The sequence below is a fragment of the Genypterus blacodes genome, unplaced genomic scaffold (genome assembly GCF_046128005.1).
Source record: "Genypterus blacodes isolate CSIRO-AG114 ecotype Tasmania unplaced genomic scaffold, CSIRO-AGI_Gbla_v1 ptg000040l_1, whole genome shotgun sequence".
NCBI classification, from domain to species: domain Eukaryota; kingdom Metazoa; phylum Chordata; class Actinopteri; order Ophidiiformes; family Ophidiidae; genus Genypterus; species Genypterus blacodes.
The window spans coordinates 346,263-571,595 of NW_027466853.1; the positions used below are offsets into that span (position 1 = coordinate 346,263).

The 225,333-nt window shown below is 43.5% G+C and overlaps 20 protein-coding genes and 1 pseudogene across 35 annotated transcripts; 10 read left to right on the plus strand and 11 right to left on the minus strand.

Annotated features, from left to right (window-relative positions):
- Positions 1–42,817: 42,817 nt before the first annotated feature.
- On the minus strand, positions 42,818–43,760 carry hamp (hepcidin antimicrobial peptide). The gene is made up of 3 exons (XM_076148580.1): positions 43,425–43,760; positions 43,263–43,340; positions 42,818–43,167 (listed from the first exon to the last, which is right to left on the minus strand). Exons 1-3 carry the CDS (start codon positions 43,509–43,511, stop codon positions 43,060–43,062), a joined length of 273 nt encoding a protein of 90 aa, XP_076004695.1. The 5' UTR covers positions 43,512–43,760; the 3' UTR covers positions 42,818–43,059.
- A 5,047-nt stretch (positions 43,761–48,807) lies between these two features.
- Positions 48,808–61,582, minus strand: usf2l (upstream transcription factor 2, c-fos interacting-like). 2 transcript variants are annotated; one of them, XM_076148457.1, is made up of 11 exons: positions 61,366–61,582; positions 60,842–60,882; positions 60,509–60,615; positions 58,399–58,518; positions 57,452–57,605; positions 55,544–55,631; positions 54,191–54,229; positions 52,372–52,430; positions 51,949–52,043; positions 51,718–51,846; positions 48,808–50,797 (listed from the first exon to the last, which is right to left on the minus strand). In XM_076148457.1, exons 1-11 carry the CDS (start codon positions 61,398–61,400, stop codon positions 50,708–50,710), a joined length of 957 nt encoding a protein of 318 aa, XP_076004572.1. In that variant the 5' UTR covers positions 61,401–61,582; the 3' UTR covers positions 48,808–50,707. The 2 variants fall into 2 exon arrangements, with proteins under 2 accessions (XP_076004572.1, XP_076004573.1); XM_076148458.1 differs by lacking the exons at positions 60,509–60,615; positions 60,842–60,882; positions 61,366–61,582 and adding an exon at positions 58,647–59,002.
- A 1,937-nt stretch (positions 61,583–63,519) lies between these two features.
- On the plus strand, positions 63,520–67,605 carry etfb (electron transfer flavoprotein subunit beta). The gene is made up of 7 exons (XM_076148508.1): positions 63,520–63,668; positions 64,614–64,772; positions 65,130–65,288; positions 65,424–65,486; positions 66,124–66,282; positions 66,408–66,622; positions 66,743–67,605. The coding sequence occupies exons 1-6, from the start codon at positions 63,615–63,617 to the stop codon at positions 66,576–66,578; spliced, it is 765 nt and encodes a 254-aa protein (XP_076004623.1). The 5' UTR covers positions 63,520–63,614; the 3' UTR covers positions 66,579–66,622; positions 66,743–67,605.
- A 439-nt stretch (positions 67,606–68,044) lies between these two features.
- vsig10l (V-set and immunoglobulin domain containing 10 like) lies at positions 68,045–73,212 on the plus strand. Its single transcript, XM_076148507.1, has 12 exons — positions 68,045–68,480; positions 68,967–69,296; positions 69,721–69,993; positions 70,098–70,364; positions 70,538–70,780; positions 70,913–71,191; positions 71,464–71,556; positions 72,030–72,248; positions 72,338–72,457; positions 72,567–72,640; positions 72,752–72,838; positions 72,917–73,212. The coding sequence occupies exons 1-12, from the start codon at positions 68,381–68,383 to the stop codon at positions 72,989–72,991; spliced, it is 2,160 nt and encodes a 719-aa protein (XP_076004622.1). The 5' UTR covers positions 68,045–68,380; the 3' UTR covers positions 72,992–73,212.
- A 3,930-nt stretch (positions 73,213–77,142) lies between these two features.
- Positions 77,143–78,809, plus strand: lim2.5 (lens intrinsic membrane protein 2.5). Its single transcript, XM_076148541.1, has 4 exons — positions 77,143–77,317; positions 77,729–77,878; positions 78,067–78,201; positions 78,727–78,809. Exons 1-4 carry the CDS (start codon positions 77,143–77,145, stop codon positions 78,786–78,788), a joined length of 522 nt encoding a protein of 173 aa, XP_076004656.1. The 3' UTR covers positions 78,789–78,809.
- A 323-nt stretch (positions 78,810–79,132) lies between these two features.
- Positions 79,133–80,988, minus strand: LOC142999040 (free fatty acid receptor 2). The gene is made up of 3 exons (XM_076148431.1): positions 80,974–80,988; positions 80,091–80,127; positions 79,133–80,038 (listed from the first exon to the last, which is right to left on the minus strand). The coding sequence occupies exons 1-3, from the start codon at positions 80,986–80,988 to the stop codon at positions 79,152–79,154; spliced, it is 939 nt and encodes a 312-aa protein (XP_076004546.1). The 3' UTR covers positions 79,133–79,151.
- LOC142999107 (myelin-associated glycoprotein-like) lies at positions 80,353–85,799 on the minus strand. Its single transcript, XM_076148532.1, has 9 exons — positions 85,698–85,799; positions 85,301–85,366; positions 84,429–84,776; positions 83,997–84,299; positions 83,648–83,911; positions 82,984–83,268; positions 82,806–82,902; positions 81,899–81,940; positions 80,353–81,416 (listed from the first exon to the last, which is right to left on the minus strand). The coding sequence occupies exons 1-9, from the start codon at positions 85,762–85,764 to the stop codon at positions 81,386–81,388; spliced, it is 1,503 nt and encodes a 500-aa protein (XP_076004647.1). The 5' UTR covers positions 85,765–85,799; the 3' UTR covers positions 80,353–81,385.
- Positions 85,800–86,475: 676 nt separating this feature from the next.
- LOC142999118 (sialic acid-binding Ig-like lectin 13) lies at positions 86,476–106,500 on the minus strand. Of its 3 annotated transcripts, XM_076148548.1 has the most exons (9): positions 106,423–106,500; positions 105,351–106,138; positions 104,606–104,734; positions 104,028–104,384; positions 88,479–88,769; positions 87,805–88,116; positions 87,212–87,293; positions 86,972–87,041; positions 86,476–86,866 (listed from the first exon to the last, which is right to left on the minus strand). In XM_076148548.1, the coding sequence occupies exons 3-9, from the start codon at positions 104,649–104,651 to the stop codon at positions 86,543–86,545; spliced, it is 1,482 nt and encodes a 493-aa protein (XP_076004663.1). In that variant the 5' UTR covers positions 104,652–104,734; positions 105,351–106,138; positions 106,423–106,500; the 3' UTR covers positions 86,476–86,542. The 3 variants fall into 3 exon arrangements, with proteins under 3 accessions (XP_076004663.1, XP_076004665.1, XP_076004664.1); XM_076148550.1 differs by lacking the exons at positions 104,028–104,384; positions 104,606–104,734; positions 105,351–106,138; positions 106,423–106,500 and adding exons at positions 88,864–89,217; positions 89,433–89,561; positions 90,179–90,545; XM_076148549.1 differs by lacking the exons at positions 104,028–104,384; positions 104,606–104,734; positions 105,351–106,138; positions 106,423–106,500 and adding exons at positions 88,864–89,217; positions 89,433–89,515; positions 90,179–90,544.
- LOC142999117 (sialic acid-binding Ig-like lectin 13) lies at positions 91,983–98,250 on the minus strand. Of its 4 annotated transcripts, XM_076148544.1 has the most exons (11): positions 97,535–98,250; positions 97,168–97,287; positions 96,508–96,584; positions 95,784–95,866; positions 95,200–95,556; positions 94,815–95,105; positions 94,151–94,411; positions 93,364–93,675; positions 92,773–92,854; positions 92,482–92,551; positions 91,983–92,376 (listed from the first exon to the last, which is right to left on the minus strand). In XM_076148544.1, the coding sequence occupies exons 4-11, from the start codon at positions 95,827–95,829 to the stop codon at positions 92,053–92,055; spliced, it is 1,743 nt and encodes a 580-aa protein (XP_076004659.1). In that variant the 5' UTR covers positions 95,830–95,866; positions 96,508–96,584; positions 97,168–97,287; positions 97,535–98,250; the 3' UTR covers positions 91,983–92,052. The 4 variants fall into 4 exon arrangements, with proteins under 4 accessions (XP_076004659.1, XP_076004661.1, XP_076004660.1 ...); XM_076148546.1 differs by lacking the exons at positions 97,168–97,287; positions 97,535–98,250 and having other exon boundaries at positions 95,784–95,912; positions 96,562–96,809; XM_076148545.1 differs by lacking the exons at positions 97,168–97,287; positions 97,535–98,250 and having other exon boundaries at positions 95,784–95,912; positions 96,508–96,809.
- Positions 98,279–100,787, minus strand: LOC142999144 (myelin-associated glycoprotein-like; annotated as a pseudogene).
- A 626-nt stretch (positions 106,501–107,126) lies between the features above and the next one.
- On the minus strand, positions 107,127–112,910 carry LOC142999060 (sialic acid-binding Ig-like lectin 14). Its single transcript, XM_076148448.1, has 11 exons — positions 112,671–112,910; positions 112,304–112,423; positions 111,644–111,720; positions 110,900–110,982; positions 110,316–110,672; positions 109,931–110,221; positions 109,289–109,549; positions 108,502–108,813; positions 107,914–107,995; positions 107,623–107,692; positions 107,127–107,517 (listed from the first exon to the last, which is right to left on the minus strand). Exons 4-11 carry the CDS (start codon positions 110,943–110,945, stop codon positions 107,194–107,196), a joined length of 1,743 nt encoding a protein of 580 aa, XP_076004563.1. The 5' UTR covers positions 110,946–110,982; positions 111,644–111,720; positions 112,304–112,423; positions 112,671–112,910; the 3' UTR covers positions 107,127–107,193.
- Positions 112,911–116,053: 3,143 nt separating this feature from the next.
- Positions 116,054–121,542, minus strand: LOC142999062 (sialic acid-binding Ig-like lectin 5). Of its 2 annotated transcripts, XM_076148455.1 has the most exons (9): positions 121,061–121,541; positions 120,332–120,414; positions 119,748–120,104; positions 119,363–119,653; positions 118,700–118,960; positions 117,914–118,225; positions 117,330–117,411; positions 117,039–117,108; positions 116,054–116,933 (listed from the first exon to the last, which is right to left on the minus strand). In XM_076148455.1, exons 2-9 carry the CDS (start codon positions 120,375–120,377, stop codon positions 116,850–116,852), a joined length of 1,503 nt encoding a protein of 500 aa, XP_076004570.1. In that variant the 5' UTR covers positions 120,378–120,414; positions 121,061–121,541; the 3' UTR covers positions 116,054–116,849. The 2 variants fall into 2 exon arrangements, with proteins under 2 accessions (XP_076004570.1, XP_076004571.1); XM_076148456.1 differs by lacking the exon at positions 117,039–117,108 and having other exon boundaries at positions 121,061–121,542.
- Positions 121,543–121,977: 435 nt separating this feature from the next.
- On the minus strand, positions 121,978–141,647 carry LOC142999061 (B-cell receptor CD22-like). Of its 5 annotated transcripts, XM_076148451.1 has the most exons (10): positions 141,417–141,647; positions 140,675–140,757; positions 140,091–140,447; positions 139,706–139,996; positions 139,238–139,498; positions 138,437–138,748; positions 137,845–137,926; positions 137,554–137,623; positions 137,116–137,448; positions 121,978–122,780 (listed from the first exon to the last, which is right to left on the minus strand). In XM_076148451.1, the coding sequence occupies exons 2-9, from the start codon at positions 140,718–140,720 to the stop codon at positions 137,125–137,127; spliced, it is 1,743 nt and encodes a 580-aa protein (XP_076004566.1). In that variant the 5' UTR covers positions 140,721–140,757; positions 141,417–141,647; the 3' UTR covers positions 121,978–122,780; positions 137,116–137,124. The 5 variants fall into 5 exon arrangements, with proteins under 5 accessions (XP_076004566.1, XP_076004564.1, XP_076004565.1 ...); XM_076148449.1 differs by lacking the exon at positions 121,978–122,780 and having other exon boundaries at positions 136,067–137,448; XM_076148450.1 differs by lacking the exons at positions 121,978–122,780; positions 141,417–141,647 and having other exon boundaries at positions 136,067–137,448; positions 140,675–141,017.
- Positions 141,648–142,504: 857 nt separating this feature from the next.
- LOC142999028 (NLR family CARD domain-containing protein 3-like) lies at positions 142,505–147,068 on the minus strand. Its single transcript, XM_076148409.1, has 7 exons — positions 146,741–147,068; positions 146,064–146,141; positions 145,870–145,920; positions 143,928–145,737; positions 143,543–143,629; positions 143,049–143,216; positions 142,505–142,946 (listed from the first exon to the last, which is right to left on the minus strand). Exons 1-7 carry the CDS (start codon positions 147,066–147,068, stop codon positions 142,619–142,621), a joined length of 2,850 nt encoding a protein of 949 aa, XP_076004524.1. The 3' UTR covers positions 142,505–142,618.
- Positions 147,069–147,962: 894 nt separating this feature from the next.
- Positions 147,963–152,317, plus strand: LOC142999102 (sialic acid-binding Ig-like lectin 5). Of its 2 annotated transcripts, none has more exons than XM_076148521.1 (8): positions 147,963–148,126; positions 149,017–149,421; positions 149,673–149,984; positions 150,095–150,358; positions 150,618–150,890; positions 151,156–151,258; positions 151,342–151,507; positions 151,771–152,317. In XM_076148521.1, the coding sequence occupies exons 1-8, from the start codon at positions 148,006–148,008 to the stop codon at positions 151,939–151,941; spliced, it is 1,815 nt and encodes a 604-aa protein (XP_076004636.1). In that variant the 5' UTR covers positions 147,963–148,005; the 3' UTR covers positions 151,942–152,317. The 2 variants fall into 2 exon arrangements, with proteins under 2 accessions (XP_076004636.1, XP_076004637.1); XM_076148522.1 differs by having other exon boundaries at positions 149,020–149,421.
- A 361-nt stretch (positions 152,318–152,678) lies between these two features.
- Positions 152,679–163,561, plus strand: xrcc1 (X-ray repair complementing defective repair in Chinese hamster cells 1). Of its 2 annotated transcripts, none has more exons than XM_076148560.1 (17): positions 152,679–153,147; positions 153,944–154,036; positions 154,214–154,321; positions 154,419–154,577; positions 154,684–154,761; positions 154,847–154,967; positions 155,217–155,317; positions 155,473–155,635; positions 155,759–156,002; positions 156,187–156,303; positions 159,276–159,357; positions 159,440–159,545; positions 161,106–161,151; positions 161,568–161,704; positions 161,966–162,056; positions 162,162–162,237; positions 162,500–163,561. In XM_076148560.1, exons 1-17 carry the CDS (start codon positions 153,097–153,099, stop codon positions 162,605–162,607), a joined length of 1,881 nt encoding a protein of 626 aa, XP_076004675.1. In that variant the 5' UTR covers positions 152,679–153,096; the 3' UTR covers positions 162,608–163,561. The 2 variants fall into 2 exon arrangements, with proteins under 2 accessions (XP_076004675.1, XP_076004676.1); XM_076148561.1 differs by having other exon boundaries at positions 161,109–161,151.
- A 1,204-nt stretch (positions 163,562–164,765) lies between these two features.
- On the plus strand, positions 164,766–176,057 carry drd2l (dopamine receptor D2 like). Its single transcript, XM_076148593.1, has 8 exons — positions 164,766–165,074; positions 169,789–170,169; positions 170,257–170,366; positions 172,204–172,340; positions 173,419–173,636; positions 173,921–174,004; positions 174,262–174,619; positions 174,861–176,057. Exons 2-8 carry the CDS (start codon positions 169,816–169,818, stop codon positions 175,055–175,057), a joined length of 1,458 nt encoding a protein of 485 aa, XP_076004708.1. The 5' UTR covers positions 164,766–165,074; positions 169,789–169,815; the 3' UTR covers positions 175,058–176,057.
- A 3,973-nt stretch (positions 176,058–180,030) lies between these two features.
- On the plus strand, positions 180,031–183,829 carry LOC142999041 (tryptase-2). The gene is made up of 9 exons (XM_076148432.1): positions 180,031–180,121; positions 180,793–180,885; positions 181,174–181,302; positions 181,487–181,676; positions 181,972–182,150; positions 182,376–182,471; positions 183,119–183,306; positions 183,445–183,608; positions 183,751–183,829. Exons 1-8 carry the CDS (start codon positions 180,031–180,033, stop codon positions 183,604–183,606), a joined length of 1,128 nt encoding a protein of 375 aa, XP_076004547.1. The 3' UTR covers positions 183,607–183,608; positions 183,751–183,829.
- A 575-nt stretch (positions 183,830–184,404) lies between these two features.
- On the plus strand, positions 184,405–187,577 carry ethe1 (ETHE1 persulfide dioxygenase). The gene is made up of 7 exons (XM_076148574.1): positions 184,405–184,819; positions 185,440–185,584; positions 185,779–185,927; positions 186,047–186,176; positions 186,353–186,442; positions 186,907–187,023; positions 187,195–187,577. The coding sequence occupies exons 1-7, from the start codon at positions 184,610–184,612 to the stop codon at positions 187,239–187,241; spliced, it is 888 nt and encodes a 295-aa protein (XP_076004689.1). The 5' UTR covers positions 184,405–184,609; the 3' UTR covers positions 187,242–187,577.
- A 2,924-nt stretch (positions 187,578–190,501) lies between these two features.
- Positions 190,502–206,668, plus strand: phldb3 (pleckstrin homology-like domain, family B, member 3). 3 transcript variants are annotated; one of them, XM_076148421.1, is made up of 15 exons: positions 190,505–190,915; positions 191,734–191,843; positions 196,399–196,544; positions 197,217–197,327; positions 197,502–197,639; positions 197,958–198,086; positions 199,229–199,423; positions 201,249–201,359; positions 202,491–202,592; positions 202,698–202,785; positions 203,613–203,949; positions 204,475–204,562; positions 204,799–205,201; positions 205,504–205,589; positions 205,903–206,668. In XM_076148421.1, the coding sequence occupies exons 2-15, from the start codon at positions 191,750–191,752 to the stop codon at positions 206,035–206,037; spliced, it is 2,163 nt and encodes a 720-aa protein (XP_076004536.1). In that variant the 5' UTR covers positions 190,505–190,915; positions 191,734–191,749; the 3' UTR covers positions 206,038–206,668. The 3 variants fall into 3 exon arrangements, with proteins under 3 accessions (XP_076004537.1, XP_076004536.1, XP_076004538.1); XM_076148422.1 differs by lacking the exon at positions 205,504–205,589 and having other exon boundaries at positions 190,502–190,915; XM_076148423.1 differs by lacking the exon at positions 191,734–191,843 and having other exon boundaries at positions 190,508–190,915.
- An 8,393-nt stretch (positions 206,669–215,061) lies between these two features.
- LOC142999133 (B-cell receptor CD22-like) lies at positions 215,062–222,363 on the plus strand. Its single transcript, XM_076148569.1, has 11 exons — positions 215,062–215,484; positions 215,950–216,031; positions 217,922–218,296; positions 218,386–218,682; positions 219,222–219,473; positions 219,556–219,816; positions 219,899–220,165; positions 220,575–220,871; positions 220,960–221,047; positions 221,409–221,478; positions 222,013–222,363. Exons 2-11 carry the CDS (start codon positions 215,986–215,988, stop codon positions 222,235–222,237), a joined length of 2,178 nt encoding a protein of 725 aa, XP_076004684.1. The 5' UTR covers positions 215,062–215,484; positions 215,950–215,985; the 3' UTR covers positions 222,238–222,363.
- The last annotated feature ends 2,970 nt before the right edge of the window (positions 222,364–225,333 follow it).

Consider the following 225,333-nt stretch of genomic DNA (forward strand, 5'->3'; position numbering starts at 1 on the left):
GGCACTGCTTCATCAAAGAACATTAGTTACTTAGTGTCTGATTTCTTAGTACGTACTTATTCCCTCTTTCAATCAGATGTGACACAGGAGAGCAAAGGGAGCTGGTGGCGTTTGTGATGTGACCCGCTGGCTCACTCAGCTGGTGTGTGCTCATGCTACTGCTGCTTTTGAGCAAACCACGCATGGCAGGTTACAGGAATCACACAGCGAGGACTTAGAACAGGGGTGCCCACACTTTTTCAGCTTGCAAGCTTCTTTTAAGACGACCAAGTCAAAAAGATCTACTCAGATTAAAAATGCCAAACATATATGTATTTATATATATAAACACTGATTGTACCTTGTGTTGGTGTACCTTGCATAACTGCTTGAACCCGTACGGCACAATACAACTCAGTGCATTTTTGGTCATTACCTTACTCTGATGACTTGCACTGAATGGAGTCAGTCAGGGTTGCATAATCCGGGCAGTAGCTGCTGGTAGCCATCCTCAAGCACACTTCCAAATGGTCATCAGTCATGGTGGAACGGTATTTGGACTTAATAATCTTCAGGTGGGAAAAGGCTGACTCACATAAATAAGTAGAGCCGAATAATGCAGTCAGGAAGGTAGCACATTTCCTCATGTTTGGGTACTTTTTTGTGAGTAAGTTCCAGAACTGTCCATGCGCCCTGGTGTTCAGCCGAATGTCAGATTGTAGTGTCAAAATCGCCTCCTCTACTCCAGACGAGTTCAGGTGAAACAGCGTTGCAATTTTTGATGCGAGTAAATCAACCTCAACATCTTCCTGAAATGGGTAGCACATAAATGTAGTGACTGGCTCGAGTAAGGCAAAGTCTTGAAAGCGTTTGTCAAACTCCGACACAATTGTCCCAATCTGCTCTGTGTAACGCGCAATGTCAAGTTGCGCACAAGCCGTCTTTTGTGTCTCCAGCTCTGACGCGAGGTTTTGGAAGTTCCCTGAGCTAATCATATTGACAACGGTTTTGTCTTCTCCTTGCAGCTCTAAATTAAGGTCATTCAACATGTTGGTCAGATCGGTTAAAAATGCCAAGTCTAGCGCCCACTGATCGTCATTTAGTTGGTGGTATTCTGCATGTTTAGTGACAAGGACAAACTCTTGTATCTGCGGAAAGAGCTCTCGAAATCTCTGTAGGAATTTACCCCTACTAAGCCATCTCACGTCAGTGTAGCAACAACTCAGTGTAGCCTTCTCCAGATGCAAACGGAACAGTGGTCTTTGAAGTTAGAACAAGCGATCTTCATTGCCACGTCCATTATCTCTTTCATGTTAAGCATTTTTGCACATAATGCTTGTTGGTGTATTATGCAGTGATAATTGAGGAAGTCGGGGAAAGCATCGTCCTCCCTGCACTTGGCGATGAATCCATTCGAATGGCCAACCATTGCGGGCGCACCGTCCGTGGTGATTGCACCAATTTGCAAAGAGGGAGCTGGGTCTTCTCGGTGAAGTTTTTGAAAGACTGAAAAATGTCCTCTCCCCGCGTGTGTTCTTTCATGGGCAGTATTGTTAACATCTCCTCTTTTGCAGTCATATCTGTAAACATCATCCGAAAAGAAATGCACAACTGAGCTGTATCACTTAGGTCTGTAGACTCGTCCGATCGCAGTGAGAAACAATCGCAGTCCGCAATGTCTTACTGAAGCTGCTGTGTCAAATCTTCGGCCATGACTTCACAGCGCCGTGTTACTGTACTTCTTGATAGCTGGGGAGCTTTGATTGAAGATAATATTTCTTTTTTTTTTTAAGGTCCCGAAACAACGAGTCAGCTGCTTCAATGAAAGCCTCTTTTATCAACTCTCCATCTTGGAACGACTTCTTGTGCTTAATGATGGCGTGGCTCTCCCTGAACGATGCTTCAGGGAGGGCTTCAGTGTCGTACTTTCTATGCACTGTCCGAAAGTGCCGCTCCAAATTTCCCTTCTTCAAAATGGCGATCGCAGATTTGCATATCAAACAAACGCACTTCGAATATGACATTGTGAAAAAAAAGTCCTCCTCCCATTCTGGATGGAAGTCGTAAGTTTTAGGTTTCTTACTTGGTCCAGCTTCCCCACTCATTTTTATACCCTGTTCTTTATTAGAATTGAATAAATTGGAAGGCTGACGATGTAATCAGCTCGCTAGTTATTTGATCGACCCATTACCTTGGCGATCGACCGGTCGATCGCGATCGACGTATTGGCCACCCCTGTCTTAGAACATTGACAAAACAAAGAGATTGACAAAAATGCCTTGGACGTATTCAGATTTTCAGATTTTTGTCATTTCCCCCACATTTCGCAGCGTTCAACATTGTAAAAACATTGTAAAAAATGGAACATATCCACATCTAACTAACCAGGAGCTGTCAGAGGCTTTTTCAATCTGTCTACCTGCATACCTGCTCTCACTCAGAGTGAATAGCGGTGTTGCAGAAAAGGATATAGGTTTTTGTTTTTTTGGAACATTAAAGCATTGTAATGGATTTAAATGTCACTTTTATGGAAACTGCAAGCAATTCAAAGGAGAATTGAGAAGGTTTAGGCCCGAGGGAAGCAACTCATATATCACAACTATATTCTAATGTTTGTACAAACCAATTAAGCAGAGCATAGTATGTCTCTTATCAGTCAGTTCTGCCCTCGATTCTTTGGACATATTCGCTCCGAGACGCCGTAGGACAGTTATTGTACAGCTTCCAACCTTAGCATAGAGCCGTTTCCTCAGTGTGATCTGAGCCAGAGATGCAGCACGTGCAGCTGTGAAGAGCATTTAATGGCATCCATGATTGCAATCATCAGTTCAGCTGGGCCTCCACGTATGAACAGATATTATTTATATACCTGTCACAAGTTGTGGTTTGTTTGTATTCGGCCTTTCAAAAGGTGTGCGATAAAAAAAAGAAGAAATTGTTGACATAAATTTGCATTTTGACTCAGACTTTACAAAGCCAATTACCCTCACGCCTCGCCAGCGTCCATCACGCACCGAGGAAGAGCGCTTTCAGAAACACAGAGAAAGACGAATAATTAATTTTCAAAAGGCTAAGATGCTTTTGTGCAATGGAATTACTCGTTTCACATTTTTAGCACTCCCTATAGATAGACAGCATCCTTCTGAGTCCTCGTGGGCTCGTCTGACGGGCCCCGGCAGTGCTCACAGTGTGAAGCAGTAACAGCCAGAAGGGCCTCCTTCCCTGCGCTTAAACAACTCTGATGCAATAGGTGCAAAGTCAGCTGGATCTCGTAAAAATTTCATGAGCTGAGCATGATATCTCCAAATGGAAACATGTGCTCTGTGTGTGAAAAATGAAAGAAAGATTTCCCAGTAAAACAGGATTACAAAGGGGAAGCGTCTGCAGACAGCGCGGCGTTTTCACACAGGAACGGCACGGCGGCGAGCTGGAAAGCCGGAATGGTGAGCGAGTACGTTCACCCTCGGCTCCAAAGATCCGCAGAAGGAAATGGAAACTTTATATGGCACACATGCAGATTTCCCTTCTTGTTTTGCTATAGAGGTCTAGTTTCAAACCTTTACAGCGATTCAATGTGCAGAAATTGAGCCGTTCCTCCCTTAGATTGTGATTGGACAGCTCCATCAAGCCTGAGCAGGCCACACCCACAGACGGACGGCGGGTGTGCTTAACCAGGTGTGTCGGTGGGTGAAGTCGTGTGTGTGAGACGGGTATCGTCACGGTGATACAGGAGACCTTCACTCAGCGTCGGTCACCTGATTGCTCTATTGGGCTTCAATCCCACATGAATCACCGACGACACATTATTCCACTCATTACACGGCTACATCCAAACACTCCATATTACAGGAAACTACAGTGAGCATGTATCAAATACATCCTTTCATGCTATCGCGGTATAAATACAGGTGTAGTAAATCTCCCCCAAAAAAGTGTTGTTGCCAAGCTTTGTGAGCGTCACGCAGTAAAAAGCACGAGATGGGACACGGCATTCAGTATCCTCTAAAATCCTGTGAGTCATCTTCACAGCGTGTTATTTTATCAGCTCTGAGGCATCGTCTCTCCTCTCCCATCATTTCCCCCAATTTGAAGATAGGTGCCAATTTTTCTAAACGGCGGATGTCGGTTGGTGTTGGAGTGGCAGAAATGTATCATTATGTATTAGAGGCATGTCCTAGTATGAGCTCATTGCTAGAATAAACTAGACAGAGTTAGTGAACGGCAGTCTCTTATTACTCTCAATGCAGTTAAGGTCAATTTAACTCTTTGTTCTCTGACTTTGCTTGCAAGGTCAAATGCACGACAAGACGTAGACCGGGTGGACCCGACGCCTAACTGGGACTTAAGACGTCCAGACTCTCAACACATACACTCTCATTGCAAAAGTATAAGCTTGAGGACGATGGGGAAAGCAAAGCACTTAAGACTGGGAGTATGTGAGCAGACGACTGGAGCGCCGGAGAACGACTTAGAGATAATGAAATTAGTATTTGTGCTTGATCAGCAGGTTGAGATGTGGACTGAAGGTAAAGTAATGTAAAGGAGAAGTGGAGGTGAGTGTCAGTGTAAAGAGGAAACGCAGTGAAATGAGACGGCGGCTTTGGTCTGCTAAAACTTTTTTAAATGGAAATAGCTGCTTAATGGCTTTAGTGTCGATAGTCAGATACTGCAGTCGGTTACATCTACACACAGGTTCAAACTGCAATAATAATCTGATTCAGGTGATAAATCAGCAAAATCTGATGAAATGTGCATAAATCTGCATCGTGTGATTTGACAAACAGTGGAAACGCGATTGCCGGTTCATTTACTGACACATGTAAACGCCTCATCGATTGGCAATCACCTTAAGTGTTCCTCACATGCGTGTCCGCCTGTAACTCGATTAGAGCAACAAGTCATGTACGTTCAGCCATTTCCACCGCGAGTGCGAGTTACTGCGCATCAACGCGAGTCTCCTTGTCTCCTTCTCTCATCTCCCCTTTGATTACGGCTCAAAGTGGCCGTGATGAATGACGCAGCTGATGAATGACAGGAGGTCGTGATGCATACTAGGGCGTGACTGACCATCTGCAGTGCCACCGAGTGTATCATTACTCATCAGAGGGAACTGCAGTAAGGCTACTTTGATGGATTGTGACTCCACCACAGTTTGTGGCGAGCTATTTAGTTAGTAAGGAAGTGTGTGTGTGGGTGTGTGTGTATGTGTGTGGAGGCTATCTAGAATTTGCAGAATGTGCTCATCATCCACGGTCAGGGTCGCTCAGGCACCTTTGAGTGTCTCAGCTAAAATGACAGTAATTTCACACCCAATTAATACACTCTAAAAGCAAAGCCATGCCAGAGTGTCAGACGCTGGAGGCCTAACTGTAAGGTCAAAGCGCAGGAGGACACCTCACCCACGTACTTTGGGTAGCGGGGCAGTTCATGCAAACATGCCCGGCCTGGCGTGTGTCTGGCTGCAGGGAACTCGTCCCTGAAGTGTCGGCCGTAAAAGCTACCAGTTGTGCAGAGATGCCCCACCAGCCTGTTTAGTATGGTAATGTATGGAGATGCGGGCACGGCCACCTTTTCACTGTAACCCCCTCTCCCCCCCCGTGCTCCGTCTTTAAGCCCCCCACATTAATTGGCATGGCAGAGGCGGCAGTCACTTCCTTGTAATCACTGTCCCTCAGAGAACCCCGCTGAGAGGGATTGAAGGAGAGAGGGGCGCGGGAGAGAGGGGAGGCGGGAGAGCGAGCGGGAGAGCGAGCGGGAGCCTTTGGTCTCCAAAGGCTTGTCCTCTGAATTATGTTATCCCGGGAGGTGCAGGGGAGCAGAAAGAGAGGGAGGGAAAGCAAGAAAGGGAGATATGAGAGGGAGAGCGGCGAAGAGAAAGAGAGGCGCCGGAGAGAAAATTGTGATGTGAGCTCCCGGGCTCTCAGAGACGGAGGAGTACAGATGGAAGGAGGAGAGAATTGGATGGGAGATCCGTGTAAGGGATTATGGATGGAAATGGATAGCGGGATTGGAACGGAGAAAAGAGGCGGCGGTGGGTTGGGGAGGGGGAGCTTACTGATCAAAATGAAGAAGATGGGCAGGAGAAAGAAGAGGGTCAAAAGCAGCAGGATCAGGGACGACGGAGCACCACCTGTTGAAATTCAATTTGTTTTCATCTCAATCCGAGCCAAGAAATATGTGCTGCATTTACATGTCGTGACAATTGATTCATGCATTCCATAACAAAATAATTTGGTTCATTTCCACTCCCGGTACAAGACTTTGTTGCCGAAAGTGCCTTGCAATTTGACATTAATTTCACTTTAAGCCCACAATTGTTTTCAGTGCCGCTACACTCCAATGCTCCTAGAGAACCTTGAAATTGAGGAGCCGCGTCTGAATGAAGGGGAGAGGACAAGTTTGGCAAGTTATTATAACAACAGTTTGCTTTAATGCAAAATTTCCCTGTGAAGCTGGATTTTTCTACTCAAGAGGATTTATATTGGTCAGGGAAAAAGATGCTATACTATGCTTTGTTTTTTTCTGGTTTCATGAACATCCTGACAATCACCTTGAGGAACCATAGCTGAGGTCCCAGAATGGTTCCTAGCTCCTTCGTCTGAGTGAATGAAAGTCCCCGAAATGGCTCCCATGGTGCGAGAGGCGCTCATGAGGCTGAAGTCGAGCATACGGGCTCAACAATGCATATTTCATGTGTTCCACCGCAGGCGGAGAGTGATGGATAGTGAATGAATGATGAACCACGGTGCAGATAGAGTTCACTATTAAGGAATGAATGAAGCAGGAGCGCGACAGAGAGTGCGGCCTTGAAGCCGGATCAAAGCCACAGCCGGGGATATAAGAGGTGGAATTTAATCATTTCTTCCATCTCTCCGCCACGTCGCTGCAATACCCAGAAACTCTGAATGGGATATACAGTAGAAGCACAATGGCCAAATAAATCAGCATAATTACTTTATTAGTGTGGAGATCTATTGGAACGGACAGTCACATTGGGTTGCCTTCAGGTCATCAGCTGAGTTTCCACTTTTCCCGCCAGCCTCGGAATCTGCAGCGTCTCGCTCCGCAAGCCGTCCTCCACTAATTAAAGAACCCTAATGAAAGCATTTCAAAAAACATTCCTCATGTAATTGATCATCTTCATATCCTCCAGATCTCCAAAGAAACGGGCAGCAAAAGATAACTTTCTCACAGAGGGAGAAACGGCGCGCTTCATTATAGCCGCGACTGCTTTGGCTTCCATTAGTAACCGCAGCTGTTTCAAGCGTCGACTCATTTATCAACCGTACATTCGCAGGGATTACGTAACTCCCACTCTGCCATAGGACGGGCGGTTAAACTGTAATCAGTCCCGATAAAAACATACCGCCGCCAAGGCCGAGTAGTCCTACAATTAGACGATGAGGAGAAGCTGGCGTACAATCGTCACATTAACGTTGTGTGGCAAGTACTCCAGCTTTGCTGTCACTTTTATAACCCTGTGCGCTGAATCGTTTGCGCAATTTCCCGATCTCAGGGCAGTTACGAGAAATCTCTCTCTCTCTCTCTCGTAAGCTTTATTTCTCGGTTGTACCTTCTTTTCATAAGCTACACTTCTCGGTTATTCCTTCTTGTGTAAGCTCTACTTCTCGGTTATTCTTTCCCTACATCCTCACACAGGATGCAGGTGTTCAGTGTTATTTGACTACATGCAATCCCCAACATTTCTAGTTTCATAATCATTGTACATAAGCCTAGTTATCTTCTTAATATTCTTAACCACATTTCAAATCATTTATGATTGTCAAATTGCACTATATTACCAGTACAGATTATTTTAGGTCCTAGTTGCTGTTTGAGTAAATCTCCATCAGACTTATTATGGGGTAATCAAGGGCTTTTTACCACTTCCTCTTTTCTCGCGGTACACAATCTCATCTTTGTTTGTGATTCAAATTTCTTATTGACATGTTTTTTACTTCTTATAAATGCTTTAGATTTCATAAATACTTGACAAACCTCAAACCGGAAGAGACAGACAGTTTGGGGAATAAATCCAAGGTTTGAAGTGATTATTACAGCGCCACCATCAGGCCAAGAGGTACCAGGATGTAATCCATTCATGCAACAGGTTCAACCTTCCATCTGTTAATAACCTTTTCAGATGTCCTGCTAACAGTGACAGACAAACAAGCGTGATCGATAATCCTACAACCTCTGTGTTGCAGGTGTACGGAGGACAGGATATAGGAGGGCGTGAGTTTCCTCTGAGCCCTAGTTTGTAGTCTGCCAGCCAACAGCAATGTGGCATTGATGAATAAGTGGTTTCACAGGGTAGATATCTATCAGGCATAACCATGCCAAGTACCATAGTTTTAAGCTTTGAGCATGTCCACTTATGACTGGCTCACACATCATCTTAGCCACTGCTGTGCTCCCTAATGGATTCTCTGCCCCTGTCGTCCGTCTCGCTGACTCCTTCACACTTTCTTCCCATTTAGCTGCACTAAAGCACATCACTCCTCTGCTTTTGCTCTCCACCCTGTGATTTTTTTTTGTTATCTTTTGATTTAACTTCGTTTTTTCCCTCCTCATCTCCGTCTTGACGACCACGGCGCCCCTCCAGACGGCTATTTTTCCATCACAGCCCCCCCCTCCCCTCCATTCTTACTCCACCTCCATCAATTTCTCAGTCTCTCCAGCTTGATTCAGCATTAATGAGTGCAGCTTAAGGTGGGGCTGGCCCGCGGTGAGCGAGGGAGAGCCAAGGCAGTTAATGAGGATTGTGACTTTTTGCCTGAGGTAGGGGGAAAAAAAGTGTAGAAATGGATCTGAGAAAGACAGCGAGCAAGAGCCAGGGAGACGGACAGAGAGAGTGACTGACAGCCGGAAAGACTATCCATGCACAAACGCATTCTTTGGCACATTGCCATTGTATGTGATCATCAGCCGTCAAAATATGCACAACTGAGGGCACGACTGGGCTCATGTGTGGAAATTAAGAATAGAGGGTCACACAATTAATATTTTCAGCTATATAAACTATTTAGCACACACTCTCCACAAACTCCTCTTCAGAATATTTTCATTAATTTGCATCGCCGAGGTTACAGCAGCCCACAGTTCTGCTTCAGCCCGGCTTTGTTTGCCAGGGAGCTATTCCACCAAACAACCACAGGGGGCATCCTCTAAATATGACAGTGATTACAAAAGAACATGCATATATACAACAACTTTGTCATTTTCTGCCATCATGCTGCCCTAAAAAGACTAAAAACAACAATAACACCAAGTTTTACTCCTTTTAAGAAAGAAATGTGGCACCAGAACCACGACTCCACTGACTCCTGACCAGGCCGCCTCCATCAAATATGGCAGGCAGGCTGAGCTCACCAAGCCTGGAAATGTGATATACTGCAGAACATTACGAGGTGATTCATGAACTCAACATGATGCGAGTATGCTGGAGTCACTACATCAAACGTTTCCGATCCGGAACTCCAAACTACAGCCATTATGACGTTTTGGTGGTACATAAAATAATTGTGGAAATTTCCAAAAACAACGTAACATAATATACATTTTTAACTCCTGGGTCTGGGTCTAGGTCTGGGTCCGGACCACCCCTCCTGGTTCCAGACCCCCCCTCCTGGTTCCGGACCCCCCTGCCCAACCAGGTTCCATCATAATTGGTCCACAACCGTTTCAGTAACCAACACTGACACATCAAGTCATTGCTACATTAAACAAATGTACTGGTAAAAAGACATTTTTGGAAATGACCATGAATCCTTCAATAACTTATTCTTAGTAAATGGATATAAATGTAATAATGAAGTTGAAAATGTAAAAAAAGGAATAAAACTAAATTAATCTAAACTACGAGTCTCTGGTTTCCCTGATTGGCATTAAATGTTCATTTTAGTCTTTAATCAATTGGATGATTACGTCCCTGTGTGTATTATGTCGTCTTGCTGTTGCCGTGGCGTCTCTCTCTGTCACCTGTTCATCTTTCACTCGCTCGCTCTCCCGTGTCTCTGCCTTTGTCATTATTTCTTCTGTTTCACTGCCAAATCAATCTCTCATTTCGTTTAGAATTGATTCCGCCATCTCTTATCGTTGACGCAATCGTGCAATCCGCTCACCACCTCAAACGCCTCCTGCATCTTCTGCTCTCCTCCTCCTCCTCCTCCACCCTCTATCTCTCTCTCTCTCTCTGCTTTTCTCTGCAATCCATTACAAAAGGGTCTTGTGCCTTTGTTGCCTGCCTTGGTTTCCTACCCAGAGTTGTGGAACGGTTTCTTGATTGGATGTGGCTGGCATTGCTAAGCACTTTATGCTGTGGAATTGGTGCCATGCATACAGTCATATTTTGGCAGTCAACAGGGCAGAACTGAAGACAGCACTGATTTACGGTCCTGAGCTGGGTTAAGATTTATTACGAGCCTCTAGATTAGTTGTGTCAGAGGATACGGATCCATTGCAATTTGAATCTCCACTGAATTAAATGTTTGTCGCCTCCCAATTACCCAGGAATCACTTGCATCATCAAAGTAAGAATTAAATACCACCCATAACTCACAGGTACATGAACCTCACTCTCTCAGATAAAACAAAGAATCCACTGAACAACATTACAAATCATTTCACTTATAGAACGCAACCAATGCAGGATCTTTGAATCTTTCTATGATTAAATATTTATCACATCTCTAAATATATTATTAGATGTATGAAGGTTTCCATTTGCACATCTACCACCATAGAGTACATTCTGATAACAGGATATCTGTGACTAGCAGATATTGGCAAATCATTTTATCCTTCTGCAGATAGAAAAAAAATAAAAATCACAGCTCATCTTAAATATGCATGTTTAAAGATTTTATAGTTCCATTTGCTTTAACGCACTGCCTCAAACCCAGTTACCTCCATCCACAACACACATCTTTGTGAGCATGAACACCACAACAAACCTCATCCTATCTATCAGCCTTTAAGCTCTTTATACATTTTTTTTCTTGCACGTTTGATGATTTGTTCTGCTTATGTTCTTGTTGGTTGGTTGGTTTTAAAATGGGGGAACATCTGTATTGGCAGGGACAGTGTGTGTGTGTGTGTGTGTGTGGGTGGGTACACGTCGTTACTCTTTTGTTCCATCCCCAAGTTGGTGGCCATACATTGTAGCCTAATTCTATAGAATAATAAAAAACAGCACTAATATGCCTCTAACATTTAATCGTCTTTAAACCTGACCTAATGTTGGGATGAGTAATAAAATACAGCACATAAAGCCCACAAAGCTGCACATAAAGCTCACTCGCAGTGAAAGTAGTCATAAGGTTGTGACATTTTCTCATTAAACACGCTGTTATACAGTTCACTTAAGCAAAACTAACAAACGTGAAAGGGAGCAGCCTGTGACAAATCTCCATTAGAGGCCATTTAAAGTTGTTTTTTCTGCCTTAGTTACATTACTAACAAAACTTAGCAGCAGCTTGAGCCTGATTACATTTTCTTTCAGGCAGTTAACCAACACTCCTCTGTGCAATTAGACCGGGACATCTTCCAACTTTACTTTCTAACCTTTTAATTTGTCTCTGAAGGAATCTTACCCAGACAGGTGAGATGAAACGGCGCTTCGAGTGTGTTTGGTTTGTCTGTCTGTCTCCCAATCAAACTTTGCACACTTGCTGTACTTGCTTTCTCAGGTTCCCCAACAGGGACTTGGGACACCAGGTGAAAGCAATTAATTTACACGGCAGGATAGAAAACCTGCCGGATTGAGCCTCATGTCGGACCGGGTTGGACTTCTGATAGAAATATTAAATGAAGAAGGAACAACTATTATGATCGTGATTGACTTTTAAATGTTTACACCTGCGATTTACACGGTTTAGCAGTCAATACAAAACAAATCTACCACGACATGAAAACGTGCAGTAAAGAGCTCCGATAACAAACAAGATGCTACTACATTCTCTACAAACACTCAATCAATAATCACATGTATTGGGTGGGCGGAGACTCAGGTGGCACCAACAGGTCATGCCATGGCCTAAAAGAATCAATATCACATCTCTCTCTCTCTCTCTCTCTCTCTCTCTCTCTCTCTCTCTCTCTCTCCCTCTCTCTCTCTCTCACTATCTCTCTCTCTCACCGTGTGTGTGAATAGCTTCAAGCCTGCTTACCGTTCCCCCAGTAAGTGCATCGCATTAAACAATAAGTAACAATAAACCCATAAATACTTTACAATAAACAAGTCTTAACACAAACAGCAGGTGGTTTTCATTTGGTTTATTTTTCTCTGATAATGATACACAGCTTACAGGCCAGTTAAGTAAATGTTAAACATGCTTATCTGTGCACTGACTGCTGCTTCCTTGTTGTTAATATACTGATATACAGCTGATCTGAGGACGTTATACTTGTCTGGAGGCCATAACACAAACACATCAGTGTCTCTGCCCATATTTATGCATCTATACATCTACTCCAGCCTGGTGCTTTCTCAGAGCAAAAGCAAACTCATAAGCACCAGCAGGCTGCTAATTGACTCTGTGAGAGGCCAGGAAAACCATTGTTCAATTAATGGGCAGATCCATGTCATTTGGTGCCGTCATTTATTGATGAATATTTTATCATCTGGTGTAATTGATGGATCCCCAGGCAACACCGCGTGCATCTGTATAAATGCAACACTGGGAGAGATTGAGTGCAGTTGGCTGAGCTTGCAGCAGAACATTACAAAGTCTGCCCACCGCGGCACTGGATAGAGCAGCAGAGGACTGTGCCGGACGCATTAAGACGCAAATGAGCATCTGATACAGCTGAATAAATATACATATGTGAGGAAAATCATCATCAATCACAAACATTCCCTACCTGACATCCAGAGGAGGAGACGGAGACCTGAAATCTGACGCAAACGCAGTAGCAGGCGGGCTCATTACCTGAACGCTCACATTCAAACTGGGCCTTAGAATGAACCCTGAGGAACTCCTGATCCAAGGTCAAGATTTGTAAGACCACCATTACATTGATGCTGCAATTAGAGAAAGGTAAAACCATCATCACATTAGGTCCATGTCTGCAGACGAGGCCTGCACTGTGATGTTGTGCCAGAGGCAAAGCAACAAGTCCAAAGAATGATCCAAAACATGTGTTGAACTTGCAATGCTCACCATTTCCAGAGGGAGCAGGCTGCCAAGGCTGAGAGGGAAAGAGAGCAGAACAAGGTCCAGATCGTCCTGCCCCTACTACCAAAACATTAAGAAAACACAACCAAAGCCCGGAAACAGCCCAACCACCATTTAACTCTAAACCTCTCAAGTCCATCCATGTGTGCAACTTGGTTCTGATTATTTCCTCATGCAGATTTTAAAACAAAGTAGTGCCTGCAGCGTGCGCGTAAACACTGGGAGCGATGTGATCCTTGAACACGGTTATTACAAAGAGTACGAGTGGAGAGATGGGAACACGCCACACTGCCGAGCGCTTAGAAACAACACAATGAGGGAGTTTGAAAGCAGACGCTGAGTGTTAATTATGTAAGCAGCACACTGACTTCTGCTCCTGCCACGCACAAAATTCCAACACTTCTCTGGCTAAAGAAAGTCTGTATTATTCCAACAGTAGCTGCAGATGTACGTGATTGCGTTCTCGCCTCCAACCGCCGAGGTTTAGTCCCAACCAGAGGGAGAATTCCTGCAGGAAACCAGGATGTGAGATGCTACACGCTGTACTGCACTTCTACTCAGAGAATTTGCCTTTACTGCGATTACAGGCACAAGGAACCAACAGAGGTCAGTAAATGCATGAGGTGTTGCGTAATCGCAGTATGAGGTGAGTTCTCCCCAAGAGAGATGTTTACATGAACTGAATCGATCCATTTACAATCCCATTGAGGGTTGTTTAGTGAGCAGCCTTTCATTAATGCTGTTAGTGTGTATGTGTGACCTTCGTAAAAGCCAATTTATTGCTGTTAAGTCGACGTTTTAAAGTCCATATAAACAAACAGCCTGAATGGCACATTGAGGCAAAGGGCCGATACTGAATCCTTTAAGTTACCTGGCAGTGTTTTGAAGAGCGTGACTGCACATGAGCAAGACGTGATCTCACCCCGATGGCAACAGGCTCACTAACTTGTTGCTTAGAGACCTGAAGAAGTGCTGCGGCGTCAGCTGATTGATGGATTTGAAAATGAAACAGCGCTGATAAACAGCTTTGGGAGGATGGAATCACCAGCCACAATAATCACACACACGCTCACATTCTTTGGACTCTTTCTTTTGGTTTTTGTACCTTTTTAATCCAGGAAAAGATTGTGCGGTTGGATCTTTGTGAGGCGCAATCAGGCAAGAACATAATGGCAGAGTCATCCATTACTGGGGAAACGCAGGGCCACGCCCAGTAAGCAGCGGCGGTTTCCAATGCATGACGGAGACCTGTGATCAATCTGTGCCCGACTCTATTTCCTCCTCAGGCCTCTGCTGCGTGTGACGGAGAGGAGAGAGAGAACGGGGAGGTGAAGGGAGACACGGAGAGACTGTTTTTTTTAGAAATGCAATCATTTCTGTGCACAGCTGAAGTATTCAGGGTTTCAACACGATGGTGATAAGACTACAGCGCATTAAATTTATCCAAACACAGACTCGGCACTAGCGGGACTTAACTCAGTGGCTTTTAAAATTGATTATTTTCACCCCACCCCCCACCCCCCACCCCCCCCCCCCCCCCCGCCGGATTGCTAAGTGGAATGGAATGTACAATTAAATGTTTGATTGTTTATGGCGCTGTCGTCTCCTAACCCATTTACCATGGTCCATCAATACACAGTTAAACCGCCACCGTACACCGGATGTGCCTCGCCTTTTCCCTGAACGCCGGCGCTCTGGCACATTCGCCTCGTGCTTGGAACGAATCCCGGCCGAATCGTGAATCACAGCCGGCCCCGATATCAGACATCTCTGTGCTGGTATCACACGTTTTAATTAATGTATCGATCGTGGAACTGCCTCCGTGATTCTGGGCGGTTATATGGGGGCGTGTTCGCTCCTGGTTAATCCTCTGACTTAGCCCTTGTTTTGCTCATTAATTAAACAAGTCCTGCTCCTTTTCCAGCACTGGGGGTTTGTCAATACGCTCTGAATCGAACCCTTCAGTGCTGGTGTGGAACCTGTCCTGGCTCCATGAAGAGTGCCAATCAATGAAATGTCACCCGGCTCCGCTCGTCCGATCCCACAGCTCTCCATCTCAATCAGGCCGCTGTTATCCATTGTGCCGCTCTCGGCCCTTTCTTCCATCTCCTTTGACCTCTGCAACATCTCTCTGGTCATTACACGTTCATGCTTCTTTTAGAAATCAAATTCTTTGTCTGAAGTCTTCCCTCGCTGTGTTTGGGACCTGGGACATCGTGGCTCAGGATGTTGGAGCAGGACGGGTGACAGCAGCTGGTGTTCTTACGCGGCTCCGTGACATTTATAAAGCAAACAGATTTGCAACTCAGCGTGCGTCTCATTATCATGCAGTTGCAAACTTGCATCACCTTTTGGATAATCTGTCTTGGCAGGAGGGACTGTGGCGGCGTTCCACGGGAAGCAGGCCACCTCCTCTGCAAAGGACAGTCTTTTATTGACAGCATTATTGGCTCGGGGAGTCGGAATCTGAGACTCTGGGGCTCCTGTGATGATTTATTTGTGCCACGATAGAACAAAAAAAATCTCACATACAGATGTCAATCATACAACACCTGTTGTGTGTGTGTGTATGTGTGTCTGCGTGTGTGTTCACCTACGTTGGGGGCTGGGTGAGTTGTGTGTATCGATTCATGTGACCGCAGTGTACATGACAGTCTAATTTGCATTCCAGCTGCACGATGCGTAAAGAAACAAATGAGACACATACACACAAACACACACACACACACACACACACACACACATACAAACACACACACGTACGTGCGCGCCATCGTACAGTAAGTGCTTCCTGTAACACAACAGAGGTTGGAACCTGATCGACTCATTACAGTAATAATGTTATTTTAATAGCAAACATTTTGATACGATAATTAGAGAAATAGCTGCACAACGCCTGAACGCAGACAAACCAGAAACACGTCAAGAACAATTTATCTTTCCTCTTTATTTATTTATTTTGTGGATGGTTTCAAATGAACGCTCGGATTTGCCGTCTGATTGGTTGTGACACGCGGCGCGCTTTGATCCACATCAGACGCGAACGACACCTGGGGAGAGAAGAGACGCAGGCGCTGCTCCGACTGTCGCTGCTGCGGCGTTCGCACAGACACGAGGGCGTCGAGATTGTTCTCCATGTTAGATTCAATCTGCACTTGATCTACAGCGGGTTTCTGGATAAAACTCCTAGCGCATAAACAAGCGCAGAGTGCTGATCGGCGTAATTTGGTGTGTGAATGGGCACTGTGACCTTTGGAGGTTTCCTCCGTGGGGGGAAGTGGAAGGTTCGCCCATCTTATTCTCCATTTCTCTCCTTGCCGCTGCTTTTAAAAAACCTCTGCCGCAGCAGAAAAGCTCTCTTTGCAGCGGCTGGATAAAAGCTGTAAATGTGACATCCTCCCCCTCTCCCTGCCCCTCCTCCTCCTCCCCCCTGCCCCAGAATCCTCCTCTGGCCTTTGTCTTTTGGAACAACAGCGACGCTGAGCCTTGACACTGGGAAAAACACTGCTAAGACTTTTGACTCCGTCCCCAGAAGATGATGTTCTAAGCTGCGGCGGTGCAAAGTGTCTCTGGCAGAAGGCTTCGGTGAGTGATGGCCCTCGTGTTCAGTCCCGAGCACTTAACGCTTGCTGTGAAAAGGTACTCACGGAGAAAAGGAGGCGATGAAAAAGCAGCCTTGAAAAATTTACTCTCAAGGTTCCTCAGTTCCGTGTGATCTTTTACACGCCGAAGGCTTTGTGACGTGGCGCTGAAATGCACGTCTGTGTGTGTGTGCTTACATGAAGCGAACGCCTCATCATGCTAAAACAAGAGTAGCACTTTGTTTAAAGACCAAACTGCACATGAGAGAATGGTGCAGTAAGGAGGCACCTTGCTGAAAATATGAAGGCAGCAAAGTGTTTGAAGCGCCCGACTTCTTGGTTTGATATTTGATATTCTTGGTTTGATATCTTACATATATATTATATTTGGGTTTGATAGATTTTGCTTCATCACGTAGCTCCACTCACCCCCCAAAACCTTCATAACAGCACGGTCCAACCTCAACAAAGACGCAACGCTGGTCCTCCATTGGAGCCTCACATGTGGTTCTGGGTTCACGTTTGAAAACACTCACAGCTACACTTGTTCTTTTAAGCCTTTATTTCTTTATGGCTTCAGTTTCAAAACGTTCCACACAGACGCTGCTCTGGGACTAAATGTTTTGAAATGCATGATTGGGACGTAATTGGCCGCAGCGCAACATGATCTGTATACATTCGTGTGATTAAACCTAAAGAATACACACACACACACACACACAAATTTCCATGGGATGAGATGTGTGTGTTGGTGGATCAAAGAGACTCGAGATAGTGAGAGTCTGGTCCACACTGCAGAGAGATCTGACCAGTATATCAGGTTCAAGTTACGGACCTGATCATAGTTTTCTAGTGTAAAAACAGCAGGTTGGTGAACAAAAAACAGGGATGTGTGTGAAAGCAAAAAAGCCTTCAGTTAGAGGGTTTGAAGCGCTAAGTGAGGCCCTACAGGGACAGCGAGCACCTGTAACCCTAGACTGCAGCAGGTGTTGGGTGCTGAGCTGCTTCAAGGGGCCAAGAGCAGCACGAGTCTTTCCTGCAGGCTGCAGCTCTGGGTGGCTGCGTCGCTCCAAGTCCAGGTGGGACGCCTTTCTTTACGGGTCGGCCCACTTCAACTCTAATCTCTTCTATTTTCATGGAAAGCATATGGACCTGAACTAAGAACAACACAGAGTACAACAGAGTACCAACACCAAGCATTCAAAGTCATCTTCATCACTGCACTGGCCTATGTAACCCACGGTGAAGAAGGAAGAATGGAAGAAGAAGAAGAAACAGGCATGGACGTTCCTTAACATGTAATAGCTTCAAACTTTGACATGACTCACTCAGGCACCATTGCTCCTTTGTTCACCAACGTCTTCTTTCCACACTGCCACCTAGTGACGCAGACCTGCAAACGCTCACAGCCATGAATTGATTTTGCCTGGTGAAAATCAAAGACAAATGAGGGCGTGTGAAGGACTCTGAGGATGATTTGGCGGTGTGATCTTTATATCAATCAGAGAATTTCAAGAGTCATGTCACGAGTCCTGTCTCCAAAAATTCTCTAGATTTGTCTCCTTTTTTGACTTTATACATTCATTAATAAGGTGCTCAAGACTTTTTTTAAAGCTCCCCTGGTTATTGGCAGACGGAGGTGCAGAGACTCGAGAGCAGCTCAGCGATGAGAGCAGATGTCACATCCTCACACCTGCACAGAATACTTTTCAGTGATCTCGGCTGGATGATAAAATGAGAGCGACCCGCGATGTCACCGTGCCTTCTCACCTGAAATGTCACAGCCCGTCTGCAGTATCTGCTCTGTGCTCTGACACGCGCTGTGCCCTGTGGCCAAGAGAGGAAGACAATTAAATCAAAAAAGACATTTAGGCAGATGGACACGAAGCCTCAGCACGCAGGACAGGACGGCTCAGAGCGACAAGACGGAGGAGAGGGGAGGGGAGGGGAGGAGAGGGGAGAGGAGAGAAGAGAGGAGAGGAGGAGAGAGGAGAGGAGGAAAGAGGAAAGGAGGAAAGAGGAGAGGAGAGGAGAGGAGAGGAGAGGAGAGGAGAGGAGGATGCTGAAATTGTTTCTGTTTCTCCAAACTCTGACATCACATCACAGCTTTTTCTTGCAAATTCTCAATTTCAGAAAAATAGAAACATTTAAATAAAATCTCAGACTGTTTGTGATTTGAGCAGGAACAGGAAAATGTTTCCAGAGAAGCTCTAAACAAAAGTTGTTTAGTATTGATTCATTATTACCCCCAAAAAAACAGACCAGAGAAAATCTACAAAATTACATTCCATGATTTCTGCCAGTTGCATTTTCATTCCATCACATTCACTCCATCAACAAATGGAAAATGAAATTTCAATTCTCAGCTCTCGGCTCTTATTGGCAGAAAAAAATCCAATTTCTATTCTATTCTTTTCTGAATTATAATCTTAACTTTCAAAAGTTTGCAAAAGTGTTTTTATTCTTTATCTACATCTACACCTAAGAGAAAAAAAGCAGACATGAAATCCTCTCCTGGTTGCATCTGTACGCTCTGTAAACACATCAAGCTGTCAGCTTTCTGCACCTTTATCAGAGGAAGAAGAAGGAGGTCGACTCAGGCCGTAAGTCCGTCAGCTGCTCTTCAGTCGGGCCAGTCGGTAATAAATTGGAAGCGGAGAGAGGGTGAGAAGGTGTCCTGGGCAGAGAAAGAGTGTGTGTCATATCAGAGCTCACGGCTTTGCAGCTCGTCTTGAGCCAAAGAAAAGGAGAAATAAAAAGGGGAAATAGCTGCATTACTTGAATGATCAAACCTCAGTGTGTCTGATTCTGTGATGTTCTGCTCTGCTGAATGCATTTCCTTCTTTTTATGGTGTTGCTTTATTTCACCTGAAAGGGAGGCTTCCATTGAACACTGAATAATGCACCTAAAGTGACTTTTGTAACACTTACTGAACCTCTTCATGTAGGAAAGATGTGCCAACCAAATGAGTGGGGAAAAAAACATAAAAAAAAACGTATTAATGAGCTAAAAGCTGAGGCGCCTCTTTGTTGATATGATAATGTGCTTCGGCGACTTTTATTCTCTGCATTGTCACGTTGTCATGTCGTCATCTTTTAAGACAGAATGGAGATTTTGTACAAAGTTTTATCGCCGCTAACAACACTAATTAATATTGTGTCAATTTGATAGATAGTGTTTAACTTCTTATTAGGCTCTTTTGCAAATTGGGTCCCGTGTTTGTACTTTGTGTCTGCACGATGTTGAACCCTTATGTCTCAGCGTAACCCCAAGATGTCTCCATTTGGTTTAGCGGCGGCGAAGTTTCAAGATCTGTCGGGATGGAAACTCATGTGAAGCTTTGGGTTCAAAGTGAAAACATGCCTCTAAAGATCTCTGAAGAATTTCTTAAGACAAGATCTTTAAATATGAAACAAGACCACAAAGATTAAGACCAAGGAAGTAGCTCTGAGAGATACGACCTTGAAGCATGCTGGGAAGGTGAGCGAGAACCTGAAGGAACCACAGGGTGTCCTTATTTAGTTCCACACAGACACGTGAGGCTCAGTCGGCTCAGTCTAACAAGGGAAATCGGACAGAGACGACACCTGTCACTGCATTCTCACCTCATCCCATGGGATTGTTGTTTGTTTACTTCCACTTTTGTATCACCATAGTTTCTTGAAGAAGGCATGTCCACCAGCTGTGTCCTCCCCCCGCGCGTCCTTCAGCCAGGTTCAAGGACCCTCATTGACCCTCGCTGACTGAGACCCCGCAGTCGAATGACTAAGACATAAGCGGTCTTAGGGGGACACCTTGGGAGGACGCAAGCCAAAGAAACGCGACACAACTCGAGACGCGTTTCCTTTCTGCAGCGTGTAGCCGATAAAGAGACGTCAACGCTACCAAACACAAACACAAACACATTTACCCCATAAAATGGTGATGTTGAGACTAATTATTCTTTAATCTCTTACAGCCGTGACACTGGAAGCCTGTAAGAGGCTTTTCACATAATGGAGATCACTATAGACACATTATCTTCACCTGTTTGGAGGCTGAATATCAGAAGTGGATTATCAGTTAATCCAGTCTGCTGTGGTGAATACTGTAAATCAGTACAGTGCTGCGTCTCTCTCCCCTCTGCTCTGCCCTCGTCTTCATCTTTCTTCCCCTCTTTACCCTGCCAAACACACCTACACACACACACACACACCCCTTGATGGTGACAGATGACACTGTCAGCGGGGGGTCTGGCTTGGCATATGCCAGCCTCTGCACCACTGCAGCACTCACCTGCCTTCGCTCTGTGTTCACGGAGCAGACGGACAAAGAGCCGCAGCCCCTAAATACTTTGACTTTCACCCAAGTGTCCTAGAGCTGTCCGCCGTCTTTCAGACACGTCCGTCCTTGAGACACCTCCGTCCTTGCACTGATACGGCCTGTGCACACCGGGGGCAGGGGGGGAAGGCGACTCTGCTGCTGTGTGACATTACAGAGAGCAGGGACGTGGGGACATGGGGACGTATGCGTCCAGTGCGAGCCTGGACATTAACACAAAATGCCAAAGTGACAACTGCAATAGGCACCGTTCAGAGATGTGCAGGATAAGATTCAGCTTCTGTCCCAAAGCTGCAAAATACAAAGCAGTGTCGAGCGATAAGAACATCTGGGGCGTCACGGGTTTGTTCGTGTTTACCGCCTCTGGTTGCTTACTGTGTCTCTCCCGTCCTTACACACAATGTGTTGTGACTCGTAACACGCAGTTTGTCACTATCCAGACTCTGTTAAGCTGTAACATTGATCTGCTTCTCTCTTCTCTCTTCTCTTTGTCCACGTCAACAGTTTGAGAGATTTCAGCTTTGATCCAATTTCTGGTGTCCAAAAGTACAAAACACTCGAAGGATGGTGAAAAACGAGGACAAGAGGCGGAAGGGACCGGAAGCATCGGCCCGTGTTCAGCACCCTCACATAGACTCTCCACTGGACCACGTGGATGGATCCTATTGGCTCCAGCCGCCGCAGGGTAAAGGGGTCTACAGAATGGATGGGCTGATGGACTGATGGGCTGATGGACTGATGGACTGATGGGCTGATGGGCTGATGGACGGATGGATGTTCTTGGCTTATTTAGCAAATAATTAACAAATATTACTTAACCGATCCACAGAAATGGGAGAACATATGGGCGTCACATTGAAAGTCTTGGCCAATGAACACGAATGAATCACGAAGTCCAGAATTCCCTGGCGCCTAATGCACGGTTTCTGTCCGCCAACACATGAGGGAAACATCTGGTTCTGTTTGGCTCGTGAGACCATCAGATCTCCTCACAGCCTCTCAGTCACTCTGGCAGGTAGCAGCAGGTGAATTCCTGTGACTTCACTACGTATCCAAAATAAAATGTAGTCTTCTACTCCACTACTTTTGTCAAATATAGCAAAGTATCGGAGCCGCCGTTGGAAAGACAAAAACTGAGATTTTGAGAATACAATCGTAATATTTTGGAGAAAAAGTCTAAATGCAACAGTGAAAAACTAATGTTACAAGAAAAATGGCAAAAAATTACAAGTAATGAGAATAAAATTGAATATAAGATTTACTTTGAATTACTTTTTAAGTACAGTAATAGTAACAGTAAATAGTATAATAGTACTTAACCCTAAGTACTATGGATTTTAATTTTTTTAATTTTTTAATGAGATAGTAGAAGGTACTTTACACTTTACATTGACACACACACACACACACGCACACACGCACACACACACACACACACACACACACACACAGTTGCAGGCTGTGGTGTCAATCCTCAGTGTGATCGGCGGTACCTGTTTCCCATTGCGAAATACCATTTAATATATTCCTTTGTTACTCCCGGTCATGTTCCCCAAACGTTATCATCCGTCAATTCACTCTCTACTGGAGCAAAATGTGACTATTTTAAATTCATTTTTCTGGCTGGAAATCCGTGTTTGAATCCACCAGTTAATTTTTCATGGCACGAGGAAGACTCAGACAACAGACGTGGCAGATTCCCCCTGGATTAACAGCATCGCCGAGCCGCGCAATTATTACAAATCACTGGATAAACTGATGTTGAAACGAGGCCCGTGTGAGCTGAGCTCCTCTCCCTTGACACGTCTTTATTATATATATTTCATTTTCCTCATCGTATCGTTTTGATCTCGACTTGGAACGTGCCGCTGTCGGCCTGCCTTCATTGTTTCTGCACTATCTCTCCCTCTCCCGTATTCAGCCATACTTGAAGGAGCTGACTCGGGGCGTCACGAGGAGCTACACTAATAACCCACGACAATTTTAGAACAATAAATATGCAGCGTGATTCTCTTTTATCGGCAAATTAGGTTTCACGCGCCTGTTTGAGAAAAGCTTTGAGATTTGCTGTTCTAAGCATCTGGTGGCGGATCCCCGGGAACGAGCGTCTGGGGAAAGTAACAAACTGCTGAGAAGAGGGCGCCCCCTACAGGAACAGCAGGAAAAAGGGTATAACAGGGCAGATCAGACTCGATTTAAAGGGGATTTGGCTTCTTTCGCAAAAATGTTGCTTGTGTTGGACCGTTTTGAAAGTTGCGACATTGAAGTTCACGTCTACAAGAATGCATCCAGTTGGACAAACCCGTAGCTGAGGAAGTCTGAATTTTTTAGTTTTTGTGTTTGATGGAGCTGACCAATGAGCTCACAACAGGCTCCTTAAAGAGACAGTACCTCAAATGGACCTGGCTTCTAACAGATACCCAGAAATAGACCCTATAAATGAAACCCTGGAGAGGCAAACCCTCGTGACATGTCCTCCAGGTTAAAAAGGGGGCGTGTCTATTTAATTATGATCATTTGAGAACGTGAGAAGCTTTCCATGGAAACCGTGTAATTATGCCTGCAATTATACAGTCGGGAAATTACAGAGTGGGGTCGTGGCTGCGTGTTCCATAGGATGTTTTTATGTTTTCCCACACCTATCCGCTCTCTTCCCGTCTTTTTAACCCACGGCGGCTCCACGCTGAGCGCTCCCGGTTAGCTTCTGTCGCAGGTTTAATGGGCCTTGTCCGTCTCTCCTCTTCCCCCTCGGCTGGCATCTGTGGACAGTGTCTCATTCCATCCCTGCTCGTCGCCCTCTCTCGCTGTCCACACCCCTCCCATACCCAGTCACACACACACACATATATCCCTGTGGACACACTCGAGTGGGCCCCCTGGCTCTGTTCATTTCATGCCCTTCACTCTGCGGGCCACAGATCTCTCCCTTTCATTCTTTTGCCCCCCCCCCCCACCCCCCCACTCCACTGTGTACACCGTCTCAATCTGCTTGATGCGCTCTGTCCCACACGCCTCACCTGTAAAGCCACTTTCTGTCCATCATTCCTTTGTTTGCATCCCCTCCTTTCATATTACCGCTCTATCTCTATTTGCTCTCCCGTTGCTCGCCTCCTTTCCATGTCCCCTCTGTGGTTTCCTCTCTTCTCTTCCTTCACTCCACCCCTCCGCCCTCCCCGTCTATTCATTCCTCCTTTTTCCTTCCTCCCCATATCCCCAAATGTGCTTTAAAGGTGCACTGAGCGACACATTTCTCACGGTTGAGGATCAAGACCGACACCAACACATTTAAATATAATATAGAATCTGTCATGCAGAAACATTACAGCACATAAATATTGATCCTCTACTCCATCTGTTCCCCCTCTCTCTCTCTCTCTCGCTCCCTCTTTCTCACTCTCTCTCTCTCTCTTCCTCTCTGTCTCTCTCTCTCTTAGTCTCTCTCTCTACCTCTTTCTCTTTAACCCTCCCCCTCTCTGTCTCTCTCTCTGTCTCTCTCTCTCTGTCTCTCTCTGACTGTCTCTCTCTTCCTCTCTCTCTCTGACTGTCTCTCTCTCTCGTCCTCTTCCTCTCTCTCTCTCTCTCTCTCTGACTGTCTCTTTCTCTCTCTCTCTCTCTCTCTCTCTCTCTCTCTCTCTCTCTCTCCTGATGAATGAAAGCCAGCAATCCTGTCTGTGCATTAATCATCGCACACATCGCTCTGATCATCTCCTCTGGGTCGTGCCTCACCTTGCAGACGATCTCCATGAACATTAAATGATCGTGGCAAACAATGTGCGGGGTTGGCGCTCCTTGATTACATTTTGCTCAATTACTTCCATTTTCCTGAGGAGAGATTGGAAACACTTTACAGCCCAGATGAAAATAACGTTCACATATGGAGATAATTTGCTCATTAAGCCAGAAACCCACAAACAAAGCAACCTGGACAATTATAACAAAGTCCCAGCAGCAGGAGGTTTTGTATGGCTGCTCTAATTACAATGTGTGTGTTTTATGCTTCTCTCATTCTTTTGCTAAAGTTGAAGTCATTTGCTATTTTGTGATTTGATCCTATCAGTCAGACTACTTCTGCCTGTGTTACATTCCTTCCCAAACACACGGAGCTGTCCTTTGATTGGCCCAGTGCCCTTTGACCCCTGACTCCAGATAGGCTGCCCATCAGCGTAGAGTTGCTTTCCCATAATGCCTAGCGGTCCTGAATCAGCAGTAGGCAGAAGACGAGCGAGGCGAGACGAAGTGCCGGTCTTTTGCTTGTCTCTGTGTAAATATGTGCAGGATCTGTGCGGGTCAGGCAGTGTGAGGACGTGCAGGTAACACAACAGGATCAAGGCGGGCTGATCACACTGTTTAGTGCATGAAGAGCGTGATTGCATTTGCAGGGTTTGATTGTTTATGTATGGAAATGCGTTTATGGTGCTTAGAGGAGGTTATAAATGTTGATGAGCCGAGCAGCGGTAACTGATATCTGCTGCAGAATTTCATTTTCTCACCTCCTATACGTGAACACGTCCATGTCAGCGGGATGTATGAGAGTGAGAACCGTAACGTGTTTCTGATGTATCACAACCTGTATACGTGTGTGTGAGGGAGACTGGATTGGAGGTTGTTTTTGCTCCGGTGCGTCCGTGTCTGCCTGGTGTGTTTCTCTTCTTCCTGTCCTTGTTACACGACTGCTGCCTGTTGCAGGCGCCACCTACGAGCCTGCTGTAATTAAAGTGTTTGATCTTCTCTCGCTTCACGCTGAGACGCCCATTTCCAGAGCGGCAAACAGCGCCATTGCCGCCGTGATCAATGGCTGAAGGAGAAGCGAGAGCCACAAAGTGACAGTGCGGAGATTGAACACGGGGTGTGCGAGCGGCGAGGGCGGCGGCGGAGGCAAATAACGAGCGAAGGGGGGGAGAGTGAATTGCAAAAAGGGTGAAGTGAGGGCTGATGAAATAAGGTGAGGAATGCACAGGTGTAACGTGCGTCGACATCGCATTATTGGCTGCTGCGTTCGTCCACGTTACAAGAGGAGACCACACAGATCCATCGACAAAACTAATCCCTCTCATCTACAGGTTCGCATATCAAGAGTTCAGTCATTGGAAATCGCATTTTTCACTATGAAGAGTAAAGCATTTAGCCAGCAAACGGCTGCGTCTGTCTGCGTTTAGCCGCATTATTCAGCAAAAAGAAAAAGAGATGAAAGGAAAAAGCCGTATGATTTGCAGGCGGAGCCGTAAGTCGAAGCTTAGCCAACACATTTTGGAGTAAAATAGAAATGTGTGTTATGTGGTTTTATGTTGCCCTTATGAGGCACAAAATTGATTTTTTTTTGGAGCTATACTTACTCAGCCGCTTACAAAGAGATGATCTGGTGACATTTATACACTGCACTCATGAGGCTCACATATGCACACACACACACACACACACACACACACACACACACACACACACACACACACACACACACACACACATACACACACACACACACACATACACACACACACACACACAGGCGCTCAGTCCACATAACAGCAAAAGCAAAAAGCAAAGCATTCCAATCTAAAGAAGTGATTCAATGTCAGCTATCACGGGAATAACAAAGATGAACAACAACAAGGACTCACAAACTAAAACGCCGCATTGCACTCGGGTCCATTGAAACTACTGAAGCTTCTCAAGCTAAAAGCCCAGACGCCTCTGACGTGATTGTGAAAAGCCGACAAAAGGATAAACAAGATGAGTCTCACGAGTTCCCCCACGCTGCGAGTCACGCCGCCGCTTCCTTCCTGCTGCGCGGTGTCGGGGTGGAAGTGTGCGTGAACAATGGAGGATTCATCAGCAGTATGTGGTTGTTGGTTGACGACTTTCATGAAGCTTGGTGGGCTGGTTGGAAGCGATCCAGGTAAGAATCCGTATGACCTGATGGTGGCGCTGTAACAACTATAACCTTTGTTTTCATTGAAATATTTGATGTGTTACGTTAAACGTTCCACCATCCGACCCTGGAACCCTGAAGATTTGTTTCCTAATCTTTCCTAACTATCAAACTTCAGTCTATGCTTCTAATCTAAGAACTAACAACCCCCCTGACTCAACTGAAAACCATTTATCCAAATTCTTATCTGAAAATGAAACCTTCACAAGGTGGCCTTCATTACCTTACAAATGAAAACCCAAACTGGCTCCCACAGGTATGGCAGCACTGGAGTCCACACACACACACACACACATACACACACACACGTACACACACTGTGCGTCAGAGCCCATCAGAGGAGTTTGGCCTCTGTCTGTTTCCCGGCGGCTGTAGAACCCAAAGTGAGGCCGGCGTTCTTACCTGCAGGCGCCTGGCAGGTTCCACCGCCGCACCGTGATGATGCTGTCTGATGTGTTCCTCACATCATCTATGTCTTGGCACATGCACGGAAACACACACACACACACACACACACACACAGAACAAACACACACACACACACACACACACACACACACACACACACACACACACACACACACACACAGAACACACACACACACACACACACACACACACACACACAGAACACACACACACAGAACACACAAACAAACCTGCTCAGGCCGAGTCATGAACCTTGCTTGTGCACTCCTTGACATCTGTCTTCTTTCTCTCCACACAAACTCTATCTCTCCTTCCCCTGATTCTGCTCCCGTCCACCTCTCCTCCCTCCTTTCTCTTCCCTCCTCCCTCCTCCCTTCGTCTTCCTCTCTACTTTCTCCTCCCTCCTCTCTCCTCTCTCCTCTCTCCTCCGTCCTCCCTTCTCCCTCCGTCCTCTAGTCTGGCCAAGCAGCCCTCCCCGGCCAGCGTTCCTCCTCTCCACACCTCCGCTGCTGGCTGACCTTGGACCGGCGAGGACGGATCAGAGGCAGACAGGCTGAAGGAAAGAGGCACTATTCATCTTACGCCGGCGTGCCAGCCCGGCCAAACAAGCTCGGGGAAACAATCCCTAGCAAGGGAGGGCTGCAAGCATCACCGGCGCGATCCGTCAAATTACCTGAGCTCTCTGGACCGTGGCCCAGCCCCATACCGAGAGGCCGGCTGTGGGCTTATGGCTGCACACACAAATGTACACACACACACATTATTCTGCCCCAGAGCACCATGGGATCAGAGTCTTTTCCATGACATTTATTCTTGGCAAAGTGCTGTTCCTCTGGTGGTAATGCCTTTATACACTGACCTTCTCTCACCCATGTGTAGTCAAGCTAATCCTCGCGCTCGTACTCTTACAGTGCACATCACCGTGCTGGACTGGCAACAAACGTGAAGAAGCCTTTTTCTGGCGAGTCGTCGAGTTCCAAACGAGGGCTAATTTAGTTTGAAAAATCGCATCGTTCCGAAGATTCACACTAATGTCTGATGAACCCATGAACACAACACGGTCAAACTGCGCTCACTCCCCCCCAGATGACGCCGTCGTAAACCCATTTATTCAAACACGTCAAACATTATAACCCCAGAGAGTTGCCTCCTCACGCTTCCTGGCAAACCCTCGCCACTCTCCCATGAAGCTCTGCCAGCCACAGAATCCCACATATTCCATCCAAGCAGTTGTGTCATGTTGACATCACTGGCACGTAAACAATGTGAGCGGTGACTAAAAGCCACACCGGGATTTAGATTCAACGGAAATCTTATTTTTGTGAGCAATGTGGAATTTACACACTACTCCAGGGTTGTTGAATCAAATCGATTTCACGCTACTTGTACAAGAAAAGTCCGTCTCACATGGCCTCAGTTCCGTCCTCGCTCTCTGCACACACACACACACACACACACCATTCTCCTCTCTTCTGACAACAGCTAACCCCCATCAGTCACTCCGCATCTTCTCCACTTCATCTGTCTCGTCCCCAATCGCCGCCATCGTATCCGTCGCCTCTCTTCAGCTGTTTTCCTTCTTTCCCTCTCTCTTTTCTTCCTCCCTCTCTTAGTTCTGACGCCGTAATCAGTTTGCAAATCAGCGCAGTGTCAGGGACAGAGAGTGTGTGCTGCCACGTGGCTCGGATAACTCCGCCTTAATCTGCGAGAGGTGTGTGTGTGTGGTGGCGGACGGAGCAGCGCGGCGGTTTGGAGTGGATTCATGTTTTAAGGGAGAGATATGACTTTAGAGGAATGATATGTGTGTGAGAACACCAAGAGTGCCAAGGATGCCACAGGATAAAGAGGCTCAGGGTCGTCGTGCTGATCTTTATAAATCATCGATGAATATTTCAAAATGGAACTCGTCGCTTTGTTTGGAATCCTGACGTTTGTTTTGTTATTTTTAAAATGTCAAATGAATTCTTAAGGCTGAAATTAATCAGATTGGGTCAGAAATTGATTATATTCCCACTATTGTAATTAAATACATTAATAATTTATGAGATTATTTTAGTGTTAAAGGTTGCTTGTGCATATTTTATGATGGTGTCGTGTGCATCATCCAGAAGTAAACAATCACTGGCACGCAGTCGGCGCCTTTGTTTACCTTTGTCCCGTCTGTGAGATCTGTTAAAAAACAAAGAGCTAAAGGTCACGGAGGTTTACAAGCCAAGCAGTCGATAGTTTATTAGCTCTGACGAATAATGGAGAGCGTAAACCGGGAGGAGCAGAGAGTGGGACCTTATCTCACCACCGGGTCGGCGTTCCGGTTTCAGGGGAAAGGCTGACAGAGGAGCAACCCAGGATGTGAAGTGTGTGTGTGTGTGTGTGAAGTGTGTGTGAAGCGAGCTACGCTGCGGCGGGGCACTTGGATGCTCGGTGCCTTGGCTGTGGATTAACGAGGCAGCCCGACCTCAGCCAGGATTGGCACAGTTCCTCGGAGGAGAGGAACAGCTGGGTGCATCTCCGCTCCCGCTTCCCAAAACTCCTGTTCCTCTCCATTTAGCTCGTCATGCAGCGGTAAGCACAGGCCGAGTGTTTGTAGAGGGGAGGGGGAGGGGGGGGAGTCACAGTCGAGGACCGGGGGGAACTCCACAGCTGTGCCGCGCGTTAGCCGCTTGGCTCGTGGAAGGAAATGGGCTCGGGAAAGATTGGATAAGGGCGGGAGCGTGGGGGGAATGATAGACACACACTGCACCTCCTCGCAGGGGCCAGGAGCAGGGACGGATGGATGGACGGGTGGGGGAACGAGGAAACGTTTGGTGATTTATGCGACAGCGTGCCTGCAGAGAGCCGAGTCAGCAGGACGCGGGGATGCAGTGCATGTGTGTGTGTGTGTGTGTCGCATAAATAACTCCCTGCCACCTGATTCCTACACACCAGAGAGGGAAGGCAAACCTCTGCAAGGCCTCTGTCCGCCCGTCTGGCCCTTCAAGTGAACGGTTTCTAAGGGCAACCTTCCCGTCGACACAGTGGGATGACTTGGCAGCTATTCTAACAACTTTATTGATCGGTCAAACGGCGATCATCAAAGTGCTAACTCATCGCTAAGGCTGCACAACAAGCATATAAATACCCACAGACACAGCGCGGGCTGAAGTACAGTAGCTGTTAAGTGAACGAACACAACCGCCCCTCGAATCCCTCTGAGGCAACATATGGATACAAATCATGTTGTCGTTAATGTGTTGCTTCGTAGAGCTACTTAGCCGTTTGACTTTCGCTCGGGGAATCGGTTCAGAATGACAGAAGAGGCTGGAAGAATTCGGAGGCGTCTGCATATGAGAGCAGAAGCGGAGCAAAGGAACCGCAGAGGTGCTTCCGATAGCAATAGCTGCATTTGAACGCTCCTCCTCCTCCCATGATGCTTTGCTCTGCAGAATCCTCACTGCACAATGGATCTTTTTCGATGTTTTTTTCCGTTCCGGGCTATCGACAAAATTTACCGGTTGTTCCCATACATCCAAATTCATTTACGAGATACTGTAGCTTCTGAAGAATGAGCCACGACCACTTTGGCAGCCAGTTATAGGAAAACAGCAAAGACTCTCTAAAAACAAAAGATGAAATGTTTCTCTGATTGAAACATGGCAAATTTGTGACAGTTGACCCAAAACTGTAAGAGGAAATACATACAAAAAAGAGGTTATACTAACAATGGAGGCAAAATCCAGTAATCCAAGACCAAAAGGTAAAGATGGTTCATATCACGATGACAATAAAATACCAAATAGAAATAAATAAACAAATATAAATCAGATGGAGCTTTACCACAGATGTTTTGACTTCTTCCACCAAGTTTCATTGCAGTGGATCAATAACTTTCTGAGGTATCCTGCTACGAGACAAACAAACAGACAAACACAACCGAAAAACACAACCTCCTGTTTATGAAACAGTGAGCCGGGCTGATGAGCGGCGGAGCGCATCAGGAAAGAACCTCGCCAACAACGGGGGAGGGTAGAGGAGGTGGGATGCCGGATCGATGGCTGGTGAAGCCCCTGAAGCTCCATTTTTAAGTCTGGGCGGAAGTTATTTGTGCAAGACTAGCAGCATTGGAGAAAGATGAGCTGCACACACACACACACATACACACCCACACCCACACACACACACACACACACACACACACACACACACACACACACATTTGCCTGGAGATGTGATGATGTCAGCAGGAAACACAGCTCCCTTGGGAGTCAAAACAGCCTGCTAATATCCGTCTGCACTGTATCACAACACGTGACCTTACAAATCAGCAGCCTCACAGCGCTCCGCTTGCAGGGCCTCTGTCGAGCAAATACAACCAGGCAACTAATCGGAACCATCCATTATGTGAGCGCAGGCTTGTTTCAGGCCACCGGCCATTCACAGTGATGGATGTGAATGAAGTTTGAGAGAGAGAGAGAGAGGGAGAGAGGGGGGGGGAGGGGGAGTGAGAGAGAGGGAGATAAAGAAAGCGAGGGAGAGAGAGAGAGGGCGGGAGGGAGAGAGAGAGAGGGAGAGGGAGGGAGGGAGAGAGAGACAGGGAAGAGAGAGAGGGTGAGAGAGTGAGAGTGACAGAGAGGGGGTGTGAGAGAGAGAGAGAGAGAGAGAGAGAGAGAGAACGAGAGAGAGTGACAGAGGGAGGGTTAGAGAGAGAGAGAGAGAGAGAGAGAGAGAGAGACCTGTAGAGTGCAGATTAAGTAAGTCATTTACAGCATTATACGATTACACGAGAACGCACTGGTGCGTGAGCTCAGTGAAATGTATTCCTTGTATTAGTTTGTTACATAATCCTGGACTAATCTGACAATTTGACTCTGGACACGCTTTCACAGCTCCGCAGCGCGATTCTTTGTAACAGGTAAGATTCTATATAAGCCTGAACAATGGAGCTGAACATGCGGTGGCTGCCAGAGCGCGTCGATCACGTATGGCGTATAAAAGTACCTCATTATCTTTTTTTTAATCTTTCACGGTGATCTGAATCAGTAACGTTTATCCAGTGACACTAAATGGGTTCCAATCCCCCTGTAGTGTCTCAGTCACCAGTAAGCGGCAGGACGTGCGTGTGTGTTTGTATGCTGGAATGACAAATCCACGCTGTATGGTTTTTTAGCACCGTTACATTGACTGGAGGCCCACTGGGGAGACTATGTGGCTGCACAGCGGAGTGTGAGCCTGTAAAACAATGACAAGCCCTATCTATCCACCCCAGGGTGGCTTCTCCCAAGTCTGGCGTATTAAACTGAGCCCTGAGATAAAGAGGCTCCGTGCACGGCTCAGCCATGGGTGGAGATGCGCCCACTCTCCTTATGTATTCCACTCACGCTGCATATTGTTTGATATAATCAACACAGACCAGGGGGTGCTGTGCTGCACTCAAACATACAGCCCTCCCTAAGGACATATAAGCTGGAATAACACTGACATGATTTATGCAGATTCAACACATGGTTATGGGGAAAATTGCATGTGAGGGGAAATCATTTTCTCCAGGTTTTGGGATATGAATTGATATATTTATGGGTTGTTTATGTGTGTATATGTACACTATACGCATACTGGGGTGTGAATGTGCGGACAATGTGTGTTTGCTTTGTGTTTACGATCATAAACGGAGAGAAAATAGTGCCTAGGGGAGGAAATTGGTGTGCTGAGGCAAAGTGAGTCAGATGCTGGCCTAACTGCTGCGCTTCACCTCAGACGCATTACTCCACCCACACAAGTCGCCTCACATCCCAACGCAGGCTGGGAGAGGAAGCATGCAACAGCTTCACAAAAGGCTCGCACACTGAATGCATCTCCTCTGTTTGGCTGCTGCTCAAAATGCAAATAAAGTTCCAGATGTCTGAACCAAAATAGGACTTAACATACCAATGGGAGCGTCGGAGTGTTTCCAAAACACTGGACTCAAACCTCTCCAGACCGCCACGTCATCCAGGCAAGAATGAAGAAGATGGGATGTGAGAGCTGAGCTGTTCCGCTGGGCTACGGCGTGTTTGATAGCGAGAGAACTGGGCGGACTTGATAGGTGATGTAAATCATGGAATATGCCCAGTGGAGAGGAGGGGAGGGAGGGTGGAGCGGAGCGGAGCGATCCTATCGACAACCAAATCCTCCAAATACAGCTTTGAATAAGAATGAAAGAGATAAAGTTTGGAGCAGCGGGTCACAGGAACTATAATATCAAAACAGTGTTTTCTGAAATACGTCAAGATATCATCGTGCCACCGCGTTAATCCTCCACTTCAGCTAATGAGGCTTCTGTGCAAGTGTGTGGGTGGAGTGTCGGGGCAGCACGTAGGTGACTGCAGGTCTTATCAGCGCCGAGGCCGTGTTAGCCGCGCCGTAAGGACACCGGATTCACTGCCAGACTGTCTGGAACGTTCGCCAGCTTTTATTCACTTTCCTCCAAACAAGCCGAGTCTGATTCACGTAGTTTGGCTGTCGTTTGTACTGTATGTGTCGCTGTGATGTTTTACTCACTCGCTTAACTTCGGCACAGACATAAAGGTGGTAATCCGACGGGGGAAAGCAAAGGCAGCGTTACGACCCAAACACTCTCTTTTCTGTTCTAAATGTCCATTCGATTTAGGTTTTTCCATCAGTGCATACCTGCTTTTTCCTGTGCAATTATCTTTTACAGCCAACACACTGGGTACACTTACTTTCTATATTTCTCTCCCAAACATAGTTCAGACGATCTGCTTGGAGTGGAGCCCCTGTTTACTACCCTGGAGCTTACCTGATGGCTCATGTTCGGAGGCCCCGTCGGACCCTGATTTAACAACGTTGCCGCATCCCGATGCCACAGTAAAAAAAGGGGCTCCGGCTATTTAAGATTGAACCTCGGTAACATCGGGGCACGTCGGGAGATTTAATAATCACCCAAACTGATTCCTTGAGCACAAACATAAAAAACGAGCCTAGCACTAAAGCCTTTTATACAGTTGTTTTCATATGCTGCAGTGGTTTCCCATCCTCGACCTGGTGTGCCCCGACACTGCATACACTCAACCTCTCCCTGCGCTACACGCGGCGTAATGGGGTCAACGTTACAATGGAGGGCGAGGAGGCGTTAGGTAGTTCATTTGTTTTCCAATACAAGATTCAACAAGCTCCAGGGCAGTCCGCAAGTCTGCAGGCAACACAGAAAGAAATAGCTCTGAACCCTCCTGGAGGTGAACAAACAACAAAGAACACTATGCGGCCATATTAGTGCAAAGCTGTGAGAGAAGAGCAACATTTTGAGACACATCCTTGATTAGGTCCCTTGCTCCGAGCCTTCCATTCTTATATCAACCGTCTTCATGATGATGAACACACCTGACTTACAGCTAATTAGAGCAGGGCGAGAAGGACGGAGCAGATGGAAGGTGGAGGCACTACCCGGTTGAACCAGGGCCCCCATGACTCTGCACGTACGATAATGTTTGGAGTTCTTCCTTCAGTGTGTATTTTAGAAAATGATATTAGAATCCGGCCCGGCAGGAAGTGAACGTCAGGGTTCAAACAGAGATCTCAAGCTCTGACAAGGACCGAGATTGAGAACCGCTGACATGTTGAATAGTTTGAATAATACAAAAAATAAGTTGATTTTGAGGCGTGAAAGTGGTGACTCTATTTTGAAGTCAGTAAGTAAAACCTTATGTAAAGTAGGAATGATGACAATATTATGAAAATGATATGAAAATGATGACCCAGACTTTTTAAAAAGCTCCAGAATGTTTGTGTGAATTTTAAAAATCACTATTGGAGGAGGATGAAAATGACGCACCGGCTATAATCAATCAACACCAATGAGCTCATCAATACGCTGAGCTGGCTCTTCCATTTGACCGTCCAATCACACAATGACACACCAAAAACGTAGAGGAGTGTGTGAAGGGGCATCAGTATTCTGCACTCCACCACCGGGGGGGGGTCTCCTCTCACTCCCCTCCGCTAATTAAAACTAACGACTCCAGGTGCTACACGGCAGCGGGCAGAGGAACGGCCGGGCGGCGTGTTTGTGTTGGTGGTTCGCCTTCATTACCGCCTCCATCCATTCTCCTTAGGAGCCCACCGCAGTATCGACTCGGGTCCCAACACACAATGTGCGGGAGAAAGGGGTGATCTAAATGCAAATGGCCCAGCGTGATGCATTATGTAGGGGTGTGAGGAGAAGTGATACGGGCAGTCGCGGCGAGGAAGAGGAGCCCCGCGTTTGGTTAAAGGTGGCCGGAATCTCAACGAGGGCCGCTGGTCAATAATGATACGATATCAGGCCGTTAAATGTTCTCCAAAGCTTGGGAGTGAGGGAGGCTGTTTGTCTGTGGGCGAGTAGTCGATTAACATGTTGCCTTTGAGCAAGCCTTTGATCAATGTGTGAGAGAGGGAGAGAGAGAGAGAGAGCGAGCAACCATGTCTATTCCCATGTTTGTCTTGTTACAGGCACACTCTCGAGCACGTTAAGGTCTTCACAGTATCCCCCACCCACACACACACATCGGCTCTACCCATAGAGAACTGCACTGCAAAGATCCATAATTATGACAAATAGTTACGACCTCATTCTTCTTCTTCTTCTTCTTGCCTGGGAATAACAGTAAAATATGGCCACATTTAATTCTGTGAAATAACTTTGAGTAAAAGGTAGTTCGGAGCTAAACATGATCGTTTTGTTGCAAACGCTGAATTCTCATTGGGAGAGGCGTCACATCCAGCTAAAATAGTAATAAAGATTTTGAAGGTTTTTCTAGACACCGGCTGTACTATTCCTGCAAAACGTGTGTGTATGTGTCTTTGTGTGTGTGTGTGTGTGTGTGTTGTGCATCAAAGTATGAAGCTTTCCCAACATCAAAGCCTTTCCACTGTGTCAGAGATGCTGTAGTCACAGTGGCTACTGGCCAGCGATCAGTGTGAACAAGCAGCTTTCTTGATAGTGATTATCACTTTTAGGAACATTTGAGGAGACTTCAAAGACCGTCTGAATTTGCAGTTCAGTACCGTATCTCTAAGCCATATAAACGACATGTTCTAAAAACGAAACAGAAGAGCTCTGATGGCAAAAACACGTGCCAGTATATCAGACAGCGTCCCTGTCTGGCTCCCTCTCCCCCCTCTCTCTCTCCCTCTCCCTCTCCCTCCCTCGTTCTCTCTTTCATGCTGCATCCTAAATCAGCGGCTGCTTCCTTCTGAGGATGCAGCCCACAGAGGTGACAGTGCAGCCTCATTAGTGCTGTGACTTGGCCAGTCCTTGTCAACTCCTCAAAGCAGTCGGCTCCAACTTTATGTCCAGGAGGAACAAGGACATTATTTACACCCCACAGAAGCCTTTTCGTCAGATAGAGTAGGTCCAGTGACATAGTCTATAAAGTATGTACCGGTAATTGACCACCTGAACACAAACACTGAGTAAATCTGTTGGCAAGTAATGGCAACTAATTTTGATATATTTGCCGTTAAACTGGTCCACTGTTAGTCTTTGTACATCAAAGTGCAGTGAAACACAGCTCAACTTGATAAATGCTTGAAATGTTTGAATTTACCACTGAAGGAAAAACACATAAATGCACCACACGCTTTAGTCTCTTTTAAGGGTTTTGGGGGACTCACTTTCGTCATGTGGGTGTTGTAGTGTTCAGTCATACCAGTTGACTAGACGCCCTCCATGAGTCTCTCTGCTCCTCCTGGTCAGTCCCCTAGTCTGTCCCCTGGTCTGTCCTGTGGGGAGGACAGTTTAGAGTTGAGCCATTTGTGTCCAGACGTCTTGGTTTGCCTGATTCCTCTCATGTCCTTGAATGCTTTTAAACCTAAAGTGACATTATTTGGAATTAGGAATCTTTTGCTGTAGATCATTTTAGCATCGTGATACTTTTGGGAAACTGGGACGCTGATGTAGGACAGTGACAGTTTAACCCCGTGTGCTGAATCTCACTCCATGACCCAACTCGCAATCCAGATATGAATTATTCTAACAGGGTTTACAAATGGCTGTGATGGATTCACGCTGCAAATATGACACATTTAAACTCAGTCAAAAATATGTCAGTATATTTGCTTCACTTTCAGTAAGCTACTGATGGACTCTACATTTCCAAGAGGTACTGACAATGTCATCAGACACAGGTATCATCTAATATGCAGGCTGCATTCCATTTTGGCGTAGTGTCAGAGATAAGTCGATTGAAGCCACCATCATGTTATTGGCTGCTTGTGTGTGTACTGAGACAGTATTCCGGCTGTGGACCCAATGGCAGGTCCACCAAAGGGTCTACAGCAGGAATACTGACTCGCTCCTCCAATAAAACTAGGACACAGTCAAGTGTCTGAATCTGGGTCCTGATTCCTTTAACCTGCTGCGTGAGACTATGAAATGCCCTCAATAGGGACTATTCACTCCTGCCTCCTATGCCACACACATTATCACACTCAATGAGGTAAGTTAATTTGAATGAAATCCAATAAACAAACTCGCCTGGAGTGGAACCACTAAGCCATCAAGGATGAGACAACACAGGGACGATTGTGCCTGTGGTGCCGACGGCGTTCATTGTTGTTGTGTCATTAAAAATTCTTATTGAAGTCGGATTTTCCCTCAACAATGTTGATTTTGTTTTGATGACTCTTTTCTCTTCTGCAGCATTAGACTGTGGGGCCCATATGCTTTACTCAACACCGATGCTTTACTCAACACTTCATTACGCAGATGTAGACTTGGACTGAGCTCTTTCAGGATTTATTCAATTTTCTTTTCCCTGTCGCTTAATATTGTGCTGTGGGTCACGATGATCAGGATTGACGATTATAGGTATTTAAGTTGTTTATCAGCAGCCACTTGATTAAGATTGAAATAACTCCTGTCTAAGTTACTGTTGCTCAAAGTTTACTTTACTGATCCCTGTGGGGATATTCATCTTCTGCCATTGATCCTTCCTAAGTATCAGGAGCAGCTGGCAGACTGCATTAGCCCAGGGACCAACTCCAGGTCTGCAGCCTAATGCCTTGATCAAGGGCTAAGGCATAGCACCTGGAGGAAATCCGTACAGATATGGGCAGAGCTAACAACCTCCACTAAAAGGGACCAGGGCCAGCATGGGATTCAAACCCAGGTCCTGCTATGAGGTGACTGACATGAAAAGGCCTATTTTGGCGAAACCTCATCTTTTATTTCATATTTTTCCAGCAGAAACAGGAATTTGAAAAAGTCATGAAACATGGATTATTTCCCTCCATTATTTCCTGTTCTGACCGCTCATTTAACAGGAGAGATTTCCATAAACATCTATTCTGCCGTTCTCTATTTCCAAGTGATAAACAGTGATTATTATTAATGAAGCTTTTACAGTTGCTCCTGCAAAGAATCCTCCGTCACAGGGGGAGCGGCATGTTTCACATCACAGCAGTGAGTATTTATCACACAAAGAGACCTCGCACATTACCTCTTTGAACACCAACGGTTATTCAAACTGTTCCTAATGATGTGCTGGCAGATAGACAGGCACACAAATAATGAGACTGAAATCTAAAAGCGTTTAAATATTTCAGTTCAGGCGTCTCATCCGCCGCTTTCACCAAGTGACAACATTACTTTGCTGGTATTAACACAAAATCAAATGAACGCTTGTCAAAACTGACGCTGAATTTTTTCTGTGGGTTTGTGCATCAGTGTGTGTGTGTGTGTGTGTGTGTGTGTGTGTGTGTGTGTGTGTGTGTGTGTGTGTGTGTGTGTGTGTGTGTGCATCTTCCCCTTCCCTAGCAGCCCCCCGCCCACCTAATCTGCATCTGGCAGGTCTGGTCCTTCTTGAAGTGCCAAGCTGGTCACAGTTTAGCACAAATGAAGTGCTTGTTGATTTCCTCCCTGAAATGATTTGGCAGTTTGATATTTTTGTTTTGGTTTACCGTTTTTCTCAGAGAATAACAACACTAATTTCTACTACAATGATGAATAATGAATATGCTTTTCACTTGACACTTTCTTACAATTCTCTTGTGTGATCCAGATTCAGGTGTTTAAACTCGCACACTCACTCGACGAGGGAAGGAGTTTATGATTCATTATTAAAGAGGACAGATGCCACAGAGTTCCGAGGTGTTGTTTTCATTTTCCTGTTTGTTTTGGAGCCTTTGCAATGGTGATGCACTTTTACTCTACCTTGTTGTGCACACTGAGTGAAAAAGGCTGTGTGTAGTACTAGTAACTGACTCAAAAATGAAGCTTTCAGAGCAGCTGAACACACTGAGTACTATATAACTATATTGTATGATTACAATTAGGTTAAATAAGTTAAGTACAGTATCACTATTATGTATATTCATATGGGTGATCTAATGACATGAGTATTGTGTTTTGCTGACCTATATGCCAAGGACACGTATGTTGTATGTGCATCCATATTATCAGTAATATTACAATATCCTTGCATGCAGTCTTACTATGTTAATTCGCTCCACCACAGCTCACACTGGATCTGAATATGGCTTCTCTCACCGCAACAATAATTCAAATATTTGCAATCGCTTCGGTTTGCGGCATTCGGACAAATTGATTCCTTTTTGGAGGCTCATCGTTCAAGCCAAGATTTATTAACTGAGCCAAAAAGATTCTGTTTTCAGCCTCATTTGCATGTTTTTGTCTGTTTCTTAGGGGGATGAGTCAAGTTCAGGCAATGACATTTGTTGAATTGGATTCAAAAAATTAGAGTTGTTAATTTTTTGCACGAGCCAGTGAAGACGAGACACGCAGGGAGCGTTTACGTCACAATGACTTTTTACACTGAAGTACATTTCCCATTATGGTATTTAAGTAAGAGAGTTGATGAGTTTAGTTAAATGCTCGGCTATAACAATATATGGCAACACTGCTTTAAACTTTTCATGTTATAATGAGAAGAGTTTGCTCTTTACAGCAGAAAGCTTCTAAATTGCTCCTTGTTCTTTACTACCTCATTAGTTTTAAAGTGATAAAGATGATACAAGGTGATGGATTTCTAGTGAGAATCAAATTCATTTTGGTGAAAACTTAACGCTTTTTCATTACAAAGATTAAAATGCTCTAATGATGGCAGTTCTAGTTACAATGAAAACACTATTTCAAAAGATTTTCGCTTCATCAAACTATTGAAAAATCATCTGTTCACACTTTTCACATAAAAATGAAATTAAAAGTTGTGCTGTGCAGATTTTGAGCAGCAGTTATTGAACATAAAGCCGTGACAGGAACACAACATAACGCACAGGATGCTTTCACCTATAGTTATTTGATAGTTTCCTCTCCGATCGTCATGTCAGCAACCTTCAGTGTGACCTCACTGCTGAATCTGACCCGAGACTATGAATGAAATCATTTGAAACTGATAACACGGGGAGCGAATTGAGTCTTTGTGTCCTGTGGTGTTTGTGCCTCAAACCCAATCTGACTTCTTTTTCTCTGGCTTTAGCAGCGATTGGCTCTGGCTCGTTGGCAGACTTTAAGCTGGCTGAGGTGAAATAGCGACGGCCGCGTCTGTACGTTAACCGATTCTTCTCACCATCAGCAGGTGCGGTGAGTGGCCAACTGAGCAGAGACACACATGTTGACAGAGAATCTGCAGAGTGTTTCAAAGTGATAATACTTTTATTATTTTTCCACAGCATTGGGTCAGTCGACTGATTTTTTTATTTTTTACTTTGACTTTCAGTGGAGAGAGACAGAAGTGTTGCAACGGCAGCTCCAGCCCAGTAGGTGGCAGCATGTATGTTTTTGCTGGTCAGAAGAGAGATTGTATTGTAAACATAAATGGCAATAAATCATGAAAAAAAATGCAAAACTAAGGACGATCACTTTAACTACTTTCCCCTATTATTCTCATAAGGTAAAGCAGTAACACTTTGCTTATCATTTCATGTCCTTTTGCTCTCCGTTTGATCATGTTGATAGAAGAGTCCGTTGAAAATAACAATCAATCTGCGCTACTCACCTTCTGTGCCGACATCCTGAGGCTCTTAATGTTTCTGCAGTACAGCAGAAGCTTCTGAGGCCACGCTGCAAAATTACCTCTGCTGCCAACCCAGCACTTCCTCTAATTCAGCCCAAACAAACTGCTGCTCCTGACAGAAACATTAAATGAATCATTTCCTGTGACCAGAGCGTTTTTCTGCAGAAACACCTCCCGTTCCCGCACCTCCAGTGTTTAAAGAAGCAAATGTCCGTGTGTCAAAAGCAGCGTGTCTCAAACTGCAGTAAGAGTACCCACGCGTCTCCTGAGGGTCACACTATTGGATATTTATGGAAATTCTATTATTGTGTCTAATAATACCAAATAAAACAGAACCTTTGATGAGCACTGATTCAAAGACAAGCCGAGTCCAACAGGCTTCATCTTTCTGATCTGTCGGCCATGATGAGCAGCAAAGCTAATATTTACATGTACATTAGGACTATTCCTAATTAAAAACGCTGCACCGTATCAGAAGCCTCTAACCCAGCCGGCGTGAGCTTCCAGCAGGTTTTCCATCTCACAGTGCAATTAATTGCTTTCACCTGATATCCCAGGTTGCTCTCAGGAAGCTGGGATTCAGGTGAAAGCAATTAATTGCATTGCAGGATAGAAAACCTGCATGATTTCGGAGGGAGGGGGGTCACAGAGCTACACAGTGGGTTGGAGACCCCTTCACTATATATTCAAGTTATATTTACATTGATTAATTCATTATATATTTTACCATTTACTAATCTAAACTGAACTCTCTTGGGGCTGTGGTAGGAATCGGATCCATCTGAGGGGAGGAAGGCCTCCAGACAGATACGATTCCAGGATCTCCTAAGTGTGAAGCAGTGATCCAGCTGAGGCCTTAAACTTAAATGTGATACCCGGGTTACATTTCTGTGAACGACAGCATGAACAAATCTAATAAAATGCCATTAAAAGTCACACAATCGCCACATTATCTTAATTCCTGTATACTGTATCCTGTATTTACACACGTCATGTATACAACCAAACATATCCAGCCTAAATATGAATTATTCAGGGCTTGCTGGTGTTCTCTATCCATATATATATGGGAGGCAGTAGTCGAGTGGGTAGCGCTTCCGCTTAAGAACCGGAGGGTTGCTAGTTCGAGTCCCTGCCGAGGTGCCCCTGAGCAAGGCACCGAACCCTCAATTGCTCCCCCCTCTGCGAAGGGTGGTAATGTAATGTAAGTCGCTTTGGATAAAAGCGTCTGCCAAATGATCGTAATGTAATGTCGTAATGTAATATATTTCTCTATACCGGGCTGGAGTTCAATAAAGTTCTCATTAATAAAACAAAAACATCACACAGTTGAGTCCAGTGCTCAGTGTTTGTTTATCAAAAAGTATTGACTTGACGCACTAAATGCAGATAAAGAAACCACCAAAGAAGTCACGTTTGTATTATTTTTAGAAACAGATTTATTTACTTAAAGGATGAAAGTTACAAACCTAAAAAATAATACAAAAATACCACTTATATGTGTTTTTCTCTTATTACATTTTTTCCTTGTTGCAGTAGAATCAAACCGTTTAAAAACAGAGTACATAACAGGAAACACAGTAGAAGCTCCAGGAAAAGATCTCAGAAAGCTTTTAGGAGGTAATAAATTAATATCAATCGGTCGTCACAGGAAACCTCAGAATCTGCAGCAGAATCCACAGCCCTTGTTGCCCGGGCAGCAGTTGCAGCACCAGATGCACAGAGAGAGGTGACTGTAACGCTTCTGCCTGACGGGACCTGCCGACTGTGTGGAAGACAAAAAGACACTCAGTCAGTCCACCGTCAACACACACACTTGGATCTGAATTTGCTCGTGGTAATTGGCTTTATGGCACATACCTTCCACGGCTCCATTGACGCCTCTTGATGTGTTGCAACTGGAGTGTCGTTGCTCTCTGCCTCCTCCGGCTCCTGCACCTGTAGAGAAAAAAGGGCCGCATTTAGGGATCAAGTCCTGAAGAAGCATTTGTAGCCAGTAAGCAAATGAAGTCAGGTTCTTACCCCAGCGTATGGGACAGCAGAGCTCTGCAGGATGCAAACAAAGGCGAGCACGAGTGTCACTGCAACTGCAATGCTGAATGCCTTCATATTGAGGAGGGGGGTGGGGGGGCAGGCGGGGGTTTAAACGGTTTAGTTATTAAATCCTTTGAAGATTAGAGTGGATAGGTCTGTTTCTCATGGGTGTCAAGCCGCAGAGGAGCACCACAATATCTTCAATTGATTCTTCAGCTCCGGTGATGGATGGTGATTGCCTGTGCAACTGGATTTCTTGGGCTCTCTCCTCCGTGACCCTTGTCAGCTCTTTCTCCTGCTTCCTCAGTCTGACGGTTGAGTATGCAGCGCTCAAGTATTTATATGCGCCCAGGCCCGTGTTGCCTCATCGCTCAGGCAGCGGTTACCTAACTCCTGCCGGGAAGTTTTGACCTCCCTGTTCCTCATAATCGCCGTCCTGTTCCCGTGTGGGGACTTTCTCTGATGTATTTTTGATTGTGGGCTCCTGTTCCACACTGTCAAGTCAACCATAAACGTTTTGATTAAATTATTTTACGCAGACAGAACACACAATTCCACACATGGACAGGTTGCTGCTGGAGACTTAAGACTGGAGAGGTTGTACAGTATGGTTGAGTATATGTATGAGTGCAGTGCTAAAGCTGCTGGCAACATTTATACAGCAAAATGTAGAGAAAAGGAATTGGGCTAATTCCCATTGAAAGCCAGCATGAGGGTGAGCTGCTTGGCTCACTGAGCTGCACGTTTTTTCAACATAGGATATCCTTCACCAAGGAGAGGGAATCACTTTGCAATATCCATTTTTCAGTTTAAAGGATGTAATTACAACCCCTCAAATGGAATAATTAGCCCCTCACTTTCAACTCTTTCCATTTTTGCATAATTCATACGAACCTGTGGTTGAACCAAATTAAATCCCTTTGAGAGCAGCAGAATAGAATCCAGGATTAAAAACTGCTACATGAGAGCTCAGGCAGTTTCAATATGCATTAGTTATAGGTGAATATAATCTAATCGGATGAAGTTCATTCTATCTGACCAGCAGTTTCATTGCTCAATGTGTTTTACTTTTGTCACAAATTGTTCCCATTATCCATCACAATTTTACATATTGTGATGGATAATGCCAAGATCTCACAACACTCCTTTGAAATCTCTCTACTTCTGTGCATCATTCTTATAAAATCCAAAGGCCTAACATGCACAATAGATGACTGACATATATTGTTGTTGCTCGTGTCATTTATACACATTTTAGTCTGAGGTTTGATGTATTTCCAATGACAGTATAATAAAAACATGTAACAATAATGATAATAGTAATAATAGCAATCCAATTTGTTAGCGGCAAAGATAAAACCCTTTACTCTGAGATCCTGAGGATTACATCACATTATTTATTCCCTCAAGCCCCAGGAGGCAATAAACACCTTCAGATTAATTAACCTGTCAGAGTAAGAGAACGGTTCTAAAAACAAGACGCGGCTGTGAATAAAGAACAAAATCAATAAAGCTGAAAAAGGGAAACAACAAAAAAAGGGAGAATTCTGGAATAAACTGATAAACGTGCAGATTGATAAAAATCGTAGGGAGGGGCCGGGGGGAGGGGGGTGGGGGGTTTCTGTATTCATTATGCTGTCAAAGTGTTTCCAAATTGCCTGTTCCGTACTCAATTAGTGAAAGACACATGTGGTAGGAGGCCTGCGTCAGTCTGTCTCGTTCACCGATAACCCCGCCAGCCTGTGTGCTTGCTTTGGGTGACCGCAAAGTCACTGTCAACAAATACAAGCATGAATGGATGGAGGAGCATTACCATATCTGTACGCATGTATTCCTGTTAATCACATGGTCCAGGCAAAGACAACAAAGAACATTGAGACAGAGGTGACAAGAAGGGGAGGGAGTAGCCGTATGTGAACACAGGACTGAGTTTCCCATATTTTCCGTGTTTTTCCCAGCCTGTCTCTGGCGGGTATCAGCAGGAATCTTCTGGCCAAACAAAGCTCGGCACCAGCCCGGCGGACGGATTCACCTCAGCAGGCGCCACGTTACCCCTCTCCCCTCGTCTAGGACATTGCCCTCGTCTGTTTCTGTTTCATCATCAGCCCACATTTCTCCTCCCTCCACCTCTCCGTCGCCTGCCTGCTTTAAATGGCACAGTGACATCTGCTAAGAAAATCAAATGTGTTTACCGTGGTTAAAGATTACAGTGGCTGCCTGGTGAACATTTGATTTTAGGTTTGATACCCATCAGGGACAAATATGGCAGTTCATCTTCCCCGACTATGATTTGACGCTATGCGTATTGTGGGTTTTCTCCCACAATCCAAAGACCTGCAGGTTAGATTTCTATGCCTCATCTGTATGAATAACAGCATCCCACCATAATTGGAGTTATTGTGTTTGTACTTTGCCTCTCAATCCCTCTAAAAGGGTATTCCTGTCGACAGTTTGCATAATTTCCCACCATTTTGTTGCTTTACTTGCATCTTTGAACCATCATCTTGAGACACTTGAGCTGACAAAGCAAAAATGGCCCCAACCCAACCTGCTTTAGATGCACAATAAAAAGCTCAATACTCAATAAAGAACAGATTATATATCAGTGCTTTAACCGCCTCTCGTTAAAAGGCTTAGAGTTGTGTTTCAGGATATCATAGAGCTCGACGTTGTTTTGTAGGTAAACCTGTTGTCTTGTGGTCTTGTTCCTGTTGACAGAAGATATACCTGACGATGCAAAGTGAAAAATGCAAATATAAAGAGATACTTTCTCTTGCGTGGTCCCGATTGGTTAACTCACCCAACTCATTGATTAAGGATGCGATTCCGCTGTCAACCCCCTCGCCTGTGGCATGTGTTCAACCAGCGTCCGTATACAAAATCATTAACACAGAACTGGAGATAATGATTTTCACAGAATTCCAGTGTTTTTCCCTCTTAAAACTACAAAGACAATCAACTCAAGTGAGATGATGAATATAATGGCGTGAACCGTGGAAAATGTGAAACAATAGTGTAGCACAAAAACAATATACTCAGAGATCTGAGCACCACGTTTGAGTAAATGTATTTTTCAACATGAAGCTATCGAGAAATCAACACGGATGAGAAATTCAGTATCATGGTATGTGTTAGTAACAGTAGTGGATTATACGGTGTCATGGCCTCCATCTGTATATTCCAGAGGCATGTTTGTCTTCCAAGTACAATGTCTCTTCTGTGACTCAGAGGGCAGTGTGGAGCCCCGTTGCTTGTAGGGGGGTGACTCAGGGTGAGGAACTTCCCAGTTTGAGCAACAAATATACAAATATATTATCGGAAATTCCATTGGTATACCTAGTTCATCTTCATGTTGCAAAAGAACTGAAAAGACTGCGTGTCCACAACGCTCAAGGCAAACTTATATATATATTCTTATATCTTTCATCATATCCGAATATGGAATTTCACAGTTGATTTCATCACAAACTGTGAGACCCACTTGAGGGTGACTTGGTGGTGCTGTGTATTTGTGGGTGAAAGACAGATGATGGACAGTCTGGTGCACAGGTATAAAGACTATTTTGTGTCTGACGGAATGGGAACCTGTATCAAGCCATTTTCCACAAATACCCGCCAAGCAGAGCGAGGCAGTGACTCAGATATGAGCTCCTGGCTGTGTACCTCTGCAGCTCCAAAAGCACAAAAACTAAGACAAACCTGCAGGAAATGAAACGGTGGCTCTCTCACAGCATGTGTTGGCCTTCAACGTGACATCTATAAAAATCACTCAACCATGTAAGCTGGTGGAAGTGGCTGCACATAACACACAATGAATTCACATAAATGAAGTATAGAGCAAGTATACAGCAGGTTGCTAAACAGTGACCAGTGTTAAGTATTTCAAAGTGCTTAAAACTGAGATACTTTCAGGTAACAATAACAAACAACAACGACAATAACAAACCCTCTGAAGTCTGTAGTTAATAGCGTGCTGCATTTTTACATCAGAACAGGGAGAAATATGTCAACATATCCTGCCTTGAGGTCACATTTGTCAGTTCTTTGTCTGGTATTTCCAAAAACAAAATTCTGCTCTGTGCATAAAATGTGTAATTTGTGAATAAAACTGGGATAAATGTCACAGCTGTAAAATGTCCACAGTGGAAAACTGCTTCCTCTGTAAAAAAAAAAGAAAAAGATGATGTCTGTCAGCAAAATACAGAGCAAAAATCTCCAATTTTTACTTTTTTTTCCCTCCAGACACAAATCTATCTGTTTCAAGTACAAATCAATTTGTTTCAGATGTTTTGGGGAAACAAATGTGGGGAGATTGCTTCACTAGAATAAAAACAAATGACATGAGATTTTTCCACAGCGGATGGTGACGCGATCCATGTTTTGATCGAATCCTTCACACTCTACCCTGTAAACAACAAACAAGCCTGGAAACAACAGCAGCTCGGCATTTCTGTCCTCATTTGCTGTTTGCAGAAATGTCAGTTGTCAGATAGACACAATCTGAAATGATGTCTCTAGAGACCAGAGGGTTCAAGTGAATTATCTGCAACAACAGTTTGTGGTTGTACACGCACAGGCAGTAAGCGTTCAGAGTACAACAATTAATTTCAAACCGACTTAATTTGGATGCTTTGTGGATGTGTATAGAGCTTTTACAAGTTTAGGGTGAATGAGACAAACACAGTCAGAGGGAGGATGTACTGTATGTCGCAATCAGATACGCGGGATCAGAGATCAGCCACTTCAAACAGAGCAGGGGACACAGAGACGCCTGTCTGCCCAGCTGACATTGAATGGCAGCTGACGAGCCAAGAGACGCTGGAGTGAGACTCTGGGGAGCCAGAACAGTCTGATCTCTGCATACACAAGCATCGTTTTCACAACTAATCCTGTATGCAGATGATGCCACACTTAACAATTCGAAACACTTACCTTAGCTGTCCGCCTTCATCTTCAGCTTTCTTTAACCCCTCTCAAGCTTACGTTGTGTGTTTCTAAATCTAAATAGGAAAAGTTATGAAAACAAATGGATAGTTTTTAAGTAACTTTATAAATGTCAATGTTGATCCAATGTGGATGTTGCTCTGAATCCCAGGGCTTTAAGATGAGACTTCAGGTGTCAAACTCCATCTGATTGCAGGCTCAGATGGGTCTTTGATCCACCATTGCTGTTCCCACCCAAGGTGCCCTCCTCAGCCTCTCACTTATTGGCCCCGTTTACACCTCTAGATGATGAGGTCACATGTTAAGGCCAGGTGTAAACACGGTCAGTCAAAGGACTTCATGACCAATAGCATACAGCATTGGTACATACATATATGTTAGAGATATTCAACATTTGATGAGAAACAATGACCACCAACAAAGTCAATCAGGTTTATTAGCGTGTGAAATTGTTTATTTTTCCATCATTTTACGTACAAAACGTCGTCTGACAATCTAACCTGAGAACAGTGAGGCTGCTACAGAGAGAAAGAGGCTGATCATTTGTCGTTGACATTTCAAAAAAGAAATGCGAGAGAGAAAAGAAAAACAAGAAAAAAAACAAGAATTAGCCAGGGATGACCTCATTTATGAATGTCCATCTTCCTAAGCATTGTTCCGGACTTCACATTCACATTCTCTGCTCTCCTCTCATTCAATTCTACCGAAAAACATCTACTCACCTTTGGCTGGAAACCTCTTAATAGATCAGACACTTGCACGATCCATATCAGGTTTGGATCTAGCAGGAGAAGCAGAGCCGCACACAGACTGAGAGATTCAGATGTGATAATCTGCATGACCTTTGCCAGGGGTCTGCTGTTGGTTTGACTTTGCTAGAGTCTGAGCTGTTGATAGAACAAATTGTGCTCCAATATGAGACTCCAAATCTCTCTTCCAAATTCACTCACACTGCCCAAAGCAGAGCAACAATAGATTATGTAAATATGACTCCAAACTCCATCAACAATGTTAATATTGTCCTTTTTCCATTTGTATCACCAATTACAGCTGACTTATTGTTTGCCTGAGTGGGTGAAGAAATATGTGAGAAAATTTTCAACTTTCTCACATTCCAAGTGTTAGTTTTAAACCTGGGGAATGAGTTCTGCCTGAATAACAAACACACAATGCACGCTTTCTGTGTGCTCCTTCTCCATAGTGAGTCTTTGAGTAGTGCTCTCCGGGGGGGCTACCCCCCCCCCCCTCACATGTGAGCTCCATCTGAAGTGTTGCATGCCCAAAATAGAGCAAACGCCTTCAAATGAAATGTGAAACATTGTTCACATATTGAGATGCTGGCAAGTCACAAATATGCCGGATATAGCATGGAAAGCCACAGTACCTATGTTTAGGTAGGGGCTTACACTGCACTCCTCTTCAGTCCACTCCACAGCACTGGGCTTCTTCTACAGGAGCCACACTCACACCTTTCAATTGTGCTTTACAGCTTTCCACTGGATTTTTACAAAGTACATTTGGATGACATACCTCATTCTTTCCAATCAAGCTTTATGATTGCACACAGGAATTATGACGACAACAGGCCAGCGTGAAAGCTAAAGAGTTATTGGTTATCATTAAGCCCATAATATCTGTATTAACACATGAGAAGTTCAATTTGCATAAACAAACCTAGCACCACGAGCCTCTGTATGTGGAACATCACAGCTCTTTGTTCTCCAGAATTACAGGTAAAAAAGTTATCCGAGTCATCTAGACAAAAAAAAAAAAAATTGCAGATTCATGATGTAGACTAGATGATTTTTCACTTAAAATGTCAGAGTAACTGGTCTCCATCAAGACTTTTGTCAGCAAGCGGACTAATAAATTAAAGCGGCTAAAAACAACATATTAATATAGAATTCAAAAGCACAAGACAAACCAAGTCAAAATTAATAATGGGTCAAATGATAGACAGGGAACAAAAAATCAACTGAAAAACACCGTAGTCCATAAGTGAGTTGACATAAATATGAAATGAGGGAGGAGGACAGCAGAGCTTCTCTTTCCTACCTCGTGCTCGTTCTGCACCCTGACGGCATTCCCGGAGCACCTTTCTACTAAGTTGTAACGGGTGTTTATCTCAAAATGGCCTGAACAGTCAAAGTGCGGCCACAATGGGCGGCTGAAGGGTTCGCGACCTGGCAAACCCGAGGAGTCCTTCACTCAAAGAAAGAGATTCTCCACGAGTCAATTTTCTACGTTTCCTTTTGTCTCGCCTTCTCCTGTGCCGTGCAGGTTGTGCGTCTGCGTGTCAGTGCTGCTCCCTGCTCCTTCCCTCTCTTTCACTGCGGCGGTGTCTCTCCCACCATCTCGATGCCGTGCTGCTGGAGTTGTGCCCGGAGCAAAGCATTCTCATTCTTCAGCTCTTCAATCTTAAGAACAAAGAAGGAAACAATCTCATTATAAACATCTTAACCCCCCTGACAAATAAATACAGTCCCGAGTCTACCAACCAAAACTTTTCCTTTTGAAGACTCGGATTGCTGGCTGTGTGTAATGTGTACGGGGGACTGTGCTATCCTTGGGATTAAGAGTAGTGTGTGTGTAGGCCTCTTCAAAGACAATCCTGCCCGCAACCAACTGGATTATCAGATCTTGAGGAATGTCATCTCTGCCACATTTCCCCTTGGGAGGTCCCCAAATTCACTGCAATTCCACTGGGAGACAGAAGAAAGGATATTGGGCTTTGAGCATCAGGATAAGATGTATATATATGGCTGAGTACCTCGCAGGCCTCTGATTCAACGGGGAGATGTGGCAGCTTCCGACTCGCAAGTCTTCACAATGCTTTTGAGCACATCCAGCCTCGGTGTTGGTTCTCGCACAACCTCTGCGTACATTATTCCCCCAGTCTCACAAAGCGCTGATTTCAGGTAACGCGTCTCATTGTACGCGGGGGAAACTCTTTGATTTGCCTTGTTCGAGCTGCGACAACAGGCTGGGCTACGCGGATTCACATCTCACGGGGTTTGTTTTGGAGCAATGAAGATGCTGTGCAAGGCCTTGGTGGGTTTCATTCTTCTGAGGCTGGAGTGAGAGAGCGCCAGTGTTCACTCTAAAGCCAGCTAATCTATTCAGCGGGGGAACCAATCTTCACAGTCGCATATGCAACCCAGTATGGCTGCCTTATTAAATCGGAATTCATTTATCTGCCACAGCGAACCGTCTCAAAGAGTTCGATATCATCATTCATACGCCTGCTTTTCCCCTTTACCGAGGTTCTGGAATCTTCCGATGTCATATCTGCTACCTATAGCAAAAAGTCAAGATTTTCCTGCACATGAAGCAATACCTGCTGCCTGCACAACTCATTGTCCATTTGTATCCTCTCCACTTCCTTCAGACTCTCCTGCAGCCGCTGGTTGCCTTGCCTCAGCTCACGGATGTAGTCGCAAGCTTTGGACAGGATGCCTCCTTTGCTCTGAGGGGGACAAAGATGTGGTTAAATAGCCGATATGCGACTGCAGAAAAGTCATTACAAGGCAGGCGGTAAGGCTGAACAAAGAAAAGATCCTGCTTTTACCGCCCCGGTCTTGGTGCTGTCTATGTTGCAGTCTGGGATGATCTTGGAGAGTGTGACTATCCAGTTGTTGATCTTGTCTCGTCGCCGCCTCTCAACTGATGGAATAAAATAGTAATGTGTCAGGAATGTTACGAGGCAAGCAGCATTGCCTGAATCTATCTGTTAGATGTGGTGATTGGTGGTAATTTTGGTTTAAAAACAAAAGGTTAATTCCCTGCTTCTATTCCTTTCAGGTGCAAAACTGACTTTGGACAGCTCAACAGCACTCTCTAGTGGTCAATTCTAAAATGTGGCGTTGGTGTTGCTGGTGGTATATTTGATACCGTTGTATTCTTAGAACAAAAGCTCCATTAGGTGCCAGACTGCGCTGCACTGTGCCGTCTCTGATTATATCAAAAGCCACAATCATATGTAATTAACCACCTTCATTGTGTTGTGCTCTCCTCCTCTCATCTCTCGGCGTTCGAGGTCCATCCATTTTCCTGACGACAGAAAGTAAAAAACACGCTTATTATAATAATTCCCGTCTCTTGCAACAACACAATAAAACAAATCCACAGGCTCACATTCATCTAATCCTGTGCCGATTAAAAGCGCTTGTTAGCTGTTAGCTGTTATCTTTTAAAATGATCCCTTTTGTAATCACCGGCTTTTGCCGGTGTGCTACTATAAACGGTGGCCTGTGAAGCTGCGCTGCCTTTGGTAGATATCACAGAGGATGTACAGCAATAAGAGGCAACATATGCTGCCCAGACACCCGGGGGGGGGGGGCACTGGCTGGGCTGATCTGACCGGAATACCAAAACCCATCCAGCCCCGTTGTGCTTGCTGGTCTGGATGTCCTCTTCTTTAGCTTGTGGCCCGCAGGGAGCGCGGTTTTATTATGTTGTAAAAATGACGCGGGCAGTTGAAAAGCAGATGCGCTCTATTTGAATCCAGGCTAATGGCGCAACTGTCTCTTGTCTTCGTGTCCTCCCTTAGGTATTGTGTTAATTAAGTCCCTGAGACGTGACAGGAAGACTTATCAAACCACCGGCATGAACAGGCAAACTGCACCCTAAAACACAATGCCACAGGTGGCCAACATCCCAACCATGCTCCTGTCTGACAGAATAAGCAATTAATACTTCAATTTCCCTGATTTAGGTGAATGCAGAATAGGTTTATATGATTAATTTGATACTATATAAATACTCGGTAGAGCATTTCGGTATCAGCTAAGGATCTAGTATTTGCATGAAGTTAATCAATGTCAAGCAAAGGCGGTCTTCTGTCTTCTCCGTCCCTTTACGACGTAACATCTTTATTCGACAGTGAATTTCTGACCCATCAACGTAACCTGACTGCTGATATCTTTGAGATGCTGTGCCGGAGCCAAACAGCGGCCTGTCTTCTATCGCGACACATCTTAATGGAATTTTAGCTGTGTAATGCATTCAGCCCGGCGGTGCTCTGAGCGGTGTAAAATATGTGTCTGACTATCTGGATAACTACGTACGCACGTACAAACACACACCCGGAGGAGTCTGGTCCCCCGTTTCACAACTTATGGATGCAAATGCGACTTGGTTATTGTTTTCAGAGGATGATTAGCAGTGTGACCTCGCATTCAAAGTGTTACATTCACAACAATTCAAGTGTGGATGGAGGAAAATGACGGTTTGTATGAAACAGATATATGCTATTTTGTGAATGTTGCCACAGTTTCACACCACAGCAGGACCTCAATAAGTCAGCCAGATGGACAGACTGAGGGAAGGAATCAGCTGTTAGGACCTCAAATGGGCTTGGTAGATTATTTGAAAGGATTAAAATGCACAATTTGAAGTCTGATTGATCATAAACTGCTTATGACCTGTTAAGGAGCTAGTTTGACTTATCTGCCCCAATATTGCTTATAAATCATGAAAAACCCCAAACATCTACACCAGAGGACACACTGAGAAGGAGCAAGCCATTTGTTTCTCAGATGGAGAACAATGACCTAATTTCTAGGCCCTGATGGGAAAATAAGGTTGCCACAAGCAGAACTAACAACAATGGATTGGGGTCAACAGTGAAGAAATGTTACATCTTCCACACACGGAGAGCTGGGGGGGGGAACCATCTGGGACTCATGGGAGCGGAGCGGAGATGAGGGCGTGGGTTTGTGTGCCTCTGCGCTCTTCCTCTGATCTCATTTGATTTGATTTGTTCATTTTGCAGCAAAGGAGTGTGGGAGAAATGTGGAAATTGTCCTCACCAGCTTAAACCTTCGTGTTGCAGCGCCTCGTTTTCATCTCTGCAAATGGGCAGACAGGGTGGGGGCGGGGGGAGAGGGGGGCGGGAGAGAGAGGGGGAGGGTTCATTCATTTTGCTCACATGTCAATGATAATGTCACTGTTCATTAGTTTACACATCTATGCAAGTCTGAGCCTTGTGTCAAAAAGACATAAATAATTCATGTAAGTGGAAATAAATAGAAACAAACAAACAAACTGCAGATAGGAACAGCGACAGATGAGAAAAAAAAATAATGCACTTCCTATTTCAATACGCACCAATACACATCTAAGCTGCAAACCCGGCTTGTTCTCTCCTCCTGCCTGTAACGCACCCTGCTGTACGCTTTGAACATCAAGAACGGCAGAGCTGCTGCCAAATACAGAGCCGCTAAAAGTCGTACCGCTGCCCACAACAAATGAGCCTGAATGTGAGAACGCGGTGACTGCAGGTGCGAGTTGAAAACCCTCGCGACGCAGAAGCAGTCAAAGGGAGTCAATATAAAAGTGCTTTGGTGTCTGTGTACAGATGTAAGACAGTCGGTTTCACAGGTTCAGGGTTAAGCTATGCAGAGGGGGAAAGCGGAGGAGGCCAACTCAATTTGAGAAAAGACCTCATGTGTTTTGTATTTAACGGCCGAATAAGCAGCACTCGGCCTTCTAACCTCGCCTCATTCTGCGACATTCCTAAACTACCAAACAGACTTTGCGTGTTGTATTCTTTAGAAAAGAAGTAAGTACCTTTACTAGGCCAGAACGACGCTGGCAGCATACAATTAAAATGACACGTCAGTCTGTCTTATCTCAGGTGAGCCTGCTGTTTATTTTAATAACAGCAATTACCAGCGTGTGGTTAACAGTCGGAGAGAGTCTGAATTGAATCCCTTTCATGCGTGATTATAATGATGCATGTTGCGCGTTTCGGAGATAAACAACACATGAAGAGAAGCAGGAAAAGGAGAACAGAGGAGAACTAAGAACAGGAAGGCCCCTGATTGTAACGACGCATTTCACAGCCAACTCAGGAGGAAGATGAGGAAGACTCCCAAAGCGGTAAGTCTGAGGCGAGTAACTAATAACTACCTGCATAAATGGATAAAATGAAATGAACGGCTGTGAAAAGCTCTAAACAACGATAACACTGAACATTAATCAGTCATCTGTGCCGCTTTTAAACAACAATACAAATTCAGCTACACAAACTTGAAAAGGAAAGGTTCTGTTTGCTTTAGTGTGTTTTATGAGCACAGAGTTAGTTTGTATTCCTAAATCGCTGCTTAGCAATACGCATATGGCCTCCTTCCTATTAGGGAGCAGATATTGGCGATACTCACGCAGGGTAGGGCTGTGTGCGAGGGGCAATGGTCCTCTGTGCGCCTGTCTGGATGACATCAGGAGGGGTCATCATCACGTAAAACTGACCTGTTGAAAGCACAGAGTGAGGAGTGTGAGGTGAGGATAGAGAGAGACGGGGCGTCCAAGACATTGAATCAAAATACACTAATTTTAGTAAAGGAAACGCACACAGGAACAATCCACGTTCAGATACAAACACACATCGTGCAGTGTTCTGTAACACAAGCAGAAGCCTCCCCTTCAGCACTGTTGCACGGCCTGTGGGAGGCAAACCTCTCATCTTCCTCCTACAGGTCAGCCAGATGGTCAGCTCAGCCGGGCCCAGCTGTATAATTAACTGCCATTCCAGACAGCGTATAATAGCAGAAGAAATGAAGCTCCCGTCACACAAAGGTTCCTCGGGTCAGACGGGACACGAAGGCGCGGAACGCTGACCTTGCCAAATCACGTATGTAACACTTCATAATCCTCTGTGGAAAGGTCAAGCGTCTCTCATCCTCGCATGTAGCCCAGCCAGGAAGTGCTTCGTTGCCAGGGCCCCCACGCGAGCGCCTCGCGCGTCCAGCTCATAGGAAGTGACAGCTTGTGAAGCACTCCACTTACCACCGACGGTGCGCCGCTCACTCAGTCCTTCCCACCTGCTCAAACTGCCTCAGGCTGGACGTAAAGACAGGATTTCTGGCGCGGGGCTATTATTTTAGCAGCCACCCACAGTGAGGGAAAACTGTCCTCCCCTCTCTTCTCCTTCTGCGGCCATCACCGCATCACAAGGGAGCCCCCCGAGACCGGCTGACACAATCGACCCACAGCTCTCCCCCCCCCAACGAAACCTCCACAAGCGGCAGAGTCGGTCCTGCGCTGCACGACGGCGCACTCAGTGGCTCAGAAAGCACAGAAAGCACAGAAATCACAGAAATCACAGAAATCACGGAAATCACAGAAATCACAGAAATCACAGAAATCACAAGCTCGGGAAAGCAGCAGATGTTCTAGTTTTGCCACACCACATTTTATAAGCTGTCAAAAAGTCTGAAATGTACTGACGGCACTTCCACTTGCTTATGCGGTACTATAAGAAGCATCAAATTACACGACGCGGCAATCATGACTTTAAAAGCACCATAGCTCCATAGGCCGGTAGATATCTCAAGACGACAGCAGAATGCGTTAATGGACAATAGAATCCGTTTAGACCGCTCTGGCAGATGCCGGTTCTGTATCATCAAGCCACAAATGCTGCAACCCTGCTTTCCACATTATCCCAGCCCCGATCTCGCTGATGGGACACCGACGCCCCGTTTGATGACGCCCTGACCCAATGACGTCCACCACCTTCCTCTGGCTCGCGATCATAAAGCGGCGAGGACGATCAACACAGCCAAACAATGCCATATGGCAGGGGAGAGTAGGAGGAGGAGGAGAGGGGGAGAGTGAAGAGTGGGCGGACATGCCAAATGAGGAAACATGATCACCGTAGCTAATTTGATTCAGCCCTCAGCAATTATTTGACTTCTGTCGTTACCGAATTGTTAGAGGAGGCTTGTTTTTATCACAGGGCAAAATGTCTCGGACAGAACAATGAAGAAGATATTTCAGGTTTGCAAAATATGTTCCTGAGACAGAAAATGATTCCAAGGTAGCACATGGAGAAGAATGAGAGAATGAGGCATCGAAATACTTTCCACTATCATTTTTCAACAAACGTGTAACTGTGACACCGTTCATACTCCGGTCGCAGCAATCTGGAAGGAAAGTTCTGATGGGCTAAATCCTTTCACACAGTCAAAGTTGTGGTGAGGTCAGCTGACTCTGACCGGATCACAGCTCTCAACACACTCCTGCTCGTTAATGGAAAAGGTGCTGAATTAAGGTGAGAACTGGCTCACCGCCTGCCTGTGAGAGTGTGGGGTCGCTGGTGGCCTGCACAGACACGGTCCCGTCGCTCACTGCGGCGGCGGGGAAATAAGCGAAGCGCGTCTCCCCTCCCACCGCCTCTCCTGCTGGGCTTCCTCCATTACTGAACGGGTTTTGGATCACAGCCTGTGACAGACAGACAGACAGACAGACAGACAGACAGAGGCAGATGAAAGTGTGAACAAGTAGCAATGGAACAGTCCCAGCAGGTAATAACGCATACCTCAGCCTCTGTCAAAACTCACTGCCCTGCTAAACCTCCAATCAACACACAGAGCTGTTTGACAGCCGGGATGAAGGGAGGGGAACGCAACGCCGGTGCTCTTGTTAGATTACAGAGAGGTCGGCAAAGCAGGCAGTATTCTCAAAACAAACTGAAATGGCTCACACTGGCAAATAGTGGATTTTCGAAACCAGCAGGAAGTTCCACATCTGGCTTTGATCTGTGCGGTGCAGAGCAGGATGGAGACAAAAAGGTCCCCACAGCCTCACACTGCAGCTACACAACAATGTCACGTGACAGGTTTGTTTTCAGATTGCATAATTAAACAACGTCTTGTGTTTACTTCTTTCAGGGCGCTTTGGCGTTATCCCAGCTCACGGCACGTTTTATTATTCAAAACAGCTGTCTGTGGTTCTATGTTGAGCAAACTAAAGCAATTAGACGACACTAACTGCAACTGACTACAGCGCAGGTGTTAAACGATATAAACATCAATAACACTGTTAAGATTTCACAGATTCGATGCTAAGGAGCAGTAAAAATACAGCATAGCTCGATTTGAAACGTGATGGATGTCTCTTCAGAGGGCAACACCATTTCATCAACTTCCCTCTGAAGTGTGCAGTCACTTTAAATGCAGCGGTTCAACATGACCAGCGGCTCAACATTCGTCATTAAAATGAAGTTTTCTGGTACCTGAGCCACAGCCTGAGGAGCCCCAGTGAAAGCGGCGGCAGAGACCACGCTCACCGCTCCTCCCCCATCGTCTCTTCCTTCCAGGTGCTGATCAGACAACTGAACAACGCGGTACGTCACCTGTGGGGGCAGAGAGACGGAAACATGCAAAATGAGACAGGAGGAAAAAACAAGCAGAGCCATCAGCTGTGATTACGTACAAGTTTATACGTTGCACCGTTGTCAGCTGAACGCGAGCGATAACTTACCCTGCTAGTGGATTTGTTAATCATGTCTACTGCTTCAGCTTAGCCAGGTCTGGGCTCTGACCTGAGTGCTCCTCTCAGCAGAGCGTTGACTATATGCTTACGCCTCAGAATGTGCCTGATTCAATTTAAAAACAAGCCCTGGAAAGCAGCTTGTCTGCTCTAAAGAATCACTATTTGTATGCTGTCATCATGTGACTCTCCTTCTGACTGACATGTGACAGCGACCCCGTGCCAATCCTCGACCAGACCCGGATCACATGTTTGCTCACGCCAGCCCTGTTTGCGCTGAATGAGTCACATGGGTCGTCCACTTAATTACATCCAGTGTAAATGTTCCAAACCAGAACAGAGATATTCCAATTTGAATTTGAATTTTTCCCAGTTAATTTGCATCACGTCCATTATCTCTCGCTGCCCACAGCTGGAACACATCCCAGCAAAAGGGGGACGAGAGAAAGAAAGGAGAGACTTGTGACAGGTGACCAGTCAGTCACGGGACTACATCAAGAAGAAGCCACACAGTCATACCTTCAGGCAAGTTTCACTCTGGTATTCTCCTGACCTGTTTATCTTTGGAACATGGAAGCACCCCGAGGAAACGCATGGAAACATGGCAGAGAAATGCGACCTTGAAAGGACCGATTGTTTTCTCACTCTGAGGTGAAAGCGCTCAGAGCTTGACAGAGCCTGTGGTGCAGGAATCAATCAGGGGAGTTTGAAATGTCACAACTGACAAATCGTATTATTCCTCTATCTTATTCATCTTATCATTTTATTATTATTATTCCTACTATAATTGGAGAGGTGTGTGTGCATGTGAATGTATTGAGCGCCATTCCTCTAGGCCTCTAAGCACCCCCATAATGACGTTGTGGTGTGACGGTTGCCATGAATATAACCATCCCAGCAAAACATCATGAATGACATTACCATTGAATTGAGATTCTGCTGGTTTTCATTTGTAGAAACCTTAATCACGATGTTTACCACGTGTGTCCATACAAAGAATTACGGGATACATTCGCTTGATGGCAAGTTTCTGGTCAGTGTTGTAAAAGTTTAGCAGTGATTAATGTGGGCCTACATATGCTTGCAACGATGGAGCTGTGACCTGAGCCGAGCTTAGAAACACTCATCGATCAGTCATAAATTTTGACGACGTTGGTCTTGCTTGAAGCCAAACAGGAAGAGAGGGGCTGTACTGCTGTGGTGGACCATTCAAAGGCCTGCTGACCTGATGAGTAAACGCCAAACATCTACAGAAGGACTACTTAAAAAATACAATGCCAAATGACTCATCCCAGGGGAGGCTGAGTGTGTTAAGAGTAATGGGTAGGGCTGGGGTGAAGGGGTGAAATATCAGGGGGTGGATTTTACAGCTGTCACTGTTACGCAATGCAAAGCAGAAGAGAAAGACCCGGGTGAATAAATCTCCAGAAAAGGCTGCAAAAAATGTGCCTGGAATGAGCGGCCATATTCTGTGTGGCTTCCAATTACGATGTCATCAAAATAACAATGTGACGTCATCAAACTTATACCAATGACATCCAATAACAAATTACAAAAGTGATGTCATTTTCTGTCACAATTGTCTTTGTTAAAAAGGGTGTGAATTTATAATTAAAAAATGTGTTTTGTTTAATTTGGGGATGTAGTTATTTGTCGTTCAATAAACATTTAAAAACTGTGATACGAGAGTGACTTTTGCGTTTACAGATTTAATCTTGGCTTAAATTGAAAGCACAAGGATTTTCAGAATAATCACAATATGATGTTTTGAACAACTCCAGCATATATATCACAACTTTGATTTTGTGCCGTAAAGGTTAAAGCGATGAGCTCTGTCCACACTGTTCTCTTACCTGCCCGCCCTCAGTGCGGAACTGATACTGTATGTTATGGTCCCCAAACGCTGCAGCCTGCTGGACGCTGGCTATGGTCACTGCTGTCTGCTCTTCTCCTGCTCCTTCTAAACAAGATAAGGAGGTCAGAAAAGCCAGATGTGAAAAAGTTAGGGAAGGAAAACAACAAACAGAAACTTCACCTCCACCATGGTCTTGGTCAATTACAGTCTAAATGTGTGCTGCTGAATGTTAAACGTTGTTAAATTGATTTTAAACTTGCTGTTATTGCCAATATACATTCGCTTTTGTTTTCATGTTTGTTCACGTAGTCCTGCAGTGAGAAACACTGACCGTCAGATGTCTGGACAGCCTCTTCTTCTTGCTTTTCTTCGCTGTAAACCAAATGCATAAATAAGTTTAAGAACTACGCGACGAGCTAGTTAGCCAGAACTCTAGACCAAACTGTGACAATTGACCCAAAACTGTGCCTGGGGCTCATCAGTGACCACATTTACGAGATGACATTTAACAAAACATAATACTACAATGTAAACACAGTTTGGCTGCTGTGCTCACGTAGACACTGCGGCTGTCAACACTTATTTATCTTTTAAAGCTAAGCTAATATGAACTTAGCAGGCATATTTGTTTTCAGTTGTATGTTTAGCACTAATGGACACTAGTTTACTCTTATAAAACTAGTTCGCTTTGTTCCTTACAAAGTCACCAACTTGTGTCGCTCAGCTGCCGGTGTAGCTTCACACTAAAGTCGCTCTAACGCTACTTTAGGTCAGGCCTAAGCTACCGTCCTGTACGCGGCTAAAGGGCTAGCGTGTTATGCTAGCTGGTCCGAGTTAGCCATTTTGCCCGGTTACCTTGCGTTGTCCAGCCCCTGTTCAAGCAGATCCATCAGTGTTTAAAGAAGGAGTGTTACTCGGTCCCACAGACGGAGATGGAAGTGCTGATCACGGGAACAAACACACGGGTCATGTGAGAGAGACAGCCCAGGACACGTGAGGTCTGGCTCGGTGTCGGAGTTAAAATGGAGACCGCTGCTGTTGCCGCTGGGTGATCCGAGGTGAGCGGGCTCCCTGCGGGCGAGAAACGCAGAAAAGGGGTTCAAACTATTCTCACTTACATATCGGGACAATTACTCTAGCAAACATTTGGCAGAGAGCGCCATACTAATACTTCTTTGTCTTTACATATACAAAATGTACAATTTAAAGATATACACACAATAAACAAAAACAAAATCAGAACAACCAAAACTCACATTACGCCCTTTAATTCTTTCGATACTGATGATCTTTTGATGAACAGTTGAAGATCTCATAGGTCTTCTATATTAAATCAATGCCCAAATGCCCCAGAGTTCTTAAATGTCTCCTCACTTCGGATTTACAGCTACAAGTTGTTGTTTATTTGTTTGTGCTCAATTTGGAATTACCTGGAGTTCTCCACAAACATGTATTCTGTCCCCAAATTACAGTAATTGTCAAACATATTTTGGCCAAACGAGTAACGCAAAACAATTCTACTTTATGTGCCATTTTTTTAATATATAGTTTAGTAATTCACAGTGACAGCAAAAATAGGTATCAGTAACGCAACTACTTTCTCACATCTTATGTACTGTATATACACGAATAGTTCTCAGAGTTGATGTCATGCTGGTGTCAAAGTTGCCATAAAGAACCGAACATGCATTTTGTCTGACCTATTTGACAGGAACGGGGATAAAAACACATTTTGATAAAAGTAATCACATTTTAAAATTCACATCTGGAACACCTGGAAATGTTATTACTAAATGTGATTATGATGAAACTGTATTTTCATTGTATCCATCGGGGAAATGGCAGGAAATCCATGTGCTTCACCTGACACAAGAAAATAACAACGAGTTTGTTCTTCTATATTAAATCAATGCCCAAATGCCCAGAGTTCTTAAATGTCTCCTCACTTCGGATTTACAGCTACAAGTTGTTGTTTATTTGTTTGTGCTCAATTTGGAATTACCTGGAGTTCTCCACAAACATGTATTCTGTCCCCAAATTACAGTAATTGTCAAACATATTTTGGCCAAACGAGTACCGCAAAACAATTCTACTTTATGTGCCATTTTTTTAATATATAGTTTAGTAATTCACAGTGACAGCAAAAATAGGTATCAGTAACGCAACTACTTTCTCACATCTTATGTACTGTATATACACGAATAGTTCTCAGAGTTGATGTCATGCTGGTGTCAAAGTTGCCATAAAGAACCGAACATGCATTTTGTCTGACCTATTTGACAGGAACGGGGATAAAAACACATTTTGATAAAAGTAATCACATTTTAAAATTCACATCTGGAACACCTGGAAATGTTATTACTAAATGTGATTATGATGAAACTGTATTGTCATTGTATCCATCGGGGAAATGGCAGGAAATCCATGTGCTTCACCTGACACAAGAAAATAACAACGAGTTAGTCATATTTACAAAGATTTCGGATGAAAAATGTTTTACAGAGATGGAAAAGAAAAATGCAATGAACACCTGCGATTTGTGCTTTTGTCTCACAAACAACCAGCTCTTATTACAATTTAAATCCCGAATATCCAAATCTCTCTAAATGTCGACATGGTATTGTATTCCTGTAAATTGTCTTGTAATAATATGTTTAATCTGAAGATTAGGTAACATAAACCATTATAATATTCGTTTTCAACTTTGCCCTACTTCCAGCGGAACTCTTCTTCCACCTAGTTTTCTTTACGACACAGATAATGAGAGCACCGCGATGCTCAGCAGTTATTGGTCGTCAATTTCCAGATTTGGCAGTCTATACACTCGATATAGTGTTTTGTATAGATTTATATATAAAGCTAGAAATAAGTTAATACGATTTCGTGTTGATTAAGCGCTTAATTTAACGATAGCGTCAAACGTACATTAGCCAATCAGAACAGAGAAATTGATTGCTGCCTGTTTCCCATTGGCTGGAATGAGAGGCGGTCCCGTCAGCTTCGTCCTCTGGCGTCACCCTGAAATAGTTCCGGCCTCTCTCCTTGGTGAAGGTTCATTGCGGTGGCTTGAGTTAGCAAAGCTTGTGACTGACGCTTTGGCAACAATGTCTGGCCGTGTTCTCGTTGGAGTTAAGCGAGTCATAGACTACGCAGTCAAGGTACTGTCACGTCACGCTGGTTTGCACACAATCTTTAAGTTAGAAGTTGTTTGTATTTCTTGTCTTCTGCTAGCTAACGTTAGCTTGCTAATGCCAACTGCTTGTGTCACACCACTGACACATCACCGAAAGTAATCAGGCCATCAACTAATTCATTTCTAATTTCTCAAACGTTCAGAATAAATCGTTTATAAATGTGTACCAAGGCTGTTTCCAGAATAGAGTGAGTGAAATATATAGAGGGAGCTGAAATGTTAAAGTTCTGTAAATTAATCGATAGCAGTGATAGAAGCCTGTATAGTTTTAGGACTATGGTTTTGCAGTTATCTCAAGGTATTCCTTATATAGTGTTTGAGTGTTATGTGATGGTATATTGTTTGTAAATTAATCGACACCATAGGTATATTTCATCTGAAACAGCTGTTGGGGCAACAATAACACTCCTGGTTCATCTGCCTTCAGATGGATCTGTGCCACATTCACTCCTGTTCCCAACTCATTGCTTATTATGAACACCGAACATCACAACACAATGATTCAGGGAACAGTAACTCTTTACAATGTACTTTGTTGCCTCATTCACTCCTAAAATCAATGATTTGCAAAGTTCAAGTTCCCAATTGTACCAGTAATAGATCGTTGTCTGTGATGATTCTCTGCAGTCTTACTGTTAAAGATTCTATATCTTTAGAGAGCATGCAGCATATAGAAGATTAAACCTCATATATAGCTGGGACTGCAGATGGATATTGCATATGAATATCCTCATTGTCACACACACACACCGCACTAGATCTCTTCCTTTTCACCATTACACACTGTGCCTTCTTGTGTGCTGCCTCTATCATCTTGTCTGTCAGCTCGTCCTAGATTCTGGCTTATCTGGGTCGTTCATCACCTGGCACCCCTGCAGTGACTCTGTCTTACCGTCTTCTTCTCCTGTAGATTCGTGTGAAGCCAGACAAGACAGGCGTGGTGACGGATGGCGTTAAGCACTCGATGAACCCCTTCTGTGAGATCGCCGTGGAGGAGGCGGTCAGGCTGAAGGAGAAGAAGCTGATTAAGGAGGTGGTGGCTGTGAGCTGCGGGCCGCAGCAGGCACAGGTGGGCAGGGCAGGGCGGGACCAGGTTGTACAACTTAGCCTTGTTAATAGCTGGAGTCCTGGAGAAAGGTTGTCTGCTACTTTTGAGAGGTTACGTCTGGTGGTTACATGGTAGTAAGATGCCTGTTGTTGGGTAGAAAGTCAATACTTTTTCCTCATGGAATTGTGCTGTAATGAAAATTTTCATCAAGGAAGAAGATTTAGGTGCAATACACATAATGCTTTATCATCTCCAGATATTCACCTCTCATCTTACACACATTCAAAGCCGTTCCCTCACTCTAGCTCCCACCAATCCCATCCCCCGTGCGAGTACCCCATCCTTCCATTCCTCACCTGCCATCTTTCTGTGTTGTAGGAAACCATCCGTACTGCTCTTGCCATGGGGGCCGACCGTGGCATCCATGTGCAAGTGTCCGGGAAAGAGTACGAGAGCTTGGGTCCCCTGCAGGTGTCGAAGATCATGGCTGCTTTGGCCAAGAAGGAGGAAGCTCAACTCGTCATTCTGGGAAAACAGGTAAGCGACCAAAAACCCGTCGTCCACCACTTTTCGAATAATGTTCAATCAGTGTTCTCATGGATGATCCGTAAATCTTTCTCTCTGCCTTGGTCTGCTCTTACCTCCATGACTGACTCTTTGTTGTGTTCCTAGGCCATTGATGATGACTGCAATCAGACTGGCCAGATGACGGCGGCCTTGCTCGACTGGCCTCAGGTGGGTTTCAACTCCTGTGTGTTTATTGAATGAATCATCATCAGCAGGACCTTTCCAACCTGCTCCAGAAATAATGACAGAATAATCGTGTTGAATTAGGATAACTGCATGTTATTTTCTATTTTTCTAATCGTTGATCTGCACAAAATAGTTTCTCTGTCCAAAGTGTGTTACGTTGTGGTGCTGCCTGACTGTTCAAAGTTCTTACCGGGGTTAGTGGGGACTAGTCTGGGTCAGTGTGAACCACAGTCAACCTGCACACAAAGCAGGTCAAAGGCTGCTTGGGCAGTTGGGATGAAGTGCCACAGTCTCGCCAACAGATGGGGCACTTTACCTAGGATAGGTTACACAGCTGGACAGCTCTATGGCCTACTCTATATAATGTAATGTAAAGAAAGATGACCGGCTCCCAAACAGCTGCACAGATCTCACTTCAGAATTAACAAGCACCTGTTTTTTATCGGATTTGGACTGTATGCAAATGAAGTGCATTTATCCTTACTGGGCAGTAGATGGGGCACTTTCACTACCTCGTTACCTGAAATAACCTGAGGACAGTAGGACAGTAGGGCTTCTCAGTGCAGACGAAGCTTTCTGTTATCCCTGCACGGATTTAGGTCACATGCTGTCATTGCAGGGTACCTTTGCTTCAGAGGTGACTTTAGAAGGAGACAAGGTGAAAGTGGTTAGAGAGGTCGATGGGGGCCTGGAGACCATTAAGATCAACACACCAGCTGTCTTGACGGCAGACCTTCGCCTCAACACCCCCAGATATGCCACCTTGCCTAATATCATGGTAAGTAGCATATTTTCTGTCCCCTGTCCTCAGAGAACATCAATAATAAAAGCAAACAAAGAAGGAATCCATAGTCTAATTCGCCCAATATTCCCTCTCCTGCGCTATCCTTCTCTTTCTTTCAGAAAGCCAAGAAGAAGAAAATTGCCAACTTCAAGCCTGCTGACCTGGGTGTGGACCTGACCTCACGGCTGGAGGTGTTGAGAGTGGACGAGCCCCCGCAGAGACTGGCAGGCGTCAAGGTGGAGACGGTGGCGGACCTGGTGGGCAAACTAAAGGAGGCAGGGAGGATATAGAGGTTTGGCAGCAGGAGCAGGAGAGAGCAGGGCCACGCAGTAGGGTGAGTATCAAAAGAGTGCTTTGTGTCTTGCTGTGACAAACAGAAGAACGAAATCGAGATTTTCAATTGCAACTCTTGTCTCGGGATAAACTTTTCCATCCTCTTCCTCTCTCACTCTAGGAGTCTCCAGTGAACAGCCCGACTGCATTACACAGCACACCGGGAGGACTCTCTGTTATATCCGTCTAATCCCTCTGCTGGAGACTGTGACTCCTGCGGTTATGCGGGGAAGAAGTGACAGGAGAGAGCGAGTACTGAGAAACACTGTTCTGGCCAGCTGCACGGTGACAGTCTTGTCTGTGATGTGAATTTGTATTGACATATTGGGTTCATCTCTACCCAGCTTACTAATGTGAGTCTAGTTGACTTGGTAAGGTGTACCTACACTCTTCATGCAATACTTCCATTTAATCATGCTGCTGTTTTGTACACCTGTAATCACACAATTCAATGGAGCTAGATTGTATAAATGATATATGTAAATATGACCCAAACAGGTTTAGAGTCTGTCAAATAAGTGTCACATCTGATGACTGGAGTTGTATAGTTTATACTCCAGACTGTTACCAGGTGTCTGGATTGCCTGCACAGTGTCTCTCAGTATGCGCACACTAAAGGGTGACCATAAAGATAAAGTTTTACCATAAGCGCCTCAATTCTGTGTTCAACTGTACAGAGCCACCAATAAAATAGTCTTTTTCATAAGCAAATCCAACTACAAAGTGGTGTTCTGGAATTTTTGGCGCCCAGTGGCTGCCGTGAATTGTCTACTGCTGCTATCTGACTGCGCATTTCTTGGATTCGATGTCGCTGCTCCTGGTATAGAAAATCTTGATTGTTTGGATTTAATAATGAGGCAATGAGAGAAGAGCAAAGTCGCCATTAGTTCTATGTCAGTTCCAACACACTTATTTACACTATTAGAATTGATACAGTGGCATTATTTATGTTGTTGATTGTAGCAATTAAAGGGACAAATTGTCTAGGTTGAGCAGTGTGCTTAATTTTTGTGAAATTATACAGCCAATGTCATAAAGAGACTGTTACACATTTTCAGTATGAAGAACTAACATGGTCCTTAATTGGAGAAGTTGTGATGTGGAATGCTTGAAAGACGGATGTGTAAGGTAGTTAAAGGTATAATCGGTGATCCAAGTGTAAACGAAAGTGTTGGTTTTTGAGCCTGCTGTCACGCTCTCGTTACATGACAGATCTTGTAATGTATTCACAACTAAATCCTTAAAAAGCTGCTTTTATGATAGATTTGTTGAACACCACAATAAACTGGCCTTTTAAAATTAACAATTCTGTACCCAAAACAATTGGTCAGTTATAGTATGAGTATTTTGAACAGCAGCTACACTCAAATAATTCATTAAACATTAAACTGCCACACAAACTTTCATTGAAAAACAATGGTTGACAAGGATCAAGAATTAGGTTTAATCTACAAAAGCAAACACACAATACATACTAAATATCATTTTTAGATGAGGAACTGAACTGCATGTGTAATGGGGGGCGTGGTCTCTCTGTCTGTTATGTGTAATGAGAGGAGGGGCGTGGTCTCTGAGCCAGCAGCACAGGTGAGCTGCTCACGTGCGCTGATGACAGCTACCTGCAGCTCCAGTCCCCTCCCTCACACACACACACACACACACACACACACACACACACGCTGCTCATGAACTGCAGGACGTTTCCCACCCGTGATTTTCTTTTGGAACCTGTATTTCAGTTTACTTTAAATGAGCTGCGATGCTTGTTTTACTCTTTGATAGAATGTGGAGGCTGGCGCAGGTTGAGAACAGATTAAGTGTGGCTTTTCTGTCGTTGATGCAAGTCTTTCTTTTTCAAGGTGAGGTAAAGAAATATAACATTTTAAGTAATGATCCTAATGTTTTGCTCTCTTTGTATTCAATCTAAAACACGTTTGCTAGTTTTAAGGTTGTGTTGAAATGGATTTAAAGATTTAAAGTGAACTCTTGACACTGATTTTACACATCACATTCAAATTATTGGGTGATATTATTGAGCTTTTCTTTTTCTTCGTTGATGCCATTTCTCAAAGTAGAGCAGATCCATTTACAAACCAGGCAAACTTAACATCTGTACTTTTAACTGTGCAGCAGTATTTGTATATTTACAACTAAATAAAATCTCAATGCTTTACTGCACCGATTTAAATCTTATTTATGTGTCTTAAGGGAAATGTCTCACTTTGGTGATGTGCTCTAAAACATCAGAGGAGTCTCCCTTTTGTAGATAACTTTGTTGTGATCTGGCGCTGTATAAATAAGGTTGAATTGAATTAAATTTCCTTCTTAAACTAACACACTGACAGGGGCTCACTGTATGCTGGAGGTTTTACCATCCGGTCCTACCCTGGTTAATGCTGTAGCTGGCACCGATGTGACTCTGACCGTGCACTTCACTGGGGCTGCTGACCCAACAGTTAAGTGGTCGTTGGGTGATTTACCTGTTGTCACCTGGACTATTGGCTCCTCTGCTGCCCCAGACATTGCTAGCAAGCACAAGGATGTGCTGAAGCTTGAGGCAGATGGATCTCTGACCTTTGTGAACGTCTCTCTTGGCTACACCAACAACTACAAACTGGAAATGACAAAGTCTGGAATGGTTCCAGCCCATACAAGTTTCACCCTCAAAGTGTTTGGTGAGTATACAGCGTGTGTTAGGTGTTGGAGACGTAGTGCTGTAGCGATGTTTCTCCAAGGCACTGGTAAGGCATTTTCTTTCTGATGTGTGATGACAGCAGAAACATTTTTGTATCTAGAGCTTGAAGCTAAAATACACTGATTATAGGCTTGTTGGGCTCTTTCAACAGCACTTGACATGCTGCAGTGGGTTTGATATGGTTTTCGATTTGGCAAATTGAGGAGACACTTATTTCCTTACTTACTACCTAGGTTCCCAAAAGCTTTCTTTCTTTTTGGAAGGTTTCACAGTTGATCATCTATCAGAGTGGAGCTAGACTAATCACAAAATGAGACAGCCTAATTGTGCATTTGAAGTGAGAGCACCATTAACCACAACATATTATCCCTGTGCCTTACCGCTCCTATGCTTTTATCCCACAGAGACCATTGAGAATGTGATTTTGAGTGCCGATCCTGTGGATGCCATAGAGGGAAGTAACATTTTCACACTGCAGTATCACATGCTGCAAGGAGTAGTGGAGGGTCAGACATGGTTCTTCAACGAGAAGATGCTAAGCAACAACTCGCACTATTCACTGGAGCAAAGGAGCCTTGCAATCCACCAGCCAAACCGAAATGACACAGGACAGTACAAGTTGGTCCTGACCAACCCCTTCAGCATTGTGACTACTTACAAGAACGTCTCTGTGTTCTGTAAGATAAGGAAATGGAATGGAAACAGATCTTTACAGTATCCTTACTTCATTAGCAATATCCGTACATATAAAACCACTTTCATGCTTTGTCGTTTTTCATAGATGGACCAGATGAGCCCACATTGACGGCCACCCCTGCTCAGTCTTTTTACCAATCTGGGGATTCACTTATTCTCTCCTGCCAGGCTGAGGGATATCAACAGCCAACCGTCGAATGGATCTTTGGTGGTCAGTCGCTCTCCAAATCCACAAATGGAATCCTGAATCTGACCAACCTACAGACCAGTCAAGGAGGAACATATACCTGTAAGCTGCTCAATGAGAAGACTAAACAGCAGCAGCAAAAGACTGTGACTTTTAATGTTTACGGTATGTGATTATTGCTTATGTGCATTTGCACATCTCAAATCTAAATCAATTTTTAATAAAGACTGTAGAATATTTGTTTCTAAGTAATATATGTGAATATGGGCCTAAAGATGAATTATAATGATTATTTACACATTTAATAATGATCCATAATCAAATATTTTATTGGACAGAGAGGCCTTCAGGGAGCCCAGTGTGCTCTGTGCAGGCGCTGAGTAACGCTGAGCTGCAGTACCACTGTCAGTGGTTGGGGGGTGTCCCAAAGGCCCATCTGTCCTTCCCAGCGCTAAGCAACAGCAGCAGCGGTGCAGGGGACTTGAGCACGACTGTAAACGCTTCGGCCAACCTGGATGGGAAAAGTGTCACTTGCATCTCAAACCATCCTCTAGAACAGAATAAATGCATCATTACTGCACGTAAGTTTCAGAATTAATTTACATGACTTGTCGTTCAAGAGCATTTGTTGATCTCTGCAACCAACCGATCACACAAATAAAGGATGTCTGTATTGGGTATTATTACTGACTTGATTTGAACCTTTTTCCTAGGTAGTCCAATAGATTTCTTACCAGCCATCAGAACCACTAAACCAGATAAAATTGTGGTCACCATAGACTGTGTCAGCGAGGCGTTGCCGAAGGCTGTGGTGTCATGGTTCAAAGGCAGCAACGTTTTAAGCAATGGGACAAAATATGAAATCAGCAGTGAAACCACGCAGCTCACGATTCTGGATTGGAAAGTCAACAGTCGTATCCTCAAAACTCAAAACTACACCTGCATCTGTCACAATCCACTGGGTAGCCGGAGGAAGGAAATTATATTACAAGGTAAACCGTGTGTGTGTGTGTGTGTGTGTGTGCCTGTGACCATGCAGCACACACTGAGATCCTTTTAAGTTTTCAAATGCGAACAAATCTGTTGCCTTGAAATACTAATTTGGAGTGCTAGCATTACCAGATACAATGAAGTCTCAGAGAGCTACAAAATACCTGAGATTGCTCCTTCCCTTTAAACAAAGATCCTCAGTCTTGGTAAACCCGCCCCCCCTCTCACCCTTTACTTGACTCCCCCCTCCCTTACAATCCCTCTCTCTCTCTAGGACCGTCCATCTCAGATTCCAGTTTGTTCCCTAATCAAGATGGAACCATCGTCACATTGACCTGGGAGGTCCCACCCACCTCCATCGTTACAGGTAAGGCGGGCATTAACTCTGTGAAAGCAGCTCTGTTTTTGCGTCACAAACCCAACCCCCTTGTATTGAATTTGAACATGTCAGCTAATGTGGGCAAGGTTGAAAACTGAGACTGTAAACACACAAGATAGGGGTGTAAATATTGTGGAGGCCTAGTGTGAGAAGCCACCGGCAAAGCAGTGTTATGTTTCAGAGAAAAATGGCAAATGTCGGTTGTTGTCTGATGCCTGATTTGCCCATGTTTGACATCCAGCACCACAATTTAGTGCGTTTAGGTTTTCCTTTTGATGTCAGGATCACACACATGGAAGGAACAAGGAAGCACGGACCCAAAGTCGAGCAGTAGACAACAGTGCAACAACAGGATAAAGCATTTCTGAATATAATTTAAAGAAGCTTGTGAATACTGAAGCATTTGGCAGGTCCTCAAAATGTCTCTCCTAAACAGTCTGAATGTATTTCCTCCTGTAAAGGTTTTGTTATCCAAATGAAAGGACCGCAACTCTTGAGTGTTAACAGCAGCCAAAATAAAGGCCCCTCGAATGAATTTCGCAATCTCCAGCAGAGACCTGGCTCTGCTCGGAGCACTGACATCATGGTCCTCGACCCCAAATCAACATATAGGTTCCGGGTCATCCCCAAAGCTGATAGTACCGAAGGAGCTCCATCTGAGGTCCACAGAATTGGTCCAGGTATGGTAGATTATTAGCGTGTGAGAGAGCCTCACCTGTTAAGGATCCTCCATTAAAGGCCGGCTTCACCGTCTGTCCGATGCGCCTAGGTAATGGGCTAAGTGGACCGGCCATTGCTGGCATTGCAGCGGGGATTCCCTGCAGCGTTCTTTTCCTGCTCCTTTGTAGTGGCATCACCTACCTCTCTGTCTCCTTGTACAAGAAAAGAAGTAAGCATCCTTCCTTGCCAGCAAATCTAGTTTTCAAACTGCTGAGGTATTTTGTTAATTTTTTGTCAACATAAATTATTATTTTTTTAAATGTTTGTCTTTTTTATAGATCGGCAGACAAGATATCCGGTGTCCAGAGCGGTGGAGAAAGTAACAGGCGCATCATTGGCCTCTACAATAAATGTACAGTGTCTGGGTGGCATCAGTGCCAACACATCAACATCATAGTTACAGTTATGACGTTCTGTGGCTTTTGGTTTTGTTCAGCTGTTGTAACTGTTTTTCATTTCACAGGCAAAAGCAACACAAGCAGAAACAAATCCTCATAACCTCCTGACAGGGGGGCTGAAGTCTCCCCCCGAGTACAACAGATTACAGAAGGTTAGTGTGTGTATAAGATTGTTGCATGTTTTAAACCCTGTAGAACAAATGACCCAACTTGTCTCTGTTCCCTCTCAGGCTTCGTCTGAGAGATCTGTGGCTCTCCCCGCATTTGTCCCTCCACCACCTGTGCGGGTCGCCACCACTGTTTAAACTCCAAAAGAAATGATTGTTTTTTTGTATGTTTTATTGTATTACTTATATTTTCAATGTGTTGTATTGTAATGTATTGGATTTTATGTTTGTATCATAGTTTTAAACAGAATAACCATTAATGGTCTTTTTAATTGATCCAGTGGTGATTGATACTTTACAATCAGCAAATCTTAAAATCTATATCATTTTGTAACAATATTTATTGATAATAAAACAAATTCCACCATCAGTTCTCTGGTCTCTGTGTGTACTCATGAGTACATAATTAATTTGCGCAACGTTTGTCTGACATAACATTGTGAGTTTAATAATTTTTTTAAATACTATAATGCAAGTTTGTCACATTCAGATTTTAGAAGTATGTCTGGAGCTGAGACCCCTGGGGAAAACTGTACCTTTTAAGTCTGTGCAGTAGATGGCGCTGTTCTCAGTGCTAAAGACTCGTTATATTTAGACCACTATATTTAGACTATATTTTGCAACCTTCTCTGCCTGTCTTTCACATCTCTCTCTTTCTCTCGCTCTCTCTCTCTCACTCTGTTATAATAATAGTGTTTTATTGCTCTGATTGAAACAGGTTGGTGGATTATATTGCTGTGGTAGCTTGCATCAATCACAGTATTGTTCTTCAGCATTGGTCAGCTGAAAATCCCCATTAAAACCAATACAATGTCCTCAAATCTTCTTCAGGCACTTCTAACTTCTTGATACTTTTTCAGCCTTCCCTTTGTGTGTATTGCACCTTGTTAGAGTGGAAGCAACTTGAAACTGATGGAATGGGATGGATGGCTGCTGGGATTGTTCTACTTCAAAAAAAGACTTCTCAAACATAGACATAGACTTCAGAAATGTAGTCATGTAAACAATCTTGTCCTCTTTCAGAGTAATTAACTTGCGAAACTGTAACGTGGAGTTTTTGCTCTTTCTGCCTTTAAGCGACAAGTGAATTTTCCCCATAAAGCCCAATGTAAATTTTCAGCTGAGAAAATTCTTACCTTAATTTTCAACTTGCTGGTTCTCCCTTATTTTCTGGCCTTTTTGGACCCTAATACACCCCTATGTTCAGGAAGTTCTGTTGCTTCTCACGGTCCAACCCGCTTTCAGATAGCAGTTACAGTTTTGGCATGAGAGCCAGTTGATGGACAGGTGGTTTTCAATCATTTTCTGCCTTCAGACTGACACAGCTCTGTGTCTCTGTGTGTACTGGCTGCATTGTTTATAAACATTTGCAGGCTTCAAAGAATTTGTACTTTAGCTGTCACTACTAACTTCTTTATTCTTTCAGGCACAGAAACCATCTTTCATCATCCATCATCATCTTCCACCATCATGCTTTCAGGATTTCTTTCAGCATTTTCATGGATTTTAAGAAAGTGTCAGTTTAAAATGCTTCCCATTTCAAAGTTTTCTTCCAGCTATTCTCTGTATTAAAATACATTCAAATTTCCATTTCCATTTCAAGTTTCCACTACAACACCTTTCCCAGATTATTGATCTAATTTCTTTCTTTAAACTTGGGTGATAAAATGACACTCTTCAAAAGTAAATTAAACTCACTCAAACAAAGAAGTTACAGCTTTCACGAGGGAAAAGCAACACACGGTGACCTCTAGCTGCCCTCTGTGATAACTACAAAATGACTCAGTGTAAGAGTGTAATGAAACTTAACCTTTAAGGCAAGATAATGAACCAAAGCTACACCCAGGTTCTGCAACTGCACGGTCACAGAATCTACTGTATGTCCACCCAGGTTTGCGTAGTCCATCGTACAGAAATGTGTGCTTAGTCACAATCTGAAGACCTGACAAGGATGTTTGTCACTGTACACTCCAGCCAACACCCTGAGCTGGGCCAGCTACTCAGGGTTATTTGTGGTTGTAGCAGAAAGTGAGTCCTCCTGACATGTTCTTCAACCTTCATGTAAACTAATACCCAACGCCCACATTCAAATCGTGGCCCGAATGACCATAATTCTGAATATGCATCAAGCATTGTTGGTCTAACGCATGTTACCTAACTTAAACTGATAGAGGGAGCATGTTAATATGAGTGTTTTTTACAGTATACAGTCACACTACTGTTCAGAGCATCTTTACACCTGCAGCCAATATGGAAAAAAATTAATAACAGCAAATCCTTTATTATTTATTTATCCTTTTAAATGTGTGTGTTTATTTATTATTTACATGTACATTTATTCATTTACAAATAAATTCCCCTACTCATGCAGATCACGTTAACAGATGCTGTAATTAGGCTGTTAAATAGAGATTGTGGAATTGCTTAATGTTTATCCTCAGGTTTCCCAGCGGGCAGAATTCCCTAGATATGACCACAGAATAAATCATCTGTTTAATCAGCTGTGTTTGGCTTTAATTATGTAAAAAAAAAATAAAGCATTAATGAGGCAGCTGTTTATGCGGCATTGACAAATGGAGCATTTGATTCACGCTGTAGCTTGCCTCATGACTTACTGCATAAATACTGATATTGTAAACAAGTATCATGTATTGTGTTGCATGTCAGAACAGTGATTACACATCCAGGGTGTGTACATGTAGTACACTATGCATGCAATACTTTATTAGGCAGTCATTTGGTTATGTTATCACCACATGTGACCACACCCAGCCACACTGAAAGAAAGTGTATGCTTCAGCATGTTGCATTGACTGCAGCAGTACTGCAAGCCTTAGCACATCCACAGTTCCAGAAGGCCTCACAGAACAACAGACCGGGGCTGTGGCCGGCCATCGTATCCCCCTCATAAACCCCCTCCTCCCAACACCATTACGCCCCCCCACACCTCTCTCTCTCTCTCTCTCTCTCTCTCTCTCCCCCCCACCCAACCCCACCTCCCCCCCCCCCCCCCCAACCCCACCCCAATCATCCCCAAAATACTCCCATTTAAGGGTCACGTGCCTTTTTGCCCACCAGCTCGAGTGCATTTGTTCCATGGTAATTGTTTTAAAGGATTTTGCCTCCATCAACAGAAACGTGGAGGGGATAACTTTTTGGAATTCAGCCTAGGGCTTCCTCTTTGACGTTTCGCTCTACTCCTGGCTAGCACTCTCTCTCACACTCTTTCCCTGAGGAAAGTTCATTTATCCTGAAGAATTCAGGTAAGATGTTGTTGGATGTTTTCATAGCCAGTAAGAATGAGAGTGAAAATAATAAAGAAGAAATTGTGTGATATGCTAAGGACCCAGCAGGTGGTCCAAGAGGGCCCACCCCATGTTTTAGGAACAAGCTCGGTTTTGATGGACAGTTATGATGTGGAGCTTGTACAGCCACAGAGAGGAAAAGGCTTGAATCAGATTGTAATATAAGATTGTCATCAAGCTTAGAAGAAATTCCGCTAAGGCTATCATTTGTTATTTCATCCATATTTGTAAAAGGTTTCTGTGATCTCGTCCTCATTTTAAATTCTAAATTGCTCTGAATTTGATTCTTGGCAGCATGTGTGTATCAGCTTGCAGCATTTGTTACAGCTTTGTGTGTCTAGAGGTTTACCAAAGTGTATCTTGGGTTAAATTAGATCGGGTTTATGATTTCTGTGGTTTTACTAGGAAATGCTTCACTGCTTGTTCATCTGACGCAGTGGATGCAAGATAATATCCAAACAGAAGCAGCCCACGTTTCTATGTGCATTTGAGGCATTAGAAGTTCCCATGACAACACTTGTCTGCCTGCACTTTGATCTTAATCTCATTCTTATTATATATTTGATTCTATGAACATTTGTGACTCTTTGCCCTTTTGACAAATCATCTGTGGAAATTTACGAGAAACTTTTTAGTGTTTTAGGAAATAATTAACTCTCGCTGCAGATGAGAGTTCTCTTTAATGCTGTTTGCTGTTGTTTGGAGAGATGGTTTGAACCAAGAATTAAGTTGAGGTTAAGTGAATCTCAATTGGGAATCTTCATCAACAACTTTAATCAACAACCAAGCTGTAGGTTTACTGTGATAGTCTAACCCTCATGCCATGACAACACTGATGGCATTAGCTGCATCCTCCTTACACTCAATCTGTCCTGTGTCTGCTGCATTAGATCATTGCTGTTAATTCAATCTCCTGTCCACTGAATAAACCGATGACGCCCTTTTTCTTTTTGATCAGTAACCGCTGTTACAGTGTCACTCAGGATGTACAGCTTCATGGGAGGGGGCCTTTTTTGTGCCATTGTGGGGAACATCCTGTTGGTGGTCTCCACAGCAACAGACTACTGGATGCAGTACCGCCTGTCTGGCAGCTTTGCCCACCAGGGCTTGTGGAGGTACTGCATGTCTGGCAAGTGCTATATGCAGACTGATAGCATTGGTAAGTGGGAGGATTATTTTAAATTCCAGTCAAGATCATGATGTTTCCCTAGAGACGTGATGTGTCACGCTGAATTCTAGTGAAATGTACAGAAAATGATCTAGAATCTTTCTACTTGATATAACAAAAATAAATCTAATTCATGCTGCTGGTCTTATTTATGTGTAAACCGCTAATCTGCAAAGTCAGATTAGGAGTTAGTAAATGCACCTCTGGTAGTTAAATGATATTGAAAAGTACTGAGGTTTGTTAAGAAATGTCAGAAAACATAAAGTCTCACATAATGGAAAGCAGTGCTACTCAGCTTTGTGAACCATATGAATTTCTGAATATGGATTCTGCATGGTATCCCTTATTTAATTTAGGTTTCATTGTCATCATAACTATGATATAACATGTACTCCTCTGCAGCCTACTGGAATGCCACTCGTGCCTTTATGATCCTCTCTGCCATGGCCTGCTTTTCCGGCATCATCGCAGGAATCCTCTCCTTTGCCCACTTTTCCGCCTTTGAGAGATTCAACCGCTCTTTTGCTGCAGGGATTATGTTCTTTGTATCTAGTGAGTCATGCCTGCCTGACAACTACTAAACACCAGATGGAGTAAACATTAATGTGACGTTATCATATTATGATGTGCCATAATTTACATATCGAGTAAATGGGTAACCAGGTGCAAATACACTTATTTGCACCTGGTTACACGTGTCTGAAATTTATTCTAATATACATTCTGTCCTCCTCTCCCAGCTCTCTTTGTTCTGCTTGCAATGGCCATTTATACTGGGGTGACTGTGAACTTCTTGGGCAAGCGCTTCGGTGACTGGCGCTTCTCTTGGTCTTACATACTAGGCTGGGTGGCTCTGCTCATGACCTTCTTTGCAGGTAGGACAGTTGTCTTTGAGGTGGGGCAGATTTTTCAAGATGGTACTTGTAGAATGCCCTGTTTTCATTCAGTGTGCACAGCGGCCCTGCAGCGCGGTAGAGTACAGGGGGATCAACGTTTTTTGCATGTTCAAGCATTGTAAAGGTTTACAGACGGACCCATAAATGGGGACAAGGAAATATCTTGAATATGCTCCATTTATTTGTATGAATATCAGAATACGTTGTGCAACTGTTTATTATTTACAAATGAAGCAAAACGTCCAAACTGTTCCTGACATTCTATTTACTTCATTCAAAATCCTTTGGTAATTCAGTTTTCTAGAACTATCAATAGTAACCCTGCTCTCAATACAAACTCACCTTCAAATTTACGCTCAATAAGACTGTTAACTAAAAAACACATCCAGGCTTGGCACAACGTTTTTTTATTGAGCTATAATCTACCTGTTTGTATATAAAAATGTGTTGTTGTTTTTGAAAACACCCTACCACACTGCAGGTCACTCTTGTTTTGTTTTGCAGGTATATTCTACATGTGTGCCTACAGAATGCACGAGTGCAGAAGAGTGGCCGGCCCACGCTAAAGAGAAGCGGAAAAACTGTGTCAAGGTTACAGAGGATGTTGATTCTCATGCAAAGCACGACAATACGTAGCTGTAAAGTAATAAATGCTTGAATTTTGAATCTGCACACCTTCCTTGTCTTGTGATATGTGTGTCATAAAATGCTCTGCAGATGCAAAGTGATGGGTTGGGCTGTGAAGCTACTCAGTCATTTAGAGCAGAATGAGATTTCCTTTGATTATCGCATTATGCATTACACACTGTTCAGCATCACACACAGTATTCTTCAATACAACACCAACAGAATACAATAATAATTCATAAAATTCAATAATACAAAAACTATCAAAGCTGGGCAGATATACAAACTAACATTTTTTACTCTTAGTCAGAGCTTGCGCCATGCCTTTGTAACTTTGCAACAGACCACCCAAGCATCTTGAAAATGGACTTTTTGCCAGCTAAGCGGAAGGTGGAGGAGGAAAAGTAGAAAATGATGGGGTCCAGGCAGGTGTTGAAGGTGCAAAGCAGTAGAGAGTAGTATCTCCATTTTGGGCTATCACCGTCAAAATAGCCCAGCAGATGAGATGTGTTGTAAGGCAGCACACAAACGAGGAACACAGCCAGTGTCCCCAAAGCCATGCCGATCGCCTTCTGCTTCTGCATCTGCGATATCCCGGGACGACTGTACAGGATTATGATGCTGTGTATGTAGCAGTAAGTGCACGTTAGCAGAGGTATAAGGCAGAGTACAATGAAAAACTCCAGACGGACTGGGAGGAGGATGGTCAGCTGCTCCGGTGAGAAGTTCTCATAGCACACAGTGGAGTTATTTCCTGGGAGGGCTAGATGGTGCTGTGTGATGAAGACAATGGTGCACTGTGCTGCTGAGAATATCCAAATAACACCACTGCTCACGATCACATACATAGGTTTAAGGAACTGATGGTAGATGATGGGGAAAGCTATCCCCACATACCGAACCACGCTCACTGCCATCAGCAGCAAGGAGCTGGTGTAGATGGTGGAGAAGAAGATGAAGGAGGTGATGGAACACAGGTAGTCGGGCAGATGCCACTGCATGCCGGACGCGGCCTCGTGCATCTTGAGAGGAAGGATTATTAAGAAGAGCAGGTCTGACACAATTAGATTGAGCAACAGGATGTCAGTCGGCCCTGCTTTGGTGTGGATCTTGATACTGAAGGCGTAGAGAGCAAGGAGGTTTGCTGGGAGGCCAATCAGGAAGGAAATGATGTAAACAGAGAGAATAACTTCACTCTTCACTGGTGATTCCATCGTGACTCTAAGTCAAAGCAAACAAACGATTAGAAAGCAACAATGTATAGTCGCATATCCAGAACTGTAGTTTCACGTCAGTCGTCTTTTGATTGGGTACTGTATATATTTAGAACTTTTGACTAAATAACTAAATACCAAAAAATATCATAACATACATTATTACATACATTATATTCTGTAGGGATAGTAAGAAAATTCTCAGTCTTAATAAGTCGATGAGGTCTGTATACATCATTTATATTGGGATGACAGGAAAAACACAAACAGTAAAAGCACCTCTCCTCTTTATTCAATTTTATTTATATAACATCAAATCACAACAAAAGTTACCTCAAGGCACGTTTCACAAGGACCTCAGCAAAAATAACCACATATTCTCAGCAAAATGAAAGACTAACAGCTTTAGATTTTGTTACTATCCTTTACATATGATAGACACATTATAACATCATTTATATTTAGTAACAGAATGGCTCATATATGTTGTTCATAGTTCACTCTCAAGCCATTTATCTAGTTCCTGGTGGAGAATTTCAGTCATAAAAAATGGATTTTCAATGTTAGGAATCAGACATTTGAAAGCAAATATAACTTACCTCGAGGCAGAATGTCAAAAAGATCAAGTTGAATGAAAAAACAACAGAAGTTCCGTGTTATTCTCCTGTGCTGGCCGTTTATCAAAGATGAGCAGTTTATGATCCCTGTGTACAGTCAGTGGAGCTCTTATAACCTGCTATAAACCTCAAACTGCACTTCACATTCAAGTCCATTGTGACACACTGATCCACCCATCTTAGACTGAGCAGATGCCTTTGGTTAATATTAACTAGAAAATGCAAAACTATAGCTCATGCTGGCTTTATTATTGGATATGTTCATCATTAATATAGGACCGCCCCCCACTGACATGATCTCTGACCATGGTAATTAGCTTTGGATTTCATAAGCCATGAACCTGCATTTATTCAAATTTACGCCTACACCTGCATCATCATTGCAGACACACAAATTATTTTTCCACTCAGCCTTTCAATTTCATCCCTGAGTTCTTCACGACAAAGGAGTGTGAGACATTTTTCTGATGGAAAAATCACTACACATACAGTAAGTAGATGATATATAGTTATACATTTACAGTTGTTAGTCTCTATATAATTCTAATTCTTGTTTCAAAAATGTCACTCCTTCAAATTGTACTGTATGAAATCAATTTATAAGCTCATCAGTCATTTTCTTCATAATCTATGCATGTAAACAGGACTTATTCACATTGACTGGAGTCAGTATCCAGGTTGAGCGCAGCAGATGTCTTCAGCAGTTTATATACACATTTGTGTCATCATGCTCGTCCTGAGGAAAGGAAATTGATATTCAATATTTGTTGATGTTTGAGCAACAAAGTGAAACCACTGTATATCTAGTTTGAGAAAGGCTTTGGAGAAACAGGACAACAGCGCCACTCTCAGGAGGCTGTTACAACTCCATTCCTATATAATTATAATACCTACAGCTCATTGTTAGAGCTGTTTCGTTGTAATTCATTACCATAACATTAGTTATAATTGTAATTTAGCCTGTTAAAATCTTCTTTTTTTTTTGCGATGTTTACAAAATACTTAATGCTGTTATCATATTAATATATAATACAAAGTATGTGTGTTTGGATAGATGAAGAATAACATTGCTTTCTTTACCCTTGAATGTTGCGTGTTTTCTGTTGTTGATTGTGATGTGGCCAGTAAACTTTGTTGCCTTAAGAGGATGGATGGAAGAACACGGTAAACAGTCATTTCTAATTAACCTAATAGTCAATCAGAAAACATTCCAGTTACCTTAAGTGGGAACCTTGTATATTTGCTTCACCCAGCCGTGGTCTACAAAACACATGAACAAGATTAACATGATTAACAAGATTAACAAGATTAACGATAAACATGTTTGATTAACTGTTGACCATTGATGATTCTGGTCACTAGAAGTGCATTTCTTGAAGAAAATGCACTGTAATTGCAAACCCTGAAAATGTTGCCGAATGCTGAAGATGTGCCTGAGAGAATGAAGCCCAAAGGCTGAAAAATTTTGAATGGTTTCTGTATCCCAATGAATGAAGAAGTTAAAAGCAGTTTAAATGACATCTCAAATCCTTTGAGCTGCTGAAAAACAGTGGCGCCGCCAGGGGGGGCCAAGAGGGGGCCGTGGCCTCCCCTGGAAAATCGCTGGCCCCTTCAGTGCCCCCCCCCCCCCCCCACCCGCCACTTGACTTCCATCAATCATACTATCGCGCACTTGCCGTTGCGGGAGCACCCACCGGTGCCTGCGCACCCACCGGTGCACCAGACGTTGCCGGTGCACTCACCGTTGCCGGCGCACTCACCGGTGCACCTGCCGTTGCATGCGCACCCGCCGCGGCACACTCACCAGTGCCGGCGCCGTCTATTCTATTTTATTCTATATATTGAAAGAGGACAAAAAATCTTTGTGTTTTGGAATGAGGGAGTTAGAAGTGCCTGAAAAAGATTTGAAGACATTGGAATAGGTTTTAATGGGGATTTTCAGCTGAAAAATGCTGACTATTTCAGAAAATATGAAAGCCAAAAGTCAAAGCCATCATCACCTGAATATGCTGAACATTTTAATGTTTGAATGGTGTCTGTACGTTTAAGTATGCGGAAGAACTAACTGCCAATAAAAGACTAAGGCGGGAAAAAACAGAAGAACAAGACTGTGAAGTCCACCAACCTGTTTCTTGGATATCCTCTGCAAATGAACATTGCACAGCAAAGCAGCAGAGGAATTCCCAGAAGCATTATCGGCAACAACCCCATGTTCGGAGAAGCTGTAAAAGGAACACAGTTCTCTTCCGATTCTCTTCTGATTAGGTTGTGATTAGACAAATATCTACCACAGTTGAACTTACATGTTTTTGACGAGTTGGTCGCAGACAGCAGCAGCAGCTTGGTGCTGCCCAGTGAGTTGTTGGCTTTGCAAGATACGTTAGGCAGGCTTTGAACTGGACCAATTAGTTCTCCAATGACAAAATGTCTCTCATTCATTGAGACGGAGGTGACGAAGGATGGGAGGGTGTCATTTCCATTGATGGTCCAGTACATTAAGGCATCAGGGGACGCGTCGGCTTGACACACACACCTCAGTGTTTCCCCTATCAGGTTACACATGGACTTGGGGAGGATTTTTGGGGGATCTAAAGAGATTGAAGGACAATGTTGTTAATATAATAAAAATAATAGCCTTGCTTTTCGCTTTGTTCTTTTTAGCCTCTATTTAGCCGAGGCTAAGTTGTGGCTTGGTGTGATATGGAGAGAAGCTTAGACCAGCAATGTGTGCTCTAAACAAAGCACATTTAAGAACCAAGCTATTATAAATGTCTTCTAGCATTGAACTCCATTTCAGCTGAGCTGCAAGTATCTAGCAGGTGAATGATTAACTGCTAATTTAGTTCATTTTCTACTGTGCTTTAGCCAGCCAAAGCACACTGAGGAACACTCTGCTGTGAGTGTGTGTCACAATGTTCCTGAAAGGTCAGATAAGTAAGTAGGAGATACAGAAAGTGTCATATTTACATTGAACAACCAGATCCAACCAGTGTGACTCTCCAGCTCCAGCATAATTGTGAGCGACGCAGGAAAAAGAAGTGTCTCGCGTGATGTTGTTGAAGGACATTTTCCCTTGAGTGGAATTTATCTTGTCACTTTGACCCATCCGTCTTCTGAGCCACGAGTACATGTGTGGTTGTGGATTACAGTCTGTAACACACTCTATGATGATGCTGTCACCTTCAGCTACTGATTCCTGATCTGTCGTCAGGGTCACAGTCATGGGTTCATCTGTGGATAAAGGACATTGAGCTCAAAATGTGCACCTATCACATTTATATTGCTCTGTGTACTGAACAGTCATACTATTACTTACAGAAAACATTGAGTACGATGTCTTTGCTGTTTGCGGTAATAGTATTGGACTTGGCAGAACACCTTATTTTACTTTTATGCATTTTATATGTTGCCACTCCGAGCAGTGTCTCATTGTAAAACCACAGCCCTGTTTTTTTGCCGTGCTGAGCTGTTAATGTGGAGTTTTCCAGAAAAGGACTCCTGCTCCAGTTCAAGGATGGACGTGAGGAAGGACAGGAATAGTATATGAGGCAATAGGCCTCGAAGATGTCCCCATCTGACATTGTGCCTTCTTTAATAGCGATAAGTGGAGTAATTTTCTCTTGAGGGATGAAACAAAGCAGTGGATGAATGGACAGATCATTTGCATAGTAAACTGTGATAATAGTACATTTTTAATTGCTCACAGGCATTGGTTACAGATAAAGACTTTTTAGTCACAAACACTTACCAACAATGATGGTCACAAGTTGAGGGAGAAATGCTTGATAGGATTCACTGATTGGGTTGATCCACACATAAATCTGAACATTGTTGTCGTCTCTCCTCACGTCATCAATCTTCAGGCTGCAATTTCCCTCCATAGCTTCACCCACAAGTGACGTGCGTCCTCGGAACTGATCTTCCACCGTATCAGGGTAATATTTGTCATACACCTTTGGATAATCCTTGCTGTCATACATGTACCAGATGACCCGCAAATGAGGCTGTGTATGACAGGGCACCACAACGCAGCTCCCCTCCGTTGCAGTGACCTTCGTGGGCACGTTGATGGTCCAACCGCTCAGCTGCTTGGTCACTGACAGGAGCAGGGAGTAGGGGGGGTGGGGGTGCATCATAGCAGATTTTAAAAGATTGGGTGTAGCTCTATCGTGTTTCTTTTGGTGATAGTGAGACACACAACTGGAAACATTTGCGCACAGAAACTGACCACAATCTGAATTCATTGCGTCATACTGATGTATCTAAAGTTGGTAGCTGGTATCACAGCATGATAACAACTGTAACATAATCTTCTAGTTTTGCAAAATGTCATAACATTGAGATGTTTGCATTATGATAAGAAAACATTAATTTCAACGATTAGATGTAAACTAACAAACACTTCATGTTGGGCTATGGCAGCATGAGATGGTGGCCACTCTGACAAAGGTGTTATTGCTGCAATGTGTTAAATAACAAATCTTTATTTATGAAGATGGTATTTTATTTTGATGTTAAATCACATCTTTTCTGAAACAAAACCTTCAATACATCACATTATAAATGAATTGTCCTTAATAAGTAACTCAGTGTGAATGTAAATATAAAGAATCATCTTACCTACAAAGAAGTTTAGCAGTCCAAGCAGATAAAGAGTCTCCATTGAGAAAAGCGACATTTTCCTCTCTAGCAAACACAACATGTCTCCATTATTGTGATAGTTTGTACTTTGTATCATTTCTGCATATCAGTGAGCAAAGGAAGCAGTGTTGAAATGTCTCGATGAAAGGGTGACAGTATTTATATTTAGTCTTAACTATCAGTTACATTTCGTACATCTCTGCAGGTAGTAGTAAAGAGGAACCAAGTTCCCACATGTATGTAAGTACAGCAGACTTTCTGAAGCCTGCAGTCACAGACCAGATTATTCCGCAATCTTTCACCAAACCTGGTAAAATATTATTAGGAGTACAGCAGGTACTCAGTAGTATTCATCTTTTCAGGCAGGAGCTCTTACCTTGACAGACGAGCTGAAGCAGTATATCTGTAATGGACCACTGATCTGCTTTACCATATAACCACATCCCCTCCACACACACACACACACCCACACACACCTACACACACCTACACACACACACACACACACACACACACACACACGCACACACGCACACACACACACATTTTGTATTTGTAAAGAATTTTGAAATATATCTTTAATCGATCAAATTTTTATTGAATATGTGAAATTAAAAATAAAAGGCAACATATCACAGTTACAGTTTGTATTACAGTTTTGTCATATTCTTTGATTTTGAACAAAGTAATGTAATCTCTAATGATTACTTGAGACGGCATATGGATGAATTAAAACTGAAGCTTTTTAAATGTTTACTTTACTGTAGAAGGTTTATCAGTGAAACAGTTAGTCTGCCTAATGCACCTGTGTTAAAACATTATGCCTCTGATGGGGACATATTCTGATATTCCCCATATGTGTGCTACAGAAAATTAACATTGACTGAAACCTCACACTCACACATATATTGTATAAAACATTTTAAAATCACAAGAAAATAGAAACATATATTATGAAGCACTGTGGAATGGAAAGAATATCTGAATGCTGCTGCTTGCATTATCCTCTCTGTACAAATGATCACAAAAATGAATTCAAAGTATAATTTCCATTAGATGGCCACAGTATTAAAGATTTAATGCCATCTGAAATACCAAACATTTTATCTCATGGTCACTCATGCACCCCTTCCCCCCACCCCCCACCCCACACCCCACCCCTCTATACTTGTTCACCTCTGCTAAGAAACCACAAATGAAGTAAAAGCATACAGAGCTTTGTTATATCTGCGCTGCGTTCTTGTCCTTAAATTTGACCTGCGCATAAATACAATCCACTGGCAGTGAGTTGATCATTGAATTCCTGTTCATGCTTCCCAGCATGCACCTCTCCTCCTCTAGGTAGGAGCAACCAGAGGGATTTTCGCAGTCATCCTCCTCATCCTCCTTCTTCTTCTTCGGCTTGGGTTTCCAAATCACGCTAGAAGTCAACACATTGTCGACTTCCTGAGGGATGCTTGCCTCAGGGATGGGTTCAGGCTGCGGGTGAGGGCCCTGTAGCTCTTTGTTGTTCATGTAAATATCTTCATCAGTCCTATTTGGCATCTAACATAACAAAACAAACACATGTGAGTTATACAAATATTCATTGAACCATCTAAAGGAGAAGATTGTGTGAATAAAGATACAGTATCTCATTTCAGTTTCCACCTGGCAGGAGTTGGCAAATGGATCAGCGTTTCCTGCAGACTGACCCTTAATACTGCGACTACACTGAGCTCTGAAACAAACAGCATGAGTTCATAACATTCATTTCTCATGGACAAACACATTTCAGCTTTGGGTTGAGGAGGGGCATTTATGGAAAAGGGGTTGGACTGAAATCATTTTAATCACAAGCACAGAGTTCAGAGCTGGATGTTACAGGCACTGAATGTTGTGTATTTTTACCTGAGAGCAAACAGCAGAGAACAAACAAATGCTGTTGTCAGAAAAACAGCTGTGCCAATGAAGACCGACAGCGGCACTTGACCTGAAGAAGAACAGAAGAGGGAGAACAGAAGTTGAAGTTGGTGATTGTTGTTCTCAGATGTTAAATGCAAAACACACAAACAAAACAATGAATTAAAATATTAGGTCTGTTCTTTGAAACATTACATGACACAAAAAGGATTCATGAATATGTAGAATAAGTATTGCTGCAGATAAATAATCTATAATGATCTATAAACCCACTCAGTGAGGTGTAAGCCCATACAGTAAAGAGTTAGTTGTATGAAACTGGAAAGAAGGGCGTAGGTTTAACACTTTTAACAAAAACTGATGCCTCATATATTCACACACTTACAATTTCACAGTGTGGGGTTTCATTTGTAAAACTTCCTGTTGCAGCTCAAGTACTAAGCAGCAGCATAAACAATACATCAAAAGTATTGAGACCCAGTGTGATAAAGGAATTAAACTAATAAATCATCCACATTCTAAACCTAAATCCCTGTTTCTCTCTACTCTGTGAATTTCTTGGAATTTCATGAAAAACAGACCTTGACTGTCGGACTGCTGGGACTCAAGAATGAGGCCATAGAATCTCTGACTTGCAGTTCCCAGTGAGTTTGTGGTGCGGCAGACCAGTGTGGAAAGATTCCTCTCCTGTGGTTGATTGACAGTGATGTTGCTCCTCACACCTGCATCACTCAGAGACTCATGGCTGATGGCAAACTCATCAGAGTGATCTACAGGAAAGCCATCCAATAACCACAGCAGACAGGGAGCAGGAACTCCCTCAGCCTCACAGGAGCAGCTGACCTGGTCTGCATGTTTGATGCATCCGGAGGAGGAGCGGATCTGAGGAGCACCTGTGAGGACAGCAGGAGGAAGACTCACTGTTTTTTATATTGTGGAGAATAACACATAATCTAAGTTACTTGTGATATGTTGATTTGTGATAAATTGCATTACTGTGCATCCCACAATTTAAAACAGTCCAATCTGTAATTCCAGGAAACAGTGACCTCTGTGCTACTTTTCTGTTTTTGCTGTATGCTGTGGTTGTGTTGTGTTATGGCTGCGGTTTGCTGCTCTATACCCACAAGCATGACCTATACTGCAAGACAAATCCTGAGCTTCCATAGTCTCTCTCTCTTTCATGGTCTCTCTCTCTCTCGCTTTCATGGTCTCTCTCTCTCAAATTTTCACATTTTGGCTCAAATTAACTTACATAAAACCTTCAATGTTAAATTGTTGGATAGCACAAATCTGCCAGCTTGTCTATCATAGGTAGCAGTACAGGAGATGGACTTTCTGTGATGGACTGAAGTGGCATTGAAGGTCAGAGCAGAGGTCTTCAAAAACGTTCCCAGGGTCTCCTGAGTGTCACCCAGGCCGGGGGTCCATGTCAGAGTGGGAGGATGAGCCTGACATGGAGCTGCAGCAGAGCAGGTCACTCTCACTGAGGCTCCCTCCTTCACAACCTGTTTGGTGATGTTTAGAGTCGGTCTGGGAGGACCGCCTGGGAGGAAGACACATTTGGAGCTTTAGCTTTCATTTATTATTACTACAGGCTGGATGAGAGAAGTTGAGTTAAGGTGGAGATGAACACCTACCTCTGCTGACCACAATTTGCACAGGTTGCTGTACAAAGGTCAATCTCAGTCTTTTGTTACACTCCATTCTGAAGCGATATGTATCAGAATTATCAGGTTGCATGTTATACAGAGTTGTGGTGCAGTCTTTTTGTTTAAGGTTTCCAGCTAAAGTTCCATTAATTTTTGATGTTTGTGGTTTTCTTGAGTCAAACACAATTTTTTTAGGGTTTCTCCATATTCCAACACATGCTTCATGCAAGTGCGGATACAAATCTTGTTTTTGGACAAAGGCACAGGGGATGGTCACACAGGATCCACTGAAGACCTTTATAGTCTGTGGCACAGATAACTTAGACACCACACACAAGGCACCTGAAACACAGCAGGAAACATGAACACAACTTTACAGTAGAAAAACACTGTAACAAAACCCCTTATACTTAAAACCATCCAAAATCATTTCAAACATTTATATGGTTTGATCTGCAGCAACAATATCAAGTTTTGAAAGTAAGTTATAGTCAATGCTTGGGAAACGAATACTGAATTGTAGCTTTATAGTTTGACCTCAATGCACCTCCACTCACCTTGTGACAGAAAGCCAACGAGAAGGAGAATCAGAACTCCAGACATTTTATTATCAGATGCAGAAACTTGTGTTTAAAGGAGTCTGTAGGTCAGAGATCAGAGAAGAACAGCTACACGTGAATACAATCCTAAAGAAGCAAAAGCGGTTTCAGGATAGCGCATTTTGGGGAATTGTGGAGAATAAAACGAAAACATTTTCAAGTGTAAGTTTTGAGTTGCACCTCTTGAAAGCAGGGAAACTTATCGACTCACTGGTAGAAGGATTGTTAGAGATTACTACTGATTAGTTTGTTACTTTTAAGACCACACCAACACAAGTACGTGAAAGGAGAGGAAGGAAGTCATTTTATTTTCAATTTGTTTATCATCAACTAAAAAGCTGCATTGTAAAAAAACAAAAAACAAAACAGAAACAGAAACACAACAATGTATGAAGTACAATCTTTGAAACGCTTTTCTGTTTTCAGTCAAATTTCTTCATATTTTTCTCTTTATTGTAAGTTTTTATCTTGAGTTATTTTAGTGTTCAACAATCAAGCAGAAAATTAGCAACTGTTCAAGGAAAACAGGGAAAACAAATTCAAAGTGCAGAATTGAAATCTCTTCCCTCTCACAATGTCCAAACACTTTCAAACTGTTGATCACTGAGCCTGGATCCCTTTTATCTCTCACCTCATATAAAATTGTATTATCTTTATCCGACTTTTATATATACTCTCCATACTGAATTGAATCAACATCTTACCTCTTCCTGTTGAGCTGATAGATGAAAGATGTTAACAGAAGTCAAGTTTCTTACTTGTGAATATGAATTCCAACAGCCTGAACGAAGTGATGTGAAATGAGGATCTTACAGAAATGACGGCCAACACTCTCCGCCTTAACACTTCAACACTTTACACATTTTTAGGCCCGGATGTTTACGGGTTTTACTGAATAGGCTGAGAGCGTCAGTGAAGAGAGAGAAGTGTTGAACAAAGAAACAAATGTGTGACTGAACATACAAGTAAAGGACAACCAAGTTTGACCTCATCACAGTCACTCTTATTTGTTTAATCCACACAGCTTGGGTGAATCAAGCTATTTAGAAACTCATTCAGATTTGCTGAATAAAGAAACAACAACATATCAATCTGATTGGCCTTCGTCCATCACCAAGTGTGTAATGATGTAAAATCAAACATTGTATACATGTGATGTAATCGAGTACGTTTAGTGAGTGACACAAATTTAAGAAACTTGTAATTTAAAGGTTCAGTTTACATTGGTTTATCTGCATTATAGTGTTTGTTGTTGTATTTATGTATTTATTTTTGTGCTACATTTCTAATTCAGAATTTCTGTCTTCAAAAACAGCAATGTTGTTAAATCAGTGACTCAGTGTGAATGTTAATATAAAGAATCATCTTACCTCCAAAAAAGTTTAGCAGTCCTAGCAGATGAAGAGTCTCCATTGAGAAAAGCGACATTTTCCTCTCTAGCAAACACAACATGTCTCCATTATTGTGATAGTTTGTACTTTGTATCAATTCTGCATATCAGTGAGCATAGGAAGCAGTGTTGAAATATCTTGATGAAAGGATGACAGTATTTATATTTAGTCTTAACTATCAGTTACATTTTGCACATCTCTGCAGGTAGTAGTAAAGAGGAACCAAGTTCTCCACATGTATGTAAGGACAGCAGACTTTCTGAAGCCTGCAGTCACAGACCAGATTATTCAGCAATCTTTACAGCAGGTACTCAGTAGTATTCATCTTTCCGGGCAAGAGCTCTTATTTTGACAGACGAGCTGAAGCAGTATATCTGTAATGGACCACTGATCTGCTTTACCATATAACCACATCCCCTCCACACACACACACACACAGACACACACACACACACAGACAGACACACACACACACACACACACACAGATTCGCACGCACACATCCACACACAGATTTTGTATTTGTATAGACTTTTGAAATAAATCTAAGTCCATCAAAGTTTTATTGAATATGTGAAATATAAAATAAAAGGCAACATATCACAGTTACAGTTTGTATTACAGTTTTGTCATATTCTTTGATTTTGAACAAAGTAGTGTAATCTCTAATGATTACTTGAGATGGCATATGGATGAATTAAAACTGAAGCTTTTTAAATGTTTACTTTACTGTAGAAGGTTTATCAGTGAAACAGTTAGTCTGCCTAATGCACCTGTGTTAAAACATTATGCCTCTGATGGGGACATATTCTGATATTCCCCATATGAGTGCTACAGAAAATTAACATTGACTGAAACCTCACACTCCATATATTGTATAAAACATTTTAAAATCACAAGAAAATAGAAACATATATTATGAAGCACTGTGGAATGGAAAGAATATCTGAATGCTGCTGCTTGCATTATCCTCTCTGTACAAATGGTCACAAAAATGAATTCAAAGTATAATTTCCATTAGAGGGCCACAGTATTAAAGATTTAATGCCATCTGAAATACCAAACATTTTATCTCATGGTCACTCATACACCCCTTCCCCCCCACCCCCCACCCCACACCCCACCCCTCTATACTTGTTCACCTCTGCTAAGAAACCACAAATGAAGTAAAAGCATACAGAGCTTTGTTATATCTGCGCTGCGTTCTTGTCCTTAAATTTGACCTGCGCATAAATACAATCCACTGGCAGTGAGTTGATCATTGAATTCCTGTTCATGCTTCCCAGCATGCACCTCTCCTCCTCTAGGTAGGAGCAACCAGAGGGATTTTCGCAGTCATCCTCCTCATCCTCCTTCTTCTTCTTCGGCTTGGGTTTCCAAATCACGCTAGAAGTCAACACACTGTCGACTTCCTGAGGGATGCTTGCCTCAGGGATGGGTTCAGGCTGCGGGTGAGGGCCCTGTAGCTCTTTGCAGTTCATGTAAATATCTTCATCAGTCCTATTTGGCATCTAACATAACAAAACAAACACATGTGAGTTATACAAATATTCATTGAACCATCTAAAGGAGAAGATTGTGTGAATAAAGATACAGTATCTCATTTCAGTTTCCACCTGGCAGGAGTTGGCAAATGGATCAGCGTTTCCTGCAGACTGACCCATAATACTGAGACTACACTGAGCCCTGAAACAAACAGCATGACTTCATAACATTCATTTCTCATGGACAAACACATTTCAGCTTTGGGTTGAGGAGGGGCATTTATGGAAAAGGGGTTGGACTGAAATCATTTTAATCACAAGCACAGAGTTACAAAAATGGGTCCCCTTGGTTGAAAGAGTTTCAGAGCTGGATGCTAAAGGCACTTGGTTTGTGTGGGTTGTGTGAACGTTGTGTATTTTTACCTGAGAGCAAACAGCAGAGAACAAACAAATGCTGCTGTTAGAAAAACAGCTGTGCCAATGAAGACCGACAGCGGCACTTGATCTGAAGAAGAACAGAAGAGGGAGAACAGAAGATGAAGTTGGTGATTGTTGTTCTCAGATGTTAAATGCAATACACACAAATAATGCAATAAATTAAAATATTAGGTCTGTTTTTTAAACATTACATGACACAAGAAGGATTCATGGATATGTAGAATAAGTATTGCTGCAAATAAATAATCTATAATGATCTATAAACCCACTCAGTGAGGTGTAAGCCCATACAGTAAAGAGTAAGTTATATAAAGCTGGAAAGAAGGGCGTAGGTTTAACACTTTTAACAAGAACTGACACCTCATATATTCACACTCTTACAATTACTCAGTGTGAAGTTTCATTTTTCAAACTTCCTGTTGCAGCTCAAGTACTAAGCAGAAGCATAAACAATACATCAAAAGTATTGAGACCCAGTGTGTTAAGGGAATAAACTAATAAATCATCCACATTCTAAACCTAAATCCCTGTTTCTCTCTACTCTGTGAATTTCTTGGAATTTCATGAAAAACAGACCTTGACTCTCGGACTGCTGGGACTCAGAGATGAAGCCACAGAATCTCTGACTTGCAGTTCCCAGTGAGTTTGTGGTGCGGCAGACCAGTGTGGAAAGATTCCTCTCCTGTGGTTGATTGACAGTGATGTTGCTCCTCGCACCTGCATCACTCAGAGACTCATGGCTGATGGCAAACTCATCAGAGTGATCTACAGGAAAGCCATCCAATAACCACAGCAGACAGGGAGCAGGAACTCCCTCAGCCTCACAGGAGCAGCTGACCTGGTCTGCATGTTTGATGCATCCGGAGGAGGAGCGGATCTGAGGAGCACCTGTGAGGACAGCAGGAGGAAGACTCACTGTTTTTTATATTGTAAAGATTAACACATAATCTAAGTTACTTGCATTATGTTGGTTTGCGATAAAATGCATTACTCTGCATCCCATTGTTTTGCATTATTCTGCACAGTGCCATGTTGCATGACATCACAATGAATTGCATCACATGGCATTGTGTTATGTTTCACTGACTTGTATTAAACGTGTTATGCCACCTTATGTTACATTGTTTCTTGCGTCATGTTGTGTTACATTTCACTGCGTTGCCTCATTTTGCTGGACGTTGTGTTTGGCTAATAATTGATAGTTCATGAGTAAAACAGTAATAATTCATCTGTGATTGATATGATGACTGCAGAAAATGAGTGCAATGACTTTATAACTAATTATGTTTAATTTGACAATAAGAAATAGTAATTCATGAAATAATTCATACACAATATAAATCTTGAATCATGTGATACATACTCTGAAACTGTATCAGACTGATTTTGGCATTTTGACTTCCGTAGGCATTTGAAGCCTTGCAGGTAATGGAGCTGTGGACTTTACAAGTTGGAATGTTTAGAATGGGTCCTTTCCCAATAGTTCTCTGGCCTCCATCATCTCTAAACCAGATGTATTCAGTTACTGCTGTGTTGGCTTCACTGCTGCACGTCAGAGTCACATTGCTGCCCTCTGGTCCTGGACCTGAGGGGCTGACTGTCACCTTGGTGTGTTTAGGTGCATCTGAAAAAGGAGGGATGGGTGATGAGTGAGTAATCATAGTCAGTCTAACAATGTCTAATACACTGTACTAATACTTGATGTATCTTTTGGAACATGAGTGCAGGCACCTTGACATGCATTTCAAAGAATAATATTCCCTTTACACCGCATAGCTTTTTTCAATGTAAAAAAGTCCAATCTGTAATTCCAGCTAACAGTGACCCCTGTGCTACTTTTCTGTTTTTGCTGTATGCTGTGTTTGTGGTTTGGTGTTGCTGCACTTTGCTGCTCTATACCCACAAGCATGACCTATACTGCAAGACAAATCCTGAGCTTTGATGATCCCTCTCTCTCTCTCTCTCTCTCTCGCTCTCTCTTCTCTCTCTTTCTCAAATTTTCAAACTTTGTCAACATATTTACTTACATAAAACCTCCAATGTTAAATTGTTGGATAGCACAAATCTGCCAGCTTGTCTATCATAGGTGGCAGTACAGGAGATGGACATTCTGTGATGGACTGAAGTGGCATTTAAGATCAGAGCAGAGGTCTTCAAGAACGTTCCCAGGGTCTCCTGAGTGTCACCCAGGCCGGGGGTCCATGTCAGAGTGGGAGGATGAGCCTGACATGGAGCTGCAGCAGAGCAGGTCACTCTCACTGAGGCTCCCTCCTTCACAACCTGCTGGTTGATGTTTAGAGTCGGTCTGGGAGGACCGCCTGGGAGGAGGACACATTTGGAGCTTTAGCTTTCATTTATTATTACTACAGGCTGGATGAGAGAAGTTGAGTTAAGGTGGAGATTAACACCTACCTCCTTTGACCACAATATGAACACTTTGATGATAAAAGTTCAATTTCAGTTGTTCGGTACACTCCATTCTGAAGTAATAAGTGTCAGAATTACCAGGTTGCATGTTATACAGAGTTGTGGTGCAGTCTTTTTGTTTTAGGTTTCCGGTCAAAGCTCCATTTATTTTTGACGTTTGTGGTTTTCTTGAGTCAAACACCTCCTGGTTATGACTATCTTTCCATATTCCAACACATGCTGGACCCAAGTAATGATTAAAACCTTGTTTTAGGACAAAGGAACAGGGGATGGTCACACAGGATCCACTGAAGACCTCTATAGTCTGTGGCACAGATACCTTAAACTCCACACACAGGGCGCCTGAAACACAGCAGGAAACATGAACACAACTTTACAGTAGAAAAACACTTTTGTTGAAACCTTAACAAAACCCCTTATACTTAAAACCATCAAAAATCATTTCAAACATTTATATGGTTTGATCTGCAGCAACAATATCAAGTTTTGAAAGTAAGTTATAGTCAATGCTTGGGGAAAGAATACTGAATAGTAGTTTTATAGTTTGACATCAATGCACCTCCACTCACCTTGTGACAGAAAGCCAACGAGAAGGAGAATCAGAGCTCCAGACATTTTATTTTCAGATGCAGAAACTTGTGTTTAAAGGAGTCTGTAGGTCAGAGATCAGAGAAGAACAGCTACACGTGAATACAATCCTAAAGAAGCAAAAGCGGTTTCGCATTTTGGGGAATCTTGGAGAATAAAACGGAAACATTTTCAAGTGTAAGTTTTGAGTTGCACCTCTTGACAGCAGAGAAACCTATCGACTCACTGGTAGAAGGATTGTTAGAGATTACTACTGATTAGTTTGTTACTTCTAAGACCACACCAGCACAAGCAAGTGGAAGGAGAGGTAGGAAGTCATTTTAGTTTCCATAAGTTTATCATCAACGCAAAAGCTGCATTGTAAAAAAACAAATACACAACAATGTATGGAGTACAATCTTTGAAACGCTTTTCTATTTTTAGTGAAATTGTTAATTTCTTTTCATATTTTTCTTTTTAGATTGTATCCGTTTCTTGGGTTGATTTAGTGTTCAAAAATCCAGCAGAAAATGATCAGATGTTCAGGGAAAACAGGGAAAACAAATACAAAGTGCAGAATTGAAATCTTTTCCCTCTCACAATGTCCAAACACTTTCAAACTGTTGATCACTGAGCCTGGATCCCTTCAATCTCTCACCTCATATAAAATGGTAATATCTTTATCCAGCCTTTATATATACTCTCCATATTGAATCAACATCTTACCTCTTCCTGTTGAGCTGATAGATGAAAGATGTTAACAGAAGTCAAGTTTCTTACTTGTGAATATGAATTCCAACAGCCTGAACGAAGTGATGTGAAATGAGGATCTTACAGAAATGACGGCCAACACTCTCCGCCTTAACACTTCAACAACATTTTTAGGCCCGGATGTTTACGGGTTTTACTGAATAGGCTGAGAGCGTCAGTGAAGAGAGAGAAGTGTTGAACAAAGAAACAAATGTGTGACTGAACATACAAGTAAAGGACAACAAAGTTTGACCTCATCATAGTAACTCTTATTTGTTTAATCTACACAGTTTGAGTAAATCAAGCTATCTAGAAACTCATTCAGATTTGCTGGATACAGAAACAACAACATATCAATCTGATTGGGCTTCGTCCATCACCAAGTGTGTAATGATATAAAATCAAACTTTGTATTCATGTGATGTAATCGAGTACGTTGACTGAGTGACACACATTTAAGAATCTTGTAATTTAAAGGTTCAGTTTACATTGGTTTATCTGCATTATAGTGTTTGTTGTTGTATTTATGTATTTATTTTTGTGCTACATATCTAACTCAGAATTTCTGTCTTCAAAAACAGCAATGGTGTTAAATCAGTGACTCAGTGAGAATGTAAATATAAAGACTCATCTTACCAACAAAGAAGTTCAGCAGTCTAAGCAGATGAAGAGTCTCCATTTAGAAAAGCGACATTTTCCTCTCTAGCAAACACAACATGTCTCCATTATTGTGATAGTTTGTACTTTGTATCATTTCTGCATATCAGTGAGCAAAGGAAGCAGTGTTGAAATATCTTGATGAAAGGGTGACAGTATTTATATTTAGTCTTAACTATCAGTTACATTTTGTACATCTCTGCAGGTAGTAGTAAAGAGGAACCAAGTTCCCACATGTATGTAAGTACAGCAGACTTTCTGAAGCCTGCAGTCTCAGACCAGATTATTCAGCAATTTGTACAGCAGGTACTCAGTAGTATTCATCTATTCGGGCAGGAGCTCTTACCTTGACAGACGAGCTGAAGGAGTATATCTGTAATGGACCACTGATCTGCTTTACCATATAACCACATCCCCTCCACACAGACACACACACACACACACACACAGACACACACACACACACACACACACACACACACACACACACACACACAGATTTGTATTTGTATAGAATTTTGAAATATATCTTAAATCGATCAAAGTTTTATTGAATATGTGAAATTAAAAATAAAAGGCAACATATCACAGTTACAGTTTGTATTACAGTTTTGTCATATTCTTTGATTTTGAACAAAGTAGTGTAATCTCTAATGATTACTTGACACGGCATATGGATGAATTAAAACTGAAGCTTTTTAAATGTTTACTTTACTGTAGAAGGTTTATCAGTGAAACAGTTAGTCTGCCTAATGCACCTGTGTTAAAACATTATGCCTCTGATGGGGACATATTCTGATATTCCCCATATGTGTGCGACAAAAAAAAATTACATTGACTGAAACCTCACACTCCATATATTGTATAAAACATTTTAAAATCACAAGCAAATAGAAACATATATTATGAAGCTCTGTGGAATGGAAAGAATATATGAATGCTGCTGCTTGCATTATCCCCTCTGTACAAATGGTCACAAAAATGAATTCAAAGCATAATTTCCATTAGATGGCCACAGTATTAAAGATTTAATGTAATCTGAAAAAACTAATATTTTATCTCATGTCCTCTCAGGCAACCAGCTTCAGTCCTATTTGGCATCTAACATAACATAACAAACACGTGTGAGTTATACAAATATTCATTGAACCATCTAAAGGAGAAGATTGTGTGAATAAAGATACAGTATCTCATTTCAGTTTCCACCTGGCAGGAGTTGGCAAATGGATCAGCGTTTCCTGCAGACTAACCCTTAATACTGCGACTACACTGAGCCCTGAAACAAACAGCATGAGTTCATAACATTCATTTCTCATGGACAAACACATTTCAGCTTTGGGTTGAGGAGGGGCATTTATGGAAAAGGGGTTGGACTGAAATCATTTTAATCACAAGCACAGAGTTACAAAAATGGGTCCCCTTGGTTGAAAGAGTTTCAGAGCTGGATGCTAAAGGCACTTGGTTTGTGTGGGTTGTGTGAACGTTGTGTATTTTTACCTGAGAGCAAACAGCAGAGAACAAACAAATGCTGCTGTTAGAAAAACAGCTGTGCCAATGAAGACCGACAGCGGCACTTGATCTGAAGAAGAACAGAAGAGGGAGAACAGACGATGAAGTTGGTGATTGTTGTTCTCAGATGTTAAATGCAATACACACAAACAATGCATCGAATTAAAATATTAGGTCTGTTCTTTGAAACATTACATGACACAAAAAGGATTCATGGAAATGTAGAATAAGTATTGCTGCAAATAAATAATCTATAATGATCTATAAACCCACTCAGTGAGGTATAAGCCCATACAGTTAAGAGTTAGTTATATAAAGCTGGAAAGAAGGGCGTAGGTTTAACACTTTTAACAAGAACTGACGCCTCATATATTTACACACTTACAATTTCACAGTGTGGGGTTTCATTTTTCAAACTTCTGTTGCAGCTCAAGTACTAAGCAGCAGCATAAACAATACATCAAAAGTATTGAGACCCAGTGTGTTAAGGGAAATAAACTAATAAATCATCCAAATTCTCAACCTAAATCCCTGTTTCTCTCTACTCTGTGAATTTCTTGGAATTTCATGAAAAACAGACCTTGACTCTCGGACTGCTGGGACTCAAGAATGAGGCCATAGAATCTCTGACTTGCAGTTCCCAGTGAGTTTGTGGTGCGGCAGACCAGTGTGGAAAGATTCCTCTCCTGTGGTTGATTGACAGTGATGTTGCTCCTCACACCTGCATCACTCAGAGACTCATGGCTGATGGCAAACTCATCAGAGTGACTTACAGGAAAGCCATCCAATAACCACAGCAGACGAGAAGCAGGAACTCCCTCAGCCTCACAGGAGCAGCTGACCTGGTCTGCATGTTTGATGCATCCGGAGGAGGAGCGGATCTGAGGAGCACCTGTGAGGACAGCAGGAAGAAGACTCACTGTGTTTTATATTGTAGAGAATAACACATAATCTAAGTTACTTGTGATATGTTGATTTGTGATAAGTTGCATTACTTTGCATCCCACAATTTAAAAAAGTCCAATCTGTAATTCCAGGAAACAGTGACCTCTGTGCTACTTTTCTGTTTTTGCTGTATGCTGTGGTTGTGGTTTGGTGTTTCTGCAGTTTGCTGCTCTATACCCACAAGCATGACCTATACTGCAAGACGAATCCTGAACTTTGATGATGATGATGATGATGATGATGATGATGATGATGATGATGATAATGATGATGATGATGATGACGATGATGATCTCTCTCTCTCTCTCTCTCTCTCTCTCTCTCTCTCTCTCAAATTTCCGATTTTGTCGACAAATTTACTTACATAAAACCTTCAGTGTTAAATTGTTGGATAGCACAAATCTGCCAGCTTGTCTATCATAGGTGGCAGTGCAGGAGATGGACTTTCTGTGATGGACTGAAGTGGCATTGAAGGTCAGAGCAGAGGTCTTCCAAAACGTTCCCAGGGTCTCCTGAGTGTCACCCAGGCCGGGGGTCCATGTCAGAGTTGGAGGATGAGCCTGACATGGAGTTGCAGCAGAGCAGGTCACTCTCACTGAGGCTCCCTCCTTCACAACCTGCTGGTTGATGTTTAGAGTCGGTCTGGGAGGACCGCCTGGGAGGAGGACACATTTGGAGCTTTAGCTTTCATTTATTATTACTACAGGCTCGATGAGAGTAGTTGAGTTAAGGTGGAGATTAACACCTACCTCTACTGACCACAATTTTCACAGGTTTCTGTGCAAAGTTCAAATTCAGTTGTCTGTTACACTCCAGTCTGAAGTAATATGTATCAGAATTTTCAGGTTGCATGTTATACAGAGTTGTGGTGCAGTCTTTTTGTTTAAGGTGTCCAGTTAAAGTTCCATTTATTTTGATCTTTGTGGTTTTCTTGAGTTAAACACAACATTATGATTACTATCTCTCCATATTCCAACACATGCTTCACGCAAGTGCGGAAACAAATCTTGTCTTAGGACAAAGGAACAGGGGATGGTCACACAGGATCCACTGAAGACCTCTATAGTCTGTGGCACAGTTAACTTAGACTCCACACACAGTATATCTGTAATGGACCACTGATCTGCTTTACCATATAACCACATCCCCGCCACACACACACACACATTCACACACACACACACACACACACACACACACACCCACACACCCACACAAGCAAACGCACACGCACATGCAAACACACGTGTGTTTGTAAAGAATTTTGAGCTAAGTCTTTAATCTATCAAAATTTTAATGAATATGTGAAATATAAAATAAAAGGCAACATATCACAGTTACAATTTGTATTACAGTTTTGTCATATTCTTTGATTTTGAACAAAGTAGTGTAATCTCTAATGATTACTTGACACGGCATATGGATGAATTAAAACTGAAGCTTTTTAAATGTTTACTCTACTGTAGAAGGTTTATCAGTGAAACAGTTAGTCTGCCTAATGCACCTGTGTTAAAACATTATGCCTCTGATGGGGACATATTCTGATATTCCCCATATGTGTGCGACAGAAAAATTTTTACTCTAAGTGAAACCTCAAACTTCATATATTGTATAAAGCATTTTTAAATCACAAGCAAATAGAAACATATATTATGAAGCTCTGTGGAATGGAAAGAATATCTGAATGCTGCTGCTTGCATTATCCTCTCTGTACAAATGATCACAAAAATGAAAATAAAGCATAATTTCCATTGGATAGCCACGGTATTAAAGATTTCATGTAATCTGAAAAACCAAACATTTTATCGCATGGCCGCACATGCAACCCTGACATCCCACCCCTCTATACTACCCCTATACCCCTTTACCTCCTCTAAGAAACCACAAATGAAGCAAAAGCATACAGAGCTCTGTTATTTCTGTGCTGCGTTCTTGTCCTTAAATTTGTCCTGCGCATAAAGGCAATCCACTATCAGTGAGTTGATCATTGAATTCCTCTTCATGCTTCACAGCATGCACCTCTCCTCCTCTAGGTAGGAGCAACCAGATGGATTTCCACAGTCTTCCTCCTCTTCCTACTACTTCTTCTTCGGCTTGGGTTTCCAAATCACGCTGGAAATTCAGGCTGCAGGTTAGGGCCCTGTAGCCCTTTGCAGTTCATGTAAATATCTTCCTCAGTCCTATTTGGCGTCTAACATAACAAAACAAACACGTGTGAGTTATACAAATGTTCATTGAACCATCTATAGGAGAAGAGTGTGTGAATAAAGATACAGTATCTCATTTCAGTTTCCACCTGGCAGGAGTTGGCAAATGGATCAGCGTTTCCTGCAGACTAACCCTTAATACTGCGACTACACTGAGCCCTGAAACAAACAGCATGAGTTCATAATATTCATTTCTCATGGACAAACACATTTCAGCTTTGGGTTGAGGAGGGGCATTTATGGAAAAGGGGTTGGACTGAAATCCTTCTAATCACAAGCAGAGAGTTACAAAAATGGGTCCCCTTGGTTGAAAGAGTTTCAGAGCTGGATGTTACAGGCACTTGGTTTGTGTGGGTTGTGTAAAAGTTGTGTATCTTTACCTGAGAGCAAACAGCAGAGAACAAACAAATGCTGCTGTTAGAAGAACAGCTTTGCCAATGAAGACAAACAGCTGCACTTGACCTGAAGAAGAACAGAACAGAAGATGAAGTTGGTGATTGTTGTTCTCAGATGTTAAATGCAATACACACAAACAATGCATCGAATTAAAATATTAGGTCTGTTCTTTGAAACATTACATGACACAAAAAGGATTCATGAATATGTAGAATAAGTATTGCTGCAAATAAATAATCTATAATGATCTATAAACCCACTCAGTGAGGTGTAAGCTCATACAGTAAAGAGTTAGTTATATAAAACTGGAAAGAAGGGTGTAGATTTGCGATAAAATGCATTACTCTGCATCCCATTGTTTTGCATTATTCTGCACAGTGCCATGTTGCATGACATCACAATGAATTGCATTACATTGCATTGTGTTATGTTACACTGACTTGCATTAAACGTGTTATGCCACCTTATGTTACATTGTTTCTCGCGTCATGTTGTGTTACATTTCACTGCGTTGCCTCAGTTTGCTGGACGTTGTGTTTGGCTAATAATTGATAGTTCATAAGTAAAACAGTAATAATTCATCTGTGATTGATATAATGACTGCAGAAAATGAGTGCAATGTTGACTTTGAAGGACCTTCACAAAACTAATTATGTTTAATTTGACAATAAAAATAGTAATTCATGAAAAAATGTATACACAATATAAATCTTGAATCATGTGATACATACTCTGAAACTGTATCGGACTGTTTTTGGCATATTGACTTCCGTAGGCATTTGAAGCCTTGCAGGTAATGGAGCTGTGGACTTTACAAGTTTGAATGTTTAGAATGGGTCCTTTCCCAATAGTTCTCTGGCCTCCATCATCTCTAAACCAGATGTATTTAGTTACTGCTGGGTTGGCGTCACTGCTGCACGTCAGAGTCACATTGCTGCCCTCTGGTCCTGGACCTGAGGGGCTGACTGTCACCTTGGTGTGTTTAGGTGCATCTGAAAAAGGAGGAATGGGTGATGAGTGAGTAATCATAGTCAGTCTAACAATGTCTAATACACTGTACTAATACTTGATGTATCTTTTGGAACATGAGTGCAGGCACCTTGCGATGCATTTCAAAGAGCAATATTCCCTTTTCACCGCATAGCTTTTTTCAATGTAAAAAAGTCCAATCTGTAATTCCAGGAAACAGTGACCTCTGTGCTACTTTTCTGTTTTTGCTGTATGCTGTTGTTTTGGTTTGGTGTTGCTGTGGTTTGCTGCTCTATACCCACATGCATGACCTATACTGCAAGACAAATCCTGAGCTTTCATGATCTCTCTCTCTCTCTCTCTCTCTCTCTCTCTCTCTCTCTCTCTCTCTCTCTCAAATTTTCAGATTTTGTCACAAATTTACTTACATAAAACCTTCAGTGTTAAATTGTTGGATAGCACAAATCTGCCAGCTTGTCTATCATAGGTAGCAGTACAGGAGATGGACTTTCTGTGATGGACTGAAGTGGCTTTGAAGATCAGAGCAGAGGTCTTCAAAAACGTTCCCAGGGTCTCCTGAGTGTCACCCAGGCCGGGGGTCCATGTCAGAGTGGGAGGATGAGCCTGACATGGAGCTGCAGCAGAGCAGGTCACTCTCACTGAGGCTCCCTCCTTCACAACCTGTTTGTTGATGTTCAGAGTCGGTCTGGTAGGACCGCCTGTGAGGAAGACACATTTGGAGCTTTAGCTTTCATTTATTATTACTACAGGCTGGATGAGAGTAGTTGAGTTAAGGTGGAGATTAACACCTACCTCCTTTGACCACAATTTTCACAGGTTGATATAGAAAGTTCCATTTCAGTGCATTGCCACAGTCTATTCTGAAGTGATATGTACCAGAATTATCAGGTTGCATGTTATACAGAGTTGTGGTGCAGTCTTTTTGTGTTAGGTTTCCAGTCAAAGCTTCATTTATTTTTGGTGTTTGTGGTTTTCTTGAGTCAAACACCTCCTTGTTATGACTAATTCTCCATATTCCAACACATGCTTCATGCAAGTACTGATTATAATCTTGTCTTAGGACAAAGGAACAAGGGATGGTCACACAGGATCCACTGAAGACCTCTATAGTCTGTGGCACAGATACCTTAAACTCCACACACAAGGCACCTGAAATACAGCAGGAAACATGAACACAACTTTACAGTAGGAAAATACTTTTGTTGAAACCTTAACAAGACCCCTTATACTTAAAACCATCAAAAATCATTTCAAACATTTATATGGTTTGATCTGCAACAGCAATATCAAGTTTTGAAAGTAAGTCAATGCTTGGGGAAAAAATACTGAATAGTAGTTTTATAGTTTGACCTCAATGCACCTCCACTCACCTTGTGACAGAAAGCCAACGAGAAGGAGAATCAGAGCTCCAGACATTTTATTATCAGATGCAGAAACTTGTGTTTAAAGGAGTCTGTAGGTCAGAGATCAGAGAAGAACAGCTACACGTGAAAACAATCCTAAAGAAGCATTCAGCGGTTTTCAGGAAAGTACATATTTGGGAATCTTGGAGAATAAAACAGAAACATTTTCAAGTGTAAGTTTTGAGTTGCACCTCTTGAAAGCAGGGAAACTTATCGACTCACTGGTAGAAGGATTGTTAAAGATTACTACTGATTAGTTTGTTACTTTTAAGACCACACCAGCACAAGCAAGTGGGAGGAGAGGAAGGAAGTCATTTTATTTTCAATTTGTTTATCATCAACTAAAAAGCTGCATTGTAAAAAAACAAAAAAACTAAACAGAAACACAACAATGTATGAAGTACAATCTTTGAAACGCTTTTCTGTTTTCAGTCAAATATCTGCATATTTTTATCTTTATTGTAAAGTTTTTATCTTGAGTTAATTTTAGTGTTCAACAATCAAGCAGAAAATTAGCAACTGTTCAAGGAAAACAGGAAAAACAAATTCAAAGTGCAGAATTGAAATCTCTTCCCTCTCACAATGTCCAAACACTTTCAAACTGTTGATCACTGAGCCTGGATCCCTTTAATCTCTGACCTCATCTAAAATGGTATTATATTTATCCAGCCTTTATATATACTCTCTATATTGAATTGAATCAACATCTTACCTCTTCCTGTTGAGCTGATAGATGAAAGATGTTAACAGAAGTCAAGTTTCTTGCTTGTGAATGTGAATTCCAACAGCCTGAACGAAGTGATGTGAAATGAGGATCTTACAGAAATGACGGCAAACACTCTCCACCTTAACACTTCAACACTTTACACATTTTTAGGCCCGGATGTTTACGGGTTTTACTGAATAGGCTGAGAGCGTCAGTGAACAGAGAGAGAAGTGTTGAACAAATAAACAAATGTGTGACTGAACATACAAGTAAAGGACAACAAAGTTTGACCTCATCACAGTCACTCCTATTTGTTTAATCCACACAGCTTGGGTGAATCAAGCTATTTAGAAACTCATTCAGATTTGCTGAATACAGAAACAACAACATATCAATCTGATTGGCCTTCGTCCATCACCAAGTGTGTAATGATGTAAAATCAAACTTTGTATACATGTGATGTAATCGAGTACGTTGAGTGAGTGACACAAATTTAAGAAACTTGTAATTTAAAGGTTCAGTTTACATTGGTTTATCTGCATTATAGTGTTTGTTGTTGTATTTATGTATTTATTTTTGTGCTACATTTCTAATTCTGAATTTCTCTCTTCAAAAACAGCAATGGTGTTAAATCAGTGACTCAGTGTGAATGTAGATATAAAGACTCATCTTACCTACAAAAAAGTTTGACAGTCCAAGCAGATGAAGAGTCTCCATTTAGAAAAGCGACATTTTCCTCTCTAGCAAACACAACATGTCTCCATTATTGTGATAGTTTGTACTTTGTATCATTTCTGCATATCAGTGAGCAAAGGAAGCAGTGTTGAAATGTCTTGATGAAAGGATGACAGTATTCATATTTAGTGTTAATGTTTCAGTAAATTACAATATATATTTAATTCTTAACTATCAGTTACATTTTGCACATCTCTGCAGGTAGTAGTAAAAAGGAACCAAGTTCTCCACATGTATGTAAGTACAGCAGACTTTCTGGAGCCTGCAGTCTCAGACCAGATTATTCAGCAATCTTTACAGCAGGTACTCAGTAGTATTCATCTTTTCAGGCAGGAGCTCTTACCTTGACAGACGAGCTGAAGGAGTATATCTGTAATGGACCACTGATCTGCTTTACCATATAACCACATCCCCTCTACACACACCCCCACACACACACACAGTTATATTTGCAAAGAATTTTGAAATCATTCTATAATCTATCAAATTTTATTGAATATGTGAAATATAAAATAAAAGGCAACATATCACAGTTACAGTTTGTATTACAGTTTTGTCATATTCTTTGATTTTGAACAAAGTAGTGTAATCTCTAATGATTACTTGAGACGGCATATGGATGAATTAAAACTGAAGCTTTTTAAATGTTTACTTTACTGTAGAAGGTTTATCAGTGAAACAGTTAGTCTGCCTAATGCACCTGTGTTAAAACATTATGCCTCTGATGGGGACATATTCTGATATTCCCCATATGAGTGCTTCAGAAAATTAACATTGACTGAAACCTCACACTCCATATATTGTATAAAACATTTTAAAATCACAAGAAAATAGAAACATATATTATGAAGCTCTGTGGAATGGAAAGAATATCTGAATGCTGCTGCTTGCATTATCCCCTCTGTACAAATGATCACAAAAATGAATTCAAAGTATAATTTCCATTAGATGGCCACAGTATTAAAGATTTAATGCCATCTGAAATACCAAACATTTTATCTCATGGTCACTCATGCACCCCTTCCCCCCCACCCCCCACCCCACACCCCACCCCTCTATACTTGTTCACCTCTGCTAAGAAACCACAAATGAAGTAAAAGCATACAGAGCTTTGTTATATCTGCGCTGCGTTCTTGTCCTTAAATTTGACCTGCGCATAAAGACAATCCAGTGGCAGTGAGTTGATCATTGAATTCCTGTTCATGCTTCCCAGCATGCACCTCTCCTCCTCTAGGAAGGAGCAACCAGAGGGATTTTCGCAGTCATCCTCCTCATCCTCCTTCTTCTTCTTCGGCTTGGGTTTCCAAATCACGCTGGAATACAACACACTGTCGTCTTCCTGAGGGCTGCTTGCCTTAGGGATGGGTTCAGGCTGCGGGTGAGGGCCCTGTAGCTCTTTGCTGTTCATGTAAATATCTTCCTCAGTCCTATTTGGCATCTAACATAACAAAACAAACATGTGTGAGTTATACAAATATTCATTGAACCATCTAAAGGAGAAGATTGTGTGAATAAAGATACAGTATCTCATTTCAGTTTCCACCTGGCAGGAGTTGGCAAATGGATCAGCGTTTCCTGCAGACTGACCCATAATACTGCGACTACACTGAGCCCTGAAACAAACAGCATGACTTCATAACATTCATTTCTCATGGACAAACACATTTCAGCTTTGGGTTGAGGAGAGGTATTTATGGAAAAGGGGTTGGACTGAAATCCTTTTAATCACAAGCACAGAGTTACAAAAATGGGTCCCCTTGGTTGAAAAAGTTTCAGAGCTGGATGTTACAGCCACTTGGTTTGTGTGGGTTGTGTGAACGTTGTGTATCTTTACCTGAGAGCAAACAGCAGAGAACAAACAAATGCTGCTGTAAGAAAAACATTTGTGCCAATGAAGACCGACAGCGGCACTTGACCTGAAGAACAGAAGAGGGGGAACAGAAGATGAAGTTGGTGATTGTTGTTCTCAGATGTTAAATGCAATACACACAAACAATGCAATAAATTAAAATATTAGGTCCATTTTTTAAACATTACATGACACAAGAAGGATTCATGGATATGTAGAATAAGTATTGCTGCAAATAAATAATCTACAATGATCTATAAACCCACTCAGTGAGGTGTAAGCCCACACAGTAAAGAGTTAGTTATAATAAGCTGGAAAGAAGGGCGTAGGTTTAACACTTTTAACAAGAACTGACGCCTCATATATTCACACTCTTACAATTACTCAGTGTGAAGTTTCATTTGTAAAACTTCCTGTTGCAGCTCAAGTACTAAGCAGCAGCATAAACAATACATCAAAAGTATTGAGACCCAGTGTGTTAAGGGAATAAACTAATAAATCATCCACATTCTAAACCTAAATCCCTGTTTCTCTCTACTCTGTGAATTTCTTGGAATTTCATGAAAAACAGACCTTGACTGTCGGACTGCTGGGACTCAGAAATGAAGCCACAGAATCTCTGACTTGCAGTTCCCAGTGAGTTTGTGGTGCGGCAGACCAGTGTGGAAAGATTCCTCTCCTGTGGTTGATTGACAGTGATGTTGCTCCTCACACCTGCATCACTCAGAGACTCATGGCTGATGGCAAACTCATCAGAGTGATCTGCAGGAAAGCCATCCAATAACCACAGCAGACAGGGAGCAGGAACTCCCTCAGCCTCACAGGAGCAGCTGACCTGGTCTGCATGTTTGATGCATCCGGAGGAGGAGCGGATCTGAGGAGCACCTGTGAGGACAGCAGGAGGAAGACTCACTGTTTGTTATATTGTAAAGAATAACACATAATCTAAGTTACTTGCATTATGTTGATTTGCGATAAAATGCATTACTCTGCATCCCATTGTTTTGCATTATTCTGCACAGTGCCATGTTGCATGACATCACAATGAATTGCATCACATGGCATTGTGTTATGTTTCACTGACTTGCATTAAACGTGTTATGCCACCTTATGTTACATTGTTTCTCGCGTCATGTTGTGTTACATTTCACTGCGTTGCCTTATTTTGCTCTACGTTGTGTTTGGCTAATAATTGATAGTTCATGAGTAAAACAGTAATAATTCCTCTGTGATTGATATGATGACTGCAGAAAATGAGTGCAATGACTTTATAACTAATTATGTTTAATTTGACAATAAGAAATAGTAATTCATGAAATAATTCATACACAATATAAATCTTGAATCATGTGATACATACTCTGAAACTCTATCGGACTGTTTTTGGCATATTGACTTCCGTAGGCATTTGAAGCCTTGCAGGTAATGGAGCTGTGGACTTTACAAGTTGGAATGTTTAGAATGGGTCCTTTCCCAATAGTTCTCTGGCCTCCATCATCTCTAAACCAGATGTATTTAGTTACTGCTGGGTTGGCTTCACTGCTGCACGTCAGAGTCACATTGCTGCCCTCTGGTCCTGGACCTGAGGGGCTGACTGTCACCTTGGTGTGTTTAGGTGCATCTGAAAAAGGAGTAATGGGTGATGAGTGAGTAATCATAGTCAGTCTAACAATGTCTAATACACTGTACTAATACTTGATGTATCTTTGAGAACATGAGTGCAGGCACCTTGCGATGCATTTCAAAGAGTAATATTCCCTTTTCACCGCATAGCTTTTTTCAATGTAAAAAAGTCCAATCTGTTTTTGCTGTATGCTGTTGTTTTGGTTTGGTGTTGCTGTGGTTTGCTGCTCTATACCCACATGCATGACCTATACTGTAAGACAAATCCTGAGCTTTCATGATCTCTCTCTCTCTCTCTCTCTCTCTCTCTCTCTCTCTCTCTCTCTCTCTCTCTCTCTCTCTCTCTCAAATTTTAGGATTTTGTCGCAAATTTACTTACATAAAACCTTCGATGTTAAATTGTTGGATAGCACAAATCTGCCAGCTTGTCTATCATAGGTGGCAGTACAGGAGATGGACTTTCTGTGATGGACTGAAGTGGCTTTGAAGATCAGAGCAGAGGTCTTCCAAAACGTTCCCAGGGTCTCCTGAGTGTCACCCAGGCCGGGGGTCCATGTCAGAGTGGGAGGATGAGCCTGACATGGAGCTGCAGCAGAGCAGGTCACTCTCACTGAGGCTCCCTCCTTTACAACCTGATTGTTGATGTTCAGAGTCGGTCTGGTAGGACCGCCTGTGAGGAAGACACATTTGGAGCTTTAGCTTTCATTTATTATTACTACAGGCTGGATGAGAGTAGTTGAGTTAAGGTGGAGATTAACACCTACCTCTACTGACCACAATTTTCACAGGTTGATATAGAAAGTTCCATTTCAGTGCATTGCCACAGTCTATTCTGAAGTGATATGTATCGGAATTATCAGGTTGCATGTTAAACAGAGTTGTGGTGCAGTCTTTTTGTGTTAGGTTTCCAGTCAAAGCTCCATTTATTTTTGGTGTTTGTGGTTTTCTTGAGTGAAACACCTCCTTGTTATGACTAATTCTCCATATTCCAGCACATGCTTCATGCAAGTACTGATTAAAACCTTGTCTTAGGACAAAGAAACAAGGGATGGTCACACAGGATCCACTGAAGACCTCTATAGTCTGTGGCACAGATACCTTAAACTCCACACACAAGGCACCTGAAACACAGCAGGAAACATGAACACAACTTTACAGTAGGAAAATACTTTTGTTGAAACCTTAACAAGACCCCTTATACTTAAAACCATCAAAAATCATTTCAAACATTTATATGGTTTGATCTGCAACAGCAATATCAAGTTTTGAAAGTAAGTTATAGTCAATGCTTGGGGAAAGAATACTGAATAGTAGTTTTATAGTTTGACATCAATGCACTTCCACTCACCTTGTGACAGAAAGCCAACGAGAAGGAGAATCAGAGCTCCAGACATTTTATTATCAGATGCAGAAACTTGTGTTTAAAGGAGTCTGTAGGTCAGAGATCAGAGAAGAACAGCTACACGTGAAAACAATCCTAAAGAAGCATTCAGCGGTTTTCAGGAAAGTACATATTTGGGAATCTTGGAGAATAAAACAGAAACATTTTCAAGTGTAAGTTTTGAGTTGCACCTCTTGAAAGCAGGGAAACTTATCGACTCACTGGTAGAAGGATTGTTAAAGATAACTACTGATTAGTTTGTTACTTTTAAGACCACACCAGCACAAGCAAGTGGGAGGAGAGGAAGGAAGTCATTTTATTTTCAATTTGTTTATCATCAACTAAAAAGCTGCATTGTAAAAAAACAAAAAAACTAAACAGAAACACAACAATGTATGAAGTACAATCTTTGAAACGCTTTTCTGTTTTCAGTCAAATATCTTCATATTTTTCTCTTTATTGTAAAGTTTTTATCTTGAGTTATTTTAGTGTTCAACAATCAAGCAGAAAATTAGCAACTGTTCAAGGAAAACAGGGAAAACAAATTCAAAGTGCAGAATTGAAATCTCTTCCCTCTCACAATGTCCAAACACTTTCAAACTGTTGATCACTGAGCCTGGATCCCTTTAATCTCTGACCTCATATAAAATGGTATTATCTTTATCCGACTTTTATATATACTCTCCATACTGAATTGAATCAACATCTTACCTCTTCCTGTTGAGCTGATAGATGAAAGATGTTAACAGAAGTCAAGTTTCTTACTTGTGAATATGAATTCCAACAGCCTGAACGAAGTGCAGTGAAATGAGGAACTTACAGAAATGTCGGCCAACACTCTCCGCCTTAACACTTCAACAACATTTTTAGGCCCGGATGTTTACGGGTTTTACTGAATAGGCTGAGAGCGTCAGTGAAGAGAGAGAAGTGTTGAACAAAGAAACAAATGTGTGACTGAACATACAAGTAAAGGACAACAAAGTTTGACCTCATCATAGTTACTCTTATTTGTTTAATCTACACAGTTTGAGTGAATCAAGCTATCTAGAAACTCATTCAGATTTGCTGGATACAGAAACAACAACATATCAATCTGATTGGGCTTCATCCATCACCAAGTGTGTAATGATATAAAATCAAACTTTGTATTCATGTGATGTAATTGAGTACATTGAGTGAGTGACACACATTTAAGAATCTTGTAATTTAAAGGTTCAGTTTACATTGGTTTATCTGCATTATAGTGTTTGTTGTTGTATTTATGTATTTATTTTTGTGCTACATTTCTAATTCTGAATTTCTCTCTTCAAAAACAGCAATGGTGTTAAATCAGTGACTCAGTGTGAATGTAGATATAAAGACTCATCTTACCAACAAAGAAGTTCAGCAGTCTAAGCAGATGAAGAGTCTCCATTGAGAAAAGGGACATTTTCCTCTCTAGCAAACACAACATGTCTCCATTATTGTGATAGTTTGTACTTTGTATCATTTCTGCATATCAGTGAGCAAAGGAAGCAGTGTTGAAATGTCTTGATGAAAGGGTGACAGTATTCATATTTAGTCTTAACTATCAGTTACATTTTGTACATCTCTGCAGGTAGTAGTAAAGAGGAACCAAGTTCCCACATGTATGTAAGTACAGCAGACTTTCTGAAGCCTGCAGTCTCAGACCAGATTATTCAGCAATTTGTACAGCAGGTACTCAGTAGTATTCATCTATTCGGGCAGGAGCTCTTACCTTGACAGACGAGCTGAAGGAGTATATCTGTAATGGACCACTGATATGCTTTACCATATAACCACATCCCCTCCACACAGACACACACACACACACACACACACACACACACACACACACACACACAAACACACACACACACACACAGATTTGTATTTGTATAGAATTTTGAAATATATCTTAAATCGATCAAAGTTTTATTGAATATGTGAAATTAAAAATAAAAGGCAACATATCACAGTTACAGTTTGTATTACAGTATGGTCATATTCTTTGATTTTGAACAAAGTAGTGTAATCTCTAATGATTACTTGACATGGCATATGGATGAATTAAAACTGAAGCTTTTTAAATGTTTACTTTACTGTAGAAGGTTTATCAGTGAAACAGTTAGTCTGCCTAATGCACCTGTGTTAAAACATTATGCCTCTGATGGGGACATATTCTTATATTCCCCATATGTGTGCGACAAAAAAAAATTACATTGACTGAAACCTCACACTCCATATATTGTATAAAACATTTTAAAATCACAAGCAAATAGAAACATATATTATGAAGCTCTGTGGAATGGAAAGAATACCTGAATGCTGCTGCTTGCATTATCCCCTCTGTACAAATGGTCACAAAAATGAATTCAAAGCATAATTTCCATTAGATGGCCACAGTATTAAAGATTTAATGTAATCTGAAAAAACTAATATTTTATCTCATGTCCTCTCAGGCAACCAGCTTCAGTCCTATTTGGCATCTAACATAACATAACAAACACATGTGAGTTATACAAATATTCATTGAACCATCTAAAGGAGAAGATTGTGTGAATAAAGATACAGTATCTCATTTCAGTTTCCACCTGGCAGGAGTTGGCAAATGGATCAGCGTTTCCTGCAGACTGACCCTTAATACTGCGACTACACTGAGCCCTGAAACAAACAGCATGACTTCATAACATTCATTTCTCATGGACAAACACATTTCAGCTTTGGGTTGAGGAGGGGCATTTATGGAAAAGGGGTTGGACTGAAATCATTTTAATCACAAGCACAGAGTTACAAAAATGGGTCCCCTTGGTTGAAAGAGTTTCAGAGCTGGATGCTAAAGGCACTTGGTTTGTGTGGGTTGTGTGAACGTTGTGTATTTTTACCTGAGAGCAAACAGCAGAGAACAAACAAATGCTGCTGTTAGAAAAACAGCTGTGCCAATGAAGACCGACAGCGGCACTTGATCTGAAGAAGAACAGAAGAGGGAGAACAGACGATGAAGTTGGTGATTGTTGTTCTCAGATGTTAAATGCAATACACACAAACAATGCATCGAATTAAAATATTAGGTCTGTTCTTTGAAACATTACATGACACAAGAAGGATTCATGGAAATGTAGAATAAGTATTGCTGCAAATAAATAATCTATAATGATCTATAAACCCACTCAGTGAGGTGTAAGCCCATACAGTTAAGAGTTAGTTGTATAAAACTGGAAAGAAGGGCGTAGGTTTAACACTTTTAACAAGAACTGACGCCTCATATATTTACACACTTACAATTTCACAGTGTGGGGTTTCATTTTTCAAACTTCTGTTGCAGCTCAAGTACTAAGCAGCAGCATAAACAATACATCAAAAGTATTGAGACCCAGTGTGTTAAGGGAAATAAACTAATAAATCATCCAAATTCTCAACCTAAATCCCTGTTTCTCTCTACTCTGTGAATTTCTTGGAATTTCATGAAAAACAGACCTTGACTCTCGGACTGCTGGGACTCAAGAATGAGGCCATAGAATCTCTGACTTGCAGTTCCCAGTGAGTTTGTGGTGCGGCAGACCAGTGTGGAAAGATTCCTCTCCTGTGGTTGATTGACAGTGATGTTGCTCCTCACACCTGCATCACTCAGAGACTCATGGCTGATGGCAAACTCATCAGAGTGACTTACAGGAAAGCCATCCAATAACCACAGCAGACGAGAAGCAGGAACTCCCTCAGCCTCACAGGAGCAGCTGACCTGGTCTGCATGTTTGATGCATCCGGAGGAGGAGCGGATCTGAGGAGCACCTGTGAGGACAGCAGGAAGAAGACTCACTGTGTTTTATATTGTAGAGAATAACACATAATCTAAGTTACTTGTGATATGTTGATTTGTGATAAGTTGCATTACTTTGCATCCCACAATTTAAAAAAGTCCAATCTGTAATTCCAGGAAACAGTGACCTCTGTGCTACTTTTCTGTTTTTGCTGTATGCTGTGGTTGTGGTTTGGTGTTTCTGCAGTTTGCTGCTCTATACCCACAAGCATGACCTATACTGCAAGACGAATCCTGAACTTTGATGATGATGATGATGATGATGATGATGATGATGATGATAATGATGATGATGATCACTCTCTCTCTCTCTCTCTCTCTCTCTCTCAAATTTCCGATTTTGTCACAAATTTACTTACATAAAACCTTCAGTGTTAAATTGTTGGATAGCACAAATCTGCCAGCTTGTCTATCATAGGTGGCAGTACAGGAGATGGACTTTCTGTGATGGACTGAAGTGGCATTGAAGGTCAGAGCAGAGGTCTTCAAAAACGTTCCCAGGGTCTCCTGAGTGTCACCCAGGCCGGGGGTCCATGTCAGAGTTGGAGGATGAGCCTGACATGGAGTTGCAGCAGAGCAGGTCACTCTCACTGAGGCTTCCTCCTTCACAACCAGATTGGTGATGTTTAGAGTCGGTCTGGGAGGACCGCCTGGGAGGAGGACACATTTGGAGCTTTAGCTTTCATTTATTATTACTACAGGCTCGATGAGAGTAGTTGAGTTAAGGTGGAGATGAACACCTACCTCTACTGACCACAATTTTCACAGGTTTCTGTGCAAAGTTCAAATTCAGTTGTTTGTTACACTCCAGTCTGAAGTAATATGTATCAGAATTTTCAGGTTGCATGTTATACAGAGTTGTGGTGCAGTCTTTTTGTTTAAGGTGTCCTGTTAAAGTTCCATTTATTTTGATCTTTGTGGTTTTCTTGAGTTAAACACAACATTATGATTACTATCTCTCCATATTCCAACACATGCTTCACGCAAGTGCGGATACAAATCTTGTCTTAGGACAAAGGAACAGGGGATGGTCACACAGGATCCACTGAAGACCTCTATAGTCTGTGGCACAGTTAACTTAGACTCCACACACAGTATATCTGTAATGGACCACTGATCTGCTTTATCATATAACCACATCCCCGCCACACACACACACACACACACACACACACACACACACACACACACACACCCACACACCCACACAAGCAAACGCACACACACATGCACACACGTGTGTTTGTAAAGAATTTTGAGCTAAGTCTTTAATCTATCAAAATTTTATTGAATATGTGAAATATAAAATAAAAGGCAACATATCACAGTTACAATTTGTATTACAGTTCTGTCATATTCTTTGATTTTGAATAAAGTAGTGTAATCTCTAATGATTACTTGACACGGCATATGAATGAATTAAAACTGAAGCTTTTTAAATGTTTACTTTACTGTAGAAGGTTTATCAGTGAAACAGTTAGTCTGCCTAATGCACCTGTGTTAAAACATTATGCCTCTGATGGGGACATATTCTGATATTCCCCATATGTGTGCTACAGAAAAAATGTAACTCTGACTGAAACCTCAAACTTCATATATTGTATAAAGCATTTTTAAATCACAAGCAAATAGAAACATTTATTATGAAGCTCTGTGGAATGGAAAGAATATCTGAATGCTGCTGCTTGCATTATCCCCTCTGTACAAATGATCACAAAAATGAAAATAAAGCATAATTTCCATTGGATAGCCACATTATTAAAGATTTCATCTAATCTGAAAAACCATCAACATTTTATCGCATGGCCGCACATGCAACCCTGACATCCCACCCCTCTATACTACCCCTATACCCCTTTACCTCCTCTAAGAAACCACAAATGAAGCAAAAGCATACAGAGCTCTGTTATTTCTGTGCTGCGTTCTTGTCCTTAAATTTGTCCTGCCCATTAAGACAATCCACTGTCAGTGAGTTGATCATTGAATTCCTCTTCATGCTTCACAGCATGCACCGCTCCTCCTCTAGGTAGGAGCAACCAGATGGATTTCCACAGTCTTCCTCCTCTTCCTACTACTTTTTCTTCGGCTTGGGTTTCCAAATCACGCTGGAAATTCAGGCTGCAGGTTAGGGCCCTGTAGCCCTTTGCAGTTCATGTAAATATCTTCCTCAGTCCTATTTGGCGTCTAACATAACAAAACAAACACATGTGAGTTATACAAATGTTCGTCGAACCATCTAAAGGAGAAGATTGTGTGAATAAAGATACAGTATCTCATTTCAGTTTCCACCTGGCAGGAGTTGGCAAATGGATCAGCGTTTCCTGCAGACTGACCCTTAATACTGCGACTACACTGAGCCCTGAAACAAACAGCATGACTTCATAACATTCATTTCTCATGGACAAACACATTTCAGCTTTGGGTTGAGGAGGGGCATTTATGGAAAAGGGGTTGGACTGAAATCCTTCTAATCACAAGCAGAGAGTTACAAAAATGGGTCCCCTTGGTTGAAAGAGTTTCAGAGCTGGATGTTACAGGCACTTGGTTTGTGTGGGTTGTGTAAAAGTTGTGTATCTTTACCTGAGAGCAAACAGCAGAGAACAAACAAATGCTGCTGTTAGAAGAACAGCTTTGCCAATGAAGACAAACAGCTGCACTTGACCTGAAGAAGAACAGAACAGAAGATGAAGTTGGTGATTGTTGTTCTCAGATGTTAAATGCAATACACACAAACAATGCAATGAATTAAAATATTAGGTCTGTTCTTTGAAACATTACATGACACAAGACGGATTCATGGATATGTAGAATAAGTATTGCTGCAAATAAATAATCTATAATGATCTATAAACCCACTCAGTGAGGTATAAGCCCATACAGTAAAGAGTTAGTTGTATAAAACTGGAAAGAAGGGCGTAGGTTTAACACTTTTAACAAAAACTGACGCCTCATATATTCACACACTTACAATTTCACAGTGTGGGGTTTCATTTGTAAAACTTCCTGTTGCAGCTCAATTACTAAGCAGCAGCATAAACAATACATCAAAAGTATTGAGACCCAGTGTGATAAAGGAATTAAACTAATAAATCATCCACATTCTAAACCTAAATCCCTGTTTCTCTCTACTCTGTGAATTTCTTGGAATTTCATGAAAAACAGACCTTGACTGTCGGACTGCTGGGACTCAAGAATGAAGACATAGAATCTCTGACTTGCAGTTCCCAGTGAGTTTGTGGTGCGGCAGACCAGTGTGGAAAGATTCCTCTCCTGTGGTTGATTGACAGTGATGTTGCTCCTCACACCTGCATCACTCAGAGACTCATGGCTGATGGCAAACTCATCAGAGTGATCTACAGGAAAGCCATCCAATAACCACAGCAGACAGGGAGCAGGAACTCCCTCAGCCTCACAGGAGCAGCTGACCTGGTCTGCATGTTTGATGCATCTGGAGGAGGAGCGGATCTGAGGAGCACCTGTGAGGACAGCAGGAGGAAGACTCACTGTTTTTATATTGTAGAGAATAACACATAATCCAAGTTACTTGCATTATGTTGATTTGCGATAAAATGCATTACTCTGCATCCCATTGTTTTGCATTATTCTGCACAGTGCCATGTTGCATGACATCACAATGAATTGCATCACATGGCATTGTGTTATGTTTCACTGACTTGCATTAAATGTGTTATGCCACCTTATGTTACATTGTTTCTTGCGTCATGTTGTGTTACATTTCACTGCGTTGCCTTATTTTGCTCTACGTTGTGTTTGGCTAATAATTGATAGTTCATGAGTAAAACAGTAATAATTCCTCTGTGATTGATATAATGACTGCAGAAAATGAGTGCAATGACTTTATAACTAATTGTGTTTAATTTGACAAAAAGAAATAGTAATTCATGAAATAATTCATACACAATATAAATCTTGAATCATGTGATACATACTCTGAAACTGTATCGGACTGATTTTGGCATATTGACTTCCGTAGGCATTTGAAGCCTTGCAGGTAATGGAGCTGTGGACTTTACAAGTTTGAATGTTTAGAATGGGTCCTTTCCCAATAGTTCTCTGGCCTCCATCATCTCTAAACCAGATGTATTCAGTTACTGCTGGGTTGGCTTCACTGCTGCACGTCAGAGTCACATTTCTGCCCTCTGGTCCTGGACCTGAGGGGCTGACTGTCAACTTGGTGTGTTTAGGTGCATCTGAAAAAGGAGGGATGGGTGATGAGTGAGTAATCATAGTCAGTCTAACAATGTCTAATACACTGTACTAATACTTGATGTATCTTTTGGAACATGAGTGCAGGCACCTTGACATGCATTTCAAAGAATAATATTCCCTTTACACCGCATAGCTTTTTTCAATGTAAAAAAGTCCAATCTGTAATTCCAGCTAACAGTGACCCCTGTGCTACTTTTCTGTTTTGCTGTATGCTGTGTTTGTGGTTTGGTGTTGCTGCACTTTGCTGCTCTATACCCACAAGCATGACCTATACTGCAAGACAAATCCTGAGCTTTGATGATCCCTCTCTCTCTCTCTCTCTCTCTCGCTCTCTCTTCTCTCTCTTTCTCAAATTTTCAAACTTTGTCAACATATTTACTTACATAAAACCTCCAATGTTAAATTGTTGGATAGCACAAATCTGCCAGCTTGTCTATCATAGGTAGCAGTACAGGAGATGGACATTCTGTGATGGACTGAAGTGGCATTTACGATCAGAGCAGAGGTCTTCAAGAACGTTCCCAGGGTCTCCTGAGTGTCACCCAGGCCGGGGGTCCATGTCAGAGTGGGAGGATGAGCCTGACATGGAGCTGCAGCAGAGCAGGTCACTCTCACTGAGGCTCCCTCCTTCACAACCTGCTGGTTGATGTTTAGAGTCGGTCTGGGAGGACCGCCTGGGAGGAGGACACATTTGGAGCTTTAGCTTTCATTTATTATTACTACAGGCTCGATGAGAGTAGTTGAGTTAAGGTGGAGATGAACACCTACCTCCTTTGACCACAATATGAACACTTTGATGATAAAAGTTCAATTTCAGTTGTTCGGTACACTCCATTCTGAAGTAATAAGTGTCAGAATTACCAGGTTGCATGTTATACAGAGTTGTGGTGCAGTCTTTTTGTTTTAGGTTTCCGGTCAAAGCTCCATTTATTTTTGACGTTTGTGGTTTTCTTGAGTGAAACACCTCCTGGTTATGACTATCTTTCCATATTCCAACACATGCTGGACCCAAGTAATGATTAAAACCTTGTCTTAGGACAAAGGAACAAGGGATGGTCACACAGGATCCACTGAAGACCTCTATAGTCTGTGGCACAGATAACTTAAACTCCACACACAAGGCACCTGAAACACAGCAGGAAACATGAACACAACTTTACAGTAGAAAAACACTTTTGTTGAAACCTTAACAAAACCCCTTATACTTAAATTCATCCAAAATCATTTCAAACATTTATATGGTTTGATCTGCAGCAACAATATCAAGTTTTGAAAGTAAGTTATAGTCAATGCTTGGGGAAAGAATACTGAATAGTAGTTTTATAGTTTGACATCAATGCACTTCCACTCACCTTGTGACAGAAACCCAACGAGAAGGAGAATCAGAGCTCCAGACATTTTATTTTCAGATGCAGAAACTTGTGTTTAAAGGAGTCTGTAGGTCAGAGATCAGAGAAGAACAGCTACACGTGAATACAATCCTAAAGAAGCAAAAGCGGTTTCGCATTTTGGGGAATCTTGGAGAATAAAACGGAAACATTTTCAAGTGTAAGTTTTGAGTTGCACCTCTTGACAGCAGAGAAACCTATCAACTCACTGGTAGAAGGATTGTTAGAGATTACTACTGATTAGTTTGTTACTTCTAAGACCACACCAGCACAAGCAAGTGGAAGGAGAGGTAGGAAGTCATTTTAGTTTCCATAAGTTTATCATCAACGCAAAAGCTGCATTGTAAAAAAACAAATACACAACAATGTATGGAGTACAATCTTTGAAACGCTTTTCTATTTTTAGTGAAATTGTTAATTTCTTTTCATATTTTTCTTTTTAGATTGTATCCGTTTCTTGGGTTGATTTAGTGTTCAAAAATCCAGCAGAAAATTATCAGATGTTCAGGGAAAACAGGGAAAACAAATACAAAGTGCAGAATTGAAATCTCTTCCCTCTCACAATGTCCAAACACTTTCAAACTGTTGATCACTGAGCCTGGATCCCTTTAATCTCTCACCTCATATAAAATGGTAATATCTTTATCCAGCCTTTATATATACTCTCCATATTGAATTGAATCAACATCTTACCTCTTCCTGTTGAGCTGATAGATGAAAGATGTTAACAGAAGTCAAGTTTCTTACTTGTGAATATGAATTCCAACAGCCTGAACGAAGTGATGTGAAATGAGGATCTTACAGAAATGACGGCCAACACTCTCCGCCTTAACACTTCAACAACATTTTTAGGCCCGGATGTTTACGGGTTTTACTGAATAGGCTGAGAGCGTCAGTGAAGAGAGAGAAGTGTTGAACAAAGAAACAAATGTGTGACTGAACATACAAGTAAAGGACAACAAAGTTTGACCTCATCATAGTTACTCTTATTTGTTTAATCTACACAGTTTGAGTAAATCAAGCTATCTAGAAACTCATTCAGATTTGCTGGATACAGAAACAACAACATATCAATCTGATTGGCCTTCGTCCATCACCAAGTGTGTAATGATATAAAATCAAACTTTGTATTCATGTGATGTAACCGAGTACATCGACTGAGTGACACACATTTAAGAATCTTGTAATTTAAAGGTTCAGTTTACATTGGTTTATCTGCATTATAGTGTTTGTTGTTGTATTTATGTATTTATTTTTGTGCTACATATCTAACTCAGAATTTCTGTCTTCAAAAACAGCAATGGTGTTAAATCAGTGACTCAGTGTGAATGTAAATATAAAGACTCATCTTTCCAACAAAGAAGTTCAGCAGTCTAAGCAGATGAAGAGTCTCCATTTAGAAAAGGGACATTTTCCTCTCTAGCAAACACAACATGTCTCCATTATTGTGATAGTTTGTACTTTGTATCATTTCTGCATATCAGTGAGCAAAGGAAGCAGTGTTGAAATGTCTTGATGAAAGGGTGACAGTATTCATATTTAGTCTTAACTATCAGTTACATTTTGTACATCTCTGCAGGTAGTAGTAAAGAGGAACCAAGTTCCCACATGTATGTAAGTACAGCAGACTTTCTGAAGCCTGCAGTCTCAGACCAGATTATTCAGCAATTTGTACAGCAGGTACTCAGTAGTATTCATCTTTTCAGGCAGGAGCTCTTACCTTGACAGACGAGCTGAAGGAGTATATCTGTAATGGACCACTGATATGCTTTACCATATAACCACATCCCCTCCACACAGACACACACACACACACACACACACACACACACACACACACACACACACACACAGATTTGTATTTGTATAGAATTTTGAAATATATCTTAAATCGATCAAAGTTTTATTGAATATGTGAAATTAAAAATAAAAGGCAACATATCACAGTTACAGTTTGTATTACAGTTTTGTCATATTCTTTGATTTTGAACAAAGTAGTGTAATCTCTAATGATTACTTGACACGGCATATGGATGAATTAAAACTGAAGCTTTTTAAATGTTTACTTTACTGTAGAAGGTTTATCAGTGAAACAGTTAGTCTGCCTAATGCACCTGTGTTAAAACATTATGCCTCTGATGGGGACATATTCTGATATTCCCCATATGTGTGCTACAGAAAATTAACATTGACTGAAACCTCACACTCCATATATTGTATAAAACATTTTAAAATCACAAGCAAATAGAAACATATATTATGAAGCTCTGTGGAATGGAAAGAATACCTGAATGCTGCTGCTTGCATTATCCCCTCTGTACAAATGGTCACAAAAATGAATTCAAAGCATAATTTCCATTAGATGGCCACAGTATTAAAGATTTAATGTAATCTGAAAAAACTAATATTTTATCTCATGTCCTCTCAGGCAACCAGCTTCAGTCCTATTTGGCATCTAACATAACATAACAAACACGTGTGAGTTATACAAATATTCATTGAACCATCTAAAGGAGAAGATTGTGTGAATAAAGATACAGTATCTCATTTCAGTTTCCACCTGGCAGGAGTTGGCAAATGGATCAGCGTTTCCTGCAGACTAACCCTTAATACTGCGACTACACTGAGCCCTGAAACAAACAGCATGACTTCATAACATTCATTTCTCATGGACAAACACATTTCAGCTTTGGGTTGAGGAGGGGCATTTATGGAAAAGGGGTTGGACTGAAATCATTTTAATCACAAGCACAGAGTTACAAAAATGGGTCCCCTTGGTTGAAAGAGTTTCAGAGCTGGATGCTAAAGGCACTTGGTTTGTGTGGGTTGTGTGAACGTTGTGTATTTTTACCTGAGAGCAAACAGCAGAGAACAAACAAATGCTGCTGTTAGAAAAACAGCTGTGCCAATGAAGACCGACAGCGGCACCTGATCTGAAGAAGAACAGAAGAGGGAGAACAGACGATGAAGTTGGTGATTGTTGTTCTCAGATGTTAAATGCAATACACACAAACAATGCATCGAATTAAAATATTAGGTCTGTTCTTTGAAACATTACATGACACAAGAAGGATTCATGGAAATGTAGAATAAGTATTGCTGCAAATAAATAATCTATAATGATCTATAAACCCACTCAGTGAGGTGTAAGCCCATACAGTTAAGAGTTAGTTGTATAAAACTGGAAAGAAGGGCGTAGGTTTAACACTTTTAACAAGAACCGACGCCTCATATATTTACACACTTACAATTTCACAGTGTGGGGTTTCATTTTTCAAACTTCTGTTGCAGCTCAAGTACTAAGCAGAAGCATAAACAATACATCAAAAGTATTGAGACCCAGTGTGTTAAGGGAAATAAACTAATAAATCATCCAAATTCTCAACCTAAATCCCTGTTTCTCTCTACTCTGTGAATTTCTTGGAATTTCATGAAAAACAGACCTTGACTCTCGGACTGCTGGGACTCAAGAATGAGGCCATAGAATCTCTGACTTGCAGTTCCCAGTGAGTTTGTGGTGCGGCAGACCAGTGTGGAAAGATTCCTCTCCTGTGGTTGATTGACAGTGATGTTGCTCCTCACACCTGCATCACTCAGAGACTCATGGCTGATGGCAAACTCATCAGAGTGACTTACAGGAAAGCCATCCAATAACCACAGCAGACGAGAAGCAGGAACTCCCTCAGCCTCACAGGAGCAGCTGACCTGGTCTGCATGTTTGATGCATCCGGAGGAGGAGCGGATCTGAGGAGCACCTGTGAGGACAGCAGGAGGAAGAAGACTCACTGTGTTTTATATTGTAGAGAATAACACATAATCTAAGTTACTTGTGATATGTTGATTTGTGATAAGTTGCATTACTTTGCATCCCACAATTTAAAAAAGTCCAATCTGTAATTCCAGGAAACAGTGACCTCTGTGCTACTTTTCTGTTTTTGCTGTATGCTGTGGTTGTGGTTTGGTGTTTCTGCAGTTTGCTGCTCTATACCCACAAGCATGACCTATACTGCAAGACGAATCCTGAACTTTGATGATGATGATGATGATGATGATGATGATGATAATGATGATGATGATCACTCTCTCTCTCTCTCTCTCTCTCAAATTTCCGATTTTGTCACAAATTTACTTACATAAAACCTTCAGTGTTAAATTGTTGGATAGTACAAATCTGCCAGCTTGTCTATCATAGGTGGCAGTACAGGAGATGGACTTTCTGTGATGGACTGAAGTGGCTTTGAAGATCAGAGCAGAGGTCTTCAAAAACGTTCCCAGGGTCTCCTGAGTGTCACCCAGGCCGGGGGTCCATGTCAGAGTTGGAGGATGAGCCTGACATGGAGTTGCAGCAGAGCAGGTCACTCTCACTGAGGCTCCCTCCTTCACAACCTGATTGGTGATGTTTAGAGTCGGTCTGGGAGGACCGCCTGGGAGGAGGACACATTTGGAGCTTTAGCTTTCATTTATTATTACTACAGGCTCGATGAGAGTAGTTGAGTTAAGGTGGAGATGAACACCTACCTCTACTGACCACAATTTTCACAGGTTTCTGTGCAAAGTTCAAATTCAGTTGTTTGTTACACTCCAGTCTGAAGTAATATGTATCAGAATTTTCAGGTTGCATGTTATACAGAGTTGTGGTGCAGTCTTTTTGTTTAAGGTGTCCAGTTAAAGTTCCATTTATTTTGATCTTTGTGGTTTTCTTGAGTTAAACACAACATTATGATTACTATCTCTCCATATTCCAACACATGCTTCACGCAAGTGCGGAACGAATCTTGTCTTAGGACAAAGGAGCAGGGGATGGTCACACAGGATCCACTGAAGACCTCTATAGTCTGTGGCACAGTTAACTTAGACTCCACACACAGTATATCTGTAATGGACCACTGATCTGCTTTACCATATAACCACATCCCCGCCACACACACACACACATTCACACACACACACACACACACACACACACACCCACACACCCACACAAGCAAACGCACACGCACATGCAAACACACGTGTGTTTGTAAAGAATTTTGAGCTAAGTCTTTAATCTATCAAAATTTTAATGAATATGTGAAATATAAAATAAAAGGCAACATATCACAGTTACAATTTGTATTACAGTTTTGTCATATTCTTTGATTTTGAACAAAGTAGTGTAATCTCTAATGATTACTTGACACGGCATATGGATGAATTAAAACTGAAGCTTTTTAAATGTTTACTCTACTGTAGAAGGTTTATCAGTGAAACAGTTAGTCTGCCTAATGCACCTGTGTTAAAACATTATGCCTCTGATGGGGACATATTCTGATATTCCCCATATGTGTGCGACAGAAAAATTTTTACTCTGAGTGAAACCTCAAACTTCATATATTGTATAAAGCATTTTTAAATCACATGCAAATAGAATCATATATTATGAAGCTCTGTGGAATGGAAAGAATATCTGAATGCTGCTGCTTGCATTATCCTCTCTGTACAAATGATCACAAAAATGAAAATAAAGCATAATTTCCATTGGATAGCCACGGTATTAAAGATTTCATGTAATCTGAAAAACCAAACATTTTATCGCATGGCCGTACATGCAACCCTGACATCCCACCCCTCTATACTACCCCTATACCCCTTTACCTCCTTTAAGAAACCACAAATGAAGCAAAAGCATACAGAGCTCTGTTATTTCTGTGCTGCGTTCTTGTCCTTAAATTTGTCCTGCGCATAAAGGCAATCCACTGTCAGTGAGTTGATCATTGAATTCCTCTTCATGCTTCACAGCATGCACCTCTCCTCCTCTAGGTAGGAGCAACCAGATGGATTTCCACAGTCTTCCTCCTCTTCCTACTACTTCTTCTTCGGCTTGGGTTTCCAAATCACGCTGGAAATTCAGGCTGCAGGTTAGGGCCCTGTAGCCCTTTGCAGTTCATGTAAATATCTTCCTCAGTCCTATTTGGCGTCTAACATAACAAAACAAACACATGTGAGTTATACAAATGTTCGTCGAACCATCTAAAGGAGAAGATTGTGTGAATAAAGATACAGTATCTCATTTCAGTTTCCACCTGGCAGGAGTTGGCAAATGGATCAGCGTTTCCTGCAGACTGACCCTTAATACTGCGACTACACTGAGCCCTGAAACAAACAGCATGACTTCATAACATTCATTTCTCATGGACAAACACATTTCAGCTTTGGGTTGAGGAGGGGCATTTATGGAAAAGGGGTTGGACTGAAATCCTTCTAATCACAAGCAGAGAGTTACAAAAATGGGTCCCCTTGGTTGAAAGAGTTTCAGAGCTGGATGTTACAGGCACTTGGTTTGTGTGGGTTGTGTAAAAGTTGTGTATCTTTACCTGAGAGCAAACAGCAGAGAACAAACAAATGCTGCTGTTAGAAGAACAGCTTTGCCAATGAAGACAAACAGCTGCACTTGACCTGAAGAAGAACAGAACAGAAGATGAAGTTGGTGATTGTTGTTCTCAGATGTTAAATGCAATACACACAAACAATGCAATGAATTAAAATATTAGGTCTGTTCTTTGAAACATTACATGACACAAGAAGGATTCATGGATATGTAGAATAAGTATTGCTGCAAATAAATAATCTATAATGATCTATAAACCCACTCAGTGAGGTGTAAGCCCATACAGTAAAGAGTTAGTTGTATAAAACTGGAAAGAAGGGCGTAGGTTTAACACTTTAAACAAAAACTGACGCCTCATATATTCACACACTTACAATTTCACAGTGTGGGGTTTCATTTGTAAAACTTCCTGTTGCAGCTCAAGTACTAAGCAGCAGCATAAACAATACATCAAAAGTATTGAGACCCAGTGTGATAAAGGAATTAAACTAATAAATCATCCACATTCTAAACCTAAATCCCTGTTTCTCTCTACTCTGTGAATTTCTTGGAATTTCATGAAAAACAGACCTTGACTCTCGGACTGCTGGGACTCAAGAATGAGGCCATGGAATCTCTGACTTGCAGTTCCCAGTGAGTTGGTGGTGCGGCAGACCAGTGTGGAAAGATTCCTCTCCTGTGGTTGATTGACAGTGATGTTGCTCCTCACACCTGCATCACTCAGAGACTCATGGCTGATGGCAAACTCATCAGAGTGATCTACAGGAAAGCCATCCAATAACCACAGCAGACGAGAAGCAGGAACTCCCTCAGCCTCACAGGAGCAGCTGACCTGGTCTGCATGTTTGATGCATCCGGAGGAGGAGCGGATCTGAGGAGCACCTGTGAGGACAGCAGGAGGAAGACTCACTGTGTTTTATATTGTAGAGAATAACACATAATCTAAGTTACTTGTGATATGTTGATTTGTGATAAGTTGCATTACTTTGCATCCCCACAATTTAAAAAAGTCCAATCTGTAATTCCATGAAACAGTGACCCCTGTGCTACTTTTCTGTTTTTGCTGTATGCTGTGGTTGTGTTGTGTTGTGGCTGCAGTTTGCTGCTCTATACCCACAAGCATGACCTATACTGCAAGACAAATCCTGAGGTTTCATAGTCTCTCTTGCTTTCATGGTCTCTCTCTCTCTCTCTCTCTCTCTCTCTCTCTCTCTCTCTCTCTCTCTCTCTCTCTCTCTCTCTCTCTCTCTCTCTCTCTCTCTCTCTCTCTCTCTCTCTCTCTCTCTCTCTCAAATTTTCACATTTTGTCACAAATTTACTTACTTAAAACTTAAAACCTCCAATGTTAACTTGTTGGATAGCACAAATCTGCCAGCTTGTCTATCATAGGTGGCAGTACAGGAGATGGACTTTCTGTGATGGACTGAAGTGGCATTGAAGATCAGAGCAGAGTTCTTCAAAAACGTTCCCAGGGTCTCCTGAGTGTCACCCAGGCCGGGGGTCCATGTCAGAGTGGGAGGATGAGCCTGACATGGAGCTGCAGCAGAGCAGGTCACTCTCACTGAGGCTCCCTCCTTCACAACCTGTTTGGTGATGTTTAGAGTCGGTCTGGGAGGACCGCCTGGGAGGAAGACACATTTGGAGCTTTAGCTTTCATTTAATATTACTACAGGCTGGATGAGAGTAGTTGAGTTAAGGTGGAGATTAACACCTACCTCCTCTGACCACAATTTTCACAGGTTGATATAGAAAGGTCAATCTCAGTTGTCTGTTACACTCCAGTCTGAAGCGATATGTATCAGAATTACCAGGTTGCATGTTATACAGAGTTGTGGTGCAGTCTTTTTGTTTAAGGTTTCCAGCTAAAGTTCCATTAATTTTTGATGTTTGTGGTTTTCTTGAGTCAAACACCTCCTGGTTATGACTATCTTTCCATATTCCAACACATGCTTGATGCAAGTACTGATTATAACCTTGTTTTAGGACAAAGGAACAGGGGATGGTCACACAGGATCCACTGAAGACCTCTATAGTCTGTGGCACAGATAACTTAAACTCCACACACAAGGCGCCTGAAACACAGCAGGAAACAGTAGAAACACAACTTTACAGTAGAAAAACCCTGTAACAAAACCCCTTATACTTAAAATCCTCCAAAATCATTTCAATTATTATATGGTTTGATCTGTAGCGACAATAACATGATTTGAAAGTAAGTTATAATCAATGCTTGGGGAAAGAATATTGAATAGTTGTTTTATAGTTTGACATCAATGCACCTCCACTCACCTTGTGACAGAAAGCCAACGAGAAGGAGAATCAGAGCTCCAGACATTTTATTATCAGATGCAGAAACTTGTGTTTAAAGGAGTCTGTAGGTCAGAGATCAGAGAAGAACAGCTACACGTGAATACAATCCTAAAGAAGCAAAAGTGGTGTCAGAATAGTACATTTTGGGGAATCTTGGAGAATAAAACGGAACGGTTTTCAAGTGTAAGTTTTGAGTTGCAGCTCTTGAAAGCAGGGAAACTTATCGACTCACTGGTAGAAGGATTGTTAGAGATTACTACTGATTAGTTTGTTACTTTTAAGACCACAGCAGCACAAGCAAGTGGAAGGAGAGGTAGGAAGTCATTTTAGTTTCCATAAGTTTATCATCAACGCAAAAGCTGCATTGTAAAATAACAAAAACAAATACACAACAATGTATGGAGTACAATCTTTAAAATGCTTTTCTGTTTTCAGTCAAATTTCTTCATATTTTTCTTTTTATTTGAAAGTTCGTATCTTGAGTTAATTTTAGTGTTCAACAATCAAGCAGAAAATGATCAGATGTTCAGGGAAAACAGGGAAAACAAATACAAAGTGCAGAACTGAAATCTCTTCCCTCTCACAATGTCCAAACACTTTCAAACTGTTGATCACTGAGCCTGGATCCCTTTAATCTCTGACCTCATATAAAATGGTATTATCTTTATCTGACTTTTTTATATACTCTCCATACTGAATTGAATCAACATCTTACCTCTTCCTGTTGAGCTGATAGATGAAAGATGTTAACAGAAGTCAATTCTTACTTGTGAATATGAATTCCAACAGCCTGAACGAAGTGATGTGAAATGAGGATCTTACAGAAATGACGGCCAACACTCTCCGCCTTAACACTTCAACACTTTACACATTTTTAGGCACGGATGTTTATGGGTTTTACTGAATAGGCTGAGAGCGTCAGTGAACAGAGAGAAGTGTTGAACAAAGAAACAAATGTGTGACTAAACATACAAGTAAAGGACAACAAAGTTTGACCTCATCATGGTTACTCTTATTTGTTTAATCCACACAGCTTCAGTGTTTGTTGTTGTATTTATCTGTTTATTTTGTGCTACATTTCTTATTCAGAATTTCTGTCTTCAAAATCAGCAATGGTGTTAAATCAGTGACTCAGTGTGAATATGAGTAAATATAAAGACTCATCTTACCTACAAAGAAATTTAGCAGCAGATGAAGAGTCTCCATTGAGAAAAGTGACATTTTCCTCTCTAGCAAACACAACATGTCTCCATGTCTCCATTACTAGTGTGGAAAGATTCCTCTCCTGTGGTTGATTGACAGTGATGTTGCTCCTCACACCTGCTTCACTCAGAGACTCATGGCTGATGGCAAACTCATCGGAGTCATTTACAAGAAAGCCATCCAATAACCACAGCAGACGGGGAGCAGGAACTCCCTCAGCCTCACAGGAGCAGCTGACCTGGTCTGCATGTTTGATGCAGCCGGAGGAGGAGCGGATCTGAGGAGCACCTGTGAGGACAGCAGGAAGAAGACTCACTGTTTTTCATATTGTAAAGAATAACACATAATCCACGCTGCACAGTGCAATTAAGCATGACGTCACAATGAATTGCATCACATGGCATTGTGTTATGTTACACTGACTTGCATTAAACGTGTTATGCCACCTTATGTTACATTGTTTCTTGCGTCATGTTGTGTTACATTTCACTGCGTTGCTTTATTTTGCTCGACGTTGTGTTTGGCTAATAATTGATAGTTCATGAGTATAACAGTAATAATTCATCTGTGATTGATATGATGACTCCAGAAAATTAGTGCAATGACTTTATAACTAATTGTGTTTAATTTGACCATAAGAAATAGTAATTAAAAAAATAATTCATACACAATATAAATCTTGAATCATGTGATACATACTCTGAAACTGAATCGGACTGTTTTTGGCATATTGACTTTCGTAGGCATTTGAAGCCTTGCAGGTAATGGAGCTGTGGACTTTACAAGTTTGAATGTTTAGAATGGGTCCTTTCCCAATAGTTCTCTGACCTCCATCATCTCTAAACCAGATGTATTCAGTTACTGCTGTGTTGGCTTCACTGCTGCACGTCAGAGTCACATTGCTGCCCTCTGGTCCTGGACCTGAGGGGCTGACTGTCACCTTGGTGTTGTAAGATATAAAATATAATCTATTTATTGTAAATATAAGAATTGTATGGTCAACATAAGGTTACATTCACACTCAAGATACTGGCTCCAAATCGTCTGAGCCAAATACACAACACTCAGTAGACTCACCAGAGAAGGCCCAAGAAACATACATTTGACTAGAAGTGGAGGATAACTACCTGAACTTCGAGACAAAGACGGTTAACACTTCGCCCATCAAGGGCTCTGTCTGTCTCACACACACACAGGCACACAAACACACTAAGCTCACATACACACATACTCACTCACTCACTCACTACACATAGACTGCTTTCACTCACACACCACACACACCCCCATCAATTGGTGACGACCTGTCTGAGGTCTCTTCACTTTACATGTGTGACTACTATAGAAATGCAGATTGTATTGTATAGTTGTTTTGTAACATATTTGCAGACAGCAGCACTCAGGACAGGACACATAGCTCCTCACCCAGCAAGGCACATCCCCAGCAAAAGAATAAGTAATTTTATGACCTCCTGCCCACTCTGTACTTAAGGCAGAGAAGCAGACGCATCTAGGTTGTTTACCGTAGAGGAAGACCCGCATGTGCTGTGCGTCCTACGTACAGCCACGCGTTAGACATTTTAAGGTTGATCCGTTAGCCGGAGACCCGCATGTGCTGTGCGTCCCATGTACAGCCGTGCGATAAACATTCAAGGTTCTTTCCCGTAGAGGGGGTTCCCGCATGTGCTGTGCGTCCCACGTACAGCTGTGCGTTAGACATTCAAGGGTCCTTTCCCGTAGAGGGAGACACGCATGTGCTGTTTATCCCACGTACAGCCGTGCGTTAGACAATACTGGGTTCGTCCGTTCAAGGTTGTCCAGTGTAGTAATGTTGCGTTAACTGCTCATTGCTTTTTAACATAGACAAAAGGTATATTTAGATTCTGATATACTTTGTGCTGGGAATTCAACTGTTAATGACTAGTGATATTTCTTTCATTCGGAGACTTTCAAAACATTTCACCGTTAAATAAATTGATTGTTCAACTTTGATTTATCTCGGTTTTACCGTTTGTGTTATGATTTCGGCTTTTCAGAGATACTTGCGTGTCCACGTTATTTCAACTGGTAGACTTTTCGGCTTGCTTTACTCAATAGGGCGAAAGAGGTTACTGAGTAGGAAACATTCAGCTAAATTGGGTTTGGAGAACTTTATGCGCACCACGCCTCTGACTTGGTGAGAAAGGGATCTGAGAAATAGAACTCGCCAAAATACGCATGAACAGCCTCTGGATTAATAAGAATATGTTTTTAAAACACGTTTTCAAGACAACTGTGGAATTGCATCTCTGAGTTCAAAGGAAAAGAAAACCTTGGAAAACACGCGTCCGTGGCAATGTCAATTTAACCTCTGCGTTAAAGTACAACATAAGGCTTATTGACCACGCTTAGTTGAAGCCCCCCCAGGAGGCAGTACTAATTCTCAGTTCAAATCTTAAGTGCAGCCTTTTTGAAAGTAGATTCGCCAATCAATAACAGTTAAACTACATTGTCATCAATGAATTATAATGCTATGGGAAAGCCCCACTAAGCACGATATAGGTGAAATGTCCGGAGAATTTGGGGTTTTTTCCTTCATCACATGCAGGAGAATGTTCCCAGCAGCTGTCCATCGTTACTGCAATAAACTCATCTGAAGACTTCAGTTCATCTTTTCCTCCTGATTCACCACCAACTCAAAGAACGCGCAGAAGAACATTAGATCGATTCTTCAATACCAGTAAGCAATTCTTTAGAGATGGAAGTATTCTCGGTTCGAACAAATAACATCATCCTAAAGTAAATAAGAGCGTAGAATCAATACTAAATTCATCCCGAATTCCCGCACTGATAGAATGATCCGAAACCAAAACTTCTTATTCGTAACAGACAATTGGCGTATCTATGTACAGAATCAACCGATTTGAGACTAAATTATCACTAGCAAACTAATATTTTATCTTATGGAGTAATCATAATCAGTCTAACAATGTCTAATACACTGTACTAATACTTGATGTATCTTTTAGAACACGAGTGCAGGCACCTACAATGCATTTCAAAGAATAATATTCCCTTTACACCGCATAGCTTTTTTCAATGTAAAAAAGTCCAATCTGTAATTCCAGCAAACAGTGACCCCTGTGCTACTTTTCTGTTTTTGCTGTGGTTTGGTGTTGCTGCGGTTTGCTGCTCGATACCCACAAGCATGACCTATACTGCAAGACAAATCCTGAGCTTTGATACGCACGCACGCACGCACGCACGCACGCACGCACGCACGCACGCACGCACGCACGCACGCACGCACGCACGCACGCACGCACGCACGCACGCACGCACGCACGCACGCACGCACGCACGCACGCACGCACGCACGCACGCACGCACGCACGCACGCACGCACGCACGCACGCACGCACGCACGCACGCACGCACGCACGCACGCACGCACGCACGCACGCACGCACGCACGCACGCACGCACACACGCACACACACACACACACACACACACACACACACACACACTCTTACATAAAACCTCCAATGTTAACTTGTTGGATAGCACAAATCTGCCAGCTTGTCTATCATAGGTGGCAATACAGGAGATGGACTTTCTGTGATGGACTGAAGTGGCATTTAAGATCAGAGCAGAGTTCTTCAAAAACGTTCCCAGGGTCTCCTGAGTGTCACCTAGGCCAGGGGTCCATGTCAGAGTGGGAGGATGAGCCTGACATGGAGCTGCAGCAGAGCAGGTCACTCTCACTGAGGCTCCCTCCTTCACAACCTGTTTGTTGATGTTCAGAGTCGGTCTGGTAGGACCGCCTGGGAGGAAGACACACTTGGAGCTTTAGCTTTCATTTATTATTACTACAGGCTGGATGAGAGTAGTTGAGTTAAGGTGGAGATTAACACCTACCTCTACTGACCACAATTTTCACAGGTTGATATAGAAAGTTCCATTTCAGTGCATTGCCACAGTCTATTCTGAAGTGATATGTACCAGAATTATCAGGTTGCATGTTATACAGAGTTGTGGTGCAGTCTTTTCGTTCTAATTTTCCGGTCAAAGCTCCATTTATTTTGATGTTTGTGGTTTTCTTGAGTCAAACACCTCAGAGTTACTTTAATCTCTCCATATTCCAGCACATGCAAGTACTGATCAAAATCTTGTTTTAGGACAAAGGAACAGGGGATGGTCACACAGGATCCACCGAAGACCTCTATAGTCTGTGGCACAGATAACTTAGACTCCACACACAAGGCACCTGAAACACAGCAGGAAACATGAACACAATTTTACAGTAAAAAAAACTTAAAAAACCTTAACAAAACCCCTTATACTTAAAACCAAAACGCAAAAGCGGTTTTAGGATAGTACATTTTGGGGAAAAAAAATAAAATTGAAACATTTTCAAGTATAAGTTTTGAGTTGCACCTCTTGAAAGCAGGGAAACCAATCGACTCACTGGTAGAAGGATTGTTAAAGATTACTACTGATTAGTTTGTTAATTTAAAGACCACAGCAGCACAAGTAAGTGGAAGGAGAGGTAGAAAGTCATTTTAATTTACATTAGTTTATCATCAACTCTAAAGCTACATTGTAAAAAAAAATGAAAAAACAAATACACAACAATGTATGGAGTACAATCTTTTAAATGCTTTTCTGTTTTCAGTCAAATTTCTTCATATTTTTCTTAATTCTAAAGTTTGTATCTGGAGTAAATTTTGTGTTCAACAATCAAGCAGAAAATTATCAACTGTGCAGATGTGAAATCTCTTCCCTCTCACAATGTCCAAACACTTTTAAAACCGTTGATCACTGATCCTGAATCCCTTTAATCTCTGACCTCATATTGAATTGAGTGAACATCTTACCTCTTCCTGTTGAGCTGACAGATGAAAGATGTTGACAGAAGTCAAGTTTCTTACTTGTGAAAATGAATTCCAACAGCCTGAACGAAGTGATGTGAAATGAGGATCTTACAGAAATGACGGCCAACACTTTCCGCCTTAACACTTCAACAACATTTTTAGGCCCGGATGTTTAGGGGTTTGACTGAATAGGCTGAGAGCGTCAGTGAACAGAGAGAGAAGTGTTGAACAAAGAAACAAATGTGTGACTGAACATACAAGTAAAGGATAACAAGGTTTGACCTCATCATAGTCACTCTAATTTGTTCAATCCACACAGCTTGGGTGAATCAAGCTATTTAGAAACTCATTCAGATTTGATGAATACAGAAACAACAACATATCAATCTGATTGGCCTTCGTCCATCACCAAGTGTGTAATGATATAAAATCAAACTTTGTATTCATGTGATGTAATCGAATTCATTGAGTGAGTGACACACATTTAAGAAACTTGTAATTTAAAGGTTCAGTTTACATTGGTTTATCTGCATTATAGTGTTTGTTGTTGTATTTATGTATTTATTTTTGTGCTACATTTCTAATTCAGAATTTCTGTCTTCAAAAACAGCAATGGTGTTAAATCAGTGACTCATGAGCATAGGAAGCAGTGTTGAAATATCTTGATGAAAGGATGACAGTATTTATATTTAGTCTTAACTATCAGTTACATTTTGTACATCTCTGCAGGTAGTAGTAAAGAGGAACCAAGTTCTCCACATGTATGTAAGTACAGCAGACTTTCTGGAGCCTGCAGTCTCAGACCAGATTATTCAGCAATTTTAACAGCAGGTACTCAGTAGTATTCATCTTTTCAGGCAGGAGCTCTTACCTTGACAGACGAGCTGAAGCAGTATATCTGTAATGGACCACTGATCTGCTTTAAAATTAAAAATAAAAGGCAACATATCAGTTACAGTTTGTTTTACAGTTTTGTCATATTCTTTGATTTTGAACAAAGTAGTGTAATCTCTAATGATTACTTGAGACGGCATATGGACGAATTAAAACTGAAGCTTTTTAAATGTTTACTTTACTGTAGAAGGTTTATCAGTGAAACAGTTAGTCTGCCTAATGCACCTGTGTTAAAACATTATGCCTCTGATGGGGACATATTCTGATATCCCCCATATTGTAACGGGTGGTGTATGGACCCAATTGCAGTACAAAGGACTCAGAATCACTGGTATAGTTCAACGGTTTTACTGACACTCCGGCAGACAGGCGGACAGCACAGAAACACAGTGACAGGCGGCGCTCGGTCGAGCGGGCAGGCAGTCGATGCAGCAAAGGTACCAGGAAGGAGCAGGCAGGCGGGTAGTCATGAACAGGCGGGCGGTCAGGATACCTGGGAATTCAGGAGGCAGGCAAAGCAGAGGAATCGGGGACAGGCAAGGTCGGTACCGGGAAGACAGGCAGGAGTATGCTGGAAGGTCTCGCATGGCACAGAACAATCTGGCAAAGGAGTGAGTGTGGAGCTGGTGAATATATGTGCTGGGCTGATTGCATGTGATGAGAAGCAGGTGTGTGCACAGGTGAGTAGAGAAGACTGGCGAGGTGGGTGTGGCTGGCAGGCTGAGTGGGGCGGAGGCAGGATCAACGGAAAAACACTGAGAGCTGGATGACTGAACTGTGACACATATGTGTGCGACAGAAAATTAACATTGACTGAAACCTCACACTCCATATATTGTATAAAACATTTTAAAATCACAAGAAAATAGAAACATATATTATGAAGCTCTGTGGAATGGAAAGAATATCTGAATGCTGCTGCTTGCATTATCCCCTCTGTACAAATGGTCACAAAAATGAATTCAAAGCATAATTTCCATTAGATAGCCACAGTATTAAAGCTTTGCCATCTGAAAAACCAAACATTTCATCGCATGGCCGCACATGCAATCCCCACACCCCACCCCTCTATACTTGTTCACCTCTGCTAAGAAACCACAAATGAAGTAAAAGCATACAGAGCTTTGTTATTTCTGCGCTGCGTTTTTGTCCTTAAATTTGACCTGCGCATAAAGACAATCCAGTGGCAGTGAGTTGATCATTGAATTCCTGTTCATGCTTCCCAGCATGCACCTCTCCTCCTCTAGGTAAGAGCAACCAGAGGGATATCCACAGTCTTCCTTCTCCTCCCCCTCCTTCTTCTTCGGCTTGGGTTTCCAAATCACGCTGGAATACAACACATTGTCGTCTTCCTGAGGGCTGCTTGCCTCAGGGATGGGTGCAGGCTGCGGGTGAGGGCCCTGTAGCTCTTTGCTGTTCATGTAAATATCTTCTTCAGTCCTATTTGGCATCTAACATAACAAAACAAACACGTGTGAGTTATACAAATATTCATCGAACCATCTAAAGGAGAAGATAGTGTGAGTAAAGATACAGTATCTCATTTCAGTTTCCACCTGGCAGGAGTTGGCAAATGGATCAGCGTTTCCTGCAGACTGACCCATAATACTGAGACTACACTGAGCCCTGAAAAAGACAGCATGACTTCATAACATTCATTTCTCATGGACAAACACATTTCAGCTTTGGGTTGAGGAGGGGCATTTATGGAAAAGGGGATGGACTGAAATCCTTTTAATTACAAGCACAGAGTTACAAAATTGGGTCCCCTTGGTTGAAAGAGTTTAAGAGATGGATGTTACAGGTACTTGGTGTGCGTGGGTTGTGTGAACGTTGTGTATCTTTACCTGAGAGCAAACAGCAGAGAACAAACAAATGCTGCTGTCAGAAAAACAGTTGTGCCAATGAAGACCGACAGCGGCACTTGACCTGAAGAAGAACAGAAGAGGGAGAACAGAAGTTGAAGTTGGTGATTGTTGTTCTCAGATGTTAAATGCAAAACACACAAACAATGCAATGAATTAAAATATTAGGTCTGTTCTTTGAAACATTACATGACACAAAAAGGATTCATGGATATGTAGAATAAGTATTGCTGCAAATAAATAATCTATAATGATCTATAAACCCACTCAGTGAGGTGTAAGCCCATACAGTAAAGAGTTAGTTATATAAAAACTGGAAAGAAGGGCGTAGGTTTAACACTTTTAACAAGAACTGACACCTCATGTGTCACACACTAACAATTTCACAGTGTGGGGTTTCATTTGTAAAACTTCCTTTTACAGCTCAATTACTAAGCAGCAGCATAAACAATACATCAAAAGTATTGAGACCCAGTGTGTTAAGGGAATAAACAAATAAATCATCCAAATTCTAAACCTAAATCCCTGTTTCTCTCTACTCTGTGAATTTCTTGGAATTTCATGAAAAACAAACCTTGACTCTCGGACTTCAGGGACTCAAGAATGAGGCCATAGAATCTCTGACTTGCAGTTCCCAGTGAGTTTGTGGTGCGGCAGACCAGTGTGGAAAGATTCCTCTCCTGTGGTTGATTGACAGTGATGTTGCTCCTCACACCTGCATCACTCAGAGACTCATGGCTGATGGCAAACTCATCAGAGTGATCTGCAGGAAAGCCATCCAATAACCACAGCAGACGGGGAGCAGGAACTCCCTCAGCCTCACAGGAGCAGCTGACCTGGTCTGCATGTTTGATGCATCCGGAGGAGGAGCGGATCTGAGGAGCACCTGTGAGGACAGCAGGAAGAAGACTCACTGTTTTTTATATTGTAAAGATTAACACATAATCTAAGTTACTTGCATTATGTTGATTTGCGATTAAATGCATTACTCTGCATCCCATTGTTTTGCATTATTCTGCACAGTGCCATGTTGCATGACATCACAATGAATTGCATTACATTGCATTGTGTTATGTTGCACTGACTTGCATTAAACGTGTTATGCCACCTTATGTTACATTGTTTCTCGCGTCATGTTGTGTTACATTTCACTGCGTTGCCTCATTTTGCTGGACGTTGTGTTTGGCTAATAATTGATGTTCATAAGTAAAACAGTAATAATTCATCTGTGATTGATATGATGACTGCAGAAAATGAGTGCAATGTTGACTTTGAAGGACCTTCACAAAACTAATTATGTTTAATTTGACAATAAAAATAGTAATTCATGAAAAAATGTATACACAATATAAATCTTGAATCATGTGATACATACTCTGAAACTGTATCGGACTGTTTTTGGCATATTGACTTCCGTAGGCATTTGAAGCCTTGCAGGTAATGGAGCTGTGGACTTTACAAGTTTGAATGTTTAGAATGGGTCCTTTCCCAATAGTTCTCTGGCCTCCATCATCTCTAAACCAGATGTATTCAGTTACTGCTGGGTTGGCGTCACTGCTGCACGTCAGAGTCACATTGCTGCCCTCTGGTCCTGGACCTGAGGGACTGACTGTCACCTTGGTGTGTTTAGGTGCATCTGAAAAAGGAGGGATGGGTGATGAGTGAGTAATCTGTAATTCCAGCAAACAGTGGTTGTGGTTTGGTGTTGCTGCACTTTGCTGCTCTATACCCACAAGCTGCACCTATGCTGCAAGACAAATCCTGAGCTTTGATGATCTCCCTCTCTCTCGCTCTCTCATCTCTCTCTCTCAAATTTTTAAATTTTGTCAACAGATTTACTTACATAAAACCTCCAATGTTAAATTGTTGAATAGCACAAATCTGCCAGCTTGTCCATCATAGGTAGCAGTACAGGAGATGGACATTCTGTGATGGACTGAAGTGGCATTGAAGATCAGAGCAGAGGTCTTCAAAAACGTTCCCAGGGTCTCCTGAGTGTCACCCAGGCCGGGGGTCCATGTCAGAGTGGGAGGATGAGCCTGACATGGAGCTGCAGCAGAGCAGGTCACTCTCACTGAGGCTCCCTCCTTCACTACCTGCTGGTTGATGTTTAGAGTCGGTCTGGGAGGACCGCCTGGGAGGAGGACACATTTGGAGCTTTAGCTTTCATTTATTATTACTACAGGCTCGATGAGAGTAGTTGAGTTAAGGTGGAGATTAACACCTACCTCCTTTGACCACAATATGAACACTTTGATAATAAAAGTTCAAATTCAGTTGTTTGTTACACTCCAGTCTGAAGTAATAATAATCAGACGTATCAAGTTGCATGTTATACAGAGTTGTGGTGCAGTCTTTTTGATTTAGGTTTCCGGTCAAAGCTCCATTTATTTTTGACGTTTGTGGTTTTCTTGAGTCAAACACCTCCTGGTTATGACTATCTTTCCATATTCCAACACATGCTTGATGCAAGAACTGATTATAATCTTGTCTTAGGACAAAGGAACAGGGGATGGTCACACAGGATCCACCGAAGACCTCTATAGTCTGTGGCACAGATACCTTAAACTCCACACACAAGGCACCTGAAACACAACAGGAAACATGAACACAACTTTACAGTAGAAAAACACTTTTGTTGAAACCTTAACAAAACCCCTTATACTTAAAACCATCAAAAATCATTTCAAACATTTATATGGTTTGGTCTGCAGCAACAATATCAAGTTTTGAAAGTAAGTTATGGTCAATGCTTGGAGAAAAAATACTGAATAGTAGTTTTATAGTTTGACATCAATGCACCTCCACTCACCTTGTGACAGAAAGCCAACGAGAAGGAGAATCAGAGCTCCAGACATTTTATTTTCAGATGCAGAAACTTGTGTTTAAAGGAGTCTGTAGGTCAGAGATCAGAGAAGAACAGCTACACGTGAATACAATCCTAAAGAAGCAAAACCATTCAGCGGTTTTCAAGATAGTATATTTAGGGGACTCTTGCGGAATAAAACAGAAACATTTTCAAGTGTAAGTTTTGAGTTGCAGCTCTTGAAAGCAGAGAAACCTATCGACTCACTGGTAGAAGGATTGTTAGAGATTACTACTGATTAGTTTGTTACTTTTAAGACCACACCAGCACAAGTAAGTGGAAGGAGAGGTAGAAAGTCATTTTATTTTCCATAAGTTTATCATCAACTAAAAAGCTGCATTGTAAAAAAAAAACAAACAAACAAACAAACAAATATACAACAATGTATGAAGTACAATCTTCAAAATGCTTTTCTGTTTTCAGTCAAATTTCTTAATTCTTAAGTTTGTATCTTGAGTTAATTTAGTTTTAAAAAATCAAGCAGAAAATGATCAACTGTTCAAGGAAAACAGGGAAAATATGTACAAAGTACAGAATTGAAATCTCTTCCCTCTCACAATGTCCAAACACATTCAAACTGTTGATCACTGATCCTGGATCCCTTTAATCTCTCACCTCATATAACATGGTATTATCTTCATCCAACTTTTATATGTACTCTCTATATTAAATTGAATGAACATCTTACCTCATCCTGTTGAGCTGATAGATGAAAGATGCTAACAGAAGTCAAGTTTCTTACTTGAGAATATGAATTCCAACTGCCTGAATGAAGTGATCTTAGAGAAATGACGGCCAACACTCTCCGCCTTGACACTTCAACACAATAAACATTTTCCAGTACGGATGTTAACGGGTTTTACTTAATAGGCTGAATGACCCGTGTGTGTGTTATGTCCTCATGCGGGAGTCAAGCTAGTTTGGCCTGTAGGAAGTGAAGTGAAAATGAGGAAATTGAAAAAAATACGAATGAGGCAGTGACAGTGAGAATTGCATCACCACATTACAAGTTTCGCAATTTTTTCCTTTTATATTCTAAAGTAAATTCCATCTCTGTAGATTGTCTTCCTTTTGTGAATATGCAAACTGAAGTTCGATGAATTCGTCACTCATGTGTCATTATTTAAGATATAGTCCAATATCACAGAGAGTCCAAAATGGAGTTAGAATATTTTTGATGTTGATGATGAATTGAGTCTTCATGGTTCCCCTTTTGTCTCAGATTAACACATATTGTCTATTTTTAGAGTGACACCCACACATTTCCAGTAAGTTCAGGCTGCGAAGATGCATAATCAATGTGCGAGTGAAAAGAGCGTCAGTGAACAGAGAGAAGTGTTGAACAAACAAACAAATGTGTTACTAAACATACAAGTAAAGGACAACAAAGTTTGCCCTCATCCCAGTCATTATTATTTGTTTAATCCACACATCTTGAGTTAATCAAGCTATTTAGAAACTCATTCAGATTTGCTGAATACAGAAACAACAACATATCAATCTGATTTGGCTTCGTCCATCACCAAGTGTGTAATGATATAAAATCAAACTTTGTATTCATGTGATGTAATGGAATACATTGAGTGACACTGTTTGCAGGACTAATTTAAGAAAGAACTCAAGGTTCAGTTTACATTAGTTTATCTGCATTATTGTGTGTTTTTTATTGTATTTATTTTTTGTGCTACATTTCTAATTCAGAATTTCTGCCTTCAGAGCAGCAATGGTGTTAAATCATTGTCCTTGTTTACACAGTTGGATTCTGTTGTTGGTGAAATTCACATATCTGACTGTGACACAAATATTCTTATATACAACTGTCATCTTCTTACGCAAACTGTTGCTTTCTTTCTCAGTACCACATACTTTATACACTTCATGTTATCTGACTCATGGTCGTCTTCCTCCAGTCAGATCAGCGGGAGATTTTAGTAACTCCACTATCTTTGTCTGAAGCTCCTTGGCTTTCTCTGCGTTCTCTCCTCTCCCGATACCTCCTGCCACCTGCAGCCCCTTCAGCACTGACTCCAGGGCGTCTGCATTCCTCACCGAGTCCATCTGGTCTCTGTCAGCCCTGATCTCCTCCACCCAGTCCAGGTAGGCCTGAAGCAATCCGAGGTCATCCACAAAGTTTGCAATTATGCGGAGTCCGGGTCGGCGCTGCTCCAGCTCCTTTAGCCTCCTCCTCCCAGCTTCTCCAATGTCATTTCCAACAATGCTGAAAAAGAAGGAAACAGAATGTACGTCAGTCATGAACCACTTTTTGTGACGGGATATAGAGTTCCCACTAGAGGGCAGTGCACTGATGTTTTCCCCTTACGTCAGCGTCTTCAGAGATGTATTTCTGCTGAGGCAGTTGACAATGTTTTCTGTTCCTCTCTCTGTGATTCCAGTGATGTCCAGATAGAGTTCCTCCACTGTGGTGTTGTGCTCCAGGGCATTCCACAGCTCCAAAACCCCCTCAGGACCCAGGTTATTACCACACATACTGCATAAAGAACATGGCAGGCTAAATCAAGTTCTTTTTATAGGGTTTGAAATAAAATAAAAAAAAGATTAGATAAAATAATAAGAGGAGAAAAGAGCAAGAATGGAATACTTGGTACTAAGGGTGTGGAGACAGAGGGTGTAAGACCTCATTTTGATTAATTGTTGTAAAATCGTGATAATGAGATAATCAGACTGCAAATACAAGATCTATTAATTTGAATTAAGTTTGCTCATAATATCAGCGACACCCTCTTAACTCAGATCCCTCAATATAAATATCTGAAGCATTCTTTTGATTCTGTTAAGTATGCAGTAATGACTTACAAGAGCTTCTTCACTTGGCACTCATTGGACTTCAGAACTGCTGATTCTAAAATAGCAGCTTGCCTATCGAGGCAGTTGTACCTAAGGCTGTAAGAGAAAACAGTGTGTTTTAATCTTTATGGTCAATGTATCGATGAGAATCTTTATCTATTTGGTGACTTTACGATAAAGGTCCAGACTCTAGAGCAGGGGTGCCCACACTTTTTCAGCTCGGGATCTACTTTTAAGAAGACCAAGTGTAAGCGATCTACCTCTCCAACGGGCGGGGGTGTCTGCGATTTCTGTTGACGGGGGGGGACGGGGGACGGGGGGCGGGGGGCGGGGGGGCTGCTTGATCGACCGGTCGATCGACGTATTGGGCACCCCTGCTCTAGAGTATACTCACTAGAGAGATTCACAGCGGTGTAGAATGGGTCCAAGTCTGTGGAGTCCTCTGTTGCCAATATTGGAGTAGCCTAAGTTGAGCTCTTGCAGCTTGTGTGGTGAGAACTGAAGCACGTAATGCATCGCCGCACAGTCCACAACGCTCAGCTTCATTTTAAACAGGTTCAGTTTTTTTATCTCTGGTGCTGCAATACTGGTGGCTTCCTTCGTATGGAACTCCATAAGGCAGTGGAGAAGATTCAGGGCTGCTTGATTTTCCAAGTCCCTGCCCTTGAACTGGTCTTGGAACCACAAACCCAGCTTGGCAGGAATGCCGTCCGCTTCCTGCACGGGGGAAAGAACCATGCCGTCTAATTGACCTCCCAACCGTGCTCGGAGCATTCCCATGAAGAAGCGTGTGAACATTTGGAGGCTCTCCAGCTTGTCAGTGTGGAGGTTTGGATTTTGCAGAAGTGGGGCTGTAGAAGATGTAGGCCGTACTCCAAAGCACCAGAAATCCAGAGCCTGGATTATGTCCTCTTGGTGGAAGAGGTTGATGGCACAGTACAGGGCAGCAAGATGCTCTTGAACAGTCAAGTGGAAGAAAGAAAACATCTCAACTGTCTCCTCTTTGAGAGGCTGGAGGATGTGACAGAGGAAGGTGCTCTGAATATCGGCAGGTTTCACTCCATATTTCTTCAAATCCGTCCTGTCAAACATGATCTTTTTCTTTAGAAGGGTTTCATAAGCCAGTTTACCCAGGTTTGTCAGCTGCTGTTTAGCTAGAGAGAGAACTTCAGCTCTTGGCGTGCTTCTTTCTGCACTGCCCTTGAGAGCATGATGCTTGACTGCCGTAAATAGGTAGCAGAAGTAAACCTCACTGACGGTTCTGGGAGGGTTTAGCTCCAGAGACTTTGAGTCATCCTTGTCTTGATTTCCTGAAGAGAAGAACTCTGCCATAGCTGTACAGATGATATAGCAGTAAAGAGGAATGAAGGACAGTACAAAGAGGTTGTCATTGCTCAGGATGTAATCGTAGACTTTTTCAGCTACTCTGCTGTCTTTGTAGAATTTGGAGGTATATTCTTTCACCTGGTCTTCCTCAAAGCCCAGCACTACACAACATCTCTGAAAGAAGCGCTTAGGAGCTTCAGTAGATGGCCTTGTTGTGAGAATGACTGAGGCCTCTGGAAGTAGGCTTCCCTTGATTAGAGCCACGATCAGCTCTGACACTGGTACCTTTGAATCCACACTGATGTCTTTGTCAGGAGTGTCCCACTCCAAGGGGAATTTGAACTCATCCAATCCATCTAAGATGAAGAGCAAAGAGCTGGGAAACTTGAGAAGATCAGGCAGAACCGTCTTGAGGTACCGGAACCGTTCTTCAAGCAGGTCCAGTAAACTCAGAGGTGCTTCAATCATATTTAGCTCCCTAAAGCGCAGGTCAAAAATGCAGGTGAATTCACGCATGTTCTTCCCTATGGCCCACTCATATACCAGCCTCTGCACTGCTACGCTCTTCCCGATGCCAGCGATTCCCTTCACTTTCACCCTTTTTGGAGGTCGTCCTGATGCTCCCTGGGGATCGAGGAGGTGACCTGGACGGATACGTTGGCAAGCCTGATGGACATAGATGCGAGCTCGTCTGCTCGCCAGGTCAAAGTACTCGTGTTGGCTGCTGTCAACAAAGTCATTGTCTTCGGTGACAAATAGGTCGGTGTAGTGGATCTCGATGTGAGAAGCTGAGTTTGAAGCCACTGCCTCGCCCTCTGAATAACATTTTAATTGTTCTGTGCGTTTTAATAGAGTTGTTTTGTGGGCAGAAATTGGAGCTGCAATAGAATAAAAGAATGTGAAATTATTTTAAGAAAATATTCTTTTGAATTTGTCAGCAGTTCTTGAACTCAGACTACATCATTATCCAAAATAAATATTAATTCCTCGAGTCTTAGATATCAGCATACCTCGGATATTGGCCAACTTTATACTTCTGCTCAGCTTTACATTTTCTTGAGCTGCATGAGAGATTAGCAGATTCAAATACATTTTAAAACATGAAAATAAGTTAAATAAGATAAGATAAACAATCAACTGTAAAGCATAGCATTGTATGAGATTTATATCCATGTATTAAATAAGTTAAGAAAAATACTATTACCTTTGACGTCTGTATTTATGTTGAATGCCTTGCTCTTCCCCTTAAAGAGTTTAGCAATGGGGCTTTTATGTTTCTTGTCTGTTGATAACAGCGATTATATTGAATACACAGAGAAAAACACTGAACCCTGCAATTTGATTTCATTGAGACTGAAATGGGACCATTATGTATGGACAGTAGGGACACCCCTTTTTTTGGAATATATGGAATAACAGCATGAGCACAAGTGCAGTTATTATGTTAGATACCAAGCATGGCAATGAAGCTAGTGGCTCACCTTCATGTCTACAATGAACCCTACACTACTAACTAGTTACACCCGTATGTTCCCTGCTATGGTTTGTTCAACAGTCAGCTCAGAATATAACCTGAGCCTGTCTATACCATGTGTAAAATTATTGCATCTACAATCAATTTCAATGGTTCAACAGCCATTTCCATTGTTGAACCAACATGTTTTGCGTGTGGTGTGTGCGTGTAGTCTCTTTGCCAGTGATATGGAAAATTACTTGGCAAAACTTCACAGCGCATTTTAATGGTACCATGTTAATAATTCCCCCATGCCCCTTTCATTCACGCAGTACAATCTGGTTGTTTTTTGCAGTGCAGGTTTTGAATACGTGATCGTAAATGCACCTGTTCATATTAATACAGTCACCACATATTAACACTCTTACCTTCCACTTTCACAGGTGCAGGCTCTGGCTTAGTGGGTGCATCATTCCTGCAGTGTCTCTCCACCCAGGCCTGCAGGTCCTTACAGTAATAATCCTGCACCTCCCTCAGTACCTGCAGGAACTTTTGGCTGCTCTCCTCAGTGGCACACACAGTCTCCAGAGCCTGAACCACAGCGTTGGAAGGTGACCTCTCCAGCAAAGACAGGTAGTGAGTAGAGGAAAGCACGTCAGCATCACGCAGCCAACGCAGCAAGGGCGCTGGATGGTCCCGAGTCCAGGTTAGCAGCAAGTCTCTCTGGGACCGGAGGAGCTGCTGAGCTGAGGTCATGGCTTCAAAACGTATGTCACTGCCAAGATGAATGAAGTAAATACAACTGTGGTGGATAAGTCTTTAAAGATTGAAAAGTGTCATTAGTATACTCACCTGAAGAAGATATTGTTCCATAGCATTGCATTCAGTAAGACCTTCCCTCCTGTCTCGAGTCACAAGTATTGGCTCTAAGGCCGTTTGCATCTGGTCATAAGGTACAGGAAGGCGGAGCACAACTGCTTCAGGCAACAATTCAAACAACTTATCGAAGGGTCCAAAGTTCAAAGAATTCAGGTCGGTGTCACTGCTTTGTTTGACCGCAAAGAAACATGCCAATCCCTTCCAGACTGGCACTGATTAGGAAATAACATTCAATATAAAGAAACATATCAGAATGTGTTAATGTGTTTTGCATCTTGAGACCTCTACTAAGATTTCAATTCCGATACTGAAGAAATTTACAAGCTTCATTTATAATGAATGCACGTTATCTAAGAGAATCATTCTTTTCTCTGATAACATTTACTTCCACTCATCTGTATAGTGTGCATAGCTCAGATGACCTACTTATGAAGCCACTTCAAAGCGAATCAATTGCTTATCTGTTTTATTGCATTTTTACAGCTTTTTGTACCTTGGTTGTCATGATTCGTGCAGACAGAGGGAATCAAACAGATTTAGCAGCAGAAACCTTAGAGGAAACAGGCAACAGCATGAGAGTGACTCATCTATTGTCATGGGTTGTCTCCTAGTTTTTTGCTGAAGTCTTTCCTTCCCTAGCAAAAAATTACTAGTTTACCATTCTGCCTATTAAGTGTTCAAATGGATTTAAACACGTTGGAAATGAAATTATGAGGTTAGGATAACCCAGCGTGATGTAGTGAAGGAATACAAAAACATAACTGAGATATTGGGAGCTTTTATAGATCCATCAAGTAGACATACAATCGACACAATGAGACAAGCCAACTTCCCCTCTTCACTCATGTCTTCATCCTTCCCTCTGTCTGAGCCGGCAGAGCAGGTTGCAGCCATGCATGTGGACACAGTTGTTCTTGTGTATCCTGTGGTTTTTGGTGAGTACTTCCATCCAACATTTGTAGTCTGTGTCATACCAGTGAAGCAACAACAATAATTATGCAGAAATGTTCTTCATGTTGGTTGTACTGTACTGTAGGTTTTATCTCATAGCTACTGATAAAAAAGACAATTGTGTTTGGAAACCCAAACATGCATAATTCCCTCCTGACTGTCAGTCTGTCTGTCTGCCTGCCTGCCTGCCTGCCTGCCTGCCTGCCTGCCTGCCTGCCTGCCTGCCTGCCTGCCTGTCTGTCTGTCTGTCTGTCTGTCTGTCAGTCAGAAAAATATCTCAGTCGCAGACCTTGATGATATTATGTAGATGGTTTGATCCAGAGAGAGCTGATTAGATTTTTTTTTTTTTTTAGATTTTCTTTCGTCAACATTGTGAGAAAGGACATTAGTTCATATTTTTCTTTCTTTTTTCTCAATTAAGACACCAATCTTGATACCTGTTTTTACCAATTATTGCCTGGGTACCAACACGTCAGGCCTTGATCAAAAGCAGCAGTATAAAGAATATGCTCAGACGGAATGGAATGCACCATTAATGTTCATGATGAACATCAAACATTAAATTGGTGAATGTTTGATTAGATTTTGGCCCACATAATATAGTGAGAGATCAAGTCATAGTAGATAAGCTGAAAGTGCACAATGCCTCCTTCCCTTTTCTAAAAATATATCTGTTGCAACATTTTTCTGTGTCATGCTACACATTTTCAAACAATTCAGTGAGACAAATAAACAGATTCTCATGCCAATCCAAATGTGTTCTTTATGATGAGTACTTTAAGATCTGTCATGGGATTAAACAGGGTAAATATTTGTCCGAGGCCTCATTCATCAGATTTCTATGTAATGGTCAATGATTCCTGTTCTCAATCAGCAGCAGCCCTGTGGAGGGGGGCCCAGGCATTCTCTCCTGTGCCCTCAGTCCCTGACAGGGTCTCTGCACTGGTGGGCTCCTGTGTGGTGATTCCCTGCTCCTTCACCACTCCACCTGCTTGGTCTCTGAAGGGGAGGAGGGAGAGAATGGACGTCAGGCTAAGGTTCAGGGGTGGAGGCCATCTCTTCCCTCTCCGCAGCACCGCTTTTAACAGTGAGGACAGGGATCAGGTGAGCAGGGATTTCCAAGGCAGGACGCTCCTTTTGGGGAAAATTACAGAAGGAGATTGCTCTGTGAAGTTTGAGAGAGTCAGAGTGGATGACTCACATGTGTTTGAGATCGCTCTGAAGGGAGGTGGTGACTTACTCTGGGGGAAACCAAGGAGCTTCAGTCTGGATGTTTTGGGTAAGTGAGTACAAACAAGTACAGATACTTGGCAAGATGAACAGGCCACTCTGAGAAAATCAAACAAAGTAAAATAACGGAAATTTAATTAAAAATAATAAATATTTCTTGAATAGGAGATAAGTCACAACAACACAAAAAGCTAAAAGGATATATCAAGTGTATAAAATCAGCAGGACCATTTCATGGTTCTCTTACACTCTATCGGTGACTTAAACTGCAGTGATGACTGCCATTTTCCTCTCTGACAGTCACTCCTGAGGCTCCAGTCATCAGCGGCATGTTGTCCGCCACAGAGGGACAGCTGGTCACCGTCAACTGCACCATCAGATATCCCTGCCCCTCCAGACCTCCTGCCCTGCACTGGCACTGGGAGAGAGGAGCCCAGCTGAACAACAATGAATCTAGGGAGGTATACACAATCTACCCAGAGGCCCATATGCCGATGTTAGTGACCGCTCTGACCTTTATTGTGTCACATCAAGTAAAACCTAGGCTCAGGTGTGAGGCCACCTACCCAGGAGCCAAACCCGTGTCTACTTCAAAGGATCTCCATGTAACCTGTAAGCAGAGTTTTGACTCTCATCTTTGTGTTTCTTGAAGACAATTTTTTTGGTGGGACATGACTTTAAACTGCTTTTTCTCATTCCACACTTCCCTGGATACTCCATAGTTCCCCCTAAAGATGTGCAGGTTCAGGTCCAGTCCTTGATTGTGCTGGAAGGGGCTAATGCGTTGTTGGTGTGCTCATGTAAAGCCGACCCACCTGTGTCAGACTACCGCTGGTCCTACAGCCAACACGGCCGCACGGTGCACCTCCACCAGCACACGCACACAGTTCGGGTGTACAACGTCACCCGAGACATGAGGGTCCGCTGCTCAGCACGGAACCTGATTGGCCGAGGAGAGTCGCGTCCCACTGCTTTGAACATACAATGTAATACTCCGGAAATACAGCTACACTCTGATGTCTGTACAAACATTTTTACAGTGTGCATAACGTCTCTGTCTCTGCTCCGCTAAAACCATATATCTCCATGTATCTCTGTGGCCCATATGTGATCTGATGTTCACACAGTTTAGACCTCAAACATTGTTATCTGGAGAAATTTGGCGAGGCAGAAAAGAAATGCATGACTGCTCTTTTTCCTCACAAACTGTATCTCACCTCCCCCTCTGGGCCATCTTGCCCTTAGATAAGCCAGTCATCCACCGGCTCTCCTCCTCCTGCACTATCAAAGGATCAGAGGTGCTGTGTCGGTGCTCAGTCGACTCCAACCCCAGACCAGCAGTCACCTGGAGCGTTAACGGGACTGTTCCACCTGCTGATTACAACACGTCAGCAACATCTCGGCCTGACATGATGACAGCTTTTCTGAAGGGCCTCATGGACAGACCCATGAGGGTGATCTGCTTTGCTTTCAATGCTGTGGGAAATGACTCACTGATTCTGCTGCAGGAAGAAGAAGGTTTGTTTCGAGCACCTTTGTGACCACTTTGACCTCTAGTTTGTGCATCTTGTACAACTTAAATCCGGAACATTTGAGTTATAATCCCTTACCGCAAATGAATAATGTTACTTACACAAAAAGACCCTGCTTACTTGCTTGTATGTTTTGGGCTCAGAACTTATTCAACCATCGCATGTATTGGTGGATGACTTTGACAAGTAACAAAGAGTAGTTCTGAACCACCTACCATTTATCAACCATCTCATGTCTTTGGTCCGCACAGTGATGGCGCCTTTGTTGTGGCTGGTGATACCTGCTGCGTCCATCTTCCTGCTTGTTTTCCTCCTCTCGCTTCTTCTCTTCTGCTGCTGGAAGAGAGCTGGGAAGTAAGTGTTCAGTGATTCAGCCTGTAACTCTCCACTTCATCGGTCACAAATGCCAACTAATCACATGCTTCTGCTCCCGTCAGACCTGTCCTGAACAGATGTCCAGCTGTGTACCCTGGAGGACAGAGCATTTATCAAGACCAGGCGCCGCTCTACATTAACTGCAATGAAGTCACCCATATCTACACCAATGGCAGCTACCAACTCGTCTACCAGAACTGCACTCCTCTTTTTGTCCGCTCCAAGCAGGTATTTGAAAAAGCCTTTATATCTGCCACTGTTGCTGGCGCTTGGATTCAACCTGCACAAATCTTGTTGCGCTGCACTCATTTCCTCACTCTGTTTAAATTAAGCCTTTTCTCATTAAGTAAGAGGGAGTTTTCCAACATTGTAACATTGTAACCAACATAGCAATCAATCAACGTTTGATGTATCACTGTGACTTTATGTTAAGGGTACATGTTGTATCACAGAGTAATCCCTAAAAATTACTGACACCTGTCCCTTTCTAGAGCCATCCATTTGGGAGAAGGGGTGGAGAGAGGCGAGTTGGGGAGAGAAGAAGAGGAGGAGAGGGAGGAGGTGTAGAAAGACAAGGACGCTTGGAAGCCAGAGCCACCAGAGAGTTGCAGAGCACTGCTGTGTCTGAGCCCGAGGCAGCCATTTACCTGGAGATCCTCTGAGCTCTCTGTGGAAACCTGTCACATTATGATATATGTGGTAACAATCATTTGTTATTCAATCAGTGAAAAAACAGCTTATAGTAATACACATGTTTATAGAGCACAGTTTTCAGGTTATTGTATACACATATGAACTGTGTGAAATTGGTATTAGTACTATATCTCTCTTTAATCACCGAATACTGAACTATTTCTGTCTTTTTAAACAGCTGGTCTGTGCCTCCGTACTGTTATTTGTATTTGTGTTATTTGTACATAAAAATGTGAAAAACTTTGATTTAAAAACAAGATTGTGTCATCGTAAGTGTTTCTACAACATGGACACTTGATTTTACTTTGAGTAGATGAAGTCTGAGTGATCAGCTGCTCCACATGCAAGTTGTCATTTTGTTGTTTTTTCCACAAAATCCCGATTCTTTTTTTGTCTTTTTGGCTTTCATTTGCCATCTAATATTCATTTCACAGAGAGGACTGCTTGTGAAAAAATGATATCTGGAAATAATGAGAATAAGGAACTGCAACAATATAATCCGATGCTTGATATACATTTCTTCAAGTGATTATCGAAAATTTCCTGTAAAAATCTAAGTATCTGTAGCGATTTGATGACGCTGCAGTGTGATGTCATACAAACACTCACCTGTAGGAAGAGAAGGAGCGTGGAGCCGGTTGGTGCTACAATATTAACACCAGTGAAGAAGAAAGTCGCATGACGCTCATTGGCTGTGATGCTAGCAGTCGGAAATGATGTCATAGCGCGACACAAGTCAGGCTTTTGGTGGGAAAATGAGTTCATATCCCGACGCTTTTTACATTAAAATTGAACGCGTTAATTTGCATGATCTGGTGTTTACATCGGCACGAGACTAAGCGAGTATGTCTGAAGTACATGACACACACAGACATCCGTGCATAAGAGCCGCGTCCGTGTGTTAAACAACCAGGCAGGGGAACTACTCTGTGTCTATTGTCTGCTAGCATGCTATTGCATTAGCCACCCCCTGGTTTGTTGAACAAAAACAAAGTTTTCGCGGTCCAGTTGATGACACTGGTGGCAGTCCGGTCGGATTCTGCGCTTTGGTGGCTCGCCAGTTCTGGTAGGCCGGGTTAGTTTCACTCCACAGAGGCTAAACGCGTGGGTTCATCTGCAGCAACATGCCAGAGATCAAAGTCAAGCACGTCGTGTCCTGCAGCAGCGAGGATCACGTAAGTTTCTACCCTGGCACTTATATAGTTATGTTTTAAAGAGAAAAAATAAGGAAAGAAGTAGTCTATTTGTTATTGGGGGCGCCACTGTGCAGCCTGTGGAGACAGCTGCGTAAAGGCTCTTATGGCTGCAGGGGGCGCTGTGCGTGTGAGCCATCATAACCGCCCCTCTATGACACCGGAGCAGTGCTAATCACTGCTTTGGTCCAAACTATGATGCTAAATCCACTGTGTAATTCATTTATGAAGGGATTACCCGAACAAAAAGCCAAAATGTTACCAAAACAATTGCCACAAAAAAAATTTCGGCATGAAGTACCTATCTATATCAAAATAAAGTCATGTTTTTTTGTAACGATGGGTAACTGCTTCTCACCTGTACATGATTTGTATTTGAACACGTTGGGTTTTGGCTGAGATTATACATTTTAGATGTAATTACTACACAAACACGCTGTTTTGAGGCTTTGAGGAACAAGACATACTTTTACTTTGAAAGTCTGTACAGTTGTTATCCAAAACAAAAATACGTTCAATGTGTAAGTAGAATGGACATCAGCATCTGAAATGTCTCCATCATCTTCTTGAATGGAGGAAATTTGAATGTAACAAAGTTTATTTATTTACTCAAGTACGACAGGAAGCTACATAATCCTATAATGCCTCCACACACACACATGTTGAATTGGCCTCCATTTAAGATTTGGTGGCATCTCCCTTTAAGCACAGGTTTCCTTTAAGTGAGCATCTTCAATTTGTGTTACGTGCCACTTATGTCGCCATTAATCTACGACAGACGCACAAAGCTGACAACCTGCTGAGCTCCGACACCTACAGGAAGTGGAAGGCAGTCAAACCAGGCGAGAAGCAGACATCCGTCATCCTCCAGGTAGACGCACAAGGGGGCTCAAGGGACGTCACCATATTCTCTGTTTTTATAAATATAAAGTTTTGACTGAACTGGAATGTAGTGGAATACTTGTCATACAGTAATCGTGTTAAATGGATGATTCGCTCCATACATAAGTAATGATTTGTGAGGCTGTCTTCTTTTCTTGGCTCTCAGTTGGAGAAGGAGGAGCAGGTTCACAGCATCGATATTGGGAATGAGGGCTCGGCGTTCGTGGAGGTGCTAGTGGGGAATTCGTCCGCAGTCAGAGAGCAAGACTATGAGGTACCAAGGCCAAACCAACCAGCGGATCTGCTTCAGTGCATTTACTGATACTCAACATTCTAATATGATCTCTGGATGCTGTTCTCTGTCCTTTTAGGTTCTCCTGGTTACGTCCTCCTTCATGTCCCCCACAGAGAGCCGCAACGGCACCAACACAAACCGCGTGCGCTTCTTCGGCCCCAACCAGCTGCAGAAGAGCCCGGCGCAGGAGAAGTGGGACAGAGTGAAGATTGTGTGCAGCCAGCCATACAGCAAGGTAGAGCAGCTGTGTCCCGGGCCTGGACTGAAGGTCTGAAGGCTTCAAAGTTCATATGTTCTGCTTCAGATGAATTAAAAGAGGAATTTGTCTTCGCTCTCTGTAGATCATAGCTTATGGGCTGGCCTTCATCACGTTTCATTCACCACCAGACAAAAATGATCCTTCTCCTGCGACCCCCCCGGTGAGGACTGAGGACCTATTTTATAGAGAAATCCTACTTCACAAAGTCTCTAAGTCTCTAAATCATTCTTCTTTCCCGGTATAAGCTGACGAAGCTGGGTCAGTTCAGGATGAAGGACGAGTCACCCTCATCCGGCCCCAGCATGCAGCCCGGCAGCCTCTTCTTCAGCCGCGACACTGCGACAAAATCCAGCCCTGCACTCAAAGGTAAAGCCCTTTAGTTTGCTCCGACTGGCTGCTGAAGCCAAGTTAAATTCTTTTGGCTCCCTTTAATCAAATAAACTTTATTCAAGTTGAAAAATGAAAAGCCTCCAGAGCCGTAGTAAAGTTTTATTAAAAGCTGCTCAACCGCCTCAGGAGAGAGGAGGAAGGCTGTGATTTATAGACTCATTTGTCATAACGGTGCTGCTTTGTTCTCATCAAGCCACTCTTCTGTCTGTCGCTCTTTATTCTCAGCGTCTCCTCAGAGTGAGAAGTTGAGTTATGCCACCGCTGCCCTGCAAGCTGGCGGAGGCGCACCCTCCTCAGGCACCGCCTCCAACTCTGCCACCACACAGGTACGGACGTTCCACTCCTCGTCTGAATGTGTGTCTGCTTCCACAAAGCTGCCTCTGCGTGTTCCAACGTCTCCCTCGAGCATTTGTCCTGATCGGTGAGGATGAAAACAAAAGAACCACCTTGTTCACTTGTTTTTTGTTCTGTTTCCTCAAAGCCACCGGTCAAGAGAAAATTTGAGTTCAGCAAAGAGCGCCAGGCTGCTCCGGGTCCCCCTCCCTCCAAGAAATCCAGCCCAAGTGTGTCACCCGAGAGCAAAGCCGTGACCCCTAAACACAAGCCCAGTCCTGCCAGCGCGCCCAGCCCCAGCACGGCCAAAGGTGACCTACGCATGCACGCACGTTTGCTCGAAAGACTCAACTTTGAATGCAGGGTCCGAGGTCTTCCTGCTTACATTGCGTTGGAGGAAGTGTTGCCGACTTTTCATAATTGTCTCCCCGCAGCCTCGCCAGCACAGAAGTCCCACGACAAGAAGAGGGAGAGCCAGTCTAAACCCGAGCCTAAGCCTAAGCAAAGCAAGCCAAAGTCCCAGAGCGCGGAGCAGGTGCCTTCCAAACGCATCCTGGAGGGGGTGGTGTTTGTGCTCAGCGGCTTCCAGAATCCCTTCAGAGGGGATCTGAGGGAAAAGGCTCTGGACATGGGAGCCAAGTATCGGCCCGACTGGACGCCAGACGCCACACACCTGATGTAAGTGCTAGTCCCATAATTGCATAATCATAAAGCTGAGGTGCTGAGGGATCCTTTCCACTGCCTCCCTCCCCTGAATCTTCACTCTGATTGCTTCTAATCTCCCGCTGCACGAGCACATGATCACCCTCGTCTGCCTATTGGGTTAGCACCATAATGTCTCTCTCGACCCTTTGACTTCCAGCTGCGCCTTTGCCAACACCCCCAAGTACAGCCAAGTCAAATCAGCCGGGGGGATGATCGTGCGGAAGGAATGGGTGCTTGACTGCCACAAGAGGAAGCAGAAGATCTCTTACAAGAGGTGAGCCAGGAAGCAGATTTGGATTTCCAGTGCCTTGCTCAGGGACAATGAATGCTTGGTTTCCTCCCAGAGGATCTTGCTGAATTAGGACAGACTGCGTGATGTTCATTTTAGTTCGTTTTTACACCAATAATCCAGATCTCCACCCGCGGGTATGACGGCCTGCATGCAGCACTTAACTTGATTGAAGCCTACAGAAACCCCTTTGACAGCAGCAACGCCCACCCGTCAGAGAGAACGTTGTAACCTTGAGCTGATGCCGGCTGTCGTCATAAATTCACGCCTGCCAGTTCCAGCAGCCCTCTGATTACATGCGTCATTACAGGGAGGGCGCTCCTCGTTATTCTCCGTCTGTTGGATAAAGAACGATAAAATTCTCATCCCGGGCAAAGTAGGATCCAAGTCAATTGGAAAAGTATGTGTGTTACTTCCTCCCTCCTTTATACTGTACCTCCGTCTGGCCCGGAGGAGGAATCTGTTGGCTACCAATCTTAGCGTGCTGGGTTATCCAGTTTTATCGCATATGTCTTAGTCTCAGGACTGTGGTGCCATCACAGCGAGCTCAGATGCTTTGTTATGGTGACGGATGAACAGTGTTTTGCTGAATAGCCCAGAGTGAAGGTGAGCAGAGCCTGGATGTCTCAGCGGCACATTCCACCAACAGAAGAGTTTTTCTTTGCTCCATATAGTCATTTATAAAGTGCTCGTATGCATACAGCCCATAGTTTTCCAAATCTTCCTTCCAAAAAGTTCCCAGCAGGATTTAAACATCCCCCCCCCCCCCCAAATAGGCATCTGTACCATCAGTCAGTTGGTGAGTTGTATTCTTACGCAGATCAGGACCCAATTCATTTACATCCCTCCTCATTGTGCGTCTTGGAGGAAGTCAGGCATTTTGACACATCTGGAGAAGAGACACAAGGTGTACCGTACAGTTAGGATGTGACAGGATTCACCTGGCAGCTTCAGCCAGTAGTATGAGGCGGGACAGAAAGCTGGAAAGTAATGGAGGACGGTTAAATATTGCAAAAGGATATTCAATCTTTGCTATTGGAGTGTGTGCCATAATTCTGTCAGTATGCGATTGTGGTGACGGCCTCAGGTTCCATCCTCCTCCGCGCCCCCGTCACAATCATCCGTCCCCCTGCCCGCCATTGTGCCGCTCCTTGGAGTGCGCAGCTTTGATGATCTATCTTTTATTTAACAGCAGCATCTGCCATGGGTAATTAAAGCGACCACTTACTTTGATGATGACAAGTACCCAAACAAATTACGCACACGCTCTCAAACTGTTGCTTCGTTACTAAGCGCCTGCTGGCAAATGCTCTCCGTTCAGCGAGTTGCCTTGCAAGCAGCGCGGCCTCATATCCGCGCTGGATGTATTAATGAGATCATCCGCCAAGCGCCCCCCCCCCCCAGAAACGCTGTCATTATTTAGCGTCGTTATCCAATCAGTGAGGCTCCACAGACAGGAAGCTCGAGAAAGCTCGAGCGTGCGTGTAAGTCGCAGTAAAATAGTTCTCAAAGTCTTTTTCTCGAGCTGAACTCCTTTTAAGAAGAAAATTTACTGCTGACTGTGAAAGTTCCAGTATTTCATTCTCTTCCATATGGGATAAATCCACCCTTAGAGACTCTTGACACTCTGCGTTCAGGTCATCCATCAGTCTCCAGCAGGGTCCGCTCTTGTTCCTCTGTGATGTCGGTGTCGTGTGGCGACGCGGCGCTGACGTCCGAAACTCAGTCTGCCCGTTCGGCTGCCTCGCTGTACAGCAACGATGTCATGCTCGTTTATGTCGGATCCTTCTGCCCTCACCGATCAAAATCTGGGACTGGGGGGTATTTAGTGTCCTACTCAGGTCTCAAAGTTCGCCTTCCACATTCACCATGCTGGAGGATCATAGAGCCGCTCATAGGCAGATTAGGTTTAGTGGGTAAATTGCTGTAGTAACCCCATGAGTTAAACTGATCTCCGTCTGATTTCTATCAACTCTTTACAAGCAGTAAGTGCAGCTTGTGGCCCCTTTAGGTAGGAGTATGCTTGACCTTTAATTTCTCCACACACTCTCTTGACCTTTACAGAAATCCTTACAGATCGACCTTTATTACTCCACCAAGTAGATTGTGTGTGTGTGTGTGTGTGTGTGTGTGTGTGTGTGTGTGTGTGTGTGTGTGTGTGTGTGTGTGTGTGTGTGTGTGTGTGTGTGTGTGTGTGTGTGTGTGTGTGTGTGTGTGTGTGTATCAGTGGTCTGCCATGTTAACCTTGCTGGACAGATGATTTCTAATCAGACGGCGTCTCGGTGAAAAAGGATGTTGTACTTGTCTCAGAGTCATAAACATTATAAAACAGTTCTCAGAAGTAACTTTGAAACGACAACGGCTATTTCTTCACATCTCAACTCGGCTCAAGAGCCTTTTCACCGAATTGCACTTCTCCTCAAAGCAACACGAGAGGATTAAAGATGATTCCCTCGTGCAAATGTCATCAATCTTGTTCCGGCTGTCAGCTTCTGATGATGAATAGAAGTCATAAATGGGGATCTGTTTTTTAGCAATAAAGCAACAACTGCCCCCAATAAACCACACAGCCATTATTTATCCCAATCCCACTGGAATACAAAAAAAGCTATTTATTTCCAATTTACTCTTACAGGACCAATCAGACCCGAGCTGAAGCTGTATACAACTCAGAACACAACACACTCGACCTGAATTCATAATAAGCTTCGAACCAGCAAATTAAAGAATCAGTCAGATTGGTTTCACTTAACTATCTACATTTTAAAGTATGTACAACTCTGTGGAGAGAAATCTAAACTTTGTTCCCAACCTGCTTGTCTCTTGTGGCTTCAAACATTGTGCAAGTAAGACTAACAAGGAGCAAGATTCATTGTGTTCTCTTCCCTCTTTGCAGTGACTCTTAATCATCTTGACACGTTTTTTGTTTCCCCCTCCTCCTCCTCCTCCTCCTCCAGGTACTTGATGGATGGAGCAGAGTCCAGCTCCGAGAGCGAGATGGAGGTGGACGACGAGAGCGAAGAGGAAACCAGGACGAAGGTAAAGTGTTTCCCGTCACACAAAGCCGCAAAAAGTGACGGAGCGATTCACCCGTTTCACCCTCTGAATGCTCCTCTTCCAGACTCCTCGGAAGCAGGAGACACGTGTCACCCCAAAGAAGACGCCGCAAAAGACAAAGGAAGAGGACGAGGACGACTATGGAGGCTCCACCGACGTAGACGAGCCAGGTGTGTGCTGAGCTCATTACCGTCTTTGCCTATTCGAAGACCACAAACCTCTCTTTTTGATTTGACAGGTAGCTACAAGGCGAGACTAAGGTCGTCTGTCCATGTGTGACAGACACACACACACACACACACACACACAGGATGAAATGATAGGGAAAGAAGTGGCCTGTCCTCCTCTTGAGAAGGTGAAATGGAGGAAATGGAAGAATGACAGCAGAGATCAAAGAGGCACTTCAATTAAAGGGCTCAGGCAGAAAAGAAGCAAACCAATGTTCTCCAAGTGAAATCCTCCTGGTTGTCATAGGTTACATCATGTAAGCTGCTTGAATTGTTCTCATGGGATGTTTGCACAAAGGTGAAGTTTTGTAACACCTTGGATTTTATTGCCTCCTGCCTAAATATTATTTGATCTTATATCTTTATTACCCTCTTTGACACGACCTTTGCTAAAGCTCATAAAGGAGGCCCGGGTTCTACTTCTCCCTTCTTTTTTTCATCAAATCATTGGTGATTCTCTGAGCCTGCACATTATGCCTCACTGTGGTTGCTCTCTTTAACAGGAGAGCTGAGAGAATAAAGAGTCACTCCTCCCGGAACACAATAGAGCAGCGTTTCTATTCGTCTGCATGGGAAAGGTCCTAGAGCTGAAGTGTGCACGGCTGTGAGTCATGGGAAGCGACTTGTTGCCATTAACTCAAATGAATGGCGGTGGAGAGCGTAGCACTGGAGCTGAAGAGGGCCAGATGAATTGAGAGGAGCAGAGGGAGGACGCAGGGAGCACAGGGATTAGACGAGAGGGATCACTTTTATAAGCCACTTGAAAAAGGGAGGATGGCGGAAAGGACGAAGCGCACAAACAACTCTAAGGGAGGCGGAAGACGGGGAGGTGCAATCGCTGTGAAGGGACTTGTGCATGATTCTCATTTGTATGATAATGCGAGGCCAGAAATAAAGCGGCGGCGTGCATTAGTGAGCCGACGTGCGTAACACTGACCCGCAAAATGCAAACAAGGAGTTTCAATCAGAAGCTTCCTCCCTACACCTCCCAGTCTCGTCTTTGAGCAGCTGATGTCCTGCATGTTCCACTGAAATGACCTCTTGTTTGTACTGCTGCCTCTCAGCGCCAGAAACCCATATTGTCTCGGAAAACAAATGTGATAATACAGGAAACTCGATTATACCCCTTCACCGGTCACGACCAGAGGTTGAAAGCTGAACAAAAATCGCTGTAACATTCAGCAGAAGCAAGGTGCTCCAAAGAAAACGATTTATGTTTCACCTCTGATGCAACGAGGACTCAAAGCTTTACACAAAAAGATGAAAAGAAAAAGAAAAAAGGCCGGACATTTAAAGAGTTTAAGAAGCAATTAAAGCTTCACATTTATTCACAACGTTAAAAAGAAATGGAAAAGATAGACTTTCATAAGCATGAACATCGCATACTAAGAATAAAATGAAGCTTTATTCAGTCAAACCTTTCAAATAAATCACAAAGTTAAGATGAAATTGGTTTTTGATTTTAAACCTGTTTTCTGACTTGACCTGTTTTCGTCTTCACAGCAGACGGTGATGACTCTGCTGCAGACACAGAGGACGAGCTGCAGAGGTGAAAGGAGACGCTCTCATTTACACGCTAGGTTGTTGAGTTGCCGAATTTAGTGCTGAAACTCTGCCCCGATTTTCCACTTCAACTTGGATTATGTCTGATTGGAGCTCGATTTTGTACTTCACCGTAGCAACCAGTCTGCGGTTTCTTTTGTCATCTGAAACATGATGTGGCCTCCAGAATTCCAGAGTCACAAACTCAATCAGTGAAGGATGTTTGAACTTTGGAAGAGTTCGGCTTGATGAAGTGACAAAACATTAAAGTTGTGCAGCTCCAAAGGGGTCTGATCCTGATTGATCCTCATAACAGCCACGAGTAATCTTATTCATACAAAGACACAAGTTTAAGTAAGGGAATCTATATACGATCAAAGCCTTGCCGGCTTCTTTGCAACAGTCTGTTTGTCCTTGTGAAAGGGTGGAGAACAAGAGCAGGCAGCAGAAGGCGACAGGAAGGAAAACGGTGGTCAAAGAGGAGGACCCATACGGGGGCTCAACCGATGAAAACACAGACGCTGAGGCTGAGGAGGAGCACCCCATCCCTGAGCTACCAGGTAGATGTCCCCACCATGTCCCCCCTATGTCTCCACCATGTCCCCACCATGTCTCCCTCTGTCTGCTCCTGTTCATTCTTTCTTTCTTCATCTTCCTTTGCTGGTTGAGAATCAAGCAGCTTTATTGATCTCTTCCTGTCTGGAATGCTACACACATACAAAAACTCATTTCGCTGCACTGATTGGACTTTTCTCAGTCACAAATTGTATGTTTGCCATTTCCCTCCTTGTTTTTCTCACCGTCTTCTTATTTCCCTCTAGACTTCCTGACAGGAAAACACTTTTTCCTCTATGGTAATTTCCCCAACAACGAGAGACGCCTCCTGCTGCGGTACATCGTTGCCTTCAAAGGGTGAGTAAGGCGGCTTTGTTTTGTAGTCGTGTGAGTAACTTAGTTTGACTTTGTTGTGGGGATAAATGCAGCGCCTGACTGCACCTTTGACCGTCTCTCCATCAGAGTGATAGAGGACTACATGACGGACAAGGTGCACTTTGTGGTGACCAGCGATGGATGGCAGGACTCCTTTGAAGACGTGAGTTAAGGCCTCTCTTATAGGAAATATGGCTGAGCTTAAAGCCATAAAGGACTCTTAGAGCTCAAATCCTCTCTGTCTCTCTGTCTCCCTCCCTCCTGCCCTTCCTCCCTCTCTCTCTTTCTCCCTCCCTCCTGCCCTTCCTCTCTCTCTCTCTCTCTCTCTCTCTCTCTCTCTCTCTCTCTCTCTCTCTCTCTCTCTCTCTCTCTCTCTCTCTCTCTCTCTCTCTCTCTCTCTCTCTCTCTCTCTCATCCAATCACAGGCCTTAATGGAGAATGGCAATCTCAACTTTGTCAAACCCGCATGGATTTACGCGATCAACGAACGACAAAAGTTGCTGCCCTACCAGCGCTTCACTGTTGCCTCTTGAAAAACAAAACGGGAATCACACACGCACACACACGCACACACACACACACATACACACACACACACACACACAGTGAGGAAAGCCATAGACGCATTTGTATCATTTTATTTTCCGCCTCTGACAAACAAAGCAATAGTCCAGTTATAGTTGATAAATCCTCCATTTTGACTTTAGACTTGCTTTCCTCTAAATGTCTTCAGTCGTCCATTAAAGAGATTAATTCACAGCAGATGTTCTTCTCTGACCTTTTGGCCAAAATGGAAAAAATGTTTTCTATTTAAATAGTTTCCCCGGAGGTCAAAGGCAGAATTAGGTTTAGGTTGTTTAAATAGTTTTCTTTTTCTTGGATTGTTCTTCAGTTTGGCCAGGGAGTATCATCATCATCATCATCAGTAGTGTGCAGCTCTGCCTTTGGTTTGGGGGTGGAGCACACACTTACAGATTCAGGACTTGTCTGATTTCTTTATTTAGTTTGGTTTCTGTGCTGCAGTTCGGTGATGTTCACCTCTGCTACCTCAGGCTCCGTCTAGAAATGAGCTCTCGCGCATCCTGACTGCCAGCAGCACTGATAACACTCTGACACGTGTCGCAGGCAGACTGTCAAGAGACCAGCCAGAAGTCAGGAGAAAACATCCAGTTATTTAACACAGGCAGCCGCCATGGAACGCATGAGATATCCAAGTCCAGGGACCGGGTTTTTCTTTCTATTTTGTTCATTTCTGAGTGGTGAAGTGATTGATTTGTGTGGAGTTTAATGAGTCTTTTGTTCAGATTTTATTCATGTTGGCAGCGCTGTGAGAGATGCGTTGTCCCGACTGCATGTGAGGCTCACGGGTCGTACCATCGGCTGTTATCCGTTTGTTTGGTCATATTTGGCTTCTTTAATTCTGATATCTGTCTCTTTTTCTTTCTACTTAATTATTTTGTCTAAATAATAAATGGATTTTTAATTAACGGAATAGCAAATTTTGATTCATTAAACTGTCTTTGTCCTTGGCTGCTCTCATCCTTGACTAACTGCAGACAGTTGCATCTGCAGCCTGAGAGCCACTCTGACTACTCTTTTCTTTCCATCTCTGTTATAGCCTTTCCCTCCTTCTCCAATTTACCTCTTCTGTTTTGTGCCCTGAAGCCTCTGGATCCTCTGCTCTCTAGTCACGGGGACATTTGAAAGATGGAACGTGTATTGGGGAGCGGGAAAAAGAGATCGTAGGAAAATCTCTTCTTTTTCATTGTAGGTGTCTGTTCATCCTGCTGCTGATCATCTTCACAAAGACTGACATCCACCTGGAGGAAACTGGTTCAATTTCAGCATACACCTGACATCAACCTGTTTTTTCCCATCTGACATGTCTGATCTCTCCAGGTTCCACGGCTTCTGCCTGTTTCCCGTCCAATCAGATTGATTTAATGAGCCTTAATTCACCGTTTTGATCACAGTGAAGCTTCACGATGACCTTGACTGACAGTCCACATCAATGGCATCCTGATTTCATTCCGCTTCTCATCCTTCTAATTACTGCCGCACTGTGTGATGTTTGACTTTTGGCCGAATTTTTTGGCTATGTTACCCTCTATCATTTACTTACACAACACGAGCCATGGCTTACTTCAAGAGGTCAATTGCCGTTTCTTCTTTGTTGCCTTTAGCCTGCTCATCGATCAAATGAAGTCCTCTTAATTAATTCTGTGTATATGATGAAGTAAAAGGAAAACTTCCAGACAATTCACAATTTCAAGGGCTTGCAGGTCAAACAGCGAACCAGCCTAAATTATTTCGCAGCACTATGGGCCTTTTGAGCCCCCTAGCGTGTGATAGTGTTAACTGCATCCATTCAATTAGCGTTTCTCCCGCAGTTCCGACCTCTTAATAATAAAGTCAGCGGGCGCTGCGGGAACCTGCTTTGATGCACCGGTTCGAGGCTCCGTTTCGTACGTTTTATTCACACAAAATACCGCCTCCACTCCTTCCTGTCTGCACTGTAGAGTGCTGGGGCGTCCATAGACTTCCACCTTCGATATAAAGAGCCCTCATTAGCTCCGCCCACTGAGATTAAATACGACCAATGGGATTCCGCATGTCTGTCTCGAGCGCTGCTGTGAAGAAATGTTTCTACACGCGGCAACAAATCCAAACAGGAAATCAACGTGACCTCCTTCTCCTCTTCCTCTTCTTCCCCTTCTTCCCCCTTCTCCTTTTGCTCCTCCACCGGTGCTCCGGCGCTCCGCTGCTCCTCCATCACTCTCCCGCTGCTCTGACCCCGGCTGTGACTTCCACCAGCGGCGGAGAGGAGGAGAGAAGGTGGGAGTAACTATCACCAAGAGGCAGCGACCGCTGTGTGTTTGCGTGTTTGTCGGACCTCCACTCACCGAGGTCAGGGTGGGAGTGTCAGCCGTAAATGAGTTGACCCAGGCAGGCGAGAAGCCAGTGTGTCGCTCGGTGTTGGTTCTCCACTGCTGGGAGAGGGTGAGTGATTTAAAATGTCTGGAGTAGTGACACATTGAAATGGCTCTTAGATTGTGAGCGTTATGTCAGAAATGTGAGAAACTGTTTGCTAATAATGATTTATCCAAAGATTTATTGAGGATGTATTTTACATTGCAAAGCTCTAAAAACTTTACCACGTCGCTTAGTTTCTGCTATTCATGATTAAAATGCATCGAATTGACTGTGTTTATATCCAAACATCCATAAAATTCATTATCTACTTTTATTGTGGGAAACAAACAATTGTCCTATGAAACATCAGAGCAATGACATAAAATGACTTTCCTTCTGTTTAGATAAGAGGAAAAACATTTACAAATGCAGTGATGGAAGATTCTTGTCATTTATTTGATAACTGTGTATTCGTCTTTCAATCCAGTGTGATTTGCTCACAGCACTGGTGGAGTTTGTAATTAGTCAGAAGAAACATATAATCAAAAGACTAAGGATGAAATATAAAATTCCAGATGAATCACAGATTGTGTGAGTTAGGAGTTAAACTGGCTCTAAGATTTATTAATTTCCGTAATCGCTTTGTTCTGTCTTCACCCTAATGAATGAATTTTAATAAAAAAGGAGAGTATGAAAGATTGCTCTGAATAAAAATGCAGATTGGCAGCAGCCCCTCCGGGTTGATTGATCTAATGTGACTTGGGTCCTAATTGATTTTTCTCCCTGGCCCTGAAGCTTTTGTTAATCAGTTGATTAAGGGATTTCAATGCAGAATTCTTTTGACAGAGCACCATAGCATCAATAGCAGAGTAGAGCTGTGCTGGCTCGCTGCATGGTTTTCTTCATTTGAGAGATTACCAGGTGAAACAAGGCCGATCTTTCATTGTTCATTATCGGGCCTGCACATCACTCGACAAAACACAGAGTCTACCTATCATTCACTCAGTTATATATGAGATGAACGTTGTCTTCCTGAGCGGAGCACTGAGCTGATTAGTCTCACATTCCCAAAGGCCACAACTGATTTCTGCCTCTCAGTGAAAGAAATGAAAGATTTATTACAGGCCAGCTCTACCCTGAGCAAAGCTGGGTTCAAATGTGAAGGATTCTAATCCCCTCTCCCATTGGTCAGAGAAGGCCATGGATGTAATAGACTTGTCGAGTATCTACAGAGATGAGCAATGGAAAAGAGGAACAGGAGATTAGACTGCAGGAGAGGACGATATGATAATTACATCTCTCAGAAAGAAGTAGGCTCACTGCTTTCATCCATTTCAAACACCTTGGTTTCTGTGTATTCTTGTCAGTGAGGGACAAAGAACCTTAAGCCTCAGTGATTTTTCTTCACATGCACTCAACAATTGATATTGGCAATTGAGGCAGAGGACGCTGTGTACATGGAGAGAGTTAATAGGATCCCGCTGTTCTGTGAGTAAACATGACACATTGCGTGATCAGCGGTTAGGGTTAGGGTTAGGTTACATGCAGAGGTTCCTTTCCTCAGACTAATTCTCTGGTTTATCCACAATATAGCGAAATGCATTACAACAAAGATGGACATTTATCATCATGCATTTTACCCCATAAATAACTACAGACATAGACTGAGGCAGCAGTTTGAGTCGGTGAAGGCGGCGAGTTGACTCAGTCATCAGCTTTAATGAGAGGAGCAGTGATTCATAGAACCACATAAAGATTACTAACTGTATAATAATAGCCGAGATGATTGAGATATTACTCATTTGTAGAGATCTATAAAGTTGAAGTGAACACAGTCTTTGTACCATGGAACTCTGCATCCTTTACACTGTAAATAACTGAGAAATGAAAGATCAGCTTTGTCCATATTTTCTTGTGATCTCAACTGAAAATAGGTCTGAATGTTTACAAATGTTCTTTTGTATATTTATTTATTTATCTTATTTATTCTCTCATAACCATTTTCTGCTTTTATACCAGGCAAGTTATTGTCCATTGATTATTGATGGAATCTTTGTGCGTTTCAGAACTGAAATCAATACATCTTCTCTTCAAACGCCTCAGGTTTCTCTCAGGTTTACATTGAAATCTGTGAAGCGCAGGATTAACAGGGTTTTCCCTTTTCAATGAAAATTACTATTCCACACAGCGCAAAATGGAGAAGCAAAGTCATTTTGTGTGTGTGTGTGCATTGTAATACATTAAACATGTCATTTCAGAAGAGTTTCCACAGACTGGATTTTGTCGGAACATTGCTTTCTCACATTACTCAAACACAATGGATCTTAATGAGGCTATAAGTTAAGGGAAGAGTCACTGTCACTGTGACTGAAGGAGGGCAGTCAGGGAAGCGTCTGCAGCTCTTTGAACAAACACCAGGGATGATGTGTCACAGTGGTAATGAACCGAACATGGGTGGTATTTATGTTTTCTATCACAGAAACGGCACAGTATTCTGCTCTTTACAGGTAATGAAGAAAGCCTCAATCATACTTGGCAACTCAGCGGGAGTGTAACTGCGTAATCATTGCAATCAGGTACTTAACGCCACTCATGAAAGTGCATCTCGGGTAGATTATTGTTTTTATAGGAATGATGAAATGCAGCACGAGGGAAGAGTGTGAAAGGATAATACAGAGTCATAACGGCGACGTGAGCTCATATGATCTGACCTGCAGAATCGCATCAAAGACATCACAGGGGAACTGCCTGCCGCAAATGTGTGTATGCACAGTTGCACCTCTGTGGGTGCGATAACGTAGCTTTGCTTTTCGTTGGCTACGAGTAAAATTCCATTGGCATTTCATTGCAGGGATCATTGCATCCAGTTTCAGAAGGAGACTCGTAAACTGAACAGTAGCTTTCCCTGAAAATCAATAGAGCTCTAATGGTGCAGATAGTAAACTGTCTCACAACTCGCCTCAGAGCCAAACCAGTTTAGCTATTGGCTATTTTAGTTATTTATTATGCTCTGCTTCAATTGGTATGCTGTTGTCACCTTAAAGACACAGGGGAAGAGATAGTAAATCATTTCACCAGAACCAAAATAGAGTCTTAAAGTTGTGAATAGAGGTTTATCATGTATTACTTTTCAATACCAATTAAATGCAAATGTTGAATGTCAGAAGAGGATTTAGGGATTAAATCGATCGCCATTGGTTTGACATATTGTAGCCTGCGATATCCCAGCAGACATTTTTAGTTGTGTTATTTACCAATATAACAACACGATACTTATAAGAGATGCTGCAGTCTGGTGTTGGGCTCCAGCAGACAATATAACATTTGATCCCCTGATCAATGAGCTGTCTGCCTTTATGAAGGTTTCAATAAAAGTCATAAAGCAATCACAGGGGAGGTACGTGGGTGTGATGCTCAACACACACACACACACACACACACCTACACACAGCTCATCTGCTCTGCTTGTGCACTTTTAGAGAGAATTTTGCCGCAGCAAGTGAATATAGAATCAGTTATTAACATGGGAGTAGGATCTCATTTCTTCTCCAGTAGTTAAGGCTAATTGTCTTTGGGACCTGTTATGCGTCTTATTACCGCAAAATACACACTTTCTTTTACAGTTACAGATCGATTTAAACCAATTTGCGTTGTCTGCTGCTCCAATAAGATAAATGAGATCCTCTAGTGTTGAGGCCAAGCCAGAAGATTTTTGTATGCGTGTAAAGAAGTGTAATTACTAGGATTTACACTGACTATTGTTTAGATCTAGAGTTTTAAGTGGGAATGTTTGGCTATAAGACCATATATATCTACATTCTATGCTTTGTGGCTTGTAAACGGGTGATCGGTTGTGTTGTGGTCGTTTTCCATTTAGACGCCTTTATTCTTCTAGTTTCCCTTCCTCTGCTTGACTTTGAAGTCTAGCCTTCCCCTTTGTTGTCTTCCACAGCTGCTCCTCATCGCGATTGGAGTGACCTCCACCATAAGAACGATCTTTAACAACACTGCCTTTAAGGTCCACCACCGAGTCAAATCAATATTGAACCGTACGTGCGGCAATCAGCCGATCAAGGAGGCGTGCGGTCTCTTTTGGTGTGCTATTATACATTGTGTTTGTTCATGCGTGTCAGAGCAGGTCAGCTCAATGTCCTCTAAGAGATAACCGAGGACAAACAAAGACTGTAGAATCATTACTATGGAAATTGAATATTGATTTTTAAATCTCAGTATCAGTCCTCTGCAATACTGTACTTCGTATTGTAAGAATGTAAAGGGAAACTTGTCTAATTTTTAAATTCCTTTGCTAAGAAAACTACTTGTGGGGAGGCAGTGGCTCAGTGGGTAGAGCTTCCGCTTGGGAATCGGAGGGTCGCCGGTTCGAGTCCCTGCTTCGGTGCCCCTGAGCAAGGCACCGAACCCTCAATCGCTCCCCCCTCTGCGAAGGGTGGTAGTGTAATGCTATGTAAGTCGCTTTGGATAAAAGCGTCTGCCAAAATGCTCGTAATGTACTTGGTCGCCTTCCTTTAGATCGCAAAATCATGATGTTGATATGATAACAGTCAACAAGCTGCTCTTCTTCTGATTATGAAAACAAAGTTGTTGAATGTTATAATGAAACTGAATGAACGTTATGTAAGAAGGCTGCTACTTTAGCTAGGAACAACACTCCCCACTTCACCCCACAGGGATTTGAGACAAGCAGGATCTTGTTTCAAATCTGTCTGGGAACCCTTTTCCAGATCGGACGCTGGTCTAGGTTCCCACAGTCATTGATTATTTCTTTCTCTTCCATTCTCAGACGGGCCATGTCCACTGGAGCGACACCATGACTTCACTCAATGAGTCAGATGAGACTTTCCCCTCCACCTTCCCCTCCGTCGAACATAATTTCTCCGTCTTCATCACCAATGATCCCGTGGCCTCCTCCACCTACTCCACCTCCACCGCGACTTCCTCCAACTGCACCAGCTCTCCGTCCGCCTCCTCTCCCCCTTATAATTTCTATGCGGTGCTGCTGGTCCTCCTGATCTTCTGCGTGGTGTTTGGCAACGTGCTGGTTTGCGTGGCGGTGTCACGGGAGCGCGCCCTGCAGACCACCACCAACTACCTCATCGTGTCCCTGGCTGTGTCCGATCTCCTGCTGGCCACCCTGGTCATGCCCTGGGGAGTCTACCTGGAGGTGTGTGTGTTTTTTGTCATCGCTGTGGCCGTTTAGCGTTGAAATGCAATCTACCGGCTTTTTCCACTTGTGTTTGTTTCGTTGAAGGTGGTTGGAGAGTGGCGCTTCAGTCTGATCCACTGTGATATCCTCCTCACCCTGGACGTCATGATGTGCACCGCCAGTATCCTCAACCTCTGTGCCATCAGCATTGACAGGTGCAACCTTCTCCTTAACTCTTTTATCCCTGCATCTTGTGTTATTCATCAGGCACTCACCCTCTGCCCGCCCTTCGCTCTGCTGCATAGCTTATCTCTCTCTCCAAAATTCAGCAAAAAGTCTGTTGATGATAAATCATCTCCCGAGTCCTTGTCCTTGTTTTCCCTCGGACCAAGGCTGTGAGAAAACAAAATAACACAGCAAATCACTTTGTGATTTATTTTTTCATTAATCTCCATTCACTTTTACTTTGATTCTTTGTTTTTGTTCTCTAACACAACTTTCATTATCTATTTCCGGTGTTCCAGTTGCAGCCTTTTTCCTCTGGCAGAAAGACTCCACAAATCCCCCCAGTTATTGATTTATTGATCTACTGGCATCACCAGCCTTGAGAGGAAAACACACTTCATCAATTGAGTACACGTGGGAAAGCTCACTGGCAGTGATTCGAAATAAAAATTCTCCTATAACTACTCCAAATCTTATTTTTATGATTCCACAATGCATCCATCTCCCCGGCGTGAGCATTGACCTGCAGCTCACAGTCGCGTTGGTCAGCAGGTGGCACTGTGACCTACATGTGCCCTTCATGCTCATTGGGCCTCCTCTTCCTCCTGCTGTAAGGAGACTTTACTTCAGTGATTTGGCTTTCCTGCAGATGCCCCTTCTTTTGGGTCCAGGGGGGGAGGTGAACAGATGTCCAGCAATTCCTCAGACCAGCTGACACATCGAGGCTTGTGGTGGCAGAAGATCTGTTACATTACATCTCACTACAGGCAATGTCATGAAGAGTTAAGATTAATTTACTGCATTAATATTTACTGCAGTAATTTACAACACTCAGGTACCATGTGCCACATTACAGGAGGAGGATCTGTCCTCTCAGCACGATAGAATAGTGCGTTAATTAATCAGGATAACTTTTAAACACCTTCAAAAATAAGATATGTGCACATATCCTTTAACAAAGAATTTGCTATCTGACAACCCATAGTACAACGCTGTGCTGTGACTGCACTGAACACAGCAGAGAAGCTGCTCAGCACACTGTGTGGTGTTTTAGCAGTTTTCATGTTTTCAGAAGGTTTTCTCTATGAAATAATACAGAGGTGAGATGTCACGTCTAAAGTGTAACAGGGAGAGTTTCTTCACCTGCAACTGAATTACATCAGACTGACACATCTTTGAGAGTAAAGTGCCACGGGCTCTGAGTGAACTTCAGTTGAAGTCCATAGGGCAGGGGGACTTGTTATTTTAGGTAGTCAGACAGGAGGGGGCGCCCAATTAGTCTGGCAAAACATCCTCACCTAAACATCAAGGGAAGCAAGGGAGAGGGTGATCAATCCCTCCCACTGCGACAGAGTGTTAACCCATGGTAGAAAGAGATAGACGGGATGACCAGCCGGGCATTTGGCATCAGAACAAGGCTGAAAGACTTAAGATTTGGTTTAAGGATATGGAAGGAGAGATTCTGCTGTTCCGAGTGTGGTGACGAGTTCCTGACTTCCTTCCGGCCCAGTTGGGAAACTTTTCCAGTGTGTTTCCTCTTTGTGTGTGTGAGTCGGAGTGACACCTTTGGTATGTTACGTGGGAGAACCGGAGGCAAAATAGGACTTGATTGTGTCCTATGTGCTTGAATTCGCTTTAAAATATGTGAGAACACGCCGTCGGGATAAAAATCTCTGGCAAATCATGAATCTGTATTAACCCTGTATTGATTTATGTCATATAACACCGTGCACAAGTGTGTGGGAGGTCAGGGTGCTAATGTTTTGCTGCGTGTTCTATGCATTTGTGTGCGTGCTTGCGTGTGTGCGTGTGTGTGCGTGTACACAGATACACAGCAGTGGCCATGCCCATGCTCTACAACACCAGATACAGTTCTCGGAGGAGGGTGACAGTGATGATCTCTGTGGTCTGGTTCCTCTCCTTCGCCATCTCCTGCCCGTTACTGTTTGGACTCAACAACACCGGTAACAACAACAACAACAACAACAACAATATCAGCAAAACTCTCCACTACCTCGTGTTAATGAAGTCATTATTTAGTCGCAGCTTTGGGTTTTAGGATCGATACATTTCCTGTTTACTCAGTTCAAGAAGCGATTTCATGAAACAGATGTAATATGGAGATTGACTCATAAACCGACACAGATTGGGCTTCTTGTTTATTTATGTAAACGACCCTGCAGGCCAGATTGATGTTTGCCGTCTGTCCTCCAGAAGCTGCTCCTTCTGCCTGCTTTATTCCACAGCTGCTTTACTCAGCAGAGATATGTCTTCATCCTCTATCGGCCTCCTCAAGTATCGGAGGGAAAAGTCTACTCTCTAAAATACACACACATACACACACACAACACAGCCTTTTCAAAATCCTGCTCCATCTGTCCCTGAATTTGACGATCAAACCTTGATGAGAAATTTAACACGACTCAAAGATGTTTGCCTAATCAAGAAGCCTTAGTACCGACACACACACAAACACACACACACACACACACACGCAGCAGCTTATCAGATTTCCCATAGGTTATAGTGAGTGAGTGCTGATGCCTGCCCCATGTGAGCCAGCAGACTTGTAGGAACACATAATCCTTGATTTATTTGTAGTCTCACTCCAGACGGACGTTGTCAGAATAGTAGAGAGGGCGACGGTGGATGTGAGGAGGCGGTGAAGATGTGAACGTGTTTGCACTGAGCTCGCAGAAACCACTTGAGCATGAGCAAGTCATATGTGAGCTGACAATCAGCTGCCTCGGTTGCTCTTCAAACACAACCAGGGAGGATGTAAGATCCATCTGCATGCTGAAGAAAAAATATTTGATCCTCCTTATCCAGACAAAGGAAAGCTTCTTCTTTTGTTCATTCTCATGCTGTTTCAGTGCAGTGAGGACACATCAGAGCAGCAGAAAGACAGTTTGGAGGTCTCAGCCTTTGTCTATTAAGTCAGACGTGCTTCTGTAACAGCAAAAGATAGAAAAGCAGCCGGAAGATAAAAGCACAAGGGATCATTCGTCAGGTTTATGGAATGTTGTTCTTTCCTCCCACTAGACGGCCGCGAAGGCACCAAGTGCAGCTTTGCCGACCCGGCCTTCGTGGTGTACTCGTCTGTGGCTTCTTTCTACGTTCCCTTCATCGTAACACTGCTGGTGTACGCGCAGATCTGCGTGGTGCTGCGCAAACGAGGCCGGCGTACCGCGCCCCCCCACAGACACGGCCTGCAACCACGGGGAGCAGGCGAGGCAGGAGAAGGTCATCGACACAGGAAGGTAAAGCTGCAAACCAGGGCGGCTGAGGAAGCTGCTTAATGTTCTCCTTCTCTTAAAGTAAACAGTTTGACTTTGAGTTGAACCAGCGGCGCAGTAGGCTTCAACACTGTCACATCCAAGTGATGCCAAAACGCTTAAAGTGCCTAAAAGTTGGAGGGAAGTCGGCCATCATATCAATTTGTAAAATGGCTGAGAGTTTAATCCTAACTACTAATCTCCTCCGTGTTTCACTTTCACAAACATGAGAAGCTCTTCACTCCTCTGTATCTGTCCTTCCCTCCCAGAATAAAGGCACACAACCAGAAGATGTGAAGCTGTGCACCCTGATCCTAAGACCCTCCACCGCTGCCCCCCAGCGCAAACGGGTGGTGAGTCTCTTGAATGCAGCGAAAGCTATAGGGAGAATGCTATAGGAACCTGTTGTTTTGGTGTCGCTTCTCTGTCTCCTCATACATTCTCATCTCGCTTCTTGATCTCATCTCTTCTCCTCAGACGTCCATAAGCGTCCCCCTGAGTTCCATCACGCCACCCTCATTTCATTTTTACGAGCAATCATCCTGACCTTCATTCGTCCCCAAGCACCACCGTCCCTCACCCGCCTCCCTCCTCCCTCTCTGTCTGTCAGACGTTGGTGAAGGAGGCGGTGGTTCACCCCCTCGAAATGGAACCGGGTCAGTTCCTGCCGCAGGCTGAACAGAGCCTGGTTCCGCTCCCTGCTCTGCCTCAGACCGCCTCCCACTTGGGACGGGCCAGGATCTCCCTGTCGGTCTCAGTCGGACCCGCGCCGGTTCTTCCCACGACCGTGACGCGATCCACCTTAACCCCTCGCCCGCCCACCCTGGAGGACGGCATGAGGGGCCGCGAGGGATGGAGGGAGCGCAGCGGAGGGAGAGAGAAGTGGGGGATCACCAAGGAGAGGGTGAGAGGGAGGCTGTCGCAGCAGAAGGAGCGCAAGGCGACGCAGATGCTCGCCATTGTGCTCGGTGAGAAAAATAACAGCAGGTGGAAGCGCGGGCTCATTTTTAGCACTGCCTACATTTCTTAATAAAGACGAGCCTCAATCACATGGGGATGTTTGCCAATCATGTGCCGGGGAGGGTGGGAGAGAAAATGTTAGGAGAAAAAGAGATGATATACGAGATGATCGGTCGAGAGTTTGATTGAATGCCGCTGTTTCTTATGCAAATCCCATATAAATATTTGATGTCCCGTCTGCGTTCCAAGGTGTGTTCATCATCTGCTGGCTGCCGTTCTTCCTGACCCACGTGCTGAAGGCCCACTGCAGGAGCTGCTGCATCTCCCCGTCTCTCTACAGCGCCGTCACCTGGCTGGGATACCTCAACAGCGCCGTCAACCCCGTCATCTACACCACCTTCAACATCGAATTCCGCAAAGCCTTTCTCAAGATCCTGCACTGCTGAGAGGAGGTCACGTGACAATGCAGGCCAGCAACTCATGACAGCAGTTAGGGGATTTAGAAACCCGACACAACAAACAAACAGGATCCAGAGTGAGAGGCAGGTAAAACACAACTACAGTGTGTGTGTGTGTGTGTGTGTGTGTGTGTGTGTGTGTGTGTGTGTGTGTGTGTGTGTGTGTGTGTGTGTGTGTGTGTGTGTGTGTGTGTGTGTGTGTGTGTGTGTGTGTGTGTGTGTGTGTGTGTGTGTGTGTGTGTGTGTGTGTGTGTGTGTGTGGATCGTGTCAGACTGCTCAGATGGGACGCGGAGACGTGGCGGCTTGTGCCAGACTTTCTTGGACGTCGCCGTCGACACGCGTGTTTGCTTTTCCACCATGAGACTTAAACACGTAAAGAGAAACTTTGATTTGTGATCCCAACACAGGATTGTTTATTTATAACCCAGTGAAGTTAACATGGAGGTAGAATGATGTGAGCACACGTAAGGACTCCGCTGTGCTTTCTCCCATTGTTGCATGTCGGTCTTTAGCTTATAAAGTGTGTGTTACTGTAAATGATTGGTTCATTATAGGTCAGAACAAGAAGCACAGTTACTGTACAGATCATTGACTATAATAAACATTCTCTTTCATCGATCCAGGGCAGGAAATCATCTGTTGATTATGGTGCAAATGTTCCCGCTCACAGACAAACACAGCTGGGGCCGTGTTTGGAATTAGATCAATAAACGTCTCCACATCTCAACCAGAGGAAGAGCTGCTGCGTCTTCCTCAGGCAGCATCATTTCAGGAATTTTACTGCCCCAACTTTAATCTCTCGCCTGTTTCATTTCCAGTTTTGGATGGTTGAATAACTTATTGTGACACTCACAGCAGGTATAACATTATTGCACTTTTCTGATTGTGAAGAACATGTTTGTTGTTTGTTGTTTGTTCTGGTGTTTCCATGGCTGCATCACGACGTGCCGGTTCATTTTCTCAGGAAAGGACAAAAACAAGCTAGTGAAACCGTGAACTCATTAAATAATATGTGGGAGAATCGGGTGTCATTTTTCGGAGCATCTGTGACTTCAGATGGGGTTCAGCTCACGTTAGTGTTCAGACAGGACCACATGTGTTCCTGCCCGAAAGAGCAGCATCTATGTTTTCTGCTAGACTGCTACAAAGCAATCAGAGAAATGGCTTCTGCCTGTGTTTATGTTGATGGGAGTTGGATTACGTCCTACAGATACATCAGGCAATACTCCTGCATCAATGCTGAGTAAGAATAGCATGACTTGCTCCACATATGTGGATTCATGGCTAGAATAGAATGGAGAAAACTTTCAAGGACCCCTAAGCAGATAAAGATCAAAATAAATATTTAATCTGGCATATCAGGTTGGAAGTGGAACAAGCAGTCATGACTCCATGGATCAGTTCATTCGAAGCATTTCATGTACGACAGGAGGTAAAAATCAATCAAACCTGAATGATGTAATGCACAATTTAAAGATCTGAACCCTCATAGACAATCAATGTGTTTGATTCCACCCTCACCTCACATTGTACACAACTGCAGCGCCAGATTCCTCCGACTCTTCTCAGTCCAACCGCAACGTGATTGTGTTTGTTGCTGCTGGAGTGAGGGAACGTCGGGCTTCCGTGACGGCAAACTTTGCTTACTCACTTTGCTTACCAAACTAATTGCAAACACTGCTTTACCTCTCAGGTCACGATTCGGTTCAACAAGTGCTCCTTCTCTTCCAGGTGCGCTGCTCCGTGGAGAGCAGCCTGGCAGGAATGTGACATAGACAAGGATTAGTTTGAGGTGTCAGTCATCTAGATTGGCGTGAACAAAGGGCTCAGGCACGTCCAGAGGGAGACAAATGATGTCCAGCACGCTTTCTTTATCATGTTTAACACGTGTTTGTTCTGCATAGTGGTAGATCGAAGGTTTCTCTCCAGCTTAAATCACATTAAGTATCTGAAGACACCACTCAACACACACACACACACACACACACACACACACACACACACACACAAGCACACACAGTATATCCCAGTCTGGAGCAACAGCAGTTATTTGAATGCTCCTCACAAAATGGTTTAACAGAATAAAAGTAAATTGAGGTAAACATGCACTTGCCCTTACAAAAAGTGGAGACAAAACAATTTATAATGAAGTAGTTTGTGGAATCTTGGCTTCTTGTTGTCGCCCTGGTGACGCGTCTTTATCCTTCATCATCTGATATTTAGATCTCAACACTGCTGTGCCGCCGTGACTGAGCGTTTTGGTGAAAGGCTCCTTCGTCACCGGCCAGCACTTCACACCCTCTGATACAGTAACACGATAGGTCGAGCTAACCCTGCACACACACACACACACACACACACACAGACGCAAGGTCACACACACACTTACGCACTTACGCAAGTGTACCTGTTTAAATTCATTATACTGGTATGATTATTAGATATGTGTCTTTCAACTGACGTGAAATCCAATTCCTTCTGTCCACGCTTCCATTGTGCCCCTCAGCATCCGTGAGAGGGCCGTGGGATACATTACCCTTTGTTTTCTAACTCAGGCTCAGGCTCGCAATTATCCCCATGCATATTTCATGGACGCCCAATGGCAAGTATCCATTACTGACCTGTCTGCTGGAGCCTCACCTGCTCTGTCCGGAGGAGCGAGATTCAAGGGAAGTGGAGGAAAAAAGGGTGCAGGGTCGGAAAGAAGCAGTTGATGGAAAGATAGGGAGAATAAAGTTGTGAGACAGGAGGACGAAAGTGTGGGGGAGGAGGCGCGATAAACCGCTGGATCTGAGAGGAAGATGAGGGATTCACAGCAGCAGAGGAGAGATCTGGATTGAAGACGCTTCAGGAGCCGTGGGCGTCTTTGGAATCTCGTCACCGCTTATGCATCCGTTCATCTCGCTGTGGAACACGCTGCTTTGATAAGAGAAGGAGACGAACACGAGCGAACCACCCCTCGCATACAAATCAGGCCGCACATGCAAGTTAGTACGGCTGACACTCAGGTGAGAGCTGATATGAGGCAGTCATGGGTTTGTAACAGGCAACCAGTGCAATCAAAGAAAGGCTTTTCCATATTTACTTTTAATCATTAATGTTTTAGATCATATAACTCCTAATTCTACAATTACTATGAATTAAAGAATTGTTTGTTAGTAATTTTGGCATTATTTTTTATTACATTAGTTTTGTCAAATGTTATTACTTTAATTCCATCCCAGAGTTTAAGTGATCAGCAGTTTGAAATGTTACAATTCTTGTCATACTTGCTGCGTCTCAGCAGTGTAATCGATCCTGCAAGAACTCAGCCTACTTGGAATAATAGCAATACAATGAAAATGATCTTCAAGAAGCTTATATTTGACTTACTCAAATGATTTCCTCCAAGCTCTCGTATATTTTGCCTTTCTTTCTTTTGCAGAATCCGTCTGGTCCCATTTCAGCGTTCCCCTCCATCTGTGTTCTTCCATTGAACTTGGCAATGTCTAAAATGCAACAGAGCTCAGTCACACTAGCGTTTGTACACGACTCCCCATAACCCACCAGCTTTTACGCCTTAGTCCTCCTCCTGGTGATCATATTGTGTTCATATTCTGCAATAACAGCGACCTCCAGCTCTGACAAGTATGCATTTGCCAGACCAGCCTGGCAGCAACATCTCAGCTGCTTCCCAAGAGGTGGTTGTTGCGTCGATTTACCCGTCCCTAGAGCAGTGGGCTTCCACATCTTTCCAAACTCCAACACATCAAGAAATACTGAGCATATCTTCTCTGCTCCCTTCCACATTTCTCACACTCACGCCCCATGTTCTACCTGCAGCTCCTGGAACGTTATACCCACTGCTCCCATCCTTTTCTCAAGTAACACCAGATCCCCAACTTCCAGAAATCTCGTCCTCTGCCTCTGGTTCCTCCGTTTTACCTGCGGATGCCCAAGACCCAAATGCAACACCTTCATCAGCCTCTGCTATAGAGAACCCCCAACTGGATGCTGGATCAGTAGGTCTTACATTAGCCAAAGACCCTGAAGATGTAAATCCAGGTAACTATAGTATGAATCTATCTAGTTTTATGGATGGTCTATATTGCTCTGTTTGTGCATCTGAAGGTGTGCACAGGTTTGTTTGGGGTGGTTAAACGTTCTGTAATATAACCAGGGTGGAACCTTTTCGCGATCCTGTGAAGTAATCAGAAGAAACTTGCAAACTGATCCTCCATTTTACGAGAAGCCAGTGGCGGGCGGCCAAGATGGAAGTCATGCATGCCTGATTGCTTGCTCTAGTGGAGAGTCTGGCAGCTGTATTTGGTAGTAACAGCAATGAATAACAGTGTTAAAATCAAATCTAACCAATCACAAGTGTATTATTGTAGAATCTCTTAATTTGGGAGAAAAACAAGACTGAACAGCAGATCAGACAACGTTCTCCCATGCTGAGATCATTTCTGACTGCGGGGCTGAACCTTTATCAGGATTCCATTGTTAGACGTTGGCATGAATGGAGGATGTAAATGAGGCATAGCTGTGCGTCATCAGCATAAGATGAAAAGCTCATATTGTAAGATTGGAGGTGAGGCTTGTGTGTGACCTGTTTTTCCCGGGCTGATCTTATCTTTTGTTTAAGGTTTCTCTCCTTTATACCCACCGAGTAAAGATCTGCTCCAAGATCTCAGCACCTACTATTTATTAAAGTGACTATCTGCCCTTCAGCCCCATCTCGCCGCACCATCTTCATTTTGCACAGGAGGTGTATGCCCACTATCCTCCCTTATCATCCATCCCTTAGCATATTTTTCATTATACACCCAGGGTCTCTGTCATTTCTTCGGGCCTGCTATTTCGGTCTCCATTTTGGTAAACAAAAGTTGATTCATTGCTTCTCATACATCCCTGACCCCAAACTCCCCTCTCTCTCTCTAAAATCCTGAATGAAGAGTTTTCTTATCATCTCCTCGACATGATGGATATTTTTCATGGTTTCACTAAAGCCCAGAGTGCTGAAACATCTGTTTTCAGCCTCAGTAATAACATCCTGATGGGAGCTGCTGCCAGTGAGCGATATGCTTTTATTGCTATGTCACCTCAATCTGACCTTTAATACTATTCGTCATATTCTTCTATTATGGCTTCGACTGGGAAGAATTCCACCAATGTTGATCGTGTCGCGTCGTAGAGAAATGTGATTACTCAGTGGTGATTTCCCCAGAGGTGGATTCAGAGGTTTGAGCTATTAATTAACCCCACAGGGATATCATTTGTCCATGTAATTGTGCGTTTTACCAATGATGCCTCAGCAAAGTGGCCAGTTTTGCTTTCCCACGATACCAAATGATCAGGACAGATTAGTTTTTCATTCTCATTCTTGAAATAGTGCCGTACCTCATGGATGAATTAGTCTACTGTGACAAAACACGCTGGTAATGGGGACCTGGGGACCTGATCGTGAAAAGTGGATGCATTTTATAATTAGCTGGAATAATCTGTGTTTTTACCAAATCCGGTACAGCACAGCATTCTGCTTTGTGTTCTTAAAGTGTCATTATCCTGCATCCTGTAGATAGAATTATTCACAGAGTTCCAAATGCATTATTATGCGGTGAAACAAATCATTTGAAGAGACACGATTAATCAAAACGTTAAAGGGGTTGATGAGGGGAAGTTGCCGAGTGTTTAATGACTTTAATTATTGAGCTTCTGTGTAGTTTGTTATTTTTCTTCACAGAGTGTTCACAACGGGCCTGTTTACAATGTGAGACGATCTGGATTGTCAGCATCCTCCTCGCCATCGCACTCATCATCCTCACTGCTCTCTTAGGTAAGAATAGAAGCCTCAGAATGTATTCGCACACAGGTTTTGATGATTGATTCACTAGTGGATGACAAAGACAAAACATAACTCAGTAGGTTGTACAAATGTCCATCGATATGCCAGATCGTTTGTCCTCTATGAAGCTTTCTCTGGCATTCTACACATTTGAATGGTACAGGTTTTGAAAACTCACTTTCAGTTCATGCTTTTGCAAACTATTAATCTGTCTTTTCCATATTTCTACTTTCCATCTAACTCATTGTCTAACTCAAAGCTTTCTGTCTTCCACACCAGCCAAATACGTGATTACTGCTCCAGACGCGGTGACTCCCCCGTGTGACGAAAGGAAGAACTGCAACGCCTCAACTGAGGCGCCTTCTTTGTTCCACAATCCCATCAACCAGACATTAAACATCACCGACGGTAAACTAGAACAAAATGATTGCATTATATATTTGATGACAAAGTAATCTTTAAGCATAGAATACAATACAATACAATACAATACAATACAGTACAATACAATACAATACAATACAATACAATATCAATCTTTTCAATCATCAAGTGAAGTGTTTACTGGCATTTTTGTCTTTCTCCATTCCAGTTTCTTACCCAGAATGCCATCCAGGGCCAGGCAGTGATGCCCAGGACAGATGGCGCATCGTTGGGGGGACGTTGGCTGCTGAGGACAAGTGGCTCTGGCAGGCCAGTTTACAGTGGAGAGGAAAACACGTGTGTGGAGGGGCCATCATCTCCCCGCACTGGATCCTGACTGCAGCTCACTGTTTTCACGAGTAAGAGGTGGATAGAGGATTGGTAGAGAAACAGAACTAAAGTAGCATAGTCCTGGAAATCATAGCACACAAAACATTTACTTTCACTTTTATAATCTGATTCTTTGACCATGACTCCAAAGCCCGAAGAGAAAAATAGAAGAAAAAAGCTTTGGGGTGAAGTTGGGTGAAATTAAATCAAACATTGTTTACAAATGCATAAACAGAAGGCATGGTGGTAATCAATCATAGTGGAATGGAAATTGATACATTGATAATTGAGGAGCTGTTTTTCACAGTGCTGCTGTCTCTGCAGGAACAACATGCTCTTTGCACCTGACTGGCAGGCGGTGGTGGACACAGTCAGCATGGCAGACGAAACTAAGGGCCAACACCACAGAGCGCTGTTCGTTGTGGGCCACCCACGCTTCAGCAGAGTCAACAATGACTATGACCTTGGCCTGCTGCGGACCCTTACTGACATAGAGATGGGAGGTAAAACCAAGGAACACGTCTGCACACAATAATCTAATGGAATCCAATAAAACAGACTCACAATAAATCCTGTATACAGAATGCAAAGCTTATCATGTTATAGCTTGACACTGTGTCAAAAAAGGTGAGGATTGCATGAACACAAAGTCTCAACACAGATCAGCTTTATTGCTCTGCCTTTATTGTTCTCTGTGGCTCAACGTAATTACTGTGTGCTGTTTGAAGGACGGGTGCGACCTGTGTGTTTACCCAGTCAGACAGACTCCTTCCCTCCTGGGTCGCACTGCTGGATCACAGGCTGGGGTTACACACAAGAAGGAGGTGCTACACTGACACACACCTGTCTGATTACACATAAGGGTCAGGTTGATATTCATAGCTCAGGTTCCCCTTTGTCTTTCTTCTTCTGCTCCTACCATCCTTTTTTCTTGAATATAAACATCCAACCTAACTTAAAAATCGAACATGGAAACTATTGCCACTGTCACTTGCTTTTACTGCTCAGGAACTAAAACTGCACAGGTCAAGGGTTCCCTCCACCAAAGACAATAAAGGAATATACTGAACAATCATCAACTAGAATAAAAATCACTGAAAGGAAACAAAATGCATAAAATCATTCTTATGAGAAGTCCAAATGCTAAAATACACGAAATAAAAAAACATACATTTGATTAAATCACTGAACTAGAAGCATATACCTCCACCAAGGCTGAGTAGTACTCTTATTATGACTCTATGATTTAATTTTAATTTTGATATTGATTAGATCTCAACCTGGCTTGGTGCAGAAATACTTCATGTACAATTTTGTGACAATTGACTCAAAACTGTAGAAGACGATATAAAAAGACTTATTATAAACAGACTTTGAGGGGCCCTGCTGGGTTCATGACCCAAATCTCTTTCGTTATCTTAAATTATACTAGACGTGTGACAATGGTATTTTATTTACATTTAAATCAAAGTCCCTGCCTCGTCTGTCATTGTTCATCTCTCTCTCCTCCTGTCAGGTCCTTTGACAGATGAGCTGATGGAGGCTGAAATACAAATCATATCTCAATCTGCTTGCCGCCACCCAAACGCCTATGGCTCCTATCTAACTCCCAGAATGCTTTGTGCTGGCAGCATGGACGGAGGCGTGGACTCCTGCCAGGTACGCACCCGGTGCCCGCCACAGATGAATCTAACTGACGGGTTTAGGGAGAAGATCTCCACTGATACAGTAGATCACCAGCTCAAGCGCAGGTTCCATGCCTAAGAAAGCGCTCAATCAGGTTCAATCGGTTTTCAGGGGGACAGCGGTGGACCACTGGTGTGTGAGACAGCCAACGGGGCCCTGAGGCTGGCAGGGGTGGTGAGTTGGGGACAAGGCTGCGGGCGGCCCAACAAACCAGGCGTCTACACCAGAGTGACCAAACTCCTTCAGTGGGTGGACAGTCACTTAAAGACTTAGAGGTACCAAATCAACAATAAATAAACTGTAGACATTTTGACATAGTGACACCTGGCAGGATACGTTATGGAGCAATGGCACCATCTCATCATTTGAGGAGTTCAATTAAAACTGCATTTTTACTCTTGTCTTGTCTTGTCTCAGTGTTTGCAGGACAGCCAGAGGAATTGCAGAGACTTTGAACACGTCTGTCTCAGAGAACAATAAACAATGACATGACGATAAATAAGCACATCCCTCTGAGTCTGATGTTTTTGATTGATTTGATCATTTGAGTTGTTGTTGTAAACCAAACTAAAGTCCACAGATAATCCTCCTATCTGCCTACAGGGATTGACATAATTGGATTGATACGTTCACCGTCACAGTACAAGGGGGCAGACAAACCCCAGACAAAGGGTCATTGTAAAGACCATAATACAAACAAGAAATGCAGCTTGTATTTATATTTTCTATGGAATAAAACAGAGCATAGAATCCAGGTTTCACTCTGTTGCCATGTGCTTTAGTGAAGCTGCTTGCTGGCACACCCAGAAAGATAAATGCACATCTAAATTCTGTAGTACAACCAGCCAGAGAGCCTTGAGAGTTTGTAGTATTATGCCACTGTTTCTCTCTTTTGTTGCGAACCCTGTGTCTTATACTGTTATACATGAATCACTGCTGTGCTCCAGGCAAACGAGGCAGGAGTCACGTAGGGACACACACACACACACGCACACACATACTGTGTGTGTGTGTGTGTGTGCGCGCGCGCGCGCGCGCGAGTGAGTTCAAACACACTGTTACGTGACGTGGTGTGAGTGGAAACCATCACTCTCAGGTCAATCAGTAACGCGCTCATAGCCGCTGTGAAATACAGTTTTATTCCTTTTTATATCAGATCCTCCGTCACCTCATCACAGACGCTATCACTTGTGTGTGTGTGTCTCAGCGGCAGCAGACTGCAGAGACCTACGGGTGCTTATCAACGCCGCGGTGCGCGAAGTAGCGGAGGACAAGCATGTGTTCGGCGGTGACCAGGCTCGCAGCTGCCCGGCGGGTTGTGGCTGCCACGCTCTTCCTCCGGACCAACACCGGGAGCTTGAACTGCGTTCTCGCCCAGAGGAGCGGCGTCTGGCCCGGCGACAACACGGGCTCACACCCGCTGCAAGCGGTCAGCAGACGGTCCTGCTCCAGGATGGCACTGACTGAAGGACTCGTCTTCAGACAGGTAACAGAGTCGCTGTTTACACGTCAGACTGACGGAAGTCACAGTCTGAGAAAGTAGCTCGCACTGAAGTTTATTAAAGCTTCTCGCTACTAGCTGTGTTAGCACTGCAGGCCAAGCTAGGAGTTAGCTTAGCATATACGTCTAGAAACAAGTCCTTGATATCCGTGTCCAAGACGAAACTAAATTCAAACAAAATAAACCGACTCAACATATTATGTGCTGGGTGATTTCTGAAACGGGAGAAACTAAAACTCCTCCTGTCCAGTTTTGTAATGACGTGGTTCAGTGTTATTCAGGTCTGTTTGACGGGAGTCAGTGTTTTGTCAGAACTTCAAAGGTCCTGAAGACGCGACATTGTGTGACAGCCACAGTGTGAGATAGTTCCCTGCAGTACTGCCCTGGTCCACGGGTGGCGCACCACCACACGATGACACATTGAGTTAACTAATTCATTTCACCCAAAGGCGTCACTCCTTCATTGAAATCTTCCACTGAAACTTCTGCTGTCAATTTGCAAAAGCATTTATTTTATATTGGACACGCAGAATTTGTTAGGAACTGTCTGTGGCTCCTTATTGTGTTCTCCCGCTGTCTCACTCTCTGCTGTTTCCTCTCCTCAGTTGTTTGAGTCCACTAGCAGCACCTACACCTACCTGCTGGCAGACTCACAGACCAAGGAGGCTGTCCTCATCGATCCTGTGCTGGAGACCATTGACAGGGACCTGAAGCTCATCAATGAACTTGGGGTCACTCTGAAAGTGGCAGGTAGATGTTGGAAGTTTGATAAAGAAGAATAGTTCCTGTTGCACGGTTGGGTGGTGTGGTTTTATTGCTTAATTGCATACACCATTACACAACATCTGTGCCACGGAAAAGCCATAAACAAACAAACCTGTCACTTAGAGCAAAACAAACAAATTTGCTCTTAAGTTACCTTAACCGTCTTGTTTTTCTGATAGTAAACACTCACTGCCATGCAGACCACATCACAAGCACGGGCCTGTTAAAGAAGAGACTGGCTGGGCTGAAGAGCGCCATCTCCATATTCAGTGGGGCCAAGGCAGATATCCACCTGACAGATGGGGACAGGATCAGTTTTGGAAAGCACGTAAGTGAACATGAGTGTGGTCCATGAGTTTGCTGTGCAGTGCCGTGATCTTTAGGTCTATAAAGTGCTCTGAGATTAAGTTGTTGTATTAGAATGAATTCCTTGTCTGTCCTCCACAGTATCTGACAGTGAGAGAGACTCCCGGACACACAGACGGGTGTGTGACCCTGGTGTCGGGGGATCAGAGCATGGCTTTCACCGGGGACGCTCTGCTCATCAGAGGCTGTGGCCGGACCGACTTCCAGCAGGGTAGACTTTGTGTCTTCTTACTTTTACGCTTATCATCTGGTCACGTATCTTTCTTTGGCGCTTTCTGGTTGTTGTTGTAATACTACCAGATGACCACACGGGGGCAATGTTGCATATTTTTGCCCCTCTTGTATGTTCTGGGTTTGACTAAATCTCTCTCTACTTCTCTCCCTCAGGCTGCTCTAAAATGCTCTATAAGTCGGTCCATGAGAAGATCTTCACGCTGCCTGATCAGTGCCTCGTCTACCCAGCACACGACTACAAAGGTTGCTAAGAACGCATATCTGAGTCTTTTGTGTTATCTTGTGCTTTCACTGGTTACTTAACACAGGAATGCACCAACGTTGCCTCTGAAACAAGAGTTGTTTGATTGATAAGTTCTCAGCCTGGGAAAGAAAATATAACCTTCCAACTCGACTCTGGAGGACTTTTGCCAAAGTTTCCTTTTTTTGTTGTCCAAAAAAAACCCCATTCCACATCCAATATGATGTCATTCAAGTTTTTGGAGGAGGCGAAGGCCTCTCAGGTCAGCAGAGCACGAGCGCAAAGCTGTACAGCAAGTACATCAATCACTCGTGTCATCTTGTCTTTCTTGACTTCACACACCCTCAGATACCTCTGGAGGTTGTCTGCAGATGTTTTTGTAGCTTGTTTTTCTTTCAGTCTGGCTTCAAACAGTGCGACCCAGGTTGCTATCAATGACGTCGATCTGTGTCTGTGTGTCTGTCAGGTCAGACAGCATCTACGGTCGCAGAGGAGCGCAGGTTTAATCCCCGACTGACCAAGAGCCTGGACGAGTTTGTGGACATCATGAACAATCTGAACCTTCCCAAGCCTCTTCAGATAGGTATCAACCCTTTTTCTTTACAGTCCACCCCCTCTGCACACATTACTGTAATACTCAGAGTTTAGCCTGAGTGCTGTCATGTGGAGAAGCATTACACTGTATTCATATTAATATTGAAAAAATATAAGCAGGTATAGTTCCTGAAATGCCTTTTATCTTTTTCCTTTGCAGATATCGCGGTGCCTGCCAATCTGGTTTGTGGACTTCATGAAGTTTGAATGTCATAAATGGCTTTAATCAACTCACTGCGTAACATTAAACAACACAATAGAAAACTCACAAATTGGTGTTTAAAGAAAATATCAGCCAACACTGCTTAGCAAATCAGGTGTGTTTGTCTAAATGTATGTTGTCTGTAAATGTAAAGATGTATATATTTTAATAGAAATGATTATTGGCTGTACAGCTGCTGAAATCATGCTAAAAGTAAAAATGCAACCATCTCTACGCTAAGCGGCAAAGATGGGTGTTGAAAAATGTACATGAGGAAAGTGGAATCTACAAGTAATGAGAAGAGATTTCTTAATAAATTTTTACTCATTGAAACATCAGAATTCTTAACTCTTCATTGAGCTGCATCATTGTGAATTGTGCAGGATTGGAGAGACCTACAGCTCGGATCGGAATGTTCCATTCAGGTTTGGTTTAGTATTCATGAATGCTCAAACTGAAACAATTGAGTTCTTCCACATGGCCTTTCCAGTGATTTCCGAACTCCACCACTAGCCAAAGCAACACACACACACACACTGCTGCCAACCTTGTCCTTTTTGCATAGCAGGAAAATGAAACTCCACTATTTGCATTCAGAATCACTATGGCTAAGTTTCCATTGCCATAAGTAGAAAACATGCAGCATGCAGCATGTGTTATCAAAGCTCCTTCTCCCCTATAAGTCTGTTTTTATCCGCTTTTATTACAGCAACCTGATGTTTGGTTAACTATCGAAGTTTGAGCGATATGACCTGGAAAGCAGAAGAAGTCACTTTAAAGTTAAACAAGTGAACTCTTCATATTGACATTGGATCCCATTGTAACAGTCAGACAGAAAGTGCAGTGCAGCATGGGAGCCAGCTGGGATGTGTTGATGTACTGCTTTTGCTCTCAGTCTGCTTCATGGCCCAGCAGAGCTTCCAGTATGACAGGTTTGTTTGGGAGTGTCGGCCTCTGACTCAGACACATGCACATGCCAGAACTACCAGGCTGTATGTTTATCAGATCATAGGCATGTGAAGGCCAATTCCCAAGTGGTTTGCATCCAAGTAACATGTTGTTTTCAGATTTTCCGGGTGTAACTCTAACTGTTGTTGTTGTTACAGCGCCATCACCAGGTCGATTGCCGTTTCACTTTTTTGCATAAGTAGTGACTGAACCGAGTTTGGTTACAACAGACCAATTCATGAGATCCCTGCACTTTTTGAAGAATGAGCCACGCCCACTTAACTTTGACAGCCAATTTTAGCAAAAGGATAAGAAATCTGGCTAAACAAAGATAAAACCTTTCTCTGGCTCGGTCCAATGAATATATTTGTGATAGTTGAACCAAAAATTGTTGGAAGATTTACATGAAAACTGTGTCAAGGCTAAGATGTAAATGTGGTTGATGGAGCAGTTGCAGGTCAAAATGAAGGTTATTTTCCATGCAAGTTAATACTATCAGCCCACACACACATGCACACATGCACACGCACACCGTCCACCAGCTGCCTCTGTCAACACTCCAGACAAACAGCTTTATTGGACAACCCCTCCTCCTCACCTATTCTACACTGACAGACACCTGCATTGTGTCTCATTCAAAACAGGAGGTGTGTGTGTGTGTGTGTCCGTTGCTGCCTGTAGTGGTAAAGATATGTTGCTACGGCGGCGCGGTCCACTCCAGTAAAAAACAGTTCTATTATCTCAGCTCCTTCCAGTCTGCGTCCCATCTGCCGTCCCTCTTTCAGTCTGTCCCCCCTGCCCGCTCAGGGTGCCACCCCAGACCTGCAGTCCATTCTCTCACACATGTCAGTGGAAAGAATCTATTACACTATCAGCTCATTCAGAAAAAGCTGTAAAGAGGCCAGTCGGGGCGATAAAGCTTTCAGAGTGAAGTGAGCTGATTTCGCACGGGAAGAGCCTGAGGACAAATCAGAACGTGATACTCCTGCAGGGACTTTAAATGTCTCCTTTGGTACAATGTTTCCTATAATCTTATGGTAGAGACTCCAGTGTGTGTGGTTTGCAGTCATAGGTCTGCAGTGGCCCTGTGGTGGTCTATGTTGTTGTAGAAATCTCTTGTGGTATCACTAATATTCTTTTACAGGAATTTATAGTGCTGTGGTGTTTACAGTAAGTGCAGAGTGTAATACTTTATGGTATTTTAATCTCCCCTGGGATCAATGTAATACTTCTTTAGGGACACACACTGTGCTTGTGTGTGTCAATAGTTTAACATGTTACCATAGTACCTTATGTCCATGTCCACACTCAGTGATACTTGTCATGGGATCTAATAGCAGTAAGTCACATGGACTTGATTTACTTTACTGGGCAGTTATGATATGCAGTGAGTCTGTCATAATAACACTGTAGTACTTCAGAAGGTTTTTAGCTGACAGAAGATTTTACTTTATGACTTGCAAGATATACATGTAGCCTGTTCACTAGTGAGATTGCAATGACTTTGTGGTATTAAATTGAATTTAAATGCTTCTGTTATCACTGAAGGTTGTAGGAGAGGACAGGTTGTCACATCCTCCACTGATAAACAAGTCGAACTGTCACTCAACGACTGCAGTCCCTGGGTTGTGTGTATATATTTCAACTTGATTGGTTTCCAATACATTTTTAAATATGTTTATGTTAATGCAACAAGTAACTATGAGATCCCTGTGTGGGACTAATAAAGCCTTATCTTATCTGCTGTCAGTTTACCTTGACCTTGTAGGTTCTTTCTATTGTCACACAGCAGTGTCAGAATATTAGTAGTGGATTGTTCTAAAAACTATTAGAGTAACTTAATACTTCAATGATACTGCCTATGTTCCCAGATGGGCTCAGCTGTTATTACAAAAATAGCTTTTTTTCTAACTGCTATTTTCTAACTAGAGATGTTTGTCGCAACTTTCCCCAGACTCCACGACCAAATATGGAGTTTACATTGACTAGCGTCATGTAATATTCCTAGATGGTCCAAATATGTTGACTTTTATTTGGAAAATAAAAGTCAACAAATAAACCTGACCTTTATTTTATGACGATGTGGAGGAAATACTTTTAAATATGTTACAGCAGATCCAGTCCGCCCCTCCTCAGTATGGACTTTACGTTGAGCTTATAAATCCTATTTTCTGTCCGGTGATAATGTTGGGACGTTCCCTCCGGGGCTTGTTAGGAAAACTGTATGAGAGACACTGGCAGCGTTCCCGGATGACACTTTAGCGTCAAAGCCCGTCAGGTCCCACAATAGAAAGTCCCACCTGGGTGCAGGACTGGAACCAGACTCTGGTCTTGACACCAGCAGCACTACGGACCGAGACATTGGCTTTATTAGTCGGTAGCCTCCTCTTCATCTTCCTCCTCCTCATACCCCTCCTCCTGTCCTCCCCCTCCTCCTCCTCCTCCTCCTCCTCCACATGCGCTCCTATCACGCTCACCTGTTGACACCGACACTCGGCTCTCGCTGCTCCGTCGCTCCGCTCGGCCCGGAGGGATTAAAATCAAGACAGAAAGCGGCAGCAGAGCCCCGGAGAGGTGAAGCTCCCGCGGGGCGTCACGGGGACATTGAACGCACCCGGACTCGCTTTGGGTTGAAAGTGAAAGCGGTTCCACGTTTGAAAGCTCGTTTTTGCTCGGCTTCCACTTCGTTCATTCCGACCGAGTTTGGCGCTATGTTGTAAGTTAACTCCAGGTAAGAGCCGCTTCCTTATTTTATATACATTTTGTTCTTTTTGCGACACTTTCTGCCAGTTTTCCTGTAGTAAACAATAACAACAAACAACTTCTCATTCGGTACATAAAACCCTCCAAAGTAGCCAAATTGAAGGAGCACGACACAGATTTGGTTTGTTAATTTAAGAAATAAACACAAAATAAACTCCACATCCACATATTCTATTCCAGCATGTCTGACTAGTTAGTCGTTAATGACTGAATTCCTTGACATGAGTGACTCCCAGTGAGCCTTAACGCTGCTGCTTTACACGTGAACGTACCTCCCTCGTGCTGCATTCAAGATCGCGCTTTGCGTCAAACGGTAAACAGGCTCAGCTTATTGCCTGCATTCCTTCTCTATATTGTCCTGGCCCCAGCCTTTAATCCTAATGGAGGACCTTCACGATTCTGGTGACTCGTTTCCTGTCTGTGGGAGCACTTGCAGCACCTCCTGTTGAGTTTTCCAGACCTTCCAGTCCCGTGACAGCCAGTTCCGTTTACACAGTTTTCCCTTTTGTTTACAATGTCCCTGGGATATCTGGCCTTTATCCCTCCATCAGGGTAAACAGAGGGTGGGAGTGCACAGTGAGGAAAGATGGCCTGGGGTTGAGGAAGGTTGCTGTCTGGGGAGTTCTGCCTTTTATCTATTCTGTGTTCCTCTTTCGCTCTCTCTCACACACACATACAGTACATACTCAGGCACGTCTTGTTTTGACCGGCATTGGACAAATCTTTGTCTGAGCCCTGCATCCCAGCCCGTCTTTAATGGCTCACCTCTGCTCTGTTGCATTACAGTGATTTTCTCAGGCCAATGGAATCTGTGAACCTGTACCAATGCCAGCAGCAATTACACATCAGGGCCTTGAGAGATCTTTCTCACAGCGTTTCTTCATATCCGCATTCAGGTTGTTTCCACTAATAAGTTGTGTGTGTGTATGGATGTAATTAAAGCCTATATACACACACACCCACACGACTACATTACTTTGTAGTAGGTTCAGCTGAAATTCAAGCAGCTTCATCTAGTTGTACCTTTCTTCACAATGTTGTTGTTGTTGTGTGTTTGGCTGTAAGTCCACCGAAGCCACTAAGCCTAAATATGTAGAAACTTAGAGTACTTGTAGGTCCGCTTCACTTCGGCGAGGGTTCTTCCACATTGGCTACAGTGTGCGACTTCTTCTTCTACATTTTTCATGCAGTTGTAACTTACCTGTAACTGTAGTAGTGGTTGAGTACGATGGTGGTCTAGCAAGTCTAGCAGGAAGTTAAAGGTGGAATCCACCATTTCTGCACAATAAATTCTGTATTGGTCCCTTCAATGTGTCAAAACAACAGTGTAAAGCTTTTTTGTTGGTGATGAGGAAGATGTGTAAAGTCCGGAGAAGTGTCATGGAGGTTTCTGTAGCGGTGCCAACGACCACAAGTGTGTAAAGAGTGTGTAGGCATCAGCAGCTTTTTAGTGTGTGTGTGTGTGTGTGTGTGTGTGTGTGTGTGTGTGTGTGTGTGTGTGTGTGTGTGTGTGTGTGTGTGTGTGTGTGTGTGTGTGTGTGTGTAATGGGGGCTGCATTCTTCACATTCAGTGCGACGTCTTGCTGCTGGTGTTGCATTCTGGTCTGGTTGAAGCTGCTGTAGGTAGAGGAACTGGTATCGTACTTGGAGATGACAGTTGAGAATCTGTCCAAGTGAAAATCCATGTTGCTGGATTGCAAATATATCAAACTGACATCACCTCATCGGCCGGTTTCCTGCAGGTATGCGGAAAGGAACTGACAACACAGTGTTCCCAAAAATACAGTACAGGCAAGTGTTTATGCTCTGATGGTCAATTTCACTTTAAGGACATTGAGTGCTCGGTGCAGAGGTTTAAGTATTTTGGCCCAAGATAGATTCACAGATAACGTTGGGTTCAAAGTGAGTGACAGCGCCTCTCTTTGGATATTGAGTGTACTCAAAAGGATTTAACATAAAGTTTGTTGTTACCTGGGTTCTGTGAACTTGGTTATACAGTATTGATTCAGATGAAAAGAATATGTGCGTTTGATGCTTTTAAGTAATGGAAACAAAAACAGGAGGACGAGCAAAGAGCTTAACTTAGTAGGTGCAGCTTTGTTACTGTATGAATGTGCGTCTTGAAATGTTACGTGGGCTGACGGGATGAATCTGTTGGGGTGGAATGCTGAGTTTGTTGCAGCGGCACGTGCATCTAAAGCCAGTGCGTCTTTACTTGTCACTCTTGCCTATAGAGACTTTGTGCGGCACTTAAAGTCTTCCACCTCTTAGTTGCAGCATAGTCGTTTCACCGTTTGCGGTCCCTCCCAGGTTACAGACAGGATAGGTTGGGTTGTTTTTGTTGTCACAGCGACATTGTGACAGCTGGGCCGCCGCCAAAGCTCTCTCTTCTCTCCTCTCACCTGCTCGTCCTGCTCAGACGCTCACACTGCGATGACAGCTTCCTGCTCTCTGGCTCCGGGCCAGCAGGAGCCACGCTCAGCAGGTCCAGAGGTCACCGCTGAGTATTCCAGCTCCTTTTAATCCAACTGATGTCATTGTGCTCTTTGGCCGCAAGTCAGTGGGCTGAAGGTCCATAAAGATGTCAAAGTGTTGATGTGGCTGCAGGGTGTACACACAGCGAACAGAACGGGAGCTAAACATGTGTGTGCTCATGATCCTGCTTTTGTTTCATACACAAAGCTTTGAATTAGTCATTACTTTGATATTCTTGCGTTTCTGATAATATTCAATTTCCTCAACACAGTCACAGATGTGTCCTCATTTTATTAAAGCATAGCTGCAGAATGGTCAGTACCCAAACCTGACAGGACGTGACCGGCCCATAAGTGTACAAAGGTCACGAGCTAAACTGGGACAGTCGTGGCTCAATCTGTACACGTTGGATAAGCCAGATTTGAGTCTGGAGCGTCCCGATTTCCAGCCTGGGCAACAACGTTTTGAAGCTCGACTCGAATGGAGACACAGGAGTTGGCGGCTCCACGTGTCGGGTTTTAAACATTGTCGCCGTTTGCTGAGGGTTCGTGAGCCTGTGAAGTCGATTCTGCAGCCACAGGGAAACTTACTGGACCTCCTCTGGAAACAGTGTGCGCTTAAAGATACTGATGTGATGATGTCAGGCCTGTTTCTGACCAAAGAGCCTGTAAGACTGGAGATTGGTCTGTTTTATAGAAGCCACAGCCTGTAATTGTGGTCTATAAAGAATATGTAACTTTTGTGTCAGTGAGGGGGCCTGATGGGGACGGGACTGTTTGTGTTACTGCCAACACACACAGTTTGCACTTTTTGAGGATCATGATCGTTTGTTGTTTGTTTGTCATCATCACGTGTTTTGTGTAGAATGATGTTGGCAAAACACTGTGGAGTCAAACCTAGCAGCTCGCTGTCGTGTTGACGCCTCGGCTGCACTAAACCTGAGTGAAACCTGACACTCCATGGTGAACAAACTGAGAATAGACTGCCTAAATTCCAGAAATATGACATTTTTCCGTTGTTATGAGAGAGACTGGACCGACATGAACTGTATATTGATCGGCCTCTATCAGTCCATTGAACACACCCGTGAGATGAATGCAGATCTATCGAGACGTCACCAGGGAGACACGTTGTGGATTTGAGCACGTGGCAAGAGATTACGACACCCCGGCCGACTCCCTCACGCCGGTCTGACTGTGTGTGTGTGTGTGTGTGTGTGTGTGTGTGTGTGTGTGTGTGTTGGTGAGTCAGCTGTTGGCGTTATTGTGGAGTTGCGGTCTCTGATTAACGCTGCAGACAGAGTAATTTGCTGAGTATGTCTTCCAGTGTTGTTCTGGGACTTGAGGGTTATGTGTTGTGTCAGCTCTGGGTGGAAATGATATAACACACACACACACACACACTCGCACACACATACACACTCCATGTTGCTATCTGCGTCTCCAGGGACGCTCCCCTCCCCTGCAATCAACACCAATTATTTGGGGCAAATTTAAAAAGTCCTTTTGCTCTTTAATCTCGCTCTCAATCTGACCCCTGACCTCTTCTCTCTCTCTCTGAGAATCTCAACACTTTTTTCCAGTCGGTGTTTCTGTGTGTGTGTGTGTGTGTGTGTGTGTCCCTCGCTGTCTCACACTCGCTCGTCAGCGTGTTGTTTGTTTAGCCTTTTGTTTGCTGCATCTGACATACCGCTGTTTGACATGAATGGACATGGACTTTACTCTCTCTCTCTCTCTCTCTCTCTCTCTCTCTCTCTCTCTCTCTCTCTCTCTCTCTCTCTCTCTCTCTCTCTCTCTCTCTCTCTCGCCGCCCACTCTCAGGTGTTGATAGTGTATCTGTGGACTTTAGCTGGAGGTCAGAATACAAACACTGACTAACTGTTGCTGTTTGTTAACTCGATCAGCTGCTCTCTCTTTCTTTTCACTGGAACTTGTAAACACTTCAGGGGCAAATTCTCCTCTTGGATGCGTTTTAGGATTGATAGGACAGAAAGCAAATGAAAGTCAAGATCAAACAACTTACCCCTGTCAGCCCCCCCCCCCCCCCTTCAGTGTCAGTGTGCCAGTGGTTGTTTGGAAGCCTTCACTCTTATCTGACCTGTGTATTTATCGCTTTCCCTAATAAGGCCTGGACGGAGAGAGAGAGAGAGAGAGGGAGAAACGGGGGGGGCGGGAGAGAGAGACGGTGGGAAAAATTCCAACAATAGGAATCAGAAGTATTTTCCCACAAAAGTAGTTGAGAATAAACGTGTGTGTGTGTGTGTGTGTGTGTGTGTGTGTGTGTGTGTGTGTGTGTGTGTGTGTGTGTCTGCTTTTGTGTAAAGCGAGAGCACACAGATAAATCCTGTGGACAAAGACACCAGGACACTATGGGGCCTGTAGTTTGAAGTATAGCCAAGCGTTAAAAAACACTTTGATGTAGAGGAGAGTAAACACACGCACACACACAGTACTTCAAAGTGCATTGTGATGTCCTCAAACATGTCGGTGGTTTCCCCTTATAGGAGAGTATCAGTTGTTTCATTCACTCTCTGGTCGTGCTGGGACTCGACATGCCGCAGACAGACGGGTTATTAATTGTCACGCTTGTGCCCACCGACCCTGATGCACACACACACACACACACACACACACACACACACACACACACACACACACACACACACACACACACACACACACACACCCACGTCCTGCGCTCTCTCGCTCTCTCGCTTCTCTTTCAGTATTGCTTCCTCTTCACTGTGCGGTGCCGTGCACTCTGGTTTCTGGCGAGGGGGGCGGGGGGCAGTGGGGGGGTTTCTGCCTTCTAAAATGCAGCTCAGCGCGTCACTCAACTGGGATCTCCCTGTGCAAACTGTCACCTGACCCGCCTCTGATACCTTCAGCCACGCAGCAGATTAGGTTACAACAATATTCACTGAAGTCATGTTGCCTCCCCCCTCCTCCTCCTCCTCTTCCTCTCCTCCACCTTCAGCAATGCCCCGGCACAACATGGACAGCCCCAGGAGCCAGTGGGAGCAGGGGACGCCACCGTGGATCACCCGAGTGGCGGGAGGGCAAAGTCCCGTCTCCTCGGGGGCGGAGTCGGACGCGGAGAGCAGCAGCACAGAGAGCGAGAAGGTGAGCGAGCGATGGAGCCTGTGTGTGTGTGTGTGTGTGTGTGTGTGTGTGTGTGAGGGAGGGAGGGAGCCTGTGTGTGATGGAGCCTGTCTAACCCATGAGACTGCAGGTTGTAATCTGATCATTGGCCAGGAGCTCTCATGCCAAACTAGAGGCATGATTATGTAGCAGCTGTGTGTGAGCAAAGAGCCTCCATCAGGGCAGGAAATCATCTGTTTCAACTGGCAAATAACTGAAAATCTGATCAGAATAAATGTGCTCTGATCTAAACGAGAGCTGAAGCAGCGTAGACTCTGGTCCTTTTGTTATGGAGTTAAAGTGATTAGACATTTATCTTATTATATCATAGAGAACGACTGGAGTTCATACATCAACATACGATTTAGTGAAGAGACAGAGTTCATTTGGAAGTTATTCCGTATGGACAATCTCCCCATCTCCTCTGACAGCTCATTTGCAATGCAAAACATGCTCCGCTTCATTCTGTCATTCATTTACATTGACCTTCTAAAATTATGAGTTCATTCATAACAGTTTATTAGGTTAAAGTCACAGTTACACAGACGGCATTTTCCCTCCTTAGTTGAGTTTTGAGGTGTAAAAATGAAGACTATGATTCATCCCTGTTTATCAGCCTGACTCTGACTCGCTCTGTCTGTTTTCCTCCGCCAGTCTTGCATTAAGAAGTTGGAGGTGGGCTCAGCCAGGGTCCTGCCGTCGCCCTCCATGCTCCAACGGCGAATCACGGAGATCGACCAGCAGAAGGAGGAGCTGAAGATAGAGGTGAGGAGATTGTCTCGCTGTGTCTAATGAGACTCCCAGAATGCTCTTCAAACAGTAATGAAAGGGGGGAGCTTGTCACTTGTCGCTTGTCCTTTACGTCTCCGCTGAACTCGGCACGTTCAAGTGGCCGCTTCGCGATTCACCTCACCGCCGTCTCCTCTCCTGTGGTTTCAGCTGCAGCTGGAGATCGCCCTGCTGCAGGGCGAGCTGCAGACGGAGACGAGCCAGCTGCACCGGCACACACAGACGCTGCAGGCGCTCCAGCAGGAGAGCAAACGCAGGGACAGACACAGACACAAAGACAAACACAAGGTAAGAGACACTGATTGTGTGAGTTTTAGTGCACTGGTCAGTGTTTTGAGCATCGATTGACAGGAGGCTTGTGAACCACAAGTATAGATGTATTCCTTATCAAACTATTTACAGTGTTTGAGGTTTGGTGTGTGCATTAGTGGAGGCGGAGTGATGGTCAGTGTGTGTTGTCCTCGTTACATGTCCCCAGTTTCAACAGTCTATGATTTGCACACAGATGTTTCAGATCATCCTTAAGAAACTTTGTAAACCGCCTTTACCCTGATTGTGAATTGACGAAACAGAAGTGAAATCATTCAGTCTCTGTCTTGCGAGTAGGAGCGGGAGAGCCTGGAGCAGGAGAGGAGCAGGGTGGAGGAGCTGAGGAGCAGCTGTGAGGCAAAGGAGAGGCTGATCCCGACCCAGCCAGAGAGCCAGAGAGAGCAGCTCACAGTGCAGCTGCAGCAGGTGAGGGGCTGAGAGCGGGGACGCGGGGGGGGGGAACCTCACACCCTTTTGTAGAGAGAGGAGGTAGAGAAGGTTGAGGACCAAGCGTGAGGCACTCTGAGAAGGTGTAGACAGAAAAGCCGGCTCTGCACGCCCTCCTGCTGTGAAGGGTTGAATCAATGACAACAACAAATACCTTCAACTTTTCTTTCGTGAATGACAGATGAACTCTAGCCTCTCCTCATTCACACACACACACACACACACACACAGAGCAAAGCGTGGCTGCACCCTCACTCCTCCATGTAATGAGAAGCTGATAAAGTGATGATCTTCACACACCAAAATTTGAATTAGGAACTCAAGGTCAAATCCGACACAAAAGTGTGTGGATTGATTGTAAATTGTAAATTCAGAAAAGCTGTCAGCTCTTCACGGATGGCATTCGTAACATGAAAGCCTCATTCTTCTTTATCTTCCTTATCTTTAACATCATCTGTTAAACACACACACACACACACATCATGGTGCTGGCCTCTGTACTTGTTGTTTTCTGGTTTCACAATGTTTAAATATATGTGTGTGTGTGTGTGTGTGTGTGTGTGTGTGTGTGTGTGTGCCTTGTACTGATTGTACCTGTTCAACCTGATGTGTCAAGCTGCCGGAATTTCCACCAAAACACACACACACACACACACACAGTGCATGGTGCCTTGTGAATGTGACTGAACAGGAGACTCGGCTTTGTCTTAAATTATGAGTGTAATGAGGCGTTCGAGTGCAGCAGGTCAGTATTTTAGTTTATGTAGTGTGTGTGTGTGTGTGACATGTTTCTTCCTGAGTGAGAGCAGACAGAAAGGATTGTGACAGAGAAACAAACAGGATGAACACCTGCATAAATGATTGATTGAGGGGGTTTGAGAAGTTTTGATTTCTATCTTAATAAAGTGTAACTGAAGTCTTTTGCTGGGTAGAAAGATAGCTGTTGCGTAAAATTCCAATTGGTTAAAGATAGTACAAGTAAAAGGGTTAAACAAATAAATGAATGAGACACCTATTTCTCAAAATAGGTATAATTCACGAGTTGTCATGTTGGATAATGAGTCTGTCATTTCCTATAGAGTTGAGTTGTATTGAACCTTGTGGTGGTGCGTTTGATGCAGGAGAAGGAGGCGATGGAGGCGGCAGCTCGAGCGTTTGAGGACTGGGAGTTTAGCGTTCTGGAGCAAGAGAGCGGCATCGGCGAGGAGGACGAGGGTGCCACCGACAAAGAGAGCGAAGGAGAGACGGAGAGCGGGAGGGAGACGGGGAGGGAGGCGGAGATCTCCAGCCAGCAGCACGTGGTCAACACGGCGCAGGTACGTCATGTGACAGCATGAGCATCAGCAGGAAGACACATTTGGTGCATTCAAGGACCTATTTTGAAACTTCAGCAATGCTTAAATGCGCCAAAAAAACACAATCGTAACGTTTCTACTCTTGCATCACCGTGTACACTGAGTGAAAACGTGCCATTTCTAAGTACCGTCTCTTTAAAGCCACATCCCAAACATCAGCTCTTTTCTGATTGGCCTCAGCAACCACCACGAGCTGCCAAACTCGAACACACACACCCACACACACACACAGGTTCTTTTGCTCAGTGTGCATGGCTGTCACTGCAGGTTAGGACTCGCTCCCCTCTTCTCCCTCTCCGCTCCTTACTTCATGCTCGCTTGCTCGCCCGCTGCCATCTCCCTACAGGTCACATGACTCCTCAGAGAAGAGCCAATTAATCACATCAGAGGCCAGATTGAGGAGGAGGAGGAAGAGGAGCGACTAAGAGATGAATCAATACAAGCATGACTCCCAGTTTGAAAACGCAGCTGGTTGATATGATGAAAGTACAGAATCAGAAAGACTTCCCTCATTATTGACGTCAACACTTTTGTGACGTGAAATCAACATTTGCTGTAAACTGGCAGCATTTAAAAACAAACCCGTGACCGCTCAGATTGTTTAGGCCTAAGTAAGCTTGATTCACACTTCTCCCCCTCCCGTCTGACGGTTTGTCACAGACGACGTAATGATGGCGAGACGCTAACGACGGTCCTCACAGCACAACGAGCCACGGGCCACCTAAAGCTTCACCTCTGACTGATCCTCCTGACAGACTTGCATTCTAGGCGGCGTGTGTAACATTTCCTGTCGTGAACGCAGTCATGTCCTGTTCAGAAGCGTGAACAAGGTCAGGAGGACGCAGAAGTGGTGGTGATTGATCTCTTATATGGTGGGTGGGTGAATGTAACCTGCCCGTGGGAATGATGGCGACGCTCCTGTCTGTCCCAGTTGTTTGTCCGTGTTGTTTGGGAGTTCTGAAAAAGCTTCTGTTCCGTTTACAAGTCAGCGTCTCAATGTGGCTGCAAGATGAAGACACGAGAGCGATGAAGAGAGGGATTGTCTGAGACAGATGAGCTGACTCAGCAACAGATGACTACTGGTCTTTATTCTTTATTTTCTCTCTCTCTCTCTCTCTCTCTCTCTCTTTCTCTCTCTCTCTGTCCCTGTCCCTGTCTGTCCCTCTGTCTGTCGCTCTATCTTGGCTGTCTCGTTCCCTGTGGCTACCTGTCTGTCTGGTGTCCCTTCTTTATTTGTTGCTGTGTGTCACTCTGTCTCTCTGTCTGTCATTTTGCTGTCTGTCTCTCTTTCTGTTTCTCTCTTTCTCTGCCTGTCTCTTTCTGTATCTCTCTCTGTCCTTGTCTGTCTCTTTCTTTCTTCTCTCTCTCTCTGTCTGTCTCTTTCTGTCTCTGTCCTTGTCTGTCTCTTTCTTTCTTCTCTGTCTGTCTCTGTCTCTTTCTGTCTCTGTCTCTGTCTCTGTCCTTGTCTGTCTCTTTCTTGTTCTGTCTCTTTGTTCAGTGACCCGTGTCTTAGAGTCCTGCCGTCGTCTTTCTCTATCCTGCTCCTCATTAACTTGCAAAGCGTGTGCTTGATTTGCATCGTCTCTCCGTCAGTAAGACAGTCCTGCTCCGTCCTGTTTCAGTCTCACCAAACGCAGACGAAAACATCGCACCATCGCAACATCACGGCGCAATGAGCAGATCACATAAACGCAGGATGAATCACTTCCCGCGGGTGGCTTCTCTCTGGAAGAGTATAAACCATGTGGCGTTCAGGTCTGAGCGGAATCCTGTGTCGTTTCCTCAGGAGCGAGTCCAGCAGCTGGAGCGACAGCTGAAGGAGATGGAGAGGGAGAAGGAGAGAGAGCTGAACACCTTAAGGAAAGAGAGGAGAGAACTACTGCATACCACGCAAATGGTAAGAGGGATTTATGGTTTCACTGTACACACACACACACACACACACACACACACACACACTGTTCAATCTCGTTCTCACCCTGAATTGAGACGTTAGTTGGTAATTGGTGACCCAAGTCCCCTGAAGACTGCAGCAGTTGAACTCTGATACAAGGTAAAGTGTGTAAACTCTTTTAAATGAGCTTTAAAAGAGGTTTATTTATCAGAGGAGCGGTAAGAACAGAAAAAGAAAGCAAAGCAACGCATTAGCTGACTTTCATTTTCACATTTCTTGAATCATTGTTCTCACACTTTCAGATTCTACTTTATCAGCTACAAAGTGAGAAAAGGTGCAGAACTCAAACTTTTGACGACAAAAATACATCCAGTGTTAAGAACGCACCTTATGAATCAAGTGACGTAAACCGAGAGAGAGAGAGAGAGAGAGAGAGAGAGAGAGAGAGAGAGAGAGTAATGCAAGAGGGAGGGAGGGGGGAGGGAGAGAGAGAGAGAGGGAGGAGTAAGCAGTGCAAGGGAGGGTGCTGCCTGTCTTGTTTGTATGTGTGTGTGAAAGTGTGTGTGTGTGTGTGTGTGTGGGTGAGAGAGAAGAAGGAGAGCAGCTGGGAGAAGTTTCACATCCTCGCAACAAGCGGTAAGCCAGAAAACGCTCGCAAATCTGTCTGCTCTGCTGACGGGCGGGAGAAGGTAGAGAGAGGGAGAGAGAGAGAGAGAGAGATGGAGGGGGGTAGAGAGGAGTGGCAGGACGGAGGAGACGGTGTGTACGACTGAGAGCAAGATGACTGATATTCCTCAGGTGAAGTAGTGAGCGAGCTGTGAAATCTGGGACGCAGTGCTCAAAGAATACACGGCGAAACTCTTAGAAATGAGGTATTCAGAGAGAAGCTTGTGGCTTCTCCCTGTGTCCTCTCCTCACATGGGACAGTGCTGCAGGCAGACAGATAAGGGTTAAACGGTGGCCTGCATGTGGTGACTGAATCGCTCATGTGTTTGTGAGTCAGGGAGGGGGGGGGGGGTGAGGCAGCGCTACGTTTTTAACTCATTAGGGTTTTTCATGGAGGTGGAAAACAGCTTTTTCATTCTCGTCCCGATGTGGTATGTCTAACGCCTCGGCTCCTGTCTTCCTTTCCAGGCTCGCAAGGAGAAGAAGCTGCTCGCCGACTGGTCCAACGTCACTGGCTCGGCCCCCTGCGTAATGTCGCTCTCGCCTCTGAGCGTCCACAGGCCCCCTCAGGTACGCAGCTGGTCACCGCCGGACACGGGGCTGCGTTCCCAAAGGTGACGCCAGTGACGCAGACTCTCTTAAAACCTCTGTGTCTGTTGCCTCTTTTTCCTCTAGGAGCCGTGCAAAGAATTGTCCAGTTTGCCCCGGAGACGCAGTTCGTACCGGAGCGGCAAACTCGCCGACAGGCCGCTCTCGGCGCAGGGTGAGCACTTAACCCACCTTCACTTTCCCATTGTTGCGCTTGATTGCCTAAGCTGAGAGTTGAGAGCAGCAGCACACGGCACAATGGCCTCTCTTACTCTCCACTCATGGGCTGGTTTTGTCCCCGTGTTTGCTCAGTTCCCTCCCTTGCCGTTGAATGTAAGGTGTGTCGCTGTCAGCAGGTTGTTATTAGTGCGGCACAAAGCAGGATTTACCTGTACTGACTGGATGAGTCCCTGAGGCCTCAGACCTGAACCACAATCTGTGTTCACACGGGACCCAGAGGCCGATCCAGGGGCCAAACCTACCGCAGCACGGCGGAATAAAGATAAGAAACGGGATAACACCATTTGAAGTGCTGGCAATTATAGAAAAGACTAAACTTTAAAAGAATGTGTTAATAAAAAAAACAAATGGGTCATAGGTTTTGTAAGGGTCCAAGCAGATCAGCCACCCTCTAGGGCCTCTGACAGCTCCGACTTTTGTTTGTCAACTCCCAACGGATTTTCCTACAGTCTTTCAAATCCTTTTTAGTTCTTTATCTCCTACTTTGTGTCCCAGATAGAAATTAAGTATTGGTTTGGTTTCATCACAATGGTTTCTGGGAAAATGTGACGCCAGGCTGGACACAGTGGTCGAGTCCTTCACATTCTTTTAAACAAAGGCCACATTTCTGAGCTACAGGCTGCACAGCTAATATCTGGTTAGACCACGAGGTCAAGTGTGTGTGTGTGAGTTTGACTGCATCTGTGCCTTCTGTCATCCTGTGATTTTGTCTTTTCTAGTCCTCCATTCATTAATCAGCTGCATGTCTCTGTCCTCTCTCAGGCCTGGTGAGAACAGGTTCACACATCCAGAGCCCACAGGCGTATACTTCACCGCCCATCTCCCATAGGCTCAGCAACGGGCACAGCAACGGGCTGAGACCTGACAGCAACGAGCTGAGACCTGACAGCAACGAGCTGAGACCTGACAGCAACAGCTTCAGACCCAACAGCAACGGCTTCAGACCAGTCAGCAATGGATTCAGACCCGACAGCAGCAGTCTTTCCCCCGGGCTCAGCAATGGGCTCCCACCTGGTCACAATGGGCTCAGACTGGTGCACGGCGGCGGCGGCGGCGTCCTCACTCCGTGCAACAGCACCAACAGCTCTCGCGCTGCCAGGTCAGTTGCCTCTCAGCCGAGCGATGTGTGTGGAAGCTGTTATTCCTCAGAGGCTGATTATTGGTTCAAACTCTGGGTCAAAGATTTGCGAGATCAAGGTTTCATTTCCCGAAAACTCACTGGATCACTTTTTATGTGAAGCCGAGTTCATGTGCAGGAATTTAGAGTCATCGGCTCAGACAGGAATTCACGCTGGAGGTCAATGACTCTGTGTTTCATCAGACCAGACACAGGGATCACCGCACATGTAATCATGTCCAGCTATTTCACTGTAAATGAACTTTAACACAGCGCCATCTTCAGCTGTGCAGTAAACATAAATCAGAGTTTGGTTTCAGTTTATTTGGAGTTCTATCATCACGTCAAACTCTAGATCTGTGGGCTCAGTGAAGGTTTGAAGGGGTTAAAGTAAAACCAAAGGAGGATTTTCCAGATCTCATCATACACATTTATGTCCTGATGTTATTTTTACACTAAAACACTAAGCATACATGTAACATCTCCTCCTCTTCCTCCTCCTCACAGTCCATGTATGGGAGTCATGGATCTGGTGGAAATGGAGAGGAGGCTGAGGGAAGCCAAAGCGGAGAGGGAGAGGCTGCTCAGAGAGCGGGTGAGTCACCTGCAGGTGCCCGACATCAGAGACACGCTGCGTTAGACACGGCTGTCCCATCACTCACACCCACTCTACACACACACGAGCACACACACACACACACACACACACACGTGACGTTCCAAGAAACCAACACGCAGATGGGGGAATGTGTGTTTACTGATCAGTAACGGTGTATTGATGCGTTAACGCCTTTAACTCTACAAACCGCTGTGATGTCTGTGTGTTCCCAGGAAGAGCGAAAGCTGCTTTCAATGGAGGAGCGACGGCAGAGAGAGTCAAACTCTCCCAGGACCGAAGCTGCAGAGCCGGAGACCCCACGCAAACCAGAACCAGAGCCACCGAAGCCACCAAGGGTCACCTCGTCCCCGACCTCCCTCACTGGGGAGAAGCTACTGTGCTCAGACCTCCACGTGTCCCTCCAGCAGCGCAGCCTGCCGCTCTTCCTCACGTTGAACTTTGACCTCCGGACCCACGTGGAGTCCCTGGGTCACGGCGTGGTCGGGTGTATGGACCTGCGCATGACACCGCGGCGCTGTGCCGGCTTCCTCACCAAGCGAGGGGGTAGGGTGAAGACCTGGAAGAAGAGGTGGTTCCTGTTTGACATGGACCACAGACGGCTCGCCTACTACACAGGTTGGACAGGGAGAGGGAGAGGGTGTGTGTGTGTGTGTGTGTGTGTGTGTGTGTGTGTGTGTGTGTGTGTGTGTGTGCGCGCGCGCGCGCGCTAAGGCACTAACAGAGGAGTTCTGACTTGCAGGGAGGTGATATCAGATATCTCCCTTCCTTGTGTGTCGTTCTTTCTCACACTGCCTCTCCCTTTTGTGTGCAGAATCTTGTATTTTTTCTTCATAATTTCCTTAAATTTCCTATAAAGAAATCCTAAAACTTTTGCAATAATCATATCTCCTGTCGTCTTCCTCCTCTAAATGCTGCAGACTGTGATGAGAGGAAGCTGAAAGGAGTGATCTACTTTCAGGCAATAGAGGAAGTTTACTACGACCATCTTCGCACGGCCTCCTCTGTGAGTTCCTGTACACAACACCACAGGACGTGAATAGACAGTGTGTAGACGGAAGTGTGTGCGTGTGTGCGTGTGTATGTGTTGGACTTCTAAACTCTTGAGGACTCGAGCCCCTTGTTGTGTGTGTGACGTACACACTCCTGTTACCCAGAGTCCTGAGCTTTGGCCTAAAACGAGATCAGATCACCAATTTAAACACAATAAAGAAGAAGAGTAGAAATATGAATCTGATCTGAAACCTTTTAAGAACGATTCATGATATGTGATGTTCCCGCTGACTCATCACCTCTGTGCGTCTCCCTCTGCTCCTCAGTCTCCGCGGCCCAGTCTGACGTTCTGTGTGAAGACGTACGAGCGCCTTTTCTTCCTGGTGGCGCCCAACGCGGAAACCATGAGGATCTGGATGGACGTCATCGTCACGGCAACAGACGAGCACAGCCGATACTGAACTCCCATAAATGACTGGAAAACCAAAACTCATTTGGCGGTTTCTCCCCCACTGGCCGAGGGAACACGAGATCCACGTCAGAGGGCCGAGTCGCCAAACTGTGGACTGCGTAGCTAAGTGAGACCCGGAAACAGGCTGGTCGAGACGCGGAGGAAACGGTTACTGACCTGCTGCAAGTGGAAACCAGGTTTTTGTTTTGCCAACCTGCACACTGGGGGGGGGGGTCTTCATCACTGGCAGGGTTTACTCTTGGAGCCTGACATCCCCCTGGTGGCCATAGTCCAGTATTACAGCACTGGTGCACACTACACTTCTCCACACGTCGCTACACTACAGCACCATTTCCAGGGAGCAGACACGATGGCAGCAGCACCTGTAGAGTATGATGCAAAACAAAGCCCTGCCATTAATATAAAATGTAATTATTGTTACAACTCTTGTTATTTTGGGGCTCTGTGTTCTGGTGTTCTTCTAGTGTCCACATGGTATATACATCTTTATTTTCATAAAGAAAAACATACTGTACAGTCAATTTTCATGGATTAAGTTATTTGAAAATGTATCTGGGTTTGATATAAAGATGAAGGTATACACTGTTATTACTGCACTATTAAATCTTTACTTTGATTTAGTTTGGTCTCACTTTTAGTGTCTGTCAAGTTCTGTGTGTTTTATGTGACCACAATTCTGCCCAAACTTGAAAAACTGCTTGATCAATCGTTGAAGGATGCAAAGGACAACTCAATTCTTCATATTCTGTGATTTAATTTTCTTGAAGATGTTTTGTTGGACATAAACAGAATAGTGGAATAGGTTGATAACCTTGGAGATAAACAGACATGCATTAGTTTTCACTATCTCAAATAAACACCAATAAACACTTTTCTTTACAGTATTTCTAAAAAATAAATGTATGCTAATGTGTACTTGACTCTCGAAGCAAACGAGGTCTTTCAAATTAACATAGGATTTCAAACTAGTTAATGATTAAAGTAACAATATACATACTTAACTAAAGTTTCAATAAAGTACATAGCTTCAATTAGCACAATTCAATCAATCCAACTCAAATTGCATGTGATTTACTAATTCAATCAAAAGGGCATGGAGAAGCATGACATCAATACATCATCCACATTCAAAGTTGTTTTATCCTACCAGTCGCGTCTTCTGACTGATCAGGAGCTGTGGTCGTGTTCTGTGTCCAGGAGCAGGTGAGAGAGCTCTCTGAGCTACTTCCAAACATTTCATGCCATGCTTTCCCATGGGTGCGCAGGCGAATATGGTCCCCCTAAGAGCACATCCTGAGAGTTGAGTTCCACCAACTAGGGCGTGTGGTTGCCCCCTGCAGGACTGGAGTGCACCTGAGTGCATCTTCTGAATGGGCTCAATGCAATGGGACTTGACACAACACCTCCCACTTGACCTCCTGGTTCTTCAACCCAAGGAGGTCACACCAGTTTCGTGATGTACTGGACTCAGTTGTTCTTCCGTTGTTCCATTTCTAATTTTGTTGCTGCTCCTCAACTGGAAGCAGAACAACGATCTGTCTGACATCCCTGTGAAGAACTGTTGCAGGTATTTTGGTTAAGTGCTTTTTCACCTTTTGAGTGGGCTTCACAGTTGAGACTGGGTAGCTGGGGAAGGTTCTGACATGCACATCCCTTACAATTCCTTCCTTGTCAGGGTTGACATTGACGACCTGGCAAGCCTGAATTGACCTCTCAGGGCGTTTTGGTCAGCCAGCCAGACAACATCTCCAATGGCCACGTTCCTGTGTGCTGTGTGCCACTTGGTCCTGACAAACAGGTTTGGTCCTGCTAACTGGCTCCATTTCCTCCAGAACCGGTCAACTTCTGTTTGGATGGCTCTTAATCTCTTGTAAGAGTAGCCATCAAAGTCAAAGGCCCCTGGATCTCCTCTGGGTCCAGTTCTTCCAAGCAGAAGTGAATTTGGGCTGATGCATTCTACACAGTCCTCCCGGCTTTGAGTCCTGGCATCAATAGGTCGTTCATTGGCGAGGTTGGAAGCCATATAAAGGAAGGTTTGAAACACACCCCATGTGAAGACTCCATTACCTCCCAGATTGTGCAAAGCCCGCTTCACAGTGCGGACAGCAGCTTCAGCGGCTCCGTTCCTGTGAGGCAAGTCTGCTGGATGGATTCTCCATTCTGTGCCGTGCTTGGAGGCTTCATTTTCAAGCGTTGACTTTTCCAGTCGGTCCAGAAACATGTAGAGCTCTTTGAGGGCAGGTCTGGCTCCGACAAAGTTCTTTCCAGGATCCGACCACAGTTTCCTTGGATGCCCTCTCAATGCCCTGAAACGTTGGTAGGCTAACAGGAAGCCTTCAGCTGACTGGTCACTGACAAGGTCTGTGTGCATTGCTCTGGATACCATGCAGCAGAAGACAATTCCCCACACTTTGAGTTTCACCTTCTTTCTCACTTCATCCTTCACTTCGTAAGGTCCAAATAAGTCCACTGTTGTGTACTTGAATGGATTGGCTGGTGTTACTCGCTCCAACGGAAGGTCACTCATGATCTGCTGGCATCTTCTGGCCTTGGCCTTCCTGCACGTCACACAGTTGTCAACAATCTTTTGAGCTAGTTTCCGGCCTTTTACCACCCAGGCTTTCCTTCTCATCCGGAGGAGTGTACCAGCAATCTCTTCATGATTCGCGTTGTGGGCTTCTTGAGCTAGGAGAGTGGCTGTCCATGATGTGCAAGGTAAGATTGGTACTGCAGTTTCTTCGTCATTAAAGATTTGGAATCTTCCTCCACAGAGCCAAAGTCCAGTGTTTTCATCCCTGACCACAGCAAGTCTGTTGAGTGTGGTGTGGAAAGGTTACCTCCTCTTGAGCCGCAAGAAAGAGATCCCTGAGCGCATCTTCACATTCCCTGACGGTAAGTGCAGCTTCTTTGGCTTTGGATTTGATCTCTTGGGCTGAGGGAATTCCCTCCCTCTTTGGCTTCCTTGTGGCTGAGGTTCTGGCCAGCATGTTCCTCCACTTTGTGGCCGCTCTCCACACCCAGGCAATGACTCTGGTCAGCTTGGTTAAACTGCTGAACTTGCTGATGTCAAGGATTTTTCCCACTGCAGAACCAGCAGGTGGTCTCCGGACTTGGATTTGGTGTTCTTCTCCATTGGGGCTGCTTTGCAGGTCCTTGCCTTGGTCAATTTTACCCGCAGCAGTGGTTTGAGACATTGGCATCGCAGTAGCAGATGGAGCATGCTGGTTTCTCTTCACCTGGGCTCGGGTCAGTGCTGCTGTAAAACATTTCCTTTGGAGCTTGTTTATACCTTCTTTGGCGTATGCAGCGACATCTTTGGCTGACTTTGTCGGCCACTCTTTCACAGGTCGTTTCAGAAACTCTGGCCCATTTTGCCAAACAGAGTCCTCTTTGAGGTCTTCTAGGGTTGCTCCTCTTGTTATGATGTAAGCAATGTTCTGCTCACCTGGAATCCACCTCCAGTCTTCAACTGATGTGGACTTCTGAATCTCTCCCACTGTTTGCAAAAAAGGTCTGGTACCCATAGCTGTCTCTTTGGATTGCACCCAGCACAGTTTGACTGTCCAGCAGATGGAGCCAACGTTCAACCTGCATTCAACTGTGCTTTTCGATATATCTTCTGAGTCTTGCAGCGAAGACAGCACCACAGACTTCAGCCTTCACTGGTTCTCCCTTTTGGTCAAGTGGTGTGAGCTTTGTTTTGGACTCAACAAGCCGGACCAGGATGCCTTGCTCAGTCTCCCATCTGAAGTATGCAAAAGCTCCTTAGCTCTGGTCCCTTCCATCGGAGAACGTTATCCCCCAGGGTACTCCAATCCTCTTGCCTGGTGTGAGGCTCCTGTGGAAGGTGATTTGGTTGAGGCGTGCGTATTCCTCAAACAGGTGGATGGCTTCTTCTCTTAATCTTTCGGAGAGAGGTTTGTCCCATGTGTCTCGTGTTAGAGTTTTACCTCCAGCTTCTTGAAATGCTTTTCTAGCTAGAATGGCTCCCTTCTGTTTGGCAGGTGTCGCAAGGCCTATTGGGTCATACAAGCTAGCCACTTGGCTAAGCAGTTGTCTTCTAGTCAGTGGGTTTGGAGTTTTTTCTCTGACCTCTTCTCCAAGGAGATTTTGGCTCATTCTCATCTTCTTTTTTCTCTTTGAGAAGTTGATCGAGGTCATGAGGTACAGTTTGTCTGATTCGACCAGGTACCCGACTCCAAGGGTTTTGTTGTCTCCTTCTCTCATTTGGTTGGGGAGAATGAAGACTTGATCTGACGATGCTGGATGTTCTGATGCATATGTCTGCCTCCCACTTTGGCCTGACCGGACCCACGGCTTGAGGAAGAATCCACCTGCCTTCAGGATTTCTTCGACTGTCTTGGTGGTTTTGTCTAGCTTCTCCAGGTCATCATGGGATGTCAGGATGTCATCCACATAGGAATCCTCTTCAAGGATCCTACGCTCCTCCAGGTGAGCGAACATGGGCAGCTTTGCTGTCTCTCTCATGGCCAGTTGGGCGATGCACCCAGCTGGTCGATCGCCAATGTTGACTCTGGTGATGGCGTACTCCTCAATTTCTCCATCCTCACTGTCCCTCCAGAGAAATCTGTGGAGGTGCATCTCCAGGTCTTCAAGCCACACAGAATTGTACATCTTCTTGATGTCGCCTAGTGCAGCATAAACTCCTCTTCTGAATCTCAGTAGCACTGCTCGGATGGGATTGAGGACATCAGGCCCTTTCAGGAGAAGGTCATTCATGCTGAGCCCTTTAAACTTCTGGCTGCTGTATCATACCAGCTGCACAGGTGTTGTGACAGAGTGTGGGTTTGGCGCCACCAAGTGGCTGACATACCATACTGGGCCTCTCCAGTCAGCAATGGTCTCTTTGGTGAGTCTCTTTGCTGCTTTTCTTTCCACCATCTCATGGACTTGAGTTGTGTATGCCACACGCCACTCTGGTTCTTTCTTGAGCTGCCTCTCTGTCCTCAGAAAAGTGGCCTCCACTGCGTTTCTGTTGTTGGGCAGGGAACTTGGATCTTCAATCCAGGGGTATTTTGTGTCCCAGTGAGACTCCTGACTGTGAGCATCTGCTTTCACATAGGTGAGCCCTTGCCTGATAATCTCCAGCTCTCTCTCCTCGCTCAGAGTCATGTCTTTTCCTCCAGGTTGACAGTTACCACACCGGCATCCTCCACACATGGGTTCGCAGGCTGCTCCAATGCTGTCCCATCTCCACCAGTCTAAGAACTCTCTCCCAGCAACGGTGCTCTTGGTTTCAGCTCTGGATTCTTGCATCTCAGCAATTTCCTGATACTTCTCTGCTGTGGTTCTCATCGATCGTGCAAAGTGAGTCTCAGAATTGTGCAGGGCCATGTCCACTACTTCACAGAGGTCTGGATGTGCTCCGCCAACGGTCTTTCCTAAAGGGCTGTCCCAAAGGACAAGATCTCCTACTACCTTTTCTCTTTGCGGAGCGAGTCTTCCTTCGCGATGGCTGATGAGAAGCTCAACATGCTCTGGCCTGTGAAGGTCTTCCAGGTTGGTGTCAGGGAAGAACTTCTTGAGTTGTTGTGCTTTGATTACTCTGTGAACTTTAGCAATTTCATCCAAGCCATAGCAGATCAGCTCATGAGTTCTCTCCGTGCCTCTGTCTTGACTCTCACCTTGAGTAAGTATCTTTTGGTCTTTACCTTCATGGCCATGCCTCCAACTCCATGGACAATAAGCGTGATCTTCTCACTTCGTAGTTTCAGTCTTCCGGCAGCTCTGTGAGTGATGTAGTTGGTGTCTGATGCTAAGTCAATGAGGGTTCCAATTTAATGTCCTGCGTTGGTAGTTACTTCCAGAAGCATCAGAATAACTGGTAACTCACATGTGTTTGAGTCCATCACTCCAGGTAGGTTCCTTCCAGTGCAGCGTGATTTTGTAGCCATGTTGGTGAAAGCTCTCCTGAATCTTTCTGCCATGTCCGGGGTGAGCTTAGATATTAACTCCTCTTGCTCCTCCGTGAATGTTTGCTTTCTGGTGCTGGGTCTTCCCACTTTCTCAGATTCTTTCCCTTTGAAGCCTCCTTTCAGACAAAGGAGGAAATGGTGGTCTGAGGAGCCTCCTCTCTTGCAATCTTTGTTCCTGCACAGGTAAGTATCTGTACATTCATCATCTTCTGCATGACATATAAGGCATCTTCTGCATGCTCCCAGCTTTTCAACAGCATTTAGCTTCTCACCAGGCTTTAGTTCTTTGAACCGCTTGCAAAAGAAGATCCTCTCACAGTGCCTTTCATCTCCACAGACAACACATCCTCCTTTCCTTGTGGACTTTGTGGAGGCATACTTCCTCTCCAGGTAAGTAGGCTTCTTTTCTGATTTTTCGCTCACATCCAGTTGGTCTAGTTTCTCTAGAATGTCCTCCTGAGTTTTCAAGTATGTAAGAAGGCTGTCAAAGTGATTGTCAGGTGTGACACCGTTCCTTGGATGCCTTGGATCACCATGAATGCGAGCCAGTCTCTCTTCATATTGTCTGGCAGTTTGCTCTCTATGGATCTGATCACCAGGGGATTATTGATTGCTCCAGTGCTTTCAAGTTCAGTGAGATCATTCAGGGCCTTCTCTACAGCTTGAATCAGGTCAATTACCTTCCTCGGCTGGTGTGACTTTAGAGGGGGGATCTTCTCCAGGTCCTCAATTATTTCCAAGGCAATTGTTGGCTTGTTTCCATACCTGTTTTCAAGCACTCTAAGTACATCTTCAGCACTGTTGTATGTTGACAGTCGCAGGTCTCTGCAAATCCTCTCGTCCACACTGTCAAGAAGTTGGAACTTCTTCAATTCCACTGAGCCGGTCGGCTCTGCCTGCCTTTGCAGGTTCCCCCAGTCTCTCTTCCATCTGTGGAAGTTCCTCTTGAACCCAGTAAACCTAGGTAGACTGGTTGACTTTATTCTCACCACTGGTTGTGGAACCACCGGTTGTGGTACTGCCACAGGTTGAGGCTCTCCTCTTCTTCGTTCCTCTTCTGCAATTCTTTGTGCGGTGAGGAATTCTGCCCTTCTGGCCTCGAGGTTGTTGCCGAATTCTCTCAGTTTCTCTACTCTGCCTTTCAGGCGTGTCGTCTGATCATGTGGGATCCATTTTTCCCAGTCTTTCAGGCTTGACATTGCCTCATGGATAAACCTCTTCACTCCTTCCAGCTGCAGTTCATGGCCGTCACTGTTGACAGCAGTGATGGGGCATCCATGAGCTCTGTCACAGGCTTCTTCTGCTTCTTGGATCACAGAGTTCATCTCAACGTCACCATATCTTGACCAGAGGTTGGATTGGACTGCTCCCCGGATTTCATCCATTTACATGTCACACTCTGCCATTGTCCTTTCAAGCTCAGCCTGCTGGTGCTTGATTTCCTCACCCTCATCGGTTCCAGCTTCAATGTCTGCCAGTAGGCTCGCCCTGTATTCATCATTTGCATTGCTGACATGCCTTGCCAGGGAACTGAGACGGCTGAACTCCTCCTGTAGTTCGTGCTTGACCATGCTACCTGCAGCTCTGCCCAGGTAGTTTGCTTGCTTGGTGAAGCCAATTTTAGCTAAGGTCCTCTCTTGCTTCAGTTGCTTGACTGTTTTCCCAAGAGTTTCCTTCGCCATGGTGAAGAGTTTCCAGTCAATTCTTCCTTCCTTCGCGTCGACAGCTCGCTTGACCTCAGGCCTTTGATCCTTGTCATTACTGCCACGCTAGTTATCAACTGTCAAGTTCTGTGTGTTTTATGTGACCAGAATTCTGCCCAACTTGAAAAACTGCTTGATCAATCGTTGAAGGATGCAAAGGACAACTCAATTCTTCTTATTCTGTGATTTTATTGAAGATGTTTTGTTTTGGTTTGACAGTTTCAAAGACATAAACAGAATAGTGGAATAGGTTGATAACCTTGGAGATAAACAGAAAAGACATGCATTAGTTTTCACTACCTCAAATAAACACCAATAAACACTTTTCTTTACAGTATTTCTAAAAAATAAATGTATGCTAATGTGTACTTGACTCTCGAAGCAAACGAGGTCATTCAAATTAACATAGGATTTCAAACTAGTTAATGATTAAAGTAACAATATACATACTTAACTAAAGTTTCAATAAAGTACATAGCTTCAATTAGCATAAGCAAAATTCAATTCAATCAATCCAACTCAAATTGCATGTGATTTACTAATTCAATCAAAAGGGCATGGAGAAGCATGACATCAATACATCATCCACATTCAAAGTTGTTTTATCCTACCAGTTGCGTCTTCTGACTGATCAGGAGCTGTGGTCGTGCTCTGTGTCCAGGAGCAGGTGAGAGAGCTCTCTGAGCTACTTCCAAACATTTCATGCCATGCTTGCTTTCCCGTGGGTGCGCAGGCGAATATGGTCCCCCTAAGAGCACATCCTGAGAGTTGAGTTCCACCAACTAGGGTGTGTGGTTGCCCCCTGCAGGACTGGAGTGCACCTGAGTGCATCTTCTGAATGGGCTCAATGCAATGGGACTTGACACAACAGTGTCTTTACACTCTTAACGTCCATCTCTCATGCTCCCCATTTACAAAACAAAAACAAGTCTAGTCTGATATGATCTCAAATGCACATTGAAAGTAGGACTTTAAAAATGAATAAAAAGCTTGTTGATTTGGCAAACTAACACCTGATCTTGTATACAAATACACTGAGATTGTATTTGCAGAGGTTTGAAACTTGCTTGCCGCAGTGATGCATCCGTGCAGATTTTTATTAAAACAAGCCAAAGCAACTGTTAACACACAAGCAACAAAAGACACAACATCCTCAATTGGTTATTTATTCAATTTATAAATGAATTCTTGATACAATAATATACTGCCATCTGCTGGAGTGTTTCAGTTATGTCAGTTAAGCTTGAATGTAAATGTAACTGCCTGTTTCACAGCCTATGAAGACATATTTCCTGTCATGTCTTGGTCTTTACTCACACTGTTGTTCTCTTGCAACAGCACAAAGTGTGTTCATTTCCTCTTTATTGGCCAACAGCTGCACCACTTCAGGGAAACTACTAAGATTTAAGATCTTAGATCTACTAGATTAACTTGAAGCCGTTTGCTGTAATAAATCAAATTTGTTATTGGTAAATTTTGTCAAACGCACTCTGTAATTTACATTGCAAATAGCCAAACTGAAGTCATTGCAGCTCACACATTCTGTGGTAGATGATAAACCTGAAAGAAAGTTGCGCTACTCCCCCTGCTGCTCTAACACCCCCTCCCCTCCCCCAACCGGAACCATCACCAGTCTGAGGAGAGTTTGGATGTGAACCTCTGATCATTCAGTGCTGGTGAAACCTTCATTCACTCCTTTAGATTCACTCCTTTGTCAATGCAGCTTTGCCACTGTGCTGTTTCCCTCATATTCATCCAGAAGGACTCCATATGCTGAAGGTCATCCTTTGATTTAAGGTAAAACTTTATCTCTAGGAAACACACACTGATGATTGTTTGTATTTATGATAAAGCATTTTCTCAAAGTTTTCTCCATTCAATAATCAGTCAAGTGCATGTAAATTCTTATTTCCTATTAACTTGAATTAACTTGAAAGTGAATTGTTTATGTAGTTGTATTAATATGTATTTACGGAAGTCTTCATAGTTCTCCTTCAATACATAACAGATATTGTAAATTTGTAAATATTACAGTGTTTCTTGGCTGCATTGTTCTAAAATATTTAATGTCCAACTGTATGATGTCATTCATGCTTATTTTGAAACAATAAGGTCCATTTAGTATATTCAGTACTTTTTCCCTGCAACTTTGAAACATTATACAAACAAAATTGAGAATTATCTTGAAAATGAAAACTAAAATTCCACAAATTCCTGATTCAAGTCAATTTCTAAATGAAATGACCTCTGGTGTGTTTCCAGCTGGTCTCGGTGTGGGATCATCAACCTGACAAAAGCATGAGTGCGACTGTTAACGTTTTGCTCATATGCTGTCTGCTCCAAGGTGAGATGTTCTATGTTCTATATTTGATCAACCAATGATGTGAACTGAATAAATGTCACGAAAAGCTGAATTCTGCCTCTCTTCCAATTCAACCTTCGTAGGTAATTTGAAGTTTGTTTGGTATTTGCCATTTGTCTCTTATCAGTTCAGAAGATGAATGAGCCCTTATGGATCCACTGAACATGATCTATGTAACATGTAACAAAGCCTCTGGAAGCTCCTCTCCGTGAAGTCACATGAGTAGTGAAATTCATTCCTTTTGCATCAGAAAGTGTTTTCCTGTAACATTTCACCCAGAAACCTCTGTGTATTGTCATGGATTGCTAACCAATAGTAACTTAGAAAACATAGAATGCTGTGGAGATAATAATAATAATAATAATAATAATAATAATAATAATAATAATAATAATAATAATAAATTTTATTTGTAGAGCACTTTTCATAGTTAAAAACAATCTCAAAGTGCTTCAAAGTACAGCAAAATTAAAACAGGTTTAAAAGAACAAAAAACAAGGGAACTATGACACAGTGTGTTAAAAAAAATGCTTGTTTAAAAAGAAAGGTTTTCAGGCCTTTCTTAAATGAGGCGTTTGTGGTGCCCTCAGGTGGTCTGGGAGGGAGTTCCACAGGCGCGGAGTGGCTGAGCAGAAAGCCCGATCACCCAATGTACAGAGCTTGGTTTTTGGAGGCTGGAGGGTGCCTTTGTTCCCAGAGCGGAGGTTACGTGTGGAGGTTTGTGGTGTGAGGAGTTCTTTGAGATAGGAAGGGGCATTCCCATGGATGCATTGATGAGTTAGCAGAGAGATTTTATAGTCGATCCTGAATGATACAGGAAGCCAGTGGAGTGGGTGAAGGATGGGTGTGATGTGGTCATATTTCCGTACTCTCATCAGGATCCTAGCGGCGCTGTTCTGGATGTACTGTAGTTTTTGTAGGCTCTTGCCAGGAGTACCGATGAGAAGTGCGTTGCAGTAGTCCAGCCTTGAGGAGACAAAGGCGTGGACCAGTTTTTCCGCATCTGACAGACTGAGTGTGGGGCGGAGTTTGGCAATGTTCCTGCGGTGGTAGAAGGAGGTTTTGCAGAGGTGTTTAATCTGGGTGTCAAAAGTGAGATGATTGTCAAATCTGACGCCCAGGTTGGTGACTGTTGAAGACAGAGGTATGTTTTGACCAGAGAAGGTGATGTGTGTTATTGGGGATGACCGGACTTGATGTGGTGTGCCAACTAAGATAGCTTCTGTTTTGGAACAGATGTACTGAAGATGCGGCCAAGGGGGAGAGTGTAGAGGGTGAACAGGGTGGGGCCAAGAACCGACCCTTGAGGGACACCACAGGTGACAGTGTGTGTCGCTGACTTTTCCCCTCCCAAGGAGACGTACTCTGTTCTTCCAGACAGGTATGATTGAAACCAGCTCAGGGCGGAGCCAGAGAGTCCAATGGTGTGGTGGAGGCGCTGGAGGAGGATATTGTGGTCAACCATGTCGAAAGCCGCAGACAGATCCAGGAGGATGAGTAATGATGGTGAGCCAGTGTCAGCTGCCAGCAGGAGGTCGTTTGTGACTCTGACGAGCGCTGTTTCGGTGCTGTGAGCTGAACCGAACCCAGACTGAAATTTCTCAAAAAGAGAGTGTGTGATGAGATGGTCCTGTAGCTGGGCAGCAACTACTTTTTCCAGCACCTTGGACAGGAATGGGAGGTTGGAGATGGGCCTGTAGTTAGAGAGGACTTTTGGGTCCAGGGTGGGTTTCTTGAGAAGGGGTCTGATGACAGCGGATTATATAGCGGAGATATACGTAGGAGGCACGTTGAGTTATTTTTGGACTCTGATTGTTCACTTTAAGGCACTTAAATTGCATTACATTTATAGCCTTTCTTCTCTCCCCTCAGGGATATCGTGCCAGAACTGGGCAGTGTTCATGCCTGGGAACGTGAGGGGACTCGATGGATCCTGTGTGATGATCCCCTGCAGGTTCACATTGCCGCCACAATTGGATTCACTCCTTGACGATTCGTGTAAAGCCATTTGGAAGAGAGGATACTGGAGCCCAAGAAGACAGGTCTTTGATTCCAGCCTGACTGGAGAAGAGACAAACTCAAACATTGTACAAGGACACCTAAGAGGGAATTTGCGCGAGAAGGATTGTACCACCATCTTCTACAACCTTCCATTTTCCCACGATGAATATTATGAATTCAGACTTCACTGTAACAACCCAAACACAAGGTTCAACTTCCAAACACCTGTCTTTATCCAAATGCAAGGTCTTTGTCGTCTCACGTTGTTCAGTTCTTCTCAGTTCTCTTACACATAAACAATTTTCTTAACAGTTCTTCATTGTTTCACCCCTCAGAATCCCTGCCGGGGCCTTCCATAGCTCCATCCAGTCTGGAGGTAGAGTCGGGTTCTCCGGTGCGGCTGACCTGCTCTGCCGTAGCTCCCTGTCCCATTCTACTTCCAGCCCTCACATGGACGCCAAGTTTGGGTGACACTGAGGATGAAGTGGGTGCTGCAGCTGTGACCTCTGTTATGAACTTCACAGCTTCTTACCGTCACCACCAGCAGAAGATCTCCTGTGCTGCTCTCTACAAGCGACAAGGAGGCAACAGCGACCTCTCGTATGGAAGCAGCCTGACCATCAGCGTTCTTTGTGAGTCGGTTTGATCTCAACCCACCTGAGCACTGCTTGCTGGAGGATTTTGCACTACGATCATTGACATGCCAACAAGGACATTTCTGTGTGCCTGGAAGATATATATATATATATATAACAGATATTTTCTCTTAATAACTGTACTTCCCTATTGAAAGTAGAATACTTTCTTCTTCCTCACTGTGGCATTTATTCTTGCGATGACATGAATCTGTATCTTCAGCCGGCACTCCACACGTCTATTTAGATCTATAAAAGGAACTGCTTTAGGGTAAGTAGTAAGAAGTAACAAATGGGGTTTCTACGTCCTGTTTTCACTTAACATTTCGCAACAGAAGGTATTTACACAACTTGTGTTTAGAAAAAAGGGATTTTTGGGGGTTTTAGAGCGACATAACGCTTTCATTTTGACTGGGAGCTGTTTTGTGAAAAGTTTTCACGATACGCATGACAAACAATATGATATGGTTTAGATCAAAGAAGAAACCAAAAGAACAAACATGTCCTTTAAGAAGATCTTCAAAATGCTCTTCCAGATCCACCAAAAGACACCTCAGTGAGTGACCCTGGTCCAGTGCGAGAAGGCAGCTGGATGGTTCTGACCTGCAGCGCAGACGCAAACCCATCTGTGAGCAGCTACACCTGGTATAAAGTGGATGGAGATCAGGTCACAGTGGTGGGTTCAAAGTACTGGCTTGTAACCAAAGCTTCAGATGAGCAATTTTACTGCATGACCAGCAACAGAATTGGGAACCAGAGCTCACCGGTCACCCAGATAGACGTACGATGTGAGTAAGAATGATCACACTTATAGATACCTCTCGCTAAATTGTCCCACAACTCATGCTGGTGTTTCTGTCTGCTCTCAAGTTCCACCCAAGGAGACTTCAGTCATCGTGGAGCCAGCCAGTCCTGTGCTGGAGGGTACTTCAGTGTCTCTGACCTGTAGCAGCCACGCAAACCCAAAGGTGACGAACTACACCTGGTTCAGGGACGACCAGGACACCAGAGAGTCCGGGTCCACCTTGGTCTTAACCCTAGCCGACCCGAGCCACACTGGAGGCTACAGGTGCAAGGCAACAAACCAACTCGGAGGACAAACATCAACCACAGTTCTACTGGACGTTCAATGTGAGTTCATATAACACAACAAGCAACAAAGCCCAGAACAAAAAACAAACAACCGCAGAAACAACTGTTCTCTTTCTCTCAGATCCCCCAAAAAACACCTCGGTGCTGGTGGACCCCTCTGGTCCACTGCTCGACGGTACTTCTGTGATTCTGACCTGCAGAACCGCCGCAAACCCAGCAGCAGAGAACTTCACCTGGTACAGAGCGGATGCAGAGAAGGAGGAGATGGTTGGGTTAGAGGGCAACTTCACGTTTATGGTAACCAAGCTGTCCAAGGACAAATATCGCTGTGAAGCTGCGAACGTCCACGGAGGTGGAAATTCTGAACCTGTCAGCATCAATGTAACGTGTGAGTTTCAGTTTAAGTCATCTGATTATTACAAGTCTTAGTTTTTGCCACAACACAGTTTATCTCTGCATTATCTCGAGAGTTTTAGAAAAGGTAAAGAGGCCCGAGAACGTACAGAAGTATAGAATCAGTCAAACAAACCTTGAATGTGTCCATACATTTAGATCTACAAGGTTTCTAAGTTAAAAAGGATTTGATTTGGATTGGACAACCTTTAATATCCAGTTCAGAATTTTCAGGGTTTCATTCCAAACGCTCCAAAAATTCATAGTTCTACGCATTATTTGACATCCAGGTGTCGACAAGCAGCCCCTCGTACTTTTGATAGTAGAAGAATATTGTTGACACGAGTTTGTCAGTCCTGGTCCTTATATAGGTATAACTCAAACACACGTTCTTCTCCCCTTAGTTGCTGCGGAGGTGCTGCCCTCCTCCGGCTGCATCAGACTTTCATCTGAGATCCGCTGCACCTGTGACAGTCATGGAAACCCGCCACCCTCCCTGGACTGGAAAGTGGCCGGGGGGCGTGGCAATGGCTCCTCTGACCTCCTGACCACAGAGGAGCCTTTAGGGATCGTGGGCACGAGGAGCGTCATCACTTTCAGCCAAGTGGATGAAGAGGCACTGTCCATCATCTGCCTCAGCATCAACTCACTGGGCTCTGATAGGTTGATGCTGAATGTGTCTGTGAGCGACCCTCAGACAGGTAGAGAAGTCTGCACTTTCTTATCGTTTCTCTTGCATCATCTGTTCCTTCTTGGTGTTACCATGTTTGCATTGTTGGGATCTTTCAGAGCTCCACACCATGTCCATAGTGATTGGTTCTGCTCTGGGAGCTCTGGTGCTGTTGCTCTGTGTGACGCTGCAGCTGTTCATTCACAGGTGAGAAACAAACGCAGATTCCTTCAGTGATTTGTTAATGACACCAGACACCATGTCAGGATAAAAAGTTAGTGACAAAGTGTATTTTTTGGAGTTACAGCGACACCATCAGAAGGAGTTTTATTGAATTCTTTGCCTCAGTAGGAAGCACTTTTTGTGCTGTGGTTATTTCAGCCGGAATGTAATGGGTTCTTCCGTGTGTGTGTGTGTGTGTGTGTGTGTGTGTGTGTGTGTGTGTGTTTGTGTTTGTGTTTGTGTGTGTGTTTGTGTCTGTCTGTCTGTCTGTCTGTCTGTCTGTAACCCACACCCTTAGTGGAGGTAAATATGGCTGTCAATTCAGATTGTTTCCTTTTGCTTTCAGGAAGAGGAGATGCTGCCACGCACCTGACAAGGGGTTGGTGGACTCCTCCCACGCCTTAGAAGCTGATGGGGTGAGTGTGTGTGTCCAGAAACACGTATGTTTGACAGGTGTACAAAATAGAAACATATTCAAGAATGTGTGTGTGTGTGTGCGTGTTGCTGACAAGCATCAAATAACAAAATCAGAATCATCACTTTAATCTCATAGTTAGTTCGTAATGTTGCCTTTTGATGTATTGTACCAAAGTCAGCATTATGCTTTTTATCTGCAGTTACTTGGCAGCTCAAATTAAGTAAAGAAGTAAGTAAAGTAAAGAAAATAAAAAATGAAAGAAATGATTGTTGGCCCTGGATGTGTTTTGTTTAGCCTAGTTTAGTTATACTTAGCTTACTATATTGTTACTATATTGTTGGATTAGCGCAAAGACTGCAACAAAATCTAGATGGAGACAGTATGGATGCCTTAATTTAGGCTAAACGTCTCTGAATGCTATCCATTTTCATCCACACTTGTATGAAATGTTGGACTGTGACTTTAAAGCAGGAGATTCTGTTAGCGAAGCAACAAACATTGACCTCTTTCTCCACCCCCCCCCCCCCCCAAGCCTGGCTCTTTACAAGTGGACGTGATTTACACCAACTCCATTCTGGAGGAGGACGCGCTTCACTACGCCGACCTGGACTTGGCTAAGCTCCAGGCTGCGTCAGAGAGTGAACCTGGAGGCCAGGAGATCAGAGGCCTGTCCTCCAGGACGGCCGAGTACGCCCAGATCCGCCTCCACGCTGCACGAAGCAGCACAGGTGGGGGAACTATCGAAGAATCGATCTAATGTTCTGCGAGGCACTGGAGGAGGATATTGTGGTCAACCTGCGCGTTCTTTGAGTTGGTGGTGAATCAGGAGGAAAAGATGAACTGAAGTCTTCAGATGAGTTTATTGTAGTAACGATGGACAGCTGCTGGGAACATTCTCCTGCATGCAATGGAGGAAGAGAACCCCGAATTCTCCGGACATTTCAACTATATATCGTGCTTAGTGGGGCGTTCCCATAGCATTATAATTCATTGATGACAATGTAGTTTAACTGTTATCGATTGGTTAAATTCACTTAATTTGCATAAAATCAACTCAGGGCCTTTCTCTCTCAAACCCTGGCAGGGCTTTGGTGGAGGAACCGTCTAGGGAGATGTTATTGGGGATTGACGTACAAGAAGCAGATCCAAACATGGCACACACACCCCCTTTTCAGCTAACATCATGACGAAAGCGATCTTATTTAGATAGGTCATCAATGTGGTGCGAGCCATTTGTTCAGCAATCCCTTTTACAGCATCCCGTGTGTAAATGACAAATCTTTGTTGATCATAATAGAAGGAGTTAATCCAATCAACATTTTCATCAATTATGGCCCACTAGAAAAACAATGATTCAAACACCGCTCCAACTTAGTTCCTAGCTCTGTTCTTGTCTGGAACACCCCAAAGCACCCCAATTTCATCAATATACACCTGTGGGCCAAACGGCCCCTTGGTGAGGTGAAGAAGGGTGAGTTTCTCTTTAAAAGATCTGTAATCAGATACAGGGAACATGGGGAGAAGCATTATCAGCAGCTGAATGAGAGCACAGGAGCCCTGCCACCCGTTATGTAGGCGGGAGAGAAGTTATGAGGTCTCCACACAGCCATCAGATGTTAGATGAGAACCAATCGTAATGCCTTGCCCCTGTGATTAAGATTAAGACACTTCATTTGTCATATCACATACAATTCAACTTTGTCCTGCACACAGACACACATGCATGACAGAGAGGGGTCAGCGCAAGGCAGTTTCTCCACAGCACCAATTGAGCAGTTGCAGGCTCGGTGCTTTGCTCCTGGGCACTTCAGCAGCGCCCGGAGGCAAACCGGCAACAGCTACTAGTCCACCTCCTGTGATTCGGTGGGGGGTGCCGTCGTTGATTTGGTTGCTGCTTCCCCTTGATATAATTCAAACAAAATTGGTGGCATTATCACCATGGTGGATATTGCTGTCAAGAGAAACGTTGTGCCATGATGTCACAGTAGCGTGGCAGCCGGAAAGGATGCCAGGGACGTGGGCCTGGATGTTACGAGTCTTTATTTGGTCTTTTACTCGCCCTATTCCTTCGGAAGTTTTGTTGGTTTCTTCACTGAGTTTGAGACGGGCTAACCACTATAAGGTTAACTCCCCTTTGTAATCAGACTTTACCTTCCTCCAGAGTTGGCTTCTGAGTCTTATCTATGTGTTGTGCTTCTGTCTTTGTGAGAGGTGCATCCATTACGTTCACTCAGCAATCGTTGCTGCAGTGGGGATGAAAGTAACACCTGATACGATCCTTCCCACTTTGGTGATGTCCAGTTCTTTTTGTGACTCTCATGTACACCCCCTCTCCTGGGGACACTTTTTCCATTTGCGTCGGGGTGTCATCACCTGGAACAGAGTTAGCAGAAGAAACTTCTCCACAAGTTAGCATATTTATCATATATTCAGCCAGTGTCTTATCTCTGTCCTCATCCTCCCTATGTTTTTTAAATACAGTGCCATTATGTCTCTTCCCCAATCCTACTGATTGTGGATGATAGGCACATGCAGTCTCAAGTTTCCTTGTGCATTGTATTTATTAATTAACAGCATTTATATTTGTGTTACCATTCCCTCTGTTGAGACATGGCTCAGCCCATGGCTCAATAAAAATGCATAGAAACACAAATACTGAATTCCAAAATGAAATAAATCTAATTTGTTTGTAATGTTTGTTAAAAGTTGAGTAAAAAGAAGAATTCATAAGAAACCTTGTTATTGTACTTATTATGATATCACTTTCTAGGATTTAGTAGTGATATTGTAGCTGTAGTACTGTTATGGGCTGGTGGAACTGCTGAGTTACTTTCTGAATAGATGAAGCTTGTTACTGGAAATCTAATGCAATAATTAATTTAGGATTTCCCGACAAAAAATCCCTTTAAACTTCAGCAGCGTGTCAGCGGGTACAACTACGTGATGTGCTCAAGCTGAAAACCCCGGGAAGATCTTTCAACTTTCCACAAAGTGTGTAAAAAATGAAAAACTTATATTCTCAGACGCACAGACATACACGCTCACGCAGTACTCCATACTGCTCCCCGCAATCTCTCTCACACACACACACAGTGACCCTCCCCCTTCTCTGGTCACTGCACTCATTCAAACAGACCCACAGACACTGGATTAGATCTGTCCCACACAAACAAATCTCACAAACTCAGTCAATGCAAGCATTTCTCATACACTCGTTGTAACCAATCACACACACACACACAGTTACAAGCAATTCACACACGTACACAGCTGGACCAGAACACACACACAGGCAGATGCAGCCACCTCTCAGTCACACGTGGCGACAAAAACCGGGTCTCAACCAGCTGTTTGTCAAAGAAACGTGACTGCAAATCCCCCCCACACACAGTGACACACAGACCTCTTTCAGTCAGGAACGGGTCATGAATCCGAACAATCTTTTTCTACTTCTCCCTCTCACACAGAGATACAACTTTATTTATAACACGCATGGCCAGTACGCAGGTTTCACCAAACCTTGAAACAGATTAAAATACAGACAATCCAAAATCAAATCACCAGAAGCCCCCGGCTTCGTCCGGACCTCAATAAACGATACCTCAGACAAGAGTATTTCTCCTTATATGAATTAATCATCCACTTGACTAAACGACCATCTCCTAGAAAGTTCTTGACACAGAATCACTTGGAACGATTGTTAATTACTCAAAAGTCTGTTTATTCTTTATGTTGTGTCAGTAATCTGCCACACTTCTGCAAAAGTGCACCTCCAAGGTTTTTAAATCTTTAATCTTAACAAGTTAACCATAACTGGACATTAACCAATGGACTTAAGCCAAAATGTGGTAAC

What these genes read in the sequence shown, in the direction of transcription:
- etfb (XM_076148508.1), top strand. Translation starts at nt 63,615, where the DNA reads ATGTCTGGCCGTGTTCTCGTTGGAGTTAAGCGAGTCATAGACTACGCA. An exon ending in CCTTGCTCGACTGGCCTCAG is followed by an intron (nt 65,487 to 66,123) that starts GTGGGTTTCAAC and finishes CTGTCATTGCAG; the next exon opens with GGTACCTTTGCTTCAGAGGT. An exon ending in CCACCTTGCCTAATATCATG is followed by an intron (nt 66,283 to 66,407) that starts GTAAGTAGCATA and finishes TCTTTCTTTCAG; the next exon opens with AAAGCCAAGAAGAAGAAAAT.
- LOC142999060 (XM_076148448.1), bottom strand. Translation starts at nt 110,945, where the DNA reads ATGTCTGGAGCTCTGATTCTCCTTCTCGTTGGCTTTCTGTCACAAG. An exon ending in CCAGCAGTCCGACAGTCAAG is followed by an intron (nt 107,996 to 108,501) that starts GTCTGTTTTTCA and finishes TCTGTTCTTCAG; the next exon opens with GTCAAGTGCCGCTGTCGGTC. An exon ending in CATTTGCCAACTCCTGCCAG is followed by an intron (nt 107,518 to 107,622) that starts GTGGAAACTGAA and finishes TTGTTATGTTAG; the next exon opens with ATGCCAAATAGGACTGAGGA.
- LOC142999102 (XM_076148521.1), top strand. Translation starts at nt 148,006, where the DNA reads ATGAGACAAGCCAACTTCCCCTCTTCACTCATGTCTTCATCCTTCCCT. An exon ending in CTTCAGTCTGGATGTTTTGG is followed by an intron (nt 149,422 to 149,672) that starts GTAAGTGAGTAC and finishes CCTCTCTGACAG; the next exon opens with TCACTCCTGAGGCTCCAGTC. An exon ending in TGCTGGAAGAGAGCTGGGAA is followed by an intron (nt 151,259 to 151,341) that starts GTAAGTGTTCAG and finishes TGCTCCCGTCAG; the next exon opens with ACCTGTCCTGAACAGATGTC.
- LOC142999118 (XM_076148548.1), bottom strand. Translation starts at nt 104,651, where the DNA reads ATGTCTGGAGCTCTGATTCTCCTTCTCGTTGGCTTTCTGTCACAAG. An exon ending in CGTTGGCTTTCTGTCACAAG is followed by an intron (nt 104,385 to 104,605) that starts GTGAGTGGAGGT and finishes GCTGTATTTCAG; the next exon opens with GTGCCTTGTGTGTGGAGTTT. An exon ending in TCTCTGCTGTTTGCTCTCAG is followed by an intron (nt 87,042 to 87,211) that starts GTAAAAATACAC and finishes TGTTTGTTTCAG; the next exon opens with AGCTCAGTGTAGTCGCAGTA.
- LOC142999117 (XM_076148544.1), bottom strand. Translation starts at nt 95,829, where the DNA reads ATGTCTGGAGCTCTGATTCTCCTTCTCGTTGGCTTTCTGTCACAAG. An exon ending in CGTTGGCTTTCTGTCACAAG is followed by an intron (nt 95,557 to 95,783) that starts GTGAGTGGAGGT and finishes GCTGTGTTTCAG; the next exon opens with GCGCCCTGTGTGTGGAGTTT. An exon ending in CCAGCAGTCCGAGAGTCAAG is followed by an intron (nt 92,855 to 93,363) that starts GTCTGTTTTTCA and finishes GTTCTTCTTCAG; the next exon opens with ATCAAGTGCCGCTGTCGGTC.
- LOC142999061 (XM_076148451.1), bottom strand. Translation starts at nt 140,720, where the DNA reads ATGTCTGGAGCTCTGATTCTCCTTCTCGTTGGCTTTCTGTCACAAG. An exon ending in TTTAACATTGGAGGTTTTAT is followed by an intron (nt 139,499 to 139,705) that starts GTAAGTAAATCT and finishes CTCCTTTTTCAG; the next exon opens with ATGCACCTAAACACACCAAG. An exon ending in CAGTCCGATACAGTTTCAGA is followed by an intron (nt 138,749 to 139,237) that starts GTATGTATCACA and finishes CTGTCCTCACAG; the next exon opens with GTGCTCCTCAGATCCGCTCC.
- hamp (XM_076148580.1), bottom strand. Translation starts at nt 43,511, where the DNA reads ATGAAGGCATTCAGCATTGCAGTTGCAGTGACACTCGTGCTCGCCTTT. An exon ending in CTGCTGTCCCATACGCTGGG is followed by an intron (nt 43,341 to 43,424) that starts GTAAGAACCTGA and finishes TTTTCTCTACAG; the next exon opens with GTGCAGGAGCCGGAGGAGGC. An exon ending in CGTCAATGGAGCCGTGGAAG is followed by an intron (nt 43,168 to 43,262) that starts GTATGTGCCATA and finishes TCTTCCACACAG; the next exon opens with TCGGCAGGTCCCGTCAGGCA.
- LOC142999041 (XM_076148432.1), top strand. Translation starts at nt 180,031, where the DNA reads ATGGATATTTTTCATGGTTTCACTAAAGCCCAGAGTGCTGAAACATCT. An exon ending in CATCCTCACTGCTCTCTTAG is followed by an intron (nt 180,886 to 181,173) that starts GTAAGAATAGAA and finishes CTTCCACACCAG; the next exon opens with CCAAATACGTGATTACTGCT. An exon ending in GACATTAAACATCACCGACG is followed by an intron (nt 181,303 to 181,486) that starts GTAAACTAGAAC and finishes TCTCCATTCCAG; the next exon opens with TTTCTTACCCAGAATGCCAT.
- ethe1 (XM_076148574.1), top strand. Translation starts at nt 184,610, where the DNA reads ATGTGTTCGGCGGTGACCAGGCTCGCAGCTGCCCGGCGGGTTGTGGCT. An exon ending in GGTCACTCTGAAAGTGGCAG is followed by an intron (nt 185,585 to 185,778) that starts GTAGATGTTGGA and finishes TTTTTCTGATAG; the next exon opens with TAAACACTCACTGCCATGCA. An exon ending in TCCCAAGCCTCTTCAGATAG is followed by an intron (nt 187,024 to 187,194) that starts GTATCAACCCTT and finishes TTTCCTTTGCAG; the next exon opens with ATATCGCGGTGCCTGCCAAT.
- drd2l (XM_076148593.1), top strand. Translation starts at nt 169,816, where the DNA reads ATGACTTCACTCAATGAGTCAGATGAGACTTTCCCCTCCACCTTCCCC. An exon ending in CCCCCCAGCGCAAACGGGTG is followed by an intron (nt 174,005 to 174,261) that starts GTGAGTCTCTTG and finishes TCTGTCTGTCAG; the next exon opens with ACGTTGGTGAAGGAGGCGGT. An exon ending in GATGCTCGCCATTGTGCTCG is followed by an intron (nt 174,620 to 174,860) that starts GTGAGAAAAATA and finishes CTGCGTTCCAAG; the next exon opens with GTGTGTTCATCATCTGCTGG.
- lim2.5 (XM_076148541.1), top strand. Translation starts at nt 77,143, where the DNA reads ATGTACAGCTTCATGGGAGGGGGCCTTTTTTGTGCCATTGTGGGGAAC. An exon ending in TATGCAGACTGATAGCATTG is followed by an intron (nt 77,318 to 77,728) that starts GTAAGTGGGAGG and finishes ACTCCTCTGCAG; the next exon opens with CCTACTGGAATGCCACTCGT. An exon ending in GCTCATGACCTTCTTTGCAG is followed by an intron (nt 78,202 to 78,726) that starts GTAGGACAGTTG and finishes TTTGTTTTGCAG; the next exon opens with GTATATTCTACATGTGTGCC.
- LOC142999133 (XM_076148569.1), top strand. Translation starts at nt 215,986, where the DNA reads ATGAGTGCGACTGTTAACGTTTTGCTCATATGCTGTCTGCTCCAAG. An exon ending in CCTGACCATCAGCGTTCTTT is followed by an intron (nt 218,683 to 219,221) that starts GTGAGTCGGTTT and finishes ATGCTCTTCCAG; the next exon opens with ATCCACCAAAAGACACCTCA. An exon ending in TGTGAGCGACCCTCAGACAG is followed by an intron (nt 220,872 to 220,959) that starts GTAGAGAAGTCT and finishes GGGATCTTTCAG; the next exon opens with AGCTCCACACCATGTCCATA.
- xrcc1 (XM_076148560.1), top strand. Translation starts at nt 153,097, where the DNA reads ATGCCAGAGATCAAAGTCAAGCACGTCGTGTCCTGCAGCAGCGAGGAT. An exon ending in CCAACTCTGCCACCACACAG is followed by an intron (nt 155,318 to 155,472) that starts GTACGGACGTTC and finishes GTTTCCTCAAAG; the next exon opens with CCACCGGTCAAGAGAAAATT. An exon ending in CCCCATCCCTGAGCTACCAG is followed by an intron (nt 161,705 to 161,965) that starts GTAGATGTCCCC and finishes ATTTCCCTCTAG; the next exon opens with ACTTCCTGACAGGAAAACAC.
- LOC142999062 (XM_076148455.1), bottom strand. Translation starts at nt 120,377, where the DNA reads ATGTCTGGAGCTCTGATTCTCCTTCTCGTTGGGTTTCTGTCACAAG. An exon ending in CGTTGGGTTTCTGTCACAAG is followed by an intron (nt 120,105 to 120,331) that starts GTGAGTGGAAGT and finishes GCTGTGTTTCAG; the next exon opens with GTGCCTTGTGTGTGGAGTTT. An exon ending in CCAGCAGTCCGACAGTCAAG is followed by an intron (nt 117,412 to 117,913) that starts GTCTGTTTTTCA and finishes GTTCTTCTTCAG; the next exon opens with GTCAAGTGCAGCTGTTTGTC.
- LOC142999040 (XM_076148431.1), bottom strand. An exon ending in TACATTGTTGCTTTCTAATC is followed by an intron (nt 80,039 to 80,090) that starts GTTTGTTTGCTT and finishes TGAAGAGTGAAG; the next exon opens with TTATTCTCTCTGTTTACATC.
- LOC142999028 (XM_076148409.1), bottom strand. Translation starts at nt 147,068, where the DNA reads ATGACCTCAGCTCAGCAGCTCCTCCGGTCCCAGAGAGACTTGCTGCTA. An exon ending in TGCACCTGTGAAAGTGGAAG is followed by an intron (nt 146,142 to 146,740) that starts GTAAGAGTGTTA and finishes TGTTATCAACAG; the next exon opens with ACAAGAAACATAAAAGCCCC. An exon ending in ACATCTCTGAAGACGCTGAC is followed by an intron (nt 142,947 to 143,048) that starts GTAAGGGGAAAA and finishes CTTCTTTTTCAG; the next exon opens with CATTGTTGGAAATGACATTG.
- LOC142999107 (XM_076148532.1), bottom strand. Translation starts at nt 85,764, where the DNA reads ATGTGGTTATATGGTAAAGCAGATCAGTGGTCCATTACAGATATACTG. An exon ending in CATCGTACTCAATGTTTTCT is followed by an intron (nt 83,912 to 83,996) that starts GTAAGTAATAGT and finishes CTTTATCCACAG; the next exon opens with ATGAACCCATGACTGTGACC. An exon ending in GTTGGATCTGGTTGTTCAAT is followed by an intron (nt 83,269 to 83,647) that starts GTAAATATGACA and finishes CAATCTCTTTAG; the next exon opens with ATCCCCCAAAAATCCTCCCC.
- phldb3 (XM_076148421.1), top strand. Translation starts at nt 191,750, where the DNA reads ATGGAATCTGTGAACCTGTACCAATGCCAGCAGCAATTACACATCAGG. An exon ending in ACGTGGTCAACACGGCGCAG is followed by an intron (nt 199,424 to 201,248) that starts GTACGTCATGTG and finishes TCGTTTCCTCAG; the next exon opens with GAGCGAGTCCAGCAGCTGGA. An exon ending in AACAGCTCTCGCGCTGCCAG is followed by an intron (nt 203,950 to 204,474) that starts GTCAGTTGCCTC and finishes TCCTCCTCACAG; the next exon opens with TCCATGTATGGGAGTCATGG.
- vsig10l (XM_076148507.1), top strand. Translation starts at nt 68,381, where the DNA reads ATGCTTGTTTTACTCTTTGATAGAATGTGGAGGCTGGCGCAGGTTGAG. An exon ending in GAAGGAAATTATATTACAAG is followed by an intron (nt 71,192 to 71,463) that starts GTAAACCGTGTG and finishes CTCTCTCTCTAG; the next exon opens with GACCGTCCATCTCAGATTCC. An exon ending in CTCCTTGTACAAGAAAAGAA is followed by an intron (nt 72,458 to 72,566) that starts GTAAGCATCCTT and finishes TCTTTTTTATAG; the next exon opens with ATCGGCAGACAAGATATCCG.
- usf2l (XM_076148457.1), bottom strand. Translation starts at nt 61,400, where the DNA reads ATGGATCTGCTTGAACAGGGGCTGGACAACGCAAG. An exon ending in GGCTGTCCAGACATCTGACG is followed by an intron (nt 60,616 to 60,841) that starts GTCAGTGTTTCT and finishes TATCTTGTTTAG; the next exon opens with AAGGAGCAGGAGAAGAGCAG. An exon ending in CTCCTCAGGCTGTGGCTCAG is followed by an intron (nt 57,606 to 58,398) that starts GTACCAGAAAAC and finishes TGTCTGTCACAG; the next exon opens with GCTGTGATCCAAAACCCGTT.